The sequence below is a fragment of the Bos mutus genome, chromosome 3 (assembly GCF_027580195.1).
Source record: "Bos mutus isolate GX-2022 chromosome 3, NWIPB_WYAK_1.1, whole genome shotgun sequence".
NCBI lineage: Eukaryota > Metazoa > Chordata > Mammalia > Artiodactyla > Bovidae > Bos > Bos mutus.
In genome coordinates this window covers 91,180,058-91,401,609 of record NC_091619.1, presented here as the reverse complement: position 1 = coordinate 91,401,609, position 221,552 = coordinate 91,180,058, and the positions used below count along the sequence as shown (strand labels likewise).

The 221,552-nt window shown below is 39.9% G+C and overlaps 3 protein-coding genes across 5 annotated transcripts; 2 read left to right on the top strand and 1 right to left on the bottom strand.

Annotated features, from left to right (window-relative positions):
• The first annotated feature begins 5,582 nt into the window (after positions 1–5,582).
• Positions 5,583–71,609, top strand: ZYG11A (zyg-11 family member A, cell cycle regulator). The gene is made up of 14 exons (XM_070368041.1): positions 5,583–5,672; positions 22,328–22,493; positions 34,724–35,475; positions 49,474–49,614; positions 53,010–53,186; positions 55,681–55,745; positions 56,275–56,374; positions 56,468–56,521; positions 61,161–61,322; positions 61,398–61,442; positions 63,609–63,803; positions 65,561–65,622; positions 66,168–66,265; positions 69,311–71,609. Exons 1-14 carry the CDS (start codon positions 5,583–5,585, stop codon positions 69,472–69,474), a joined length of 2,271 nt encoding a protein of 756 aa, XP_070224142.1. The 3' UTR covers positions 69,475–71,609.
• A 419-nt stretch (positions 71,610–72,028) lies between these two features.
• ECHDC2 (enoyl-CoA hydratase domain containing 2) lies at positions 72,029–86,513 on the bottom strand. The gene is given in 9 exon segments (XM_070362329.1): positions 72,029–72,398; positions 73,206–73,253; positions 74,671–74,721; positions 80,182–80,360; positions 80,572–80,628; positions 82,053–82,292; positions 85,169–85,380; positions 85,950–86,110; positions 86,180–86,513. Coding segments are annotated over 9 exon segments (1,077 nt in total). The 5' UTR covers positions 86,231–86,513; the 3' UTR covers positions 72,029–72,320.
• A 9,753-nt stretch (positions 86,514–96,266) lies between these two features.
• SCP2 (sterol carrier protein 2) lies at positions 96,267–214,986 on the top strand. 3 transcript variants are annotated; one of them, XM_070368040.1, is made up of 16 exons: positions 96,267–96,453; positions 101,731–101,769; positions 106,906–106,977; positions 107,989–108,120; positions 109,355–109,419; positions 124,635–124,761; positions 138,051–138,114; positions 143,909–143,995; positions 147,503–147,653; positions 148,750–148,897; positions 158,311–158,418; positions 176,327–176,480; positions 188,114–188,207; positions 204,504–204,633; positions 211,559–211,638; positions 213,968–214,986. In XM_070368040.1, the coding sequence occupies exons 1-16, from the start codon at positions 96,369–96,371 to the stop codon at positions 214,061–214,063; spliced, it is 1,632 nt and encodes a 543-aa protein (XP_070224141.1). In that variant the 5' UTR covers positions 96,267–96,368; the 3' UTR covers positions 214,064–214,986. The 3 variants fall into 3 exon arrangements, with proteins under 3 accessions (XP_070224141.1, XP_070224139.1, XP_070224140.1); XM_070368038.1 differs by lacking the exons at positions 96,267–96,453; positions 101,731–101,769 and having other exon boundaries at positions 106,912–106,977; XM_070368039.1 differs by lacking the exons at positions 96,267–96,453; positions 101,731–101,769; positions 143,909–143,995 and having other exon boundaries at positions 106,912–106,977.
• Positions 214,987–221,552: the final 6,566 nt, after the last annotated feature.

Here is a 221,552-nt window from a genome sequence, read left to right as displayed (position 1 = left end):
TTCTTTGGCTCTCAGCTTTGTTTATAGTCCAACTTTCACATCCATACATGACTACTGGAAAAACCATAGTTTTGACTAGATGGATCTTTGCTGGTAAAGTAATGTTGCTGCTTTTTAATATGCTGTCTAGGTTTGGCATAGCTTTTCTTCCAAGGAGGAAGCATCTTTTAATTTCACGGCTGCAGTTACCATCTGCAGTGATTTTGGATCCCTCCAAAATAGACTGGGTTGCTATTTCCTTTTCCAGGGGATATTCCTGACCCAGGGATCAAACTTGCATCTCCTGTATCACAGGTTAATTCTTTACCACTGAGCCACCAGGGAAGTCCCTTGGCACTATTTTACACCTGGGTATAACAAAGTCTTTTCCCTCATGTTAGTTCAGTTCAGTCATTCAGTCATTCAGTCATGTGCAACTCTTTGCGACCCCATGCACTGCAGCACACCAGGCTTCCCTATCCATCACCAACTCCTGGAGCTTGCTCAAACTCATGTCCATAGAGTCAGTGATGCCATCATCATCCTCTGTAATCCCATTCTCCTCCTGCCTTCAAACTTTCCCAGCCTCAGGGACTTTTCCAATGAGTCAGTTCTTCACATCAGGTGGCCAAAGTACTGGCACTTCGGATTCAGCGTCAGTCCTTCCAATGAAGACTCAGGACTGATTTCCTTCAGGATTGACTGGTTTGGTCTCCTTGCAGTCCAAGGGCCTCTCAAGATTCTTCTCCAACACCACAGTTCAAAAGCATCAATTCTTTGGTGCTCAGCTTTCTTTATTGTCCAACTCTCACATACATACATGACTACTGGAAAAACCATAGCTTTTGATGGACCTTTGCTGGCAAAGTGATATCTCTTCTTTTTAATATGCTGTCTAGGTTGGTCACAGGTTTTCTCCCAAGGAGCCAGCATCTTTTAATTTCATGGCTGCAGTCACCATCGGCACTGATTTTGGAGCCCCCCAAAATAAAGTCTGTCACTGTTTCCATTTTTTCCCCATCTATTTGCCATTAAGTGATGGAACTCGATGCCATGACCTAATTTTTTTGAGTTTTAAGGCAGTTTTTTCACTCTCCTCTTTAACTTTCATCAAGAGACTCTTTAGTTCTTCTTCACTTTCTACCGTAAGTGTGGTATCATCTGCATACCTGAGGTTATTGGTATTTCTCCCAGAAATCTTGATTCCAGCTTGTGCTTCATCCAATCTGGCATCTCACATGATGTACTCTGCATAAAAGTTAAATAAGCCTTACTGATAAGGCAATATTTGAGCTAAAATTTGAAGGAAGTAAGAGAGATATCCATGAATATAACAAGCAGTCCAATGGTGCTGGAGTAGAATAAATAAAGGAGAGAATGGCAGAAGATGAAGCAAGAGAAGGGCATGGAAAGAACAGATTATGTAGAACCTTGGAGAACACCATCCTTATGAATCTTTATATTCTGCCTGAAATGGGAAGCTATTGGAGGATTTGGGGTAGAGGATGACATGATGTTTAAAGTGATCACTCTAGTTGCTATGTTGGGAAGAGATTTTAATGGAACAAGCCTGAAAGCTGGGGAACCAGACAGGAGGATAGACAGGAGGATATTGTAAGAATCCAAGTTGGTTCTGACAGGGGCTTGGACCAGGTTAGCAGGTGGGAGAGATAAGAGATAGTCCTTGGATATATTTTAAAGACAGAGTCGATAGGATTTCCTAACAGATAGGATATTGGATATAAGAATAAGAGAGGAGTTAAAAATTATTTCCAAGGTTTTGTCACAAGCAACAGAAAGGAAGGAGTTGCCATATACTAAAATAGGAAAAGCAGATTAGGGTAAGGACAACAGGAGTTTACTTTTGGACACATTAGGCTATTTTGATAACCAGGTGTATATGTTGAATAAACCACTGAATGTATCACTCAAGTTCAAAAGCAGGGTACAGTCTAGACATAAAACATGGATATATCAGCATATAAATTTCTTTTAAAGTTATGAAACTAGACAAAATTACCACAAGGAAGAGAGATTGGATAGGGAAGACATATACAAGTACAGAGTCTTGGGGGTACACAAAGATTTAGAACTATGGGTGATGAGAAATCAAGAGGATGAGAAGGAGCAAAAATGAGGTAGGAGGAGAAGAGAAGAAAGAGGAAGGCATGGGAGAGGAGGAGGAAGAGAAGATGCATCCTGGAAGCCAAATGGAGAAAGGGAGGAAGAAATGATCACCTGGGTCAAATGCTGCTGAATAAATAAGATGAGAGAAGAGTGACAACTGAATTCAGCAACCTGGACGTTGAGAAGAATGGTTAGTGGAGTGGCAGGGGAGAAAGAAAAGGGTAAGAAAAAGATTGGAGACAGCATGTACAGACCACATTTTGGATAAGTTTTGCACAAAAGGGTGAAGAGATATGAGGGCAAGACCTGAATAGGTATTAAGTACTAGAAATTAGGTCAAAAGAAGTGTTTTTTTTTTTTTTTTTAATTATGGGAAAAGTATCAGCTGGTGGCAATGATCCAAGAAAGGGGAAAAAATAATTCAGGAGAACGAAAGGATGTTGCTGGATGATGTCTTTGAATAAGCAAGAGATGAGACTTGTTGCAGAAGCCCAGAACTAGCCAAATTGCCAATATCCATTGGATCATAGAAAAAGCAAGAGAATTCCAGAAAAACATCTGCTTCTGTTTCATTGACTACGTTAAAGCCTTTGACTGTGTAGATCACAACAAACTGTGGAAAATTCTTAAAGAAATCAGAATACCAGACTACCTTACCTGTCTCCTGAGAAACCTATATGCAGGCCAAGAAGCAACAGTTAGAACCAGACATGGAACAATGGACTGGTTTCAAATCGGGAAAGGTGTACATCAAGGCTATATATTGTCACCCTGCTTAACTTATATGCAGAGTACATCATGAGAAATGCCAGACTGGATGAAGCATAAGCTGGAATAAAGATTGCCAGGAGAAATATCAATAACCTCATATATGCAGATGACACCACCCTTATGGCAGAAAGCAAAGAGGAATTAAAGAGCCTCTTGAAAAAGGTGAAAGAAGATAGTCAAAAAGTTGGCTTAAAACTCAACATTCAAAAATCTAAGATCATGGCATAACTGGTTCCATCACTTCATGGCAAATAGATGGGGAAACAATGGAAACAGTGACAGACTTTATTTTCTTGGGCTCCAAAATCACTGTGAACTGTGACTGCAGCCATGAAATTAAAAGATGCTGGCTCCTTGGAAGAAAAACTATGACCAACCTAGACAGCATAGTAAAAAGATCACTTTTTACATCACTTTGCCAGCAAAGGTCCATCTAGTCAAAGCTATGGTTTTTCCAGTAGTCATGTATGGATGTGAGAGCTGGATGATAAAGAAAGCTGAGCACCAAAGAATTGATGCTTTTGAACTGTGGTGTTGGAGAAGACGCTTGAGAGGCCCTTGGACTGCAAGGAGACCAAACCAGTCAATTCTGAAGGAAATGAGTCCTGAGTCTTCATTGGAAGGACTGATGCTGAAGCTCCAATACTTTGGACACCTGATGTGAGGAGCCAACTCCTTGGAAAAGACCCTGAGGCTGGGAAAGATTGAAGGCAGGAGGAGAAGGGGATGACAGAGGATGAGATGGTTGGATGGCATCACCGACTCAACGGAAATGAGTTTGAGCAAACTCTGGGGGATGGTGAAGGACAGAGGAGCCTGGTCTACTGGAGCCCATGGCGTTGCAAAGTGTCAGACATGACTGAGCAACTGCACAGCAACAACAAAGAGTATAAAGAGTTCATGGTAATAGGATAGAAAGCCTGTAGTAGTAGATGGGTAGATACGATGGTTGGAGCTTAGAATTCTTTTTTTTAATATTTATTTATTTGGCTGCTCCAGGTCTTAGTTGCTGCATGTGGGATCCAGTTCCCTGACCAGGGATCAAACCTTGGCCCCCTGCATTTCGAATGTGGAGTTTTAACCACTGGACCACTACAGAAGTCCCTAGAATGTTCTTTTTGATTCTTTTTTTTTCAGTGAAAGAGGAAATTGACAGTATGATTAGGGGAAGAGGTGTTCAAGATTTGAGGACGAAAGTTATAAAATAGTCTTAAAAAATACTCTACTATAAAATTAAAAAGTACACCTGAAACTAACACAGCATTGTAAATCAACTATACTTCAATACGAGGCTTCCCAGGTGGCACAATGGTAAAGAGTCTGCCTGCCAATGCAGGAGACACTGGGTCAGGAAGATCCTCTGGAGAAGGGAATGGCAACCCACTCCAGTATTCCTGCCTGGAGAATTCCAGGGACTGAGGAGCCTGGCAGGCTACAGTCCATGGGGTCACAAGGAGTCGGACACGCCTGAGCGACTGAACAACAATCAAGGACTTGTTCTCTGTCAAGCATTTTCATGTGTTTTACATACATTTTTTTTTTTTTTTTAACGCGCAGTTTGTAGGATCTCACTTCCCCAACCCGGGACTGAACCGGGGACAAGGTCGTGAAAGCGTGGAATCAAAACTTTTAGACTACCAGGGAGCTCGCTACATACACTATCTTATTTATAAGGCATTCTCATCCCATTTTACTGATGAGGAAGTTGAGCTTTAGCGAAATTAAGAAGCTTGTCCAAGAGCAGGCATTCCAATGCAGTATTCAAATTCAAGGCTCCCTACTCTTAACAACTATCCTTTTCCAAGACGTCCCTTCTGTTAATTTTACTAGTGTACTAATTTATTGCTCTCTTTCACGGTTTCTTGGAGCAGATTATAAGGGTCTTCTTGATACTTTTTAGGTCATAAGAAACAAGAGAAGTGCTATTGCCAGTTCTAAGAGAAAAGTCTTTTAAAAATATATTTTTAAATGTATGCATTTAAAATATCCCTCAATATCCATGGGTTCTCTATCCCCGGATTCAACGTCCATGGAACATGTTCAGAAAAAAAGTTTTCTTGAGGTTTCAAAAAGCAAAATCTGAATTTGCTAGTACCAGCAAATTATATGTAAATATACAGAATTTACAGTGTATTAGTTATACTAGTATGAGCAAGCTACAAGTCATTTAAAGTATAGAGGAGGAAGTATGTAAGTTATACCCAAATACTACTCTTTTTTATAAGGCACTTCAGTTTCACGGGATTTGGGTATGGTGGACCCTGAAATCAATGCCCCTGGGGACAGAGAGGGACCACCATATTCTGTTTCCCAACTCCACAGAGCTGGTCCATGGGCGTGCCTTTGACGGGCAAAGGGAACGTGGTATTGAACCCTATGGCGTAGGTTTTGTGGGAGACTTGGGCATAGACGTGGGGGTAGGAGTTGAGTTGTCTGTACGGCGTGAAGGAGGTGGAAGGAGAACAGCTGGGTCCTCACCGGATGGAGTGGTGGGTGGCCGGGGTGGGGGTGGTGAGGCCCGTCCTGGGGGCGGGGTCTACGGTGGGCGAGTGCGCGTCGCCGCGCCCGGCATTTCAAACCTCGCGGCTCGATCGCTGAGTGTCAGCTCGCGGGTGTTGCTCAGCTGCTTCCTGGCGCGGGTCGAACTCTCGCGGGATCCAGGCCCACCTCGACGGCAACTCTCTCCTCGACGCCTCACAGTCGCCATGGTTCACTTCTTGCACCCGGGCCTTTCGCCCCGGACCATCGTCCCTCCGGACGCTCGGAAGGATGTACTAGGCTTCCTCGTGGTGCAGGTGAGCTCCGAGGAGGGCAAGAATCGGGGGTAGGAAATGGAACGCGAACCTCGGCTGGACGTCAGCCCTGGGCGAGCACGGCAAGTCGTCGGGGACCGTGCGGAGACATTTTTGGCTCGTTTGACCTACGCGGGGGGTAACGTCTGAAGAGGCTGAGCCCCTGTTAGGCTTCTGTGTTCAGATGCTGGGAAGTGCTTGTCGGAGAGGAGTTTTCCGCCCGGGGCGTCCCAGCCTCCGAGCGCGCCGACCCTGCGCAGCGGAGGAGTGGCGGGGTGTGTCCCGCCTCCCGCTTGACCTTGGGCGGGTCTTCTCCTCTGGTCCCCTTGGTTCTCCTGTGTAAGTGAGTGCGTGCGTGCTAAGTCGCTTCAGTCGTTTCCAACTCTTTGCGACCCTAGGGACTGTAGTCCACCAGGCTTCTCTGTCCATGGGATTCTCCAGTAAGAATACTGGAGTGGATTGCCATGCCCTCCCCCAGGGGTATCTTCCCTACCCAGGGATCGAACGCGTCTCTCCTGTCTCCTGCATTGGCAGGCGTATTGACTAGCGCCTCCTGGGAAGACTACGTGCAAGCGCGGGCGACAGCAATTTTGCAAGGTGGTGTTAAGTTTAGACGTAAGCACTGGGCGTGGCTTTATGCTTGGCCCGTGGCATTTATTGTCATCCTGCGCCCAAATGCCTTAAACTTCAACTCTTCCCTAACGTATGTTGGGGACTTGTTGCTCCCCAGAGTATGCGACCTGTCGGTCCTGGGATTGTTAATAGAAAGAGCCCGCCTGGAAGAACTGGAACCCCAAAGTGAAATTCCTAAAATTCCATGTGTTCTTTTCGGCCCCGCGCACCGTTTCCCTCGGAATGCCTTTCAAACGAAATTGAGCAACACGCAAACCAAAAGAGTGTGTATTTGGAGCCTACTGTGTATCAGTTGTCGCATTTCTAAAATCTCTCGGATTTTTTGGTAGGCATTGATGGTCTCCATTTTACTAGTGTGTAGGAAAATTGAGAACCCTTGACTTGCTCAGGATCTTAAACCTGACATCATTTCTGATGTGATTCCATATTCTACAAAACCCCAAGGGCCTCCCTTCTTAGAACTCAAAATCTAGTGAACCCATATAGTATGGAGGAAAGGAAATATTCTGATTGAGGTTGCACTTTACACACTAACGCCTTGTTGGCCTTTGTGTCCTGCAGAGATCTAACCTGTAATCCTGTAGACCCTTTTGGACTCACTTTTAAAAGCTTCTTAAATAATGCATACATTTATTTGTTATTGTTCAGTTGCTAAGTCCTATCTGGCTCTTTAGCGATCCGACGGGCAGCAACACTGCTCCACTCCCCTGTCTTTCACTCTCTCCTGGAGTTTGTGCAAATTCACGTCTTGTCTTTTGGGTTGGTGATGTTCTATCTCATCATCTTATCCTCTGCCTCTCCCTTCTCCTTTTGCCTTCAATCTTCCCCGGCATTGTTCTTCCCTGTTAGCTCAGTTGGTCAAGAGTCCGCCTGCAATGCAGGAGATTCCTCGGTAGGGAAGATCTGCTGGAGAAGGGATAGGCTACCCTCTTCAGTATTCTTGGGCTTCCCTTTTGGCTCAAGAATCTGCCTGCAATGCCGGAGACCTGGGTTCTGTCCCTGGGTTGAGATCACCTGAAAGAAGGGCAAGGCTACCCTCTCCAGTATTCTGGCCTGGAGAATTCCATGGACTGTAAAGTCCATGAGGTCGAAAAGAGTCAGACAGGACTGAATGACTTTCACTTTCCCAGCATAAGGGTCTTTTCCAGTGAGTCAGCTTTTTGCCTTAGGTGGCCAAAATATTGGAGTTTCAGCTTCAGCATCAGTCCTTCCAATGAATATTTAGGGTTGATTTCCTTTAGGATTGACTGGTTTGATCTTGCTGTCCAAGCAACTCTGAAGAGTCTTCACTAGCACCCCAATTTGAAAGCATCAGTTCTTTGGCACTCAGCCTTCTTTATCGTCCAACTCTCACATCCGTATATGACTACTGGAAAAACCATACCTTTGACTATTTGGACCTTTGTCGGCAAAGTGATGGCTCTGCTTTTTGATACTCTGTCTGGGTTTGTCATAGCTTTCCTTCCATAGCACAGGCGTCTTTTAATTTCATGACTGCAGTCACAGTCTGCAGTGATTTTGGAACCCAAGAAAATAAAGTTTGCCACTGCTTCCACTTTTTCTCTTTGTCATGAAGTGATGGGACCAGATGCCGTCATCTTAGTTTTTTGAATGTATACTGTTGGGGTATGAGGTTGAAAGACGAGAGTGAAAAAGCTGGCTTAAAATTCACCATTTTAAAAACTAAGATCATGGCGTCTGGTCCCATCACTTCATGGCAAACAGGAGGAGAAAAAGTGGAAGCAGTGACAAAACCAGACTGGATGAAGCACAAGCTGGAATCAGGATTGCCAGGAGAAATATCAGTAACCTCAGATACACAGATGATACCACCCTTATGGCCAAAGTGAAGAGGAAGTAAAGAGCTTTTTTTTTTTTTTAAAGAGCCTCTTGATGAAAGTGAAAGAGGAGAGTGAAAAAGCTGGCTTAAAACTCAACATTCAAAAAATGATGATCATGGCCTCTGGTCCCATCACTTCAAGGCAGATAGATGGGGAAAAAATGGAAACAGTGACAGACTTTATATTCTTGGGCTTCAAAATCACTATAGATGGTGACTGCAGCCATGAGATTAAAAGATGCTTGCCCCTTGGAAGAAAAGCTATGACAAACCTAGACAGTATATTAAAAAGCAGAGACTACTTTTCCAGCAAAGGTCGGTCTAGTCAAAGCTATGGTTTTTCCAGTAGTCATGTATGGATGTGAGAGTTGGATGATAAAGAAAGTTGAGCACCAAAGAATTGATGCTTTTGAACTGTGGTGTTGGAGAAGACTCTTGAGAGGCCCTTGAACTGCAAGATCCAACCAGTCAATCCTAAAGGAAATCAGTCCTGAATATTCATTGGAAGGACTGATGCTGAAGCAGAAGCTCCAATACTTGGCCACCTGATGCGAAGAACTGACTCATTTGAAAAGACCCTGATGCTCAGAAAGACTGAAGGCAGGAGGAGAAGGAGACGACAGAGAATGAGATGGTTGGATAGCATCACCTACTCGATGAATATGAGTTTGAGAAGCTCCGGGAGTTGGTGATGGATAGGGAAGCCTGGTGTTCTGCAGTGCATGGGGTCCCAAAGAGGCTGAGCGACTGAACGGAACTGAACTTTCACCCTTATCAAGAGGCTCTTTAGTTCCTCTTCACTTTCTGTCATTAGAGTGGTATCGTCTGCATATCTGAGGTGGTTGCTATTAGTCCAGCAGTCTTGATTCCATCTTGTGATTCATCCAGCCTGACATTTGTTTGTAGCTAATGGAAAAGCTGAGTTGTTAATGTATGTCCAAGCACAGCATGTCAAGTACATTTTTTGCTGCCACTGGCGTAATTGAAATGCAAGGTTTTCTTTAGAAAAGTGATCAGACTAATTCATTTCTGTGTGGGTCATTTGGTTAAGATTTTTAGTTAATTTAAAAAATTGTACAATTCATGAATACTTTTCCTTTAGATTTCTCTGTTGTTTTAAATGTTATTTAGCAATGTTTTGTAGTTTTTAATGTAAATGTCTGTTACATATTTTGTTAAATTTATCCCTGTTTTTGTTAGTACTGTGAATATTTTTTAAAAGTTTGTAGTTTGGGGGGTGTATTGATCTTGTATCTTATGACTTTGCTCAAGCTACTTTAAAAAAAATAGAAAAAAATTTAATCAAAAGTTGGTTCTTTGTAAAGATCAATAAAATTGCTAGATCTTTAGCCAGGATAACCAAAGGAAGACTGAAATAACCAATATCAGAATGAAGGAGCTACTGTCACTACTGATGTAAAGCCACATATATTGTTTTTTTTTTTTTTTTATGTTTTCTTAAGATTTTCTTTATAATCTGTTATCTGCAAATAAAGACAGCTTTACTTATTCCCTTTCAATCTGTGCTTTATATTTCCTTTTCTAAAAAATGCAATATCTAGGACTTTTTGTAGAATGTAAGAGAAAAGTGGTGAGAAGAGACATCTTTATATCATTCTAGCTCTTGGTTTTCCCATAGATGCCTTTTATCAAATTAAGGACGTTTTCTTCTATTCTTAGTTTGCTGATTTTTTTTTTGTTTTTGCTTTTTTCAATCATGGAAATCATGAATGTGTTTTGAAATGTGTTGAAATACTTTCTCAGCATATATTAAGGACGTATGTTTTTGTTCTTTATTGTGTTGATGTGGTAGGTTTTATTGATTGTGAATTTAACTTTACATTGTTGGACCTTAGTTCCTGGACCAGGAATTGAACTCTCACCTTTGACAGTGAAAGCTGAGTCCTAACCACTGGACTGCCAAGGAATTCCCTCCATTGAGTTTTTTTTTTTCCAGTTGATTATTTTAAAAGTTTCATTCTACCTTTTCTGTTGACTTACTAGTTCTCTTCCTCTTCTCTGAATGGTCACACAAAGCTAACAGTTTTTAAAATGTGGACTGAAGACCTCTGGGGTCTCTAAGACCCCATTCTGTTTCGTTAAGCCTCACATTAATGAAATTTGCAAAGATGTAAAACAGTGCTGCCATTGTCACTAAACTTTTAAAAATTCTTTTTGAAAATACAGCTCTTTAAAAAAACTGTTCTTTATTGGGAACTTCCTGGTAATCCAGTGGTTAGGACTTGGTGCTTTCACTGCTGCGGGTGCAGGTTCAGTCCTTGGTCTGGGAACTAAGATCCCACAAGCCATGTGGTGTGACTGGGAAAAGAAAATGTTCTTTGTGTGAACATGTGATTGGTTTAATTTTTATTATTTCTGAATGAAATATTTTAAAGATTTCTTAGTTTTAACTTATAATACAGTAAATGTTGATATATATAATCCAGTTTTTTAAGAGTACTGTTGGTGCTAAGACTAAAAAGTTTGAGAGTCACAGCTCTAGGTTTTAAAATGTACATGTTTTGGAGAAGGAAATGGCAACCCACTCCAGTATTCTTGCCTGGAAAAGTCCATGGACAGAGGAGCCTGGCAGGCTGCAGTCCATGGGGTTACATGACTGAGCATGTGTGCATGAGGGTGGAGGGTCACGGGTTGGTAGCAATAAACTGGTAGAACTAAAAAAAAAAAATTGTACACGTTTGACTTACTGCACTACTTCTAAATATATCACTTCAGCTTACAACAGTGTTCTTTGATTTTCTCCCCTCTTTCCTCTCCTTTGTACTGTTTAAATAATACATTTTACTTTTCTAAGTTGCACAGTATATTGTTTTTACTTTTTCTTTGATGAGTTATTAAAGAAATTAGGAAATAAGAAAAATAGTTGTATATTTATCCACATGCTCCTGTTTCCAGTACTCTTCCCTTTTCTCTAGATCCCAAATATCCATCCTGTATAATGTTTCTTTACCTAAAGAACATTTTACCTTTCTTATAGTGTAGATCTGCTGATGATAGGTTCTTTCTACTTTGTCTGAAAATATCTTTATTTTACCTTTATTTTTGAAAGATATTTCAATGCACTTAGCTTTTCTTCCTACTGCACTTAAATTTTTTAGAAAATTTTATTTATTTAGTTTGATCTTTGTTGCTGCACGGGCTTTTCTTTAGTTGTGGTGAGCAGGGGTGTTCTCTGGTTGCAGTGCAGGGCCTTCTCTTGTTGCTGAGCACAGGCTCTAGGATGTGCGGGCTGCAGAAGCTTGGCGTGTAGGCTCAGTTGTGGCTCTGGGGCTCTAGAGCACAGGCTCTGTAGTTGCGGCACGTAGGCTTAGTTGCTCTGAGGCATGTGGGATCTTCATGAATCAGGGATAGAATCCATGTCTCTTGCTCTGGCAGGTGGATTCTTTAGGACTCAGTCACCAGGAGAGCCCTCTACAGCACTTTAAAAGTGTTACTTCATTGTCTTTTGGCTAGCATTACTTCTGATGAAAATTCAGTGGTCACATTTTTTCATTTTAAACTGTCCACAGTACCTCTAGCTCCCTCTGCCCCACCCCTAGCTTAGATTTTTCTTTTTATCATAGGTTTTTAGCTATTTGTCATGTTGTAGTGTCTTTTATTTCACTTTGGGTCCATTCTTGCTTCTGGGATCAGTTGGTTGATATTTTGTATCTAATTTCAGTATTTTTTGACTTTTTAAAAAAGAAAGTTATTAAGTTTATTGTTTTTTGTACCTGGCGAATTAGCTATGTAATTCAATAAATATTAAGCTATAAAACAATTTCATAGATTCCAAATATAGGACATTGTCCTTGTTGACTTTTTTTATTTTTATTTATTTATTTTCTTGCTGCATGTGGGCTTTGTCTAGTCTCTGTTGAGATTCTATATTTATTCCCTTGTTATATTCATATTCTTCTGTATATCCATGAATTATAATACCTATTTTAAAGTTCTTGTTTGCTAATTTTGTTATTTCCAGATCTGTTTCTTGTTCTCTTTTTTTGGCTGCATCATGCAGCTTGTAGGATCTTAGTTCCCCATCCAGGGATTAAACCCAAACCCTCTGTAGTGAAATTGTGGAGCCCTAACCACCAGACCTCCAGGAAGTTCTCTGGATCTATTTCTTGTGACTGATTATATTTTCTTTCCTGCTTCTTACCATTTCTTATATTTTATTGTAAGCTAAACATCATGGGTCCTAGTGTGTTTAGATTTTTGTTGTCTTTTTGAGTCAGGCCTATATTTGAGGTTTTTAAAACAGATTTTTTTTTTTTTTGGTCTGTGTTCTGCCCTTCATGAGATCTTAGTTTCTGACCAGGGATGGAACTGAGGCCCTCGGCAGTGAAAGCGCCGTGTCCTTACCACTGACCGCCAGGGATTTCCGTGAGGTTTTTTTGGCTGAGCTGGGTGAAGATCTTTAGTTGCAGCATTGTAACTCTTGGTTGCAGCATGTGGGATCTAGTGCCCTGCCGAGGGGTCAGACCTTGGCTCCCTGCATTGGAGTCCCAGTTTGAAGTCTGTCACTGGACTACCAAGAAAGTCTCTCTGAGGTTTTTAAAGCGCTATTGAAGGGACTTCTCTGGAGGTCCAGTGGTTAAAGAATGCAGGAGCACAGGTTTGATCCCTGGTCTGGGAATTAAGATACTGCATGCGCAAGCCACATGGTGTGGCCAAAAATAATAACAAAACAAAAACAAAAAATGCTGTTGTAAACTTTTAAAGTTTAATTTTCTAATTGTTGGTCGTATATAAAATACAGCTTTTTGTTTGTTTTGATTTATTACCTTATACCCATTAAAACATGTTAATTAGAGTTATGTAGTAGTGTTTTGTATTTTAGAAATGATGAATCTAAACCCTCGGTTGAGATGGATTGGAAAAGGATTAAGAGTGGAAGCAGAATAATTTGGAGTTTTTTAGTATTCTTGGAAAGATATGGTAGTGACTTGACTTAGGAATTGGTAGTGGAGTTAGAAAGAAGGGGATGAACTAGAAATTTATTTGGGAGGTTTGATAGGCATACAGCAGGAAATAGATGACACAGTCAGAATAGGGCTAATTTAATGAGAGTTTTGGAGAAGGAAATGGCAACCCTCTCCAGTGTTCTTGCCTGGAGAATCCCAGGGATGGCGGAGCCTGGTGGGCTGCCATCTATGGGGTCGCATGGAGTCGGACTGAAGCGACTTAGCAGCAGCAGTGAGAGTTTAATTAAGGGATTACTTCCAAAGATAAGGGAGAGGTATGGAAAAACCACAATAATATACTACTTCATGTCTAGTGACAGTAGCTCTTGCTACCCCTAGGCGCAGAGGACCTCTCAGAAGGAATGTCTTAGTTCATTTAGGCTGGTGTGACTAAAATTCTGTAGACTGGGTGACTCATAAAAAACATAAATTTATTTCTCACAGTTCTGGAAACTAGGAAGTTCAAGATCAAGGTGCTGGAAGATTTGGTGTCTGGTGAGAGCCTGCTTCCTGGTTCATATACATCTTTTTGCTGTGTTCTCACATGGCAGAAGGGACAAGGGAACTCTCTGAGGTCACTCTTGTATGGGCATTAATTCCATTCAGTGAAGGCTTTACCCTCATGACCTAATGACTTCCCAAGGTTCCTCCCTCCAAACATCAAATTAGAGGTTAGATTGCAGCATAAGAATTTTGGAAGAATGCAGACATTTAGTCAATAGCAAGAACAGAGGACTAATCTTAGAGGAGTGATTAGTATGCCATAGCCAGCCCAAGATACTTTAAATGAGAAAGAACAGGGGAAATTATCTGTGTGGAGTTTAACCCCCAAAACTTATATCCAGTCTTAACCCTTAGAACCTGTGAATTTGACCTTTGGAGTCAGGATGTTTACAAATGTAATTAAGTTGAGGATCTTCCCCTCTTGCTTCTCTGCACCCCCACCAGGTGGCTTGTGGGACTGGGGATTGAATTTGGGCCCTTGGCAGGAAAGCACAGAGTCCTAACTACTGGACCACCAGGGAATTCCCAGGTTGAGTATCTTGGTGAGAACATCTGATCCATCCTAAAGTTTTAGGCCAGACCCTAAATCTAATGTCTGGATTTATAGTGTTTATAAGATAAAGGGATAGAATTTGAGACCTAGAGATACAGGGAAGAAGGCCATGTGAAGATTAGAGTTGTGCTGCCACAAGCTAAGGGAAACCACAGTCCCCAGAAGCTGATAACGTAAGAATTCTTCCCTAGAGCCTTCAGAGGAACAGTGGTCCTGCTCATACCTTGATTTCTGGACTTCTGTCTTCCAGAACTATGAGAGAGTAGATACCTGTTGTTTTTAGCCACCAATTTTGTGGTAATTTCTTATAGGAAATTACCTAGGAAACTAATACGTGTTCCAGTTTTTTGAGAGTTTCATGTCAGAACCAAACTAACAGCCAGAGGGTAAGGGAACCTATTCATGAGAACCTATTCATAGGATCTACACAGGTCACCTCAGCAGTAGAGGTGGAGAAGATTGAGTGGGTCTGGGGTGAGATGGGAGGTAGTTAGCAAATAGAAGATGTCTGGCACAGGTAGAACCAGTAGGATTTGCTAATGTATTGGATCTGTGTGTTTTGTGGGATGTTGATTAAAGATAAGGAAATGTCAGTAAAGATTAAGCAGCTGAATAGATGTTACACCATTTCCTGAGTAGGGAAAGACTGGATAAATATAGTTTCCTACATGTTAAGTTTGAAGTGTTTGTCTGACATGGTTAAGTAGATACGTCAGGGAGGCAACTGGTTACCTAACACTGGATTAACGAGAGATCTGGCCTGAAGATAATACTGTAGAATTCGTTGGATTTATAGATAACATTTAGAATCATGTTATCGGTAATCAGATATTATAGAGGCAAAGTTATTAGTCATTAGTGGTCTTGATGGGAAGTCAGTCTCTAAAACATACTACTGATTTATAAAACAAAGACAAGTAACAAAATACTGTGGTATAATTCTATGTATATAAAGTTCAAAAACATGTAGAACTAAATAATATTCAGGATAATGGTTACTTCTGGGTGAAGGGGTAAGTAGCATCAGGAAAGGGTATGTAGGGACTTCAGAAAATTGATATATTCTATTTAAGCTGTGTCATGAATACAAAAATATTTTTAAAATATATTGTTTTATATTTAAATATTTTACATATGTTCTAAACTTCATTTATATGGATTTAATCTTTACTGTATTTTAAATATGAGACTGCCATGTCCAATAATTTGGCAAATAATGTCATAAAGCCTTAAAAGGAAATATTCTGGATAAAATGCAGCAAATTCAATTACAGAGTAAAGGAAATCCCCAGCATTCCCACTCAATTCATAGAAGCTGGAAATCACCACTGTAAGCAGGCCCTGAAATAGCCAAAGATTAGAGACTAGACCTTTGCCAAAACCAGGTGGGAAGTTTGAATGGAGACTGTGAATTGTAATATATATATATAAACGTGAACTAACAAAAGCTGATTATACTTCAGGGAAATGGTAGATCTAAAAGTCTGCTTATGGAAAAGAGAAATAGGGGACCTTGTCAGTTTTGGCTTGGATTTTTGAATGAGAAAAATATCTCCTAAAAATGTGCAATCACATTTCTGTCCTCAGACTCAGGGTTTTAATTGACATTTCTTGCTTGGTTCAGGAAATGTGTAGCTGAGAAATTATCAAAATGGTCACTGATGATGCCCCTGGGTAAGTAGCATTTAGCATAACCACCCGATGTGGCCTATCTTCTACCCAGGTTTCATAGGAGTCTAGTAAAATCTCACTAAAGATTAACTCAGAGACTTAAAGATTAGCTCATGGACTTCTATGTGGCTCAGTGGTTAAGACTCTGTACTCCCAGTCCTAGGGGTATGGATTTGATCCCTGGTTGGGGAACTAATATCCTGCGTACTGTGCCATGAGGCCTTAAAAAAAAAGAAAAGATTAGCTCACATCTTAAATTATGAAACATGAACCTCTCTGATTAAGAACCAAGAGAATCAGGGGCTGTCCTGCTGGTGTAGTGGTTGGCAGTCTGCCTGCCAGTGCAGGAGATAACAGGTTTGATCTCTGGTTTGGGAAGATCCCACATGCCATGGAGCATCTAAGCCTATACACCACAATGCTGAGCCCTGTGCTCCAGAGCCCAGGAACCACGACTACTGAAGCCTGTCTTCTAGAGCCTGTGCTCCACACCAAGAGAAGCCACTACAATGAGAAGCCCATACAGTACAATGAAGACCCAGCAGAGTAAAAAACAAATAAGTAAATCTTTAAAAAAAAGAATCAACAGAATTAGATTCCCAGACTTCAGAAAATGGTATTAATGAAACACTATAAAGCAAGTGTGTTTAAAATTTATTAAATAAATATTGCATAGGAACCTGGAATGTTAGGTCAATGAATCAAGGCAAATTGGAAGTGGTCAAGCAGGAGATGACAAGAGTGAACGTCGACATTCTAGGAATCAGTGAACTAGATGGACTGGAATGGGTGAATTTACTCAGATGACCATTATATCTATTACTGTAGGCAGGAATCCCTTAGAAGAAATGGAGTAGCCATCATAATCAACAAAAGAGTCCAAAAGGCAGTACTAGGATGCAATCTCAAAAATGACAGAATGATCTTTCTTCGTTTCCAAGGCAAACCATTCAATATCACAGTAATCCAAATCTATGCCCCAACCAGTAATGCTGAAGAAGCTGAAGTTGAACCGGTCTATGAAGACCTGCAAGACCTTCTAGAATGAACACCCTCAAAAAATGTCCTTTTTATTATAGGGGACTGGAATGCAAAAGGAGGAATTCAGGAAACACCTGGAGTAACAGGCAAATTTGGCCTTGGAGTACAGAATGAAGCAGAGCAAAGGCTAATAGAGTTCTGCCAAGAGAACGCGCTGGTCATAGCAAACACCCTCTTCCAACAACACAAGAGAAGACTCTACACATGGACATCACCAGATGGTCGACACCAAAATCAGATTGATTATATTCTTTGCAGCCAGATGGAGAAGCGCTATATAGCAGCAAAAACAAGATTGGGAGCTGACTGTGGCTCAGATCATGAACTCCTTATTGCCAAATTCAGACTGAAATTGAAAAAGTAGGGAAAACCACTAGACCATTCAGGTATGACCTAAATCAAATCCCTTATGATTATACAGTGGAAGTGAGAAATAGATTTAAGGGACTAGATCTGATAGACAGAGTGCCTGATGAACTATGGATGGAGGTTCGTGACATTGTATAGAAGACAGAAGTCAAGACCATCCCCAAGAAAAAGAAATGCAAAAAAGCAAAATGGCTGTCTGAGGAGGCCTTACAAATAGCTGTGAAAAGAAGAGAAGTGAAAAGCAAAGGAGAAAAGGAAAGATATAAGCATCTGAATGCAGAGTTCCAAAGAATAGCAAGGAGAGATGAGAAAGCCTTCCTCAGCGATCAATTCAAAGAAATAGAGGAAAACAACAGAATGGGAAAGACTAGAGATCTCTTTAAGAAACTTAGAGATACCAAGGGAACATTTCATGCATAGATGGCCTCGATAAAGGACAGAAATGGTATGGACCTAACAGAAGCAGAAGATATTAAGAAGAGGTGGCAAGAATACACAGAACTGTACAAAAAAAGTCTTCACGACCCAGATAATCACGATGGTGTGATCACTGACCTAGACCCAGACATCCTGGAATGTGAAGTCAAGTGGGCCTTAGAAAGCATCACTATGAACAAAGCTAGTGGAGGTGATGGAATTCCAGTTGACCTATTTCAAATCCTGAAAGACAATGCTGTGAAAGTGCTGCACTCAACATGCCAGCACATTTGGAAAACTCACAGTGGCCGCAGGACTGGAAAAGGGCAGTTTTCATTCCAATCCCAAAGAAAGGCAATGCCAAAGAATGCTCAAACTACCGCACAATTGCACTCATCTCACACGCTAGTAAAGTAATGCTCAAAATTCTCCCAAGCCAGGCTTCAGCAATACGTGAGCCGTGAACTTCCAGATGTTCAAGCTGGTTTTAGAAAAGTCAGAGGAACCAGAGATCAAATTGCCAGCATCCGCTGGATCATCGAGAAAGCAAGAGAGTTCCAGAAAAATATCTATTTCTGCTTTATTGACTATGCCAGAGTCTTTGACTGTGTGGATCACATAAAGTGTGGAAAGTTTTGAAAGAGATGGGCATACCAGACCACTGGACCTGCCTCTTGAGAAACCTGTATGCAGGTCAGGAAGCAACAGTTAGAACTGGACATGGAACAACAGACTGGTTCCAAATAGGAAAAGGAGTACGTCAAGGCTGTATATTGTCACCCTGCATAATTAAGTTATATGCAGAGTACATCATGAGAAATGCTGGGCTGGAAGAAGCACAAGCTGGAATCAAGATTGCTGGGAGAAATATCAATCACCTCAGATATGCAGATGACACCACCCTTATGGCAGAAATTGAGGAAGAACTAAAGAGCCTCTTGATGAAAGTGAAAGTGGAGAGTGAAAAGTTGGCTTAAAGCTCAACATTCAAAAAAATAATATCATGGCATCTGGTCCCATCACTTCATGGCAAATAGATGGGGAAACAGTGGCTGACTTTATTTTTCTGGCTTCCAAAATCACTGCAGATGGTGACTGCAGCCATGAAATTAAAAGACGCTTACTCCTTGGAAGGAAAGTTATGATCAACCTAGACAGCATATTAAAAAGCAGAGACATTAGTTTGTCAACAAAGGTCCGTCTGGTCAAGGCTAAGGTTTTTCCAGTGATCATGTATGGATGTGAGAGTTGGCCTATAAAGAAAGCTGAGCGCCGAAGAATTGATGCTTTTGAACTGTGGTGTTGGAGAAGACTCTTGAGAGCCCCTTGGACAGCAAGGAGATCCAACCAGTCCATCCTGAGGGAGATCAGTCCTGGGTGTTCATTGGAAGAACTGATGTTGAAGCTGAAACTCCAATACTTTGGCCACCTGATGCAGAAAGCTGACTCATTTGAAAAGACCCTGATTCTGGGAAAGATTGAGGGCAGGAGAAGGGGACGAGAGAGGATGGGATGGTTGGATGGCATCACCGACTCAATGGACATGGGTTTGGGTGGATTCCGGGAGTTGGTGATGGACAGGGTGGCCTGGCATGCTGCAATTCGTGGGGTCGCAGAGTCGGACACGACTGAGCGACTGAACTGAACTGAAACAAATGATGAAATAAAAAAATGAAAAAAGAGCAATATATAATCAGACTATGAAGAACTAAATGTGACAGAGTAAAGAAATAGTGACCTGGAAGGTAGATCTGTAGAAATTACCCATGGGAAGCATAATTTCCATTTTCACATGGGCATATGAACCAATTCTGGGTTTTGAGACACAAGTAAAAGTCTGCTAAGACTGTTTCAGGGAATTTTTTTGCTTCCCTGAAATTGATGCTTTTTTCTGCATGAATTCCGACGTGGCCAGGGTTTGAAGCAGTTTAAACTCTCATAAGGTCTTTTGGGAATGCAAAATAATAGAGCCACATTACAAGAACAGGTGAGTACTGTCTTATGTAAAGTTAAATTCACACTTGTAGCAAGTGTGGAATTCCAGGGACACAGAAATCCCATTTTTAGGTGACTACCCATGAAAAATGAAAACTGTGTTCCCACAAAAGTTTATGTGGGAAGCCCCACCAGGGACTTCCCTGGTGGTCTACTGGTTGGGAATTCAACAGCCAGTACAAGGGACACAGGTTCGATTCCTGGAATCATCTGGAAAGACTGTACATGCCACAGAACAACTAAGCTCAGCTAAGCTCTAGAGCCTGCAAGCCACAACTACTGAGCCCATATGCTGCAACTGGAGAAAGCCTGAGCACAACAAAGAACCAGCCCAACCAAAAATAAATTAAAAAAATTTTATGTGAGTTGTTACAGCTTTCTTCAAATTTGTCTAAAGTGCAAATAATCCAAATGCTCTTCAGTTGGTAAAGAAAGAAATTCTAGTATATTCATTACAGTGGAATGCTTCTCAGCAATAAAAAGGAACAAACTACAGAAGCATGCAACACCACCAAGAACCTGTGTTAAAATGCATTATGCAAAATGAAAGAAGTCAGATTTGAAAGGCCTAATTACTTAATGATTCTGTTTATATGACATTTTGGGGAAGGCAGGACACTGGAGACAGAACAAAGATGAGTAGTTGCTTGGGATTGTTAAGAGGGATTGTCTGCAAAGGGACACTGGAGAATTTCTGTGTTATGGAACTGTTCTATATCTTTATTATGGTGGTCGTACACAACTGTATGGATTCATCAAAACTCATTGAACTAACTGTATACCAAAATAATTTTTTTTGCTATGTATAAATTATACTACAATTAAAAGAAAAACAATGAATAAGAAAATAGTACAGTATTCAGAGTAAGTCAGAGTAAACTTACTGGAGAAATTTGGTTGTGAAGAAGAGTAACTGAAGAGAATGTGGGAGTCAACAGAAGGTTTTTGTTTTTAAAGCAAATAATGGAGCATAAACTGCATGCTGTTGCTGCTGCTAAGTCGCTTCAGTCGCGTCCGACTCTGTGCGACCCCATAGACGGCAGCCCACCATGCTCCACCGCCCCTGGGATTCTCCAGACAAGAACACTGGAGTGGGTTGCCATTTCCTTCTGCAATGTGTGAAAGTGAAAAGTGAAAGTGAAGTCGCTCAGTCGTGTCCGACCCTTAGCGACCCCATGGACTGCAGCCCACCAGGCTCCTCCATCCATGGGATTCTCCAGGCAAGAGTACTGGAGTGCGGTGCCATCACCTTCTCCAGTAAACTGTGTAAGAATGATCTATTTTATGGGAATTCCCTGGTGGTCTGTTGGTTAGCACTCTGTGCTTTCCTGCAGGGCACAGCCGGGAAAAAGAAGAATGATCCGTTTGAGAAGGATAGTTTGAAGATGTAAATAAATGAAGAAACAACAGGAGGAGCCAAGACAGGAAGGATGAAATCCAGCCAGCACATGTGGAAGTGTTGGTCTTTGCAAGGATGTACGTGTTTTCCATAGAAGAGGAGACCAAGGAAAAGATGCTTGCAGTCTTGAGCTAAATTTGATGGGGAGGTGGCTTCATTTTTTTCACTGAAGTGGATCAGATTCTGGTACCAGTGTGAAATGGGTTTGAGGAACAAGTAGAAGGCATGAAATAATTATTGCTTGATAGTGGGAGAGTGCCCTGTCTAAGGAGACTTTGAATGATTTCCAGCTATTAGGGCTCATTTGAAGTTAATGTTCATGAATTTTCCATGACATAGTATGTTGTGTGAATCTTCCCCTCTTCATAGATGATTAGCTGCTGGGTGTTGCCATAAAGAAAGGTGAATAGCGAAGTTCTTCCAGGAGAATATCTGAAGAGCATGATGGAGGAGAGAAAACAGGGAGTTGAGGATATTTATGAAGGTGGCGTGCTGCGATTCATGGGGTCGCAAAGAGTCGGACACGACTGAGCGACTGATCTGATCTGATCTGATCTGAATCTATACTTTGGACTATGGAGGGAATTTATTCAGTAAAAAGTGGTGTGGAGGTCATTGAATGTATTGCATGTTGAAAATTTGATAAAGATGGCAATCCCTGGCTTATCGCTCTCTCTTTATGTCTGAATGCCATACCTTTCAAATGTTTGTTGAATGAACAAATGTCAGTCTCTTAGCGAAGATGTCTTATATCTCTCAGTTTGTATTCTTCTACAGCCTCCTGATTATAACAGTCTTTTATAGTGTGAACACTTTTGAGGGTGGGAATGGGCAGACCTTCTTATCCTCTGGCATGTGGTAATCACTGAATAAATGTTTGCTGAATAAATGACTGTGTGATTTCTGCTTGTTTAGTTCCTTGTGTTGTATTGAAATTGTCAGATTTATTGGATGTATTCTCTACTTAACTGTTTGGTCCAAAAGGATTAGAGCTATATCTTACTCATCCCTGTATTCTCAGGGGCTGGCACAGAACAGGAGATAAGTGAAGGATTGAGAGAACTTAATTTTTTTTAAAGATACAACAGAAGCTACAACAGGTAAAAATCTTCCACATGGTTGATAATTGGAATAAGGTGGTTTCATTACATATAAATCATTACAGTTAGAAAAATGTATCTTAAGATATTCTCATGTATAACATGACCACTTTTATGTTGAATTTTTGTAGATGTAACAAGTTTGTTTGTTTGGGGGTTTGTTTGCTAGGAGGACGCATCTCCCTACTCTTTGGTCAACATATGCCTGAACGTCCTGATTGCTAACCTGGAGAAATTGTGTTCTGAAAGATCTGATGGAACACTCTGTCTTCCGGAGCATTGGTGTTTTCCTCAGGAATTAGCTGACCGATTCGTTTGGTTGATGACTCGGCAAGGTAACGATAAGACTGCTTTTTTGTGTACATTTATAGCACTTTACTATTTGAAAAGCACTTTTGCATATAATTCTGTTTTGTTCCTCTCAACAACCTGCTAAGAAATGTAGAAGTTTGTGTGGAGGTTGATTTTCAGAATCTTTCTGGGATCCTTTAATGAAAATTATCTTCCTTCTAGGTTTGCCCTGCTATTGCTATAGTCTCATCTCCCATTCTTTTGATTGTGAATATGAACCTTTAAAAATTTTTTCCTTTGCTTCTTTTTGTAGTAGGGCTTTCAAAGGGCTTTGTTTGTTATGTTAGTGTTTTCTTAATGAAAAATTTTGGAGAGTAACACATGATTGAGATAAAATTCACATAGTGTATAATTCATCCATTTAAAGTATATAGTTGAGTTATTTTTTTTAGCATATTCACAGATTTGTGCAGCCATCATCCCAGGCAGTTTTCATCACCTCAAAAACAAAACAAAACAAAAAACATGTTATTCATCCCCCTATAATTCTTAGCAGTCACCAATCTACTTTCTACCTCTATGGATTTGCCTTTTTTGAACATTTAGTGTAAATGGAATCACTTAATATGTGACCTATTGTGTCTTCGGAGAAGGCAATGGTACCCCACTCCAGTACTCTTGCCTGGAAAATCCCATGGATGGAGGAGCCTGGAAGGCTGCAGTCCATGGGGTCGCTAAGAGTCGGACATGACTGAGCGACTTCACTTTCACTTTTCACTTCCATGCATTGGAGAAGGAAATGGCAACCCACTCCAGTGTTCTTGCCTGGAGAATCCCAGGGACGGGGGAGCCTGGTGGGCTGCCATCTATGGGGTCACACAGAGGTGGACACGACTGACGCGACTTAGCAACAGCAGCAGCATTGTGTCTTGCTTCTTTCATTTAGCATAATATTGTCAAGGTTCATCCATTTTGTAATATCAACTACTACTGAATTTTTATGGCTGTGTAATATTCCATTATATCCATATACTACCATTTATTCGTTTCTCAGTTGATGAACATTAGGTTGTTTTTAAGATTTTTGTTTAAATGTGGACCATTTTTAAGTCTTTATTGAATTTGTTACAATATTGCTTCTGTTTTATGTTTTGCTTTTTTGACCACAAAATGTGTGGGATTGTAGCTCCCAGACCAGGGACTGAACCCTCACCCTCTGCACCGGAAGGCAAAATCTTAACTCCTAGACTGCAGGGAAGTCCCTGTGTTGTTTTTATTACACATTTTGGCTATTATGAATAATGCTTCTATAAACATTAGTGTACACATTTGTGTGTGTGGATATATGCTTTTATATCTTAGAGTTTATACCCAGGAGTGGAATTGCTGGGTTAAGTGGTAGCTTTGTGTTTAACTTTTTGAAGAACTTCAAATTCTTTCCCAAAGTAGCTGTACCATTTTATGTTCCCACCAGCAGTTGGAACAGAAGAGTTCCAATTTCTCCACATTCTTACCAAAACTTGTTATCTAATGACTTTGATGATAGCCATTCTGGTGGATGTGAAATGGTATCTATTCTGATTTTTATGTGCATTTCCCTAATAGCTAATTGGCTTCCCTGGTGGCTCAGACAGTAAAGAATCTGCTTTCAATGCAGGAGACCTGGGTTTGATCCCTGGATTGGGAAGATCCCTTGGAGAAGGGAATGGCTACCCACTCCAGTATTCTTGCTGAAAACTTCCATAGACAAGAGGAGCCTGGCAGGCTATAGTTCATGGAGTCACAAAGAGTGAGATGTGACTGAGCATGATATAAAATATAAATATAAAAAATACACATATACCTCCTTTATCTATTCATCTGTTATTGGTATGTATGTTCCTGTTGCCGTTTTAAAAATTGTTTTTATAGGTCTTTTTCTTCTCTTGTGTTTTCCGCCTAGAGAATCTCCTTTAACATTTGTTGTATAGATGGTATCCATTCATCTGTTGCTGGACCCTTACGTTGCTTCCATTTCTTGGCAGTTGTAAATAATGCTCCTGTGAACATCAGGATGTATATATATTTTCAGATCAGTGTTTTATTTTTTTCATGGATTATATGCCCAGGAGTGGAATTGCTGGTCATATGATAGTTGAGTTTTTTTAAGAAAACTCCACAGTGTTTTCCACAGTAGCTGCACCAGTTTTTACATTCCCACCGACAGTATATGAGGGTTTCCTTTTCTCCACCTCCTCACCAGCATTTGTTCTTTGAGTTCTGTCTGATGACAGCAGTTCTGACGGGTGTGAGGTGATCCCTCATTCTGGTTTTGATTTGGACTTCCCTGGTGATTAGTGATGTAACACATAAATCTTTTCATGTGCCTATTGGGCATATGCATGTCTTTGGAGAAATGTCTGTTTAGATCTTCTTTCCATTTCTAAATAGAATTGTTTGTTTTCTTGATATTAAGTTATATGAGTTGTTTATGTATGCATTGTAGATGTTTTAGGTTGGTGAAAAAGTAATGGCAATTCTTCAGACTGTGAATTTTAATTTTAAATCATTATCAGTTCAGTTCAGTTCAGTCGCTCAGTCATGTCCGACTCTTTGTGACCCCATGAATCGCAGCACGCCAGGCCTCCCCGTTATCACCAACTCCAGAGTTCACTCAGACTCAGCGTCTATCGAGTCAGTGATGCCATCCAGCCATCTCATCCTCTGTCGTCCCCTTCTCCTCCTGCCCCCAATCCCTCCCAGCATCAGAGTCTTTTCCAATGAGTCAACTCTTCACATGAGGTGGCCAAAGTACTGGAGTTTCAGCTTTAGCATCATTCCTTCCAAAGAAATCCCAGGGCTGATTTCCTTCAGAATGGACTGGTTGGATCTCTTTGCAGTCCAAGACTCTCAAGAGTCTTCTCCAACACCACAGTTCAAAAGCATCAGTTCTTTGGCGCTCAGCTTTCTTCACAGTCTAACTCTCACATCCGTACATGACCACTGGAAAAACCATAGCCTTGAGTAGACGGACCTTTATTGGCAAAGTAGTGTCTCTGCTTTTGAATATGCTATCTAGGTTGGTCATAACTTTCCTTCCAAGGAGTAAACGTCTTTTAATTTCATGGCTGCAGTCACCATCTGCAGTGATTTTGGAGCCCCCAAAAATAAAGTCTGACACTGTTTCCACTGTTTCCCCATCTATTTCCCATGAAGTGATGGGACCAGATGCCATGATCTTTGTTTTCTGAATGTTGAGCTTTAGGCCAACTTTTTCACTCTCCTCCTTCACCTTCCTCAAGAGGCTTTTTAGTTCCTCTTCACTTTCTGCCATAAGGGTGGTGTCATCTGCATATCTGAGGTTATTGATATTTCTCCCGGCAGACTTGATTCCAGCTTGTGCTTCTTCCAGCCCAGCGTTTCTCATGATGTACTCTGCATATAAGTTGAATAAGCAGGGTGACAATATACAGCCTTGACGTACTCCTTTTCCTATTTGGAACCAGTCTGTTGTTCCATGTCCAGTTCTAACTGTTGCTTCCTGACCTGCATACAGATTTCTCAAGAGGCAGGTCAGGTGGTCTGGTATTCCCATCTCTTTCAGAATTTTCAACAGTTTATGTGATTCACACAGTCAAAGGCTTTGGCATAGTCAATAAAGCAGAAATAGATGTTTTTCCGGAACTCTCTTGCTTTTTCCATGATCCAGAGGATGTTGGCAATTTGATCGCTGGTTCCTCTGACTTTTCTAAAACCAGCTTGAACATCTGGAAGTTCACAGTTCATGTATTGCTGAAGCCTGGCTTGGGAGAATTTTGAGCATTACTTTACTAGCGTGTGAGATGAGTGCAATTGTGCGGTAGTTTGAGCATTCTTTGGCATTGCCTTTCTTTGGGATTGGAATGAAAACTGACCTTTTCCAGTCCTGTGGCCACTGCTGAGTTTTCCAAATGTGCTGGCATATTGAGTGCAGCACTTTCACAGCATCATCTTTCAGGATTTGAAATAGCTCAACTGGAATTCTATCACCTCCACTAGCTTTGTTCATAGTGATGCTTTCTAAGGCCCACTTGACTTCACATTCCAGGATGTCTGGCTCTAGATGAGTGATCACACCATCGTGATTATCTGGGTCATGAAGATCTTTTTTGTACAGTTCTTCTGTGTATTCTTGCCACCTCTTCTTAATATCTTCTGCTTCTGTTAGGTCCATACCATTTCTGTCCTTTATCGAGCCCATCTTTGCATGAAATGTTCCTTTGGTATCTCTAAGTTTCTTGAAGAGATCTCTAGTGTTTCCCATTCTATTGTTTTCCTCTGTTTCTTTGCATTGATCACTGAGGAAGGCTTTCTTATCTCTTCTTGCTATTCTTTGGAACTCTGCATTCAGATGCTTATATCTTTCCTTTTCTCCTTTGCTTTTTGCTTCCCTTCTTTTCACAGCTATTTGTAAGGCCTCCCCAGACAGCCATTTTGCTTTTTTGCATTTCTTTTTCTTGGGGATGGTCTTGATCCCTGTCTCCTGTACAGTGTCACGAACCTCCATCCATAGTTCATCAGGCACTCTATCAGATCTAGTCCCTTAAATCTGTTTCTCACTTCCACTGTATAATCATAAGGGATTTGATTTAGGTCATACCTGAATGGTCTAGTGGTTTTCCCTACTTTCTTCAATTTCAGTCTGAATTTGGCAATAAGGAGTTCATGATCTGAGCCACAGTCAGCTCCTGGTCTTGTTTTTGTTGACTGTGTAGAGCTTCTCCATCTTTGGCTACAAAGAATATAATCAATCTGATTTCAGTGTCGACCATCTGGTGATGTCCATGTATAGAGTCTTCTCTTGTGTTGTTGGAAGAGGGTGTTTGCTTTGACCAGTGCATTTTCTTGGCAAAACTCTATTAGTCTTGCCCTGCTTCATTCCGTATTCCAAGGCCAAATTTGCCTGTTACTCCAGGTGTTTCTTGACTTCCTCCTTTTGCATTCCAGTCCCCTATAATGAAAAGGACATCTTTTTTGGCTGTTAGTTCTAAAAGGTCTTGTAGGTCTTCGTAGAACCGTTCAACTTCAGCTTCTTTAGTGTTACTGATTGGGGCATAGACTTAGATTACTGTGATATTGAATGCTTTGCCTTGGAAACGAACAGAAATCATTCTCTCGTTTTTGAGATTGCATCCAACTGCTGCATTTCGGACTCTTTTGACCATGATGGCTACTCCATTTCTTCTGAGGGATTCCTGCCCGCAGTAGTAGATATAATGGTCATCTGAGTTAAATTCACCCATTCCAGTCCATTTTAGTTCGCTGATTCCTAGAATGTTGACTTTCACTCTTGCCATCTCTTGTTTGACCACTTCCAATTTGCCTTGATTCATGGACCTGACATTCCAGGTTCCTATGCAATATTCCTCTTTACAGCATTGGACCTTTCTTCTATCATCAGTCGCATCCACAACTGGGTATTGTTTTTGCCTGGCTCCATCCCTTCATTCTTTCTGGAGTTATTTCTCCACTGATCTCCAGTAGCATATTGGGCAGTTACTGAGCTGGGGAGTTCCTCTTTCAGTATCCTGTCATTTTGCCTTTTCATACTGTTCATGGGGTTCTCAAGGCAAGAATACTGAAGTAGTTTGCCATTCCCTTCTCCAGTGGACCACATTCTGTCAGACCTCTCCACCATAACCCACCTGTCTTGGGTGGCCCCACGGGCGTGGCTTAGTTTCATTGAGTTAGACAAGGCTGTGGTCCTAGTGTGATTAGATTGACTAGTTTTTTGTGAGTATGGTTTCAGTATGTCTGCCCTCTGATGCCCTCTTGCAACACCTACCATCTTACTTTGGTTTCTCTTACCTTGAACAAGGGGTATCTCCTCACCGCCGCTCCTTCAGGCTCAAACACATCTTTATTAATCAAAAAAGGAACCATTACAATCAACGTTTTTCCAATGAGAAGTAAGTTTTTTTATTCCTGTAGAATAAAAATCTGTATTTTGGGATTCAGTGAACTCTTGGAAGGCATTTTCTGCCTCTGTTGGTTGTGGAAGCATTTTCCCTGCAGAAAGTTGTCGAGATGCTTGAAGAAGTGGCAGTCGGTTAGTGGGAAGTCAGGTGAATATGGTGGATGAGGCAAAACTTTTAGCCCAGTTTGTTCAACTTTTGAAACATTGGTTGTATGACGTGGGGTTGGGCATTATAGTCGGAGAAATGGTTCGTTGTTGTTGGGTAGAATAAGAGAAAACAACACTTCAAAACAATGATTTTTTTGATTTTCAGTCACCTCATGAGGCACCCAGTTACTGAACTTTTTCACCTTTCCAGTTTGCCTCAAATGCCAAATGACTGCAGGATGGTCAATGCTGAGTTCTTCAGCCACATCTCACGTAGTTTTAAGAGGATCAGCTTCTCTCTTTGCTCTCAGTCGGTCGTTGTCAACTTTCAATGGCCAGCTACTACACTCCTCATCTTCGAGTCTGCTTTTAAAACTGCTCAACTTGTCTGCTTTTAAAACTTCTTGAACCATCACTGCATTGTATGTTCGTTATCAGTTCCTGGGCCACATGCGTTGTTGATGTTGCCTGAGTTCTTCTCCACTGCTTTACAATCCATTTTGAACTTGAATAAGAAAATTGCTCAATTTGCTTTTTGTCTAACATCATTTCTGTAGTCTAAAATAAATAACAATAAACAGCATGAGAAATGCTGGATGAAGCACAAGCTGGAATCAAGTTTGCTGGGAGAAATATCAGTAACCTCAAATATGATATCACCCTTATGGCAGAAAGCCAAAGAACTAAAGTCTCTTGATGAAAGTGAAAGATGAGAGTGAAAAAGTTGGCTTAAAGCTCGACATTCAGAAAATGAAGATCATGGCATCTGGTCTCATCACTTAATGGCAAATAGATGGGGAAACAGTGGGAACAGTGACAGACTTTATTTTCTTGGGCTCCAAAATCACTACAGAAGGTGACTGCAGCCATGAAATTAAAAAACACTTGCTCCTTGGAAGAAAAGTTATGACTAAACTAGATAGCATATTCAAAAGCAGAGACATTACTTTGCCAAAAAGGTCCATCTAGTCAAGGCTATGGTTTTTCCAGTAGTCATATATGGATGTGAGAGTTGGATTATAAAGAAAGATGAGGGCTGAAGAATCGATGCTTTTGAACTGTGGTGTTGGAGAAGACTCTTGAGAGTCCCTTGGACTGCAGGGAGATTCAACCAGTCCATTCTGAAGGAGATCAGCCCTGGGATTTCTTTGGAAGGAGTGATGCTAAAGCTGAAACTCCAGTACTTTGGCCACCTGATGTGAAGAGCTGATTCATTGGAAAAGACTCTAACGCTGGGAAAGATTGAGGGCAGGAGGAGAAGGGGATGACAGACGATGAGATGGTTGGATGGCATCACTGACTCAGTGGACATGAGTTTGAGTAAACTCCAGGAGCTGGTGATGGACAGGGAGGCCTGGCATGCTTCAGTCCATGGGGTTGCAAAGAGTCAGACATGACCGAGCGACTGAACTGAACTGAATTGAATTGAAACAGCATGTAACAAGTCATTAGCAAAAAACATAAAGTGAGAAATGCACATTAAAATGATGGAACCACATTTATTTAAGAATGTATCCCAATATCCAATGGCAAAGTTCAATAATGCAAAACCTCAATTACTTTTGCACCAACCTAATAGATTAGAGGGGAGAGCCCACAGTAGTGTTTCACTCTACCATGCTGCTGATGTTATGCCCTCTGCTGTAGTTCTTACTTCTTTTCTTCTGCTTACTTGTGATTTAATTTGTTCTTCTTTTTCTAGTTTCCTAAGGTGGGAACTTAGGTTATTGATTTTAGATCTTTTTTTACTAATGTATGCATTCACAGCTATAACTTTCCCACCTAGCACTGTCTTAGCTGCATCCCATAGATTTGGGTAAGTTGTGTTCTTATTTTCATTTAGTTCAAAATATTTTGTAGTTTCTCTTAATTTTTTCCCCTTGATTCATCTGTTGTTTAGAAGTATGTTCATCTTCATGTATTTTGGAACTTCCAGTTATTTTCTTTCTTTAAAGAAACTGGTCATTTGTTTTGTACAGTATCCTGCAATCTGGACTTTACCATTGTTTATGCTATGATTTGACATGTTTCTCTGATTCTTGTTAATTCCTATACATTGAAAATTAGATGTAGAGGCTTGATCAAATTGCAGTTTGATGTTTGGTAGTGATGTTTGTACTTCTTGTCCTCAGTTGCTTCAGTTGTGTCTGACTCTTCACAAACCCCATGGGCTGGAGCCTGCGAGGCTCTTCTGTCCATGGCAGTTCTCCAGGCGAGAATACTGGAGTGGGTTGCCATTTCCTTCTGCATTGTACTTCTTAAAGGTGTTAATAAAGTCTGATTGTCTGGTTGGTTTTCACTTTTGGTGACCATAGATGATAGTTACCTACCTAGATTTATTAAATCAGCAGGGGTTTTTGTATGTTTGACTTGGTGTTTATTACTCTCAGCCTTGCTGGTTTGGAGTAACTTTGTTTTTTTGTTTCTTATCCTTCATTCCTGTTCCACACTTTCTTTTGTATGCTTCCGTTTCTTTATATATGTGTTGTTTTATGTTCGTCAAGTTGCCATCTTGGGAAGCTTTGTATATTTTCTCACTTTGTATACTCCCTGGATAATCTTCTTTGGTTTAGCTACCACTTCTACTTTAATTTCCCAGAGTTTTCAGTGCAGGTCTTTATTCGAAGCTCCAGAGCCACATACAAGATAGGCAGGTATCTTGGAACTCTTAGCTAGGCTGCTGAATCATCCTCCTCTTTTGGTTTTCTTCTACTTCAGTGTCTGCTGCTTATGTTTCTGCTCATCTGGCTTCCCTTGAAGGACAGTGCAAAAGCTATCTAGAGTGTAGATGCTTTTTGGTAGTTGGTCCTTGTTCCTTTTCCTCTTACATTTCCATGTTTTAAACACCATTCTCTATTCTGAGAAGACCTTGGCTGATTTTCTGGAAAGTCCTGAAGAATAACTACTCAGATCGGTGTTTTGTTAGGGTGTGAGGGCTGGATCTTTATACTTCCCAACACAGTCTTTGGATGTGGATTTCCATGGAAAAGTGGTATGACCATGGGTGAAGCAACTCTTTTCAGCTAATGCAGTCTACACAGATGAGGGCTGTCAGTTGGTGGCATTTCCAGCAGCTCAAGTAGTAAGTCCTTTCTTTCTTTCTTTTTTTTTTTAAACCATTTATTTATTTATTAATGGCTGCATTGGGTCTTAGCTCTTCAATATGGCCCGCAGGCTTCTCTCTAGTGGTGATGTGTGGACTCCAGAGTGCAAGGGCTCTGTAGTTGTGGCATGCAGGCTCTCTAATTGGGGTGCGTAGTTGGAGTTTGTGGTCTTAGTTGCCTCTCGACATTGGCATCTTAGTTCACCGACCAGAGATCAAAACTGCGTCCCCTGCATTCAAAGGTAGGTTCTTAACTGCTGGAAGTCCCAGTCATTTATTTTTAAATGTGATCTGGTGTCACATCACAGCATCTACTACACTGCCATTTCCTCCCATCTCAAGATGGTTTGGCCATCTGTCTACCTGTTCAGTGACTTAGGAGTCACTTTTCATCCCCCTCCTCCGCCCCCCTCCTTTGTTCTTTTGACACGTTTTCTGCCTTCAAAGTACATATCTCAAATGTTTTTCTCCTCAAGTCAGGTCAGATGTTAGTTTCTGACTCTTTGCAACCCCATGGACTGCAAATGACCATGGGTGAAGCATTAGCTGCCAGGCTCCTCTGTCTGGGGAATTCTCCAAGCAAGAGTATCAGAGTGGGTATGCATTCTCTTCTCCAGGGGATCTTCCCAACCTAGGGATCAAACCCAGGCCTCCTGCATTGCAGGCAGATTCTTTACCATCTGAGCCACCTTCTCCTCCTAGCTCCTGTCAATGACACCTTTCTCTTTCTTCTCCCCTGGTCTCCCAAGTGGTTTCCTTACCTTTAATTTTGTACATCGCCAAGCTCTGCCACATAGCCGAGAGTAGTCCTCTATATCTTAATCAGATCTGTCTGCACTTTTGCCACTCTTTAAAGTCTTCTCTTGTACTTAGGATAAAATGCCAGTTATTTACCCTGGCCTACAAGGTCTAACTGACTCTTGCCTCTGTCTATAACCTGTCAGATTATGGTATCCCCTTCTCTATTTGTGCTTCAGCTGCACTGGTTTTCTCTCATTTCACAGGAATAGCCAAACTGTCTCTTCTCAGGGCTTTAGCCTGTCCCTCTATCTGGAATGACAGCTACCTTTGCCTTTCACATCCTTTTTGTCTCAGCTTAAATGTCACCTCCTAATACTTCACTGAAAGACAGAAGATTCTTGTCTTCCTTCTCATTTTTCCCCACCCCTGTGTTACAGTCTTGTTTGTTTCCTTTAGAACCTTTACTGCGTTGTTAATAGTATTTTGCTTGTTTTATATTCTTTTGTATCTGTGTTCTTCTGCTGCTGCTAAGGTGCTTCAGTTGTGTCCGACTCTGTGTGACCCCAGAGACGGCAGCCCACCAGGCTCCGCCGTCCCTGGGATTCTCCAGGCATGAACACTGGAGTGGGTTGCCATTTCCTTCTCCAGGGGATATTCCTGACCCAGTTTCTCCACCATTGCAGGCAGATTCGTTAGCAACTGAGGTGCGTGGGAAGCCCTTGAATAAATGTAATAAGTTCTTTCTGAAAGCCTTGAGTATTGAGATTTCCTTTTTCCTAGGTTAGTAGCATAGCCCAACTCAGACTGGGGACTTGTGAATCAGCTTATATACCTTTTCCCTCTGTTCTTTCCCTTAATGCATTCAACTGCTGTGTTCTGTCAGTTTAAACTTTCATCTCTCATCATTAAAATCATTAATAATCTCTTGCCCCATCCCACTCCCATCAAACACCGTCTTAATTCTTTTGTGTCATCACACATAATTGGTCTTTGTAAAAATATATTATAACCATTCATTTTTTGCTTAAAAAGTTTGAGTTTTTCATTTTTGTTTACAGGGTACATGAGTTTCCTAGCTTTGTTTACAGGCCCCATCTGCCTTTTGCCTTCCTCTCTGCTGTCGTTTCCGCCAGGCCTCCCCTTGTACACTGTGGTCCAATAGCACTGATCAAATAGGGTCGTTCTGAATAAGCTGACGTTCTGTGCCTCTGTGTCTTTGTTGTGTTCTCCCACCCTTCACCTTCCCATTGGGAAACCGATATTCAGCCTTAAAACCTGCCCTGATATTAACCTCGTCTGTGTTCAATATCTGGTACAAATCACCACTGAATATAATATATTATTATAGTCACTTATTTGCCTGACATGCTTCCTAGACTGAATTCTTTGTGGTCACAGGTGTCTTATTACCTTGTATGCCTATTACTTAATATGGAATCTCATATATAGAAGATGCTTAATATTAATAAGTTGTTTCTAAATGAAATCTAATACAACCCATTCATTTTACAGATGAGGAAAATGAGGCATAGAGAGAGAAGTGACTTACCAAAGGCCATCCACTAGTTTGGTTAAAAGTAATCATTAGTGCTATTTGCATATTACAGGCCCTATACTTACCTACCTCTTTTATTTTGTCTTTTTTTTTTTTTCTATGAACAAAGTTGAAGTGAAGTGAAGTAAAAGTCACTCAGCTGTGTCCGACTCTTTTGTGACCCAATGGACTATAGCCTGCCAGGCTCCTCTGTCCATGGAATTCTCTAGGCCGGAGTACTGGAGTGGGTAGCTATTCCCTTCTCCAGGGGATCTTCCCAACCTAGGGATTGAACCCAGGTCTCCCACATTGCAGGCAGATTCTTTACCATATGAGCCATCAGGGAAGCCCCTGAGTACTGGAGTGGGTAGCCTATCCCTTCTCCAGAAGATCTTTGCGACCCAGGAATCAAACAGGGGTCTCCTGCATTGCAGGCGAATTCTTTACCATCTGAGCTACCAGGGACGCCCAAGTAAACAAGGTTACTATGGTTAAAACTGTGGACGCTGAAGTCAAACTGCTTTTGATTCTTGATTCTGCCACATATTTTGACCTTGAGTAAGTTCCTTAACCTCTTTAAGCTTTAGTTTCCTGAGCTGTGGGATGGTAATAATCATAATTCCTTTACAGTATTATTTTAAAGAGTAAATGAGATAATCTGAGTAAAGTGTTTAGAACAATGCTCGGCACAGAGTAAACAGTAAGTATAGTCATTATTGTTACTGTTAGCATGTATCAAAGTTTACTGGCCACAGTGCCTCCTGGAAAAGGCATAAGATTTAGTTATTACAAGCTGGTTCTGGTTCTCTTGTAGGCAAGCTGACTGATAGAACAGCAAGCATTTTCCAAAGCAACCGAATGAAACTGAAGCTAGTCAACATTCAGAAAGCTAAAATATCCACAGCTGCATTCCTAAAAGCCTTCTGCCATCACAAACTCATTGAACTGGATGCTACTGCAGTACACACTGACCTCTCCATCCCAGACATCCTAAGTGGACTCTGCAGCAATAGCTGGATCCAAGAAAACCTCCGACGTCTCATCTTGGACTCAACAAGCATCCCTCGAGATTCAAGACTGTTGTTCTTTGGTCAGCTCACTGGTCTTCGTGTTTTAAGCGTTTTCAATGTTTGTTTTCGTAGTGAAGACCTGGCTAATGTTTCACAGTTACCCAAACTGGAAAGCTTGGATATCTCTAATACTCTGGTCACTAACATCTCTGCACTCCTTACCTGTAAGGATCGACTTAAATCTCTTACAATGCACTATCTAAAATGTCTGACCATGACCAAACCACAGATTCTTGCAGTCATTAGAGAACTTAAATGTCTGCTTCACCTTGATATTTCTGATCACGGGCAACTCAGGTCAGATCTAGCTTTTCATTTGCTACAACAGAAAGATATTCTGCCTAATATTGAGTCCCTGGACATTTCTGGGAGTAATTACATCACTGATGGAGCTGTAGAACTATTTATACAACAACGGCCTGCGATGCAATTTGTGGGACTGTTGGCTACAGATGCTGGTTATTCCGACTTCTTTTCTGCAAAGAAAGGCTTGAGGGTTCGTTCTTTTCTGAAATAAGTTTGTTTTATTTGTTCAGAACATTATTAAGCTTTCTTTGTGTATCAGAATCTGTACTAGGCATTCGGGTTACAAAGACAGATGAACAATTCTTAAGGAGCTTAATGATTAAGAATTATTGTGTAACTACTATGTAGTATGAGGTTGTGAAAATATAACCTTAAATAAGATACAGCCCTAGCCTCCAGTGTCTTCCAGTCTAGCTTGATAACCATAAGCAGAGCCATTCACACATTACCTCTTAGGTGCCAGTTGGCATGTTTTGCACATTGTTTTCTATTTTAATCCTCCCATTTTACAGATGAGGAGGTTAAGCTATTTATCCAGTCATAGAACTATTAAATGATAGAGCTGGCCGTATATTTGGGTCTTTGTGAAACTAATGCTTTTCCCTCTAGGGACAGCTAAATATAATGAATAAGGCAGGTGATGTATGCCTAACACCATTTTTGAACGCAATTTTTAAAAGACCCTGAAGGAAAAAGTATTGTACATTGCTAGGCTATGTTTATAGCCTCTAGTGGTGCTGTTTTTAAAAGAGCATATATTTAAATATTTATGTCCTAGAATACTTTTTAAAAACAGTGGCTTTCTACCTCAGTTGTACATTCTAATCACTTTGGGAGTTTTAAAATACACTGATGCCTGTGGCCTATTCCCTAGAGATTCCGATGTAACTGGTCTGGGATTTGGCCTGGGCGTTAAGTAATTCTAACGTGGAGCCAAAGTTCAGAACAACGACTTCAAAAGAACCCATTAAAAACAATGACTTATATAATTTTTACTGGGGTGAGAGTAAAGTGATTTGCAGTCATTAGTTGTTTTCACATTTTATTCTTTTGATTTTAAAATAGCAATTGTGTCATAAAGTTTTTTAATTTTAAATGACTTCTTAATGAACCCATGAAGCTATCAGTTGCATCATTAGGCTGCAAATAGATAATTTGAACTTTCAGATTAAATGTGTATAATAGAGAATTGTTTACCAAGAATGTACACCTAGGCCTGTTTCAGATTAATGGCACTTAGTGTCCCAATGATCAAAAGAACCACAGCAGTTTAAAAAAAAAAAAAGATTTTAACACATCAACTCATGATATATACAGTAATATTGCCAAGTGCTAGAATATTCTGTAGAGAGATTATGCATGTAGTTAAGATATTATCAAAGCCAGTACACCAAAAGAAAATGAGACAAGTTTTCTTTCAGTAAACTTTATCTGGTATACATGTAAGTTTAGTTTATTTTGAAAATGTTAAATAATGCATTGTATACAGTGTTGGATATTTTGGGGGAGGGAGAGGGGAGACCACAATCTTCCCAGTACTAAGAAATTCTAAAGATCCTAATCCAGACTTAGTGGAGTATAAGGTATGGTAAGTTTAAAAGGTGTGTTTCAGAAAATTTTATATTTAAGAGAAATATGTATTTTTCAAATCAGATACAAAATATACTAAGCATTTTTGTTGTTTGGGTTGCTCAAAAGTTTGCTAAAAATGGATAAAATTAAGGGTTAGTGAAAACCTTCTAACAGAACAGGTATGTGTTATTTTCTTGTACCTAATGTTACAGTGGGCAGTGTGTACTTAATTTCTTTAAAATGGGTGGAAAGGGCACCCACCATTAGTCCTAAGAGCCGTATAACATTTTCATTTGCTAGGGAATCCTTGCTGATCCACTGGTGGGGTGTCTCAAGAATGAGAATTGTTTTGTACTGGCATCTGTAGGAAACCTTGGAGAGAGAGGGTGATGTAACAGCTGTCTGGTCTTCTGCTTAGTCTTACAATGGCTTTTCCTGTGTTTTTCTTTCAACTCTTACATCTAGATTATCACAAAATTTAAAAATCTAGACTATATCCATTGTTTAGATTGTTAATAATGTGTAGATCCTTGCACAGTTGATCTACATATAGTACTTGAAAACTGTTTTGAAATAATTTTTAATGTGGCAGATCACTAACTTTAAACATTTTGCCAAATTTGTCTTACCCTATTCTGTCTCTATACATGCAATTTTTAATACACACAAACACACACACATGCGTATTTGGCTGTGCTAGGTCTTAGTTGCAGAATGTGGAATCTTTAGTTGTAGCATGTGGGATCTACTTCCCTGACCAGGGATCAAACCCAGGCTCCTTGCAAGCGCAAAGTCTAGCCACTGGACCACCAGGGAAGTCCCCACACACAATTTTTTTCTTGAGGGTAGGTTGCATACAACATGCACCTCTGCCCATTAATATACTTTAGCTTGTATTTCCTAGAGGAAAGATGGTCTCTTTGACTCTCTGAGAGCATGGGTAATCTCAAGAATGACCATAGTGCAGCTGTCAAATTTCAGGAAATTTAACATCGATACAAATCTTTTATATAAAAGTCTACTGTATGTGTTTCCAGTGTTGATTTTCCCAGTTTAACACCATTTATAAAATATTTTTCCTTTTAGTCCATGATTATTTTTACATTCAGTTGTCATATGTGTACTTAGTCATGTCCAGCTCTTTGTGACCCCATGAACTGTAGCCTGCCAAGCTCCTCTGTCCACAGAATTTCCCAGGCAGTAATAGTGGAGTGGGTTGCCATTTCCTACTCCAGGGGACCTTTCCGGCCCAGGGATCGAACCAGCATCTCCTGCATTTCCAGGCTACCTGGAAAGCCTCAGTTGTCATAGTCCTTCCTTTTCTTCATTATATTGATGTTTTTGAAGAATACAAACTAACATTGTTTTGTTTGCTTTTTTGAAGAATGTTCCTCATTTTGGGTTTGTCTGATGCTTCATCATAATTCAGATTCTTCTAGGTCTACCCAGAATACCACATAAGGGATGTTGTGCCCTTATGTAATACACTTACGTGTCTCAAGTGTATTACAGTATGAAGCACAGAGTGCCCCTCATTGGTGATATTAATTTTCATCACTTGGTCAAAGTATTGTTCAGGTACTAGGTAAAATATCCAGGTGCAGATAAAATATTATCTATATACTCTTGTACTGTTTCTACCCTACATAGATAATACTATTCCTTTTGAAGCTAATGAATGCTGTATAAGATATTAGAAGACTATGCCAATATCCTGGCCCTCATCAGAGTTTCTGATCTAGATTTAGCATCCATAGATGATTCTTACTCGAACCATTCTTTACTGCAGTGGTTGCAAAGTGATGATTTTCCAACTCTAACTCTTTTTTTTCAGCTCTTCTTTTTATTCAAAACATTTAGCAAGTCTAACATATCCTCAGTATGAACTCATTGGTTCCTGTTGTTTTCAGTGATTTATAATGCATTGCTGTTCTTAATTATTTTGATGCTCAGCTTGTCACCGGGTGGCCGATGAGAGCTCCTGTGTCTGTTTTTACATGCCCCCATTATTACTGTTATTATTTTGAGTCTTTCTTTACTTTCTAGGCTTCTTATACTTCCCTGTTTTGGCCTTAGAGTTAGATGTTTCTCCCAAGAGCCCTGGTTCCTTTTAGTGGGAAACCACTGAGTGTTAGATGTGTTTTTAAACCGTTTCATCAAGCAGAGCTAAGAAACAGATGAAATAAGTTTAAAAGTGATACTTACAAATGTCCATCTTTATATTGTTCTTCTTTGCCTTTCCACATTCTGTGTTTGTATCTCTCTTTTCCACATGGAGAACCTCGGCTTCCAACAGCCTCAGCACATTTTCCTTAATCCTATAACATATATAAAATAGTTTCAGAGTTGCTTCATTTATACTACTTTGAAACACAAACCTACTGAAAAAGAGTTGAAGATATATTTGCAATTCTTTCTTTTCACTCTTGACTGAGAGTATAGTCCAAGTATTAAGCCATATATGTTTAGGTTTTTAAATTTCCACTTCTTACACAGTAGGTAGCATAGTACATGTACTCTGGACTTTGCTTTTCTAACTTAGTGGTATGTCTTGGAAATCACCCCATGTCAGTTCATGTTCCCGTTTTTTGGGAGGGGATGGTAAGATACACATAAAATTTATCATTTTAATCTTGTTAAGTGTATAGTTCAGTGGTTTTAAATACATTAATAATTTTGTTCAACCATCACCATCATTCATCTCCATAGCTCTTTTCACCTTGTAAAGCTGAAATTCTGTAGGCATGAAACCCTGCCTCCCATTACCCCTTCTCTCCAGACCCTGGCAATACAAACTTCTACTTTGTGTCTCTACGATTTTGACCAACTCTCTGATGTAAGTGGAGTCGCACAGTACTTGTCCTTTTGTGACTGGCTCATTTTACTTTACGTAGTGTCCTAAGGGTTTGTCCATGTGGCATACTGCCTTTTTCAGGTTGAATAATAGCCATTATGTGTATACCACATTGTGCTTATCCAGTTGTCATTGATATGTACTTGGGTTGCTTCCATGTTTTGGCTTTTGTGTTGATTATTGTGAGTAATGTTGCTGCAAGTAGGAGTATACAAATATCTCTTTGAGACTCTGCTTTTTTTTTGATCACTCTGTGAAGCCTCAGTTCTTTGACAAGGGATTAAATCCAGGCCTCTGCAGTGAAAGCCCGGAATCCTGATCACTAGTCCACTGGGAAACTCCCAAGACTCTGCTTTTGGTTCTTTTGGTATATACCCAGAAGTATATACTAGAATGGACATGAGTTTGAGCAAACTCTGGGAGATAGTGAAGGACAGGGAAGCCTGGTGTACTGTAGTGCATGGTGTCACAAAGAGTTGGACATGACTTAGCGACTGAACAATGAGCAATCCAGAAGTGGAATTGCTGGATCATATGGTGTGAAAGTTGCTCAGTCGTGTCCGACTCTTTGCAACCCCTTTGGAATTCTCCAGGCCAGACTACTGGAGTGGGTAGCCTTTCCCTTCTCTAGGGGATCTTCCCAACCCAGGGATCAAACCCAGGTCTCCCTCATTGCAGGTGGATCATATGATAATTCTTTTAATTTTGGGGTAACTACCATAATGTTTTCTGCAGCAGTTGCACAGTTTTTACATTCTCACTAACAGTGCACAAGTGTTTGAATTTCTTCACACACTGGCCAACACGTTATTTTTTTTTTTTTTAAATTTTTTAATAGTAACCATTCTAATGGGTGTAAAGTGGTACCTCGTTGCAGTTTTGATTTGCATTTCCATACTTATCAGCTATACTGGGCATCTTTTCAGAAGGTTATTGACCATTGGTATGTCTTTGAAGAAATGTCTAGTGAAGTTGTTTGCCAGACTTTAAATTAGGTTGCTTAGGTTTTATTTTTGTTATTGTTGTTGAGATATAGGAGTTCTCTGTGTAGTCTGGATATTAATGCCTTATGATATAAGATTTTCAAATATTTTCTCCCCTTCTCTGGTTTGTCTTCATGAAGTTCAGTTTGTATTTCTTTTGTTGCTTGTACCTTTGGTGTCATATCCAAGAAATCACTGCCAAATCCAGTATTGTGAAGCTTCCTCATGTTCCTTATAGGAGTCTTATAGTTTTAGTTCATAAATTTAAGTCTTTGATCTGTTTTGAGGTAATTTCTTTCATGTGGTGTTATGTTAGATTTTACAACTTCATTCTTTTACATGTGGATATCTAGTTTTCTTAGGACGATTTCTTGAAAATACAAAATTGTCTTAGCACCCTTGTTAAAAAAATAATCTGATCATAAATGCAAGGCATTGTTTTAGGGCTTTCTAGTCTATTCCATGGGCTCCCCTGTGGCTTAGATGATAGAGAATCTTCCTGCAGTGCAGGAGTCCTGGGTTTAATGCCTGGGTTGGGAAGATCCCCTGGAGAAGGAGATGGCAACCCACTCCAGTATTCTTGCCTGGAGAATCCTATGGACAGAAGAGCTGGGCAGGCCAGGTTCAATCCTTGGGTCGGGAAGACCCTTGGAGAAGGGAATGGCCACCCACTGGTCTGTATGCCAGTATTTATGGCAGTGCCACATGTTCTGATTATTTTAGCCTTGTATTGATAGTTTGAAATCAGGATGTGTGACTCCCTTGGAATTCTGTATAAATTCAGGGCGTGTGTTTGTATTTCTGCTAAAAAGGTCATTGGGATTTTGGTAGGATTATATAAATATGTAGATAATTTTGTGTAGTATTGACATCTTAAGTCTGCTAATCCATGAACATGGGGTGTGTTTCCATAATTTATGTCATCTTTAATTTCTTTCATTAGTGTGTTGTAGTTTTCATCATACAAGCCTTTCATCTCCTTTGTTAATTCCTAAGTACTTTATTGGAGAAGGCAATGGCACCCCACTCCAGTACTCCTGCCTGGAAAATCCCATGGGCGGAGGAGCCTGGTAGGCTGCAGTCCTTGGGGTCGATGAGGGTCAGACACGACTGAGCGACTTCACTTTCACTTTTCACATTCATGCATTGGAGAAGGAAATGGCAACCCACTCCAGTGTTCTTGCCTGGAGAATCCCAGGGACGGGGCAGCCTGGTGGGCTGCTGTCTATGGGGTCACACAGAGTCGGACACGACTGAAGTGACTTAGCAGCAGCAGCAAGTACTTTATTGTATTATTGTAAACAGAATTATTTTCATGATTTCCTCTTCAGATTGTTTATTATTATTGTATAAAAATTGAACTGATCTTTGTGTGTATCCTGCAACTTTCTGGATTCATTTATTAGCTCTAATAGATAACAGTTTTTTGTTTTTTTTGTGGTATATAAGATCATATAGTTTGTAAGTAGATCATTTTATTTCTACCTTTTCAATTTGGATGCCTTTTATTTTTTTAATTTAACTTTTTATTTTATATTGGAGTAGAGCTGATTAACAATGTTGTGATCACTTCAGGTGAACAGCAAAGGGACTCAGCCGTACATACACATGTATCCATTCTCCCCTAAACTCCCCACCCATCTTGGATGCCTTTTATTTCTTTTTTCTTACCTACTTGCTCTGTTTAGAACTTCCAGTGCTGTGTTCAGTAGACGCTGTGAAAGGGGCTTTTGTCTTTTTCCTGATTTTAAAAGCTTTTAGTCTCTCACTATTGAGTATCATGTTCATTGTAGATTTTTCATGTATGGCTTTTATTAAGTTGAGGTAGCTTCCTTCTGGGCTTTTTGCGAGTGTTTGGGGCTTCCCTGGTGCCATAGACAGTAAAGAATCTGCCTGCAATGCAGGAGACCCAGGTTCAATCCTTGGGTCGGGAAGACCCTTGGAGAAGGGAATGGCCACCCACTCCAGTATTCTTGCCTGGAGAATTCCATGGACAGAGGAGCCTGGCCCACTACAGTCCATGGGATCACAGAATTGGACACTTTGCCAGAAAGGGTGTTGAGTTTTGTCAAATGCTTTATCTGCATTAGATGAGGTGATCATGTGGTTTTCCTCCTTCATTCTAATACTCTTGTATATTAACATTGATTTTTTAGTATACCATGGTATGTTGAACATTGCATTCTGGGAATAAATCCTACTTGGTCATGGTGCTGTGCGTATTTGCTTAGTCATGTCTGACTCTGCGATCCCATGGACTGTAGCCCACACAAGCCCACCTCTGTCCCTGGGGATTCTCCAGGCAAGAATACTGGAGTGGGTTACCATGCTCTTCTCCATGGGATCTTACCAATCCAGGGATCAAACCCTCATCTTCCACCTTGCAGGCAGATTCTTTATCACCTGAGCCACCAGGGAAGCCCAAGAATACTGGAGTGGGTAGCCTATCCCTTCTCCAGGGAATCTTCCTGACCCAGGAATTGAAGCGGGGTCTCCTGCAATGCAGGCGGATTCTTTACCAACTGAGCTACCAAGGAAGCCCTGGTCATGGTATATAATTCTTTTATTTGGCTGAGTTTGGTTTGCCTGTATTTTGTTGAGGATTTTTCCATTTCTGTAAGGACTGTTAAATTCTAGTTTCCTTTTCTTGTAGCGTCTTTGGCTTTGGTATCAAGGTAATGCTGGCTTCGTAGAATGAGTTAGGAAATGTTCCATCTCCAGTTGTTAAACTGAAAAGTTTTAACATTAATTCTTCCTTAAGTGTTTGGCAAAATTTACTAGTGAACCCATTAGATCTAGGGCTTTTATTTTTGGGGAAGTTTTTGATTATTGATCCAGTTTCCTATTTCAGTTTTCTTCAGTGTCTTCATGATTTAGTCTTGTTAGGTCTTATATGTCTAGAAATTTTCTCATTTTATCTAGGTTATTAAGTTTATTAGAATGTAATTTTTCATAATACTCTTAGAATTCTTTTTTTTTTCCTATTGAATTGGTGGTAATGTCTTCTGTTTCATTTCAGATTTTAGTATTTTGAGTCCTTTCTTTTTTCTTAGTTTCTTTTTTTTACCCTTAGTCCATCCATCTGTCAGTTTTGGTGATGTGTTCAAAGAACCAATTTTTTGTTTCATTGATTTTCTTGCTATTTTTATATTCTCTATTTTTTTGCTCTTTGCTTTAATAATGATTATTTCCATCCTTCTGCCAGCTTTGGGTTTAGTTTTTTGATCTTTTTACGTTTAAAATAGTTACTGATTAGGAAGGACTTTGCTCATTAGTTTCTATATGTTTTACAACTTTTTTTTTAATCCCTCATTTCCCTCATTACTGTTTTCTTTGTTCAACTGACTTTTTGGATTTTTTTTTTTTTTTTGGTTGGTATTATTCTTGTGTATTCTGTAGCTGTTTTCTTTGTGGTTATCATGGATGTTAGTTACATTTAACATCCTAACGTTATGACACTCTAATGTGAATTTATACTAGCTTAATTTCAATAACAAACAAAAGCTGTTCCTTTAGCTGTCTGTCTGCACCCCTTTTAATTGATGTTCCCAAATTATAGATTGTCTGCCCCAAAGCACAGAATAATCCTTTTTAGTGTGTTCATCACAAGTTTTGTAGAAAACAAAATTTGGAATTAAACCAGATTTATAATAACACTAGTTTTTAGATGAATAATGATCTTTTGAAGGAACTATTTGTTTATTAAATCATGTTGAAAAAAAGTGTTACCGACCATTTAAAAAATACCACTAGCTTTTGTAATTGCTCATGTATTTACCTTTGTTGAGATCTTTATTTCTTCATATAGCTTCTTGTTACTGTGTGGTGTTCCTTCATTTTCACCTTGCAGGACTTCCTTTAGCGTTTTTCATGGGGCAAGTTTAGTGGTAATGAACTTCCTTGGCTTTTCTTTACACGGAAATGTCTTGGCTTCATCCTCACTTTTTAAAAAACTTAACAGTTTTTTATTGGGATATAGCTGCTTAATAAACAGTGTTGTGATAGTTTCAGGTGAATAGCAAAGGGACTCAGCCATAAATACACATATATCCATTCTACCCCAAACTCCCTTCCCATTCAGGCTGCCACATAACATTGAGCAGAGTTTCATGTGCTGTATAGTTAAGTCCTTGTTGTTTATCCATTTTAAACATTGCAGTGTGTACATGCCCATCCCAAACCCCTTAACTATCCCATCTGCCTATCCTTTCCCCCTAGCAACTATAATTTCATTCTTTAAGTCTATGAGTCTCTTTTTATTTTGTAAGTAAGTTCACTTGTATCATTTCTTTTTAGATTCTGCATTTAAGGGATGTCATTTGATATTTCTCCTTCTCTGACTTACTTCACTCAGTATGACACTAAGTCTGTGTTGCTGCAAATGGCATTATTTCATTCTTTTTTTAACGGCAGAATAATATTCCATTGTACTTATGCACCACATGTTTATCTGCTCCTCTGTCAATAGACATTTAGGTTGCTTCCATGTTTGGGCTATTGCAAACAGTGCTGCAGTGAGCATTGGGTTACATATATTCTTTTGGATCTTGTTTTTCTCTGGATATATGCCCAAGAGTGGGATTTCAAGGTGATATGGTAGCTCTTTAGTTTTTTAAGGAACTCCCCTCCTGTTCTCCACAGTGACTGTACCAATTTGCATTCCTACCAACAGTGTAGGAGGGTTTCCTTCTCTCCACACCCTCTCCAGCATTTGTTGTTTGTGGAATTTTTGATGATAGTCATTCAAGCTTTCACCCTCACTTTTGAAGGACAGTTTTGCAGTGCATAAGATTCTTGGTTGACAGTTTTTTTCTTTTAACACTTTGAATATATCAACCCATTGTCTTCTGGCTTCTAAGTTTTTGATGAGAAGTCTGCAGGTCTTAACTGAGGAGCCTTTGTATGTGATGATTTGCTTCTCTCTTGCTGCTGCTTAGAATCTTTGGCATTGAAATTTTGATTATAACATGTCTCATTGTGAGTCTTCTTGAGTTCATCTTGCATGGAGTTCTTGAATTTCTTGGATGTTTATATTCATGTCTTTCATCAAATTTGGGACATTTGCAGCCATTTCCCCCCCAATATTCTTTGCTACTGTAAGTCTCTTCTAAGATTCCTACAGTGTGTATGTTGGCCTGTGTAATGGTATTCCACAGGGTCCTTAGACTCTGCTCCTTTGTTTTCAATCCTTTGCTTTCTGTTCCTCTGACACAATTTCCTTTGTCCTATCTTCAAGTTTGTTGATTTTTTTCATCTTCCCGCTCAAATCTGCCTTGAAAAACTCAAGTGAATTTTTATTTCAGTTATTATACCTTTCAACTCCAGAATATTTCTGGATTCTTTTTAAGGTTTTTTTTTTTTTTTTAATTTAAATCTCACTTGAGTTTTCTCTTTTGTTCTTTTTCTTGACTTTATCTAATTTTCCTTTCGTTCTTTGAATGTCTTTAAGGTGGATGTTTTGAAGTCTTGTTTGAGTTGACCTGCTATATCAGTTCTGTTACAGGGACAGTGTCTTTTGATTTTAATTTTTTCCCTTTGAATGGGCCATGCTTTCCTATTTCTTTATACGCTTTGTGATTTTTGTTGTTGAAAACTAGGCATTTGAAACTAATAATATGGCAACTCTGGAAATCAGATTCTTTTCCCTTCCCAGGGTTTGATGTCTATGTTACTGTTTTTGTGTTTGGGATCTGTGTTGAGGATCAGCCTGAAGTATAAATTTTAAGATCTCTAGGTCTTTTATGAGCCTTTCCCTGGATATGTGCAGTAACTTTGGGATATTCTCTGTATATGTAGTTGTTTTGAATGTCATAGTCATTAATGTCTATCTTCTAAAAGGGGAAAAGGAAACAATGAAGGGGCAGCCCTTGAAATTGCTTGGAAGTCATTTTAGCTGGTGGGAGAGGGGCTTTGAACAGTTGGCTGGTGAGGGTGCAGTGGCATTGGCTACCCACCTTTTTGTGCCTGTTATCAGAAGCAGTCAGAGCACAGATTCCTGATATTTGGAGGGTTCTTTTCCCCACCTGGACTCTCACAGGCTAAGTGCAGGCAGCTCTAGGAGCATATGCTGGTGGCTGGGAAGTGGGATGGGGCATGGGCAGCTATTGTGGAAAGAGCTGAAATTGATGGAAATGAGCCACAGTTTATTGTTGAAACATCCTGTAGAAGTTGCAAGCATGGATATAAACTCCTTTATTTACCCTTTTTAAAAATTTTATTTATTAAATTTTTGTTGTGCTGGGTCTTTGTTGCTATTCACAGGCTTTCTCTAGCGCTGGTGAGCAGGGGCTACTCTCTAGTTGTGGTTTGTGGGCTGCACGTTGTGCTGGCTTCTCTTGTTGCAGAGCACGGACTCTGGGTGCGTGGGGTCAGTAGTTGTGACGCATGGGCTTAGTTGCCCTGTGGTATGTGGGATCTTCCTGGACCAGGGATTGAACTGGTGTCCCCTGCATTGCTAGGCAGATTCTTGACCACTGGGCTACCAGGGGAGCCCCCTTTTCTTTCCTTATTTCTTGAAAATGGTTGTCCACTGTTACATTACATTGTGTGTTGCTTGTTAAGTCTGATGACAATCTAGTTCTCTGATTTGTTTTGATATTTTAATTATTTTTAAATGAAAGAGATGAATATTTTTAATGATAAAAGGTACAATTCACAAAGATAGACATCATAAGCCATTAGACACCTAACAACAAAGAAACAAAGATACATAAAGCAAAAATCAGAACAGATCTAAGGGAAAAGAAAAATACAATCATAGTGACACATATTAACATTTCTCTGAGTATTTTATCAAGTGCAAAAAAAAGAATAGGAACATCTTGAGTAATGTCATTAAAAATTATAGTAGATTTCTATTCATATTAATGATTTGTTTGATCTTTTTATAAGAAGGCCCTGAAGGTTGTTTTTCTTTACCATTAAATTTAATCTTTATACTGTGATATGTCTTGGATTTGATTTAGGTCAGTTTTCCCAGGTGGTTGATGGTAGTTCTTTCAGTGTGTTGATTTAGGTCTTTTTTTATTTCTGGAAAGTTTTTGTTGGTAGTAATTTTAAAAATTAGTTCGTTTCTTCCCCAAGAACTTCAAGTGTATGTGTGTTGTATCTTTTTTCCATATCAGCACTCAATCTTAGATCCTTTTAACTTCTTTCTTTTAAAATTTCTTTATCTTGTTTGTTTCTTGCATTTCTTCTCCTTACTAAATTTTAGTCAATTCTATTATTCTTTGGATACTTTGTACTTAGTTTTTATGTTTGATATGACTTGATCTTTTCTTTTCTTGAGTTTAATCATCCCTGTTTCATCTTTTTGTTGAATGTATTTTTTTCACATCCAATAATCCTTATTAAGAACATTTACTTCAGTTTAAAGTGGTATGTTACAGATTTGTTTTTGATTTACGAGAAGAATTTTTCTTAGCTGAAGTGTGTAGTTTTGCTTCAGTGTATAAAGCTGTTACAGGTCTTCGTTGTGGCACATGCAGTCTCTGAGGCATGTGGGATCTTTAGTTGTGGCTCTAATTCCCTGACCAGGGATTGATCCCCGGCCCCCTTCATTGGGAGTGTGGAGTCTTAGCCATTGGACCACCAAGGAAGTCCCTAGATTTGCTTTTTAAAAAAATTCTTACAGTAGCTTTATATGGAATTGGTTTGAATCTTTTTATTTCTTTGCATTTAATTGACCGGTGTCCTAACTCAAAAGCAGTCTTCTGTCATTTTAGTGATGTGATGTTTCTTCAATGAATGTTGTTACTGCTGATCATGGTGGAGTTGTTTTTCTTTTCATTTTTGTGAAATCCTGAATTTTACCCCCTTTTTTTTCTTTTTCTTCACTTCCCAGTAATGCTGAAAACTAGATAAAATCTAGTTTTATATTTTTAAATAAATGTTTAAATAAATAAACATTTATTTTTCATTTACGGTTTGGGTAAGATTACCATTATTCTCCAGACCCAAAGTCTATATACAGACTTCTGGAAGTTATTACTTTAGTGGTGGTGGTTGTTCAGTTGCCTAGTTGTGTCTAACTCTTTGCAGCCCAATCAGCTGTGGCACACTAGGTCTTCCCGTCCCTCACCATTCCATCTCCTGAAGTTTGCCCAAGTTCCTGTTCACTGCATCAGTGATGTCATCCAGCCATCTTATCTTCTGACACCCTCTTCTCCTTCTGCCCTCAGTCTTTCCCATCATCAGGGACTTTTTCAGTAAGTTGGCTGTTTTCATCAGATGACCAAAATACTGGAGCCTCAGCTTCAGTATCAGTCCTTCCAACGTGTATTCAGGGTTGTACTTGAGTTGGTAGCAAAGAAGAATTATCTTAATATTAATGAACTAATTAATTAGTTCTATAAAAGTTCAACTCCTTTTTCATCTTAGTTATTTTATCTTTTTTTTTCCCCTATCTTTTTTTTGTCTATTTTATATGAGTACTTAGAGAACACACGTTCATGGTTATTGGTTGTTTAAGCATTTACATGCTATGCATTATTCAGTCGAGGTCTCTACTGTAACAGCTGTAGGGAGATAGTATTTGAGTCTGTCTCCACTGCTTAATTAGTTTGTTATATTTAGCAATGTACATCACCTCTCTGGAGCCACCATGTAAAAATGAGGTTGAGGAGAACATTTACCTACTAGAATTACTGAATGAGATCAACATTGTAAAGCTCTTGAAACATTTAAGTGAATATTCATTGTTTCAAACACTTGACACACTAAAAAAAGCCTTCCTTGTAGGTGAAAGGTGAAACCTGTTGGTAACATCCTTGTTTTCTAGGTTGCTGGAGGAGCAAATATAAGTCAGATTTCAGAAGCACTGAGCTGCTACAGGAATAGATCATGTTTTATGAAGGAAGCCCTCTACAGGCTCTTCACAGAGACGTTTTCAACGCAAATAACCATGCCTGCTATTTTAAAGGTAACTACAACTCAGAAATGTAATTTTTAAAACTACTTATTACTTGATTCAATTAAAGTTGTTTAAAATTTGGAAAACTCAGCAGTGGCCACAGGACTGGAAAAGGTCAGTTTTCACTCCAATCCCTAAAAAGGTAATGCCAAAGAATGTTCAAACTATTGCACAATTGCACTCATCTCACACACTAGTAAAGTAATGCTCAAAATTCTCCAAGCCAGGCTTCAGCAGTACATGAACCGTGAACTTCCAGATGTTCAGTCTGGTTTTAGAAAAGGCAGAGGAACCAGAGATCCAATTGCCAACACCCGCTAGATCATCAAAAAAGCAAGAGAGTTCCAGAAAAACATCTATTTCTGCTTTATTGACTATGCCAAAGCCTTTGACTGTGTGGATCACAATAAACTGTGGAAACTTCTGAAAGAGATGGGAATACCAGACCACCTGACCTGCCTCTTGAGAAATCTGTATGCAGGTCAAGAAGCAACAGTTAGAACTGGACATGGAACAATAGACTGGTTCCAAGTAGGAAAAGGAGTATGTCAAGGCTGTATATTGTCACCCTGCCTATTTAACTTATATGCAGAGTACATCATGAGAAACACTGGGCTGGAAGAAGCACAAGCTGGAATCAAGATTGCTGGGAGAAATATCAATAACCTCAGATATGCAGATGATACCACCCTTATGGCAGAAAGTAAAGAGGAACTAAAGAGCCTCTTGATGAAAGTGAAAGAGGAGAGTGAAAAAGTTGGCTTAAAGCTCAACATTCAGAAAACGAAAATCATGGCATCCGATCCCATAACTTCATAGCAAATAGATGGAGAAACAGTGAAAGACTTTATTTTTCTGGGCTCCAAAATCAGTGCAGATGGTGACTGTAGCCATGAAATTAAAAGACGCTTACTCCTTGGAAGGAAAGCTATGACCAACCTAGACAGCATATTAAAAAGCAGAGACATTACTTTGCCAACAAAGGTCCATCTAGTCAAGGCTATGGTTTTCCCAGTAGTCATGTATGCATGTGAGAGTTGGACTATAAAGAAAGCTGAGCACCAAAGAATTGATGCTTTTGAACTGTGGTGTTGGAGAAGACTCTTGAGAGTCCCTTGGACTGCAAGGAGATCCAACCAGTCCATCCTAGAGATCAGTCCTGAGTGTTCATTGGAAGGACTGATGTTGAAGGTGAAACTCCAAAACTTTGGCCACCTAATATGAATAGCTGACTAATTTGAAAAGACCCTGATGCTGGGAAAGATTGAGGGCAGGAAGAGAAGGGAATGACAAAGGATGAGATGGTTGGATGGCATCACTGACTCAATGGACATGAGTTTGACTAAACTCTGGGAGTTGGTGATGGACAGGGAGGCCTGGCATTCTGCAGTCCATGGGGTCACAAAGAGTTGGACATGACTGAGGGACTGAACTGAACTAACTGAACTGATTAAACACATCGAATACAGTTACTTAATATGCCTTATTCTATTGTGAGTCACAGTGCCCACACAGTGGGAAAAAAAAAAAAGCAGTGTTAGGCTTAAACTGCCAGATCATCCCATGTTTTGAGCATCTTAATCAATCTCAATTGTTCAGATTTTTGAATTTGATCTGAGCATGGGATGATAGAACCATTGCCTAAAACAGGACTTAATCTGAAAACATGAATTCACTTTGTATAAACATTTTTATTTATTCCTTTACTCTTTAAAATCTAAGATAATAGTTTTTTTTCCAAAAATAGCAACCACAATATCCCTATAAGAATAGAACAAAATAGCATAATTGAAGGTAATTAATTCTAGCATTTAAAGTATTGTGAATAAAGTAAAGTTACCAATATTGATAGGGTCAGACTTTGCTTTCCTTTACAGAAGGATGAATTTGTTTTAAATGTAATTGGAAGAATTATGTGGTTTGAGAAAGAAAACTTCTATTATTTAAACTTAAGTATAAATTGAAGTCCTAAAATTATTGTTTTTATTATTTGTAATTTCTGCAGTTCCATAAAAATAGGCTATTTTTATGACTGTTTTTAGGCTATTTGTGTACCATGGAGAATTAGATTTACTCATAACTTAAAAACAATACCGTATAAAGGGAAAAACTCTGGATCTTTGTTTCCCATCTGTAAGGAGAAAAATTGAATTAGATATTCTAAAAGTCCTTTTCATATCTATGTGAGATTTTGTGGGTTTTTTTTTTATTGAAAATCATGTTTGTTTTACTTTCTATGTATTTATATTGCAGATGATGGCAATTACTTGAAATCCTAAGAGCAGTTTACAATATAGAAAAAAACAGTTTCCATAGAAGCAGTGTATACTGGCTCTGAGTTTATGTAGGTGTCAAAGTAAGGGGTCTGGTCTTTCATTGGTTCATAATCTCAGGGCTCATTTGTATATCAGCAGACTGGTCTCTGAGGAGGGGAGGGATCATTATCCCTATTTGAGAGACAAAACAGATCATGTTGTCCCTGAATGTTGGAGCAGGTATGGTATACACTTGGTATAACACCTTCAGTTTAAATTTATTTCTAGGTCTACACAATATGTCTTCTATTAATAGTTACCTTTCTAATGTTAGGTTTTTTGTTTGTTTTGTGGCCATGCCTCATGGCCTGTGGGATCTCAGTTCTCCAACCAGGAATTGAACCTGGGCCACGGCAGTGAAAACACAGAATCCTAACCACTAGTCCACCAGGCAACTCCCTAATGTTAGGTTTATCACTTTTCAAATTCAAATTTCTTCCTGCTCTTTTGATGGATTCATCCCATCTTTTTGTCCACTTTGTGTTTTTCTTTATCACGTTTCCCTTCCCTCGTAATTCCCTTTCCATTCCACCCCCACCTCCATTTCCTATCCAGATCCTATCTGAGACCCTGCCTAAATGTGTTCTCTGAATGAAACTTTTGACTTCCATACCAGAGATGATTGCTTGCTGTATGACCACCTTAGGCAACACTTTATTTATACCTCTTTTGTGGTGCTTTTTTTCCAATTTCATCTTTTGACATCTCTTACAATGTTATTTGTTTATATACCCTATTTCTTTCATAAGGCTTTATGCTAAGGAGTAGGATATAAGTGATTCCTGTTTATTTCCCCTGTAGTGCTTATCATAATGCCTTGGAGGGACTGAGGCTCTATAAATGATTGTGAAATCACAGATGAGGAAACAGGTCCAGAGGAAGGAAGTGAGTTACCTAAAGTCACACAGCAAATTATTGACTGTGTTTGGGTTAGAAGGTATTGCTGGTGTCCTAAAAAATAAATGGTGAGGATGGGAAAAAATCTATTACTTTTTGTCCTGATAAGCAAGTATTTTTGATAACACAGAAATAAGACTGTGTAAAGAATGCTAATGTTGTCATATACCACTAAAATAAATTCATCTTCAGCTTGTGGCTGTAGGAATGAGGAGTCATCCATTGGATTTGCCAGTGCAGTTCACAGCCAGTGCTTGTGCCCTCAACTTAACACGCCAGGGCCTGGCCAGGGGCATGCCTGTTCGTCTGTTGTCAGAGGTTACCTGTCTACTTTTCAAGGCTTTGAAAACTTTCCCCCATTACCAGCAGGTAATTTGATTTTAATATTTGACTGTGCTTCTTACTTGAGGACAAATACATGAAAAATATGTTTTATTTAGTTCTGATTTTTCATCCTGAGAGAGAGAAGGAGGGAGGCGAGGGAGGGGGGAAAACAAATGCATGATTACTGTAGAAAAAACAAGAAATATAGATAAGTAATATGGTTTAAAAATGTTGCATTTATCAGAAAACAGCTACCCAGAAACATCTACTGTTAACACTTTGGTACATCCTATAGGCTTAGCAACATGTGTGCAAATTGAATTGAGTCATAGATCTAAATATAAAAGCTAAGTCATAGGTCTAAATATAAAAGCCATAAAACTAGAATAAAACATCAGAGTAGGCAACGTTTTCTTAGGATACAAAAAGCACACTTCATAAAAGAAAAATAATAAATTAGAATTCATCAAATTAGAAGCTTCTGCCCAAATACACACAGAGACATTAAAAAATGAAAAGATAATCCAGGACTGAGAAAAATGTCCATTACATATATATGACAGAGGACTTTTATCCAGAATGTAAAGAACTATTAAATAGGTAACACAAGATAAACAAACCAATTTTTTAACAAGGCAGAAGGCTTGAACAGACACTCCATGAAAGAAGATAGTGCAGGTGACAAATGAGCACTTGAAAAGATGCTCAGTATCTTTATCTATCAGGGAAATGCAAATTAAAAGCACATTTAGATACCACTGCACACTTAGGTGGGCTTCCTGGGTGGCACTAGTGGTAAGGAATCTGCCTACCAGTGCAGGAGATGCAAGAGACACGGGTTTAATCCCTGGGTCTGGAAGATCCTCTGGAGTAGAAAATGACACCCCACTCCAGTATACTTGCCTGGAAAATCCCATGGACAGAGGAGCCTGGCAGGCTACAATCCATGGGGCTGCAAAGAGTTGGACATGACTGAGTACACACCACAGCCTCACAGCATAGATAGCCTCATAGATAACACTGCACACCCCCTAGATTGGTTGAAATTTAAAAAGTGACAGTATCAGGTGTTGACAAAAGTGTACAGAAACTGAAATTCTCATATGCTGATGTTAAGAATGAAAAATGATAAAACCAATCCAACAGTCTGGTAATTTCTTTGAAAGTTAGAGATATACCTTTCATACTACACAGTTATTTCACTCGGAGAAATGAAATTATGTAGCCATATGATGGCATACACAAATGCCCATAATGTCTTTATTCATTATCCTCCCAAACCGAAAACTTAATGTGTAGCAACAGGTGAATAGATAAACCAATAATGGTATATTCATATAAGGAAATACTACTTGGTGATAAAAAGAAGTGAAGTACTGATACATGCCACGTGGATGAATCTCAAAAAACATTCTATGCTGAGCAAAATAAGCTAGACATGATAAAATAGATACTGTATGACTTTATGTGAAATCTTAGAAAAGACTAATTAATGACAGTATGATTTTCTGGGGTTGAAATTTGCAAGTTGGGAATGGAGTGGAAAGTGTCACAGTGGAACTTTTCAGGGTAATGGAAGTATTTTTTATGTTGATTGTGGTGGTGGGTAAAGTTATACATAATATTTATAAATGTGTCAGATCTGATTGAAATGTATACTTAAAGTTAAAATGGGAATCAGTCTATTAAAATTACAGTAACATGATCTTTCCTCACTTAAAAGAAATCTGTATTTCCACTTTTTCTTGAAAAATTGGATGATCCTTCTCAATTCAGTCTGAATTCCTACATGGCCATCATTAGTTGGAGCTGATTAATAACTGCCACCATAAAAGGGCCTGAATTGTCCAGTTTGCCATAATTCCTCCCGCTGCCCTGTTGTTTTGCATTCTGCCGTCTTCATTTGTTTATGTTACTGCCTAGTTCCTGTTGGCATTTCAGGTTTGCTCCCCCTGCTTAATACACTATGCTGCTGTCACGGCAGTACATGCCACTGGCCTACTCATGGTCTTTCAAAGAGATGTTACAATTTTTTATTCCTATAGCTTTCCTAGAAGTCCTTTTCTCTCTCCTAGTTCAGTTCCTACTAGTCGTAGATAGAAAGTAGAAGCTCTGTCACAGTTAGTTATGAGATCTGGTTCAGACATAGTCATTCATTAGCTGGGCCAGGCTTCTAGGAATTGGTTTAGATTGACGCACAGGCAGGCAGCTTCCCACATAGATCCTTCTAGGGTTCAGGGGGAACGGAGACTCCCTCTCTGCCAGAAAGGAGGAAGATTACTCTTTGGGCAAAGGTAAATGTTTAGAGTTTAATAGTAAGATTGATACCAGAAACTATATAAACCAACTATACTTCAGTAAAAAATAAATTTAAAAAACTATAAAAAAAAAAATAGTAAGATTGAATGAAGAACTTGGAAAGGACCAGGTATGTAGTGGGCGTTAAATAAGAAAAGCTTAGAAGCTTCCAAATGCTTAGAACCTTTGTTTAGAATGGGTGTACATTTGCTCATAATTATTTTTCTTTATTCCCTTAAAGTTACAGAAGAATTGTCTTCTCTCCTTAACCAATTCCAGGATTCTTATGGATGTTCCATTCGACAGGCAAGTATAAAATTAGGTGATCTAATTTTGGGGTACTGACCAGTATTATTCTGAGCTTTGTTGTCTTTTGGTTATTAGCCTAGCAGGGGTCTGACTGAGGCTGCGATAAAGCGTTTGGGGAGAATGTTCTGTTCAGAAGTACTGTAGTTATAAATGTTGTCTCACAAAGTGTGAGTCCATTTCCGGGCAGTGAGTGATAACCTAGGTGCTAGAGGGTTAAATATCGAATCAGGTTCTAGCTCTTCCATTATCCTTATGCATGGCAGATCTTCCTGGATCAGGGATCAAACCTGTGTCTTCCGCATTGGCAGGTGGATTCTTTACCACTGAGCCACCACGGAAGCCTTTCTCTACCTTTTTGCATACTCTTTTCTTCTCTTCTTTTTGCCAAACACTCTTGGTTTTCATAGCTGAGTCTTTATAAGTCCACAAGTATTTTTAAACAGGATTTGCTGGGGAGGCTGAGTGATTTCTTAACTTCTCATGTATAGTTTACCACGTTTATTGTGAGAAAAATACTGTTTTTTAGGTTCGATGCTGCCAAGTTTGTTATGAGATGGCTTGGTAAGCATGAAAGTCCCAAGATGCAAGCCATGGCAGTGAGCATAACCTCTATTCTAGCCCTGCAGGTATGTGGTTGCTAAATGCAGACCTCTTTCTCTAGTCATAGCGGAGCAGTGATAGAATTTGAAACATTTTACTTTCTGCTTTTTTGTTTCTAGCTCTCACCTGAGCAAATTGCACAACTCAAAGAGGAGGTTTTCATGGCAGTTAAGGTAGGTTGTCACTTTTAGAACTTTTCAATAAAAGTAACAGTTTAAAAAATTAAGAACAGTTTAAAAGTATTATAAAATGAACAGTCTGTGGGACCTGCTACCCAGAAGAAGCTATTCTCTACTCTTCAATAGCTGTTTCTTCTGGTATTTACCTCCATATTTCTAAATGAAATGCTTATAACTGCAGCTGTTTTTTGTTTTGGCTGTGCTGCCTTCGTTGCACTGTGAGCATTCTCTAGTTGCGGCATGTGCTGTGGGGGTTTTCTTGTTATGGATCTCAGCCTCAGGAATTGTGGCATTTGGGCTCTAGAGCACTTGGGTTCTCTAGTTGCAGTGTGCAGGCTTAGTTTTTCCATGGCATGTGAGATCTTAGTGTACTCACAGCTCTCCACCACCACCAGAGATTGGATCCATGTCCCCTGCATTGGAAGGTGGATTCTTAAGCACTGTACCACCAAGGAAGTACTACAGTTTATTGATTTATCAATTTTAGATGTTACCTCCTGATTCTGCTGCTGTCCGTTCAGTTCAGTTCAGTCGCTCAGTTGTGTCCAACTCTGTGACCCCATGGACTGCAATACTCCAGGCTCCTTGTCCATCACCAACACCTGGAGCTTACTCAGATTCATGTCCATCAAGTCAGTGATGCCATCCAACCATCTAATCCTCTGTCACCCCCTTCTCTTCCTGCCTTCCATCTTCCCAGCATCAGCATCTTTTCCAGTGAGTCAGTTCTTCGCATCAGGTAGCCAAAGTATTGGAGTTTCAGCTTCAGCATTAGTCCTTCCAATGCATATTCAGGACTGATTTCCTTTAGGATTGACTGGTTTGATCTCCTTGCAGTCCAAGGGACTCTAAAGAGTGTTCTCCAACACCACAGTTCAAAAGCATCAATTCTTCATGGTTAGTTGTTGCAGCCTTCTTGGTGTCAGATCCTTTGTTCTTGAGGTCAGGTCATGGTGAGGTAGCGAAGTTTCTTTAAAACTCCACCAACAAATGTTACTCTGTTTTATAAGAAAGGGCAAGGTCCCTAGGCAAAAATTTCACCCTCCAAGATCCAAGTCTAGCTATGAGGCGGGGGTCCCTGCAGGGGTCAGTTACCGTGCCACAAAGCATTGTCCAGCACCCAATCTGGGTTCTCTTGCCAGTGTCCAGGCCTGGCTGAAAAGGTGCATCTTAGTTGGCATCTCCCTCAGGGCCAGGTCTCCAGACCCTGCCCAGTTGGCATCTCTTAGGGAGCCAGGTGCCCTAGACCCAGCCATTCCTCAGCTCCTCAGGCTGTCCAAGTGGTAGGGGCTAGGTCCCACAAACTGCATCCTATACAGACTGCCACTGCTATTAGATCACAGAGGCAGGGATGGGGGAGAGGGCCATCACCTCAGGGCCTGGCTCTGCCAGTGTGTGGCCTTGGCAAGGGTTCTGTGTCTCTGTAGAACACAGGCCTCAGCCTGTTCTCTGGGCCCCCCACTGATGCACGGCTGGGTGAGCTGGAGGCTCCAGGGAGGAGGCAGAGATCCACCTCTTACCTCACTCTGCACAGGACGACCACCACTCTGCCTGCCATTGGTTGAATGGTCGCTCATTGGCAGTTGCTTGCTTGTAGGAGGGGCCTATTGCCCTGCCGACCAGTAACTGAGCAGGATCACTAAGGGTCACTCGCTGACAGTTGCTGAGTTTAGGGAGGGGCCCACTTCACCACCAACCGGTGCCTGAGCAACCTTTAATAGTCTTTTGGTAACCATAGTCTGGTAAGGGAGAAAGTGGGGGCTAATGGCTACAGCACTGGCTGCATGCTGAGGGCTGTGCACAGCCATGCTGTATTACACTTTCAGGTCTTGCAGCTTTATTTTTGTGAATTCTCTAGATATATTCTCTCTTGACTGTATAAAATATTTGAGGTGGAATTATAACAGAGTGCTGCCAAGCACAGATCTTAGCACGTGGCCATCACTGTGTACTATTACTGTACACCCTGTTACCAGCCATTGATTGGTGCTGCAGTGGGCCCTCCCACAAGCGGCCAACTGTCAATAAGTGACCATTATTGGTCCTGCTCAGCCATTGGTTGGCACCAGGTCCCTCCCACAGGCAACCAGCTGTCAATGAGTGACCATTAGTGGTCCTGCTCAACCATTGGTTTGCACCAGGCCCCTCCCACAAGCAACCAACTGTCAATGAGTGACTGTTAACGGGCCTATTCAGCAAACAGTCAGTGGAGTGGTGGTCATCGGGAGAGTGAGGTAAAAGGTGGATTGGGGTCTTCTCCCTGGGGACCTCCAGCTTACCTGGCCTTGGGCCCTTGGGTAAGCTGGGAGGCTCAGGGAACAGGCTGGGGGCTGTGTCCTGCAGGGCTCCAGAACCCTCGCCAAGGCCACCTATTTGACTTTGCCCAGGCCTTGAGGCAGCGGTGAACCTCTCCCCTGTCTCTACCTCTTGACCTAATGGCAGTGGCAGTCAGCATAGGATGCAGTTGGCGGGACCTGGCCCCCACCATACAGGTGGCCTGAGGAGCCTGAAGGCCAGTTGGGCTCCTGGCTTCTCATTGATGATGGCTGGACAGGGTCTGGGGACATGGCCCTGAGGGAGTTGCCAACTGAGATCTGCTTCTTCAGCCAGGATCTGGACCTCAAAGGCTGAAGTTTTTGCCTAGGGACCTAGCCCTTTCTTGTTAGGACGGAGAATAATATTTGTTGGTGGAGATTTACAGAAACACCTTACCTCACCATGACCTGACCTCAAGAACAAAGGATCTGATACTAGGTCCCTTGTGGAAATGGCTGTCTCTTTCCTTTTACATGATAGTCTGGCATGTTTGAAAGAAAGCATAAATACTAGCTCAACTTTGATCTAGAAATATTCTAATATGAAATGGTATGTTGGAATCTGTTAGTTTTTTCAAGATGTTAGGACATACGATTATAATACTAGTGTTATCCTCTAGCCACAGTAACCTGCTCAGTGGCATAGAACAGACGGTTTTTCCTCTAGAATATCTCCCCACTCCCCTCCCCCCATTCCCTGTGTCCTCATTCCTTGCTTAGCTGCCTTATCCTCTTTTTATTCTGGTCTCAGTTTAGATAGTACCTTTGTATGTGTTATTGAGTGCAAGCACAAGTTTATTCTGTTTGCCACACAGCAGGCCAATCAGGAGATGAGTTGATGGAACAGAAAATAATTATTTTAATTAGATAACTAGCAGACCAAGAAGATGGCAGACTAGTGTCTCAGAAGCCATCTTGCCCCAGGGACCACCACTCCCCTGGTGGTCCAGTGGTTAAGAATCCGCCTTGCAGTGCAGAGGAAGTGGGTTCAGTCCCTGCTCAGGGAACTAAGATCCCACATGCTGTGGAGCAACTAAGCCAGCATACGGCAATCAGTGAGGCCTGGCACCACTTAGAAGGTCCTTGTGCCTCAAAGAGCCCTCATGGTGCAACAGAGGTCCTGCATGCAGCAACTAAGACTTGATATTGCCCAATAAATAAATATTAAGAAAATTATTTTTAAAAGAACCAAACCCATCTTACCCAATCGTAACTGAGATAAGATTTGGACTCCTTTTATATACAGGAGGGGAGAGGGGCTCACTTGGCACTGACCAGTGGCTGAGCAGGATCACTAATGGTCGAATGTTGACAGTTGCTCGCTTCAGGAGAGGGGCCCACGTTGTGCCAACTGATGGCTGAGCGGGGTTGCTATAGCTTGCCCCTGCCTTGCTGCCACAACACTCTGAGCAGAACAGTGCGACATCAGAAAGCGGCCAGGTCTGAAGAACTTCCAGATCACTCCAGCATGTTGTAACTCTGGTTGGGGCGAAGCACAAGGCGCACAAGCAGTGGAGACCACAGTGGCTACGTGGAGGCAGTTGACACACCCATCCCTGGGATTGCTGTCTGAGGCAGGGGCACTGTGGGTTCAGCCCATACTGACTTCACTGGTCAGCTCGTGACTGATGAGGTGGCCCAGGTGCGAGTGTCCCCAGAGTGGAGCTCTAGCCTGCCCAGCTGTGCGGTGGGTAGGCGGCAGGCATGGACCAGGGGTCTGTGTCGCTTCGTGCAGAGAGGTGCAGGGTGGTGCAGCAGCCCCTCCCTAGATGGCTGGTGCCAGGGATGGGGGAGGGAAGGGCCCATCACACTTTGGGAAGGCTGCTGTTACATTTGGAGGTTTCTCACACCTTTTCTAAAGAAAATTCTTAGGCTTTTAGGTGTTTCCTTCAGAGCATTTACCAAATCTTAAAATTCTTTTATTTACTTGAGAAAAACCAATTATCTTTTTTTTTTTAATCTGTCTCTCTTACCTGAATATGTGCCTGCCTTCCAAAAGGTGTTGACTAGATACTCTTAACACATGAATAATGGAATAGCTAATATGTACTTGATTATGAGGTTTATTAACAAGCATGACAAACTAGATTAAGTGATTATTAAAATTTAATATTTTTTTCTTTTGAACCTCACAAAAACCCTAGGAAATAGGGGTAACTCATTTTACAGAGAGAAGGTAGGAACCAAAGCTATTAAGTGGTCAAACTGGGTTTAGAACCTCGGTTTGATTCTAAAAACTTTTCTTAACCATTGCTTTCCTTATATTGGAAACATTTGAGTCAGTCACCAGCGTGTCTAACTCTCTTTTTCTTTTTTAGGAACTTCTAGCAATAGTAAAACAGAAGACTGCTGAGAATCTAGATGACGTCACCCTCTTGTTTACTTTGAAAGCACTTTGGAATCTTACAGAACAGTCTCCGGCTGTTTGTAGGCACTTTATTGAGAATCAAGGATTGGCGATCTTCATCCAAGTCTTGGAGGTGGGAAGACAGGATTGAGTTTATCTGTAAAGTTATTTTCTTCATGATACAATAACCTGTATATTCTTTTCACAGACTTTTTCAGAGACAGCAATACAAAGCAAAGTACTTGGTCTTTTGGTAAGGTGAATTGTTTTGAATTAATTGTAATTAATTAAACAATAAGAAAACTAACACTTATGTGTTACCTACTATGTGCTAGGCACTTTTGTAAGCAGTTTACATTAACTTGTTTGATCTTCACACCATCTCTATAAAGTAAATACCATTATATATGAGTCAGCTATTGCTGTAAACAAACTACAGCTTAAAACAGCATCCATTTTATTTACTTGTGAATCTGTGGGTCAGCAGTTTGAACTCAGCTCAGCTGTGCACTTCTGCTGGTCTTATGTGGTTACTCATGTCACTGCCGTCGTCCATCAGTGGCTGAGCTAGACCTAGGTGCTCCAGGATGATCTGACTCTGACCTCTGGCAGTTGGTGCAGGTTGTTAGCTGGGCCTGGTGTCTGTATGAGCTTCCTCACTTGGCGGTTTCAGGGCAGTGGTAGACAGCAAGTCCACTGCACAAATGCTTCTTCAGTTTCTGCTTATGTCAGATTTTCTAATGTCTCACTGGTCAAAAGCAGGTTATACAATCTGGGGTGTTTTCCAACAACCACTTCTCCAGTTCTCTGACACCAGCTAGATGTCCTACAGTTCGATTCAGCTAAATTCTGTCACTGACTGTCAGGCATTAGCATCAGATCCTGAAAAGCTCAGTTCCACAAGTCTGCCTCCACTTTAGTTGCCAACTGTTAAGTCCAGAGCTACTCCTGCTTCTGATTGACTTTAAGTTGAGGGATTCCACAACCCCTTCCTCAGGTTGGTAATTTGCTAGAATGGCTCACAGAACTTGGGAAGGCACTTTATTTGATATTTTTAAAATATATATTTATTTGACCGTGCTCGGTCTTATTTATGGCATGTGGGATCTTCATTGTGGCGTGCCAGATGTGTAGTTGTGGCCTTGCGGAATCTAGTTGTAGTATGCAGACTCTTAGTTGCAGCATGTAGGGTCTAATTCTCTGACCCGGGATCAAAATTGGGCCCCATGCATTGCGAGTGTGGAGTCTTAGCCACTGGACCACCAGGGAAGTCCCAAAGGAAAGATTTTTTTTGGGTCTGTGTCCCACATGGCATGGGGCAATCTTTATTTCCCAGCGAGGGATTGAATCACTGCTCTCTGCAGTGAAAGTGTAGAGTTCTAACCACTTTGTGTTCGTGCTAAGTCGCTTCAGTCATGTCTGACTCTTTTTGACCCTATGGACTAGCCTGCTAGACTCCTGTCCATGGAATTCTCCAGGGAAGAATACTGGAGTGGGTTGCTGTGCCCTCCTCCAGGGGATCTTACCAACCCAGGGATCGAACCCATGTCTCTTCTACAATGGCATGCAGGTTCTTTAGCACTGGTGCCCACCTGGGAAGCCCCCCTAGCCACTGTACTACCAGTTAAAGTCCCCTGCTATTTTTAATTTATTATAGATACAACTCAGGAAAAGTCAAATGAAAGAGATATGTTGTCTCCAGCAAGAAACTCTTATTCCTGCAGCCACAAGGAAATGAATCCTACCAACAGTCCGAGTGAGCTTGAAAGTAGTCTCCCCACCCCCACCTCACCCATTGGAGCCTCCCGATGTGAGCATGCAGCCCAGCCAGCACTTTGACTGCAGGCTCGTGAAACCCAGCTAAGCAAGGCCCATACAAACTGTGAGAGGAAAAATGTGTGTTGTTTTAAGCCACCAAGTTTGTGTTAAATTTGTTACACAGCATAGAAACTAATATAGTACATAAAATAATGAAACTACTACCTGCCTTTCATTGTTACCGTTAAAACTGACGTAACATACAGCAGGCCCCAGGAATGTTAAGTTTTTGAGTCAGACCTGGATTTGTAATCTACTCCAACCAGTTGTTAGCGATGTGAAGCTGACAAGTTAGTCTGAGTGTCAGACTTTGTAGGACTATCAAAGATTAAATGAGATGAGGCAGATAAAAAAAGATGTAAGATAAGGCAGATAAAAAAGACATTTCAGTCTAAGCGCAGTGCCTGGCACTTAGTAAGTGCTTCCTCAATGATTTGTTCTTACTAATCATCTTTATCATCAAGGGGATGGGTTTGTAGTAGATGTGAGGCTAAATCAGAGGGAGGAGCAGGGACTGAGTGTTCTTATATGTATCTGAGCTGAGCAGTAAGAGAGGGAGAGGAACCGATTCCTGATATTCTCTACTCCATCTGCCCCATAGAACAACGTGGTTGAAGTCAAAGAACTCTTTCCCAAGCTGATTACTGAAGATATGGTAAAGCATATCAGTAGCTTGCTCCATAGCAAGGACTTGGAAGTCAGCTATTTAGCTGCAGGCATCATAGCCCACCTGACATCTGACAAACAGCCCTGGATATCCTGTGACCTCCAGAGGACAGCGCTTCTCCAGGATCTGGTATAAGAACTGTTCCTCTTTACAAAATCCAGAGTCATCTCTTCTTGCAGAAAACTTATTTTTCTAGATCATAAGAGTTTTTGAAATATGTGTTAATTGTAGAAAATGGGAAAGATAGAGAAGAATATAAACAAAACATTATAAATCATCCACACCTTACCACCCAAAGCTAACCTCTATTAACATTTTCTGCATTCTTTCTGATACTTCCCTTTTATAAAATTAAGCATGCAGTTTATATAGGTTATTTCCCTTCTGTTTCCCACTTTCAGCTCTTTTTAAAGCTGTTTCTTTTGGTGTTTACCTTCTTATCTCTAACATATGTTGGTATGCCTGACTTTGTAGTTTTAGACATTGTCAGTTTATTTTCCACTTAGGAAAATGAAAATTCCCAGTGCACACCCTTTCTTATACTCCAACTATATGTCTCCTTTCAGTACATTTAAATGTATTCTGTCCACGTCAGCTTATTTCCCAAGCCTCTGTTTTTGTTCCATCTGTTAGATATATTTTGTATATCTGTTAGATCCCGGGAAGTTCCTTTACTGTCGTCCTGAAGATTCTCTTTGCTCTCTCATGTTGGATTCCCTGTTTCCTGGATTGCATACCTTTCTATTCTTTGGTATACTCCCGCATTCTGTTGGGTCATATCCTCTAGTAGCTTCTTAAGAGATGTAAGAAAAGAATTTGAAACCTTTTATATTTGAAAGACCTTTATTTTACATTCACCTTTAGTTGATCAGATGGCTGGATATAAAACTCAAGTACTGAAATACTTTCCTTTCACATTTCTAGGTCATTGCTCCATTGTTATTTCTTGGTATCACTGTTGAGAAGTCCTGTGCCATTTTTCTTTGGAAGTTTTAAGATCTTTATCTTTATTGTTTGGAAATCTCAGTGATGTGCCTTGATATGAGTTTATTTTCATCTGTTCCACTGGCTACTTACTGCTCTGGAATCTTGTTTTCCTTCAGTTCTAGGAGATTTCTTTCTATCCTTTTCATTCCTCCATCCCTTCTTCCTCTTTTACTTCCTTCCTTCCTTCCTTTCCTCTTTTTCTCCCTGCCTCCCTCCCTTGCTTAATTCCTATTCTCCTGATTGAAAATCATAAGGTTGGCTTCCAACAGTCTAAACACCCATAGAAGGATAGAGTTGAGGGCAGGGGCACCTCAGCATTTAGTATTTAGTATTTTTCACTTTAGCCCCCTGTTTTTAGCATGGTACTTCCAACCTCAATTGTTCATGGGGTTGCCCAGTCCAAACATTTTTGTAAGGGGTGGTAGAGGAGATCTGGTAGTCTTGATTCCTTGGTACTTTCAACCAGTCCTCCTATTTTAAGCCTACCTGTAATCTCACTTCCTGAAGTACTTTGTATGCCCAGTTTTTAGGTCTGTTAGGGGTTCTGTTCAAAATGGTTTTTTTTTTTTTTTAACCTTCCCCAGTGCTAGACCTATTAAATCATTTGCCATTTTTCTTCTGCTTTGTTTCATGTGTGTTTATCTTCTTTTAAACCAGTTGTACTGTTCCATTCATGCTCAGTCTTCCATCTTTAAACAGAAGTCCCTTTCTGGTGTATTGTTTTCCACATGACTTTCTTCATATTCTACATATATAATGGCTGTCTAATTAATGGTTGGTTGGTTAGGTATACCTAAATTTGAGTAATCCTCAATTTTGAAAATTTATATTGTTTCATATGTATATAATTATAAATGACATGAAACAATACTAGAATCTTGATTTCTCTTTTTGTGTAGTATGCAACCATCCAGAAATGGCCAAGTTCAAGTTGTAAGATGACAGCTTTGGTTACTTACAGGTAATTTCGTCATGGTGTAGTACTTCTCTTAAAGCTTGTCCTTAGTCTCCTCACTCTGTAGAGGCCATGGTATAATAAAATATTAGAATCAAATAGCCTTATATTCAAATCTGATTTCTTTGTGATACTTGTAAAATCACTTTAAGAAAATCTCTGAGACTTAGTTTTTGTCATCTGTAAAATGAAGCTGACAGTGTGCAATATTGAGGGTGGAATCAGTTTTTGAATGTATAGTGTCTAACACAGAATATAATTTCTTAAATGCTGCTGCTGCTGCTAAGTCGATTCAGTTGTGTCTGACTGTGCGACCCCATGGACTGTAGCCTACCAGGCTTCTCTGTCCATGGGATTCTCCAGGCAAGAACACTGGAGTGGGTTGCCATTTCCTTCTCCATCTTAAATGCTAGTTCCAATTATATGCTCAGCAATACATCTGTCTTAATGAAGAATTGACTCTGGGAGTGGCTGCGGGGATGTTGAAAATATTACTATATCCCTGATGTTAGCCTGAGTTCTGAAGAAATATCTTCTTTGTACTTATTTAGATCCTTCAAGGCATTTTTTCCGCTCCTTGGCAACTTCTCTCAACCAGAGGTTCAGCTCTGGGCACTATGGGCCATGTATCATGTCTGCAGTAAAAACCGTATGTATTTAAAAATAATTGTTTTTTAGCTATTTTTTTGTATAAGGATTAAGTTCAAGATGGAATTTTGAAAAATTGTTCTCTTATGTCCTGATTTTAACCCTTTTTAAGAAGAAACTAAAAAGCTTTTGTATTAGTATAAAAAATGCTACAGAATTATAATTTATTTGGGGATGGATGGTAAGCAATATAGAAAGTGAAAGTGTGCTCCTGCTCCTATTCCCCACAGGCAAGCACTGTTCATTAACTATAACTATCCTTCCAGGTAATTTTCTGTATATATGCTATAGTTATTATATACTGTACGTGCATATGTTTTTAGACAAAATGGGCTCATTCTGTGCATGGTATCCTATAGCTTTCTCGTCACTGAATATTTTATCATAAGACTATCTTTCCTATAAGTAATACATAGATTTGCCTCTTTGTAGTGGTTTGTGGGAGACTGGGGGGCCAGATGTCAGGAGTTGTTTCTCAGGAAATTAAATGTTTTTCCACATTTGTTGCTTTAAATTCCTCTTGGGAATTCTTGGCTTTTTTTCTTTGCTAAGGATTATTACTAAAATTTTTGCTTGTATTATAAAAGAATCCTAGACTTTAATTCTGTATAAAAGAATTAGAGAATTTGTATTATAAAAAGGATTATAGACTAATTTTATGCTGAAAAATCTTAAAGGTATAACTTTTAGAATTAATGAAATGTTTAACTATCAAAAGCATAAACTATCTTAAAATAGCTTTAACAAGTATTGGGGCCTATGTACAAAAAACTCTAGGAAATAATTTATAGACTGAAATAATTATGGACATATTATACTCCTCAGTTCTTTTCTATTCACATATATAATACAGTTCAAGTGAATGAATACAGTAAATGATGAGGAATCTGAAGATTATTCTAAAGCTAAAGTGGCAGAATAATTAGGAAAGAACTGATAGAGAAAAATGGTTTTTAGGAGCTTGCCCTAACACTTCTCTTTATTTTTGGCTACACCCACAGCATGTGAGATCTTAATTCCCCCAGGAGATATTGAGCCTGGGCCCCTACAGTGGAATCTTGGAGTCCTAACCAGTGGACCACCAGGGGAAAAAAAACACACACACAAACACTGTATATATTTAGGAAAGATACATATGTCTGATGATTAAGAGAACAGACCCCAGAACCAGACTATTTGAACTTTACTCCCTGTTTTTCCATTTACTAACTGTGGGAGCTTGAGCAAGTTACTTAGCCTTTCTGTGCCCCAGTTTCCTCATCTGTAAAATAGGGATCCAAGTACCTGTTTTATAGGACTGTTATGAGAATTAAGTGAGTTAACATTTGCAAAGCATTTAAACATTGCTTGGCTTATAGTATTAGCATTTGCACATAGCATAGTATTAGTACAAGCATAGTATACTTTGTGAGTATAATCTGCAGAGCTGAGTCAAAATGTTATGAATGTTTATAATTTTGTTGGGTATTGCTAAACTGTCTTCCAGAGAGTTGATTACCAGTTTGCATTCCCATCAGCAATATATGAGAGCTTGCAGTTTCCTTTTATTCTTGCAAAACTTTTAGTTGAATTTTTTATCTTTGCCTGTCTAAGGTGAAAGTGATTCTAACTTGACATTTTAAGTAAGGTTAACTGTCTTTTCTTATATTTGGATTGTCTGTTGGTTTCCTTTGCTTATGGTTGTTTACTGTTTTTTTTTTTTTTTATCTTTTTAATTTGAAGGAACTCTTGCAAATATTTTTTTCCAGTTTATTGTCTTGATTTTATTCATTGTTTTTGCTAGTCATTGTTTTGTTCTATGGTGTCTGGATTTCAGATCATGGTTATACCTTACAAAATCGATGAACATTTTCAGAAATTTTCTTTTAAAGTATTACCCTCCAGCTATTCTCTCTGTTCCTTTCTTATAACATTTATCAGAAATATCTTATATCTTCTCTCAATCAGTCCTACATATCTTGTTACCATTAAAAAAAAAAGTATCCATGTCTTTGTTTCTTTTTAGTGCATTCTTGGTTGTCTTAGTTGTGTGTTTTTTCTCTTTAAGATTTTTATTCATGTGGATGGACCATTTTAAACTCTTTATTGAATTTGTTACAAAACTGCTTCTGTGTTTTTTTTTTAATGGTTTGTTTTTTTGGCCATGAGGCGTGTTAGCTCCCCAGCCAGGGATTGAATCCATGTCCCCTGCATTGGAAGGCAAAGTCTTAACCACTAGTCTACCAGGGAAGTCCTTAAATATGTTTTGGATCATGGTTTCTGTGTTTAATTGACTGTTTCACTGATTAAGAGAATCTTTTTCAGACTGAGTTGTGGACATATCCCTTTAGTACAGTTTTGTATTTGCTTCTGTCAAGTGTTCTGGAGGTTTTCCTGGGATTGGTCTAATCCTTATATTAATTTCTCAGCTCAAGGATTCCAAGAACATTTAGGCTAACCCTGTACCAACTTGGGTTGAGATCCCAACTTGGGACTCAGGAAAGACTTCTCCCCAGAACCCAGGCCAAGATAGACATGTTTCATTGTCTCATCCCTTGTCTCATCTGGCCTTTTGAGGGGCCAAATTTATGCATTATTTTTGCTTCTGACTTCCTAAAGTTAAAATTGAAATTCCTAGATTACTGAAACTGACAGTCCCTTTCTACTCCAGAAAAGTTACAGGTGAGGTTACATGAGCTTTAAGTGCTTTTTTTTTGCTCTTTGTGTCTGACTCCTTGACAGTTCCTTTACTTTGTACACTCAACCATGAATTTAAAATTTTTCAATTATATTTTATCCAGCCTCTGGTATTTTTAGGTTGTCTAGCTCAGCATACTGCCTGAACATGAAATTTTTATTATTTTCGTAATAGAAGAAGTTCTTATCCTTTTAGCTAGAGATATTTGAAGCATAGAGTTGTCTGGAAATAAACTTAATAAAATAATCATCCGTTATCAAATTGCATAAGCCGAGCATTATTGGCATCTTTAAAATGATGAATGTGGTAACTGGGAATATTTAAAACACCAACTTGAACATCAGGTTTCTTTGCTTGATTTTCTTTCAGCCAGCAAATACTGCAAAATGTTAGTTGAAGAAGAAGGATTGCAACTTGTGTGTGACATCCGGGAGCACAGTGAGGCAGACCCCCAAGCACAGCAGATCGCAGCCTCCATTGTAGATGACTTCAAAATGTACTTTATAAATTACCAGAGGCCCTCTCTCTGTTGAAGGCCCTTCTTAACCTCAGGGCCTCAGAGGTGCTACGTCTTCAGTATCAGGCCTTCTGCTGTATCAGCAATCAAGTGTTGGATTGAAACAAGTTGTCGGAGTTTGTGAGCTGACCGCCTTGTTGGCCTTTTGGGGGATGATTTTCTGTAAGTTATAAGAAGTTTGGATTTGTGTGATAGCCATAATCTCAAATCAAGTTGGAATCATTCTCGGAATACCTTTTCAGTAGTTTTGAAAAATCAAGCCCTAGACTCTGTGGGAAGACCTGTAAGCTTTTGTTCAAACAGCTATGCCAGTTAATTTTCTTTAGCCCTGACCAGTTTCTAACTGAGTATTGTCAGAGGAAAGAAAAAAAGAAATACCTATGGGGGACCTCTGTATTTATGTTAAATTTCATGGTTGAAAGAATCTCCTGAGTTGTTATTCCTGGCTATGTGAGGCCTTTGGAAAAGAAATGCATGAAAAAGTTCTAGGAAACATGTGTGTTTAAATGTATTGTTTGGAAGGCAGAACCTCTATTGGAGGGAAGGGAAAAATTTTTTTTAATACATACCAAATTACCTTCCACTTGTTGGGTGGAGGAAAGAGAAATACATTTTTATGATTTTTGGATAGTCTACCTTTGACCTTTTTTCCTCCAACTTTACACCTTAGACTGAATGAGCATAATAACATTGTGGGTAATTGGTGCTGGTGGGGCCTGGTCACAGGACTGAGAAGTGTTTAGATGAAAGATTATATAGCGAGTATAAATCTCAATCCCTCAGATTTTTAATTTGAGTGCGACTGTGACCAAAACAGAGGAAGGACTGTGCCAAAGATTTAAAGAGGTGCTCTTACCTAACTTGGATGAGAAAAATAATGAGCTTTTCTGAGAACCAATCTCAACCTCAGTGTAAGCTATGAAAGGCTTTTGTTTGTGTCCTCTGCAAATGTGCTTTATGGAATGAAGTCCTTCCTCACATTATTGACAGTCAATGAAACATGTTATGCCAGTCATCTAAATTTTTCGAAGAAACAATTTTTTTAAATTGGTAGCTTATTTTAGTATTAGATTTTTATACTGTAAGCTGGCCAGATTCTTAACCGGAATGCCCCATATCGTCTTTTGAAATCAAATGAGGTTTATTCTTATTCTAAATTATTTTCTCAAACTATTGCTCACTGGTGTCCCACTGGATAAGGGGAATTTGTGACCTGCTTCCTTCAACGGCCCTGAAACTCCACAGATTTTCTCATTCACTCTTGTGCATGATTCTAAAAGTATGTCTTAGTTTCCTGACCTGGGTTCCATATGTCAGAACATGCTGTTACCAGATACAAGCGTGGGCTGATGTGAGGAGGATGAGTGGGAAATAGTACCTGTTGAGGTCCAGTTCAGCATTGGGCACCTCTGTACATTTTCTCTGATTTTCAACAGTCCTCTGGGATAGTTTTAGTCTTCCCTGGTGGCTCAGATGGTAAAGGCATCTGTCTACAATGCGGGAGACCGGGTTCGAGCCCTGGGTTGGGAAGATCCCCTGGAGAAGGAAATGGCAATCCACTCCAGTACTATTGCCTGGAAAATCCCATGGACAGAGGAGTCTGGTAGGCTATGGTCTATAGGGTTGCAAAGAGTCAGATATGACTGGGTGACTTCACTTTACTTCAACAGATAAGAAGAAGGAAGTACAACAAGATGGTTACTTTCCTAGATAGACAAATTTTGCTTGTGTGGTTGGTGCTGATTCCTAAGACTTGGGTTCTTGTCTTACTTTTCCTTCCAGGAAATGAGTACAGCTTTGAGGCACATTTGTTTTTAAAAGCAAGTCAACAGTGTTACTGGTCTGTGTCCATGCCCATGCCCATGGTTCAGTAACTCCTGAGCCTGCCCAGGCACAGGCTTAGGAAGCTCAGATCAGTTAAAGAATGACCACATGACTGTCTCTTGCCCTGCCTTGGTATAGGAGGAGGGCTGCTGAGGCTAGTGTGCACATGTGTATATCAGCCCCCCTTTATTTCAAAGTGCCATCATCTTGCTTTTTTGCTCGTGCTAGTCCCCTCAGTTTTCCTCTTCTTTGCCTCCATTGCCTGTTTGATCCTTCAGCCTTCAACTGCAGTATTACCTGTCCATTTCTTAATCTTCCATGTTGTCCACCTCAGTTAATCGTTCCCTTCTCAGGGCTCCTAAAAGTTAATTAAATGCACCAGCAAAGATTTGTCTGCCACCCTACAGTTTACAAAAGGTTTTCACAGCAGTGATTTCATCTGGTTCTTAAAAGAAAACAGTACATTAATCATAACTCATGTTTATGGAACATCAGGTATTTTATTATTTTTTAATCCTCAAGACAGGTTCATTATAGTTGAGGAGGCTGAGGCAAACAGTGAGTAACTGGCAGAGAGCTGAGTCTATTCAACCACAACCAAGGTCTCCTTATTATCTCTATTGTACTGAGGGAGAAACAGGGCCATTGTGGGGTGGTTCTTACAGCATCTTGCATCTCTGGTGAGCACCTAATAACTGAGACGCAGTGATCAGACTTGGGTGCCAGTGCTATAAGGGCCCAGAGGGGTCTGTTTTATCCTTAGTTTATTGTTCTATTAGGGAGAGACAGGTATGCTCCAAAGCCAACCTCACCCCAGTGATGAGCTCGCCTGGGTGAGGAGTAATGAAGGGAGCAGTAGGTGGCATAGTCAGCACCCTAGTACCAGGCACCATGCCTGTTATTTCCTATCCATCATTGTCCTTGTGAGGAATCTGGAACCCAGAGAGGTGAAATGATGAGGGCAGAGGTGCTGCACATCTTCCTTCTGGATCCTGCCCTGTAAGCTGTGCATCTCCCTTGCTTCAGGTTAAATGGAGGTCACTCGCCAACAAATCTGGGGAGGCGCTTCTCCCTGAAAGCAGCCATGCCTTCCAGCCGATCCCGGGTTGGGATGTTCTGAAACAACATACAGAGTATCAGTTTGCAGGGACAGGTGCAGAAACCAGTAAAGACTTGCTGAAGGTTGTTCAGCCCCTGGCGAGGCCAGAATCCAGTCTTTCACTGTCTTTGGACTCTGGTGTTGGGTCATGCAAACATGTGGGCCTTGGTGGCTCCTTGATCTCCTCACACCAGCCTGATTTTGTGCGCAGTGTACGTGCCTCTGAGAGCTCACAGTCTCATTCAGCAGTCTGAAATGAGGCTACTCAGTAGAAAACAAAGACTAGGCTTTGTGGTAAGAGCTCTGGCTCTGAATCCTGGTATGCAGTTGGTTTACATTGGGTTCTATAAGTTCCCAAACCCCCGTTTAGGAGGATTTTGTTACTTGTTAGCCTGGAGATTCATGTTTTTGACTCACTAAGGAGTAAGGGGCTAAATGGGTCAGCCATAGTTTATTGTCCCACCATCGAGCATACACAACCTATGGGCAATAATCAAGGCCTTGGCATCCTCCAGCCTGGGCTCTAGGCTGGTACAGCCTGGCCTGTACCAGTAGCCACTGATACAGAGAACTCAGAAGCTGCTCTTCTTCTGTCGGGTTCCTCTGTGATTCTCTGGACAGCAAATTAGGGCAGGGTGCAGTGCCATTAGATGGCTGAGGAAACAGCCCCAGAGAGTGCTCTGTGGCTCCCCTGGGATCAGTGCAGGCTGACTGTGTGGGTTGGGAGGAACCTGTTCAATTGGTCATGTACTAATAGTACCCAAGAACCCCACCCTGGCCTGGCCTCTGCTTACAAGCATGCAGGACTGGCAGCAGACACGTACCTGGGCGTAGCATATCCCTTCAATGGCCATCCCTGATGCGATGTCCACCTGCAGGAAAGAAGTGGTGCCTGGATCAGCCTTGCCCACCTCCATGTGCCCTGGGCGCCAGCTCGCCCTGCTCTCTACACCACTTCCTGCTGTTCCCTGGATTCTTCCAGCAAAGAATTATCCAGGCTTACTGTATGCCAGACCATATGAAGAGAGATGGTGTGATAAGGAATCCCCTACTGGAGAGGGAACACCATTCATTACAGAGGTGAGGCAGTGCTAGGATGAGTGGGGGCTGTGAGAACAACAGGGGGGATTACAAACAGCCTTAGAGATGAGGAGGGAGTGTGTGAGCTGTGCTTGCGCAGGCATTGTCCCCTCCTTCCCCACCTGGCTGCCTCACCATGTCTCCTGTCACCCCCATTAATGAACTCTGCTGGCTTTCCATTGCCCTCAGAACCAAGGCCTGCATGACTTGGCCCCTGGCAACTTCCCAGTCTCTACTGTCCACTGCTTGTTATTACTCACTTAAAGGCACTATTATAAGAGAAGTACTGTTCATAGCAGCAGTTATTTTCCCTACTACACAGCTGAGAAATCTGAGGCATAGAAAGGTGGAGTGATTTGTGTAAAGACACAACGGTGTGTGGGAAAACAGGTCTTAGAACCCAGATGGTCCAGCACCAGGGCCCATGCCCCTAACCTCACTGCTGTGCTGACTCACTCGTCCCTTCCTCTTGTTCAGTTGAGTTGCTTATTTATGCACCTCTGTTTTTTCTCTCACACTTTCCAATTTTTCTGGAATTCTTATCCAGCCTAAACCCCAGTTCTAGAAAACATTCTCCAACACAGCACTGTCCAGCCCTGTACCCAGTAGCCCCATGGAAGGTGCAGCTCTACCCTCTCTGGGCTGTCTACTTGGTACTCGACTTTTTATTAGTGACTTATGTCAGTCCCTCTCCTACCTTGGGGGCAGAGACCATATTTGATTCATTCTGGTGTCCCAGTTCAGGTCTAGGTTTAGTGTGTAATGAATGAATAAGTTGATGTGTAGGATGAGTTAGCTGCAGCCAAGTCAGCGTGCCTGAGCCCCGTCTGTGAGGCCGCATTGCTGACCATCAGCATAATCCTGAGAACATGGACTGATAGCCATGCAGACCTGGGTTCTTGTAACTCATTTGCTCTGTGACCCCGGGTAAGTCATTTACCCTTTCTGGACTTCAGCTACCTTCTCTAACCAAGGGAGAGAAATGAGGATAAAATATAATTTGGAGTATTTTTACCTGGCCAAACTTCATTTTGTAGATGGGTAAAACTACAAAACAAAGAGAGAGGTTCAGGCTCCAAGTCTATTAGAAGAGTCTGATTGCTGAGTTCTTTCCAGCTGTGTTGTCCATCTGTGTGCCCTGAAAGCACTGCCTCCCAGCCACCCCACTGACCTTAGCAGATGCTAAGTTCCGACCCAGAACCCTCTCACCTCTATTCCTCGGTCAATGGCTACTTTGCTCAGCCGCACAGCAATGGGGGCCTAGGGAAAAGCAAACGCTTGGTTGAGGGGATCAGTTGGTGCTCACAGGCACACAAGCTCCATGATAGGGGATGAGGTCTGGGTAGAAATCCAGCTATTCTAGTGACAGTGTTTACTTTTGTTAGTGTTATACCTACTAATTAGCTGATGTTCCTTTTCAATAATGAAGGAAGCCTAACCGATCCCTAACCCTCCTAGTCCTGACCATCTGGAATTCTTGTCAGTTAATACATGCCTCCAGCATGTACAACATACTCCACTGTACACATGCTTTCCCACCCACAGACTTGTCTAACGGTCACAGGCTGCTCCCCAGCTCTTCAGGAGGGGTTTAATTGAGGCTCAGGGTGGGGAAGCAGTTGGCCACGTTTATCCAGTCAGTGGCGAAGCTTGGATCCGATTCCCAGTCACCTTTCCCACTGCTGTCCCTTCCTCTACCCTCTCATCTCAACAAATGCAAGCCTCCACTGAAAGCATGTTTTACCCCAGGAGGGTGAAAAAGGTCAGTAGTAGGAACTTGGACTTTGGAATCTGACAGGCTGGGGTTGAAATCCTGAGGGCCATTTTGTAGGGCCACTTGGAAGCAAGAGCACTGAAAGTGACCATCTTTGCCTCATTGGTCTTGCTTCTAGTTATTTTGTGCCACTGCAGGTCTGGCTCTCCATCCCCACCACCTGCTTCCAGGCAAGGAGTACATTTGCCTCATATTTTGTTCACATTGTATTATTTGAAGGTTTTGTAAGACTTTATCAGAAAAGAACAATTTAAAAAGTCTGTTAGCATTGAAACCATAAATGAAAAAACTAGCTACATAAAGATAAAAGAACTTCAGACTGGGAAAAATACCACAGATTCAAGCAAAAATCAAGAACTGGGAAAATATATTTTGATATTGTGACAGAGCTTTTCCTTTACAAAAAGCTGGTATAATTTTTTTTTTTTTAGCATTCACACAGTATAGAAAGGTAGTTGAAAAAAAGAGATGAGGTGTGCTCAGCTTTACTTTTAAAGAAAAATAAATCAGAACAGTTAGGTGCTCCTTTTCACCTCACACTTGGAAACTGTAAAGGTTGATAATGCCCATTATTGTTGAGATTTAGGAAACAAGTATTTGCACACAGAATTGAATGGAGAGTAAACTGGAACAATGCTTCAGGAGGACAATTTGACAAGAACTGGCAAATTAGATAGATGCCCATGCTCTTTCATGTTATAACTCCATGTAGGCATCTGCCCTATAGATTCATTTCAAGAGTACACTAAGATGTACAAAGTTAATCATTCCAGCTATTTTTAAGGAGCATAAAGATGTCAGTAATGTGAATGTTCCTCACTAGAGTACTAGTTAAATGATGGCACATCCATACCATTAATGAAAAAGTGTGCAGTTTAAATGAATGAGGTTGATAAGTATGTGCTGAAATGGGTAACTCTCCAACATATTAGGTGAAAAAGGAAGCTGCATCGTGCTGTGTATATTATTCAATTTGTGTAGAAGGTGTTGGTGTGATGTGTCTTTGGGGAGAAAGGTCATGAGAATGAAGAACTTCACTTTTTGTTTTATACTTTTCCATACTGTTTGAATTCTTTTCTGTGCATAGTTTGTTTTTAAACATCAGTTAGAACTGGACTAACCTTTAAAGGTGTGTTCCTTGTCCCCTAAATTGTCCTAAAGGAATTTAGAATTATTTAGATATGTGAGTATATGTGTATATTTTACATGTACAATGAATATTTCTGGAAGAGTATGAAAACTGTTAACAGTGGTCATCTTTGGGGAGAGTGACTGGGGAACTGAGGACTGTTTTGGTGACCAAAACACCTGTCTTTTTGCCAGTGACTGAAGGGTTTTTTTACGATGTGGGACTTTTCACTTTGAACCTGGAACAGCCCCAGGATAACAGGATCACCCTACTTTTGATTTTTATTCTGTGTCCTTTTATTTTCTTGTTATTTGAATTTGTTTATCATATTTAACTCCTGATTTCTCATTGAAGAAAATTAAAAACTATATAGCCATGTTGTCTCTGTGTTGAAAACACACATATTTATGTTTCTGAGTGTGTCTGTGCATGTATATATAATTGTAGTTGACCCTTGAACAACCTGGAGCTTAGGGAACCAACTGTCCATGCAGTAAAAAATCTGCACGGAACTTAAAGAATTCTACATCCACAAATTCAACCAACCTTGGATCATGTAGTACTGTAGTATGTATTTAGTGAACAAAAAAAAATCCATGTATAAGTGAACCTTCACAGTTCCAATTTGTGTTGTTTGAGTGTAACACTGTGTGAAGCTCAGTTAGAAATATGATGGATCATTTTGTGTTATTTGGAAATGAGAACAGTGAGTCACAGTTGCCACAGGATGTTCCATTACTTTGATGTTAAATGGAAAATGTATTCAAATCCATATTCAAAGGGTAAAGTATATTTACTGTTTAAAGGGAAAATCTGAGTGTTAATTTGTGGACCTTGTGTTTATTGTGGCTTTATTGTAGGGCTTCGTGGCTCAGACAGGCTCTTTGAGGTTGGGAAGATGCCCTGGAGAAGGAAATGGCAGCCCACAGCAGTGCTCTTATCTGGAAAATTCCATGGATGGAGGAGCCTGGTAGGCTACAGTCCATGGGGGTCGCAAAGGATCGGATCCGACTGAGCGACTTCACTTTCTTTTTGGGGTGAATGTAATTTCTGGAGAATTTTGACTCCCTGGTCTTGGTAGTTTCTCCAGTAGAGGGCAGCCGTCTACCACAGTATCTCTTGCACTCACCCCATAGGGAATCTTCATACTTGGCACTCAATGGCACTCAGTAACTCACCTGGAAGTTAAACAGGTTGCATCAGAATGTCCCAACATTTGCGTTAGTGATTCTGTCACTAGTTTTCAGTATGATGTTGATTTGGTATAGAAAGTGAAAGTCACCCAGTGGTGTCCGACTCTTTGCAAACCCATGGACTCTACAGTCCATAAAGAATACTGCAGGGGTAGCCTTGCCCTTCTCCAGGGATCTTCCCCCCAGGGATCGGATTTGCATTTTAGCTGATTCTAAAACTACTGGAGTGTAGCCTATCCCTTCTCTAGTTTTTGAGGAATCAAACAGGGGTCTGTTGTTTTTACCAGGCTATCAGGAAGTCCCTACTTTTTAAATACTAAAATACTAGTAATGAATAAAATACTGTTATTTAAATACATTGAAAAATCTGAAGCCTGAAACATCTTGAGATCAAGCTCCAAGACCCAGTTATTTATTTTATGCAAAAAGACAAGCTCTATACAAATAGGCCCCCCACTCTGTGGAAGTGTAATCAGCTACTACCTTGAGTTACTCAGAGTTTTGTATCAGTTGAGAGACTTTCTGACCAAGTATAAGAGAAACACGACAGCATTAAAATGAACAGCTTCAGACTCTCCATTTGTGTGTGATGAAACTATAAACAAGAAATGAAGACAAAACAAATGCTTTTAAACCAAACTTACCATCAGTTTTTTATAATCCTTACCCTCAAGTAACTAAGCAAGCAAGTAAGTACAGATCTCAAAATTATAAAAAGAGGCAGGATTATTTAAGGGAGATTTTTTTCCCCCAAAATAAGATAACTCTTTTTTACTTTTCATGATTAATTCAAATACTTTTCTGTGTTAATAATATTAAAATGATAGAATATGTTTAACATTTTTATATTTGACCTTTGTAATATGTCTTTAATTTTTTGTATTTGAAATCCATTAAAGATTTAGTTTGTTCTTTAAAAATTGTGTACATGGTCTGCACTCTTTAAAATGCTAGTTATCATTTGTATTTCTGTATTATGCAGAATGGATGCCAAAATAGTGTCTGTCTTTGTGATGGTATTGCAGTCACTTTCTTTGACTTTGATGAGCAGTCACTTAACCTTGTTGGGTCTGTTATAGCACAGACGCGACAGGCATAATCACCTCACCTGGATTGTTCTAACATTGGGACACTATTAAAGTACCCAGGATTGCTTGTGTCTGATTGTGTCTGAAGGATGAGGGTGCACCATATGGGCTCAGTGAGTATTACAACTTAACAGAACCTGGCTCCATTTCAGCTGCTTGCCTATCTTTGTGGAAACTTGGGACGTCCCTCTGGCTCTCTTAGAGAAGTGAGAAGCCAGTGGAGCCTCTCGGGTACTTGGAGATTACATGTAGGCAGGGCCTAATCCACTCCCTGGGTATCTACACTTTTGGGGAGACTATGCTAATAGGCTCTTTGAGGATTAAAAGAAAGTATGGGTCTTAATACATGTCCGGAGAAGGCAATGGCACCTCACTCCAGTACTCGTGCTTGGAAAATCCCATGGACGGAGGAGCCTGGTAGGCTGCAGTCCATGGGGTCACTAAGAGTCGGACACAACTGAGCGACTTCACTTTCACTTTTCACTTTCGTGCATTTGAGAAGGAAATGCAACCTACTCCAGTGTTCTTGCCTGGAGAATCCCAGGGACGGGGGAGCCTGGTGGGCTGCCGTCTATGGAGTCGCACAGAGTCAGACACAACTGAAGTGAGTTAGCATAGCATAACACATGTCCTACATCATGTATTTCAAGTGCTTTTCCACCACGTAGTATGGTTGAAAGATGGGCTGGTAGTTCTTTATCTGCTTTAAAGAATCTTGCATTTTCAATTTTGGAACACATTCATGCTTTACTGTCCAGTACAATAGCCAACAGCCAAATGTGTCTATTAGGATTAAAATATGGGAAGTGTAATTGAGAAATTAAGACTTTAATTTAAGTAATGTGGCTAGTGGGGCTTCCCAGATAGCTCAAGGGTAAAAAACTGCTTGGTAAGCAGGAACCTCAGGTTCAGTCCCTGGGTTGGGAAGATCCCCTGAAGAAGGAAATGATAGCCCACTCTAGTATATTTGCCTGTAAAATACCATGGACAAGAGGAGTCTGGTGGGCTACAGTCTGTGGGGTCACACAGAGTCAGACATAGCGTCAAAACATGTGGCTAGTTCATGGGGTCGAGAAGAGTTGGATGACTGAGTGGCTTCCCTTTCACTTTTCACTTTCACACATTGGAGAAGGAAATGGCAACCCACTCCAGTGTTCTTGCCCAGAGAATCCCAGGGATGGGGGAGCCTGGTGGGCTGCCATCTACAAAACATGAAGCTTAGTGACTGCCTTAGTGGGTGGCACAGATAGAGATCATTTGCATCATCTCAGAAGTTCTGTTTTATAGGCTGTTCTGAGGATTTTCAAGCTTAATTGATCCCAGCACCTCAGAACTCAATTTTCATTTTAACTTAAAATCTGATTTAATATTATTTTACTAGATGGCTGAATGGAGGCAAAATCTGCCAAAGATGGTTAATTTTGTAAATCTGGGAAAATGGATCTTGTGTGATTGCATGAGACACCCTTGCCCCTTGGCCTCCCCACCTGTGATCCCCAGTGGCACAGGCCCACCCGTGCTGAGTGGCAATCGTACCTGGGGCAGGATCTCCTGGGTGCTCGTGTTGCCGGCAGCATTGCCCTCCTCGTTCTGGGCCACAGCGTGGTTCACCAGCCCCAGAGCCTGGGCCTGCGCCCAACTCAGTCATCGGCCTGTGAAGATGAGCTCCTTCGCCAGGGCCACCCCCAGGCATTGAGGCAGCCTCTGAGTCCCTCCTGCCAGGATGGAGTAGGGATGGTGAATCCTCATGGAATGTGGGGGCCCAGAGGAGGCCCTGGCTGGGAGTCAGCCAAGACCTCTCAGAGGACAAGATTGGATTAGGCTGGCAGGGGAGACCCCAGAACATAGGGCAAAAGAGGAAAGTAGGGAATTATGCTGGATAGAATAAACAAGTAGAGAAGAATGGATGGTGTGTGTTGAGATTACCTGCTCCTGGGAGGAGTCCTCTGGTGGTCTCGATCAGTCCCATGACAGCCGAGGAAACTGCTTAGACAAAACAGAGTGAAGCCCCCACCCTGTCTTCCAGCTCTAATCCCAGAGGAGAGGAGGCACTGTCTGCTGACTCTGCTCACCCCTCCAGCTGATCATTTCCCTCATGGTGTGGCCACAGCCAGGCTCCTCCAGTTACTGCCTTTGGAAGAGCCCTAGCCTGGAAGTCAGAAGTCCCAGCACTCACCCTCCCTCCACAACTCACTGAGCAACTCTCTTAGCCTTTCTGAGCCTCATGGATGAGGGAAAAAAATTGATAACCTCTCTTTTACCTGCTTTATAGAGCTGTTTAGGATCAAGTGAGGTCATGGTGCTTGGAACAAGGAGGGGTTCCTGGATGGTGCCCGGTACCTATTTGTAAGTTAATGGATTCTCTGTCTCATGCATCCTTAGCTCAGGTCTGGCCTAGAGTGTCAGTGACTCCTGCTTCCACCAGTTTTTCTCCCAGCTTTTTGTCAGCCTGAAATTTTCCTGTATGCTGATCCACATCCTCCTTTCGCAGTTGTACTTCCTATGACAGGCCCTCCTTGAGTGTCCCACCCCACAGGCTTCTCCTGAAGTCCCTCAACACGGTCCCTGTGAACCATGCAGTGTGGGAGGGAGGAGTTTACATTCACCTCCTACCCACCAACCCCTTCAGGTTAGCTTTCCTAAACATGGGCAGGTGGGGACCAGAGTTGGTGCTATGACCTGACCTGATATTTGATGTCTTCCCTTTGTTATGCATCATATGGATATAAAGTCCCTCTATGCCTGGGGCTACATGTTAAAAAAAAGATGAACAGTTCTTGCTTGGTGGCAGGAGAAAGTGTGGCACCATTATGGCACTCAGATCTTCTCTGATTTCCTCTAAAAAGGGCACACCTAACCACCAAGTCAGCAAGGTTAAAAGCAATCAATTATCTTCATCCTCCCTGCCCTCCACATTTCGAAGTTCAATTTCTTTGAACTATTAATGCAAACCTCTGTGGACTCTGATAGAGCTACTGTAGGGCACTGTTCCTGCCCAGTCATGCTTGTGATTAACTGGGCATAGACTGCCCTCATGGCTCACCTTTGTTCACAATATGATCGATACAGCTGGCTTGGACAGAACTGGAAGACTGAATAGATACCTTTGTCCCCAACCTTCGCTCTCTGTGTTCTTTCTAGCTGTGTCAGCGGTTGCCCTGGGGTTGGTACAAACAGTCCTGAGCTGAGGGCAGCTGACTCTGAGAAGGGACGAGTCCTGTAGCAGTCAGGGGCTGGGCGGTGGGTGGGGAACCACTGCTTCCTGAATTCCTTGGCTCCCACTTTGCCTTTAGTTCTGGGGTTTGTTGGAAAGCTGAGAGCAGTGGCTGACTGCAGAATCCCCAGAATTAGCTTGTTTCATTCGCTCTTCCCTCCCACCCTTCCACACCTCTCCCTGTACCCAGTACCTGCCACTCGGAGGTCACAGGCCAGGGCAAGTTCCAGGCCTCCACCCAAGGCAAACCCATCCATAGCTGCAACGGTGGGTGCAGGGAACGCTGCTGTGGAGACAAAGGAGGGCTCAGCCTGTGAGGCCCTGGTAGGACCAGGACAGTGTCTCAGGGTAGGAGATGGTCTAGCTGGTTGTGATAGAAGGCTTGCATTGATCCCAAGTTTGGGGACCTTACCTGGTACCTCAGCCAGGTTATCTTAGCAGTCAGTTTTCCCACTGGGGCAAGTTGTGGGATCTGCTGGGGAATAGGAGTGGGAAGATGGATGGGCAGGGTGATGCCTGGTCATGCCCACCTCTTCTGTGGGCCTCCCAGGACCCGCCTTTTTGCTCTCCCTTCTCATTCTGTGTGCTGGGAACAGAATTGAATCTGACATGGGGAAGGCAGATGGGCAAACAGGTGATGATGACCCAGGGTGATCAGTGATCTGAGAAGGGAAGCTTGGATGATGGGCCAGGGATGGCTTTCTGGAGGAGGTGGCACTGGTTGTCTTGAAGAATGCATAAGCAGTTCAGATGGCCTAGGAGGGATATTCCAGAAAAAGAACAAGCATTTGTCAAAGCCTGCAAGCATGCTTGCTGAAAGTTGACTCTGGAATGGCCAGGCTTGTACCCTCAGGGCACAGAGGCTGGGCGTCAGAACTAGCAGGGCACTAATGCTGGGGAGCCAGTGCCCTTTGGACCCTCATGGCACCCTCCTCCTTGTAGAATTCCTTGTCCCTACCCCCTCTCCCTGGGAGGATCATCTCCCACAGGGAGAAACCATTCTGTCTTTCCACAGAGCTGGGATCAACAGAACCATTCTGTCTTTAGAACCCTCACCAATAGATTGGGCCTGAGGCTCTGCCTCCTCAGGCTGTCAAAGGTCTGCACCTGCATCCAGCAATGACAGCCCTTGGAAATGACCTGAAGAGAATCCCAGGCTGTCAAAGGATCCAGCAATGGAAACCTGAAGAGAAGCGGCCAGAGAGGAAAGAGAAACGCCAGGAAAACTCGTCAGGGAAGCCAGGGAGGGAGGAGGGTGGGCAAAAAAAGACACAACAACAACAACAAGATAAATTGGATTTCATCACAATTAAAAACTAATGCGTCAAAAGACATTATCAAGAGAGCAAAGACAACCCATGAATGGAAGGAAATACTGGCAAATCATACATCTGGTAAGGAACTGATATCTATGATATATAAAGATTTCCTACAACTAAAAACAAAGGACTTCCCTGGTGGTCCAGTGGTTTAAGACTCCACACTTCAATTGCAAGGGACACGGTGTGATCCCTGGTTGGGGAACTAAGATCATGCAAGCTGTGCAGAATGGACAAAAAAACAAAAACAAAGGACTTGAATAGACATTTCTCCAAGGAAAATAAGCCACTGGGATTTCCTGCTAGTCCAGTTGCTAAGATTCTGGCTTTCTAATGCAGGTGGCCCAAGTTTGATCCCTAATTGGGGAACTAGAGCTCTCATGCCAGAACTGAAAGGTGGCATGTCACAGTGAAGTTTGAAGATTCTGCGTCCCTCAACTAAGACCCAGTGCAGCCAAATATTTAAAAAAGAAGATAAGGCAGTAAGCACTGGAAAGTGTGTTCAGCATCATTGGGGAAATGCAAAGAAAAACCACAATAGGATACTGCTTTTACCCATTCAGATGGTTATTATAAACAACAAAAAAGTGTTGACATTGGTGTGGAGAACTCTGATGTACTGCTGGTAGGAATCTCAAATGATACAGCTGCCGTGAAAAATATTTTGGTGCTTCCTCCCAAAAGTTCAATATAGGATTACTCTGTGGTCCAGCCACTTTACTCCTAAGTATATACCCCAAAGAATTGAAAACAAGGACTCAAAACAGATACCTGCACACCAATGTTCATAGCAGTATTAATCACAATAGCCAAAATGTGGGAATCACCCAAGTCCATCAACAGATGGATTAAAAAAATGTGGAATATATATGTGAAAAGGAATATTATTCATTTTTAAAAAGGATAGAAATTCTGCAATATGCTACAACATGGATGAACATGAAATACATGATGCTAAGTGAAATAAGCTAGCCATGAAAGGACAAATGGATGATTCTACTTAAATACTTAGAGTAGACAAATTGGTAAAGATAGAGAGTAGAATGAAGGTTACTGGGTGTTAGGGAAATGGGGAGGAATTGCTTAATGAGTATACAGTTTATTGAGATGATGAAAATAGTTTTTGAAATGGATAGTGGTGATTATTGAATAACGTTGTGAATGTATTGTTGAATAAAGTCGCTTAGTCGTGTCCGATGCACCCCAATGGCAGTCCACCAGGCTCCACCGTCCTTTCTCCAGACAAGAACACTGGAGTGGGTTGCCATTTCCTTCTCCAAAGCATGATTAAAATGAAAATTTTCGTGATTAAATGTAACCAGGTCCCTTTGTATAAGAGTACTGAGTGGGGTATTTTTGACAATCATAAAATTTTACACTTACAAGTGATTAAAATATAAATTTTGTGTAATGTATATATTTGTGACAACTCAAAAATACATTAAATAGTAATAAAATTTTATTATTTTTTCCTGTTTTATTGAGAAATAATTGGCATACAGCAGGTATAATTATTTTTTAAAAGAAGGGCTTGGTTGAGGAGTGAGTGCAGGGACAGTGGCATGGGGGGGGGCAGGGTCCTTGGTGAGAGTAGTGACAGTGGAGGTTCACTGAAGGCCAGACAGCCAGAGCCTGAGTCATGAATAGGGGGTGAACGTACTCTCTGCAAGTCCTAGATTATGGGAAAGTCAGTTGGGAGAGCCTTTGGGAGTCTGATTAGTCCTAGCCCCTCAGTGACAGATGGGGAAACTGAGGCGCAGAGAGAGACAGGGACTAGCCCAGGATTCCAGAGCAAATCAGGGGCAGATTCAGACCTCCTGCACGCCCCCTTGCTTTCCTGTCCTTCGCTGGAGGGGTGAGGAGTGGGGCTAACAGTCATGAAGTGACCGTGATGGAAGACGTCAGACCATGGGGGGAGCCAAAGGAAGAGGCCGGAGTAGGAGGAGGGCCTCGATCAGGGCAGTGGGGTCAGGCAGACTGGTCCGCATACTTCTCTTGCCACCTCCCACCCCAGGCTGTTCACGGGGATCCTGACAGTTGAGGCCTGGGGACTGAGCCACATGCCCTTGAAACTGCCTAAGAATCACTCGCTTCCCACCCTCGCCCTCCGCAGCCTCTTCCCGTCTCCCTGGTGTCCCCTCCAGAGCCACCGCAGAGTCAGTTCTTAGCTCAACTCTCATTCGCTTGCTTCTTGTAGTGGGCCTGGGATGCAGCATTTCTCGTCTCAGAAAGGAAGTGCGTGGTGCTTGCCCTGTTGTGGGGACCAAATGGTGCAGAGACATGGAAGAGTTGCGTTGACAGGGACTGAAATCTTGTAGTGGGCAAAGGGGCAGTAAGTCAGTCCTGTCTTGGCCACAGACCTGGTGAGTGTCGTTGGACTCCGTTTTCTCATTTCCTCAATGCAGTGTCAGAACAGAAAGAACAAGGATTTGGGGGTCAGAAAGGTCAAGTTCTAACCGAATTCTCACTAGCTGTGTTGCTCTAAGCAAGGAGTTTCACCTCTGAGTGCATATCTTTAAATGGGAATGAGTCCTGTGCTGTGTGCTAAGTCACTTCAGTCATGTCTGACTCTTTTCGACCCTATAGACTGTAGCCCGCCAGGCTCCTCTGTCAATAGGGATTCTGCAGGCAAGAATATTGGAGTGGGTTGCAATTTTCTCCTCCAGGGGATGTACCCAACACGGGGTCGAACCTGTGTCTCCTGTGTCACCAAGCGGGTTCATTAGCAATAGCGTCACTTGGGAAGCCCTGAGTCCTGTGCTAGAAATGACCTAAGTATCCCCTGCATGCAGGCTGGTGGGAGCCCTGCTGAGTCCCAGGTTGGGGGCAAGAAAGGAAACTCAATTGCACAGAACACACCCTTCACTCCACTCCTGAAGATCAGGACACGCACTTGACGGTCCTCCCGAAGCTCGGCCAGAGCTTCCAGCAGCTGCAGAGGAGACCAGATCAGATACCTCCCAGCTCAGCCCCTCCCACCCTGGTGCCCGCCCTTACTCACCTGACTGACGAAGATGTTCCCCAGGGCATTGCGGGCACTGGGTCTGTTCATCAGAATCTCAGCAATTCCTGCAGGGGACAGGGCAGCGTTGGGTGAGCCAGCTGCCCTGCTCACTCCTGGGCTGGGGCCTGGGATCTGGGCAGCCTCTACCCTTGATGAGCAGTGTGACCTGGGGCAAGTCACACACACTCAGGCCTCAGTTTTTCCACCCATAAAATCGGGAGAATAACCCTTGCCCTTTCTGCCTCACAGAAGTGGAAGGGCTTGAGAACCTCAGAGCACCATGGGGAGAGGGACGAGAATGACTGCCCCAGTGATTCCTGCCTGCTTCTGCCATTGTGAGACCTACACACACACCTACACAACCCTTCTTCAATTTCATGTATCTCTCTCCATGTGATTCTTTTCTCTACAGCCAGACTTCTTCCTCTCGAGCTGAATGAGTTATGATAACACCACCACCCAGAAATCTTGTGTGCCCTGACTCATTCACTGCTCCCACCTCCCCCCAAAAGTAACAACTCTCCTGACTTTTTTTTTCTCCTGACTTTTTATGGTGATGACTTTCCTGCATTTCTTTACAATTTTATCACAAAAATATTCATCTCTAGACATTATAGTTTAGACTTGCTAATTAAAAAAAAAAAGAAAACTCTTAAAAGCTTGTTAAAACCCTCAGCTTCTGCTTCTAGCCCTGTCTTTTGCTCAAAGATATTTATTAAAGAACCTGGGTGGGACTTCCCTGATGGTCCAGTGGCTAAGACTCCCTTAATGCAGGAAGCCTGTGTTCAATCCCTGGTCAGGGAACTAGATCCCACGTGCTGCAACTAAGATCCCAAATACTGCAACTAAGACTGGCACAGCCAAAGAGAAAAAAAGAACGTGGGGCATTTGACCTGTAAGATTTCCTGCAGCATGGAATTTACTGATTGCACACTCATGGGACAAGCGAGCAGACGCCTCTGTCATAGGAATTTAGCAGCTAATCCAGAGGCTTGAGCATATTCACATTCTGTCCTCTTTGGCAAGAGAATATCCTTTGCCCTACTCATGTGATATTCTTTCATGAGCACCAGTGAAACTTCTTGAAAGGCTTTTCTGTTTTCAGTTAAAAATTTTCTTGCCTTCCATTCTCTTAAGTCTTCTCCAGTCTAGCTCCCACCCCATCACTTGGCAGAAACTGCCCTCACCTAAGTGAGACCAGTGTAACCAGTGTAATCACATCACTAACTGAGGACATATTTCCATCTTTGTCCCAGGCTCAGCAACAATTAACTCTCCTGACCAAACACCTGCTCCTCCTTGAACATTTTCTGCTGTGGCCTTTTTTGTTTTTTTAGTAGACAGTTTTTTTTTTCAGAACAGTTTTAGGTTCACAGCAAAATGGAGTAGAAAGTGCTTCCCTGATGGCTCAGAGGATAAAGAATATGCCTGCAATGCAGAAGACCCAGGTTCAATCCGTGGGTTTGGAAGATCCCCTGAAGAAGGAAGTGGCAACCCACTCCAGTATTCTTGCCTGGAGAATTCCACGGACAGAGGAGCCTGGCAGGCTACAGTCTGTGGGATTGAGAGGAGTCAGACATGACTGAGAAAGTATGGAGAGTCCCATAAATCCTCTAGCCACTGCACAGGCATGGCTTCCCACCAGAGTGGGACATTTGTTACCAAAGATTAACCTCCATCCATATGTCATTATCACCCGACTTCCACGGTTTACATTAGGGTTCACTCTCGGTTGCATATGCTATGGGTTTTGACAGATACATTACAACATGTACTTGTCTGTGGCTCCACATTTTCCTGGCTTTCCTACGTCTCAGATGATGCCCTGCACTTCTTTTCTAGGTTTTCTTCTACCCAATTTAAAAATTCTTAATTCATTTATTCAACATATATCTATAATAGGTAAAAATTTTCATTTTCAGAGTGAGGTATAGTGGGAAAGCGGAGAACGCAATGGCACCCTACTCTAGTACTCTTGCCTGGAAAATCCCATGAATGGATGAGCTTGGTAGGCTGCAGTCCATGGGGTCACTAAGAGTCGTACACAACTAAGCGACTTCCTTTCACTTTTCACTTTCATGCATTGGAGAAGGAAATGGCAACCCACTCCAGTGTTCTTGCCTGGAGAATCCCAGGGACCGGGGAGCCTGATGGGCTGCGGTCTATGGGGTCGCACAGAGTCGGACACGACTGAAGTGACTTAGCAGCAGCAGCAGCATAGTGGGAAAGATACTATAGGTAAGAGACTATTCCATTTGAAAAATTGTATCTTATTGAATGTGTTAATTTCTATTGTACAGCAAAGTGATTGAGTTATATACATACATATTCCTTTTCCTATTCTTGTCCATTATGCTTTATCACAAGATATTGAATATAGTTCCCTGTGTTACACAGTAGGACCTTGTTTATCCATTCTAGATATAATAGTTTGCATCTGCTAGCCCCAAACTCTTAATGCATTCTTCCCCAACCTTTCCTTCCCCTTGGCTACCACAAGTCTCTTCTCTATGAGACTACTCAAGTAGTTGAAGTTCCTGAAAGGTCAATCCAAGATCTCTTTATTCAGTCGTTGGTACAGTTTTGTATTTAACACACACTGGCCTCTGTACTAAACACTGATGTCAGAGACTAGAGCAGACTCAGTCCCTGTCCTCTTAGATCCTAAAAGTCTAACAAAGGAGATCGACATTTATCAACAAGTAATTACTATTTGTGACGAGTACATGGGGGAAAAAAAGACAGGAGGATAGGGGTTTAGAGTGGGCAGAGGGGAGCCCTAGTGTAGAAGATCAGCAGTGACCTCCTGGGGGAAGAAGTGACCTTTCAGCTGAGAGCTGAGGAATAAATAGGAGTTAGCCAGACAAAAGTGTGTGTGTGTGTGTGTGGGTAGGGAAAAGCCTATTTCAGAGAGGGAGTGGCACAGATGAGGGCCCTGAGTGCAGCAGAGCGGGTACTATATGGTTTATATTGCTGGGCCTTTAATGTTTTTTGGCTGCACCTGAGAATTAAACCAACATAAAACAGATTAACAGGAGAAAAGCATACGAATTTGTTCAAGTTTTATGTAACACACGAGCCCTCAAAAGGAAATGAAGACCCCAAGAATGGTACGGCCTACATGCTATGACAAACCTAGGCAGCGTGTTGAAAAGAAGAGACATTACTCTGCTGAAAAAAGTCTGTATAGTCGAGGCTATGGTCTTCCCAGTGGTCACGTACGGTTGTTAGAGCTGGACTGTAAAGAAGGCAGAGTGCCAAAGACTGTGCCAAACACCTTTGAACTGTGGTGCTGGAGAAGACTCCTGACAGTCCCTTGGACAGCAAGGAGATCAAACCAGTCAATCTTAAGGGAAATCAACCCTGAATACTCATTGGAAGGACTGATGCTGAAGCTGAAGCTCTGTATTACAGTCACCTGATGTGAACAACTGACTCATTGGCAAAGTCCCTGATGCTGGGGAAAATTGAGGGCAGAAGAAGAGCATGTCAGAGGATGAGGTGGCTGGATGCATCACCCATGCAACGCATATGAATTCTGGGAGATGGTGAGGGACAGGGAGGCATCGTGTGTTGCCGTCCTTGGGGTCGCAAAGAGTCAGACACAACTGGGCAGACAAACAGCAAACAACATGCTTTTACAGTGGGTTGTATGAAGAGCAGCAACTGTGGCAAAGTTAACTGTTTGGGAGTCTACAAGAAGAGAAGCCCTGTTTCTACACAGGTGTCTGTTCACACTTGTCTATTTCAACACACTTGTCTGTTTGTATAGAATTCTCTTGGCTTCAACTCCCTGTTGAAGCCCATAATGAGAGACCATAGTCCCTGCCAACTTCAGGACTGCAGCCTGCTAAAACCCTGAGAAGGGAGTTTGTGGGTACTTTGAAGCAGAGAACCCAGCAAAATCATGCCTGGACTTCTAACCTATGAAAACTATGAGATAATAAATGTACGCTATTTTAAGCAACAGAGTGGTAATTTGTTATGTGGCAATAGAAAACAAACATAATCATGACATCCTGGGGTTGACAGGAACTTTCCTCTCTCCTCTTCACTTTCCTGTTCTGTCTTTCCTTTTTCTCTGGCTAACTCTCTCCCATATTTCATCTCTAGCTCCCTCTTGCAGAATGCAAATATGGTGCTCGGCTGAAGTCACAGCTCAGTCACATCCCAGCTCCATAGCCTTGGACAAGTTACTTTATCGTTCTGACCTTCACTTTCCTGATCTATAAATAGAAATACTAAAAAGGTTGTAATGAAGATTAAGAGATAATGTCCATAAGTGTATAACTAGAGTCTGTGGGCACTTTGAGCAGGGAAAATGCACAGAAGCTGGTGAAAGTCTAGGACCCAATATGAGGTGTGAGCTCTAAGCTGGGAGACCTAAGGGGCCAGACAGGGTGTCTTTGGCTTTCATTCATTCACCTGACAATGTTCAGCTGGTACTACCACATGCCAGGTCCCGGAGAAATAGAGGACCCAGCCGTGGTCCCTGACTTCTTAGTTGACACCCTATTCTGGGAACATTGCCCTTGCTGGACCCCAGTAATAATGATGGGTTTGCATTGCACCCTCTCTACTCTTATCAGACTCCCGTGATGGTTTGATTTGCTTAGCAGAAGACCTAGAGTCACATCTGTCTGGTTCTGGATCACACAATGATGTGGGTTGGAGTCGATAGAAACCACTGGAAGGTCGTGTGGGTATGTGTGCTCAGTTGCTCAGTAGTGTCTGACTCTTTGTCATCCCTATGGACTGTAGCCTGCAAGGCTCCTCTGTCCATGGGATTCTCAAGGCAAGAACACTGGAGGGGTGTTGCCATTCCCTTCTCCAGGGGATCTTCCTGACCCAGGGATCAAACCCAAGTCTTCTGTGTCTCCTGCATTGGCAGATTCTTTTACCACTGAGCTGTGTGGAAAGCCTTAATAATCCCTTAATACATAGAGGGGGAAACTGAGGCTCAGAAAAGAAGAGAATGTGCCAAAGTTACTAGGTGGACCCAGCTAGCAATCCTCACTCTCAGAGTTAACAAGTGATGAGGAAGACAAGTCCAGACAGAAGGAATGTAAAAGGACAAGGGTGGGAGCTGCTGCTGCTAAGTCGCTTCAGTGCTGTCCAACTCTGTGCGACCCCATAGGCGTCAGCCCACCAGGCTCTTCCGTCCCTAGGATTCTCCAGGCAAGAACACTGGAGTGGGTTGCCATTTCCTTCTCCAGTGCATGCATGCATGCTAAGTCACTTCAGTCATGTCTGACTCTATGCGACCCTATGGACAGCAGCCCACCAGGCTCCTCTGTCCACAGGATTCTTTAGGCAAGAATACTGGAGTGGGTTGAAGAGGGTGCAATTCCTAAGTGGTTTACAAAGGTAGAGAGGGAGGAGAGGACCCAAGTCAGGGGCATAGTTAGAAGAAAACACTTAAGTGGGATGGCTTAAAATGAACAAACCCACTCATGGTAGGAGAGATAAGGTGACATGGTCAGGTTGTGGTGGAGAACCTTGAATATTCAGCTGAGGAGCTGGAGTAAAGCCATAAGAGTAAGGAGTGGTTAACGGGCTAATCTCATTTTCAAAGACAACAGGCGCAATGTGACAATGCTCTGGTGCTGTCACGCCAAGTGGAAGACAGAACTGGTGACTTGTAGGAGGATGGTGGGATGGTTCTCCTGGGTGTGGGTCTCCTCCTCATGCCTCCTCCACTGCCTCTTCTTGGTTTCCTTATCTCCTTCCCTCTAGGACATTCTATATGCTCTCTGGCAGGGGCAGAAGCATAATCTCCTGACGCTTATTGTTGTTGTTCAGTGGCTCAGTCATTTCTGACCCTTTGTGACCCCACTGCCTGCAGCACTCCAGGTTTCCCTATCTTTCACTATCTCCTGCTGCTGCTGCTGCTAAGTCGATTCAGTCATGTCCGACTCTGTGCGACCCCGTAGACAGCAGCCCATCAGGCTCCCCCGTCCCTGGGATTCTCCAGGCAAGAACACTAGAGTGGGTTGCCATTTCCTTCTCCAATGCAGGAAAGTGAAAAGTGAAAGGGAAGTCACTCAGTCGTGTCCGACTCTTAGCGACCCCATGGACTGCAGCCCACCAGGCTTCTCCATCCGTGGGATTTTCCAGGCAAGAGTACTGGAGTGGGGTGCCATTGCCTTCTCCATCACTATCTCCTAAGTTTGCTCAAATTTATGTCCTTTGAGTCGATCTTGGCATCCAACCATCTCATCCTCTGTCACCCCCTTCTCCTCCTGCCCTCAATCTTTCCCAGATCAGGGTCTTTTCCAATGAGTCAGGTCTTTGCATCAGGTGGCCGAAGTATTGGAGCTTCAGGTTCAGCATCAGTCCTTCCAATGAATATTCAGGGTTGATTTCCTTTAAGATTGACTCTTTTGAGCTCTTTGCTGTCCAAGGGACTCTCAAGAGCCTTCTCCAGCACCACAGTTAGAAAGAAACAATTCTTTGGTGCTCAGTCTTCTTAAAGAGCTTCCCTTGTGGTTCAGGGGCTTCCCCGGTGGCTCAGACAATAAAGAATCTGCCTGCAATGCGGGAGACTTTAGTTCGATCCCTGTGTTGGGAAGATCCCCTGGAGGAGGGCGTGGCAACCCACTCCAGTATTCTTGCCTGGAAAACCCATGGACAGAGGAGGCTGGTGGGCTAGAAAATTATTAGAATTCTAGTGATTTACTAGAATTACTAGTAATCACTGAATTACTAGAAGAATGTGATGACCATTAATAGTCGAGAAGACAGGTTTTAAAATCAGACCTGGTTCAATTTGCTTAAACTCTCTGTCCTTGTTTTATTGACCATAAACCTGGGAGAATAGTTATAGCTATTTCAAGCCAAACACTGTTGCCAGTTTGGCAGTGAACTGAACATGAAAGCAAGGGGGGTATTCTCTAACGCTAGCCATCCCACATGGCCAGAGAATTCTCACCAAGTGATGTAGTGGGAGGCCAGAAGCCCCTTCATGTCCATCAAAAGTGGGGGATGCACATAGGGAAGTGTATGCAACAGCAGGGTGCTAGGAACAGCTCTTCAACTTCGTATCAAGCAAGAAAAAAGGAGATATACAAAATCCCTAGAACAACTGAATCTGTGTAAACTAAAACTTGGACACAAACAGTGCTACTTTAAATGCGGGGAAGGTTAGAGGGGTTGGAACTGGGGAGAAAGTAGACAAGAGGACCTTGCCCAGCTGGTGACACACAACGGACAGGGGAATGCCACTCACTGATTGCAAAGTCCAACCACTGCCCTTCACCCGCCTTTGCAGATAACACTACCCCCAAATAGAAACAAAACAAAATAAAACACAACCAAACAAAACCCAAGACAAGGCTCAATCAAAATGTTCTTGCCAGTGACTGCTGCGAAATTTTCTTGATTCAGCAGGACTCCAAACTCCACCAGCAGCTTCAGGGCAATCGTGCAGGGGGTCCCCAAGCTCTCCTCGGGCCTCTTCTCTCTCCCCTCCCCCCCACCCCCAACTGTGTCCTCTCCTCTGCTCCTCCTTTTCAAAAGGCCGGGCACCCTAAGCCAAATTGGAATTGGTTTGGCTGCCCAGCCCACTGGAACCTTGCTAGGAAGTTTGGCCTGGAAGGAAATCAAGTATTTTAAAGCTCTAGTGGGGGCTGGGCTTGCTGGCACCTAGTTCTACCCTTGAACAGGTCCCCTCTCTTTCCTCACAGCCCCGGGGAACCAAATATGGGGCTGAAGGGACCGATATTGACATAAAATCCCATCGGAATTACGGTGGGAGCGGCAGGTGAAGTGGTCACCTACCAAAGGATTTAGGCCTGGGGAGCCTCTACTGGCAGAGAAGGCAAAGGCATCCCACTCCAGTACTCTTGCCTGGAAAATCCCATAGATGGAGGAGCCTGGTAGGCTGCGGTCCATGGGGTCGCTAAGTGCTAAAGTGCTGCCTTGTGCTAGGCTCTAGGGATAGGGAGGAAAAGGGGAGATTCTTTGCCCCTTGTCTGATCAGGTGAAGATTTTACTAAGCTGATCCATTCTTAACCCAGGAATTCTTTACCTAGGCTAGTGGAGGCTCCTTAGACTCACCTGGAGAAACTAAACATTCATGCCTAGGCTTTACTCCCAGACGCTCTGATTCAGTAGAAAGTGGGCTCTGAATATGGATGTTCTGAACCTTTGGTGATTTTTATTGGTGGGGGGCACAGTATATATAAATGTGCAATTTCTATAAGGCCTTTTGAAATCATAAAAATGGCCTATGAACTGAGAGTCCACTTGGTTCAGTTTCCTTTTAGAACTAAGTGTGTTTGTCTTTTGCAACCCCCTTGAAGCCAGTCAGCATCAGTTTGAACATGTCCCTAACCACCCACCCCTGCCCCCAGACAGGATACTCAGTCCCCTCAGAGATAGCTTGGTCAGTCTAAGAAACACCTCAGCTTGCCCCAAGTCCTCTGTCTTTTCACCTCCTGCCCAGTAACTCCTCAGCAGCCAGGTGGAGTTTTTGTTATTCTACAAGTCCTAAGAACAACTGGAGGAGGTAACCTTCCAACATTTGATGCTTTATGCCATGAAGATCTATGAGGGGCTCTTATCATACACCCTTAAGACTGGAAGGGGCCTCAGAAATTTTACAAACATACACACACACACACACAGTCAGTTCTCAGATTTTGGTGTTAGTTATTTTCTAAAAGTTGCTGTAAACACAAATTAGTGAATACTGAACAATTGCTCCTAAGGAAAATACAGGGTTAGGCATCTGCAAGTCTCTGCGCACGACATATTTTGTCAGTTGATCAATAAATAAGCTGGTTTTATGTGTTTCTGTTTAAAGACATCTTGTTATTTGTATTTGAACTCGGGGCCAATAACACTATAACTCATGTATGAGCCAAGTTCAGTATTTTCTTCACAGTGCACCTCACACCCTCCTTGTATCTAGGTATACTTCAGGCACCATGGTTGCAGGAGATTTTTTAAATGGTGAAATCAACAGCAAAACACAAAAATGTGAAAAACATGGCACAAAATCATGAGAAACACGTTTGTTTACAGCATGAACTGGACAGGGTCTTGTGTAACCTCAACTGAAAACAGACATGCGGGGCAACTCACATTTTTCCCCCCGCCTCCAGAGCTCTTGGAATATTGACTTTGGGGTTACGGATACATTCTTATCAGTAGGAAAATCCGCAAATTCAGAATCAGCCAATAAAAATCATCCCCTAAATATATAATATATCCACAACATATATTTGGTCCCTGTTTCAAGTGCTAAAGGCTTTGCTTCTATCACCTCCCTTAATCCTCAAAAGACAAAAGGTCACACAGCGGTGACCTTTTCCACCTTTTCCACTTTCCTGGTGGCACAGAGGATAAGAATCCGTCTGCCAATGCAGGGGACACGGGTTCGCTCAAATCCCTGGTCTGGGAAGATCTCACACGCCCCTGAGCAACTAAGCCCCAGGTCGCCACAGCTACTGAGGCCGGGGCATCCAGAGCCTGTGCTCCCCAACAGGAGAAGCCACCACGGTAAGAAGCCTGTGTACCCAAGGAAGACGAGCCGCTGCTCCTTACAACTAGAAAAAGTGCGCAAAGCAAGGAACATCCCGCAAAGCCAAAAATACATAAATAACGAACAAACAAACCATATTATAAACACTAAAAAAAAAAAGTCACGGCTAGTGACAGGACTTTGGTTTTATTTTAGACATTCATATAATAAAACCCGTCCCCCCTCCCCCGTAGTGTATCTCTTCCAACTTCTCGACCTATAGGATACAGAGCAACTCCCAATATTTCAAAATTTTTCCTCAGGCTACTCTCGTGAATCCAGTCTTCCTTCAATCTCAGGCCTTGCTGCAGGCCACAATAGCCCTCAGCATAGACAACCTAAACCTGAAGGATTGGTACTAGGCTATAGAGCCTTTTTCAAGGGCTGAAAGGGACGGAGTTTCCAACCAACCGGTGAATTCTCGCCTTGAACTTTGTCCGCTTAAGTCCCCTAGCACTTCCCTCCCTGCACAGTCATCGCCGGTGTCTCCGCGCACGCGCACGTTTCCAGTTCTGCCCGCCCCGCCCCGCCCCTCGGCCGCCTCCTGTTGCTTCCCTGACCCCAAGAGCTCAGGCGGAGCTGCAGCTTCAGTCTGCGCCAACCTCAGACCTGAAAGCTTTACGTCCGCTGCGCCCGCCTGTGCCCACAGTGGTTCGAACAATGTCTTTGGTCGCTTCACAGTCTCCGCTCCGGAATCGGGTGTTTGTGGTGGGGGTTGGGATGACCAAGGTAAATAGAGCCATGAGTCCCCGGAGGTGGGCTCCCTGCTCCGCTCAGCCTGGGTGAGGCCGCGGGAGCCCTGAGTGACCGGGAAACGGGGTTGGGGTGGGTTGTGGGGTGTCAGGACTTGTCGCCGTCCGTCTGTCTGCCCTTCCTACCGGAGGGCGCCACTGGCTTCCCACCGCCCAGCTCGGGTCCTTGTCTGTGAGGCATCAGAGTGGCGACTCGGATGGGTTGTGATGTTGATGTCTCTGCGGAATCATAATGTCTCAGTGTTGTTCTGCGGCTATATGTTCCTCCTTCTTCCCTTTTCTTCCTGGGGCGCAGTTTGTTAAGACCTCCTCAAGATGACCCAAACTCCGCACCTCCTTTGAATATGGGTGGAAACCTAAGTTGTGTGGACTTGTAACTGAGGCAAGGTTTGCCCCATACCCAGGAGGAAAGCAGGTCGTGAATGTCGCCAGCCCTGCACTTCCAGTAATACTCCGTGTTGGATCCCTTCTCAGTTGCAACTGTAGGAGTAGAAATCTCAGTGATGCTCAGCGTCTTGGCACAGGTGGCAGGTTTTCTACATCCTCCGACCTTTGCGTTTCTCACATGGTACTCTGCTTGCTACTCAGGAGGCCAGAGGCAGCTACAGTCTCACTTGATTGTATTTCTTGACATGCTCACTACCTTTGTGCTCTGCTGCTGCTGCTGCTAAGTCGCTTCAGTCGTGTCCGACTCTGCGAGACCCCATAGACGGCAGCCCACCAGGCTCCCCCGTCCCTGGGATTCTCCAGGCAAGAACACTGGAGTGGGTTGCCATTTCCTTCTCCAGTGCATGAAAGTGAAGAGTGAAAGTGAAGTCACTCAGTCGTGTCCGACTCAGCGACCCCATGGACTGCAGCCTACCAGGCTCGTAGAGAAAACAACAGAAAGCAAAGCAACAGAGGCATAACAAAGTTTGGGACGAAACTATCAGTACTTTAGCATCACCTCTGTGTTCTGTGCTCTGTACTCTAGTGATGCTAAAGTACTGATAGTTTCGTCCCAAACTTTGTTATGCCTCTGTTGCTTTGCTTTCTGTTGTTTTCTCTACTTAAGACCATTTGTCTTCACTTGGTTAACTTGTTTGCATTTTTAATACTCCCTTCCCAGGACGGAGCTCGGTCCCTACCTCTTTTGTCTGTTTTTTTTTTTTTTGTCTTTTATATTTTTTCCTACCTCCTTTTGAAGAAAATGGGCTGCTTTTCTGGGTGCCTGATGTCCTCTACCAGCATTCAGAAGTTGTGGAATTTACTGGGCGTTTAAATGTTCTTTTGATGAATTTGTGGGGGAGAAAGTGGTCTCCCTGTCCTATTCCTCCGCCATCTTAGGACCACCCCCTTGTTTGCATTTTTTAAAAGATCAATTCAGATCTTCTAGGAGAAGTTCTGATTCTCCTGACTGTCCCATAGAGCCCTGTACTTAACCTCTGTCTTAGTACTTTATATTTTATCCTGAAATTCTGTTTATATGTCTATATTCTTCTTTTGCATATAGCCATCTCCCAGGTTAATTAATTGCTATACCTCTGCTGCTGCTGCTGCTGCTGCTGCTAAGTCACTCCAGTCGTGTCCCTCTAGCACTTTGAAAATGCCTTGTGCTTGAAGAGCTCAGTAAGTGTTAGTTGAACACTATTAAATGCATATGCTTTGTGACAGAGGGTTCCTATGGGAAGTTCTCTTTCCAAGAAAACAACCTTAAACTTTTAAGGTCCTGCTCTGTGTTTCATAGACAGCTATGTATGGCAGAAAGGCAAGGGAAATCTAGGGGATCTTTGTATAAGGGCAGTAATCCCATTCTTTTTTAAAAAATTTTTATTTATTTGGCTGTGTCAATTCTTAGTTGCAGCACATGGGATCTTTAGTTGTGGCATGTTGGCTCTAGCTCCCCAATCAGGGATCAACCCAGGGCCTCCTGCATTGGGAGCTCAGATTCTAAGCCACTAAACCACCAGGGAATACCTTCAAAAAAAATTTTTTTTTTTTAAATTTATATACTAGTCCCCTCTTCAGGGCTCCATCTACATGATTACCAAAGACCCAAGTTCTTAAGGAATGTATAATATGGAGAAGGAAAGGGTAAACCATTTAAATATGATGTATTAGGACATTTTGGAGAAGGCAATGGCAACCCACTTCATTACTCTTGCCTGGAAAATCCCATGGACGGAGGAGCCTGGAAGGCTGCAGCCCATGGGATCGCTAAGAGTTGGACACAACTGAGCGACTTCACTTTCCCTTTTCACTTTCATGCATTGGAGAAGGAAATGGCAACCCACTCCAGTGTTCTTGCCTGGAGAATCCCAGGGATGGGGAAGCCTGGTGGGCTGCCGTCTATGGGGTCGCACAGAGTTGGACACGACTGAAGCGACTTAGCAGCAGCAGCAGCAGCAGGACATTTGGTTAAGTGTAGTAGATTGGAAATATGAATTTATTTCTTTTGGTGCTTTCCAACTCTCACAAAAAATGACAGTAAAGAAATTAAAGTATTAACCCATCGGGGTAAAGTGACTAGGAGAGGAAACAGTAGAACGATGTCAGAAAAACAGTGGATGATTAAAAGCTGATGGAAGTGTGGTTATTGATTCAAAACAGAAACTCAGAGCTCAAGTTCTTGAAGAAGGATTATACTGGTTGAGTCTTCCTTCAGAACTTGAGAAGGTTTAGGACCTGTGTGTACTAGATGTCAAGTAAGGTGGGAATGAGAGGAGGGAAGAAAAGCACTTCCCTGGTATAATTGGATTCCAAGATCCTTTTTACCACTAGGTCACTATCAGTTCCTTGTCAAGGTATTGGAGACTTGTTCTCTGGAGAAACTGAAATGATGCGTCTCTAGAATCATCTGACCTTTAGGTTTAGTGGAAGACAGGAGTGAGGCCCAAGTTGAAAAAAAGGAATTAAATGGAATTCTGTATAGTATTAAATGATAGTAATTACCAGCCCTGTTCCCAGAGCACTGGTGATCAGATACATGCTAGCTTCAGGGCAAATTTTGGAAATTATGTGAAAAGACTCCAGAGAAAAGTCAGATTATCACTCTACTCAAAGGGAAAGATTTTAATGGACTTGAGTATAGCAAGAGTATGAAAAGTTGATTGATATTCTTTTAAATTCAACATTGCTTTTAGCCTGTCAAAAACTCCCACTTTTCACGTTTTAGTCTAGTATTAAAAAAGAATATCCACAATTATCTTAAAAGGCCATTAAAGTCCTCCTCCTTTTCTAATCACATATCTGTGTGAGGTCAGATTTGCTTCATAGACTTCAACCTAAAAAATAATGCCAAAGGTTGAATGAAGAATCAGCTGTGTCAGATGAAAGAATTCACCTGCCTCCTATGAAAGCAGATATTAAAGAGAATTGCTCAAGTGCAAAACAATGCCCCTCATCAGTTTTTCTTGAGGGGAATATAATTATTTTTAATAAAATTATTTATGTTAACATATAATGGTTTTTTTTTTTTCTGAGTGAATTGTTATTTTAAATGTCCTGTTATACGTGCTAATAGGGTAAATATTGGTAACTATAACCCTCATGATCAAAGTTCTGGCATCTTCAGTGATTTTTAGGAATGTAAAGCTGTCTTGAGACTGAAAAGTTTTGAGAATTACTGGTTCTAATCATTGAGTACTAAGAGCTACTAACAACACAAAGAGAGAAAATCATATGCTTCCAGATGAAAAAATAGACCACTACTGATAGTTTTGCCAAAGAGATAGAGTGAGTCTGTAAGATTCTGGATCCAGCTGCCAATCTGTGGGACAGAGAACAGAGGAACAGGTTGAACTGTATGAGTATGCGATCTACAAAGTCCAGAGTGTGGGAAACTACTGTCCCAGCATCTGGGTTCTTTAATAGATGTGTTGAGAGGAAAAACATGTAGTGGAGGGGAACCTGTAAATTAAAAGAGAATTTAAAAGACCCATAATTTTTTTTAAAAGGCAAGGCTGAAATATAGTGTCCAAGACACTTGGGTGATAGAACTACGAAATACTACAAGGAAGCAATTATTATAAGGATCAGGATAATAATTACTTTGGGGGTGAGGCGGGGTTGAGGTAAGGGACAGCATGTTTAGAAGAGTGTGTGGAGTGGCAGGGAAAGTTCTGTTTTTTAGTTTGTGTGGTTGTTGTCAAAGATAAAGGTAGACACTAGGTAAAGTGTTAGGGCAGATTTTAATAAATAGTATGCTATTGCAAAAGTCCAATGTGCAGTAACTTTATATACATGTGAGTAGAGAAGAGGAATCAGAGAAGCTTGAATAGAATTTGGTGAAGGAGAGAATATTTGTCAATGATTTGTACAAGAGTGTTTGCTTAAACTTTAAAAAATGAGGCAGTTAACTCCAGGAAAAACAAAACAGATTGCTCAATGAACCACATATAATCATAATATACAACCTGGCTCAATAATAAGCAACATTGTCTTAATAAGGTAAGCACTATGTAATGATTTAATTTAAAACTTATGTTTCCACTGTATAAGGAGGATGAAGAACTGTAAATATATAAGTGAGGTGGTCTAAGAGACCTAATTCTCATTGTCCCATATTGAAGACTATGATATAATTTCTTAAATTGATAAGTCAAGAAATAATAGTATCAGAATATTTAGAAATGTGACATTTTATAAAAGAAATATCTGAAAGGATTGAAAATGGATGTTTTGGGAGCAAGTAAGACTAGTGAGTGGAGGGCAACAGATTGCTATTTTTATTATAGGCTTTAGGGTAGGTTTTTATTTTTTTTTTGCATTTCTTTGCTCTGGAATTTCCTTTTCTGTCAACCCTACTCCAGTGTTCTTGCCTGGAGAATCCCAGGACCCCAGGAACCTGCCCACCAGCTGCCGTCCTGGGATTCCCAGGCAAGACACTGAGTCGGCTGCCATTTTCCTTTTCAATGCGTGACTTAAAAGCAACTGTTGACTTTCCTTTTCTTTTATTTACCTAGCTCCTACTCATCCTTAAATACCTTATTTAAATAAATATCAGTTCCTCTGGGAAGGCATTCTAGTCCTCTGAGGCTGGGTAGTTGTCTCTCCCAGATCATTCTGTACTTAGGACCCTGTTGCATAATACACTGTCTTCCATTAAATAAGTTCCCTGCAGGTACAAACTGTATATTATTTATTATCAGAGTCCAGCAACACTGATAGAGACTCAGATTTTTTGTTTAAATGACTAGATGAATGTATTTCTGTGGTTCTCTCTTGTGAGAGACTATCACCATAGTGTTTCCTTTTGTTATCTTCTCTATTTCTAGTTCACAAAGCCTGAGTTGAGAACAGAGACTACCCTGACTTGGCAAAGGAAGCAGGTAAAATAGAATATTTAGATCTTTGAACATTGTAGTTTATTGTGTGGTCTGTCTTGATTGTGGAGCAGCCTTGCAACCTTCAGAGGACTCTTGATCAAAGATGTTTTATTTTCAGGGCCAAGGAGTCTAAGCTTAGATATCAGTTGTTTAAAGGGAAATTCTGGTTTCCAGAGATTAAATTGCCAACATTCAATGGATCATAGAGAAAGAAAAGGAATTCCAGAAAACATCCACTTCTCCATCACTGACTACATGAAAGCCTTTGACTGTGTGAATCACAACAAACTGTGGAAAATTCTTCAAGATTTGAGAATACCACACCACCTTACCTGTCTCCTGAGAAACCTGTATGTGGGTCAAGAAGCAACAGTTAGCACCTTACATGGAACAATGGACTGGTTCAAAATTGGGAAAGGAGCATGACAAGGCTATTTATTATCACCTGTTTATTTAACCTACATGCAGAGTACATAATTCAAAATGCCAGACTGAATGAATCATAAGCTGAAATCAACATTGTCAGGAGAAATACCAACAACCTCAGATATGCAGATGATACCACTTTAATGGCAGAAAATGAAGAGGAACTAAAGAGTCTGTTGATGAGGGTGAAAGAGGAGAATGAAAAAACTGGCTTAAAACTCAGCATTCAAAAACTAAGATCAAGGAATCCGATCCCATCACTTCATGGCAAATAAAAGAGGAAAAGGTAGAAGCAGTGACAGATTTTATTTTCTTGGGCTCCAGAATTACTGTGGATGGTCACTGCAGCCATGAAATTAAAAGACGCTTGCACCTTGGAAGGAAAGCTATGACAAACGTAGACAGCATATTAAAAAGCAGAGACATTGCTTTGCTGACAAAGGTTTGTATAGACAAAGCTATGGTTTTTCCAGTAGTCATGTACGGATGTGAGTGTGAGACCATAAAGAAGGCCCAGCACTGAAGAATCGATGTTTTCAAATTGTGGTGCTGGAGAAGATTCTTGAGAGTCCCTTGGGACAGCAAGGAGATCCAACCAGTCCATCCTAAAGGAAATCAGTTCTGAATATTCATTGAAAGGACTGATGCTGAAGCTGAAGCTCCAAAACTTTGGCCACCTGATGTGAAGGGCTGACTCACTGGAAAAGACGTTGATGCTGGGAAAGATTGAAGGCAAACAGAGAAGAGGGTGGCAGAGGATAAGATGGTTAGATAGCATCACTGTCTCAATGGACATGAATTTGAGCAAACTCTGGGAGATAGTGAGGGACAGGGAAGCCTGGCATAGTGCAGTCCATGGGGTCACAGAGTCTGAACAACAAACTTAGCACACTGGAACAACAAAAATTCGGCAAAGTTTGTTTACAGTCCTTTGGTGAGACCCAGTATTGGAAAATCCCATGGACTGAGGAGCCTGGTCCCATGTCCATGGGGTCGCAAAGAGTGTTTAGGTACAGTCCTCCTGTTCAAGCCTTTTTCCTGTCCTTTCCTTCCTTCTTTCCCTGTCAGATTGTTGCCAGGCAATTCAGAAAAGATTATTCTCATTTTTCATTAGATACTCTTGTCTCTCCAAGTACTTGTGCACTCAGTGTTCATAAATTAGATTTCATTTCAACTCCATTATACAGGTCTGTGTTTATTACTATACAGGGAATCAGAGCATCTCTGTCCCCTGAAAGAAAGGTTTGTGAGATTTGATTAGCTGATGTTGATTCTTTAGGTGTATAATATTCATTCAGTGTTTATCGTTTGGTTGTTGAATCTTTTCCTCCTGACTATTGTCTCCAAACAGCTTCTACTTTTCTTTGAAATAGGAAATGCTTTAATCAATTTTTCTATGTATTTTTGTTCTATTTCTTTTAGTTAGTTAAAAGTAGTTACTATAAAAATGTATGGATGGAATATTTTGATTATAAGATGGTAATGTTGAAATGAAGTTATTAAGTTTGAGTTTACCTCTGGAATTGTCTAATAACAAGAAATTCAGTTTGATTGCTTCTATTTACTGATTACAATTTTCTTCTTTTGCAGACATTGTTAGGAAAATAAACTCAATTTAAAAAAGGATTTTTATGTAGAATATGCACTTTTAAAACATAGCTTTGTTTTTATAAAACCCCTTGGTTCCAACTGTGAGAAGTGAGAGGAGGTGAGAAGTGCAAAAGGGTGATTCTGTTCACGTATCTGATGTAGTTCTAGGTGAGTATGTTCACCTTCAGCCTACATCAGTCATGTTTAGTTCAACATGTATCTAAACGTCACTTGGTGGGGAAGCCCCTGAGATCCTATAAATGATTTTGTTCTCAGCCCTCTGGGCTTACTTGTCAGCTGTGGTGGTGAGGCAAGAGAATTGGTTTAACGGAAGTCTTACCCTCTAATTCTCCAAACTGGTTTAGGAGGAGGTTCTGCTACCTTCCCTGCCCTCATTATTTCCTAAATGCATAGTGTAGAGGGAAGCGCAACCAGCAGGATTGTGTCCTGTCACATTATTTAGAGACTTCTTACTCTTTACACAGTCCTGCCCATCTTCTTTCCCTCAGAGAAAGGTTAGGAATCCCTCTGCAGCTAAATGCAAAGTGGTAAAGCCACACCATGTAACTCTCTGAAACTGTTTCTGATATTGAAAGTTACTTCTGTGCTTCCTTTGTTTTCTAATCTCTTTAACATTTTTACTTAATAATGATTTAAATCTGAAAATATATGAAGACAACCTGGTGTTAGGAGAAAATGTTCAACAAATATTAAGGAGTACATCCGGGTCACTTGGGAAGATTCAGTCCAAGTCTGGTGTACAGATCTCAGAGCCTTTGCCCTCTAAGTAGGGAAAATAAGGCAAGTTCACATACATGGTGAGTAGACCATGGGAGGTGCAAGATGATTTGGCCACTTAGAGGAGTATCAGAGCACAGGCTAAACTTACACCTTTTCACCATAACTCATTCTCTCCTACTAATTATAAGAGCAATGCATGTTATTTATTGGAACATAGATATATATGTATATAATAATGAAAACAAAATTTGTAACCCAAGCCTGAGACAGTGCACTAAGTCGTGTCCGACTCTTGCGACCCCGTGGACTGTAGCCTGCCAGGCTCCTCTGTCTAGGGCATTCTCCAGGCAAGAATACTGGAGTGGGTTGCCAGCCTAGCAGCTGTTAATATCTTGGTGTGTTCTCTTTTAATATTTTTTTTCTATGGCTTTCTGGGATCATATTCTAAATGTGTATCATGATTTCTAAAACTTATTATTATAAGCTTTTCTCCTGTCACTTAAAACTGAAAAAAATTAAATTTTCATGTTTCTTTGTATATTTATGCCATATTAAAATTTTTTTAATTGTTTATTTTTAATTGAAGGATAATTGCTTTACAATGTTGTTGGTCTCTGTCACACATCAGCCTGAAACAGCCATAGGTATACACATGTCCTCTCCCTCTTGAACTTCCCCTCTCCCTCCATTCTGACCCACCTGGCTAGGTTGTCACAGAATACTAGGCTGAACTCCCTGTGCTACAGAGCAGCTTCCCGTTAGCTATCTGTTTTACACACAGTTACATAGATATTTCAGTACTACTCTCAGTTCGTCTGACCCTCTCCTTCCCCCGCTGTGTCCATAAGTCTACTCTCTCTGTTTGTAGGTTCATCGGTATCATTTTTCTAAATTCCATATATACACATTTATACATGGTATTTGTTTTTCTGACTTACTTCACTCTGTATAACAGTATGCTATCATTTTTGTTGTATATTTGCTTTACAGCTTTTTGACATTTTAGAAGAATGATAGTGAACATCTTGCTAAACACAAATATTTGTTCTCATCACTGGTTATTTTTGAGGACAAAGCCTAGAAGTAGACTCATTGGAGCAATGAATATAAACAGTTTCATCAGTCTTGACAGATTATTTTTCAGACCATTATTAGTTTTACTGGGATCATATGAGAATGCTCTTTTTTTTTTTGCTCGTACATAAAGCAGGAAAAGAAAGCTGGTTTGACTAAATCAATCCCATGGTCAATCATACATATGTCTTCTTCAGTTAAAAAATCTTTAAAGTGATACATTCATTTGGTTAGAACACACACACACACACAAACACACATACACACAGATGGTTTATACTTCCCAGACCTCTTCTGGGGCAACTTCTTTTAACTGTCTTGGCTTTAGTTCTTCTGTTGGTTATCTCCCTATCTCTAAATACTCTTTCCACCACAATTGTTCTCCTTTTCAGTTTATCAGTTTTAGATATCTGTTTGCTTCTCACTATGGTAGATGAGGATTTAGGTCAACCTTTTCTCTAGCTTCCACTCTCCTCTTCTTATTTTCATAATTTTTCTCAATTCCTCCAGTGGTCATTTCTACACCTTTGGATAGCTTCCTTGAAGCTTCTTTTCTTGTTCCATAGACAGGGTCATCTCTTGATCCTGGCTTTGTAAGATGATCGTATGAATGCTCCCACAGTTCCCCTCCTCAGCACTGACATTCTATCTTATTTGGCCCTCTGGATGAGCGATAGAGCGACAGAAATGAATAAGACACCTTGTCATTAAGGAGCTTTAAGACTCTTGGGGTTTAATATATTTATAGTTAGGTGTACAGTTAGAATAGGAAATGTTAAATATCAAAAAAGTGGTGTGAAAAAGTGTTACAATAGCTTAGAGGAAGAAATGATAATTTTTTTAAAAATTATTTTTTATTGAAGGATAATTGCTTTACAGAATTTTGCTGTTTTCTGTCAAATCTCAACATGAGTCAGCCATACATAGCTATACATATATCCCCTCCCTCTTGAAGTTCCCTCCAAATGATAACTTTTGAAAGGTAAGATAACTTCTGAAAGGCTGAGATGATTTGATGAAGGATTTTCATTTGAATCGATCCCTGGGTTGGGAAGATCCCCTGGAGAAGGAAATGGCAACCCACTCCAGATTACTGCCTGGAAAATCCCATAGACAGGTGTTGGGAGGATCCTGGCGGGCTGTAGTGCTTGGGGTCACAGAGAGTCGGACAGAAACAGCAACTGAACACACTAGAGTTAGAGAGTGACTAAACAGCAGCAACACCCTAGAGTTAGCTTTACTCTGGTCAAACTCTAAACTTATTTTTACTCAAAGTGCTATGTGATAAAACTTTTTTTGTTTTTATAGGCCAGAAGGCTTTAGCGGATGCACAGATCCCTTATTCTGCAGTGGAGCAGGCATGTATTGGCTATGTGTATGGTACGTGGAGACTATATATTCTAAAAGTTGTTCACCCAAGTCTATCATCAACTACATAAACAATACAGAAGAATTTGTGAATTTTAACCCTCAAAACTCAGAATTCAGGGTCTTATTTTCATTATTTTTAGAATTTCCTTATGTGTCAGCCTAGTTTAGTACACATATATATTTTGCCAATATTGTGTTGCCAATAAAAGGGACAAATTTACATTTCTTTTTCTTGGGGATGGTCTTGATCATTGCCTCCTGTACAATGTCAGGAACCTCTGTCCATAGTTCTTCAGGCACTCTGTCTATCTGATCTGATCCCTTGAATCTATTTGTCACTTCCACTGTATAATCATAAGGGATTTGATTTAGGTCATACCTGAATGGTCTAGTGGTTTTTCCTATTTTCCTTAATTTAAGTCTGAATTTGGCAATAAGGAGTTCATGATCTGAGCCGTAGTCAGCTCCTGGTCTTGTTTTTGCTGACTGTATAGAGCTTCTCCATCTTTGGTGGCAAAGAATATAATCAATCTGATTTCGGTAATGACCATCTGGTGATGTCCATGTGTAGAGTCTTCTCTTGTGTTTTTGGAAGATAGTGTTTGCTATGACCAGTACATTCTCTTTGCAAAATTCTATTAGCCTTTGCCTTGCTTCATTCTGTACTCCAAGGCCAAATTTGCCTGATACGCCAGAGATTTATATCTGATAATACACATGAAATATTGCTTCCTTTATCATGTAACCCTACCCAGATTGAGTTGTTTGCTATTACTTGGTCATTTCTCTACTTTCCTACCTCTGTGTTATGTAAATAAAGTGCATATATATATACTATGTTTTGAAAATTTTTGTATTTGCAGAATAAGTGGTGCTTCATGCTGAAACTGTTTCTGAGTAAGATGTCCATGTTTTATGTTAGACAAGGGCATAATACTAGAAAAATATAATGTAGTGTTATATTGCTTTGCAGCTCCATAATTGTCATGTTGCATAGATAATTTTCTTTTTTCTATGTAGGTGACTCTACCAGTGGGCAGAGGGCTATCTATCACAGTTTGGGACTGACTGGAATTCCTATAATCAACGTCAACAATAACTGTTCTACTGGCTCAACTGCTTTGTTTATGGCCCGGCAACTGATTCAGGGTGGTGAGAAGTGCCTGTTTGTCTAGTGTACTTAAATAGATGTGGGGTTATTGCCCTTCTTTTATGATGTCTCCATATGACCCTCAGAGGGATTGCTTTTTAATGTATTTTTTTAAATAAAAATTTTGATATATACTTTATATAGCACAAAAGTGTAGAATTCAGTGTTTTCAATATGTTCCCAGGTTTATGAAACTATCAGCACTGTTTAATCTTAGAACATTTGTATCACCCATAGAAGAAAGCTCTACCCATTAGCGGTCACTTCCCGTTTCTCCCCACAACCCTTGGCAACCACTAATTTACTTTCTGTCTCTATGGATTTACATATTCTGAACATTATATTAATGAAATCATATAATATATGACCTTTTATGGCTTTTTTCACTTACCGGAATATTTTCACAGTTCATTCATGTTTTAGCATGCATCAGTACTGCATTCTTTTTTGTGGCCAAATAGTAATCCATTGTATGAATATACTACATTTTGTTCACCCATTTATCAGTTGATGTACACTGTGCTATTTCTACTTTTTGGCTTTTATGAATAATCCTGCTATAAACATTTGTGTACAACTTTTTTGTGGCCATATGTTTTCAGTTCTCTTGGGTATATATCATAGTCTGTATTTCCAAATGTTCTAGGCTCCCTCATTAGGCCTTTTATTCTTCTGATTGTTGATTATTGCTCTGCTACTTGGTATTTTAATTGTTGGAGCTTTATAATGTCTCACTGTTGGATAATACTAGTAGCCCTTTTACCCCCTACCTTGTTTTTTTTTTTTTTTTTTTAAAGAAAAATTTTGGCAGTCCTGCTTGTTTTGCTGTTCATTTGAACTTTAACATCATTTTTAGAAGCCCCCTCTTTCCAAAAATAGTTCTGTTGAGATTTTGATCAAGATTCTTTAAAATTTTTTAAAATCTTATTTAATGTTTAAAAATTCACAATTAGCTATTTGTATTCGTTCTTCACTGGAACATATTTCCACATTAATAAAAAGTTTTATTAACACTCAAAATCAAGGAAGAAGTATATACTTTATTGATTTTTCCTTGTATCTAGAGGTGTATAAGAATTTTCTCTGTAATTTTCACTTATTACAAATTTTATAACCCCTACACTATGTTTTTACATTTTGTGTACATCGACATACTTGTTTAAATAGAAGTATTTAAGGGTATTTTGTTTGAGTCTAGAAATTTAATTTTTCAAGATAATTACATTTTCTTTCAAGGTCTGGCAGATTGTGTCTTGGCTCTTGGGTTTGAAAAGATGGAAAAGGGACCCGTTGCAGTAAATGTGAGTCTCAATTATTTTTATTTCAGAACTGTTATAACACTATGAGAAAACTTTGCCCATCTGACTGCCATAAATAGAGCTCGCAAAAGCTGAAAAATGAGATTGTCTATGTATGCATGCATGTGTGCTGAGTCACTCAGTTGTGTCCAGCTTTTTGCGACTCCATGAATTGTAGCCTGCCTGTCAGGCTCCTCTGTCCCTGGAATTTAAGGCAAGAATACTGGAGTGGCTTGCCACTTTCTTGTCCAGGGAATATTCCTAATCCAAAGATCAAACCCTCATCTCCTGGGTTTTCTGCATTGGCAGGCAGATTCTTAACCACTGCACCACCTGAGAAGACCATATGTATGCATCGGTTCAGTTCAGTTCAGTTCAGTGCTCAGTCGTGTCCGACTCTTTGTGACCCCATGAATTGCAGCACGCAGGCCTCCTTGTCCATCACTAACGCCTGGAGTTTACCCAAATTCATGTTCTTTGAGTTGGTGATGCCATTCAGCCCTCTCATCCTCTGTCATCCCCTTCTCCTCCTGCCCCCAATCCCTCCCAGCATCAGGGTCTTTTCCAATGAGTCAACTCTTTGCATGAGGTGGCCAAAGTATTGGAGTTTCAGCTTTAGCATCAGTCCTTTCAATGAACACCCAGGACTGATATCCTTTAGGATGGACTGGTTGGATCTCCTTGCAGTCCAAGGGACTCTCAAGAGTCTTCTCCAACACCACAGTTCAAAAGCATCAATTCTTTGGCGCTCAGCTTTCTTCACAGTCCAACTCTCACATCCATACATGACCACTGGAAAAACCATAGCCTTGACTAGACGGACCTTTGTTAGCAAAGTAATATCTCTGCTTTTTACTATGCTATCTAGGTTGGTCATAACTTTCCTTCCAAGGAGTAAGCATCTTTTAATTTCATGGCTGCAGTCACCATCTGCAGTGATTTTGGAGCCCCAAAAAATATGACACTGTTTCCACTGTTTCCCCATCTATTTCCCATGAAGTGATGGGACAGATGTCATGATCTTAGTTTCCTGAATGTTGAGCTTTAAGCCAACTTTTTCACTCTCCTCTTTCACTTTCATCAAGAGGCTTTTGAGTTCCTCTTCACTTTCTGCCATAAGGGTGGTGTCATCTGCGTTCCTATTTGGAACCAGTCTGTTGTTCCATGTCCAGTTCTAACTGTTGCTTCCTGACCTGCATATAGGTTTCTCAAGAGGCAGGTCAGGTGGTCTGGTATTCCCATCTCTTTCAGAATTTTCCACAGTTTATTGTGATCCACACAGTCAAAGGCTTTGGCATAGTCAATAAAGCAGAAATAGATGTTTTTCTGGAACTCTCTTGCTTTTTCGATGATCCAGCGGATGTTGGCAATTTGATCTCTGCTTCCTCAGCCTTTTCTAAAACCAGCTTGAACATCTGGAAGTTCATGGTTCACGTATTGCTGAAGCCTGGCTTGGAGAATTTTGAGCATTACTTTACTAGCGTGTGAGATGGGTGCAACGGTAGTGTGAGCGTTCTTTGGCATTGCCTTTCTTTGGGATTGGAATGAAAACTGACCTTTTCCAGTCCTGTGGCCACTGCTGGGTTTTCCAAATTTGCTGGCATATTGAGTGCAGCACTTTCACAACATCATCTTTCAGGATTTGAAATAGCTCAACTGGAATTCCATCACCTCCACTAGCTTTGTTCGTAGTGATGCTTTCTAAGGCCCACTTGACTTCACCTTCCAGAATGTCTGGCTCTAGGTCAGTGATCACACCATCGTGATTATCTGGGTCGTGAAGATCTTTTTTGTACAGTTCTTCTGTGTATTCTTGCCACCTCTTCTTAATATCTTCCCCTTCTGTTAGGTCCATACCATTTCTGTCCTTTATCGAGCCCATCTTTGCATGAAATGTTCCCTTGGTATCTCTAATTTTCTTGAAGAGATCTCTAGTCTTTCCCATTCTGTTGTTTTCCTCTATTTCTTTGCATTGATCACTGAGGAAGGCATCTCTTCTTGCTATTCTTTGGAACTCTGCATTCAAATGGGAATATCTTTCCTTTCTCCTTTGCTTTTCGCTTCTCTTCTTTTCTCAGCTATTTGTAAGGCCTCCCCAGACAGTCATTTTGCTTTTTTGCATTTCTTTTCCACGGGGATGGTCTTGATCCCTGTCTCCTGTACAATGTCACGAACCTCCGTCCATAGTTTATCAGGCACTCTGTCTATCGGATCTTGTCCCTTAAATATATTTCTCACTTCCACTGTATAATCATAAGGGATTTGATTTAGGTCATACTTGAACGGTCTAGTGGTTTTCCCTACTTTTTTCAATTTAAGTCTGAATTTGGCAATAAGGAGTTCATGATCTGAGCCACAGTCAGCTCCCGGTCTTGTTTTTGCTGACTAGATCCTGGTAATTTAGACAGTAAAGAATCTTAGAAATAATTTTGCTCAACACTTTTATTTTGTGAAACTTATGTTCATACAAGTTAGATCATTGAATCTGAGATGGACCTGTGTATTTAATTTGAAACATTCAAATTTTATTCATTCATTAAAAAATTAATTCCATTCAGCAAACTGAAGAGTGTCAATAAAGTGGGACTTCTGTTTTCCATAATGACAAGTCAGGTTTTTAAATCATTTCTCCTAATGATCACAACTGAAATATTTGAATGGAATAGAAATAAGATACCCTGAAGACACTGAAGAACTAACAGGAGAGGAACTGCAGGTGAATGCCAGAAAATTAAGATCAGCATTAGAAATTGTTTTTGCCTCAGAGGCCTTTGATCAGGAAGCCTTGACCTTCCATTTTGATGGCCCCCTAGGATGAAGGGGAAAGTAGTCGAAGCTCAGGTGCTCCGAAGATGAGAAATTTAATACCCACTCTCCACCTTTAACTGGGTGGACTCTGTAGGGGTAAACCTTTTAGGTAAAGGTGAACACAAAGTAAAATTGCCCCCTTTGATCTGATCTGATCCCCTACATCCTCTTTTTCCCTTCAGGAGATTACAGGGAGAATTGCCTTGGCACTGAGCTGAGCAAGGGAGAAAAAAAGAGGACAAAATAACCAGAAAACTTTTCACTGAGAATTAAGAAACCAAAGGCTATTTTTATCTGGGACTGCTGCCAAAATGCTCATTTACCTGGGTGGTGAAAGAAACATCAGGCTATGAATTGAGTCTGGACTTAGGCTCAGCTGGTAAAGAATCCGCCTGCAATGTGGGAGACCTGGGTTCAATCCCTGTGTTGGGAAGATCCCCTGGAGGAGGGCATGACAATCCACTCCAGTATTCTTGCCTGGAGAATCCCCATGGACAGAGGAGCCTGGTGGGTTACAGTCCATGTGGTGGCACGGAGTTGGACACAGCTGAGCAACTAAGTACAATACAGCACATGAATTGAGTCTAAGTTGGTTCCAGTTTGGTACCAATTACTTTCTACCATTAAGTTGCACTCAACAGAAGCAACTGCAAATTTTCTTTTGGAGGAAAGCATCTTCCTTCTAGGCTTTGAGATCTATTCAAGTAAGTTTTCAAGGACCTGCAATTAAAGATAACCAAGTGTTAAAGAAACAAGGTACCATATTTGAGGACCAGGAGAAAAAAGGAACGGTAAAAAGTGATCTCTGCAGACCTCTAAAGCTAGATACATTGGATACAGATTTAGGCATACTGGACGTGAGTTTGAGTGAACTCTGGGAGATGGTGATGGACAGGGAGGCATGGTGTGCTGCGATTCATGGGGTCGCAAAGAGTCGGACTCGACTGAGCGACTGAACTGAACTATGCTTAAAAAAAAGAAAAGCTTGAAAATACCTCAGGGGTATAAGAAACTGCAAAAAGGGATATTGTAGGCTTTGAAAAATACCAAATAGGATTTATAGAATAAAAATGAAATATTTAAAATTGAAAATTCAAAAGATAGGTTTGATAGCCAATTATACATGATTAAAAAAGAATTTCTAGTGAAATGGGACTAGAAATAATTATTTAGAGTACACTCTAGAAAGAAAAAAGTTTGAAAATAAGCAGGAAGTTATGATATATGGAGAATAGTGTGATGTTATAATAAATGGATAATTGGAATTAATGGGGAGAAGTGGTGAGAGAGAAAATAGGGCATAGGCATTTTGTCTATCTTTTCAGAAAATTAGCTGTTAGTTTCATTTATCTTTTTAATTTTCTTTTAAGCCTCTATTTCATTTATTTCCTCTCTAATCTTTGTTATTTTCTTCCTTCTAATGATTTTAGGCTTCGGTTATTCCTTTTTTTCTAGTTTCTTGAGAGAAAAGTTAAGTTGTTTATTTGAGATCTTTCTTGTTCTTAATGTAAGCATTGTTTTGAATATCCCTCTTAGAACTGCTTTTACTGCATCCTACAAATTTTGATGTATTGTATTTCCATTTTTGTTTGTCTCAAGGTACTTTATGATTTCTTTTTTGACTTATTGGTTGTACAGTAGCATGTTGTTTAATATCCACATATTTGAATTTTATAGTTTTCTTTCTGTAATTGTTTTCTACTTTTAAACCACAGTGTTTTGAAAAGATGCTTCCTGTGATTTCAGTCTTAAATTTCTTAAGACTTGTTTGTGGCCTAACGTATGATCTATCCTGGAGAACATTTTGTGTGTGCTTGAGAAGAATGTGTATTCTGTTGATTTTGAATAGAATGTTCTACAAGTCTCTGTTAAATCTATCTTGTGTAGTATCTTGTTTAAGGCTGGTGTTTCCTTATTGATTTTCTGTCTAAATGATCTGTTTATTGATGAAAGTGGAGTATTAAAATCTCCTACTATTATTGTATTGCTATCTATTTCCCTCTTTAGATCTGTTAATATTTGCTTTATGTATTTAGGTGCCGCTATGTTGGGTGCACAAATATTTACAAATGTTATACCCTCTTGTTGGTCTGACTCATTTATCATTGTATAATGACCTTCTTTGTCTCTTAGTACAGTCTTTGTCCTAAAGTCTATTTTGTCTGATGTAAGTACAGTCAACCCTTGAACAATACAAGTTTAAACTGCATGGGTCCACTTTTACATGGATTATTTTTCAGCAGCAAATACTACAGTAGTACAGTTGGTTGAACTTACTGATGTGGAACCGAAGATATGGAAGAGCCATGGATATGGAGGAATTGCACTTATAAATTATATATTATATGCAGACTATAAATTATATGCAGCTTTTCAACTGCATGGAGGGTCAGTGCCCCAACACTCATGTTGTTCAAAATTCATCAGTATATATCTACTGTAGCTTGGTTTTGGTTTGCAGTTGTGTGGACTATCATTTTCCATCTCTTCACTTTTAGTCAGTGGTATCCTTACATCTGAAGTGAGTCTCTTACAGGCTGCATATAGTTAGGTGTTTTTAAAAAATCTGTTATTAACTGTGTGTCTTTTGATTGGAGAATTTAGTCCATTTACATTTAAGGTGTTATTGTTAAGTATAGACTTACTGTGGAGAAGGAAATGGCAACCCACTCCATTACTCTTGCCTGGAAAATCCCATGGACGGAGGAGCCTGGTAGGCTGCAGTCCATGGGGTCGCTAAGGGTCCGACACGACTGAAGCGACTTCACTTTCACTTTTCACTTTCATGCATTGGAGAAGGAAATGGCAACCCACACCAGTGTTCTTGCCTGGAGAATCCCAGGGACGGGGGAGCCTGGTGGGCTGCCGTCTATGGGGTCGCACAGAGTCGGACACGACTGAAGCGACTTAGCAGCAGCAGCAGCAGCATAGACTTACTGCCATTTTGTTAATAGTTTTCTGGTTATTTTGTAGGGTATAGGTATTATTTGAAGAGATAATGGTTAGCATATAACTTGGACTGGCAAAGGACACTAATCTATAGATTGAAATTCCAGTGACTCCAAAGTAGAATAAATAAAAAGAAACTCATATATAGATATGTCACAGTGAACTGCAGAACAAAAGAAAAAAAAGCAATACAAAAGTAAAGAGAATAGTGGGGTTTAATATCTTTGTTTTGGGGCCACACTGCATGGCTTGTGGTATCTTAGTTCTCCAACCAAAGATTGAACTTGGGTCATCAGCAGTAAAACACAGATTCCTAACCACTGGACTGCCAGGGAATTCTCTTTTAGTATTTTCTTTGTATGGAGACTATCAGTACAACACAGGTTATAGACATTCTTTTTGTGTATCTATGGATATTGAGTTTGGACACATTAGCTTTAGAATAATTTTACCTTCTATTTGTGAAAAAGTAATTAGAAAATTATTAAATGAGTGTTTTAAGCAATTTGAAGCAACTTCTAAATGAATTTTTTGACAATTTTAAGACTAAGGGTCTGTAAATTTGGTTATTGACATCATTTTAAAGAGTTGTATTTTAGTTAAGAGTTTCCTTCGTTGACTCAGTGGTAAAGAATCTGCCTGCTAATGTAGGAGATGCCAATCCCTGGTACAGGAAGATCCCCCAGAGAAGAAAATGACAATCTACTTCGGTATTCTTCCCTGGGAATTCCCACAGACAGAGCCTGGTGGGCTACAGTCCTTGTCAGATATGACTTCGAGACACTCGCCCACCACCATTTTAGTTAAACCATAGTCTCTTCATCTTAAAAGTAGTCTTAATTTTAGTAATAATCATTTGGTAATGGTTTCTACTTTTTAGTTTTGTTTCTCCAGTGTTAAGTGTATAATTTCTTATCTATATATGTTTTCCCCAAGAGGGGAGTTGTTTCTTTAATTATATACTTAATGATTCTTTAAAATATGAGTATCTAGGAACTGATCTCTCTGGTAAATTCAGATTTTCCTGTAGAAGGTGCTACATTATAAAAATAGAATCATTGTTAGAAAATGAGTTGAAGACTTTTAGCCTTTCACTTGGGATTATATTGTTACCTAATGCATGAGATCAATCTCATTCAATTTTCTGTGTTTTAACATTAAAGGACCTCTACCCCATATTAATTTAAATCCATGTAATATTATCTCTTAGAATCAAAAGAGTGGTTGGAACATCACAGGCCTTCCAATCAACAGAAGCTATTTCCCATTTTCCCTTAGAGAGCATTTTAAGAAAATGGTTTAAGCTAAGTTGGGTCTTAAATATAATTAAGGTATAGTAACAATTTTTTTTTGTTTTTGGTGGTGTGGTGTAGGTTTTGGGATGTTAGTTCCCCAACCAGGGATTGAACCTGGCCCTTGGCAGTGAAAACGTGGAGTCCTAACCACTGGACTGAGAGGGAATTCCCTAAAATTGCTATATAATAAATAAGAATAATAATAAAATAAAGGTAATTAATGATCCTCCTGGAGGAGGAAATGGCAACCCACTCAAGTATTCTTACCTGGAGAATTCCATGGACAGAGGAGCTTGCAGGCTATAGTCCATGGGGTTGCAAAAAACTGGACACAACCAAGCACATACATACACAATTAAAGATCAAGGAAGACAAGTTGTTTCTAGTTATGGGATAAAACATCATAAGCCAAGTCATGAATGTTGGAATGAATATAGTAGGTTCAGGGGACAGTTTGAAAAACTGGATTGCAGGGTGGCAACAGGAAAAGATGCCAAATAAGATGGTTAGGTGATTGGCTAACAGAGGCACTTAATATTTATGTCACATAATAAATAGATGTTTTTCTTTCGTAGTTAATGGTAGATACCTTGATAACTTTTATTAAAACTAGAAAATAGTAAAATTCATCCATAGTCCGGCAATTTTAAAAAGTAAATATGTTAAAAGTCGTTTTCTGATTGTTTAATATTGTTCAAAAGTATATATGTTAAAAGTCATTTTCTGCTTGTTTAATCCTATTCTTCAGAGGTAACCAGTATATTTATATGTCCTTTCTTTTTTCCATATTTATAAAGGTATCTAAATATATTCATGTACTACACTACACACACATACATACTAACAATGTTAAAAAAATTTGACATGTATGTGAAGAAGATGAAAAATTTTATACATATTGCTCTTTCACGTTACAAATGGACAGATTTCCTGGTTTGAACATGTTGATAAACTTCCTTATTTTTTTAAGAAATTATTATAGTTTTTAACTGAAGGATAATTGCTTCACAGAATTTTGTTGTTTTCTGTCAGACATCAAATGAATGATAAACTTCCTTATTTTTAACAACTTTCTAGTATCCTTTTTCATGGCCATAAGGTTTTCAATTGATCCCTTCTGCTTTTCTGGTTAGATGGTTTACTTTTAATTTTATACGTGTTTTGTTTTTTTGTTTTGCTGTTACAGTGCTCCAGTCAACATTCTTGTACATAATATCTTTACTTTCTCAAGCAGTTCTGTCTTTTTTTTATCCCTTTTTTCCCTCCCACCATCCTCAAGCTAGTATTTCTGTAGGACAGAAGTAATTTAGACAATGTTTTAGTTAGAGGTGGCCCTGAAGATGTTGTACCGGTAAAGTGAAACCATAAAGCCCAAAGTGAAGTAATTACCCAGTGCCATACGACCAAGTTAGCAGTTAGTGATACAACTGTTGGAGAAGGCAATGGCACCCCACTCCAGTACTCTTGCCTGGAAAATCCCATGGATGGAGGAGCCTGGTAGGCTGCAGTCCATGGGGTCGCTGGGAGTCGGACACGACTGAGCGACTTCACTTTCACTTTTCACTTTCATGCATTGGAGGAGGAAATGGCAACCCACTCCAGTGTTCTTGCCTGGAGAATCCCAGGGACGGGGAAGCCTGGTGGGCTGCCGTCTATGGGGTCGCACAGAATCGGACACGATTGAAGTGACTTAGCAGCAGCAGCAGATACAACTGAGACCAGGTCTTTTGATCCAGAGGTGCTTAGCTGAAACTGATGCCTCCTGGCTTGTACCAGCTTGCAAGATCTGATTATGCATGCCTTTTTTTTTCCTATCTTTGCTTTCAGTGACATCATGCTAGCATATTCAAATTGGTCACTGCAGGATTATTTACACCCCCAAAATCAACAAATACTATCAGTAAGACCTCCTTCATCCAACATGAGCCTATTAAATATTTACTAGGAAACCACTGATTTAAATCTACCATCTTTCTACTTGTTTTCTTTTGTTCAATATCTTCTTTATTCCTTTTTTCCTCTTTGTCTTCTTTTCTGTTCATTGAGAATTCTTTATAATTTTATTTTGTCTGTTTTATGATCATATTAACTATACCTCTGGAGCTTTGTTTTTAGTGGTTTCATTAGGGTTTACATTCATCTTTAACTTATTCACAAACCCCCTTTAAATAATGTTATGACTGTTCACTGTAGTATGTTACATGAATCTTACAAAGTGTTTTTTTGGTTGCCTCTTCCTAGAAGCACATTTTACTATACATGTTATAAGCCCCTCCTCAGTGGGGCTTTTTGTCTTAAATAGTCAATATTTTTAAATTTTAATTAAAAATTTTATTTATAGCTGCACTGGGTCTTCATTGCTGCACATGAGCTTTCTGTAGTTGCAGAGAACGGGGGCTACTCTAGTATGTGGGCTTCTCATTGCAGTGACTTCCCTTGTTGCAGAGCATGGACTCTAGAGCCCAGGTTCAGTAGTTGCGGTGCATGGGCCCAGTTACCCCAAGGCACGTGGAATCCTTCCAGACCAGGGATCAAACCCCTGTTCCCTGCATTGGCAGGCAAATTCTCAGCCATTGGACCATCAGGAAAGTCCCTCATGAATTATTTTTTGAACGAATTCTTAAAAAAGGAACCCTTATATTTTTTTCCATATGTTTATCATTTTCAGTGCTCCTTATTCCTGTATTATTGATCCAGAATTTCCTTTAGGATTATTTTCCTTCTGCCTGGAAAATCTGCCTTACCACTTCATATAGTACTGATTTGCTGGTGATATATTCTCTCAATGTCTGTGAGTTCTACTAGGTCTTTATTTACCTTTTTTTTGAAAGATATATTTGCTGAGTACAGAACTCTCTGTCAGCTTTACTTTATCTTGGTTCACTGTCTTTTTGGCTTTCACTGTTTTCAATTTAAAGTCTGTTATCATTCTTATTTTTTGTTCCCCTATACTTAATGTATATTTTACTTTGGTTACTTTTAGTATTTTTCTTTCTCACTGGTTTCAAACAGTTTTATTATGATGTACCTTGGTGTAGTTTTATCATGTTTTGTGTTATTGGGGTTTGTTGAGGCTCTTGGCTATATGAGTTATAGTTTTCATCAGATTTGAAAATTTTTCATCCATTATGGCTTAAACTATTTTTTTCTGACTTTTGTCTCTCTCCATTGTCTCTTTTCCTGACTCCAGTTACAATATCTCTAAACTTCTTGATTGTTGTTCCACAATTCACTGATCTTGTTCATTTTTTTTAAGTTTTTTTTCCTCCTCGTGTTTTAATTTGTTACTTGCTCAGGTTTGCTAATCTGTGCTGCATTGTTTAGTCTGTTAATTTCATTGAGTTTACTTTTCAGACAATATATATTTTAGCTCTAAAAAAATTTCGACTCTTTTTTATATCTTCCATATTTTTCTTTGTCATGTTCATGCTTTTTTACCTTGAACAAATGGAGTATGTTTATAGTAATGTTGCAGGAAGAGGGACCTCTTCCAGGGCCCAAGAGTGGGCTCTTGTCTAACACTTGGAAATGAATTATCTGAGGAGACACACGTGTTGACAAAGCAATATGACTTTATGGGGAAGGGGCACCCAGGTAGAGAGTAGTAGGGTAAAGGAACCCAGGAGAATTGCTCAGCAAAACTTTCAGTCTCAAGTTTTATGGTGATGGGATTAGTTTCTGGGTTGTCTTTGGTCAATCCTTCTTTGATTGGCCAAAGACTCAGTCTTTCTTGGTGGTGCACACATTGCTCAGCCAAGATGGATGCCAGTGAAAAGGATTCTGGGAGGTGGTCAGACACCTTTTGACTTTTCCCAAACTCTTCCGGTTAATGGTGGCTTATTAGTTCTGTGTTCCTTATCAGGACCTCCTGTTGTAAAATAACTCACACAAATGATTACTATGGTGCCTGGCCAGAGTGGGTGGTTTCAGTCAGTGTGCTTCCCCTAACAGTAATTGTTTTAGTGGAGTTTATTTATAGTAATTGTTTAACACTAAAACAATTCTGTCATCTGTATCATTTCTATTGATTGATTAATCCATTCTTTACAGGTTGTAGTCTTCATTTCATTGCATGCCTCATAACTTGTGATTGAATGTTAGACATTATGAATTTTGCTTTGTTGGGTGTTAACGGAATTTTTGTATTCCATTAACTATTTAGGAGTTTGTTCTGGGATAGTTGTTTTTTAGAAGTGGTTTGATCCCTTTGAGATTTGCTTCTGTGTTTTGGTAGGCAGAATCCAGAACAGTCCTTATTATTCCAAGGCTGAACGGAAGCTGCTATTCAAACAGTAACCTCAGGATTCCATTGATGCTTTTTGTGTTAGGAGATCTTTCCATTGTGGTTTTGAGAATAAAACTATTCCTGGCCCTACGGGAACATTGGGAATTATTGTGCCTGCTCCTTTTCAGTGACTCTTTCCCTGGTCTTATTAGTTTCCTCATATTCATGTGTTGATTCACTAAAGACTCAAGGGGAGCTCTCCAGATTTTCAGAGAGCTCTCCCTCTCTTCTCTGTGAGTTCTTTCAGAGATCCCTGTACTAAGCTTTATGTTGTCCATTGTTTGAAAACAGTCACTTTGTATATTTTGCTAAAGTTTTTAAATGTTTAAGATAGAAGGGTAAATCTGGTTTCTGTAGTCCATCATGGCTAAAAGCAGAAGTGTATATAATTGTTTTCATTAACATCCCTTTCAACATAGATATTATTTTCCATATTTAAAAAAATTTTTTAGACTTCTTTTGACAGAAAAACTTTCCACTGATGGAAATCCAAACATAATTTTATATACTTATTTTAAAGATTTCTGTGTTCACAGATTCCACGGGACCCATTTATCAACTGATTTTATCTTTATCCTTTGGATTGGCAAGTTGCTTATCATATCTAACTAACTAATTCTCCTTGCATAAGCCTATTCTTTCTTAATATTATTTTTTATATTTATTCATTTGTTTGGCTGCACCGGGTCTTAGACCCTGCACACAGGATCTTTGATCTTCATTATGATGTGTGGGCTCTTTTCGTTAAGGCATGTGGGGTTTAGTTCCCCGACTAGGGGTTGTTGACTGAAAAGATGCACAATATGAGAGTTTTGAGTTAAGTTTTATTTGGGACAAAATCAGGACTGCAGTCCAGGAGCGGGTACCTCAGATAGCTCTGAGAGACTGCTCCAAAGAGGCAGTCGGACAAGGTCAATATATGATTTTGGTGAAGTGGGAGTTCAGTGCAGTCAAGCGCTTGCTTTACAAAAGGTTTTCTGCTGGTCAGAAGGAGCTGATGTCACCCTGAAGGGATTTAGTGCTTTTCTACACATGAAGAGATGCAAAGACTGGGATCATCTGAAAAGATCTAACTATATAAACATCTGTTCTACCAGATTCTCTGGAGCACAGAGTGCCTCACTCCACCCTGAGCTCACTCTAGGGGAAGTGCTAAAGGTCGACAGATGCAGCAGCACAGGCTCAACCTCCACAGAGACAGATGGCAAATGCCTTTGTTTTGTTGTTCAGTTGCTGGCAAATGCTTTTGGCAAGTGCCAGTTTGTAGTTGACAGGATGAAAGTTGGCTCCCCTGCATTGGGAGTGTGGAGTCTTAGCCACTAGACCACCAGAGAAGTCCCTCTTAATCTTTTTTTTTTTTTTTTGAGTTTTTTTGAATTGGAGAATTGGGAACATCCCCTGGAGACGGGCATGGCAACCCAGTCCAGTATTCTTGCCTGGAGAAGTCCATGGACAGAGGAGCCTGGCAGGCTATAGTCCATGAGGTCACAAAGAGTTGGACATGACTGAACAACTAACACACACACATAGTTGATTATAATGTTTTGCCAATTGCTGCTGTACAGCAAAGTGACTCAATTATGCACATATATACACTCTACTTTTTGTTCTCTTCCGTTATGATTGATCACTGGATATTGAATGTAGTTCTCTCTGCCATACATTAGGATCTTGTTGTAAACGTAACGTCTACCAACCCCAAACTCGAAGTCCACCCCTCTCCCTCCTCCTGGCCTTTGGCAACCACAAGTCTATCCTCTAGTTCTTTGAATCTGTTTCTGTTTTGTAGATAGGCTCATTGCACCATATTTTTGACTCCACATATAAGTGGAATCATAGTATTTTTCTTTTCTTTCTGATTTACCTCAGTTGGTATGATATTCTGTAGTTACATCGATGTTGCTGCTGCAAATAGCGTTATTTCACACATTTTTGTGGCTGAGTAGTGTTCCATTGTACATACGTACCACATCTTCTTCATTCATTCATCTTTTGATGGACATGAGGTTGTGTCCATGTTTTCTCTATTTTGAACAATGCTGCTATGAACATAGTAGTGCATGTATCTGTTTGAATTATAGTTTTGTCTGGGTATATTCCCAGTAGTGGAATTGCTGGATTATATCGTAGTTCTGTTTATAGTTTTCTGAGACACCTCCATAGTGTTTTTCATAGTGGCTGTACCAACTTACATCTTCACCAACAGGGGATAGATATGAGGGTACCCTTTTCTTCACAGCCTCTTCAGAATTTGTTATTTTTAGACTTCTTAATGATGGCCATTCTGACAAGTGTAAGGTGGTACCTCATTGTAGTTTTGATTTGCATTTCTCTAATAATTAATGGTTTTTAGAAAAGGCAGAGGAACCAGAGATCCAGTTGCCAACATCCGCTGGATCATGGAAAAAGCAAGAAAGTTCCAGAAAAACATCTATTGCTGCTTTATTGACTATGCCAAAGCCTTTGACTGTGTGGATCACAATAAACTGTGGAAAATTCTGAAAGAGATGGGAATACCAGACCACCTGACTTGCCTCTTGAGAAATCTGTATGCAGGTCAGGAAGCAACAGTTAGAACTGGACATGGAACAACAGACTGGTTCCAAATAGGAAAAGGAGTCTGTCAAGGCTATATATTGTCACCCTGCTTATTTAACTTATATGCAGAGTACATCATGAGAAATGCTGGGCTGGAAGAAGCACAAGCTGGAATCAAGTTTGCCGGGAGAAATATCAATAACCTTAGATATGCAGATGACACCACCCTTATGGCAGAAAGTGAAGAGGAACTAAAGAGCCTCTTGATGAAAGTGAAAGAGGAGAGTGAAAAAGTTGGCTTAAACCTCAACATTCAGAAAATGAAGATCATGGCATCTGGTCCCATCATTCCATGGGAAATAGATGGGGAAACAGTGGAAACAGTGTCAGACTTTATTTTTTGGGGCTCCAAAATCACTGCAGATGGTGACTGCAGCCATGAAATTAAAAGACGCTTACTCCTTGAAAGGAAAGTTATGACCAACCTAGATAGCATATTCCAAAACAGAGACATTACTTTGCCAATAGAGGTCTGTCTAGTCAAGGTTTTGGTTTTTCCAGTGGTCATGTATGGATGTGAGGGTTGGACTGTGAAGAAAGCTGAGCGCAGAAGAATTGATGCTTTTGAACTGTGGTGTTGGAGAAGACTCTTGAGAGTCCCTTGGACTGCAAGGAGATCCAACCAGTCCATTCTAAAGGAGATCAGTCCTGGATGTTCTATGGAAGGAATGATGCTAAAGCTGAAACTCCAGTACTTTGGCCACCTCATGCAAAGAGTTGACTCATTGGAAAAGACTGATGCTGGGAGGGATTGGGGGCAGCAGGAGAAGGGGAGAGAAGATGAGATGGCTGGATGGCATCACCGACTCGATGGACGTGAGTTTGAGTGAACTCTGGGAGTTGGTGATGGACAGGGAGGCCTGGCGTGCTGCAAATCATGGGGTTGCAAAGAGTTGGACACGACTGAGTGACTGAACGGAACTGAACTGAACTGAAGAGCATTATTATTTACATTTTAATCATTTTCATCCTCATTACTTTCTATTCCCTCTTCCTTCAAATATGAATGCTAGATGAGCCGGGAATTTATCTGTTTTGTTTATTGTTTTATCCCCAGAACATTTAGCAGTTATTTGCACATAATGGGATTCTTTATACATGTTTCTTTTTTTTTTTTTACTTAAAAATTATTTATTTTTAATTGAATGACTGATTTTAGTCATACTGTCACTTTTTGGCTTACTCTACACTTCTAATTAACAAACATCTTAAACACTGTAATAGTTGAAAGAGATACGTATCATGTCGAGTACTTATGAAAAAATTTTTTTCTTCTCTCTTAGATTCAAAATAAGGTTAATCCAATTGATAAACATGTTGAAGTCATGGTCAATAAGTATGGATTATCTCCCAGCCCAGTTGCTCCTCAGATGTTTGGGAATGCTGGAAAAGAGCACATGGAAAAATATGGTATGTTAAAAAAATTTAAGGCTTATTTTTAGTTATATACACATATTTATTAAGGAACTGTAGAGGATGCCAGTTTGTATAAAATATGAAATGGTTTTTCAATTAAGTTGAAATAGCCTTTGTTGAATTCAGTTGTATTTATACAAATGACATCATATTGGAAATACCTTGGATGTTCCAAAACAAGACACTGAAGTAGGAAAAATAACATAAATCTTCAACCATGGAGTATAAATTGAGGCTTATCAGTTTTGAGTACAGTATTCTCAGTACTTGAATCCATCAGGAGTCCATCGTCATTTGTCAATCCATAGTGTTTTATTTTAAATTTAATTAAATTAATTTATTTATTTTTGGCTACACAGTGTCTTCTTTGCTGCATGGGCTTTTTCTTGTTTTGGCAAGTAGGAGCTACTCTCTAGTTCAGTGCACAGGGTTCGTACTGAGATGGCTTCTCCTGTTTTGTGAAGCATGGGTTCTGGGGCATGTGAATCTTCAGTAGTTGTGGCACATGGGTTTACCTGCCCCGTGCCATGTGGACTCTGCCCAGACCAGGGATTGAGCCCATGTCCTCTGCATTGGTAGGCGAATTTTTAACCACTGAAGTACCAGGGAAGTCACATAATGTTTTGGGAGAATGAAATTGCGTAGTTGATTTTTATTTTGTAGGTGAGCATCCTAGCTTTTTGACTGATGATCAGTGATTGATCTGCATTAGCCAGTTAGTTAAAGCATGGGGTAGTGCAGAAAGAGTTTTTTTTTTTTTTTTTTCCTTTAATTTTTATTATATGACCCTGTGTTCTGTGAGATGAGAAAGAAAACAGTTATGCTTGAAAGTACAACATTCCTATTCTTTGCAGGAGAAATACCATAGGTTTGATAACCAAGATCAAGTAATCAGAAACGAAAGAAATCTTCAAGGAAGATGGTAGGATGGCATAGAGGAGACTGATAGTTTGGGGCCATGGGAATTTTCTTCCTTGTAGCTATTTGTTACCATTTTAAATTCTGTTCATTCCAGTCTGGCTTCCCCTCTTTCTCAATGCTACCACTGATCACCACATTGCCATAGGAAGTAAATACTGCTCAATACTGTTTTAATAGACCTCAGCACCATTAGTCCCTTTTGATCACTTCTTTCTTAAAACATTTTTCTCTTGGCATTTGTAACACCTCATTCTTCTGATTTTCCTTACCTCTTTGGCTATTCCTTGTCCATTTCCTTTTGAATTAAATAATTTATTTAAAATATTTAGCTCTTACTGTATTGCAGGCATTGTTCTAGGCACTGAAATATACAAGTACTGTTGTTCGATTGCTCAGTTGTGTCTGATACTTTGCAACTCCGTGGACTGCAGCACGCCAGGCTTGCCTGTCCTTCACTATCTCTTGGAGTTTGCTCAAACTCATGTCCATTGAGTCGATGATGCCATCCCACCATCTTGTCCTCTGTTCCCTTCTTCTCCTTTTGCCCTCAGTTTTTCCTAGCATCAGGGTCTTTTCTCATGAATTGGCACTTTGCATCAGGTGGCCAAAGTATTGGAGCTTCAGCTTCAGCATCAGTCCTTTCAATGAATATTTAGGCTTGATTACCTTTAGGATTGACTGGTTTGATCGTGCTGTCTAAAGGATTCTCAAGAGTCTTCTCCAGCACCACAGTTCAAAAGCATCAATTCTTCAACGCTCAGCTTTCTTTATGGTCCCACTCTCACATCTGTACCTGAATACTGGAAAAACCATAGCTTTGAATTTGTGGACCTTTTTGGCAAAGCAGTGCCTCTGCTTTTTAATACACTAGGTTCTTCATAGCTTTTCTTCCAAGGAGCAATTGTCTTTTAATTTCATGGCTGCAGTCACCATCCACAGTGATTTTGGAGTCCAAGAAAATAAAGCCTGTCACTGCTTCTACTTTTTCCCCATCTATTTGCCGTGAAGTGATGGGACTGGATGCCATGATTTTTGTTTTTTGAACATTGAATTTTAAGTTAACTTCATCACTCTCTCTTACCTTCATCAAAAGGCTCTTGAATTCCTCTTCACTTTCTGTCATTAAGGTGGTGTTATCTGCATATCTGAGGTTTTTTATATTTCTCCTAGCAATCTTGATTCCAGCTTGTGCTTCATCCAGCCCCTCATTTAGCATGACGTACTCTGCAAGTAAGTTAAATAGGCAGGGTGACAGTATAGAGCCTTGATGTACTCCTTTCCCAGTTTTGAACCAATCTGTTGTTCCATGTCCAGTTCTAACTGTTGCTTCTTGACCTGCGTACAGATTTTTGAGGAGACGGGTAAGGTGTTTTGGTATTCCCATATCTTTAAGAATTTTCCACAGTTTTTTCTGATCCATACAGTCAAAGGCTTTAGTGTAGTCAGTGAAGCATAAGTAGATGTTTTTCTGGAATTCGCTTGCTTTTCTCATAATCCAGCAGATGTTGGCAATTTGATCTCTGGTTCCTCTGCCTTTTCTAAATCCAACTTCTACGTCTGGAAGTTTTCAGTTCACGTACAGGTGAAGCCTAGCTTTAGGGATTTTGAGCATTACCTTGCTAGTGTGTGGAATGAGTGTAATTTTGGTTTAGTTTGAACGTTCTTTGGCATTGCCCTTTTTTAGGACTGGAATGAAATTGATCTTATCCAGTTCTGTGGCCATTGCTGAGTTTTCCAAATTTGATGGCAATGAGTGCAGCATTTTTGCAGCATCATCTTTAGGATATGAAATAGCTCAGCTGGAATTCCATCCCCTCCACTGGCTTTGTTCATAGTTTGGCTTCCTAAGGCCTACTTGACTTCACACTCTATGGTATCTGGCTCTAGGTGAGTGACCACACCACTGTGGTTATCCAGGTCATTAACACCTTTTTTTTTAATGCAGTTCCTGTATATAATCTTGTCACCTCTTCTTAATCTCTTCTGCTTCTATTAGGTCCTTATCATTTCTGTCCTTTATTGTGCCCATCTTTGCATGAAATAGTCCCTTGGTATCTCTAATTTTCTTGAAGAGATCTCTAGTCTTTCCCATTCTATTGTTTTCTTCTATTTCTTTGCATTGTTCACTTAAGAAGGCTTTCTATCTCTCCTTGCTATTCTTTGGAATATCAGTATTCCAATATCTGCAAATATCCAATGTCTGCATATCAATTAACTATTGCTGTGTAACAAACTACTCCCAAATTCAGTTTTTATTAAACAATGATTATTATCAAAGTTTACAAGTTTGTAGATTGACTGGGAAACAGTGGATCTACGGAGAAGGAAATGGCAACCCATTCCAGTATTCTTGCTTGGAGAATCCCATGGACGGAGGCGCCTGGTGGGCTACAGTCCATGGGGTCGATAAGAGTCGGACACGACTGAGCGACTTCACTTTCACTTTTCATTTTCATGCATTGAAGAAGGAAATGGCAACCCACTCCAGTGTTCTTGCCTGGAGAATCCTAGGGACCAGGGAGCCTGGTGGGCTGCCGTCTATGGAATTGCACAGAGTTGGACATGACTGAAGTGACTTAGCAGCAGCAGCAGCAGTGGATCTAAGTCATGCTCAGCTCTTTTTGTCTGGGTTGATCATATGAGTGTAGATTGGGTGTCCGTTTTACTCCTGTTTGGCTGGGTGTCTCATCCTCTTCTTGGGACCAGCGGGCCACCTCTGGCATGTCCTTTTCATAGTCACAGCAGAAGCAGAAGAGAGTAATCTGCAATATGCAAGGTATTTTGAGACTTGACCAAAGCAAGTCATATGAAAAACTTGGAATCAAGGGATAGGGAAATATACTCTACTTTTTTAAAGGTAGGAATCTGCAAAGTCAGATCATAAAGGGAAAAAGAATTAGGGATATCAATGAAGTCATTCTCAAGCAACAAATAAGCAGAGGAGATGTGTGGTATTTGCTTAAATTTCTAGTAGGGGGAGACAGTAGCATATGAACAAAATAAAGATAATTTCAAATAATGATTAGTAGCTGTGAAGAAAATAAAACAAGGTAATGCATTTGTTGGGGGGGGGCTAGGATAGTCAATGATGGAGTGTTTACCTGTATATCCAGTTTTCACCTTCACATCTCTGCTTGTGTGTGTAACAGATGTCTCAAATTTCACATGTTTATGTGCAGACTCAAAGAGTCAAGGAATCATGGTGGTGACTGAACCCAGCATTTTTTAAAAATATGAAATTTGTTGTTGTGTAGTATAACTCAAGTCAGAGAAATGCACGCAACATAAATATACAGCTTAGTGAATTCTCCCAAAGCCCATATCTGTAACCTAATTTACCTCCCAGGTCAAAAATAGAATGCTAACACCTAAGAATCCTCTCTGTAGAAAATTTTTATCTTAAAAATTTTGTGGCTTTCGTTTTTATTGTAAAAACTTGTTTGGTCCTCCTGTCTACAAATTACACCTGCAAAATCTCTTTGAGTCCTTTCTGAGATGGCTGAGGGGCAACCTTCTTAAACTCCTAAGCAGTCCTTTGAGAGGAATTGTGAGGCACAGCTCTTTTCTCTTTAGAGAGCTTTTTTTCTGTATGAAAAGTATTCTGAGGCATCGTCTTTGTTTTTTTCTGAGTCTTAAAAGATTTGTCACAACCTGGGCTTCATTTTTGGACCGTGTTTTTCTGGCAGTGCACTGGCTTTGATCTTTGCTCAAAGACTATTTGTTAATTTTAGCATCTTTTACCACTTTGAGAGTCTGAGAATTTTTAAAACTATGAAGTCCTGGATTGTTTTTATTTAATAGTCCTTTCTGCAATATAGCATTATAGAATTTTACTATAAGCAGCAAGAATCAGTCATGTGGCAGTTTCAATATTTTGTTTATTATCTAGTTTCTACATAACTTTTGGTAATAGTAGTATTATAATTTCTGCTTCTATTGTAACAGGGGTCTCCTTTTCCTCAGTTTTCAGGAAGATTTTGTTCTTTTGTAAACTGTCATCTGCAGCATCCTCAGTTTCTTTGGTTTCTTCGAGGCACTTCAGTTTTTTTCACTAGCAATGTTCCAAACTTTGGAATTAGAATGGTTCCAAAGCCATTCACATGTTTTATATTTTTGTTCAGTATAACTCCATTTCCACTGTATTAGTCTGCTTGGGCTGATATAGAAAATATCATAGACTGGGTAGCTCAAACAAGGAAATTTATTTCTCATAGTTCTAGAGGCTGGGAAGTATAAAATCAAAATGTATGATAGGGTTTATATCATACTAAAGCCTCTTTTCTTAGGTCATAGGTGACCTCCACCTCACTGTGTATTCACATGACCTGTTCTTTTGTGTGGGTGCAGAGACAGAGGGAGAGAGAAAATTCTCTGTGTTCTTTTTTTAAGGATTCTTATAAGAGCACTAATCCTGTCTGGAGAGTCTCACCCTCATGACCTCATATACCATAATTATTATACCTCTGCAAATACCCATCTCCAAATACCATCACATTGGTTGTTAGGACATCTGCAAATGAATTCTGAGGGGACACAGTTAAGTCTATAGCATTCAGGTACCAAAATATGTGTTAATATTATAAATTACTGTGTTACAGTGAGACTGTTTAAAAACCATTTCTTGTTTTAATTCCTGCTGTCTAGTCTTCCCATATGTAAGCTCACTGGCCTTTCAGTGTGTTCAATAAGCCAAACTTATTCCTTGTACCACAGTCTTATATTTTCTTTGGCTACAGTGCTCTTTATTCTTTTAAGGTCAACTCTTTTTGCTGTTTAGGTCTTTAAAAAAAAACCTCTTATATCTACAACACTTTACAGAAGTATTTCTGCTTGGATGTCTGATAGATCTTTCAAATTTAATAGGTCTGAAACTGAAATACTAATTGTCTCCTTGAACTTCCACCTTCCCCATTGTTTCCTCCTGAAGTTTCTCCTATCCAGAAAATGATAACTCTGTCTTTCTAGGACCTATGACCCGCCTTTTCATTTTTCTTGTACTCAATATTCAATATATCAGCAAACCTTTTTACTCATTTCTCAGAATATCTATAAATATGAGAAATAGAAATATTTCTCTACATTTCCCCCACTTCTGTAGTGCAGACTATCATAATTTCTCACCTGGAGTATAGGAGTCTCTTAAATGGATTTTCTGCTTCTGCACATGCATCTGTACAGTCAATTTTTTCTTTTTTCCAGATCAGTGCTTTTCAAATATAAACTAGATCATTTCATTCCTCTGCTCAAAACTCTATTGTGTTCTTACCACACTCAGATTGAAACCTTCAGGTCTTTTTATGGCCTACAAACTTCTATATGTTCTGACCTTCAACCCTCATTTTCTCTTTGACTTCATTTCCTACCATTTTTTTTCTTTCACCTCTCTGCTCCAGCCTCAAACACAGTAAGCACATTGCTGCTTCATTCAGGGCCTTAGCCTTGCTATTTCAACTTCTGAAACACTCTAAGATATCAGTGCTAACTTTCTTACTTCCGTCAGGTCTTTGCTCAAATGTCATCTTCTGCTTTCTTTCATCACCCTCATTCCCAGAATTGCCTATCCTCTGTCTTCTGCTTTAACATTTTCTATAGCACTTATAAAAATCTGGCTATATGTATTTTCTTATTTCTTGAATGTCTCTTCCAACCAGAATTGAAGTCCACAGTTCAGTCAGTTCAGTCGCTCAGTCTTGTTCGACTTTTTGCAGCCCATGGACTGCAGCACGCCAAGCTTCCCTGTCCATCAACAACACCTGGAGCTTGCTCAAACTCATGTCCATCGAGTTGGTGATGCCACTCAACCATCTCATCCTCTGTTGTCCCCTTCTCCTCCTGCGTTCAATCTTCCCCAGCCTCAGGGTCTTTTCCAGAGAGCAAGCTCTTCACATCAGCTGGCCAAAGTATTGGAGCTTCAGCTTCAGCATCAGTCCATCCAATGAATATTCAGGACTGTTTTCCTTTGTGATTGACTGGTTTGATCTCCTTGCAGTCCAAGGGCCTCTTCTCCAACAACATAGTTCAAAAGCATCAATTATTCGGTTCTCAGCTTTCTTTATGGTCCAACTCTCACGTCCATACATGACTACTGGAAAAACTATAGATTTGACTAGACAGACCTTTGTTGGCAAAGTAATGTTTCTGCTTTTTAATATGCTGTTTAGATTTGTCATAGCTTTTCTTCCAAGGAGCAAGCGTCTTTTAATTTCATGGCTGCAGTCACCATCTGCAGTGATTTTGGAGCCCAAGAAAATAAAGTCTCTCATTGTTTCCATTGTTTTCCCATCTATTTGCCATGAAGTGATGGGACTGGATGTCATGATCTTCATTTTTTGAATGTTGGGTTTTAAGCCAGCTTTTTCACTCTTCTCTTTCACTTTCATCAAGAGGCTCTTTTGTTCCTCTTTGCTTTCTGCCATAAGGGTGGTGTCATCTGCATTTCTGAGGTTATTAATATTTCTCCCGGCAATCTTGATTCCAGCTTGTGCTTCATCCAGCTCAGCATTTCGCATGATGTACTCTGCATATAAGTTAAACAAGCAAGGTGACAGTGTACAACCTTGATGTACTCCTTGCCCAATTTGGAGCCAGTGTGTTGTTCCATGTCCAGTTCTAACTGTTGCTTCTTGACCTGCTTACAAATTCCTCAAGAGGCAGGTCAGGTGGTCTGGTATTCCCATCTCTTGAAGAATTTTCCGGTCTGTTGTGATCCACACAGTCAAAGGCTTTTGTGTAGTCAGTAAAGCAGAAGTAGATGTTTTTCTGGAACTCTGTTGCTTTTTCTACGATGTAACGGATGTTGGCAATTTGATCTCTGGTTCCTCTGCCTTTTGTAAATCCAGCTTGAACACCTGAAAGTTCTCGGTTTACATACTATTGAAGCCTCTCTTAGAGAATTTTGTGCATTACTTTGCTAGCATGTGAGATGAGTGCAATTGTGCAGTACTTTGAACATTCTTTGGCATTGCCTTATTGGGATTGGAATGAAAACTGACCTTTTTGAGTCCTGTGGCCACTGCTGAGTTTTCCAAATTTGCTGGCATATTGAGTGCAGCACTTTCACAGCATCGTCTTTTAGGATTTGAAATAGCTCAACTGGAATTCCATCACCTCCACTAGCTTTGTTCATAGTGATGTTTCTTAAGGCCCACTTGACTTCACATTCCAGGATGTCTGGCTCTAGGTAAGTTATCACACTATTGTGGTTATCTGGGTCATGAAGATCTTTCTTGTATAGTTCTTCTGTGTATTCTTGCTACTTCTTAATACCTTCTGCTTCTGTTAGGTCCTTACTGTTTCTGTCCTTTATTGTGCCCATCTTTGCATGAAATGTGCCCTTGGTATCTCTAATTTTCTTGAAGAGATCTCTAGTCTTTCCCATTCTATTATTTTCCTCTATTTCTTTTTATTGATCACTGAGAAATGCTTTCTTATCTCTCCTTGCTGTTCTTTGGAACTCTGCATTCAGATAGGTATATCTTTCCTCTTCTCCTTTGCCTTTAGCTTCTCTTCGTTTGTCAACTCTTTGTAAGGGCTCACTGATTTTTGTTTGTTTTATTCCCTGCTCTTTGACTGTTACTTAGAAGAGTGCCTGGCATAGAACAGGTATTCTGTAATTAATTAATCTTAGAGGCCCTTTTCTTCATCATTTCTAATTAAAGTGGATCCCTCCTGTTATTATTTTTAATAGATAGTTTCCTATTGCTTTCCTTCATAGCACTTAGCTCTATTTATATTCATGTATTTATTGTATGTAGTTTTACTTGTTTAGTTTTTGTGTTCCTTATTTCTCTTATAAACTTGTTTGAAAGTAGAAATTATGTTTATTTTGTTTACCTTCAATCCATGCAGCCTAGCAACAGTGGTTGGCATGTAATCTGGCCAGAAAAAAGGGTTTTTCCCCTCTTTTTTTCTACAGTCTCTAGGATATTTAAATGTTCAGTAACTGTTTTTTTTAATGAATGAATGAATACATTTCCATACCCATATTATCTCATTCAATTCTCACAACAATCCATTGTAGGAAATGTTATTATTGTACTATTATAATTGTACTATTAGTACAATTGTTATAATTGTACTATTAAGTACAATTCTGGCTTCAGGATCTCATATATATATTTAATATATATCTCATATATATATATTATATATTTTTTTTTTTTTCTCTTTCATGGTTTCCTTCCTTCCTTTCTTTCTCTCTCTCTCCCCCCTTTGTTTCTTCCTTCGTTTGTCTTTGTTTCTTCCTTCCTTCCTTTCTTTCTTTAAATGGTGTTGAGAAAGTGTCCTTTAATTCTTTCAAAAGATTACACCACCTTGGATCTCCTGTACTTTTCTCACCCTTCCCTATAGTCATGATTTGATTTATTGCAACATTTTTTTCACTTTTTGCAGCAACATTTCAACATTTTTCTACAAGTGTTTCACTCTTAGGGGGAGTCTTTCTCTTCTGGGTGGTAGTTTCAGAGCAATTGTAAGCCTACCACTAACTCCCCACTCCTCTCCTCTGCAGTGTTTTCAGACTGCCCTTCTTCCCTAGAGGCATCCTGTGGACATGAGATCTGTTACTGTGGAAGTTACTGGCAGATATTTGGTTACTTTTCTTTTCACCTTTATCTTTTTTTCCCACTTATAGGTAATTTGAAGTTTTGTGTTTTCTTTTGTCTAGTTATGCTGAGGGTATGACTTTGTGCAGTTTTATTTGTTCTTCTTGTTTATTGGTATTGTTTTTGAGGATACAGAGATTTTGGCCACTTCCATTGCCCTCAGCTAGCTGGAAATCCTGTGTCTGGTGCGTTTTCAATCTTTTCTAAAGTTTTACATTAGTCATAGTAGTTGGACAGTTTTTTCTAGCCTAAAATTTGAAGTATAAATGTACGAAATGTTATTCTTCATCCAGTAGATTTCTAGTGAATTGTAGAATTTCATTGAGTTTCAAGTTGTCACTTGAAATTGCCATTTTTGAATGTGTCCTAGAAATGAATAGGTAAGAATGTTTGTAGTAGCTTACATTCTGCCATAGAGTCAGGAGATTTTTGTGGCTTCAAAGTTTGATTCCAGGAGATTGAGATCTTCTTATACCATGCATATTCTTAAAACAACCAAAAATGTGAATTGGCAGTTCAGAATCAGGAGTCAGCAAGCCCTCTATCTGTGTCCTGGCTTCATAAATACATGGTAAGGGATTGGCCGAATATTTTTCAAAGGGTTGCTACCTTGTATAGATTAATTTGATCCCATAGTAAGAAAACAAGAAGGAAAGACATAATATCTACTGAATATCTCCATTTTAGACACTATACCAGGTGCTTTTATATAGTTTATCTGCCCTTCTTCCTATAAATCCGTGTATGAATTGCTTATAAATCTTCTAATGGATGATAGTAAAGCATTTGTACTTCCTGTGATAAGAAACTTGCCACAGACACTACTCATTCCATTTTTCTGGGTGATTCTAATTGTTACAGTGCCCTTTTTCATGTTGAATTCAAATCTCTCTCCCTATAGTTTCTGTCTTCTGAGACTCATATTAATAGAACAAGCCTCTTTCACCTTATTGCCTGTCAAATATCTGAAGCCAGACAGACCTTGTTCCTTTAACTGTTTCTCATTATGTTACTGAAATGCACATCCATGTGCCTGATGCACAGAGAGGCCAAACAAGTCTGAAATTTTAGAGTTTGGAACAGAGAAAGGTTTATGGAGGAGATGCAAGAAGGGTGGCTCATGCCTTAAAACCCCAAAAGCTTTCATCAAATCTCTTTTATAGGAAAGATGAGGAGGGGTGTGGTTAGTTATCGTAAACTTCTTGGGGCCACGTCCTTTGTTCTAGAAGTCAGGTCATAGTCAGGTAATGAAGTTCCTGTAAATCTCTACCAGCAAATGTTATTTTTTTCTTCTAATAAGAACGGGCAAGGTCCCAAGGGCCAGTTTCGCCCTCTGAAGTCCTAGTCCTGGCTAAGAGGAGGAGGTAGACCTCAGTTGGTCCCCAGACCCTGCCCAGCTGTCATCACTGAGGGAGCCAGGCACCCAACCCAACTGGCCCTGAGGCTCCTCACGTCTCCCAAATGGGGAGGAGGAAGTGGGTAGGGACAGGTCCCACAGACTGTGACCCAGGCAGACTGCCATTGCTATTAGGTCTCAGAGACAGGAATGGGGGAGAGGTTCACTGCTGCTTCAAGGCCTGGCCCTGCCAGTGTGTGATCTTGGGGAGGGTTCTAGAGCCTTGCAGGACATAGCCCCTACCTGTTCCCTGGGCCCTCCAGCTCATCCACTGGTCCAAGGCCAGGTGAGCTAGAAGGCCCCTGGAAGAAGACCGGGATTTGCCTTTTAATTCACTCTACACCTGATGACCACCACTCCAATGGGCTCATTGACAGTTGGCTGTTTATGGGAGGGGCCCACTAATGATATTGCAGTAACCTTTGCCTCCTAATGACTGCATGCTAATGTCTGCACTTGTCTGGGTTCTATTACAATTGTTTCATTACCCATCATGACCAGACTAATTCCTGTACTGTGATCGCATGTAAGCTTTTCTGGTAATCTCATCACACTGGTGATTCACATTGAGTTTATAGTGGAACAGACCCTCAGAGCTTTTCTCATGGCTGCTGCTCCTTTTCTTAGGCAGTTTTGGGTATTCAAGAATAGAACTGGGCATTTAATTAATTATATTCTGAGCCATCTCATTGATAAATCTCTTCAAGTCTATTTGAATCCAACATTGTAGCAGTCTCTCCCAGTTTCAGATTTGATGAGCATAACTTTAATTTTCTAATCCAATTTTTAGAAATATTACCCAGAGCATGGCTGAAGTTAGAGATTAGTAGTAGAGACTTTTCTCTAAGTTACTACATTGATCAGTGCCTTTCATTGATCAGCGATTCTGTGTTCTGTTGGCTCTTAAAATCCTCTTATGATGTGGTCAGTTAAGTTGGAAAATGCTTCATACTTTAACTCCCTTTTGGACAGTCATAATACACATGCAATGGTAAAGGCTCTGAATGTTTTGCCATAAAGAAATTAGTTTAACTTTGTTTAAGCAAGTGCTACATAAACTTGACAGAAGAATCTGTGTATTTTTAATAACATCCCCAAGCCCCTGAAAACCAAAAGGAAACAAAGCTCACTTTACAGTATTTCCTTATCTTGTCCCAAAAGATGATCTTAAAGATTGTCCATTGGTGGGACTTCCCTGGTGGTCCACCTGGCTAAGACTTCATGTTCCCAATGCTTGGGGGGGCCTGGGTTCAATCCCTGTTCAGGGAACTAGATCCTGCATGCTGCAACTGAAAGATCCCGCATGCTGCAACTAAGACCTGGCACAGCCAGATAAGCAAAAAATAAAATAAATACTAAAAAAGAAACTTCAGTTATTAAAAAAAAAAGATTTTGTCTTTTTTATCTAGATGCTATGTTTCATTTGATCTACTAGCCAATATGAAAAAGATACCATTAATAATTTGATATGGCTTGTTCTTACTGAACTCATACCGTCTGTTTCTGGAGCACTCACTAGTGTTACTGGTATGAAATAACCAGTGTGGTCTCTGCCTTCTTCCATTTTTATTAGAATTGAGAGAATATTCGCTTAGTTATATGTGTCATTTCTGCTCTGAGGATTACCCTCTTTGATAGAGAGAAAACAGAAATGGGAACTCTCCACGTTATTATGCTGTCTATGAATATAATATTATCAACTCCAGTCAGTGGACTTTTTCCTTCCTTGGTCTTTCTGCTCCAATGGAGGATTCAAAATCTATTTTATTCTTTCGTCTCCTTAAAAATAGTAAAAAAGATTTTTGCAGATCATACTTCAGTAGCGTGCTTGCTTTTGTTTTCTCATAGTAATCTCTAAACTTTCTGTTAATTTGAAAAGCACACACTTTTTCATTAGACTGTAACTTTTCTATAGGCCCTCCTGCCTTATTATAAGGAAAAAGAAGATCAGGCCCTGGAAGTTATGAATTGGAAAATTCACTTTGTCCAGGGGATTGGGATCTTTTGGCATGGGGATTGAACTTCTTGAAGAATTGCTGGCAGTGCTTTCCTGCCTTATAACCACTCGGCCCTAAGCTGTAGTTTCTGGTTTTTGAAACTAGATCCTAGTTGTATGAGGTAGAATAGGCCCGTTTGAACTATTTTCGTATCATATGATTATTAGTTGATTCAATTCATTAAATATACCCATTTAATTATAAAGAAATGTTTATCTGAAGGGTCAGTGTTGAAGTTTTCAATACTAATATCTGCACATGGGAACATGTGGAAATATTTAGCAGGATACTGAGTTCCATTGTGACATTTGTTAATAAGCAGCAGGAAGACATTAACTTGCTAATAGAAGTTTGCTTTCTCTACAGGAACAACACTTGAACACTTTGCAAAAATTGGATGGAAAAATCATAAACATTCAGTTAATAACCCGTAAGTATTTCGGAGACAAGAAGTAGTGAAAATGTGGGTTATTCGCTTATGTAATGTGCAGCTTTATAGTTGAAAAGCAAATGCAAGAACTCAAAGATGTCATTAATAACTTGAAATTTTTTTCCTTAGGAAAAGCTTGTGCCCAAGTAAACTTTTGACTACTTTTCAATTTAGATTTTGGTCTGTTTATATTTTTGTTGTTGTTGTTTAGTATTTGGGATGCCATTTGAGTTTAGTGGCTCTTTTAAGAAAGAATGTGAATGGCTTATGTTAAAAGATGTAATTTGTCATTGGTTCCAACCCTAGTACATGAAATTTATTATAATAATTTTAATTGGAAATAACCAGGCCCCATTTTAGAACATTTTTTAAAACGTTTCCTAGTTTGTTTTGATCAATTAGAATGTTTGTAAAACATTTGTTGGTAGTTTTAATGACTTTATATTACATTATTTGTGTTTTAATCATGTTAGTTTCATTAACTCTTACTCTGGTACAATAATATTGTGATTTGTATAGTAAAATATAGTCTGAAGTAAAATTACATTATATGTATTACTGATAATTAATCTTTGAATCCCTAATACCTAGTGAAATGTGTGGCTCATGGCAATATACTTAAAGGTTCCTAAATAAAATAGGTTCATTGGGAATTGAATTAGTGCCATACCACTGGAATCTCTACAAAAGCAATGCCACTAGGCAATAAAAGAATAGTGGCTAATTTTATTAAATGCCAACTCTGTGTCACTGTGCTGCGTACTTTTATGTATATTTTCATTTAATCCTCTCAAGGACCCTATAAGGTAGTTATTTTTATTTTTATTTTATAGATGATGAAAATGAGGCTTACTGAAATTAGGCACTTTGTTCAGTATCATCCTAAATAGAGGCAAAACAATGTTTATATTTTTCCTTCTAGACTATAAACTTCTTGAGAACAAGAATCATCTCTTATCTTTATGTTCTTAATGTTTAGTGCAGAGTCTGGAACATAATAGGTGCTCAGTAAATTGTTTCTGAACTATTAAAATTTACCATGTTTAATAAACATAAAACTATGATAAGGGAGATTTTATATCACAGTGGATCATTACCACCTATGTCTAATACTTCATGCTACTTCTCATTCATGTTCTTCTCATTCTTCTGATTTTAAATTGATGTTTGAATTCAAGGCATACCTAACTAACGAATAATATCCAATCCCATGCCCTAAATCTAAGGGTATTTTGTGAAATAAAGGGTATTGTGGAAGGTTTGGTTAATTCCCTTGCTTATCTAATAAAATGGAAATTCCTTCATTTAAGATAAGAAGCCTGTTATAATTTGGCCGCATTCTACTTTATTGGTCTTATTTCCTTCTTCCCTGATTATTCTCAATCTCTCCCTTCACCAGATAACTTGGTATTTCCTAAGTGTACTATGTAGTGCTTATTTCTGTGTTTTTAGTTATGTGTTAGCTCTCCCTGGAATGTCTTTCTGTCTTTCTGTTGTTTGATGAATATCTACTTATTCATCAAGTCCCATTCCAAGTATCATTGCTTCTCCTAATACTTTCTTAGAACTTCCTGGTCATAATTATTTTTTCTTATAAGCTTCATTGTACCATCTGTATACCTCTATTATAACATATCACACTGTATCTTATTTATAAATCTTTTTCTCTGATGATGATGGTTCTTGAGCAGAGATTATATCTCTGTATCTTTTCTGTATCTTTTGTTCCTATTAGGGTATTGGAACATAGTATATGCTCAACAAACTTTGCTGTTACTGAAAAGCAGTTAGGATGAGCTGTCTTAAGCTCATAAATATGATCTAGAATTGACTTCTTTGTCCTCAGAATCTGGAGAACCATTAAAAGTCCTTGTCATTTCCCAAAACAGGTAAGGAACTGTACCAACATACTGAGGAATTGACGGTACTGTAGTTCCTGGCTTTGAGGCTCCAAAGCTCAGCTCTGGACTTTCCCCAGAGAAGCAAAGCTTCTAAGTCTTGCTGCTGCTGCTGCTGCTAAGTCACTTCAGTCATGTCCGACTCTGTGCGACCCCATAGACGGCAGCCCACCAGGCTCCCCTGTCCCTGGGATTCTCCAGGCAAGAACACTGGAGTGGGTTGCCATTGCCTTCTCCAATGTATGAAAGTGAAAAGTGAAAGTGAAGTTGCTCAGTCGTGTCCGACTCTTAGCGACCCCACGGGCTACAGCCCACCAGGCTCCTTCGTCCATGGGATTTTCCAGGCAAGAGTACTGGAGAGGGGTGCCATCGCCTTCTCCGTTCTAAGTCTTTCTTTTACTTAATTCCTTGCCTAACCAGGCACTCATTTATCCACTCATTACAGCATTCTTCTAAAGGAATTTCATTCACTCAGATAATATGTATTCAGTAGCTTGCTATATGTAAGACACTCATTAAGCTGCTAGTGTTATAGCAGTGAGCAAGAAGGATAAGTTCCATGTCCTCATGGATCCTCTGCTATGTATTATAAGTCCTCAATTCTGTTGAATAGGCCAATATTATCTCTGAATTTCAGCTTCTTCATTTAGAACTCATTGAAACAGCCCAAGAATAGCCTTCTATTTAAGTTGCTAACTTCTTATACTAGATTTTGCTTGGCTAGTGAAGAAAGATAATTCTGTGTTTGCTAATCAGTCATTAGAAATACCTTGTAATGTATTTCTAAGAAGGTTAAGAATTATTCTAGAGTGCTTCCTCACAAATTATAAGAACACCTAAAGGCAGTGAGAATCTGTGATCAGTAAATAATAGGATTAGGGGTAGCTTCTGCCACTTGAGCCTTCAGACCTGTGTCTATAATTCTGTCCTAGTTGTCTTCACTTAGATGCCTCAGAGTCAACATGTCCATACAGAATTTCCCATTTCCCCTCCACAGTGTTTTTCCTTTAGTATTTTTCCTCTTGGTGAATCACATCAACATATATCCAGTGATTTAAGGTAGAAAACTAGAAGTCATCCTTGACTTTCCCTTCTTCCTCACTGTCCCATATGAAATGCAGATGAGCAGGGATGAATGGTTGCCTGGAGAATCCCAGGGACGGGGGAGCCTCGTGGGCTGCCGACCCTGGGGTCGCACAGAGTCGGACACGACTGAAGCAACTTAGCAGCAGCAGCAGCAGCAACAAGGATGAATGGAATCCTAGTGATTCTGTCTCTTTACTATCTCTTGAATTCATTGGTTCACTTCATCTTTCACTTCTAATTTCCTATTTTAAACCCTTGTCATTTCTTGCCTTAGTTATTGCCCTAATCTCTTCGTTGATTTACCTGCTTTTGGTAATGTCTTTTAACTGTCTCTTTTCCATTACACAGCCTTCTTACTGAAATACAAATCTGGTCATGTCACTCCCCAGCTTAATCTCCTTTATAAGTTCTTTCTTGTTTTCAGTATCAAATGGAAACGCTATATACTGGACTTTGATGATCTGATCCTGTTCATGTCTCCTGCCCCAGGTGCTGACCTTTTTGCCAGGAATTCTCTGTCTCCCACTTCCTCTTATTTGCAGCCTTGGAAAGGAAGCCTTTTTGGTATCTGGGTTTGATGCATATCCTGTTGCTCCCATGGCACCTTGTATAACATTTCTATCATGGCATTTATCATACTAGAATGGTGTTTTTTATTGCTGTGGGTTCAGACTAAGCTCCTTGAGAATAGGGACTGTGTTCATATCCCCATCATCTAGTACAGGATCTGGGTTAAATAAAGTCCTTTTTTGAAAGTTGGTGATGGACAAAGTTGACATTAGAAGCAAAGGTATAGATAGTAGTGTGCAGATCTGAGTTACATGGGCTTTGTTTCTAAACACTGGAATTGCTTGTTAACTTTCACAACAGTTGGATTTTGCTTTTGGAAACTCCCCTACTGTGTCTATTTGTTTTTGCCAGAGCAATTTCTGAAACCATTTTATTATATTGTTAGATGCACCAAACAGGGTAAAAATGAGTTTCTTCTTTGCAGTGATCAAAAAAGGAAATGTGTTTTAAAAAATGTAGACATTTTATTAAAGACTCTGTACATTTATTTAGGAACTCTGTTAGCCTTTATTAAATGTAGTTGTATAATGTCATTACCACAAAAGTTGGCTGAATTGCAAGTCATTTAGTTTTACTTTTAAGGAAATAGTGTTTTTATAATTCTCCAACTGGCCTGACACCAGCTGGATGTATTGCAATTTAATTCTGGTACTAACCACCTGGAGTTAATACACACACATGAATTAAGGCTTCACAAGACTGCCTTCATGTTAGATGGCAGTCTGAGCAGGGCCCCCAGGCCACCTGCCCTTTTGACCAAGTGACTATTAATTCAGGGATTCCCATGATCCTCTCATGTTTGATAATTCAGTAGAATGACTCACAGAACCCAGAAAAGTACTGTGAAGTGAAAGTCTCTCAGTCGTGTTTGACTCTTTGTGACTCCATGGACTGTATAGTGGGTAGCCTTTCCCTTCTCCAGGGGATCTTCCCAGCCCAGGGATCAAACCCAGGTCTCCCTCATTGCGGGCAGATTCTTTACCCACTGAGCCACAAGGGAAGCCCAGGGGAACCCAGGGATCAAACCCAGGTCTCTCACATTGTAGGCAGATTCTTTACCAGCTGAGCCACAAGGGAAGCCAGAAGGGAAGAAGAGTACTGTATGTACTTACAATTAGAGTATTATCATAAAGGGGTTTCCCTGCTAGCTCAGCTGGTAAAGAATCCGCCTTCAGTGCAGGAGATGCCGATTTGATTCCTAGGTCGGGAAGATCCCCTGGAGAAGGGATAGGCTACCCACTCCAGTATTCTTGGGCTTCCCTGGTGGCTCAGCTGGTAAAGAATCCGCCTGCAGTGAGGAAGACCTGGGTTTGATCCCTGGGTTGCAGGAGGGAAAGGCCACCCACTCCAGTATTCTGGCCTGGAGAATTTCATGGACTGTATAGTCCATGGCGTCGCAAAGAGTTGGACATGACTGAACGACTTTCACTTCACTTCACTTCACAATTGAGGAACAGTCAAAAGAAGAGTCACATAAGGTGAGGTCTGGAAAGGTTCCTAGTGAAGAGCTTCCATGCCCTCTTCCTGTGGTGTCGCAGCACATCACCGTCCTGGTATGTGAAGGTACTCACCAACCAGAGGGCTTCACCAAGCTTCAGTGTCCAGAATTTTCATTTGTTGTTCAGTCGCTGTCATGTCTTATTCTTTGTGACCCCATGGACTGCAGCAATCCAAGCTTCCCTGTCCATCCCTGTCTCTTGGAGTTTGCTCAAAGTCATGTCCATTGGGTTTTCATTGGGGTTTCATTATGTAGGTATACTCCATTAAATCTTGGCCACTTGATTGAACTTGATCTCTAACTGTCCCTTTTTTGCCTAGGGGTCACACTGGCTCAAAAGTCCAAATCCTGTGTTGGCATGGGTGGTCTTTCTGGTGACCAGGCCCCTGCCTCACCCCTTCCTTATCCACCAGCTAACAAGGGGACCCATGGAAGTCACCTAATTAGCATAGCAAACATACTCCTGTTACTTAGGAAATTCCAAGGGTTTCAAAATTTCCATGCCAGAAATCCAGGACAAAAATTAGACACAATTTTTATTATATAATGTGGTATTTTAGAGTTAGGAATTTAAAAAATTAATTCAAATTACTTATTTAGAAATGGTTGATGAAAGCATGTCTTTTGTTTTTGAAAATAATATTTCCATATTAATCTCTCTTTAACTTCTAAACCAGAACATCTTCAACAAAAATTGAAATTGCTACCCCACATTCTGTAACTATTTATTTTATATATTTAGGTATTCCCAGTTCCAAAAGGAGTACAGCTTAGATGAAGTGATGACGTCTCGAAAAATTTTTGACTTTTTGACAGTCTTACAATGTTGGTAAGAAAAACACATTTTAATATTTAATAGAAGTACTATCCCTTCTCCCCGACTCCCACCCCTTGGGTAAACCTTAGGCTCTGTATCTGGGTATATCTGTGTCTGTACGTGCTTTTATAGAACTCCTGTGTATAGAACTCCTAAGTATAGTCCTTACACTGGAGTGAGCACCCTTACTTTCTGTTTTTGTCTAGAGACAGGCTGTCTTTTCTCTTCGAATATTATATATTTTACTTCCTTCTCTCATGCCTTTCACCTACTCTGTTCTAATAGTGTTTATTCATTTAAATGCAACTTGGGACAGTGGAAACCAAAGATTTTTCCCTTGATCATTTCATTTCCTCTGTTGTATATTTCTACTGTAGGAAATTTTACTCAATTATAGTAACTAAGAATAAAGGTAAAACAAGAAAAAAGTTGTAGGTCTAATAATGATAGCAGCCCCATCTTGAAAATTGCTTGACATTATCTGTCTCCTAGAAAACTGAATTAATATTGCATAGCTCCCACCTATGTTTAATAATCACCTGGGTGTGTCCTGGAGATCCTGGCTGGGATGCAAATGAACAAGTGGTGTTCGTTTTGATCTGTTGCAGTATAAAGATCTGCCCATTTTTAAAGTACAACTCAACTCAGAGAGAGCTTCCCTGATAGCTCAGTTGGTAAAGAATCCACGTGCAATGCAGGAGACCCCGGTTCAATTCCTGGGTCGGGAAGTTCTGCTGGAGAAGGGATAGGCTACCCACTCCAGTATTCTTGGGCTTCCCTTGTGGCTCAGCGGGTAAAGAATCGGCCTGCAATGTGAGAGACCTGGGTTTGATCCCTGGGTTGGGAAGATCCCCTGAAGAAGGGAAAGGCTACCCACTCCAATATTCTGGCCTGGAGAATTCCATGAACTGTACAGTCCATGGGGTCCCAAAGAGTTGGACATGACTGAGTGACTTTCACTTTCACTTTCAATTCAGAGAAAGCTTCTTGTATTTGCTACCTTCTTTCACAGCCTGCTGTAAGGAGAAGGCCTATTTTGAGATCAGTTCAGTTCAGTCACTCAGTCATGTCCTACTCTTTGCAACCCCGTGGACTGCAGCACACCAGGCTTCCCTGTCCATCACCAACTTCCAGAACTTACTAAAACTCATTTCCATCGAGTTGGTGATGCCATCCAACTATCTCATCCTCTGTAGTCCCCTTCTCCTCCCACCTTCAATCTTTCCCAGCATCAGGGTCTTTTCCAATGAGTCAGTTCTTCACATTAGGTGGCCAAAGTGGGAGTTTCAGCTTCAGCATCATTCCTTCCAATGAATATTCAGGACTGATTTCCTTTACAATTGACTGGTTTTATCTCCTTTCAGTCCAAGGGACTCTCAAGAGTCTTCTCCAACACCACAGTTCAAAAGCATCAATTCTTCGGCATTCAGCTTCCTTTATAGTCCAATTCTCACATCTGCACATGACTACTGGAAAAACCATAGCTTTGACTAGATGGATTTGTTGGCAATATGCTTTTTTTTAATATGCTGTCTAGGTGGACTTCCCTGGTGGCTCAGACGGGTAAGCGTCTGTCTACAATGTGGGAGACCTGGGTTCGATCCCTGGGTTGGGAAGTTCCCTGGAGAAGGAAATGGCAATCCACTCCAGTACTATTGCCTGGAAAATCCCATGGACAGAGGAGTCTGGTAGGCTAAGTCCATAGGGTCGCAAAGAGTCAGACATGACTGAGCGATCTTCACCGTAATCATTGCTGTCTAGGTTGGTCATAGCTTTTCTTCCAAGAAGCAAGTGCCTTTTAATTTCATGGCTGCAGTCACCATCTGCAGTGATTTTGGAGCCTAAGAAAATAAGTCTGTCACTGTTTCCATTGTTTCCCCATCTATTTCCCATGAAGTGATGGGACTGGATGCCATGATCCTCGTTTTTTGAATGTTGAGTTTCAAGCCAGCTTTTTCACCCTCCTCTTTCACTTTCATCAAGAGGCTCTTTAGTTCCTCTTTGCTTTCTGCCATAAGGGTGGTGTCATCTGCATATCTGAGGTTATTGATATTTCTCCCGGCAATCTTGATTCCTGCTTGTGTTTCATCTAGCCCAGCATTTCTCATAATGTACTCTGCATATAAATTAAATAAGCAGGATGACAATATACAGCCTTGATGTACTCCTTCCAATTTGGAGCCAGTGTGTTGTTCCATGTCCAGTTCTAACTGTTGCTTCTTGACCTGCTTACAGATTTCTCAGGAGGCGGGTCAGGTGGTCTGGTATTCCCCTTTCTTGAAGAATTTTTCACAGTCTGTTGTGATCCACGCAGTAAATGGCTTGGCTTAGTCAATAAAACAGAAGTAGATGTTTTTTCTGAAACTCTTGCTTTATTGATGATCCAGCAGAGGTTGGCAATTTGATCTCTGGTTCCTCTGCCTTTTCTAAATTCAGCTTGAACATCTGGAAGTTCATGGTTCATGTATTACTGAAGCCTGGCTTGGAGAATCTTGAGCATTACTTTGCTAGTGTGTGAGATGTGTGCAATTGTGTGGTAGTTTGGGCATTCTTTGGTATTGCCTTTCTTTGGGATTGGAATGAAAACTGTCCTTTTCCAGTCCTGTGGCCACTGATGAGTTTTCCAAATTTGCTGGCATATGGAGTGCAGCACTTTCACAGCATCATCTTTTAGGATTGAAATAGCTCAACTGGAATTCCATCACCTCCACTAGCTTTGTTCGTAGTGATGCTTCCTACGGCCACTTGACTTCACATTCCAGGATGTCTGGCTCTAGGTGAGTGACCACACCATCGTGATTATCTTGGTTGTGAAGATCTTTTTTGTATAGTTCTTCTGTGTATTCTTGCCACCTCTTCTTAATATCATCTGCTTTTGTTAGGTCCACACCATTTCTGTCCTTTATTGTGCCCATCTTTGCATGAAATGTTCCCTTGGTATCTCTAATTTTCTTGAAGATATCTCTAGTGTTTCCCATTCTATTATTTTCCTCTATTTCTTTGCACTGATCACTGAGGAAGGCTTTCTTATCTCTCCTTAAGCAGATCACAAAAGTCTTAACCAAACCATGGATTTTCTGGTATCTCCTATTCCATCATTTCCCATTTTTCAAAAGGATTTCAGGACTGATTATTTGAGAGAGAACAAAGTTGGAGCTAGTTAGGCCTAGAGTAAAATCTTTGTTGTATTAGCTTAGAAATAACATTGTGGACTCCTCAGAAGTCACCAGAAAATACCTTGTGTGTCTGCAAAGGCAAACCTGGAATTCTTTGCAGTAAGAACTTTTGGGGAGAGACCCATAGAGTCTAAGCAGTGATCGGCAGCCTTTAAGTTCTTGCTAGAGGTTCAATCTTCAGATGAGAAGCATGTGTAATTTTTAACTACGGGTATTACTAGGACAGTCCAGTGACCAGCAAGCATCCTCTCCCTGCCTGTCTTTCCACATTGTAAGAACTCCTAGTCTGAAATCCTAGGATTGAAGTGAACAGGATATCAATAACCATTTTACCTCCTCTTAGTCCCACTTCAGATGGTGCTGCCGCAGCAATTTTGGCTAGTGAAGCATTTGTACAGAAGCATAACCTGAAACCCAAAGCTGTGGAAATTTTGGCTCAAGAGATGGTGACTGATATGCCAAGCTCATTTGAAGGAAAAAGCATTATTAAAATGGTGTGTCTCAGGTTCTGTTTTATTAATCAGTTGAGGGATTTCTTTTTAAAAGTTTAAAGTGACATCATGTCATCAGCTCTGAAAGTTTATTTACTTGAAAAAAATTGGTCTAGAAAATTTAGTATTGTAACCCATCATTTAAGAATCTAAGGGAAAATCACTTATGAGAACATATGGACTTCTAACTAACTAGTGTTCTATTTTAAAAAATTATGGAATGATTAAATATGCCCAGAACTCCAGTCTTATAGAATTAAAAAAAAAAAAAAAAACAAGGATGTTTTGAGGAACTTTTTGACCCTTAGCACTTTAAAAATTCTGACTGCAGATTGAGTACAAAATGGAGGAAGTAAAAAAAATGAGAATTCTGAGCCAGAACTCTAGGTTGAATATTTGAAGATACATACATATATACATATAAAAATATGCATTGTGTACACACATATATGTAAGTAAGCATATGGTTTACATTAGAGTTTATAAAATGATTTTATAATAAGTCTTTGAATTTTAAAATGTTTCTATAAGTTCCCCAAGATAGGGTATGGTAGAGGTAGAACTTAGGTTTTTCCAATTGTAGTACATTTTCCATTATATCACAATTTTATTGCTTGGAAAAGAGTTGAGTTTGCATGTTAAAGGGTGTTAAAAGCATGAATATTGGAAAAATGATTTGAATCCTACATGATCTTCTGTTGATAAAAGAAGATTATTTACTTTCATGTAGAAATTCACCCATATTTTTCAGTGAATCATAATAGTCTCTTGATAAATCTCTTCAGTCTACCACAACTGTATATTGTGGTTTAACAGAGTTTTGTAACAGCACTGGATATGGCATGAGGAATTATAAATCCTTTTTATATATCTGATTTAAAATTCTGTTTTTTATAGTACAGAATTTAATGTATATGTCCATTGTCTCTCCTGGATATTTTATTTGGACTTTCTGTATAATATAGAATTAACTGAGATTTCAACATTTATGGACAATCCTTAACTGTAAAGGTTATACATATATTAATCTTTTATAATCCTTACATGAAAGTCCCTGTTTTGATACCTTTAATTTATTTATATATGATTTTGGTTTTAGGTTGGTTTTGATATGAGTAAAGAAGCTGCCAGAAGGTGCTATGAGAAATCTGGCCTGAGACCAAGTGATATTGACGTAATAGAACTTCACGATTGCTTTTCTGCCAATGAACTTATTACTTACGAAGCACTGGGACTGTGTCCAGAAGGTAATATCTCTGATGAGGTGCAGATTAACTTACTACATTTCACTAAGAAAATTTCACTTTCATCATCGAAACAAAATAATTCACTAATTGCTTTCCCTTCTATGTTGGCTCTGCCACACTGTGCTAAGTGAATGTAAGCTCTCTTAATGCTGGACTTTAAGAATTGTAGTTTTGGACAGTACCAAACAAGATGACAGAATATATAAATGGTTTAATTTATGTAAATCAAGGGTACTTGTAATACACTGTTAAGTAAAAAAAAAAAAAATCACTTATGTAATTATAGGTATTTCAGATGTGTTTGAACAAAGACCTGCAGAAGGGAAAATGAGAAGACTAGTTGGTGGGATCTGGAGATTTTTTTTGTTTGTTTCTAAAGTGGTTGTACCATTTTCCACTACTACTAACAGTATGTGAGATTTTACTTGCTTCATGTTCTTATCAACAGTTGATGTGATCAGTTTTTAAAATTTGAATCATTTAAGAGACTATATACTGATGTTTTAATTTTCATTTTAATTTGCTTATCCCTGATTACTAATGATGTTGAGCATCTTTTCTTGTGTTTGTTGATATTTCATGTATCTTTTGTGAAGTGTTTGTTCAGATCTTTTGCCTTTTGATTATTGGGTTAGTTTTCTTCTTTATTATGTTGTAAAATTTATATATATTCTGGATACAAGTAATGTATCTGATATATGTGGGCTGTGAACTTTTTCTCCCAGTCTGTGACTTGTCTATTGTTTTTTTATTTTTGGCTGTTCTAGGTCTTTATTATTGCACTTGCTGTCTTTTTGTTTTATTAATGATGTGTCTTGCAGGACAAATTTAAAACATTTTGATTATCAGTTACATATATTTTAATCAATTTTTAAAGATTTATTTTTTAATGGAAGGATAGTTGCTTTATAGAATTTTATTGTTTTCTGTCAAACATCAACATGAATCAGCCATATGTGTACATGTATCCCCTCCTTCTTGAACCTTCCTCCCATCTCCCTCCTCATCCCACCCCTCTAGGTTGATACAGAGCCCCTATTTGAGTTCCCTGAGACATAGCAAATTCTCATGGGCTATCTATTTTACATATGGTAAGGTAAGTTTCCATGTTACTCGCTCCATGCATCTCACCCTCTCCTCCTCTCTCCCTGTGTTCATAAATCTGTTCTCTATGTCTGTTTCTCCATTGCTGCCTTGCAAATAAATTCAATGGTACCATCTTTCTAGATTCCACATATATGCGTTATTATATGATATTTATCTTTCTATTTCTGAATTACTTCACTCTGTATAATAGGCTCTAGGTTCATCCACCAATTAGAACTGACTCAAATGCATTCCTTTTTATGGCTGAGTAATATTCCATTGTGTATATGTACCACAACTTCTTTATCCATTCATCTGTTGATGGACATCTAGGCTGCTTCTGTGTTCTAGTTATAATAAATAGTGCTGCAGTGAACATTGGGTACCTGTGTCTTTTTCAATTTTGATTTCCTCTGGGTGTATGCCTAGGAGTGGGATTTCTGGATCATATGGTGGTTTTATTCCTAGTTTTTTAAGGAATCTCCATACCATCTTCCAAAGTGACTATATCAGTTTATATTCCCACCAACAGTGCAAGATGGTTCCCTTTTCTCCACACCCTCTCCAGCATTTATTGTTTGTAGACTTTTTAATGATGGCCATTCTATCTGGTGTGAGGTGGTATCCCATTGTAGTTTTGATTTGCATTTCTCAAATAATGAGCGATGTTGAGCATCTTTTCATGTGTTTGTTACCATCTGTATGTCTTCTTTGGAGAAATGTCTGTTTAGGTCTTTCCCCACTTTTTGATTAGGTTGTTTGTATTCCTGGTATTGAGTTGTATGAGCTGCTTATATATTTTGAAAATTAATCCTTTGTCAGTTGTTTCATTTGCTCTTATTTTCTCCCATTCTGAGAGTTGTCTTTTTATCTTGTTTATAGTTTCCTTTGTTGTGCAAAAGCTTTTAAGTTAATTAGGTCTCACTTGTTTACTTTTGTTTTTATTTCCATTACTCTAGGAGGTGGGTCATAGAGGATTTTGCTTTGATTTATGTCATTTATGATTTATGTCAGTGTTCTGCTTATGTTTTCCTCTTAAGAGTTTTATAGTTTCTTGTCTTACATTCAGGTCTTTAATCCATTTTGAGTTTATCTTTGTGTATGGTGTTAGAAGTGCTCTAATTTCATTCTTTTACATGTAGCTGTCCAGTTTTTCCAGCACCATTTATTGAAGAGGCTGTCTTTGCCCCATTGTATATTCTTGCCTCCTTTTTCAAAAATAAGGTACTTATAGGTGCATGGGTTTATTTCTGGGCTTTCTGTTTTGTTCCATTGGTCTATATTTCTATTCTTGTGCCAGTACCATACTGTCTTGATGACTGTAGCTTTGTAGTATAATCTGAAGTCAGGAAGGTTGATTCCTCCAGCTCCATTCTTCTTTCTCAAGATTGCTTTGGCTATTTGAGATCGTTTGTGTTTTCATATGAATTGTGAAATATTTTGTTCTAGTTCTGTGAAAAATGCCATTGGTAATTTGATAGGGATTGCATTGAATCTATAGATTGTGTTTGGTAGTATAGTCATTTTCACAAGATTGTAGTCATTTTCACAAGATTGATTCTTCCTACCCAGGAATGTGGAAATCTCTCCATCTGTTTATGTCATCTTTGATTTCTTTCATCAGTGTCTTAAAATTTTCTGTGTACAGCTCTTTTGTCTCCTTAGGTAGGTTTATTCCTAGATATTTTATTCTTTTGTTGCAATGGTGAATGGGATTGATTCCTTAATTTCTCTTTCTTATTTTTCATTGTTAGTATATGGGAATGCAAGTGATTTCTGTGTATTGATTTTGTATCCTGTGACTTTGCTAAATTCACTTTAATCAACTTTTTAATGGTTCAGGCTTTTTATATTCTAAGAAACTCATCTACCCCAAGATTGTAAAGATTATCTTCTGTTTTTATTCTAGGGTTTCTATAGTTTTAATTTTACTTTGAAGTATATGATCTATTTTGAGTCAGTTCTTATGTTTGGTATAAGATAAAGGTTGATACTGTTCTTTTTATTCCTATACTCAACCATTTATTGGAATGACTTTTCTCTCCATTGAATTGCTTTGGCAGCTTTGTCAAAAATTGCCATATACATGAAGATCCATTTTTAGATTCTATCTTCTGTTCCATTGATCTCCATGTCTATCTTTCACCAATATCAAATTATTTTTGGCTACTATGTTTATTCTACTCTACTATATTAGATGGGATAAGTTCTCCACCTTTGTTCTTTTTAGAAATCATTTTGCATGTTTTAGGTCCTTTGCATCACCATGTACATATCAGAATTAATTTGTCAATTTCTATAAAGTAAAAAGCTTGTTGGAATTTTCATTGTGATTTTATTGAGTCTTGCATCTGTGATTTTATTGAGTCTTCCCATCACTTCATGGCAAATAGATGGGAAACAATGGAAACAATGGATTTTCTTGGGTTCCAAAATCACTGTAGATGGTGACTGCAGCCATGAATTTAAAATATGCTTGCTCCTTGGAAGAAAAGCTATGACCAACCTAGACAGCATATTAAAAAGCAGAGATACTACTTTGCCAACAAAGGTCTGTCTAGTCAAAGCTATGGTTTTTCCAGTAGTCATATATGGATGTGAGAGCTGGACAATAAAAAAGACTGAGTGCCAAAGAAATGATGCTTTTGAACTGTGGTGTTGGAGAAGACTCTTGAGAGTCCCTTGGACTGCAAGGAGATCCAACCAGTCAATCCTAAAGGAGATCAGTCCTGGGTGTTCATTGGAAGGACTGATGCTGAAGCCAAAACTCCAATAGTTTGGCCACCTCATGCGAAGAGTTGACTCATTTGAAAAGACCCTGATGCTGGGAAAGATTGAGGGCAGGAGGAGTAGGGGACAACAGAGGATGAGATGGCTAGATGGCATATCTGACTTGATGGGCATGAATTTGAACAAGCTCTGGGAGTTGGTGATAGACAGGGAAGCCTGGCATTCTGTAGTCCACAGGGTCACAAAGACTCAGACACGACTGAGCGACTGTACTGAACTGAGCTAGATTCATTTAGAGAGAATTGTCATCTTAACAGTGTTAACTCTTTAAACCATTATATGTGTATATCTCCTTTAGCTTCTAACAGGATGCTTCTTGTTTTCAGTATAGGTCTTTTGTTAGGTTTTATTCCTTGGAATTAAAATTCCAATGATTTTTGGTGTATTTTAACCTTCTTTTCCCAATATCTGCTGATAGTATGAAAGAATGCAATTGATTTGAAAAAAGGTTGAAAACTGTGACTTTGCTAAATCCATTTATTCTAATAGTTATTTTCCAGATTATTAGTGATTTTTCTATGTAAACAATCATGCCATTTGCCAATGACAGTTTTACATCTTCCTTTCTGATATTTTTATTTTTTCTTACCTTACTGCAATGACTGTGAGCTTTAGTATCATATTGAATAGAAGTAGTGAAAGTGGTCATCATTACCTTGGTCCTGATCTCAGGGGATACAATTTAATCTTTCACCATTATGTGTGTTAGACACAGTTTTTTTGTTTGTTTGTTTGTTTTGTTTTTGTTTTTGGCTGTTGTTGATGCCATTTATCATGTTGAGAAAGTTACCTACTGTTCTTTGTTTGCTGAGATTTTTTTTTTTTAAATCATGAAGGGGTGTTGGATTTTAAAAATTCTTCTACATCTATTAAAATGATCATATGGGTTTTTCCTTTGTTTTGTTGACATGAATTACATTGATTGATTTCAAATGTTAAATTAAGCTTGTGTTTCTGGGATTAATTTTACTTGGTCATATTATTTAACCTTTTAATATATTGTTAGATTCAGTTTACTAGCATTTTGTGAATAATATTTGCTTATATATTCATGAAGTATATTTATCTATAGTTTTCTTTTCCTAGTTGTTTTATGCTGATCCCTGAAAATAAATTGAGTAGTGGTCGCTCATTCTATATTTTCTAAAATTGTTTGTATAAATTAATGTTACTTCTTCTTTGACTATTTCATAGAATTTACTGGTATAATCACGTAGTTTAAAGTTTTCTTTGGCAGTATGTTTTCAACAAATTAATATTTATTAATAGAGACAGACATATTTATATTTTTTGTTTCTTCCTGTGTCTATTAATTTTGGCAAGATACCTTTTTTCAAAAAAGTTGTTTATTTCATTTAAGTAGTCAGATTTGTCAGCTGAAGTTGTTCAGAGTGTTCTGTTTTTATTCTTTTAATTTCTATAGAATCCATGGTTACTTTTTTTTATTCCTGATGTTGATGTTTTTTGTTCTTTATTCTTTTTTTCCTTCATCTGCCTACCTAGAGGTTTGCCACTTTTGTTGAGCTTTAGCAAGATTTGGCTTTTGACTTTGTTGTTGTCTTTTTTCCCCCTCTACTTCACTGATTTCTGCTTTTCATTATTTCTCTCCTTTAATTTACTTTGGGTTTACTTGACTTTTTTTTTTAAGTTTCTTATGACAGATGATTTATTTTAGATCTTTCTCCATTTCTAATGTAGTATGTAAAGCTATATGTTTTTCTCTGAGCAGTATGTTAGCTGCATTCCACAGATATTTTAAAAAATTTATTTATTTATTTTAATTGAAGGCTAATTGGAGTACAGTATTGTAGTGCTTTTTGCCATACATTGACATGAATTAACCATGGGTATACATGTGTCCCCCATCCTGAACCCCTCCCACCTCCCTCTGCATCCCATCCCTCAGGGTCTCCCAATGCCCCGGCCCTGAGCTCCCTGTCTCATGCATTGAACCTGGACTGGCAATCCATTTCACATATAGTAATATACATGTTTCAGTGCATTTCTCTCAAATCATCCCACCCTCGCCTTCTCCCACAGAATCCAATAGTCTGTTCTTTACATCTGTGTCTCTTTTGCTGTCTCACATATAGGGTCATCATTACCATCTTTCTAACTTGCACATATATGTGCGTTAATATACTGTATTGGTGTTTTTCTTTCTGAGTTACTTCACTTTGTATAATAGGCTCCAGTTTCATCCACCTCATTAGAACTGATTCCAATGCTTTCTTTTTAATAGCTGAGTAATAGTCCATCCAACTAAAAAGCCTCTTGATAAAAGTGAAAGAGGAGAGTGAAAAAGTTGGCTTAAAGCTCAACATTCAGAAAACTAAGATCATGGCATCTGGTCCCATCACTTCATGGGAAATAGATGGGGAAACAGTGGAAACAGTGTCAGACTTTATTGTTCTGGGCTCCAAAATCACTGCAGATGGTGACTGCAGCCATGAAATTAAAAGACACTTACTCCTTGGAAGGAAAGTTATGACCAACCTAGATAGCATATTCAAAAGCAGAGACATTATTTTGCCAATAAAGGTCTGTCTAGTCAAGGTTATGGTTTTTCCAGTAGTCATGTATGGATGTGAGAGTTGGACTGTAAAGAAAGCTGAGCACCGAAGAATTGATGCTTTTGAACTGTGGTGTTGGAGAAGACTCTTGAGAGTCCCTTGGACTGCAAGGAGATCCAACCAGTCCATTCTAAAGGAGATCAGTCCTGGGTGTTCTTTGGAAGGAATGATGCTAAAGCTGAAACTCCATTACTTTGGCCACCTCATGCAAAGAGTTGACTCATTGGAAAAGACTCTGATGCTGGGAGGGATTGGGGCAGGAGGAGAAAGCGACAACAGAGGATGAGATGGTTGGATGGCATCACTGACTCGATGGACGTGAGTTTGAGTGAACTTCCGGAGTTGGTGATGGACAGGGAGGCCTGGCGTGCTGCAATTCATGGGGTCACAGAGTCGGACACGACTGAGCGACTGAACTGAACTGAATAGTCCATCATGTATATGTACCACAGCTTTCTTATCCATTCATCTGCTGATGGACATCTAGGTTGCTTCCATGTCCTAGCTATTGTAAACAGTGATGCAGGTAACATTGGGGTACACGTATCTCTTTCAATTCTGGTTTCCTCGGTGTGTATGCCCAGCAGTGGGATTGCTGGGTTGTATGTCAGTTCTATTTCCAGTTTTTTAGGGAATCTCCACACTGTTCTCTATAGTGGCTATACTAGTTTGCATTCCCACCAACAGTGTAAGAGGGTTCTCTTTTCTCCATACCTTCTCCAGCATTTATTATTTCTACAAAAGGTCCACAGGTTTTTAATATCCATTGTCATTTAGTTCAAAATATTTAAAATGTCTCTTTAATGTCTAATTTTGTCTTTGACCTGTAAACTATTTAGAGATGAGTTGTTTTGTATCTAAATATTTTGAATTTTCATAGGTATCTTATTGCTTTCTATTGTAATTTTGTTGTAGTCAGAGATTATGCTTTATTTGGTTTTGATCCTTTTAAATTAGTTGAAATTTATTTTATGGCTCAGCACATGGTATATACTGGTGAACTTACATGTACTTGAAAAACAATGGTGATTTCAAGATTGTTAGATGTAGTGTTCTATATGTGTCAGTTAAATCAAGATGATTGATAGGACTTTTCAGATCTTCTGTGTCTCCACTAATTTATTAGATGTGCTCTATCACTTGCTGAGAGAGGGGTGTTAGAATCTCATATTGTAGTTGTACTACAGTTGTGGAGTTATCTCTTTTTTTAATTTTATCAATTTTTGCTTTTTTTATTTTGAGGCTCTGCTATTTATGGTTTTTACGTCTTCCTGATGAGGTTTTTTTTTTTTTTTTTCATTATCAAGTATTCTACTTTATCTCTGGTTATATTCTTTGTCTAGAAGTCTCTTTTATCTGACTAACATAGCCATGTCAGCCTTCTTATGCAGCAACCAGAGAAAAAGCTGTGCAGCAGCAAAGATCCAGCACAACCAAAAATAAATATATAAATAAATGATTGTGTGTATGTTAGTCACTTAGTCATGTCTGACTCTTTGTGACCCCATGGACTCTGGCCTGCTAGGCTCCTCTCTCCGTGGAATTCTCCAGGCAAGAATACTGGAGTGGGTTGCTGTTTCCTTCTCCAGGGAATCTTCCCAACCCAGGGATCAAACCCGGGTTTCCTGCACTGCAGGCAGATTCTTTATGGTCTGAACTACCAGCAAAAGCTATTAGATGCCTCTGGTAGCATCACCATGACCATTATCATCATTATTTGGACACATTTCACCTCTCATTACCAGAAATATCATCTGGAAGAATATTTTATACTATGCATGCATTATTGTTTACTCCTTAACCACCTGGATGAATGACCACAGAATTGATAAGAATGTTGAGGCTGCCAAGCATGTGATGTAATTTTTTTTCTTTAAGCTTACATTCACAGATGTAAGCTGCAGATGGTGACTGCAGCCATGAAATTAAAAGATGCTTACTCCTTGGAAGGAAAGTTATGACCAACCTAGATAGCATGTTGAAGAGCAGAGACATTACTTTGCCAACAAAGGTCCATCTAGTCAAGGCTATGGTTTTTCCTGTGGTCATGTATGGATGTGAGAGTTGGACTGTAAAGAAGGCTGAGCGCTGAAGAATTGATGCTTTTGAACTGTGGTGTTGGAGAAGACTCTTGAGAGTCCCTTGGACTGCAAGGAGATCCAACCAGTCCGTTCTGAAGGAGATCAGCCCTGGGATTTCTTTGGAAGGACTGATGCTAAAGCTGAAACTCCCATTACTTGGGCCACCTCATGCGAAGAGTTGACTCATTGGAAAAGACTCTGATGCTGGGAGGGATTGGGGGCAGGAGGAGAAGGGGACGACAGAGGATGAGATGGCTGGATGGCATCACTGACTCGATGGATTTGAGTCTGGGTGAACTCCGGGAGTTGGTGATGGACAGGGAGGCCTGGCGTGCTGTGATTCATGGGGTCGCAAAGAGTCGGACGCGACTGAGCGACTGAACTGAACTGAACTGAACTGATGCTTAACAGTGTTTTCAGCCATTTTATTTCATGAAAGTGCTCTTTTTTTCTCTCTCTCTCCCCTCTCCCCACTGTTGTTTACTAAGAATATTTCTATATCATGTAATGTACAGTTGAAAATGGAAATGAATACATTTTGGCAAAATTATGAATTTTTAAACCTAGTATTATTTTATTGTGTCTATTTCAATGTTTTTCTTATGATTCTCTGAATCTCTGTTATATTAAGAGCAATTTTGGAAGCAGAGAGCTCTTAGGAACTAATAGGAGCTTTGTTTCATGCAGGAAATGTTCTGAAAATATAAGCCTTTAATACCCAATATTTATTACCTCACTTTTAGAAGTGTGCATGTCAATTTGATGTTAGTTTGAGCCATCAAGAAATGTTTGGTCCAAGAAATTCTTGGCTATCCATAAGTTAAAAAAAAAAACATATCATTTATCCCAATGTTATTTTTTACATTTATTTTTCCTTCTGTAGGTCAAGGTGGAAAACTGGTTGAAAGAGGAGATAATACTTATGGAGGAAAGTGGGTCATAAATCCTAGTGGCGGATTAATTTCAAAGGGGCACCCACTTGGAGCTACAGGTAATGATACACATAGATTTCATAATTTTTAAATCATTTTTGGCATAAGTGTGAATGATTTGGTCATTGATTTAAGTGAATGATTTTATTCTCTGATTTTGGTATGCAGTGTTTTAAATGACTATTTAACTATGATATTTTCAATTTTTGTTAAGTATAGTATAGTTCAAAAATCTTGATTAATTGTTGAGAATTTGAATTAGTTGAAACTCTAAGTTCAACAAAAGGCATATTTAAAAGTCTGATTATTCTAAAATAGGTGTACAACTTAATTAACAAGATGTTTCCAAATAGGGATACTGCTAGATCTGCTAGATAGGATCATCTGAAATAAGCACATTATTTACGTATAGTTGCATATGTGGTTGGTGTTGTATAGAAATTTTTATAGAAAGTTATAAGAATTTTACTGTGGCTCTACTACTAACTGGCCATATGACTCTTTTGATTAATTTTCAGTTGTTAATGATTAGTCAGTCACTCTGACTCTTAGTTTCCTTAATTGTTAAATGAAGAAATTGTACAAAGTGGTTTCCAAAATAGCTTAGCACTAAAATTCTGAGATTTATTTTATGAAGACAGGTAAGTTTTGTATTTTTTTTATATTGTCTTATGTATTAAGTAAAATTGTATAAATTATCAGAAATTCCAAAATAGAGAAGAATTAGAATTCATAGTGTATTTATTTCAGCAATTAATTTTGGTTTATTTCTATTTATCACTCAAATTAGGTAATCTTATAAACTAGTAACAAAAATGAGTGTACATTGATAGAGTGTACATTGATAGAAATAGGTAGACAGGCACATACAATTGTAGTATAATATGCCACTTTTTGTTTTCTATTCTGTCTGTTCTTTGATTCTTTTCTCTCTTTCATACTATCTTGTTATTAACTAAATATTTTTTAGTATTTTATTTTCTCTCTTCTATTGAATTGTTTCCTTTTCTCATTTTTTTAGTGTTTGCTCTAGGATTTACAACATGCATCTTTAATTTACCATGGTCTACCTTCAAATAATGTCATAAAATTTCACTTATAGGAATTTTTCTAACAGCATATTTCCATATACCCTGATACTGTGTGCTATTATTATCATACATTTACTTCTGAGTGTATTATAAACCCCACACTATACTATTACTATTATTATTGCTTTAAATAGTTTAATATGTTTAAAATATCTTTAAAAGTAATCTAAAAATGAGGTGAATGAGAGTGATGTTACTAAGAGTGGCAGAATAACAACATCTGAAAATACTCTCTGTTACAAAATTACCAAGAACACTTGAAAAAATTGTCAAGATCAACTTTTTCAGTTGATTAATTAACAAAGGCTTACAACAGTCTGAGCAACATTTATTAAAAAGAAGTCAACAGCTCTATCTGTAAGAACAGCAAGCTTTGTGGCACTTTTTACTTGCTCTGATAATCAGTCCTTTTCTCCAGCTCCATGGTAGCCTTGCAAACAAGAGCCTGCAGTCATGGTGAAAACTAGCAGATTACCCAGCACTAGAGAAGGCAAAATTGAGCTGAAGTTCTTTCAAAGCCCCATACTTAAGAGGCTTGTCATTATTTGACCTGTCTGGAAGTTCTCTGGTAAACCATTCTCAAAAAGCTTGCCTTTGTGTAACCCAAAGAGAACATGCCCAATGCAAACAGTATTTTCCTCAGAGTGATTTGTCAAAAACAATCAGCAACAACTGTTTAACAACGTAGTTGCTTAAGATGTCAAAAACAGATGGAGCAAACAACAAATTAAACACTCCCACCCCAAAAAAAAGCTTAAAAGGAAAGCTGGTGAATGAGTTGTCCATTTTGTTGTTGTTCAGTTGTGTCCAACTTTTTGTGACCCAATGGACTGCAGCATGCCAGGCTTCCCCGTACTTCACTATCTCTTGGAGTTTGCTCAGACTCATTTCCATTGACTCAATGATGCCATCCAACCATCTCATCTTCTGTTGCCCCCTTCTCTTCATGCCCTCAAGCTTTCCCAGCATCAGGATCTTTTCCAGTGAGTCAGCACTTGGCATCAGGTGTCCAAAGTATTGGAGCCTCAGATTCAGCATCAGTCCTTCCAATGAATATCCATGATTGACTTCCTTTATGATTGATTGGTTTGATCTCCTTGTAGTCCAAGGGACTCTTAAGACTCTTCTCCAGTACCATAGTTTGAAACCATAAATTCTTTGGCACTCAGCCTTCTTTATCATCCCATTCTCACATCCATACATGATTACTGGAAAAACCATAGCTTTGACTATATGGACCTTTGTTGGCAAAGTGATGTCTCTACATTTTTTTAAATTTATTTTTTTATTGAAGGATAATTGCTTTACAGAATTTTGTTGTTTTCTGTCAAACCTCAAGAAGAATCAGCCATAGGTATACATATATCCCCTCCCTATTGAACCTCCCTCCCATATCCCTCCCCATCTCACCCCTCTAGGTTGATATAGAGCCCCTGTTTGAGTTTCCTGAGCCATACAGCAAATTCCCATTGGCTATCTTTTTTACATATGATAATGTCAGTTTCCATGTTACTCTTTCCATATATCTCACCCTCTCCTTCCCTCTCCCCTGTCCATAAGTCTATTCTCTATGTCTGTTTCTCCACTGCTGCCCTGTAAATAAATTCTTCAGTACCATTTTTCTAGGTTCCGTATATCTGTGTTAGAATACAGTATTTATCTTTCTCTTTCTGATTCACTTTACTCTGTATAATAGGTTCTGAGTTCATCCATCTCATCAGAACTGACTCAGATGTGTTCCTTTTTATGGCTGAGTAATGTTGCATTGTGTATATCTACCACAATTTCTTTATCCATTCATCTGTTGATTGACATCTAGGTTGCTTCCATGTTCTAGCTATTGTAAATAGTGCTGTAATAAACAATGGGATACATGTGTCTTTTTCAACCCTGGTTTCCTCAGGGTATATGACTAGGAGTGGGATTACTGGGTCATATGGTGGGTTTTATTCCTAGTTTTTTAAGGAATCTTCATACTGTCTTCCATAGTGACTATATCAATTTACATTCCCACCAACAGTGCAAAAGGGTTCCCTTTTCTCCACACCTTCTCCAGCATTTATCGTTTGTAGGCTTTTTGATGATGGCCATTCTGACTCGTGTGAGGTGACATCTCACTGTGGTTTTGATTTGCACTTCTCAAATAATGAGTGATGTTGAGCATCTTTTATGTGTTTGTTAGCCATCTGTATGCCTTCTTTGGAGAAATCTCTGTTTAGGCCTTTTCCCCACTTTTTGATTAGGTTGTTTGTTTTCCTGGTATTGAGTTATATGAGCTGCTTGTATATTTTGAAAATTAATCCTTTGTCAGTTGTTTCATTTGCTGTTATTTTCTCCCATTCCAAAGGTTGTCTTTTCATCTTGCTTATAGTTTCCTTTGCTGTGCAAAAGCTTTGAGTTTAAGCAGGTCCCACTTGTTTACTTTTGTTCTTATTTCCTTTACTCTAGGAGGTGGGTCATAGAGGATCTTGCTTTGATTTATGTCGAGTGTTCTGCCTATGTTTTCTTCTAAGGGTTTTATAGTTTCTGTTCTTACATTTAGGTCTTTAATGCATTTTGAGTTTATCTTTGTGTATGGTGTTAGGAAGTGTTCTAACTTCCTAAGTGTTTCATTCTTTCACATGTAGCTGTCCAGTTTTCCCAGCACCATTTATCGAAGAGGATGTCTTTGCCCCATTGTATATTCTTGCCTCCTTTGTGAAACATAAGGTACCCATAAGTTCATGGGTTTACTTCTGGGCTTTCTATTTTGTTCCATTGGTCTATGTTTCTGTTTTTGTGCCAGTACCATACTGTCTTAATGACTGTAGCTTTGTAGTATAATCTGAAGTCAGGAAGGTTGATTCCTCCAGCTCCGTTCTTCTTTCTCAAGATTACTTTGGCTATTTGGGATGTTTTGTGTTTCCATATGAATTGTGAAATTTTTTGTTCTAGTGTGAAAAATGCATTGGTAATTTGATAGGGATCACATTGAATCTGTAGATTGTGTTTGGTAGTATAGTCATTTTCACAAGATTGATTCTTCCTACCCAGAAACGTGGAAATCTCTCCATCTGTTTATGTCATCTTTGGTTTCTTTCATCAGTGTCTTATAATTTTCTGTGTACAGTTCTTTTGTCTCCTTAGGTAAATTTATTCCTAGATATGTAATTTTTTTGTTTCAATGGGAATGGGATTGATACATTGATTTCTCTCTGATTTTTCATTGTTAGTATATAGAAATGCAAGTGATTTCTGTGTATTGATTGTGTATCCTGCAACTTTTATAAATTCATTGATTAGCTAGCTCTAGTAATTTTCTGATACTAGCTTTAGGGTTTTCTATGTACAGTATCATGTCATCTGCAAACTGAGAGCTTTACTTCTTCTTTTCCGATCTGGATTCCTTTTATTTGTTTTTATTCTCTGATCGCTGTAGCTAGGACTTCCAGAACTATGTTGAATAAAAGTGAACACCCTTGTTTTGTTCCTGATCTTAGGGGGAATGCTTTCAGTCTCACCATTGAGAATAATGTTTGCTGTAGGCTTATCATATATATCTTCTCTGGTGGCTCAAATGGTAAAGCATCTGCCTACAATGCAGGAGACCTGGGTCCGATCTCTGGGTTGGGAAGATCCTCTGGAGAAGGAAGTGGCACCCCACTCCAGTACTCTTGCCTGGAAAATCCCATGGATGGAGGAGCGTGGTAGGCTACAGTCCATGGGGCTGCAAAGAGTAGGACACGACTGAGCGACTTGCTTTCACTTTTCACTTTATCATATATAGCCTTTAATATGTTGAGGTAGGTTTCTTCTATGCCCATTTTTTGAAGAGTTTTAATCATAAATGGGTGCTGAATTTTGTCAAAGGCTTTTTCTGCATCTATTGAGATAATCATATGGTTTGTATCTTTCAATTTGTTAATATGGTATATCACACTGATTGATTTGAGTATATTGAAGAATCCTTGCATTCCTGGAATAAACCGAACTTGATCATGGTGTATGAGCTTTTTGATGTGTTGCTGAATTCTATTTGCTAAAATTTTGTTGAGGATTTTTGTATCTATGTTCATCAGTGATATTGGCCTGAGTTTTCTTTTCTTGTATTGTCTTTGGTTTGGTATCAGGGTGATGGTGGCCTCGTAGAATCAGTTTGGAAGTGTTCCTTCCTCTGTAATTTTTTGAAGAGTTTTAGAAGGATAGCCATTAGCTCTTCTCTAAATGTGTAATAGATTTCTCCTCTGAAGCCATCTGGTCCTGGGCTTTTGTTTTTTGGGAAATTTTTGATCACATCTTCAATTTCCGGGCTTGTAATTGGGTTGTTCATAATTTCTGTTTTTTTCTGGTTCAGTCTTGGAAGATTGAACTTTTCTAAGAATCTGTCCATTTCTTCCAGGTTATCCATTTTATTGCCATATAGTTGTTCATAATAGTCTCTTATAATCCTTTGTATTTCTGCATTGTCTGTTGTAACCTCTCCTTTTTCATTTGTAATTTTTTTGATTCGATTCTTCTCTTTTTTCTTGATGAGTCTGGCTAAAGTTTTGTCAATTTTGTTTATCTTCTCAAAGAACCAGGTTTTAGTTCTATTACTCTTTACTATTGTTTGTTTCATTTCTTTTTCATTTATTTCTGCTTGGATCTTTATGATTTCTCTCCTTCTACTTATTTATTTATTTATTTTTGTTCTTCTTTTTCCAGTTGTTTTAGTTGTCAAGTTATGCTATTTGATGCTTTTCTTTTTTCTTGAGGTAGGATTGAATTGCTATAAACTTCCCTCCTAGAACTGCTTTTGCTGCATCCTATAGGTTTTGAGTAGTTGTGTTTTCATTGTCATTTGTTCCTAGAAATTTTTTGATTTCCCTTTTAATTTCTTCAGTAACCTGTTGATTACTTAGAAACGTGTTGTTTAATCTCCACATGTTTGTGTTTCTTACAGTTTTTTTCTTGTAATTGATATCTAGTCTCATAGTATTGTGGTCGGAGAAGATGCTTGATATGATTTCAATTTTGTTAACTTTACTGAGGTTTGATTTGTGACCCAAGATGTGGTCTATCCTGAAGAATGTTCCATGTGCACTTGAGAAGAAGGTATATTCTTCTGCATTTGGATGGAATGTCCTGAAGAAATCAGTGAGATCCATCTCATCTAATGTATCATTTAAGACTTGTGTTTCCTTATTAATTTTCTGTTTTGATGATCTGTCCATTGGTGTGAGTGGGGTGTTAAAGTCTCCTATTATTGTATTATTGTCAATTTCTCCTTTTCTGTCTGTTAGTGTTTATCTTATGTATTGAGATGCTCCTGTGTTGGGTGCATAGATATTTACAATTGTTATATCTTCCTCTTGGATTGATCCCTTTGTCATTATGTAGTTTCCTTCCTTATCTCTTGTGATCTTCTTTATTTTAAGGTCTATTTTGTCTGATATGAGGATTGCTACTTCAGCTTTCTTTTGCTTCCCATTTGCATGGAATATATTTTTCTATCCTCTCACTTTCAGTCTGCACATGTCTTGAGGTCTAAAGTGGGTTTCTTGTAGACAGCATATATACAGGTCTTATTTTTGTATCCATTCAGGCAGTCTGTGTCTTTTGGTTGGAGTATTTAATGTATTTATATCTAAGGATTTAAAGTAATTATTGATATATATGTTCCTATTGCCATTTTCTTAATTGTTTGGGGTTTATTTTATAGATCTTTTTTCTTCTCTTGTATTTCTTGACTATATAAGTCCATTTAACATTTGGTGTAAAGTTGGTACTGAATTCTCTTAACCTTTGCTTGTCTGAAAAGCTTTTGATTTCTCCATCAATTTTGAATGAGATCCTTGCTGGGTACAGTAATCTTGGTTGTAGATTTTTCCCGTTCAGTACTTTACATATATCCTGCCATTCCTGCCAGAGCCTGCAGAGTTTCTCCTAAAAGATCAGCTGTTAAGTGTATGGGGTTTCCCTTGTATGTTACTTGTTGCTTCTCCCTTGCTGCTTTTAATATCTTTCTTTGTGTTTAGTCTTTGTTAGTTTGATTACTATGTGTCTTGGCATGTTTCTCATTGGGTTTATCCAGAATGGGACTCTTTGTGCCTCTTGGGCTTAATTGACTATTTCCTTTTCCATATTGGGGAAATTTTCAACTATAATCTCTTCAAAAATTTTCTCATACCCTTTCTTTTTCTTTTCTTCTTCTGGGACCCCTATTATTCGAATGTTGGTGTGGTTAATATTGTCCCAGAGGTCTCTGAGACTATCCTCAGTTTTTTTCATTCTTTTTACTTTATTCTGCTCTTCAGAAGTTATTTCCACCATTTTATCTTCCAGTTCACTGATTCGTTCTGCTTCAGATATTCTGCTATTGATTCCTTTGAGCGACTTCACTTTCACTTTTCACTTTCGTGCATTGGAGAAGGAAATGGCAACCCACTCCAGTGTTCTTGCCTGGAGAATCCCGGGGAAAGAGGAGCCTGGTGGGCTGCCGTCTATGGGGTCGCATAGAGTCGGACACGACTGAAGCGACTTAGCAGCAGCAGCAGCAGAGTATTTTTAATTTCAGTAATTGTGTTGTTTGTCTCTGGATGTTTATTCTTTAATTCTTCTAGGTCTTTGTTAATTGATTCTTGCATTTTCTCCATTTTGTTTTCAAGGTTTTTGATCATCTTTACTATCATTATTCTGAATTCTTTTTCAGGTAGTTTGCCTAGTTCCTCTTCACTTATATGGGCTTCTGTGTTTCTAGTTTGTTCCTTCATTTGTGTAGTGTTTCTCTGCCTTTTCATTATTATTATTTTTTAACTTATTGTGTTTGAGGTCTCCTTTTCCCAGGCTTCAAGGTTGAATTCTTTCTTCCTTTTGGTTTCTGCTGTCAAAGTTTGATCTAGTGGTTTGTATAAGCTTCTTATAAGGTGAGGTTTGTGCTGAGTTTTTGTTTGTTTGTTTTTCTTCTTATGGGCAAGACTGAGTGAGGTAGTAATCCTGTCTGCTGATGATTGGGTTTGTATTTTTGTTTTGTTTGTTGTTTAGATGAGGTGTGTAGTGCAGGGTGCTATTGGTGGTTGGGTGATGCCAGGTCTTGTATTACAGTGGTTTCCTTTGTGTGAATTCTCACTATTTAATACCTTCTAGGGTTAGTTCTCTGGTAGTCTAGGGTCTTGGAGTCAGTGCTCCCACTCCAAAGTCTCAGGGCTTGATCTCTCTTCTCAGTCTCTCCACCAGCCCCCTCTGCATTCACACAACCAGTGTCTTCTTTTTTTAATAAACTGCCTAGATTCATCATAGCTTTTCTTCCAAGGAACAAGTGTCTTTTAATTTCATGGCTGCAGTCACTGACTGCAGTGATTTTGGAGCCCAAGAAAATAAAGTCTGTCACTCTTTCCATTGTTTCCCCATCTATTTGCCATGAAGTGATGGAACCGGATGTATCTTAGTTTTTTGAATGTTGTGTTTTAAGCCAGTTTTTTCACTCTCCTCTTTGATCTTCATCAAGAGGCTCCTTAATTCTTCTTTGCTTTCTGCCATTAGGGTGGTGTGATCTGCATATCTGAGACTATTGATATTTCACTGAGCAGTCTTGATTCCAGCTTATGATACATCCAGTCTGGGATTTTGCATGATGTATTTTGCATATAAATTAAATAAGCAGAGTGACAATATACAGTCTTGATATACTCCTTTCTCAATTTTGAACCAGTCCATTGTTCCATGCCTAGTTCTCACTGTTGCTTCTGGACCTGCATACAGGTTTCTCAGGAGGAAGGTAAGGTGATCTGGTATTCCCATCTCTTTCAGAATTTTCCACAGTTTGTTGTGATCCACACAGTCAAAGGCTTTAGCATAGTCAATGAAGCAGAAGTAGATATTTTTCTGGAATTCCTTTGCTTTTCCTATGATTAATGGATATTGACAATTTGATCTCTGGTTCCTCTGCCTTTTCTAAATCCAGCTTGTACATCTGGAATTTCTTAGTTCACTTACTGTTGAAGCCTAGCTTGAAGGATTTTGAGCATTACCTTGCTAGCATGGGGAAGACTGAAGGCAAGAGAAGGGGATGACAGAAGATGAAATGGTTGGATGCATTGGTTGGATGGCATCACTGATTCAATGGACATAAGTTTGAGCAAACTCCAGGAGATAGTGAAGGACAGGGTAGCCTGGCATGCTGCAGTCTATGGGGTTTCAAAGAGGTGAACACAACTGAGCAACTGAACAACAACAAGGGGAGTGAGTGCAATTGTGCAGTAGTTTGAACATTCTTTGGCATTACCTTTCTTCGGGATTGAAATGAAAACTGGCCTTTTCCAGTCCTATGACCACTGCTCAGTTTTCCAAATTTGCTGGCATCTTGAGTGCAGCACTTTAACAGCATCATCTTTTACTGTTTGAGCTCAGCTGTACTTCTGTCACCTCCACTAGCTTTGTTCATAGTAATGCTTCCTAAGGCCCTTGACTTCACACTCCAGAATGTCTGGTATAGGTGAGTGATTACCCCATTGTGGTTATCTGGGTCATTAAGACACAATTCTTCTGTGTATTCTTTTCACTTCTTTTTAATATCTTCTGTTTCTGTTAGGTCTATACCATTTCTGTCCTTTATTGTGCCTGTCTTTGCATGAAATGTTCCCTTGGTATCTCTGATTTTCTTAAAGAGATCTCTAGTCTTTCCCATTCTATTGTTTTCCTTTATTTCTTTGCCTTGTTCACTTAAGAAGGCTTTTATCTCTTTGCTGTTCTTTGGAACACTGCATTCAGGTGGGTATATCTTTCCTTTTCTCCTTTGCCTTTCACGTCTCTTCCTTTCTCAGCTATTTGTAAGGCCTTCTCAGACAACCATTTTGCTTGCTGCATTTCGTTTTCTTGGGGATGGTTTTGTTCACTGTCTCCTGTACAATGTTGCAAACTTCTGTCCAAAGTCTTCAGGTACTCTAAGTTGCTCAGTCATGTTTGACTCAGCGACCCCATGGACTAAAACCCACCAGGCTACTCCATCCATGGGATTTTCCAGGCAAGAGTACTGGAGTGGGTTGCCATTGCCTTCTCCAAAATTTATTTTTCTTTTTGTTGAATTGTAAGAATTCTTTCTAGTCCTGTGTAAAAGTTCTTTACAAAATATATGCTTTGCAAAGATTTTTCTCCCAGTCTGTGACTTTCCTTTTCATTCTCTTACTAGTGTCTTTAAAGAGCAAAAGTTTTTACTTTTGGCTAAGTCCTATCTAAGAAATCTTTTTCTAACCTTGGGTCACAAAGATCTTTTCCTGTGTTTTTTTCCCTAAATGTTTTATGCTTTCAGCCTTACAGTTAGATTTGTAACCCATTTTGAGTTAATTTTTATGGATGATACAAAGTATTAATTTGAGCCCATTTTTTACATGGTGATTTCCAGTTGTTGGAGTGCCACTTATTGGAAACTCTACTTTATCCATTGTATTGCCTTTGTCAAAGATCTACTGATTTAGTTCCTAAATATGTGGGCATTATTTCTGGTTCCTCTTTTCTTTCCAGTTAACCAATTTGTCTGTCTTTACTGTCTTTACATGAGTACCGTGCTGTTTTGATTACTATACCTTTATAACAGTTCTTGAAATTAGGTAGCTTTAGCCCTCAATTTTATTCTTTTTCAGAGTTGCTTGGCTATTCTAGCTTCTTTGCATTTCTATAGAAATTTAAAATCAGCTTGTTGATTTCTACAGAAAACCTTCCTGTAATTTTTTATTAGGGTTAAGTTGAATGTATAGATTTATTTGGGAGTGAATTGAGACTCAAACAATAGTGAATTTTCTGACCCATAAACAAAATATATATCCCCATTTATTTAGGCCTTTAACTTTTTTCAGAAATATAGTTTTCATCATATAGGTCTTGCATATCTTTGTCAGATTTATCCCTAAGTATTTCATATTTTTGGTGCTGTTGTGAATGGTATATTTTTCAGTTTCAAATTTTTATTCCTAGTATATAGAAATATAATCAAATTTTTGTATATTCATCTTGTAGCCTTGCCAAAACTGACTTGTTAATTTGAGTAGTTGTTTAAAAACGCTATCAGGTTTTCTGCATAGATAATCATATCATCTGTGGATAAAGACAGTTTTACGTTTTCCCCTGTATCTTCATGAAATGGTCTTCTTTGCTCTGTCAAGTCTTTGCGCTGAGATCTACTTTGGCTGATTTAATATGGCCACTCTAGCTTTCAATTTTTAACCCGTGCTAACATGGTAGGCCTAATGCTAACGCTGAAACTCCAGTACTTTGGCCACCTCATGCGAAGAGTTGACTCATTGGAAAAGACCCTGATGCTGGGAGGGATTGGGGGCAGGAGGAGAAGGGGACGACAGAGGATGAGATGGCTGGATGGCATCACTGACTCAATGGACATGAGTTTGAGTAAACTCCAGGAGTTGGTGAGGGACAGGGAGGCCCAGCGTGCTGAGATTCATGGGGTCGCAAAGAGTCGGACACGACTGAGCAACTGGACTGAACTGAACTGAACATGGTATACCTTTTTTTTTATCTTTTAAGCTTTAACCTATTTGTGATTTTATGTTTAAAGTGCATTGGCAGGATTTAGTTGGTTCTTGTTTTTCTGCTCTGCACTGGCAATGTCTGCTTTTGGTTGGGATATTTAGACTGCATTTGATGTGATTATTAATATGGCTGTTTATGTTCTCTTTGTCCTAGCTGCTCTTTATTCCTGTTTCTCTCTTTTTTTTGGCCTAGTTTTGGATTGCTTTTTGTTTCTCCATTTTATCTTTATTATTATGGCCTATCTTCAAGTGTTATTATACTACTACACCAGTAGTAAAAGAACATTACAACAGTGCATTTCCATTTCTCCTGTCCAGGCTTTACAATACTGTAGTTGTGAATTTTTCTTTTACATATGTTATAAAGCCCACAAGAAATTATTATTTTTGTTTAATAAGAAAACCTTATCTATTTAAGGTTAATGTAGTTGCCGCTTTATTCCTTTGAGTAAATTCATATTTCCACTTGCTGTCATCACATAGAATGTGCTTTTTCAGTGTATACTGAGTCCATTAAAGCATTTTGCCCTTTGAAACTCAACAAATCTTTGCTTTCTCAAAAAGCCAGGCTCCAACAATAGAAAAACATGCTTTTTTATGTTATTTATGCCAAGAATTTAGATGTCTAATTTGAAACTAAAGCTGCTGCTGCTGCTGAGTCACTTCAGTCGTGTCCGACTCTGTGCGACCCCATAGACGGCAGCCCATCAGGCTCCCCCGTCCCTGGGATTCTCCAGGCAAGAACACTGGAGTGGGTTGCCATTTCCTTCTCCAGTGCATGAAAGTGCAAAGTGAAAGTGAAGTCGCTCAGTCGTGTCCGACCCTCAGTGACGCCATGGACTGCAGCCTACCGGGCTCCTCTGTCCATGGGATTTTCCAGGCAAGAGTATTGGAGTAGGGTGCCATTGCCTTCTCCAGAAACTAAAGCTAAATGATTACTTTTTTGTACTTGGCTGTCTTAATGGCATATGAAGAGTTATGTGTTCAAGGAGGCAGGACGAACAAAAGAATACAGATAATATCTCAAGATATTATTTCCTGTAATTTTTTTCATTCTGTAGATTTCCATAGCATTTTGTACTCATCTTAATAGCACTGTGAATCCTCTGTATCTTCAGTACTTAGTGGAGTGGTTGATACATGTTTAAATAGTTTATTTTCAGTAGCAACCAGACTTTATGCCTATGTAGCTGAGTCCTAAGCTATTTATTTTTATATAAAAAGACTGTCCAACATCTTCTGAGGAAATTTTTGAAGCAAGATGGTAGTAAAATGAGGTAATAAGGTTAAAAATTTTTTTATCCTTCACAAGAGATTTTAAGAAGTATGTTACCATTTGAATATACTTCTTTGACAGGATGCCTATTCCTGTGCCCATTCACAGTTTATAAAAGTATCATGTTCATGTTTGATAGTCTGTTTTTTTCCAAGGAGAGGAAAAGTATGGTTTTCGATTCAGTGCCAGAAATTATCCAAGGAAGGAAAATTTAAAAAAAAAATGTTACTCATGTAAATGCTTTTGTAACTGTCTGCTGCGCCTTCTTGGCAAATGGATTTCTGAGGCCAACTTTTGACTTCCACCCTTTACAGATCTATTATAGATTCTAGAAGTATAAGAAGTGCCAGCTTATTCTGAAGCAGATAAACAGAAAGCTCATATAATTAGTATGTTTTCTCAGTGTCAGTCGTCTTTTGTTAAAAGCAAATAAATAAGTTAACATCAATCTTTATTCCCTTCCTTCCTTCTTTTCTTGCCACATGTGAGTTAAGCAAATCATGAGTAGAGATTTAATGCAGTGTACCACATCTTCTAAAATATCAGTGGTAGGTGTGACTGAGATGACTGCAAAATCTGGTGCTTCCAGGGTATTCATGTTCTCTCTCTCTCTGTCCCTCCCCACCCCCTCCACTCTCTTCTCTTTCATTCCCCTTGGCTGTCTTGAATACCCTCTAGCCTCATTACTTAACTTTCTATTTCTAGGCTGTGTTCCTTTATATGCCTATCTTACTTTATTAGATCTTCTGAGCCTTGAGCAGTATCAGCACAGAATAGGCATTCTGTAAATATTTGTTGGATGAATGGGTAGATGAATATCTAATTGGTTCCTTGCATTTTTTACTAAGACTATATCATAAGCATTTTCCTAAATTTAAAAAATTTTTGTAAACTCATTTCAAATAGGAATATAGTACTTTGTCATATGAATAGATCATACTTTATTTAACTATGTCACAGTTATTTCACTTGTATATATCTAGTTTTTCACTGTTCTAAGAATGTGATGAACAGATAGCTTTGTGTGTAAGACTTTTCCTATACCTGATTATTTTCATAGAATGGTTTTCAAGGCATTTTAAATGCTCTTAATAATTTTGTACTTTGCTTTCTAAAAAGATTGTGCATTTGAACTATTATCCATAGTGTATGAAGGTGACTGTGTTGCCATAGTCTCCATAGCATTGATAAGCTCCATTTTTAAACATCCTGACTAGTGAGGTTGGTTAAAGTGGTATCTTTCTATTTGATCAAGGTGAAGTTGATATTTTTCTCAAATATTTGTAAACTATGTATATTTATTCTTTTGGGACACGAACTAGCCCTATTTCCCCACCTGTGTATTCATAAGACCAGTTTGAATACTGTTTTTTATCTTAAGTATGCGTGAATGTTTAAACTTTTTATTTGGCAGATTTCAAGTAAAACTGATTGCTCCAAAATTTGGATATATTAGAATTATTCACTTTGACTTTAATATTCAAAATGTTCACAATTCAAAAAAATCATTCCAAGATATAGAATTACCTATTTTAAAACAATGTTTAAAATATATATTCTGTAAAAATATGTAGACATTGCCTACAAAGGAGAAATGGCAGTTAAATTTCCTGAGGAGGTTGAAGTTGTATAGAAAACTGTCTTATGTTTTCCAATTTCCCCACTCTTCTTTTTTTTTTTTTTTTGATGTTCTTTCTCAAGACTTTATCAAGCATAGTAGAAAACTTGTATACATATATATAAATAATATGTGTAATATATATATTTTAGAAAACTTATGAATTTTTGCCTAACATTTTGATTCCATTTGTTTGACTTAGTATGAATAGAATGCTAGATTTCTAATTTAAAAAAATAGATATGCAAATAAGCAACAAAGATTTACTGTATAGCACAGGAACTATAGTCAATATCTTGTAATAACCTATAATGGAAAATAAAACTAATGTGTAGTGTATAACTGAATCACACAATAAAAGAATTCTACTTTTTAAAATTTAGTAATGTTTATCTTTTTGCCAGTTTTTCTAAATGTCCTATGGACATCTATTAACAATATATTAGATACAAAATTTTAAATATATTTGTATAGAATATAAGATTAATATAAATTAATATAAATAGAAATCTATTGTATTTAAACTATTAATGACATCATTCAAGATGCTTTTGTAACTTTTTCCGCACTTGATAAAATATTCTCAGAGAAATGTTGATATGTGTCACTATGATTATATATATTTTTCTTTTCCCTTCTATTTCTTCTGACTTTTGCTTTATGTATCTTTGTTTCTTTGTTGTTAGGTGTCTAATGGTTTATGATATCTCTCTTCTTTGTGAATTGTACCTTTTATCATTAAAAATGCTCATCTTTGTTTTCATTTAAAATAAATAAATTTAATTAAAAAAAATAAAACTGTCATAGGTACTTGGGAATCAGATACTGTGATTGGGGGTGGGTGTAAGAACAGGTATTACAGGTAGACCTGTTTGCTGTGCCTTCAGGGAAGACAATGAAACCAGTCTTTCCTGATAGAACATTCTTAAATAGCTGGTATGGGAGAAATACAAATGTAAATCAGGAGACCTAGATTCTAATCTCAACTCTGGAATTAGCCTGCTTTGTCTCCATTCACAAATTACTTAATCTTACAGTTTTCTTACAGTTTCTCATTGCTAATGTTTTAACTAAACAAAACCCTTAACTAAACAAGGGCCATACACCCATGGTTTTGGTGTATAAAGCCAAACTCTAACAGTGGGCGTTTGCAGCAAAGTAAGGGTTTATTTACAGGGTGCCATGAGAGTGAGAAACAAGTCTCAGATCTACTCCAGATTAGTCTTTGAATTAGGGATGTTTTAAAGAAGAAGGACAAAGACTGGAATTAATCATCATGTTGTGACATTTATGTGACATTTTTCAATCATGGTTTTGGGAGTCAGAATGTGTTTGGTTTATGATTCTCAGGGCAGGTGGTCCATGGCTTGGGGGTCTGTGAGTTCATCTGGCCAGGAAAAATAACCTGAGTTTGTATGTTAATAATGGTATATACAACAGCAATTTTATTACAGTAACTATGTTATCAACAACAGTAATCTTAGTCATCTGACTCTAATTAGTGTTCAGTTAGCAGAGGATTGAGGGGACAAGAAAGGGATTGAGGGCAAAGGAGACAAGTTTTGGATAAAGAGATTAATCATAAATTCAGAAAGGGAACTCAGTTTTAGGGGGGGCTCATAAGTTCTTCCCAACTCTAAAAATCTGATTTTATTATCCAGAGGACAAAATACAGTTTTTATGAATCCAGTGCTATTCTTGTGAATAGGTCTGTAAAACAACTCATTCTTTCTAGGAACTTTTTGAGAAGAGTAATAGGAAAATTTCCTATACTAGCTAAATTTTTTAGGTGAAGCCAATTACCAATCCTGGATTATATTCTTTTGATATATTAAGAATGGCAAAATTAAATTATTTTTATGCTCTTTTGCCTCAGCCAAAGAACTGTATATTCAGTGTTTTCTCTTTCAACATTGCCAAAAAATGACAGGTTGGGTAAATTTAAAGAGCACAGGGAATTTCTTTGTTGTAGTTTAGTCACTCAGTCCTGTCCAAGTCTTTGCGAGCCCATGGACTGCGGCACGCCAGGCTTCCCTGTCTTTCACCATCCCCTGGACCTTGCTCAAACTCATGTCTATAGGACCTTTGTTGGCAAAGTGACATCTCTGATTTTTAATATGCTAAGTTTGTCATAACTTTCCTTCCAAGAAGCAAGCATCTTTTAATTTCATGGCTACAGTTAACCATCTGCAGTGATTTTGGAGCCCAATAGTCTTTCACTGTTTCTATTGTTTCCCAGTCTATTTGCCATGAAGTGATGGGACTGGATGCCATGATCTCAGTTTTTTGAACCCTGAGTTTTAAGCCAGCTTTTTCACTATCCTCTTTCACCTTCATCAAGAGGCTCTTTAGTTCCTCTTCACTTTCTGCCATAAGGGTGGTGTCATCTGCATATCTGAGGTTATTGATTTTTCTCCCAGCAATCTTGATTTCAGCTTGTGCTTCTTCCAGACCAGCATTTCTCATGATGTATTCTGCATAGAAGTTAAATAAGCAAGGTAACAGTATACAGCCTTGACATGCTCCTTTCCGAATTTGGAACCAGTCTGTTGTTCCATGTCGGGTTCTAACTGTTGCTTCCTGACCTGCATATGGCTTTCTCAGGAGGCAGGTAAGGTAGTCTGGTATTCCCATGTCCTTCCCTCCCCTCCCCCGCCCCCCGCCTTTTTTTTTTCCCATGTCTTTTTAAAGAATTTTCCAGTTTGTTGTGATGCACACAGTCAAAGGCTTTAGCGTAGTCAATGAAATACAAGTTGATGTTTTTCTGGAATTCTCTTGCTGTTTCTATGATCCAGTGAATGTTGGCAATTTGATCTCTGGTTCCTCTGCTTTTTTTAAATCCAGCTTGAACATCTGGAAGTTCTCGGTTCATGTACTATTGAAGCCTAGCTTGGAGAATTTTGAGAATTACTTTGCTAGCATGTGAAATGAGTGCAATTGTGCAGTAGTTTGAACATTCTTTGGCATTGCATTGCATTGGGATTGGAATGAAAACTGACCTTTTCCAGTCCTGTGGCCACTGCTTTTTCCAAATGTCTTAAGCTTGCATATCTTCTAAATACAGAGATTATTCAGGGAGAAAAAATGACTAGCTGCAAAAACCCTCCAGGCTTTTAAGAGAAGTTATTACTTAGGTAATCATGGTCTTGGCTGAATAAATTGGGTTAGTTAAAAATCGCACTTAAATGTTAGCCGTTCCTTTGCTTGAGAAAACTGACTGGGGCTTGGGGCTTCCCTGGTGGCTTAGACGGTAAAGAATCCGCTCGCAATGAGGGAGACCTGGATTTGATCCCTGGGTAGGGAAGATCCCCTGGAGAAGGGAACAGCTACCCAAACGAGTATTCTGGCCTGGAGAATTCCATGGACAGAGCAGCAGGCTAGAGTCCATGGGATCGCAAAGAGTCCGAGGTGACTAAGGGACTTTCACTTTCTTTCACTTTTCTAAACCAAGGGAATCTGACTGTTCTGTGTTCGATTTGTTAGGTCTGGCTCAGTGCGTTGAACTCTGCTGGCATCTGAGAGGGGAAGCCGGAAAAAGGCAAGTTCCTGGTGCAAAGGTTGCTCTGCAGCATAATATAGGCATCGGAGGAGCTGTCGTTGTTACGCTGTACAAGATGGGCTTTCCTGAAGCTGCCAGGTAAGTGGCGTTCTGGATTTAGTTTGGCAATGAACCCTTCTGACTTCTCGCAACTGTTACATTGTACATGTAAAAAAAAGTCCCAATTTTATTGTGTTAGTACTTAAAGAGACCAAGTATCTCATTACCTTGCTTTAACAACTTGGCTTTAAAATGTTAAAGCTGGTAATTAACTTTCAACCTTAACCAGCCTTAGGAAAATTTTGTTCAAAAAGGAGGCAGCATAGTGAAAAGAGAATGCTAAACCAGAAGCCAGAGCTAGCTGGGAATATGTTTAACAGCTTTATTGGGGCGCAGTTCACATGGCACAAATTCACCATTTTACCTGTATATGGTTTTTAGGATATCATAGAATTGTGCATTCTTCACCACAGTTAGCTTTAGAACATTTTTAATACCTCCAAAGAAGAGGAACCACGTACCCATTAGTAGTCATTCCCCATCCTCACTTTTTGCAGGCTCTGGCAACCACTAATCTATTTTCTGTCTCTAAGGTTTTGTCTATTCTGGACATTTTATATAAATGAAATCATAAAATAGGTGGCCTTTTGTGATTGCTGCTTTCATTTAGCATAATGTTTCAGGGTTCATCCATGTTATAAAAAGGAATGTAATACTTCATTCCTTTTAATGGCTGAATAATATTCCATTATAAGGGTTCTGATTTCTTCAAATTCTCATTGACACTTGTTATTGTCTGTTTTTTTATTTTAGGTATCCTAGTGGGTATGAAGTCATATCTCATTGTTGTTTTGGTTTGCATTCCCTTAACGGATACTGATGTTGAACATCTTGTCATTTGCTCATTGGCCATTTGTATATCTTAGGAGAAATAACCTATTCAGATATTTTGGCTGTTTTAAAATTGGGTTGTCTTTTGTTATTGAGTTGTAATAGTTCTTTAACAACCACTTTTTGAGGGCCTGATGTGAGCACTGAGACTAAAATAGGTGTTTTGTCTGCACATCTTTGTTTAATCCTCATAAAAGGCGCACATGGTAAGTTTTGTACCTTGTTTATAGGTGAAAAAATTGATGGTCAAAGTTAAAATAATTTATCTAAAGAGTCTTAAGTGGTAGCAGTCAAGACTCTAACCTTCATCTATCTGAGTACAAAGTTCCTGGTTTTTGGCTATTCTGTGCTTCTGATCTTTGATATTGTTGAAACAGTGCCTGTGTTCCAGACCTTAGAATGAAAATTTCAGCAAACATAGAAGGAATTCATACACTAAATAGTTAACCCTCAAAGTCCCTTCCAACTTTCTAATCCTTATCTATCGAAGTTCAAATTTCCTGTTTTGTTGGCTACTATGTGCTGATCTTTGACATTGTTGAAACATGCCTGTGTTCTAGGCCTTAGAATAAAAATTTCAGGAAGCATAGAAGGAATTCATATACTAAACAGTCTTCAGAGTCCCTTCTAACATTTTATATACTAGATTTCTTCCAGAAAACTTATGGATAAACCAAGTAAAAAAATATAGTCAGACTTCAGTTTCTACTAAAAAAACTTTGAATATTAAGATATCATGAGGAGCATCCTTTTGTAAGATGAGTAATCTCTTTTCTGAGTTTGTGTAAGTTCAGCTTCCCTAAAGCAGGGCACATATCAAATAAATTGTAAGATATGAAGAATTTTCAGAAAACATTGTTATAACTTTATATATTAATTTTTTTCCTAATCTGGATGAAAAGTTGCTTAATCATTATTAGCTTGATAAGCTTTCAACACAGGCAAGATAATTACCTGTGATTTGTTGGAACTAGTCTGGACTCTCCCCCAATGAAGTGTCAAGATACTTTGTATGTACACGCAAAAGTGTTCATTATTTTATCACATACAATTAGGAAGAAGTGGCAAGCTTGCAGAAGGGCACAGTGATGATTATGAGTAAAGGCTGAAAAATTAGACTATTAATAAAATGAAATTGGCTTGTGGAGGATTTTAAGCCACTCATTCAGACTTTTGACTGAGAAGATGGTATACCACAGATAACTCTGCTCTCAGTGGAACAGAAAAAAATTAGAATTTAGCTAAGGGAGAATTCAGTGTAATTCAGTTCCATTCAGTCATGATTTACTGAATACCTACTGTGTGCCAAGAATTGGGGATATAAATAAGATTTTTTTTAAAGCCACGGTATCTGATTCTTGAGAAGCTGACATTTAGTACGGTTTCATAGAAAGTGAGTTTCCTGGCCTGGATCTTGAAGGGTAAAATGGAGTTTGCTAAGACAGGGGTATTCCAGACACAGGGAGTAGCAAGGGCAAATGGATGGAAGGATGAAGTAGCCTTGGGCTTCCCATGTGGTGCCAGTGATAAAGAACCCTCCTGCCAATGCAAGAGATATGAGAGACAGAGTTTCTGTCCCTGAGTCTGGAAGATCTCTTGGAGGAGGGCACGGCAACCCACTCCAGTATATATGCCTGGAGAATCCCATGGACAGAGGAGCCTGGCAGGCTACAGTCCATAAGGTCGCAAAGTTGGACATGACGGAAGTGACTTCTCACGCTGCAGGCATGCATGAGGTAGCCTGCCAGGGTCTGAGAGCTGTGTGCATTTCATTCAGCTTTGGTGGGAGCGTACCTCCACTCCTCATTGTGATGTTAATATGACTCCTCTAGTAGGTTCACTTTTCAACCTCTTAGACTTTCCAAGGGCTTCTCAGGTGGTGCATAGGTAAAGAATCCATCTGCCAATCCAGGAGACACAGGAGACTTGGGTTCTATCACTGGATCGGGAAGATCCCCTGAGGAAGGGAATGGCAACCCACTCCAGTATTCTTGCCTGGAAAATCCCACGGACAGAGGAGCTAGGTGGGCTACAGTCCATGGGGTTGCAAAGAGTCGGACATGATTGAGCATACACACAGGCTTTCCAAAACCATCTTTGACCTTCCATCTTAGCTGGTTACTTTTCCTTGTACCTTGTTGAAAAAACAGAAGCTATTAGACCCAAACTCCCTCATCGTCCATCCCAAGGCTTCCTGACCTATTTAGAATTCAGTTCAGTCGCTCAGTTGAGTTCTACTCTCTGCTACCTCATGGACTGTATGTAGCATGCCAGGCTTCCTTGTCCATCACCAACTCCCAGGACTTGCTCAGACTCATGTCCATTGAGTCGGTGATGCCATTCAACCATCTTATTCTCTGTTGTCCCCTTCTCTTCCTGCCTTCAGTCTTCCCCAGCATCAGGGTCTTTTCAAATGAGTCAGTTCTTCGAGTCAGGTGGTCAAAGTATTGGAGCTTCAGGGTCAGTCCTTCCAATGAATATTCAGGACTGATTTCCTTTGCGATTGGCTGGTTGGATCTCTTTGCAGTCCAAGGGACTCTCAAGAGTCTACTCCAACACCACAGTTCAAAAGCATCCATTCTTCAGCACTCAGCTTTCTCTATAGTCCAGCTCTCACATCCATACATGACTACTGGAAAAGCCACGGCTTTGACTAGATGGACCTTTGTTGGCAAAGTAATGTCTCTGCTTTTTAATATGCTGTCTAGGTTGGTCATAGCTTTTCTTCCAAGGAGCAAGCGTCTTTTAATTTCATGGCTACAGTCACCATCTGCAGTGATTTTGGAGCCCAAGAAAATAAAGTCTCTCACTGTTTCCATTGTTTCCCCATCTATTTGCCATAAAGTGATGGGACCGGATGCCATGATCTTCGTTTTTTGAATGTTGAGTTTTAAGCCAGCTTTTCACTCTCCTCTTTCACTTTCATCAAGAATCTCTTTAGTTCTTCTCCGCTTTCTGACATCTTAATTCCAGCTTGTGCTTCATCCAGCCTGGCATTTCTCATGATGTACTCTGCATGTAAGTTAAATAAGCAGGGTGACAATATACAGCCATGATGTACTCCTTTCCTAATTTGCAACCAGTCTAGTGTTCCATGTCTGGTTCTAACTGTTGCTTCTTGACCTGCATATCTAGAATTACACCCATCTAATCTCTTCTGTGAGTCTCATCTTTCACAGGCTGCTAGATCTCATCCCCCTTCACCTTCTTAAGACTTCTCTCCTCTTTTCCCCTGGTTCATCATCATCATCAGGCAAACATGCTATGATATGTTCATCTAAAAACAAAAGCAAATCTTCCTTAATGCCACCCTCCCCCTCCAGAGACCACTCCATTTCACTCTTCCCTTGAAAGTAATGTCTCAAAAGAGCCACAATGTCTGTATTTCCCTCTCCTATACACTCTTTAATTTACCATTTTCTGACTTCTGTCTTCCAGCATTCACTTAAAATTGATTTTGTCAAAGTCACCCGAAAAATCCTGTTGCCAGTGGGAGTTTGCCCTTTGACATAGTTTCCTCCTGCTTCCCTCCTCCCTCCCTCCAGAATTCTTTCTCACCTCTGTTACACCTTGCTCTTCTGGTTTTCCTCTTGCATCACTGGCTGCTGCTTCCTCTTCTCTCCCAGACTTGTAAATAATCAAGTCCTAGTCTTCTTTCTCTATAATGCCCTTAAGATGAACTTGTTTGTTCACATGGATTTAAATGCCTTCATTATGCTAATGATTACCCACTTTATCTCAGCCTAGACCTATTCTGGCTCCAGACTCTCATACCCAGCTGCCTTCTTGTCTCACATACTGACTGTGCTTGAGATGGAACTTTGATCCCCTTTATTCAAATTTAACTCAGATGACCATTATATCTACTACTGTGGGCAGGAATCCCTCAGAAGAAATGGAGTGGCCATAATGGTCAACAAAAGAGTCCGAAATGCAGTACTTGGATGCAATCTCAAAAACGACAGAATGATCTCTGTTCGTTTCCAAGGCAAACCATTCAATATCACAGTAATCCAAGTCTATGCCCCAACCAGTAATGCTGAAGAAGCTGAAGTTGAACGGTTCTATGAAGACCTACAAGACCTTGTAGAACTAACACCCAAAAAAGACGTCCTTTTCATTATAGGGGACTGGAATGCAAAAGTAGGAAGTCAAGAAACACCTGGAGTAACAGGCAAATTTGGCCTTGGAATACGGAATGAAGCAGGGCAAAGACTAATAGAGTTTTGCCAAGAAAATGCACTGGTCATAACAAACACCCTCTTCCAACAACACAAGAGAAGACGCTACACACGGACATCACCAGATGGTCGACACTGAAATCAGATTGATTATATTCTTTGCAGCCAAAGATGGAGAAGCTCTATACAGTCAGCAAAAACAAGACCAGGAGCTGACTGTGGCTCAGACCATGAACTCCTTATTGCCAAATTCAGACTGAAATTGAAGAAAGTAGGGAAAACCACTAGACCATTCAGGTATGACCTAAATCAAATCCCTTATGATTATACAGTGGAAGTGAGAAATAGATTTAAAGGCCTAGATCTGATAGATAGAGTGCCTGATGAACTATGGAATCAGGTTCGTGACATTGTACAGGAGACAGGAATCAAGACCATTCCCATAGAAAAGAAATGCAAAAAAGCAAAATGGCTGTCTGGGGAGGCCTTACATATAGCTGTGAAAAGAAGAGAAGCGCAAAGCAAAGGAGAAAAGGAAAGATATAAACATCTGAATGCAGAGTTCCAAAGAATAGCAAGAAGAGATAAGAAAGCCTTCTTCAGCGATCAATGCAAAGAAATAGAGGAAAACAACAGAATGAGAAAGACTAGAGATCTCTTCAAGAAAATCAGAGATACCAAAGGAACATTTCATGCAAAGATGGGTCCGATAAAGGACAGAAATGGTATGGACCTAACAGAAGCAGAAGATATTAAGAAGAGATGGCAAGAATACACAGAAGAACTGTACAAAAAAGATCTTCACGACCCAGATAATCACGATGGTGTGATCACTCACCTAGAGCCAGACATCCTGGAATATGAAGTCAAGTGGGCCTTAGAAAGCATCACTACGAACAAAGCTAGTGGAGGTGATGGAATTCCACTTGAGCTATTCCAAATCCTGAAAGATGATGCTGTGAAAGGGCTGCACTCAATATACCAGCAAATTTGGAAAACTCAGCAGTGGCCACAGGACTGGAAAAGGTCAGTTTTCATTCCAATCCCAAAGAAAGGCAATGCCAAAGAATGCTCAAACTACCACACAATTGCACTCATCTCACACGCTAGTAAAGTAATGCTCAAAATTCTCCAAGCCAGGCTTCAGCAATATGTGAACTGTGAACTTCCTGATGTTCAAGCTGGTTTTAGAAAAGGCAGAGGAACCAGAGATCAAATTGCCAACATCGGCTGGATCATGGAAAAAGCAAGAGAGTTCCAGAAAAACATCTATTTCTGCTTTATTGACTATGCCAAAGCCTTTGACTGTGTGGATCACAATAAACTGTGGAAAATTCTTCAAAGAGATGGGAATACCAGACCACCTGATCTGCCTCTTGAGAAATTTGTATGCAGGTCAGAAGCAACAGTTAGAACTGGCCATGTAACAACAGACTAGTTCCAAATAGGAAAAGGAGTACGTCAAGGCTGTATATTGTCACCCTGTTTATTTAACTTATATGCAGAGTACATCATGAGAAACACTGGACTGGAAGAAACACAAGCTGGAATCAAGATTGCCAGGAGAAATATCTATCACCTCAGATATGCAGATGACACCACCCTTATGGCAGAAAGTGAAGAGGAACTCAAAAGCCTCTTGATGAAAGTGAAAGAGGAGAGTGAAAAAGTTGGCTTAAAGCTCAACATTCAGAAAACGAAGATCATGGCATCCAGTCCCACCACTTCATGGGAAATAGATGGGGAAACGGTGGAAACAGTGTCAGACTTTATTGTTCTGGGCTCCAAAATCACTACAGATGGTGACTGCAGCCATGAAATTAAAAGACACTTACTCCTTGGAAGGAAAGTTATGACCAACCTAGATAGCATATTCAAAAACAGAGACATTACTTTGCCAACAAAGGTTCGTCTAGTCAAGGCTATGGTTTTTCCTGTGGTCATGTTTGGATGTGAAAGTTGGACTGTGAAGAAGGCTGAGCACCAAAGAATTGATGCTTTTGAACTGTGGTGTTGGAGAAGACTCTTGAGAGTCCCTTGGACAGCAAGGAGATCCAACCAGTCCATTCTGAAGGAGATCAGCCCTGGGATTTCTTTGGAAGGAATGATGCTAAAGCTGGAAACTCCAGTACTTTGGCCACCTCATGAGAAGAGTTGACTCACTGGAAAAGACTCTGATGCTGGGAGGGATTGGGGGCAGGAGGAGAAGGGGATGACAGAGGATGAGATGGCTGGATGGCATCACTGACTCGATGGATGTGAGTCTGAGTGAACTCTGGGAGTTGGTGATGGACAGGGAAGCCTGGCGTGCTGCAATTCATGGGGTTGCAAAGAGTCGGACACGACTGAGCGACTGATCTGATCTGATTCCCACTACATTCTTCCTTTTGTCTATAAATGGCACTACCATCCCCTCAGTTATTCAAACCAAACACTTAAATCATCCTTGGTCTTTCCCCTCCCCCTTAGATCTCCCTCATTCCCAGCAGCAAGGCCTTTGAAAATCTATTTTGAATCCATTTCCTTCTCTTCATCTCCTCTGGCATACTGCTTCCACTGTAGTCCATACCACCACCACTTCCTATCTGGACCACTTCAGCAGCCTCATAACTCTCTCCCCACCTAAGTTCTTGCATCCCAGCCTGGCCACTGCACACTGTTTTAAGAATAAGCACAGATCAAACTATTTCACTTTCCTGTTGAATCATTTCAGGGAGTTTCTGAATTCCCTGCTTTGGCCTGCATGGTCTGGTCCCTGCCCAATTCTCCCCCCACTTACTGGACTCTAGTGACTGGTCCTGTTTTACTTTCTTTGAAACACAAACTGGAATCAAGATTGCCAGGAGAAATATCAATAGCCTCAGATATGCAGATGACACCACCCTTATGGCAGAAAGTGAAGAGGAACTAAAAAGTCTCTTGATGAAAGTGAAAGTAGAGAGTGAAAAAGTTGGCTTAAAGCTCAACATTCAGAAAACGAAGATCATGGCATCCAGTCCCACCACTTCATGGGAAATAGATGGGGAAATGGTGGAAACAGTGTCAGACTTTATTTTTCTGGGCTCCAAAATCACTACAGATGGTGACTGCAGCCATGAAATTAAAAGATGCTTACTCCTTGGAAGGAAAGTTATGACCAACCTAGATAGCATATTCAAAAGCAGAGACATTACTTTGCCAACAAAGGTCTGGCTAGTCAAGGCTATGGTTTTTCCTGTGGTCATGTATGGATGTGAGAGTTGGACTGTGAAGAAAGCTGAGTGCCGAAGAATTGATGCTTTTGAACTGTGGTGTTGGAGAAGACTCTTGAGAGTCCCTTGGACTGCAAGGAGATCCAACCAGTCCATTCTGAAGGAGATCAGCCCTGGGATTTCTTTGGAAGGAATGATGCTAAAGCTGAAACTCCAGTACTTTGGCCACCTCATGGGAAGAGTTGACTCATTGGAAAAGACTCTGATGCTGGGAGGGATTGGGGGCAGGAGGAGAAGGGGATGACAGAGGATGAGATGGCTGGATGGCATCACTGACTTGATGGACGTGAGTCTCAGTGAACTCTGGGAGTTGGTGATGGACAGGGAGGCCTGGCGTGCTGCGATTCATGGGGTCGCAGAGTCGGACACGACTGAGTGACTGATCTGATCTGATCTGAACATTACAAATTCTTTTTTCTCTTTCAGAATCTTTGCAGTTTCCTCATTGAATGGTTAGCTCTTTTTCTTTATTTTATTGGGTCTTAGCTTAAATTCATTTGGTCAGAGACATCATTCCTTGACTGCTTTACCTAAAGTAGATTCCTGTTTTTGTTTGCTTTCTAATATTTTCAATTATTTTTGTGTGCTTATTTCTTTGTGTCCTGGAAAAATATAAACTCAGTGAGGACTGGGACTGGGTCTGGCTTGTTTGCCTTTATACTCCCAGTGCCTCTAACAAGGCTTGGCATTTGGCAAGCAGCCATTAAATATGTATGAAATGACAGAAAGAAGGGAAGAGGAGGGAGAAATGGGTGGGATCAGTGGGGAGAGAGAAAGAGAGAAGGAAGGAGAGAGGATAGAGAAATGAAAGGCTTTGCTTACTGAGAAGCTGCTACACTCTTTGACTCCTTCAGGTATATATTTCTTGTGTTTACTTGTCCCAGCCCAACCACAACCAGCATGCTTGTGTTATTTCAGAGGAGTTAAAATCCTAAGGCTCCCTCATCTTCCACAGGTCTTTGAGTTTACTTCGGCCTCTAACACTTGAGCCTCTGCAGCCTGTAATCGTTGCGGCTCTCATTTTTTAACCATGGGCCAGTATCTCTGCAAGTTACCTTCTGCACAGGATTCCATTTAATTCTGCAAAGTCATTGGCACTGACTACCTTCTTGCCTGCCTCCCCACAAGAGGTTGTACAGAGATGAAGTAGCTCGCTCAGCATCATATGGCTACTGAATGGAGGAGCCTTGGGATTGTAACCCAGGCCTTTGTACCTGTAGGGACTATGTTCCTTCTGCCATATCAGGTCATTTATCTGTAGTTGTTCCCTAAGTAACAAACAACCAATAGGCAGATGTTGTTAAATTCATGTCTTATAGCTAAAAAATAAATTTTCAGTCCAGCCTCTGCTTACTCTTCTTATACCCTGTTTAATCACCATCGTCTCTTGCCTGGGGATTTGTAGCCTCTAAATTGGTCTTCCTGCCTCCCACTTGCCCTTTTATAGTCCATTTTCCAGGTGGCAGTCAGATTTATTTTTTTAGACATGTAAATTGGATTGTGCTACTCTCCAGGTTATATATACCCTACAGTTCTTCTCACAGTACTTAAAATAAAACCCGCACTCTGAACTATGATGTATAAAGCCCCTTGTTATCTTGCCCTGTGTTACTGTGACCTTAGATCCTTCTCCTCTGCCCTGCTCCAGCCATGCTGGCCTTCTTATACTTCCTTTAACTGCCAAGCTAGTTTCTGTATCCCATTCTTCACACTGAAAATGTAGAACTGACTTTCCTGCCTAAATCTTTACATCAGTTCAGTTCAGTTCAGTTCAGTCGCTCAGTTGTGTCCGACTCTTTGCGACCCCATAAATCACAGCCCACCAGGCCTCCCTGTCCATCACCAACTCCCGGAGTTCACTCAAACTCATGTCCATTGAGTCAGTGATGCCATCCAGCCATCATATCCTCTGTTGTCCCCCTCTCCTCCTGCCCCTAATCCCTCCCAGCATCAGGGTCTTTTCCAATGAGTCAGCTCTTCGCATGAGGTGGCCAAAGTACTGGAGTTCCAGCTTTAGCATTGTTCCTTCCAATGAACACCCAAGACTGATCTCCTTTAGAATGGACCGGTTGGATCCCCTTGCAGTCCAAGGGACTCTCAAGAGTCTTTTCCAACACCACAATTCAAAAGCATCAGTTCTTCGGTGCTCAGCTTTCTTCACAGTCTAACTCTCACATCCATACATGACCACAAGAAAAACCATAGCCTTGACTAGACGGACCTTTATTGGCAAAGTAATGTCTCTGTTTTTGAATACGCTATCTAGGTTGGTCATAACTTTCCTTCCAAGGAGTAAGTGTCTTTTAATTTCATGGCTCTAGTCACCATCTGCAGTGATTTTGGAGCCCAGAAAAGTAAAATCTGACACTGTTTCTACTGTTTCCCCATCTATTTCCCATGAAGTGGTGGGACCAGATGCCATGATCTTAGTTTTCTGAATGCTGAGCTTTGAGCCAACTTTTTCACTCTCCTCTTTCACTTTCATCAAGAGGCTTTTTAGTTCTTCTTCACTTTCTGCCATAAGGGTGGTGTCATCTGCATATCTGAGGTGATTGATATTTCTCCTGGCAATCTTGATTCCAGCTTGTGCCTCTTCCAGTCCAGCGTTTCTTATGATGTTCTCTGCATGTAAGTTAAATAAACAGGGTGACAATATACAGCCTTGACGTACTCCTTTTCCTATTTGGAACCAGTCTGTTGTTCCATGTCCAGTTCTAACTGTTGCTTCTTGACCTGCATACAGGTTTCTCAAAAGGCAGCTCAGGTGGTCTGGTATTCCCATCTCTTTCAGAATTTCCCACGGTTCATTGTGATCCACACTGTCAAAGACTTTGGCATAGTCAATAAAGCAGAAATAGATGTTTTTCTGGAACTCTCTTGCTTTTTCCATGATCCAGCAGATGTTGGCAATTTGATCTCTGGTTCCTCTGCCTTTTCTTTACATGGCAGGCTCATTTACAAAATTTAAGACCTAATTTAAATATCACCTCCCCAGAGAGGAAGAAGCCACCCGACACACATAAATATACTTTCATTATATCCTCTTAACTTGCCTTATTTTCTTCATAGTAACTATATTCTTTATTTTTTTGCATGTTCATTGTCTCCCCCACTGGCATAAAAGCTTCATGAGGATAGGTTCATTGGTTTACCTTTTTTTCAGGACGGCGCCTACCACCTGGTGAGCAATCAGTATTTGTTGAAAAATGAGAATAAAAGTTTAATTGTTTTATTGCCCTAAAAACAATTTCCTTTGGGTGAAAGTCCGAACATCTCTCTTAGAGTTTTTGAAAATTACTACATTTATACAGCATTTACTATATAAATGTTGAAAAAAAAAAAAAACCCAGTACCTAGTACCTATGTGGCTCCATGGATTGAAATCTATTATTTTCCTCAATTCTTCTAGAACTCATCAAATTGAGGCTGCTCCAACCAGCTCTTCAGTTGATGGATTTAAGGCAAATCTTGTCTTTAAGGAGATTGAGAAGAAGCTTGAAGACGTAAGTACAATTTATGTAAAATACTACCAGGAGGACCGTGGGCTAGTGGAAGTGGATACAGATTTCGGGTGTTGCCATGAAGTGGTATAAGTTGAAAATTTATAGCATATTGTCAAGTACTGAGTGTATCTTAGATTTCTCAGTGTCTGTTATGGCTTCCTTGTAATTCTGGTAAAAGTGCATTCAGAGATAGTAAATCTCCAGATTTGAGTTATATAAAGGGATTAAAATCTGTTTTGGTCTAATTTCCTTTTGGATTAAAAAGATCTTACTTAGAATCATTCAAAAGAATAATATTTAAAGGAGCCTTAAAAGCATCTAATATTAAAAGTCCTTTTAAAAAGAATTTTTTTGCGTTTGAGTTTTTCAGAGTTTTCAGATCTGTTTTTCTTGTTGTAAAAATGAGCTCATCAAGAGAATTATACAGAAACATACAAATAAAAATTTTTTTAATTTAATTTTATTTAACTTTACAATATTGTATTGGTTTTGCCATATATCAAAATGAATCTGCCACAGGTATACATGTGTTTCCCATCCTGAACCCTCCTCCCTCCTCCCTCCCCATACTATCTCTCTGGGTCGTCCCAGTGCACCAGTCCCAAGCATCCAGTATAGTGCATCGAACCTGGACTGGCGACTCGTTTCATATATGATATTATACGTATTTCAATGCCATTCTCCCAAATCATTCCACCCTCTCCCTCTCCCACAGAGTCCAAAAGACTGTTCTATACATCAGTGTCTCTTTTGCTGTCTCGTATACAGGGTTATTGTTACCATCTTTCTAAATTCCATATATATGTGTTAGTATACTGTATTGGTGTTTTTCTTTCTGGCTTACTTCACTCTGTATAATAGGCTCCAGTTTCATCCACCTCATTTGGACTGATTCAAATGTATTCTTTTTAATGGCTGAGTAATACTCCATTGTGTATATGTGCCACAGCTTTCTTATCCATTCATCTGCTGATGGACATCTAGGTTGCTTCCATGTCCTGGCTATTATAAACAGTGCTGCGATGAACATTGGGGTACACGTGTCTCTTTCAATTCTGGTTTCCTCAGTGTGTATGCCCAGTAGTGGGATTGCTGGATCATAAGGCAGTTCTAGTTCCAGTTTTTTAAGGAATCTCCACACTGTTCTCCATAGTGGCTGTACTAGTTTGCATTCCCACCAACAGTGTAAGAGGGTTCCCTTTTCTCCACACCCTTTCCAGCATTTATTGCTTGTAGACTTTTGGATCGCAGCCATTCTGACTGGTGTGAAATGGTACCTCATAGTGGTTTTGATTTGCATTTCTCTGATAATGAGTGATGTTGAGCATCTTTTCATGTGTCTGTTAGCCATCTGTATGTTTTCTTTGGAGAAATGTCTGTTTAGTTCTTTGGCCCATTTTTTGATTGGGTCATTTATTTTTCTGGAATTGAGCTGTAGGAGTTGCTTGTATATTTTTGAGATGAGTTGTTTGTCTGTTGCTTCACTTGCTATTATTTTCTCCCATTCTGAAGGCTGTCTTTTCACCTTGCTTATAGTTTCCTTTGATGTGCAGAAGCTTTTAAGGTTAATTAGGTCCCATTTGTTTATTTTTGCTTTTATTTCCAATATTCTGGGAGGTGGGTCTTAGAGGATCCTGCTGTGATGTATGTCAGAGAGTGTTTTGCCTATGTTCTCCTCTAGGAGTTTTATAGTTTCTGGTCTTATGTTTAGATCTTTAATCTATTTTGAGTTTATTTTTGTGTATGGTGTTAGAAAGTGTTCTAGTTTCATTCTTTTACAAGTGGTTGACCAGTTTTCCCAGCACCACTTGTTAAAGAGATTGTCTTTAATCCATTGTATATTCTTGCCTCCTTTGTCAAAGATAAGGTGTCCATATGTGCGTGGATTTATCTCTGGGCTTTCTATTTTGTTCCATTGATCTATATTTCTGTCTTTGTGCCAGTACCATACTGTCTTGATGACTGTGGCTTTGTAGTAGAGCCTGAAGTCAGGCAGGTTGATTCCTCCAGTTCCATTCTTCTTTCTCAAGATAGCTTTGGCTACTCGAGGTTTTTTGTATTTCCATACAAATTGTGAAATTATTTGTTCTAGCTCGGTGAAGAATACCGTTGGTAGCTTGATAGGGATTGCATTGAATCTATAAATTGCTTTGGGTAGTATGCTCATTTTCACTATATTGATTCTTCCGATCCATGAACATGGTATATTTCTCCATCTGTTAGTGTCCTCTTTGATTTCTTTCACCAGTGTTTTATAGTTTTCTATATATAGGTCTTTAGTTTCTTTAGGTAGATAATATTCCTAAGTATTTTATTCTTTTTGTTGCAATGGTGAATGGAATTGTTTCCTTAATTTCTCTATTTTCTCATTATTAGTGTATAGGAATGCAAGGGATTTCTGTGTGTTGATTTTATATCCTGCAACTTTACTATATTCATTGATTAGTTCTAGTAATTTTCTGGTAGAGTCTTTAGGGTTTTCTATGTAGAGGATCATGTCATCTGCAAACAATGAGAGTTTTACTTCTTCTTTTCCAGTTTGGATTCCTTTTATTTCTTTTTCTGCTCTGATTGCTGTGGCCAAAACTTCCAAAACTATGTTGAATAGTAACGGTGAAAGTGGGCACCCTTGTCTTGTTCCTGACTGAAAGGTTGTTGTTGAATCACACGAATACACTGGGATTCTTGGCCCCCAGAGGAGAAGAATTCAATCCGGGGCCAGAGACGAGGCTTGATCACTCGGAGCTTTTGTGTAATAAAGGTTTATTAAAGTATAAAGGAGATAGAGAAAGCTTCTGACATAGGCATCAGAAGGGGGCAGAAAGAGTACCCGCTTGCTGGTGTTAACAATGAGGTTATATAATCCAAAGAATGTCTGGAAGTTGTAAAGACCTCCTCCGACCTACTCCCATAATTTACATTTTAAGATAACACTGTCCTCAGGCAAGATACATCCTTGTAAAGACCAGGTATACTCCCATAATTAACATTTTAAAATAACAGAAGGTTGAATCCAAAGACTGTCCTTAGGCAGGATACATTATTGGTATATAATCCTAAGGAATGTGGAGAAAGAAAAAAAGTTTGTCCTTTTTTCCTCCTTGAGAATTCCAGACCCCTCTCTCCTTGGGGACCCCTAGACTTCCTATCAACCTGCCTAGGAACTGACTCTCTCACTGACTTTAGGGGAAATGCTTTCAATTTTTCACCATTGAGGATAATGTTTGCTGTGGGTTTGTCATATATAGCTTTTATTATAAGTTGAGGTATGTTCCTTCTATTCCTGCTTTCTGGAGAGTTTTTATCATAAATGGATGTTGAATTTTGTCAAAGGCTTTCTCTGCATCTATTGACATAATCATATGGTTTTTGTTTTTCAATTTGTTAATGTGGTGTATTACATTGATTGATTTGCGGATATTGAAGAATCCTCGCATCCCTGGGATAAAGCCCACTTGGTCATGGTGTATGATCTTTTTAATGTGTTGTTGGATTCTGATTGCTAGAATTTTGTTAAGGATTTTTGCATCTATGTTCATCAGTGATATTGGCCTGTAGTTTTCTTTTTTTGTGGCATCTTTGTCAGGTTTTGGTATTAGGGTGATGATGGCCTTATAGAATGAGTTTGGAAGTTTACATTCCTCTGCAATTTTCTGGAAGAGTTTGAGTAGGATAGGTGTTAGCTATTCTGTAAATTTTCGGTAGAATTCAGCTGTGAAGCCGTCTGGACCTGGGCTTTTGTTTGCTGGAAGATTTTTGATTACAGTTTCAATTTCCGTGCTTGTGATGGGTCTGTTAAGATTTTCTATTTCTTCCTGGTCCAGTTTTGGAAAGTTGTACTTTTCTAAGAATTTGTCCATTTCTTCCAAGTTGTCCATTTTATTGGCATATAATTGCTGATAGTAGTCTCTTATGATCCTTTGTATTTCTGTGTTGTCTGTTGTGATCTCTCCATTTTCATTTCTAATTTTATTGATTTGATTTTCTCCCTTTGTTTCTTGATGAGTCTGGCTAATGGTTTGTCAATTTTATTTATCCTTTCAAAGAACCAGCTTTTGGCTTTGTTGATTTTTGCTATGGTCTCTTTTGTTTCTTTTGCATTTATTTCTGCCCTAATTTTTAAGATTTCTTTCCTTCTACTAACCCTGGGGTTCTTCATTTCTTCCTTTTCTAGTTGCTTTAGGTGTACAGTTAGATTATTTATTTGACTTTTTTCTTGTTTCTTGAGGTATGCCTGTATTGCTATGAACTTTCCCCTTAGGACTGCTTTTACAGTGTCCCACAGGTTTTGGGTTGTTGTGTTTTCATTTTCATTCATTTCTATGCAAATTTTGATTTCTTTTTTGATTTCTTCTGTGATTTGTTGGTTATTCAGCAGCGTGTTGTTCAGCCTCCATATGTTGGAATTTTTAATAGTTTTTCTCCTGTAATTGAGATCTAATCTTACTGCATTGTGGTCAGAAAAGATGCTTGGAATGATTTCAATTTTTATGAATATACCAAGGCTAGATTTATGGCCCAGGATGTGATCTATCCTGGAGAAGGTTCCGTGTGCACTTGAGAAAAAGGTGAAATTCATTGTTTTGGGATGAAATGTCCTATAGATATCAATTAGGTCTAACTGGTCTATTGTATCGTTTAAAATTTGTGTTTCCTTGTTAATTTTCTGTTTAGTTGATCTATCCATAGGTGTGAATGGGGTATTAAAGTCTCCCACTATTATTGTGTTATTGTTAATTTCCCCTTTCATACTTATTAGTATTTGTCTTACATATTGTGGTGCTCCTATGTTGGGTGCATATATATTTATAATTGTTATATCTTCTTCTTGGATTGATCCTTTGATCATTATGTGGTGACCTTCTTTGTCTCTTTTCACAGCCTTTGTTTTAAAGTCTATTTTATCTGATATGAGTATTGCTACTCCTGCTTTCTTTTGGTCCCTATTTGCATGGAAAATCTTTTTCCAGGCCTTCACTTTCAGTCTGTATGTGTCCCCTGTTTTGAGATGGGTCTCTTGTAAACAACATATGTAGGGGTCTTGTTTTTTTATCTATTCAGCCAGTCTTTGTCTTTTGGTTGGGGCATTCAACCCATCTACGTTTAAGGTAATTACTGATAAGTATGATCCCGTTGCCATTTACTTTATTATTTGGGGTTCGAATTTATACACTCTTTTTGTGTTTCCTGTCTAGAGAAGTATCCTTTAGTATTGGTTGGAGAGCTGGTTTGGTGGTGCTGAATTCTCTCAGCTTTTGCTTGTCTGTGAAGCTTTTGATTTCCCCTTCATATTTGAATGAGATCCTTGCTGGGTACAATAATCTGGGCTGTAGGTTATTTTCTTTCATCACTTTAAATATGTCTTGCCATTCCCTCCTGGCTTGAAGAGTTTCTATTGAAAGATCAGCTGTTATCCTTATGGAAATTCCCTTGTGTGTTATTTGTTGTTTTTCCCTTGCTGCTTTTAATATTTGTTCTTTGTGTTTGATCTTTGTTAATTTGATTAATATGTGTCTTGGGGTGTTTCGCCTTGGGTTTATCCTGTTTGGGACTCTCTGGGTTTCTTGGACTTGGGTGATTATTTCCTTCCCCATTTTAGGGAAGTTTTCAACTATTATCTCCTCAAGTACTTTCTCATGGTCTTTCTTTTTGTCTTCTTCTTCTGGGACCCCTATGATTCGAATGTTGTAGCATTTAATATTGTCCTGGAGGTCTCTGAGATTGTCCTCATTTCTTTTAATTTGTTTTTCTTTTTTCCTCTCTGATTCATTTATTTCTACCATTCTATCTTCTAATTCACTAATCCTATCTTCTGCCTCTGTTATTCTACTATTTGTTGCCTCCAGAGTGTTTTTGATCTCATTTATTGCATTATTCATTGTATATTGACTCTTTTTTATTTCTTCTAGGTCCTTGTTAAACCTTTCTTGCATTTTCTCAATCCTTGTCTCCAGGCTATTTATCTGTGATTCCATTTTGATTTCAAGATTTTGGATCAATTTGACTATCATTATTCGGAATTCTTTCTCAGGTAGATTCCCTATCTCTTCCTCTTTAGTTTGGTTTGGTGGGCATTTATCCTGTTCCTTTACCTGCTGGGTATTCCTCTGTCTCTTCATCTTGTTTAAATTGCTGAGTTTGGGGTACCCTTTCTGTATTCTGGCAGTTTGTGGAGTTCTCTTTATTGTGGCGTTTTCTCACTGTGTGTGGTTTTGTATAGGTGGCTTGTCAAGGTTTCTTGGTTAGGGAAGCTTGTGTCGGTGTTCTGGTGGGTGGAGCTGGATTTCTTCTCTCTGGAGTGCAATGAAGTGTCCAGTAATGAGTTATGAGATGTCTATGGTTTTGGGGTGACTTTGGGCAGCCTGTATATTGGAGCTCAGGGCTGTATTCCTGTGTTGCTGGAGAATTTGCTTGGTATGTCTAGCCCTGGAACTTGTTGGCCCTTGTGTGGTGCTTGGTTTCAGTGTAGGTATGGAGGCATTTGATGAGCTCCTGTCAATTAATGTTCCCTGGAGTCAGGGTTGGGACTTAAGCCTCCTGCTTCCAGTTATCGGTCTTATTTTTACAGTAGTCTCAAAACTTCTTCTTCTATACAGCACCATTGATAAAACATCTAGGTTAAAGATGAAAAGTTTCTCCACCATGAGGGTCACCCAGAAAAGTTCACAGCATTACATGGAGAAGAGAAGAGGGAGGAGGGAGTTGGAGTGACCCAAATGAGATGAGGTGGAATCAATAGAGGAGAGAGCAGGCTAACCAATAATCACTTCCTTATGTGCACTCCACAACTGGACTGCTCAGAGATGTTCACGGAGTTATACAGAGAAGAGAAGAGGGAGGAAGGAGACAGAAGTGGCCAGGAGGATAAAAGGAGGGAATGAAAAGGAGAGAGACAGATCCAGCCAGTAATCAGTTCCCTAAGTGTTCTCCACCATCTGGAACACACAGAAATTCACAGAGTTGGGTAGAGTAGAGAAGGGTTAGGGAGGAGACACAGGCGACCTGGTGGAAAAAAAGGACAGTCTGAAGGGGGAGAGAGCAGTCAAGCCAGTAATCTCGCTCCCTAGTAAAAAATGGGTACTGAAGATTGGGTTCTTAAAGGTACAAAATTGATAACGAATTCCTAAAAGCAAAAATTAAAAATCTAGAGTAGAGTTTGGAATTTCAAAAATACAATGTTAAAGAAAAGAAGAAGGAAAAGAAAGAGAGAAAAAGAAAAAAAAAAAAAGTCACAAAAATTATAAAGAAAATATAGGTACAAAATTGATAACTAATACCAAAAAGCAAAAGTTAAAAAATCTAGAGTAGAGTTTGGAATTTCAAAAATACAATGTTAAAGAAAAGAAGAAGGAAAAGAGAGAAAAACAAAAACAAAGTCACAAAAATTATAAAGAAGATATAGGTACAAAATTGATAACAAATACCAAAAAGCATAAATTAAAAATCTGGAGTAGAATTTGGAATTTCAGGAATACAATGTTAAAGAAAAGATGAAGAGAAAGAAAGAGAGAAAAAAAAAGTCACAAAAGTTATAAAAAAAAATATAGGTACAAAATTGATAACAAATACCAAAAAGCTAAAATTAAAAATCTAGAGCACAGTTTGGAATTTCAAAAATACAATGTTAAAGAAAAGAAGAAAAAAAAAAAAAAAAAAAAAACAAGGTCACAAAAAATTATAAAAATATATATATGAAGTTTGCTTTTTTAAAAAAAAAAGGTCTTTTTTTTTTTGCAAAAATAATAGTAGGTTATAAAAGTGAAAATTAAAGGAGTAATAGAGGACTTAAAAAATTTTTTTTAATTTAAAAAAAAGAAAGAATGATCGTAAAAATAGTAAAAATATATATAGGACTTTCTCTGATGTTGTTGTGGGTATTGTGGGTTCAGTTCATTTTCGGCTAGTTCCTTGTTCCGGCTTATATTTCTCAAGATCTGTAGACCCCTTCCTATGTAGTTGGTACTAACCACGGGGTTTTAATCTATTGCCTGTCGCTTCCAAAGTGGTTCCCTCTGTTATAGCTTCTTCTGTTTGCTTGTCTCTTCAGTGTCTGATTTCCGCCCTGATACAAAGGGGGCGGTGGTGGACACCTTTTTTTTTTTTTTTAAGGCTCACTTGTTCAGTCGTGCTGTGGGGAGGGACTGCTACTGCTACTAAGTCACTTCAGTCGTGTCCGACTCTGTGTGACCCCATAGGCAGCCCACCAGGCTCCCCCGTCCCTGGGATTCTCCAGGCAAGAACACTGGAGTGGGTTGCCATTTCCTTCTCCAATGCATGAAAGTGAAAAGTGAAAGTGAAGTCGCTCAGTTGTGTCGGACTCTTGGTGACCCCATGGACTGCAGCCTACCAGGCCCCTCCATCCATGGGATTTTCCAGGCAAAAGTACTGGAGTGGGGTGCCATTGCCTTCTCCATGGGGAGGGAGGGACGCTGCAAATAAATAAGACTGGCATGTGCGCAGTGCCTCAGCCACACTGGGCCTGTCCCCACTCACGGTGCGTGTAGACTCCCTGCCCACACTGCTCAGGCTCTAGATTGCTCCGCCAGGAACCATCCGCGGCCAGCCCTGGGCTGCTTGAACCTCCCAGGTCTAAGCTGCTCAGGTTCAGGCACTCGGGTAGTCCTCAGAGGCACAGATTTGGTTGGGCCTGCGTTTTGTGCCCTTCCTAGGTCCGAGCAGCTCAGAGAAGAAAGACAAGACATATACTTGTCTTTCAATGATGAAATGTTTGGCGAGCGCGGTTGCTGCAACTTATCGCCTCCCCGCTGCTCGGTTATCTGGGTGTACAACTGGCACACCTTTGCAGGTGGATGTTGACTGTCCAGAACCCCAAGAACTTTTAGTTAGCAAAGAAGCCTGCTTACAGTTTTGTAGATAATGTCTCTCTGGGGCTGCGATTGCCCCCTTCCGGCTCTGGCTGCCTGTCACCGGAGGGGGACGGTCTGCAGCCAGCTATCTCTGTACAGTCCTTGTTCCGTGTGCGGGCCTGGCAGTGTCTTAGGTTAGGGCTGGCTTTTCACGTGGTAGATATCCCACAGTCTGGTTTGCTAGCCCAAATTATTTCCCTCAGGTAGTGCTCAGGGTATTCAGGCCAGATCCTTACTCTAAGCAATGCAGCCCGTGCTGCGCTTCCCTGCCCAGCCCCCGCTTGCTAATGGCAGATGCAGGCGTCTGCGCTGCTTCTCCGCTGGGGGAGTTAACGTAGGGCTCGTAATCTGGGGGTTTTAATTGTTTATTTATTTTTCCTCCCTGTTATGTTGCCCTCTGTGCTTCCAAGGCTCGGCACAGACTCGGCAGTGAGAATGTTTCCTGGTGTTTGGAAACTTCTCTCTTTTTAAGACTCCCTTCCCAGACGGAGCTCCGTCCCTCCCTCTTTTGTCTCTTTTTTTGTCTTTTATATTTTTTCCTACCTCCTTTCAAAGACAATGGGTTGCTTTTCTGGGTGCCTGATGTCCTCTGCCGGCATTCACAAGTTGTTTTGTGGAATTTACTTGGCGTTTAAATGTTCTTTTGATGAATTTGTGGGGGGAAAAAGTGTTCTCCCCGTCATATTCCTCCGCCATCTTAGCTCCTCCAAGAAAAATTTTAAATCTCCTGAAATGCCATTACTGAGCGCTCCCTAAAGTATTAACGGTGGTTGATATTCTTTCAGACATCTCTCTGTGTATCTGAATAAACAGTTTTACACAACTAGGATCATACAGTACATGCTGAATTTTTAAATTTGTTATATGCGGACCTCTGTTTATGTACAGTAATTAGTTCTTGATAGATAATAGTCATACTAAAGCAACCTAATAGTAACTCTTTCTCCAAAAAGAGAGTTGTTCCCTTGGGTAAAATTAGACATTTACTTCATTGTTTCATTAAAGACATCTTGGAATTTCATAATTGATTTTAATTTTACACATCTGTGAAACTGACCAGTGGGCTCAAATAAAAAGATTCAAAATATTTAAGGTGTGCAGTTCACTCATGTTAGAGGCACAGTGTGAAAACAGACATTGTGCATATCTCGAAACTCCCTTATTGTAACACAAAGGATTTCTTAACATCTTAAGGTGATTGTGCTGTGGGTGTGATTGCACTAAATAGCTAATGTGAATGACATGTCTTGACAAAATACCCTACATTTCTAGAATTTTTGTAACGATCATCAGTCTTCTTGAGGTAGAGAGGGCCAGGGTTGACTGTTTCCAGCAGGCAGGCACTGGCCCAGCAGCTTGCAGACCTGTTCTGCCACCATTTTGCAAGGATACACCTGCATTGGTCTACCTGTTGTTTTATAACCAGCTTCTTATTTCTTGATAGTATGTTCCCTACCCATAAATATAAACCCTTACCATGAGTTTTAATGACCCCATAGTATATGTTTGATTATAAATATCATACTCTATTTAACTAGCCTCTTATGATGAACATTAGGTTGTATTTAAGTCTTGCAAAAAATAAAGTTATAATAAATTTCCATTTGTACTCATCTTTAGGTACTTAATGCCATGATACATATTGCCAGACTATCCACCAAAAAGAGGGTATTAATTTCCAGACTCAATGATAGTTCATGAGATTGACTGTTTTTTCTTCACCCTATCTCCAGTGCTTTGTTGACTGGTTTTTTAAAAAAAACCTTTCCCAAGAGTAGAAAAGTATATCTGCTTATTGTTTTTGAAATTTCTTTCATTACAAGTATCCACTAAAATGAAGTTGAACTTGCTAAGGCCTGAAAAAAATTTTTTTAATGACACCAATATTTGCCTGCAGAGTAGCCCATAGGATAGTTAACTTCTGCCAGGTTGTCCCATTTTTTAACATTATTCTGTCAAAAAAAAAAAAGTTTAGAGAGTATCTGATATGGCTGTAGGTCAGCCATTGAATACTTCATTATTGGGATTAACAGTGGTGTTTTTATTTCACAGTGTTCTTTTAACTTTGCACATGTTTGCCTCTTGCTCCCATTTTAATTCTTCTCCCTCTGTAACCTCTCTTGTGTCAACCTTGTCCCCTTATTTTTTCTCTCCTTCTCACGACTGTCAGTTTTCTAAATGTTTGCCACACCAGAAAATGAAAGTATTGGAATCTTTTGTCAATTCATGCATTTTCTTCATTGGGAAAAAAGAAATCTGGCAAGAGATTTTATTTCCACTTTTGTCTTTGTTAGCAGTACCCTATTGCCCTTCTTTGAATTCTGTCTTAATTTTTTGTTCCTGTTCAGTTTACCACAGGACCTACTCCTTGACCTTTTGCTACTCAAAAAGAATTACTTTTCTTCAAGTACCGAAGGCACTTAGAACTATTTGTGATCTCCAGTTTCACAAAAGATGTGTAGTTTCTTTACCCTTTTAACTCTCTCCTTGTCCATTTCCTTACCTTCTCTCACTCCCTCTTCAATTGAAACTGTCTTATTGGCTAAAGGATTTGATTTTATAAGAGGATCAGTTGGTTCTCAAAAGTAACAGCAGATGCAAAGTTAATCTACATCTGTCTTAAAGAAGTGGAAGGAGTTTCTAAGTATTGGGGTAGTTTCTAAACATTTGCTGTGTTTTCCTGCTCTAACTTGGCGTCTGCCATAACTATTCCTGAGGCATTGTGCAAGCAGATGTCATAGATGTAGCTGTTCATGGGCCGTTGGCTCCAGAGGAGGCCTGGCTCTTTGGGTGGCCCAGACCCCAGCATTACTAATCTACTTTTCTAGGTTACCTCCGAAGAACCTTGAAGGACAAAAGATTTTAAGGAATGTGGAAAAGACTTTGAACTTTCTTTCAATTTATGCATGGTGACAGAAACTACTTTTATAGGCTAAAGTTTGAAAGTATTGATGTAACCACCTTTGCCATATGATAGCAAATGGAAAGAGCATTGAATTTGAAGTTAAACCGACCTGAATTTGAGTTCTGGTTGTGTTACTTACTTGTCATATGTTACCTCCCCTCAGGGAACATTAGAGTTTAGTGGCAAGACAGACATGGAAAAAATTTCCTAGGAAAAAAAAGAAAACGGCTTTGACAAGAAACATGCGTGTGGATTATGTGCAAAGGGCTATCAAAGTGTCCAATAGAGACAGAAAGCCTTTCCAGAGGAGTTAGCATGTGAACTGAGGACTTGACTTGGTGAAGTTGGGTAGGAATGGAGAAAAGGAAGAGGTGAGTGAATTCGGGCAGGGCATAAGTAAGGGCACAGAAGCACATATGTTCATGACATTAAAAATGGTCAGAACAAAAAAGCCCTGAGGAGGATGAAAAAGGGGCTGAAGGTAAGAGCATTACCTTCCGGTTACGAAGACTCTAGAATGAATGTAAAGACATGCGTTATCCTGTGGGCTGTGGGGAGCCATCTAAATTCAAATCTGAAAGTGATAGTTCTGTTAGTGTTAGGTGGGTTTGTATTAGGTGGATTAGTTGGCAGCAGGATAGAGAATAGTCTAAAGGGTTCTTAACCGTTTAGAACCCTAGTTGTTTCTGCCTAATGAGGTAATATTAATACCTGTCCAGTTACTTACAGGGTTTTATGAAAATTAAATAATGATATAAAAAGCACTAAAAAAAAAAAAGCACTTGAAAACTTTATAGCCGCCCAAAGATTGTTATTGTTGTTAATAATTTTTCCTAGAGTTAGCTTAAAAATAATTTGAGATCTTTTAAGGGAAGCAAAATAAGAGAATTTCTCTCCTCCACTTTAAAAAAATCTGACAGTCATTTTGGTTTTTTGACTTAACTAGAAAATGTTAGTAGTTGGTCTCAGGACACTCACATGTGAGATTTGCCTCCATGGAGGTTGAAATAAGTAGGCCTAGACTCAATAATTTTAGAATAGCTTCTTTGGAATCCTAAGACCTGTGGTTGATTCCAGATAGGTTCGGGCTTATTATCTGTGTCCAGGAAAAAGGTCAACACACCCACTAGGATGACTAAAATAAAAAAGACAGAAGTGCTGATAAGGATGTGCAGAAATTGGAACCTTCCTTTGTTGCTGGTAGGATGTAACATGGTACAGCCACTTTAGAAAACAGTTTGATAGTTCCTCAAAAAGTTGCACATCACCCTAAAATAACATAAATTTTAACTTCTAAATGTAAACCTAAGAGGAATTAGAGCCTATCAATGTCCATGTGAAAACCTGGACACAAATGTCCATAGCAGTATTACTGATAATAGTTAAAAAGGGGAAACAGCTGCCAATTGATGAATGGCTAAACAAAATGTGCTGCCTGCATACAATGGAATGTTACTTGGTCATGAAAAGGAATTAATTTCTGAGACATGCTGCCACGTGGATGAACCTTAAAAGCATTATGATAAGTGAAAGAAGCCAGTCACAAAAGATCATATATTGTATAATTCTGTAAACAGAAGGTAGATAAGTGGTTGGCAGGGGTTGGTGGAAAGAGAGAATGGTGAGGTAGAGGGTGACTGCTAATGGGTGTTGGCTTCTTTAGGGGGCGATGAAAATGTTTTAAAGTTAGATACTGGTGTTGGTTGCACAACTTTGAATATACTAAAATACCACTAAACTACTTTAACAGGATACATTTTATGGTATATGAATTATATCTCAGTGAATTTGTTATAAAAAGCAAGGCACAATAAGAACTTAGGTCAGTATCTCTGCCTACATAGAAACAGAGGTGAGTATCTAGTAATGATTATTTGAGTGTTTCAGGTAGTTAGCACAGTGCCTGAGCGTAGTAAACACTGAAATCTTTGTTAGAAGAAAAAATATTGTGTTCTTCTAACCAAAAGAAAGAATCTTGGATATAAATTATTGCAGGATGTAAGGCTAAAAAAAAAAAAAAAGTGGGAAGTAAAAGCTATTAGAAATTGTAAGAAGACTCAAAAGGTAGTCAATTCTAAAATAAATATAAAAAGATCAATATATTTTCTATGTATTTTCAATAATTCAGTAAAAATATAATGAAAAACATATTACTAACAAGAGCAATATAAAATAACTAATAATAAACTTAGCAAGAAATGTACAAAAGCTTATATGGGGGGAAATGACAGAATATTGCCAAGGGACATCAAGGAAAACTTGAAGATAGAACATATTCGTGAATGGGAGGACTTAATATTATAAGGTAATTATTCTCTATCAAACAGATCCATGTATTTTATGTAACCCTGTTTAAATCCAACAGCATTTTGGGGCAAAAAACTAAATAAATGATTATCATGTACATCTAGAAGAAAAAAAAGGTTCAAACAAATCCAAGATTAGTGAAGAATATTTGGAAGATTATGGAAATGTTTGGATTCCCTATAATAGCTCAGATAATAAGGAATCCTCCTGCAATGCAGGAGACCCAGGTTCTATCCTTGGGTCAGGAAGATCCCCAGGAGAAGGAAATGGCAACCCACTCCAGTATTCTTGCCTGGAGAATCCCAGGGACAGAGGAGCCTGGTGGGCTGCAGTCCATTGGGTTGCAAAGAACTGGACACGACTGAGTGACTAACACACACACACGTGGAAATTTACTATATTAAAGAGTAAAGTAGATTTATAAAGCTATAATACTGGCACAGAAATAGCAGACAGATCATAGAGTGAAATAATGGGAAAAAATACTAACATTTATTAAGCAGTTACTCTGTGTTTTGTGGGTATTTAAGTATTGTACAACTTTATGAGGATAGCTGCTATTATTAACTCTGTTTCACAGAAAAGAAGACAGAATGAGAGAGGTTTATTAACTCGCTCAGGGTTACATAAGTACATGACAGAGCAAGAATTCAAACTTATGCTGTTTCAAATTTATTGTTATTAATTAGCAAAGTTGAATTCTTGGAGTTTAACTTTATATAAATGAGTTTATATAAAAATACTTAGATACAAGAATGTTATTTACAGCGTTGTTTTAATAGCCAGAACTTAGGACTAACCTAAATATCAAGCAACAGCTGTGCTGTGCTGAGTCGCTCAGTCATGCCCGTTTCTCTGCGACCCCATGGATTGTAGCCCGCCAGGCTCCTCTCCCATGGGTATTCTCCAAGCAAGAACACTAGAGTGGGTTGCCATGTCCTGGATCAAACCCAGGTCTCCCACATTGCAGGTGGTTTATTTACCAGCTGAGCCACCAGGGAAGCCCATGAGTACTGGAGTGTAGCCTATCCGTTCTCCAAGGGATCTTCCCAACCCAGGAATCGAACCAGGGTCTCCTGCATTGCAGGTAGATTCTTAACCAGCTAGCCACCAGGGAAGCCCATCAAGCAACAGAGAATAAAGTATAGTGAATTTCTACAATTAAAGACTATGTATAGTCATTTAAAATTATGTAGAAGAATTCTTAATGACACAGTAGTAAGGATAGATATATTAAACTGAAAGGTGGATTACAAAACACTATAGTATACACTGTGATCCCATTTAAAAAGTATATATGCAGAGAAAAAAAGATAGAGGGGATTTATATCAACATGTTATTTTCTTGAGTGGTGATGAAATTGTGAATGATTTCTATTTTCTTTTTCTTTATCAGTATTTTCTATTTTTCTGCAGTATGATATATTTAATTGCAATGAAGTTATTGTGTCTATGTGCTTTTTCAGGGGGAGATGTGTGAGTTATTCACCCTGACAGCCAACTTAGGGCGTCCTCTGTGCTCTGCTTCATCATAGAGATCATAGTGTGTTATCATTTACCCTTCTAACTCTGTAAAGCCTGAAACAAAGTTTGGGGACAGTCACGGTTTCAGTCAGTCAGTATTTCAGTAAGAAAAGGGGAAACAGAGTGGGAATGAAGGGAAGAGGGGAGGAGAAAGGAAACCACCCTACAGAGATATGGATCTGAGGTTATTTTTTCAGCCTCATTCCCCAAGATCCAAAAGTAGGTGGTGGATGGGATATTATATAATTCTTTATAGTAATCCAGAAAATGAGTTGAACCACTTATCTTTAAATTCTGATTGTGGAACACCAAACATATATGTGAAGGAATTTACCTGCTAGAAAAAAAGAGGGGATAGGGTTCCTATGTTTTGAGAGGCCAGAGTGAATCTTCCAGAAATTATTGAGACAAATGAAGCCTATTTCAATAGAAAGTGCTGCTGTGCCACTCACTCCCCAATTCCCCCACCCTTCTACCGGTTGTATCCCAGAAAGACATTTTCATCAGAAGATCTGGCAGATGAGGGAGTTGCTGCCTGGTTACCTTTTGGATTTTCTGGGTAAAAGATCCTAAGGGAGCCTGGGGACTGCCTGCTGCCCAGCAGCTCATGTCATATATCTGCTTAAACATTTAATTTGGGGGCAAAACCAGAGGAATGAACTTAATATAACTCTGTGTTATTTTTCTTTCCAGGAAGGAGAGCAGTTTGTGAAGAAAATCGGTGGTATTTTTGCCTTTAAGGTGAAGGATGGCCCTGGGGGTAAAGAAGCCACCTGGGTGGTGGACGTGAAGAATGGCAAAGGATCAGTGCTCCCTAACTCAGGTCAGTGCAGTGATGACTTCATTGATTAAGCACTGACAAGTTCACAAAGGAAAATGGGGGCCTGCTTTGGTGTCCCCCAAAGGGCTGGCTTTAGAGTTAGAGAACCTTGTCAAGGACTGGGGAATCTTTGGGACTAGGAATAGGTCCTAGGTTTTCTCCCAAAGATTGAGAGGCTCCATCACTGTTGCTAGCATTAGGCTTTGGCATTAGACAAGCTTGGGTTTAGAGTCCTGGTCCTGCCACTCACAGATTCTGGCCTTAAATTACTTCACTCCGAGCTTTTTTTTTTTTTAATTTGTAAATGGAAATAATAAATGGTTCCTATTTCATAGGATTTGTGTGGGGATTAAGAGAATTGTCTGCTAATTAACCTGTGAAGCACATGGGTCAGTGTATGGCTACATGTCCTCAAAAGACCTGTCTATACTCACTATCTCCACTTCCTGTCATCTCGGTGTTTCTTGAACCTACTTCAGTCAGTCTTTGTCAGCTCATCATTATTCCAAAACTGTTCTTGTCAAGGTCACAAGTTACCACCGTATTGCTAACTTCAGTGGTTAGTTCCCAGTTCTTATAATATTACTCTTCTAGGCTTTCTTCCTACCTACTGGGTGTTCCCTCTTGGCCTCTCCCTGTTTTTTCCTTATCTCTCAGTGTATAAATGTTGGTATGCTCTAAGGCTCAGTTCTATCTACATTCACTGCCTGGGGCTCTCATCTGATCTCATGCTTTTCAAACCGTCTCTACACTGATGACTCCCAGATCTCTTGGTGTGAACTCAGGCATTGAACTCCAAGGTGTATATCCAGCTGCTTAACTAACAGATTTACTTGGATACTTACTAAGTATCCACTGATATTCCATTTTGATAAATTTCCCCTTTGTTTAACCAGTTCCTCCGTCTAAAATCCTTGAAGTCATGCTTGGCCCTTCTTTTTTTAATTGAAGTATCATTGACTTACAGTGTTGTTCCAGTCTATGCTGTACATACCATGTAATTGGCCCTAGTCTCTTTCTTACTACATCTTCCTCACTTTGCTCCAGTCACAGTGGCTTCCTTGCTGTGGCTTGAGTGTAAGGTATTCCCAGTTCAGGAACTTTCTACTGCCTGGGATCATCATCCTTCAGATATCCTCATGACTGGTCCTTGCATTTGCTTTGGATTTTTGCCCAAATGTCACCTTCTCAGTGAGCGTTTCCCCAGCCACACTTCTAAATCATACCTCATTATCATTCCCTATTGTCCTTTTCTGCCTTACTTTTATTTATAGCACTTTCCTCCATCTGATATACTGTATCTTATTTATTTGCTTATTGTCCATCCCCCCCTTGAGTTGTAAGCTACGTGAAGGCAGAGCTTTTGCCTCTTAGGTTCACTGCTGCATTCACAGTGCCTAGAACAATATCTGATACCTGGTAGGCCTTCAATAAAATAGATAATAAAAATGAACAGCAGAACGAATGAGTGATGCTTAGTAAGCATTCAGTAAATGGTAGCTATATTGTATGTTATGTTTCTCTCTTTGGAGAGAACCTGGTGCAATTGAGAGAGGTGATCTAGGAACACTAGCTTTTTTGAAAAAAATGAAAGTCAGAGCTGTGTTTTAGAGGATGAAGCTGCTGTATTAGACTTGATGAATTAGAAAGGAAGAAATCAGAGGCAGAGAGCGCAATTAGGAGAATGGATGATACCACCATCTAAGTAAGCAAAAAGGATAGCTTGAGTGTTGGCAGTGAGAAAAGTGTTAGGTGGAGTCACCAGGTCACCAGGAGTGTTTGGGGTGCAATTGATGGTACCTGGACTGTGAAGGAGGAAGAGTTCTGTCAATACTCATAGGGTTATTAAGATCAAATAAAGTCCAGGTATGTGAAGCTCTCAGCCTAGAGAGAGCTCAGTAAGTGCTGGTATAGTAACAGCAGCAGCAGCACTTTATTTCCTAAAGTCACTAGGAGTCCTTTCTTGGAATATTAGGATCTAATCCAGCTATAAATCAAGTCCAGCTATCTCAGTTTGCTAACTTTTTTTTCTCCCTGCTCTTTGATGTTATCTATCTACAAGAGAATTGGATTTTCTAAATTGTAAATACCTTAATGTTTTTTAAAACACAATAGTATTAATATTATTAGTTTTCTACAAAAAATTAAATACTTAGATTTACACTTAAAAAACATGTACAGAATCTATATGCTGATAATTATAAAACATTAACAAAGGAAATCAAAGAAAACCTAACTGAATGGAGGGAAATAGCATATTCTTAGATTGGAAGACTCAGTTGAATAAAGGTGTCACTTCTCAAATTCATCTATGTACTAAATACAATTTCTACCAAAATTCCAGCAAGACTTTTCTTAGTCATGCTGCTGCTGCTAAGTCACTTCAGTCGTGTCCGACTCTGTGCAACTCCATAGACGGCAGCCCACCAGGCTCCACCGTCCCTGGGATTCTCCAGGCAAGAACACTGGAGTGGGTTGCCATTTCCTTCTCCAGTGCATGAAAGTGAAAAGTGAAAGTGAAGTCGCTCAGTCGTGTCTGACTCTTAGCGACCCCATGGACTGCAGCCTACCAGGCTCCTCCGTCCATGGGATTTTCCAGACAAGAGTACTGGAGTGGGGTGCCATTAGCTTAAAAATCATTACAAAAAATAAAGTGGGGAGAATTACTCTACCTGATATTAAGGCTATTGTTGTTATTTTTTATTATTGGAGTGTGCTCATTTTATACTACCATATCAGTTGCTGCTATGTAGCAAAGTGAATCAGCCTTATGTAAACATGTTAGTGTTAGTTGCTCAGTTGTATCTGACTCTGTGACCCCATGGACTATATAGTCTATCAGACTCTTCTGTCCATGGAATTCTCCAGGCAGGAATACTGGAGTGGATTGCCATTCCCTTCTCCAGGGGATCTTCCCAACCCAGGAATTGAACTCGGGTGTCCCACATTGCAGGCAGATTCTTTACCATCTGAGCCACCAGGGAAGCCCTATAATGTATACATACATCCCTTCTTTTTTGAATTTCCAGACATTTAGGTCACCACAGGGCACAGAGTAGAGGTCTCTGTGCTACAGTAGATTCTCATTAGTTATCTATTTTATACATAGTAATGTGTATATGTTAATCCCAATCTCTCAATCCATCCCACCCCTCTCCCCCATAAATACCTTAATTTTTAAGACTTTAGACTTTTTCTCATGTAATGAGAAAATTTTGTTACAGCCAAAGATGAAATGGCTGTTAAATCACAGTCCTTTTAAGTGTTACCCCTGCATTCTAAGACATACAAAAAATTTTAATTTCCAACATTGTTTTAGTTAATAATATGGGCATCATATGCTTTAATAGTTTATTCCCATCCTAGTCCGTTTGAGTTGCTGTATTGAACATACCACAGCCTGGGCGGCTCATAAACAACAGGAATTTCTGTCATAGTTCTGGTGACTGGAAGTCCAAGATCAGGACATTGCTATGGTCACATTTAGTGAGGCCCTTCTTCCTGGTTCATAGCCAGTGCTTTCTTACTGTGGGCTCACATCATGGAAGGGCTCAGGGTCTCTCTGAAGCCTCTTGATAAGGCATAAATCCATTCATAAGGGCTCTACCATCATGACCCTTGGAGGCCCTCCATATTAATACTATAGCATCAAGCATTAGGATTTCAACATACGAGTTTTGGGAGGATACAGACATTCAGACCATAGCAACTGCTATGTTTTTTTTTTTTTTTTAATTAAGGCAAAGATTAGCTAACTGTTGGGCCATAATTTGATATTATTAGTTATCAGTTGTAGTGCTATTAGAGTACTGTTATTATACTGATTACCTAAAACACTGACTGCTGAAAATTTTAATTTCTTGGTGAATTTTTCCTTTTACACTTGAAACTTCTCATTTGTCCAGAGTAGACATGGCTGCTTTTGCAAGAAGAATTTAGAGTCTTTGTGATATGGCATTTTTGCCATTATATTTTGATTATAGTATTAAAATTATTATTTTAAAAACTTTGTTTTTATATAAGTAATACATAATCAAGTGTAAAAAATTTGGAAAAGATAGAGAAATAAAATGAAAAAATTACTTTCCTATAATCTTACCATCTATATCAAGAGTTGACAAATGATGGCCTGTGGGGCAAATTCATCCCGCCACCTCATTTTTTGTTTTGTGTAAAATTTTTTTGAGGTCTAGCCCATAAAGAAAGGCATAAATCTGAGTGTATAGGCAAATAAATGTTAACAAATGAATACATCTCCCAGCTCAAGAGGTAGAAAGTTGCCAGCACTCTAGAAACCTCCCACATATCACCTCCCATCTCTAATCATTCCCCAAAGGAACCACTATTCCAAGTTCTATCACCGTAAGTTGAATTTTATTTATTTTGGAAATTCATACAGATGGAGCCATACAATATTTACTGTTTGAGGTGTGGCTTCTTTCATCATTGTAAGATCCATTATATTATTGCATGTAGCGTCAGTTCATTTTTACTGTGTGACTCCATCAGAATTTATTTATTCAGTTCATGGTTGATATATCTTTACATGTTTCCATTTTGGGGTGTTAATGAATACAGCCATTACAGACATTCTCATGTGTGTCTTTTAGTGGACATATGTACTTATCTCCATTTGGCATATAACCAGGAATAGAAATATTAACTCATGAGCTACCATATAGCCAAGTTTCCTTGTGGACATACTGTTTTAATTCTCTTCTGTATTACTCTTCAATATTATATGAGAGTTTTATTTGTTCCACATTTTTGACAGTACTTTGGTAATTTAGTTTAGTCTTTTTTTTTTAAGTCAAATTCTTTAAGGTATAATTTATGTACAATAAAATCTACCATTTTTAGATTACAATTCTATGAATTTAGACAAATGCCTACAGTTGTGTAGCCACTACCAAAAATCAAGATACAGAATATTTCCAAAAAATGTCCTCGTCTCCTTTGGTAGTCAATCCCCTTCTCTCATGCTCGGGTCCTGGAAACCACTGATCTGATTTCTGTCCCTGTGGTTTCACTTTTTCCAGCATGTCATAAACTGCACATGGAATCATAATAGCCTGCAGCCTTTGAGCCCACATCTTTCACGGACTGTCCGTAGTGTGTTCCTGTTTGTTGCTGAGTAGTTTATCCACTCACTGGCTGATGTATATTTGTCTTTTTTCCAGATTTTGGCAGTTTGAATAAAGCCTCTGTGAACATCCACATACAGGTCTTTGTGTGGATTTATGTTTTCATTTCTCTTGAGTAAACACTGAACACTTAAGAGTGGGATTACTAGGTCATATGGCATATGTGTTTGTAGCTTTCTAAGAAACTTCCAGGCTGTTTTCTAAAGTGACTGTAACATCTTACAGTCCCTCTAGCATTATATTGACCTTTAGCTGTTCATCCGTACCAGCACTGGGTGTTTTTGAAGCTCTTCATTGTAGTAGGTATGTTGCAGTGTCTCATCTATACTTTCAGTTTGCATTTTCCTGATGACCAGTGGAACCGAGCAGTGTTTCATGTGCGTCTCTGGCCATTGGGAGATCTTTTGTATGTGCCTGTTTGCCCATTTTTGTATTGGTCTATCCACCCTTTTCTAATTGAGTGATAGGAGTTTTTTTATATTTTCTGGCTACAAGTTCTTTGTTCGATATATGAGTTACAAATATCTTCTCCCTCTTGGTCTGCTACTGTTTTGAAAACAGTTTTGTTGGAATACAGCTGCCTGCATTTGTTTATGTATTATCTGTGGCTGCTCTTGTGCTGTAGGTGCAGGGTTGAGTCACTGCAGTAGAGAGCTAATGGCTCACAAAGCCTAGAGTATGTAATGTCTGATCTTTTGCAGAAAAATTTTGTTAAGTTCGGATAGCGCTAGGTATGCATCTTCTGTTACCGCACGACAAATGACCACAAACTTAGTGGTTTAAAACAAAACACTCATTTATTACCTCACAGCTTCCATGGGTATGTTGGCTGAGGACAGCTTAGCTGGGTCTTCTGCATAAGGTCTTACAGGCTGCAGTCAGGGTGTTGTCCAGGGCTGGGTTGTCATCTGGAGACTTGGCTGGAGAAGGGGTTTATATCCAAGCTCAATCATGTTGCTGCAGAAGTTACTTCCTTGCAACTGTAAGAATGATAGCTTTAGGGTTTGTTTTTTTTTTTTACTGGTTATAGTCCAGAGTCTACCCGCAGCTTCTAAAGGCCAGTCCCCTGCCATGTAGCTCTTTGCCTGTGCCGTATGTAGTTCACAGTATAGGAGCTAGCTTATTCAAGGCCAGCAGGAGAGTGAGGCAAACTTGGCCAGCAAGAGAGAGTCTTATATAATGTAATACAACACAAGAATGACAGACCGTCACCTTTCTCACTTTCTGCAGGCTAGAAGCAAGTCACAGGTCCTGACCATACTCGAGGGTAGGGGATTATACGAAGGCATGAATGAAAACCAGAAGGCAACGATCGCAGGGGTCACCTTAGAGTCTGTGTGCCCCAGTAGCTATTATTATTATATTGGTCTTCAAGTTTACAGATGTTTTTCCTATACATATATAATTGAATATCTGTTTTTAAGCAAAACATGGGTTCATGCTTACAGTTCGTTTTGTAACTGGCTTGTGTAACAGTATCATGAACAGTATAATATGAATATCTTTTCAGGTCAGTGAAATGTAGATCCTCATCATCTAATGGCTGCATTGTACCCCACTGTATGAATATACCATGATTATTTAATGTATTCCCTCTTGTCGAATATCAAGATTGCTTGTGATTTATGCCACATTTTACCAGGCTGTTGTAGAGTGTATGGGAGTGCCCATGTGCCCACACTAACACTGAGTATGATTCTGTTGCAGTCAATGACTTTTGACTAAAATGTACACATGAAACTGAACACTCCCCTTTTCTCCTTCTTTCTGCATGTCTGTTTTAGATAAGAAGGCCGACTGCACAATTACAATGGCCGACTCGGACTTATTGGCTTTGATGACTGGTAAAATGAATCCTCAGACGGTACGTATAATGGTGCTTATATTCTTGTATTAGGTGTGTTTTGGTTTTTTCCTGATGGCTCAGTTAGTAAAGAATCTGCCTGCAATACAGGAGACCTGGGTTTGATCCCTGGGCTGGGAAGATGCCCTGGGGGAGGGCACTCCAATATTCTTGCCTAGAGAATCCCCATGGACAAAGGAGCCTGGCCGGCTACAGTTCATGGGGTTGCAAAGAGTTGGACATGACTGAGCGACTAAGCACAAACACACACATAGGTGGGTTTTAGCCTATTTGATTTCATCACCTGTCTCAGCCTCATCCCATAAAATCTAAAGCGGTCAAACCCACAAAACTCAGTGTTCCCCAAATGTCCACTTAATGAATGACAAACAGTTGTGGATATAACCGTGTGCCAGCCACTGCCTTGTGTGCTAGAAACGTTCAGATGAATAAGAAATAGCTCACTTGTTCAGGGCATCCACAGTTTGGTACAAGACAGGTTTGTAGAAGAGTAAGTGCACCAAGTAGCCATGGTGCCCTGTCTGGCTTGTGGTTGAGAAGGGTGGAAGAAGAGAAGCCGCGTCTTCCTGGGCTGTCAGAGAAGGCTTCACAGAGGAAACAACACTTGGCTTTGTCCTGGGGGTGATCAGGAGTCAGCAGTGTACAGGTGGAGAATAGGAGTCATTCAGATAGAAGGAGGGGCCGGTGGTCACAGAGGCAAGACCTTCTACTTCCGTATCTTTGCCGGTGCTTTTTTTTTTTGTCTGAACTGTGACTTCCTTGACAAACTCCTTGTCTTTCAAAATGAATTTAGGGACTTCCCTGGTGGTCCAGTGGTTAAGACTCTGCACTCCCAATTCATGGGGCTTGTGTTCGATCCCTGGATGGGGAGCTAGATGCCACCTGCTACAACTAAGAGTTCACATTCTGCAACTCAGGGTCCCTTATGCTGCAAGTGAGACCCGACACAGCCAAATAAATAAATATTAATATAACAAACAAAAGGAATTTAGATGATATGTTTGAAGACCTCCTACCACATTGTTGGGGAGCTATAGTCAGTCCCTCTTTGGGGCCACTTGCTGGGCTACTAGCCTAGCACTTGTTTCATTATGGTAGTCATAATGTGCCTGTCTCTTCCCCATTAGATTTAGATTGTGTTTGTCTCAAGGAAACAAAACACATCTTGTTCATCCTTGTGTCTTTAGAACTTAACATGCTGCCTGGTGTGCACGCGTGCTAAGTTGCGTCAGTCGTGTCCGAACCTCTGTGACCCTGTGGACTGTAGCCTGCTGGGCTCCTCTGTCCATGAGATTCTTCAGAGCTGGCACGTCCCCCTTCCCACCCACTGCAGCTCAGCCACCGTGCACTCCATACACTTCCTTGGTAGCGTGGCCAGGCTTCACACTCAGCTGCCTTTGTTCTCTCAGTTTATCTGTTTACCACCCGTTTGGAGAGTGTCAGCTTGCTTTCCCTGAACACCTGTTAGCGCCCAGAGGAATTAAAGATAAATGTGGGAGACCTTTGCATTAATGTGCTGATGGTCATTTCTTCTCTAGAGTGCACAGGCTTCAGTAGTTGTGGTGCACAGCCTTAAATTTGCCCTGCAGCGTGTGGAATCTACCTGGACCAGAGTTCAAACTCACGTCCCCTGCACTGGAAGACAGGTTTTTAACCACTGGACTACAGGAAAATCCTCCCAGGCAGTTGTTAAATGCAACAAGTTGTGTCTCTGCACTTGGGACTGTTTTGAGTCTCCTTATTGAGCCAAAGATTCACACAGGCACCTCAGTCTCAGCAAGCTGCTCTGCCTCCTTCTGTAGGGAACACAAAAAAGGGAGAAAAATGCTGATATTTCATTGCATAGATGCATCTGTAATCGAATCCCAAGTTTCTGAGTGTGTTACACATGTGCTTTTCCTCCCTGCTGGCAGACCCGCTGAATGTGTAATGTTTTTAAATAAAATCAGTCTAGTATGAACCCACTCTGCCTAAGATGTGGAAAATGTACCTTCTTTGAGGAAAACAGGTAATGGCAGACTCAGTTTCTAAGAGAACAGACTTTGGAAAAATGTCCCTTTTGACTGCTCTGTGTAAAGCATGACTTTTACAAATTCATCCTTGTGACGAATCAGGTGCTAAATCTATTACAGAAAGCCAAGTTTCATATTCTGAAGAAAGTTTGAGACCTGGATAAATAAATCATCTTGGGGCTGGATGGTTGAGTGCATGTGTGCTAAGGCGTTTCAGTCATGTCCAATTCTTTGCGACCCTATGGATAATCTAGAAATATCAGCGATCTCAAAACAAAAAAAGCAAATAATAAATGTTCTTTTTTTTTTCCTCACAGGCCTTCTTTCAAGGCAAATTGAAAATCAATGGCAACATGGGTCTGGCTATGAAGTTACAAAATCTCCAGCTTCAGCCTGGCAAAGCTAAGCTGTGAACTCCCTTTGCCTCCTTTGAAAATCAAGATGAGATATATAGATATATATCCATATATTTCATTGTCAGAACTTAGATTGAAACTATACATTGGGAAATAGCATGAGATTTGTTTTTAAATGGGTGTGATCAATTCTGTTTTTTCTAAGTGCTGGGTGAATAGAACCTGATGGTTTACTACTGCTTTGCTGAGTTGCAAACAACTGTGCATTACAAAGTTAATATGGTAATCATGGTTTGGGGTAAAATTGAGTTTTAGAATAAAGTTAGAAATAGCAAAATACAAAAAGTATGTAAACAGAAGCTCTCATTTTGCTAATAATGTATATTTGAAGATTATTCTGCCGAAATTTCAAGTTTTCCTTGGGAGAATGAAGAAACAGAATATCATTATTAGCTGACCAGTAATTAATGTTGTGCATTTAATTACCTTAATATATTTCTCAGTGATAATTTTTAAAATTCTGTACTGGGATTTTTGTTTTTAAAAAATAAACTTTAAAATTTTGAATTTCTTGCCATCAAAGTGGCATTTTCTTCCCAAATCAAAGAAATGTGATCAAAGCTTGGGAGTAAAAATCTATCACTGAACCCAGGCCTATTTTTTAAAATAAAAATATTTTAAAATGAGATTTGTTCTTGAAAAAAATTAGTGTATAAGAGTCACAAAATGCTGTTTTGAAAGTAATTCAGTGAATGGAGTTTGCTTTGAGATGCACAGTTTTCAAATTATAATCTTGTACTAATTTAAATTTGTAGCATTCTTAATTATAATTTTCCTTTTTCCATATGTTAGTTTAACCACATTTATCTTCCTAGTTTTTCTGATGCTAATGTTATTTCTAATTACTCAGTAAAATGTGGGGTAAAATAATGTTTTTGGAAGAATATTCAATATCAAAATTAAAATAGTTCTTCCTCATTGCCTTTGTTTTTATTGTGTATATTATTTTTGTTCAAAGTTTTCCAGATGACAGAGAGTAAGAGAAAAATTTGAGATTTACAATCTGTGTTACCTAGACTGCTATCTACTGGTACTTTGGCATAATCAGTCACTAGTTCTTGATTAGGGAGGTGCTGTGTTGTGGTGGAAAGAGCACTTGACTAGAAATTAGGAGTCTTGTTTTTTTAGGCAAATAAGTAACTGCCTATCTGAGCCCATATTCTAACCTGTTAAAAGGGTCTCTAAGGCTCCTTCTGCTCTGATAATCTTGTGAGTCTCTTAGTAGAACCTTTGGGAGACATCCAGACCCCACCTTTCTTCTGTTAAGATGGTTACTTCACCCAAAGGTGGTTGGAGGTAAAAAGCCAGGTGCTTTAATTTGTTTGTTTAAATGCTGGGAGTCTCTAATAATGAAATCAGGACTGTGGATCCGAGCCCCCTAGACCATTTAACTTTGCATGTTCTACAACCAGCAGAACAGTGTTTGGGGCTAGGGAAAGGTGGTAAATTAAGTCAGTATAAGTTGACCTCAGGTCCCCCAAAATGAATTCAGAACACAGACTTACTTCCTAATCATGGTGGCTTTTTACTCTCTGAAGAAATAAAGACTTCAAGAAAATCATTCCAACAAAATGTGTGACTTATTTGTAGTTTGAATTTGCTGCTGCATTCTGCCTTTACTTATTCCAGGTATCAGGAGATATTTGTTATAGCCTTTAGGAGAAACCTGGAAAAACAAACAAATAAAAACAACAACAACAGGTTCTTGGGGGTAGGGATAGATTCGTGTGTAAATACGATTTATATGTATAATAGAGAAGTACTTCATGATAAAAATACAGCAGCAGTTTAATTTCTAGGGAAGCATCATGGTTTGGAAGAAAGAAGTTGACAAATCTGGGGTAAAACTGATGCTGTTACGTGTTTTGCTACTTGAGAGGATTGAGCTTCAGTTACCTCATCTAGAAAGTGGAGATATTAATATTGACCTCCTATGATTATTGAGACTCTAGAAAGAGAACATATGTAAAATATCTAAATTAGTGTTAGAATCCCATGGACGGAAGAGCCTGGTAGGCTGCAGTCCATGGGGTCACGAAGAGTTGGAACAGGACTGAGCGACTTCACTTTCCCCTTTTCACTTTCATGCATTGGAGAAGGAAATGGCAACCCACTCCAGTGTTCTTGCCTGGGGAATCCCAGGGATGGGAGCCTGGCGGGCTGCCATCTGTGGGGTCGCACAGAGTCGGACACGACTGAAGCGACTTAGCAGCAGCAGCAGTGTTAGGTGTACATCCTAGTCATTCTTAGTTCCTGTACTGAAGTGTGAGTTCCCTTATTCTCCCTGCCTTTTGTCTCTGTGATGTATGATATGATGTGAGTCTTTTCTCATCTGTTGATTCACTGAACATATATCTTGAGTGCCTACTGTCTGTAGGGTACCATATTGAGGGTAATGCTAGGCACTGGAGATAGCAGTGAGCTCCTCCCCTAATAGTGCTTACAGCCTAGTGGGAGAGACAGTCAGTCAAAGAATTATTGTTACAGACTGATATGCCATATGAGGGATAGTCAGGGTGCTGTGATGGAGGGTCATAGTAAGGGGCCTCTTTTGATACAGTGGTTGAGGGAGACATCTCTGAGGAGGTAATATTTAAGCTGAGATCTACAGTTTGAGGAATGAACCATGCCTCATTCAGGAAAGGAAAGATGCCTGGCTTGTTCTAGAAATGGCAAGAGGGCCAATGTGAACGGAATACAATGACCTGGAACTAAAGGCCCAGGATGAAGTTGAATAGATAAACAGGAGCCAGTTATATTGGCATTTGTTTATTACGGTAAGGTCGGGTTCACCAACCCCCCAGGCCATGGCCTGTTAGGAACTGAGCCGCACAACAGGAGATGAGCAGCCAGTGAGCAAAGCATCATCTTTATTTACAGCTGCTCTGCATCGCTCACATTACTGCCTGAGCTGCTCCTCCTGTCAAATCAGCAGGAACATTAGATTCTCATAGGAACGCAAACCCTACTGTGAACTGTGCACACAAGGGACCTTGACTGCAAGCTCTTTAGGCATGCTGCGATTCATGGGGTCGCAAAGAGTCGGACACGACTGAGCGACTGAACTGAACTGAACTGAATGCCTAATGATCTGAAGTGGTCTGATGAGGTTAGCCCTTGTAAGTGGCTGCAAATACAGATTATTGTTAGTTTGACTGCACAGAGACCAAAATCAATTGCTTGCAGACTCATATCAAAATCCTATCAGTGAGTGGCAAGTGACAAGCTGCATCTAGTGGCAGGCTTTCAGTCAGAATCCAACGCTTATTTTAGTCCACGTGTAGCCCTGCCCATTATTTTATTCACCGCTTCCATCCGTGCTCTTTCCTGCACTGCTTACTTGTCTCAGTCACAGTTTTAAGTCCACATGCTTAACCCTAGTCAAAATGAATAACAAACCTTGCTGGAGAGCTTCTTTGAAAACAGGGAAAAACTCAATGATGAGACAGCAGAAGACTCTTAAGATTGTTAACAAAAAGGAAGCTGCATTTAAAAGAAAATACCAAGAGTCCTACTTAAATGATGGGTTCATTGCAGAGGTGATTCACTTTCTCCAAGCCCACTTTGTTGGTGGGCTATCCAGTGAAGCCATGAAACATTAAAACTGCTTCACCACATAAAGACCAAGCACCCTGCATTAAAACACAAAACTTTGGAGTTTTTCAAAAGAAAAAAATGTGAACATGAAGAACTGAAGCAATTATTGAAGGCCACCACTTCATCAAATGTGTCTGCCCTGAGAGCATCATTTTTAGTGGCTAACTGCATTGGTAAAACTAAGAAGCTCTTTACTATCGGTGAAGAGTTGATCCTGCCTGCTGCTATGGACATTTGTTGTGAACTTTTATGAGAGACTGCAGTTCTTAAGGTGGCATGTGTTCCTCTTTGGGCTAGCACTGTAACTAGACGACTTGATGAAATAACAGAAGACATTGAGGCTCAATTGTTAGGATTAGTGAGTCACCATGGTATGCAGTCCAGTTGACGAGTCCACCAGTGCTGACAACAAGGCAACGATTCTGGTTTTTGTGCTATATTTTTTCAGGAGGATATGCAGAAGATATGTGTATTCTTGTTGCCAACCAACACTGCAGCTGCAGAGCTACTCAAGTCTTGGATTATATATAAGGAAAACTGACTTGGTCATTTTATGTTAGTGTATGCATGGATGGAGTGTCTGCCGAGACTGGACAGCTTTCTGGTTTCACTACCCGGGTCAAAGAGGTTGATTCTGAGTGTGAGGCCATGCACTGGGTCATCCATAGAGAAATGCTGGCTAGGCGAAAAATGTCACTTGAACTTAACATTTTGCAGAATGTGATGAAAATTATAAACTACATTGAAATACGTGCCTTTAACTCACGTCTGCTCATGCAGCTCTATGAGGAGATTGATGCAGAGCACACACATCTTTTCTTATACACGAAAGTGAGATGGCTTTCTAAAGGTAGATCACTGGCCAGAGTTTTTTTTTTAAAGTTGGATGATAATTACCTTACAACGTTGTGTTTGTTTCTGCTGTACCACAACATGAATCCACTGTGAGTATACATGTATCCCCTCCCTTGGGAGCCTCCCTCCCACTGCACCCCCACCGCTCTAGGTCATCGCTGAACATTGAGCTGAGCTCCCCGTGCATCTTCCCAGTGGCTCTCTGTTTACACGTGGTGCTGTATGTATGCTAGTCCCACCCTCTCCTTTGCCCCTCTGTCCACATGTCTCTTTTCTGTATCTGTGTCTCTATTCCTGCCCTGCAAATAGGTTCATCTGTACTATTGTTCTATGGCCAGATATTGTAAAGTAATTAGCCTCCAATTAAAAAAAAAACCACAAGAGCCACTCCAGAGATTTCTTTCAGAAAAATAGTCACCACTGGCAGCACATTTTAGTGACACAGAATGGGTTGCAAAACCTGCTTACTTGTGTGACATATTCAACCTTCTTAACACACTGTATCTGTCACTTCAGAGGAGAACAACAATTGTGTTCAAGTCAGCAAATACAATGGCTGCATTCAAAGCCAAACTGAACTTATAGGGGCAGTGAATGAATATTGGGGTTTTTGACATGTTTAAAACATTAGGAGAGATTTTGAAAGAGACTGAGCTAGGGCCGTCTTTCTCCCAGCTGGTGCATGGTCACCTATCTTAGCTTTCAAGAGAGTTTAAGCATGACTTCAAAACCACAAAACACCCTCAAACTGGGAAGGAATGGATCTGTGGCCCATTTGTGAATAAGCCAGGTTAATTGACTTTGTCCATGCTAAAAGAGGATCAACTGGTTGAGATCGAAAATAATGGTGGCCATAAAGTATGTTTGAGATAACTTCACATCTCCATACTTTCTGGATTAAAGTCAAGGCACAATATCCTGAGATAGCCACAAAAGCACTGAAAAGCCTGCTTGCATTTCCATCTTGTCTTTGTGAAACAGGGTTTTCTGCAGTGACAGCAGTTAAAATGATATTATGGAGTAGATTGTGTGTGTAGTAAGTCACTTCAGTAGTGTCCGACTCTGTGCAACCCTATGGACTGTAGCCCGCCAGGCTCTTCTGTCCATGGGATTCTCCAGGCAAGAATACTGGAATGGGTTCATGCCCTCCTTCAGGGTGTCTTCTTGACCCAGGGATAGAACCCAGGTCTCCCACATTGCAGGTAGATTCTTTACCATCTGAGCCACCAGGGAAGCCACAGAGTAGACTGGACGTAAGCAACACATTTCGGGTGTTACTGTCTCCCATCACCCTGAGATGGGACCGTCTAGTTGTAGGAAAACAAGTTGAAGGGTCTCACAGATTCTGCATTACGGTGAGTTGACTAGATTTTTGTGTTGTTAGCTAACCAGACTCTGGAATGCTATATATATATATATATTTTTTTTTTTTTTTTTTTGAGTCACTCCATCCTGTCTGACTCTTTGTGACCCCATGGACTATATAGAATTCCCCTGGAATTCTCCAGGCCAGAATCCTGGAGTGGGTAGCCATTCCCTTCTCCAGGGGATCTTGGGTTGGCTAAAAGGTTTGTCTGGGTTTTTTAATTCTCCTCATTTAACAGATGAGGGAAAGAAGTTCAGCAAGGTGGTTACTGTCCTGAGTAGGCGGATAACTGCTTATGTGGTTGGTGCTGATTCCTAAGATTTGGGCTCTTCTGTGTTACTCTCCCAGGAAATGAGCAAAACTATGGGGCACATTTGTATTTAGCAGCGGGTCGACAATGTTACTGGTCTGTGTCCATGCCCATGGCTTAGTGACTCCTGAACCTGGCCAGGCATAGACTTAGGAAGCTCAGATCAGTTAGAGTGACCACATGGGGACTTCCATGATGGTCCTGTGGTTAAGAATCTGCCTTGCAATGCAGGGGACATGGATTCAATTTCTGGTCAGGGAACCAAGATCCCACATGCTGCAGAGCAGCTAAGCCCTCACACCGAAACTACTTAAGCCTGCCCACTCCAGAACCTGTGTGCCACAACAGGACAGTCTGTGTGGAGCAATGAAAGATCCTGCATGACACAATGAAGATCCTGCGTGCCCCAACCGAGACCCGATGCAGCCAAAAAAAAGAGTGGCAGCGTGGCTGTGTCTTGCCCTTCCTTGGTACAGGATGGGGGCTGCTGATGTGCATATCAGCCCCACTTTATTTCTAAGTGTCGTCATCTTGCTCACTTTTGCTCATGCTGTTCACTTCAGCCTTCCTCTTCTTTGCCTCCAATGCCTATTGATCCTTCAGCCTTCAACTCCAGTGTTACCTGTCCATTTCTTAACCCTCCATGTTATCCATCTGAGTTAATTGTTCCCTTCTCAGGGCTTCTGAAAGCTATTTAATGCACCATCAAAGATTTGCCTGCCAACCTACAGTTTACAAAAGGTTTTTCACAGCAGTGATTTCACCTGGTTCTTAACACTGTGCTTGAATAATAACTCATGTTTATGGAACATCGGGTATATTATTATTATTATTTTTTAATCCTCACAACAGGTTCATTGTAGTTGAGGAGGCTGAGGCAAACAGTGAGTAACTGGCAGAGAGCTGAGTCTATTCAACCACAACCAGGGTTTCCTTATTATCTCTGTTGTACTGAGGAAGAAACGGTCGTTGCAGGGTGGTTCTTACACCCTCTTGTCATCTCTGGTGAGCGCCTAATAACCGAGATGCAGAGGTCAGACTTGGGTGCCAGTGCTATAAGGGCCCAGAGGGGTCTGTTTGATCCTTAGTTTATTGTTCTATTAGGGAGAGACAGGTATGCTCCAAAGCAAATCTGACCCCAGTAATGAGCTCACCTGGGTGAGGAGTAATGAAGGGAGCAGTAGGTGGCATAGTCAGCACCCTAGTACCAGGCACCATGCCTGTTATTTCCTATCCATCATTGTCCTTGTGAGGAATCTGGAACCCAGAGAGGTGAAATGATGAGGGCAGAGGTGAATTGATGAGGGCAGAGGTGCTGCACATCTTCCTTCTGGATCCTGCCCTGTAAGCTGTGCATC

Bases quoted from the DNA above. Each gene is read 5' to 3' on its own strand.
- SCP2 (XM_070368040.1), top strand. From the start codon at position 96,369: ATGTCTTTGGTCGCTTCACAGTCTCCGCTCCGGAATCGGGTGTTTGTG. The intron at 101,770-106,905 runs GTAAAATAGAAT...TTGTTTTTATAG, and splicing joins TGACTTGGCAAAGGAAGCAG to GCCAGAAGGCTTTAGCGGAT. The intron at 106,978-107,988 runs GTACGTGGAGAC...TTTTCTATGTAG, and splicing joins ATGTATTGGCTATGTGTATG to GTGACTCTACCAGTGGGCAG.
- ZYG11A (XM_070368041.1), top strand. From the start codon at position 5,583: ATGGTTCACTTCTTGCACCCGGGCCTTTCGCCCCGGACCATCGTCCCT. The intron at 56,375-56,467 runs GTATGTGGTTGC...TTTTGTTTCTAG, and splicing joins CCTCTATTCTAGCCCTGCAG to CTCTCACCTGAGCAAATTGC. The intron at 61,443-63,608 runs GTAAGGTGAATT...TCTGCCCCATAG, and splicing joins GCAAAGTACTTGGTCTTTTG to AACAACGTGGTTGAAGTCAA.